The 263499-nt window shown below is 44.1% G+C and overlaps 7 protein-coding genes across 22 annotated transcripts; 3 read left to right on the forward strand and 4 right to left on the reverse strand.

The window, feature by feature from the left end:
• The first annotated feature begins 7651 nt into the window (after positions 1-7651).
• On the forward strand, positions 7652-23934 carry TMEM218 (transmembrane protein 218). The gene is made up of 6 exons (XM_058544889.1): positions 7652-7768; positions 17672-17871; positions 18082-18156; positions 18638-18747; positions 19629-19731; positions 23058-23934. The coding sequence occupies exons 4-6, from the start codon at positions 18638-18640 to the stop codon at positions 23190-23192; spliced, it is 348 nt and encodes a 115-aa protein (XP_058400872.1). The 5' UTR covers positions 7652-7768; positions 17672-17871; positions 18082-18156; the 3' UTR covers positions 23193-23934.
• A 6220-nt stretch (positions 23935-30154) lies between these two features.
• Positions 30155-55789, reverse strand: SLC37A2 (solute carrier family 37 member 2). Of its 2 annotated transcripts, XM_058544886.1 has the most exons (19): positions 55328-55789; positions 42985-43066; positions 42428-42521; positions 42216-42294; positions 40137-40272; positions 39598-39674; positions 38617-38783; positions 37989-38026; positions 37551-37703; positions 37125-37215; positions 35645-35707; positions 35222-35307; positions 34648-34696; positions 34374-34447; positions 34022-34100; positions 33783-33880; positions 33424-33488; positions 33151-33207; positions 30155-31276 (listed from the first exon to the last, which is right to left on the reverse strand). In XM_058544886.1, exons 1-18 carry the CDS (start codon positions 55384-55386, stop codon positions 33177-33179), a joined length of 1521 nt encoding a protein of 506 aa, XP_058400869.1. In that variant the 5' UTR covers positions 55387-55789; the 3' UTR covers positions 30155-31276; positions 33151-33176. The 2 variants fall into 2 exon arrangements, with proteins under 2 accessions (XP_058400869.1, XP_058400870.1); XM_058544887.1 differs by lacking the exon at positions 33151-33207 and having other exon boundaries at positions 55328-55788.
• A 19334-nt stretch (positions 55790-75123) lies between these two features.
• On the reverse strand, positions 75124-164722 carry CCDC15 (coiled-coil domain containing 15). 8 transcript variants are annotated; one of them, XM_058544891.1, is made up of 19 exons: positions 164516-164722; positions 163974-164162; positions 158824-158973; positions 158078-158269; positions 152392-152442; positions 147813-147935; positions 146771-147553; positions 146074-146196; positions 145421-145543; positions 144492-144614; positions 143467-143541; positions 143025-143147; positions 142424-142546; positions 125322-125414; positions 124876-124986; positions 123751-123854; positions 78314-78490; positions 77624-77772; positions 75124-76402 (listed from the first exon to the last, which is right to left on the reverse strand). In XM_058544891.1, exons 2-19 carry the CDS (start codon positions 164151-164153, stop codon positions 76281-76283), a joined length of 2925 nt encoding a protein of 974 aa, XP_058400874.1. In that variant the 5' UTR covers positions 164154-164162; positions 164516-164722; the 3' UTR covers positions 75124-76280. The 8 variants fall into 8 exon arrangements, with proteins under 8 accessions (XP_058400874.1, XP_058400873.1, XP_058400876.1 ...); XM_058544890.1 differs by having other exon boundaries at positions 152329-152442; XM_058544893.1 differs by lacking the exon at positions 152392-152442.
• Positions 164723-180252: 15530 nt separating this feature from the next.
• Positions 180253-191394, forward strand: HEPACAM (hepatic and glial cell adhesion molecule). 2 transcript variants are annotated; one of them, XM_058544430.1, is made up of 7 exons: positions 180253-180433; positions 187777-188118; positions 188846-189127; positions 189419-189512; positions 190050-190279; positions 190422-190492; positions 191086-191394. In XM_058544430.1, exons 1-7 carry the CDS (start codon positions 180349-180351, stop codon positions 191392-191394), a joined length of 1413 nt encoding a protein of 470 aa, XP_058400413.1. In that variant the 5' UTR covers positions 180253-180348. The 2 variants fall into 2 exon arrangements, with proteins under 2 accessions (XP_058400413.1, XP_058400414.1); XM_058544431.1 differs by having other exon boundaries at positions 190050-190123.
• A 1046-nt stretch (positions 191395-192440) lies between these two features.
• Positions 192441-192859, reverse strand: HEPN1 (hepatocellular carcinoma, down-regulated 1). The gene is given in 3 exon segments (XM_058544718.1): positions 192441-192650; positions 192653-192733; positions 192806-192859. Coding segments are annotated over 3 exon segments (324 nt in total). The 3' UTR covers positions 192441-192461.
• Positions 192860-199675: 6816 nt separating this feature from the next.
• On the forward strand, positions 199676-212341 carry ROBO4 (roundabout guidance receptor 4). Its single transcript, XM_058544719.1, has 18 exons — positions 199676-199745; positions 200094-200423; positions 200713-200870; positions 201044-201164; positions 201458-201585; positions 201678-201906; positions 202165-202277; positions 203009-203177; positions 203338-203523; positions 203651-203693; positions 205672-205808; positions 205924-206187; positions 209618-209725; positions 209868-210006; positions 210169-210414; positions 210574-210932; positions 211986-212192; positions 212331-212341. Exons 1-18 carry the CDS (start codon positions 199676-199678, stop codon positions 212339-212341), a joined length of 3018 nt encoding a protein of 1005 aa, XP_058400702.1.
• Positions 212342-214510: 2169 nt separating this feature from the next.
• On the reverse strand, positions 214511-230890 carry ROBO3 (roundabout guidance receptor 3). 7 transcript variants are annotated; one of them, XM_058544904.1, is made up of 28 exons: positions 230437-230889; positions 227051-227377; positions 226591-226748; positions 226012-226132; positions 225777-225915; positions 225348-225475; positions 224942-225066; positions 223518-223689; positions 223002-223207; positions 222696-222777; positions 222229-222394; positions 221539-221705; positions 220872-220993; positions 220442-220667; positions 220103-220224; positions 219679-219850; positions 219348-219533; positions 218551-218574; positions 218427-218469; positions 218113-218252; positions 217588-217782; positions 217281-217419; positions 216937-217149; positions 216374-216525; positions 216136-216246; positions 215762-215929; positions 215076-215260; positions 214678-214762 (listed from the first exon to the last, which is right to left on the reverse strand). In XM_058544904.1, the coding sequence occupies exons 1-28, from the start codon at positions 230594-230596 to the stop codon at positions 214751-214753; spliced, it is 4161 nt and encodes a 1386-aa protein (XP_058400887.1). In that variant the 5' UTR covers positions 230597-230889; the 3' UTR covers positions 214678-214750. The 7 variants fall into 7 exon arrangements, with proteins under 7 accessions (XP_058400883.1, XP_058400884.1, XP_058400882.1 ...); XM_058544902.1 differs by having other exon boundaries at positions 215762-215941; positions 218427-218574; positions 230437-230890; XM_058544903.1 differs by having other exon boundaries at positions 218427-218574.
• Between the last annotated feature and the right edge of the window lie 32609 nt (positions 230891-263499).

A 263499-nucleotide genomic window follows, 5' to 3' on the forward strand; every position in this document is an offset into this window, starting at 1 on the left:
GGAAGAGATTTTTTATACGTACACAAAGTATAAATACCTTCCCTTGTTAAATCTTTGAGTGGCCCATCAGAATCTGCAGGATAATGTCTAAATTCCTTATCATGTCACGCAAGTCCTTCATGACACAGATCCCAGTGACCCCCTCGCTTATCTTGCCCTTACCTGCCTCCCACGCTTCCAGCCCCAGCACACTGCACACCACAGACACTCTGAACTCCTCATCGGTCACCTATTCTGCTATTCTCTCTCATACTGCTAGATATTTGCCTGTGCTGTTCCTTGTGCCTGGAACCCCTTCCCTCTTACTCTCTCTGGCTAATTTCCAGTCATCCATAAAGGCCCTGCTCAGGTGTCACCTTGCAAACCTTCCCTGGCTCCTCTCATTCCTCCCCTGTACTTAGGAAGCACCCTAGATTTGCCTCTGAAGTAGCCTTTATTACACAGGATGTTTTTCTTGTGTGTCTCAAATATGAGTAATTTGAAGAAAGGAACTGTATCTTATCTCCATAGCCCCCATTTCTAGATCACTGCCTGACAGATGTCAGATGCTCAGTTTTTGAAGTGAATTGCATCAGGCCTTTATTCTGTAGGTCAAAACATGACCAAATGATCAAGGGGTCAGGCAGAATCTAAAGTTTACTAAGTGGGCAATCATCTCCAGAAACAAAGGGTTTGGGGAAATGACCAATTCAGGAATGGCCATCCTTCTCAACCGTGGACTACCTAAACGATTACATACTGGGCTTCCTTTTTCTTTAAGGAATCTGGCTTCATTCTCTTCACTCCTCAAGCCCCCTGCTCTTTGTCACTCCCCTCCTTTCTTCTCCTCATCCCCTGCTTGCATGCTCCCTGACTCCCTTGTCTCAACCAGGGGAATGTGTTGGCAAAGCAATCAAAGAAGCAATTCTATTTATCATTGTTTATTTACTAAATTAACTTAAATCACATCTAAGGGCCTCTGAGTTTGTGTAGCAAACTCATATGTTATTATTTTCTATTTTCTATTAAGGATAGTTTGGCCTGGTACCCCCAAAGGTTAGCAAAACAGGGTTCTAGGGCAGAAAGTACCAGAACTGAAATCTTCAAGGCTTCTTTTCCTCCTTATGGACAGGGGTCCTCACCAATAAAAAATGGGGGATATTTGTGAGACTGCATTCTCTATCTGGGCCATATCTAGGTATTTATGTGCTTCTGAGAGAATTATATTCCTAATCCTGATTTAGTTCTTAGATCTTTCAATCCCAGAACACAGCACCGATCTATAAAAAGCCTTTCAATTTGAGCAGCTGAGAGCTTAAATAAGATTTGTACCCGTATTTAAAAATCCCTCAGTTCTGGGTCTGATCATCTCCTCTCACTCACTCAGAGCTCCAGGATGTGGCTACACCACCCACAGCTTCAGATTGACCCTGTTCTGAAATACCCTCATAGAACAGACTGCAAGCGCTCATCGGTGTGACCCCAGCTGAACTGGAGCGTTTTTCAGCTGCTTTCTGGGCACAGTGAGCTTTACATCTTGTAAGTAGGCGTGAGGCTCAGGCCTGTCAGGGGCTGTAACAATGCCTCAAGACATCTGCTAATCCAGAAACCCCGCGGTTCTTCTAATACTCTCACACTTTTCCACAAAGCGTCGTGAGTTTCCTTCCCCCCACCTACCAAATGTTCCTGTATGGGCTCCAGCTGAGTCTTGCCACATATATCCTCCCAGCAGCTGCCTGGTGTTGTGCCTCTCGGGCTGCTGTCCTCTCCTGCTTCACCAGAGTTGAGAAAATCAGAATTCACGGAATCCTTCTCTTGCCAGCCGTTTTATATCAGCTCCCCAGAAAGGATGGCTGGATTGCAAACTCGGCGCTGGGCAGGGCCAGTGGTGACAGATTCTCTTGCTGCTGGATGCGATATATCCTCCTCCTGGTCTGAGGACAAAGGGTTATGAAACTCCACCTTATCATCACCCTTGGTACTCTCCAGGGGAGGATGACACTTTCCAAAAACAAAGAAATCCCACCCACCTGACAGATGAGGAGAAATGAAATGAGCCTTCTCATTCCACATACCGGGGAGGAATAACTGGTATTTGGCACACTCATTCTATTTTTTTTTTTTTTTTTTTGGCAAGTCAGATCATGTCACTGTGCAAAAATCCTCCAATGGCTTCCCATGGCACTCAGAAGAAAGCTCAAGCCCTACAAGGCCCCCCGTGGACTCCCTTCCCAGCTCCAGCCACACTGGGCTCCTTTGCTCTTCTTGGAGTATGCCCACTGTCTCCCCTCTCAGGTCCTTGGTGCTTGCTTGGCCCTTGGCTCTTCACTCTCTCACTTCCTTCAGCTCACTGCTAAGATGTCACCTCATCAGAGAGGTCTTCCTCCATCACCCTATATAAAATAATACCTGCCACCCTACATGCCCCTTCATCATTCTTTATTCCTTTACCCCACTTTTCTTCTTCATAGCACTTGAAATCAGTAGATATTTTACATATTTATTTGTTGATTATCTGGCTCCTTCAACTAGAATGTAAGTTCCGTGAGAGCAGGGATTGTTTTGTTCATTCATTAGCCCCACTTTCCAGAACAGTGTAAAGCACACAGTAACACTCAGTATAAATATTGTCAAATGAATGAACAAATACGATGAATGCATGGTTCTACTCTTGGGCTTCCATACTAAGGACATGTGATTACTTGCCCTGAGCACATTAGGAGGCGGCGTCTGCCCAGGAAGTGAAGCTGCCTGCCTTCTATTCTGCTGTTCAGAAAACGGAGGGCTGAAAGTTGAACCTAAGATTCACAGAAACCAGCTACTCCCTCATTTACCAGAACTCCAGCTTTTCAAATGACGACGAGCATAATCAGAGTTCGACTCCCTCTCTGCCAACCAGCCTTTTCCTATTCTTCAGGTAAGACATAGCTGAAAGACCTTCCGGCTATCAAATAAGCCAAAAGAACCCAATCTTCTGGCGGCTGAGTACCCTAAAACATTTAAATGGTAAGTTAATTTACCTTAACTTGTTCCTTCTTAATGTTAAAGCAGACCAAGTTCTTCCTTGTTTGGGCCGCACAGCCCTTTCAGAGAATAGACGAAAAACCTGGCTCCCAGTTGTTGAGCCAACAGGTTGAATTTTCTCTGAAGGACATTCTGATTTGTAAGAACTGGCAAATAATTCAGAAATCAAAAGCATGTTACTTGTCTTGTCCATTTCTGAGTCCCATCAAAGAAGAGACTCTCCCCCTTCTCCAAACCAGGGAAGGCAGAGGCTTTCACAAGACACAATGCCACAATAATACTGAAGGAAGCTGTCCAGGTTTGCTTTCCGTTCTATTGTCTTACTCTGTCAGCTCCCTATCTCCCAGAATTCAGGCTTAATAATTTACAGCAGAAGGACATCTAATAAATAAACGGCCAGATTGGAGCTGTCAGCTCCACACAATGGGGCTGTTTGCGTCTTTTGCTCAGCATCAGCACCCGCTCTCCTGGCTTGCTTCAGCTAAAACAATCCCATTTGCTATTTTCATAAAATTAGTTCCTCTGCAGTTTCTATTAATCAGAGCGTTCTTTGGAGAGAATTATACTGGGATTTCATCACCATCTGAGTTCAACCATCATGTGAATCTGATGAATTTTTATCACCTCTATGAGAGTCAGAGAAGGTAAAAAACTTGGGTGGGCTGATGTGAGTGGGCAAAGAGCTCTCCTTTCATATCAGCTGAGGTCTTACTGATCTGAAAACCTATATCAGTCTCCCCCATACACATCTGAGCAGCTTTTCCCCCAAAACACACCTCTTTTGATATATCTATAATTCCGAGTCTTCTTGGGGTCATGGACTCTTGAAAATGGTATGAAAGCTATGGATACTCTCCCCAGAAAAGCCCACATATACACTAAACCTTACCATTCAGTGGGTTTGTGGACAGCCCCCCTCTCCTCTTCACATGTAAGACCCATCCATAGACTCCAGAGTAAAAACTGTGTTCTGTACCTTTCCAATCATCCTCACCTCCCTCAAGAAACTTAGACTGGAATAGAAAGTCAGCCACCTCTGAATTCCTTTGTTGAAGGACAAAGAGATTTTTCAAAAGAGAGAAAGAGCATAAAAGTGAGGAAGTTTTTCATGATGGCCATACACCTTTTGAGAAATGATAAAAATGGAAAACAGAAGACAACTCATATTGGCTGAAATCATGAAAGTCCGAGTATCCATAAATTGATTATAGTGCACTGATTTGTCTGGATGAGACATGAGATCAAAATTAGGACAGTTTTTGGTGAATTCTCCTTGCCTTTGGACTGTATAACACCTATCCCATCTTAAGTAAGATAAGCTCTACACAAGAAAAGACACAGCATGGATGAAGAAACCTTGGACCAGTGGAACCAGAGTTCTAGTACCAGTTCTGCCCACTGACTATGGGATTTTAGGCAAGAAGTAACTTATCTCTATCAATGTGAGATATTTTTTTATTAAAACTACATGATTTCCAAAGCCTGTTTCACTTCCAACACTGCATGGGACCTGATTCATCAGAGACCTCTAAGACAGTAATGATCAGAACTTTTCCTTACACACCCACTAGTAACTTTAGGCTTATGGGCCATACAGTTTCTGTATTAACTCAATTCTGCTGTTGTAAAGTAAAAACAGCTATAGACAACCATAAACAAATGAGTGGGCCTGTGCTCCAGTAAAACTTTACTTACAGACACTGAGAATTTCATACAATTTTCACATTTTTCTTCTTTTGACTGTCTTCAACCCTTTAAAAATATAAAAATCATTCTTAGCTTGCAGGTCATACAAAAAATAGATGGCAGGCCAGATTAGGCCCACAGGCCATAGTTGGCTGACCCCTGGTCTATAGCATCAGGTAAATATTATAATCTGAAAAATCATGGTGGTAATTCTGGGTGACCTTGGAAGACTGTCAACTACTGACAATAGTACTGGGGGGAAATTTTTGTTTACTCAGTTTCCCAATTAAATGGATTCATCAAATTACCAGAACAGAGCAATGGTAGCTTTTGAGTCTCAGCTAACAGCCAACAATTACTTAAGTTTTTGGTACATTTTCAGACCTGCAGAAATGCTAAAATAATCACACATGAGAACATGTATACAAAAAATTCAAGGTTCTCTGGCAGAAAAAGTTTTGACAACTATAAAATGAAGAAGAACACTTTGTCTTCTCTTGAAATCGTTCCTTGCACTCCATAACCCTACTGGCGTCTTTTTGCCTCCCTACCTCTATCAGGCAGCAAAACAAATGATTTTACACATTTGAGAAGGAGGAAATTAAACATTGGTTTTTATTGTTGTTGTTGATTTGACTTTGTTGTCTGTTTAGGAGAAAAGAAAACTGTAATTAAACAAAGTGATATGCGTACATATATGGCACCCTATGTACATTCTACAAGCACAATATGAGTGATACGTATATAGCAGAGATGTGGAGCAATGTGGAGAGGCACTGTAGAACACTTGGTGTACAGAAGACAATTTTTAAAAAGAGAAAGACTGGATAGTCAAGTAACCAATCTTCTCTAGAGTGAACTTTGATTAAGAGATGGCAAAAGATGAGCACTGGTAACAGCACTTCTCCCAATTTCAGTGAGAAGGTATAACATCATTATTTAATCACAAGACTAATACCTCCTCCCAGTTAACGGATGAGATAGAGTTAGGCTTGAGGGGAGGGTCCCTTCTTATGAGAGAGAAAATCTAAAATGTTATATCCATTCAGGAAGATGTAAGAAATTTGGAGTGCCTCCTCAGTCATGCCCTATTCTTAATTTATAATTTAACTAAAGTCAGTTTAATCATTAAAAGTGTAAGAAGATTAATTTTCCCAATCTCAAATTTTGGAACACTTTGCCCCCAAACATTTAGGGCTCAGAACTGGTCCTGACCAGTTGGTCTACACAGTGTTATTTTCCATTATTTGTCTCCATTCTGGCTTAGACCAGTCTCCACATTATTCCCCAGATAGTCAGTGCTCATTCTTGTCTGAGCCTCTTTGTTCAAACTATTTTCTTTCCCGGGATTTCCTTCCATCTCTGTTTCACCTTTCCCATTCCTCTCCATATGCCAGGGCCCACCATTAGCTCTAGCTATACCATGAAGACTCACATTAACTCCAGCCAAAACAATATATCCCTCAGATAATACAAGTGAAGAAGTGCTACGAAAACTACAAAATGCTCTGCAAATATGAATTATTATTATTATATTTTGGGGCAATAAACTATAAATTAAGCTTGGCACATTATGTCTTGCTTTAAACTGTTTCCTTATTGTTTCATATGCTGTTGACATTAACAAACCACAAGCTATTAAGGCAGGAGTCACATCATATTTCTTTTGTATCCTCACGGTCCCTACCAGCATTTAGCTACAGTTAACATTCAATTCCAATGAAATGAATTCATCAAAATAATAGCTTTCTTAACCACAGAGCTCCTCACTGGGCCAAGTAAGGTTAAGACGTTAATCACATAAGAAATCATTGGCTAGTACATATGACTGCAAATGAAACCTTGAAAGCGAATAAATTTGAGACATACATTCAACGGAATTCGACCATCTTCTTCCGTTTCACTCACAAAGCTATGATTCAGGAGCTGAATTCCCTAAATCAGAGATTCAGTGTTCCAGGATTGAATAGTTTGCTTTATGATGTTTTAGAATTTTGTCTAAAGTCAAAGGTTCAGATACTGCAATACCAGAATCTGGTATTGTTTATTTTGATTTTTGTCTGTTTTCCCTTGCTGATTCAGCAATGGAGCATGCATCCTCTGCCCTATTTCCTTTGGTTGGCCTGATTTTTGGATCTTTTGGTCTAACAGGCCATAGCCTCAGAACAAAATCATGGCAAGTTTTAGCTTGCAGTTAGGTAACAGCAGTCTGCTAAAAGTATGGACCAGATGGAGTTCCAGCTGCCTGGAGGTGTAGCTACACCAGATTTACTTGCTTGACCCTGGCCTCTCTTCCCCTGTCTGTCCCGTGAGTAGAATGATCCTTGCCACCGTCTACTTCGTAAGGCTAACGGAAGAATAACGCCAAATAAAATAAGACGAAGTAAGGATAAATGAAAACGTGATGTCATTACAACTAGTGCGTCGGTCTCGCTTCTCTCCAGGAGGGTTGTTAGGGACCCTTGATGACTGGGCCTGACCCCCCCTCCGAGGCCTAATCTGATTTGCGCCCAAAATCCCGCGGCCCACCAGAGCCAGTGGGTCCGGGACTGAGCCGCTCATCAGACTCCGGAACAGGCACTAATGTCTAGCGTGCTGTACAGATATCCGGACTTCGAGAAGGGCGAAGGGGTTGCCTGGACCCTCCGAGTCAAGGCTGGGCTGTGCAGTCTCCATGGTAACAGCAAGGGAGGGCGGGAAAGCAGCTCTCTCCCGCCCAACAACCCGCCCTCAGGCTAGACTGACCAACGGTCCGATGGGTTACCGAAGGGATGGTGTGATTGACAATGGGGTGGGGCGAGGGGGGGAAGCCAAGACAACCTCTATCCAATCGAACTTGAGGCTGCTCCTAGGACCGACTGGCACTGACCAATCGGAGGACGTAACAGAGTGCGACGTGCCCACCCCCCACGCCCCGCGCTGCCTGGAGCCGCGGCGGCGGTAAGCAAATAAGGGGGAAGCTGGGCGTTGAAAGAGCGGTGCTGATTAGCGACTCCGGAATCGCCTGGATGAAAGCCCACTTGTGATTCGTCCTAAGTAGACCAAAGCCCCTTTGCGCTGGAACAGGCCGCGCTGTGAGGTGAGAGTAGGGGATTCCGGAGAGCTGGAGCCAGGTGAGGGGGGTGGAGGGGAGGAAAGTAGGGGCGGCTGCAGAGAAGAGAGAATGGCGGAGGCTGGGGTGAGGAGGCTGGAAGAAGGCGTGGGCGGATGGCGGGGCACGGACCTCTTAGACACTCTTGCCGCCGACCTGTCCCAAGGCCCGGCGGCCGGTAATACTTCATTGCGGGCAGAGAAGGAAGGAATGTTATATTTTTCATGCTCCTCAGAAAGTGAAATGTCAGTGCCTGATTCAAATACCTTATGACCCAAATCTTAATCGCTCCAACTACTGGGACGTAGCCGGGCGAACGTTCTGGAGACCTGGGGGGCAATGTTTTCCTGTCGCTAGTTTGAATCAGCAACAAGGCTGGGAAGAGAAGCTAGAGTTCTCATTACTGGAGTGTTCACACCCCTGCACGGGAGTGCTGCTGTTTTGGGAGCCCCTGGGTGATGTAGCTAACACAATCACTTTCAGATCGCTACACCGCCCAGGAAAAAGGGTGGAAGGACGTGACCTGGACACATTGAGCTCCCTTTTCGTGCGTTAAGAGATGATGCCACATCGGTGGCATTTAGGTAGCTTGGCAATTGATTTTTCCCAGACTTGCATTTTACTTAATCAAAGGTAGAGGCATTATCCTAATATTTTAAAATTCAAATAGTGAAGTGTTTACAGTAGAAAAATAAAAATGTGAAAGCCCTCCCAATTGTTTTTGAAGGTTTGGAACAGCTATAAAGGAAAGTGAAAAGGAATCTTCCAAAAGGGCAGTTTACTTCTGTAACCTGCTGTTTTCTGCTGCTTTCAAAGCCTTGAGTCTGTGAAAATATGGGAATGGGTGAGGTACCTGTCTCCCACCACCAGCAGCACTAGGGCCGAAGTACGCTCCATGGAATCCACATTTGTACTGGACAGTAAGACATCTGGTAATGGCCATTAGTATTCTCACACATGATCGGTTTGTGAGCAGTGTATTTTTAATCAAATAGGCTACATATGCAGGCGTCAGTCACCCTAATGCCTCTATCAGTGTTCTCTGAGAGCTGGGTGAAAGGGTGTGTAGAACCAGCTGTTAAATGAATGAGGAATGAGCTACACATATTTCTGAAAAGTTCTGGACAAACTCTTTCCAAAGAAAGACCTCACAGCATGAGCACCAAGGGAAGAAATTGGCCCTGTCGTTGCTCTTGTTGTCAGCTACTAAACAGGATGTTCAAATTTAGACAAATTTTGTAATTCTGACTCAGGTCTACCTGCTTTAAATGCCACAGGCATTGAGTAACTGGGCTTACTCTGGAAACCAGGTTGGCTAAACCATCTGATCTCAGAGAAAGTTTGAAAAAGCCCTGGACATTAAATAAAACCACCATTGCTTTAATTTTTTTAATCACGTGTTACTCAATACTTTAGCTCTTTCAATATGGGAAATAATCACAAGTATTACTCCCACACTGAATTAACAAGATAAAATGACTAGATACTCATTCCTTCCCCACAGCAGCACTCTATACTATATCCAGCCCTTCCTTTCCACGCTTAGTAAGAAAATGTACAGTTTGGTTATAAAGTGATAAACCTCATTCTTATAAGAGCTTGGGATATTTCTCTCATTGCTTTAGCGGAGCGCGCGCACTTAAGCGCTAAGCCACGGGGCGGCCCCTCTCATTACTTTAAAGCCGTACCATATGTGGAACCCAATGCCTCAGGAACTTTTAAGCTTGTATGGGGGATTGAAGGGCAGTGTTTCTAATGATACCAGCTTCAACTACCATTTGCCCTGTATTCTAGGTGTTAGAATTGGTCCAAGTTTTACAGGTTATTTGTGTAATATCCAAAACAGCAGCAATTAAACTTAACTAATTATCTTGTTAAGGGCAGTACCATCAGCTCAGTCAACCAAGCAGGAAACCTGAGTCATCTCTAACACCTTCTCCCTTGACTCCTTTCCGTTTTCACAGCTAAGTTCAGACCATCATCTCTTATCTGGAGAATTGCGATAGTCTCCTAATTGGTCGCCAATCTCTGTTCTCTGATCTCAATTCATATGCACCCTGCCACCAGTTACCTTTTTAAAAATTAAGAATTATTTCAAAAATAGTGAATATTTCACTGGACAGTATGACAAATACCTATTCCCTACCAACTAGATTAACAAACATTAACATTGTGGCACATCTGCTTAAGTTTTTTTATTTTAAAGAGAGAAAACATCACAGATTTAGTTCAGATCCCTTTTGTTCTCTTTCCTGGCCCCATTCCCCTTCCTTCCTCCCTCCGCAGAGACAAACACTCTTCTGAAATTGTGCATCATCCATGCCCGTGTGTTTATATGTTTACTGTTTATATGTATACATCATAAACAATATATATTACCATTTAGGTTTTTTAAATTTTAAAAATACAAGTAGTGTAGTACTGCGGGCTTCAATTTGGCAACTTGCTTTTATCACTCAATATTGTTTTTGAGATACATAGAGTATAGAAAATAGTATATCCACACAGATCAAGTTCATTGATTTTAAGTGTTCATTATGAGTGAACGATATTGTATCCATTCCCTTACTGATGGACAGTTAGGTTTTTCCAGGTGTTTCGCTATGACAAACATCTTTGTACATGTCTCTTGATGCAAGAGTTTTTCTAGAACAGTGGTTCTCCAAGGGGAGGCTACTGCCCCTTTGGTCATTTTGGAATTTGGTTATTATTGTGATTTTGGAGGCTCTGCTGGGGTTTACAAAGCAGGGCTGGGGGTGCTAGATGTTCTGCAATGCATGGGACAGTCCCTCACAGTGAAGAATTGCCCTGCATCTTGCACAATTTTTGAGTGTCCCACAGGATACTCATTTATGATATGAGCCTAGAACCTAACTCTATTTTTCGTATAAACATAATGTATTTTTTGGCACAGTTTAATGTAGTAAAATTTCCAGGAATGCAACTCTAATGTAAATCAAGGGGAAATTATACTTATTTTTGGTTTGGAACTTTAACAAGAGTTTTTCATCACTCTAGAAAATCACATAACTGAAGGCAGCCCAGCTCGTGGTATTTGAGTTGCCATCCAGCACACCTGCATCAGCCTGCGTTTGTAGCTTTTGCAATCGTGGTGATTCTAAGTTTAGGTGCAAGCATCTGACTGCTGTACTTCATTATGTATTCTAGTGCAGTCAGCCTGAACATTTGTATATTTAAACATATGTTTTATTATGAATTACTTTCCATTTAAAATTGGCTTCTGTGTATGATATAGAGATCTATTTTTATTATTTTCTTTTTTTTTAAATAATTTTATTTATTTATTTTTCCCCCCAAAGCCCCAGTAGACAGTTGTACATCACAGTTTCACATCCTTCTAGTTGCTGTATGTGGGACGCGGCCTCAGCATGGCCGGAGAAGCGGTGCGTTGGGGTGCGCCCGGGATCCGAACCTGGGCCACCAGCAGCGGAGTGCGAGCACTTAACCGCTAAGCCACGGGGCCGGCCCTAGTTTTATTATTTTCTGATTGGGTAATCATTTGTCCCAACACCATCTATGAAATCCTTTACCCAGTGAACCGTAAAGCCAGCTCTGTCCCAGACAGAGTTCTCATAAATGCACGCATCTGTGTCTGGGATCTTTTATTCCGCTGATGCACGTGTCTTAATGCCGCTGTCACACTGTTTTAATTACCTTGGTTTCATAGCGTGTCTTGTGGTAGTTGGTAACAAGAGAGGCAAGTTTCCATCCTAGTTCTCAAAATTGCTTTCGCTGTTCTTGGACCTTTGCTCTTCCATATGAATTGAGGGTCAGTTTTCAGGTTCCACAAAACATTATTTTGAGATTTTGGTTAGAATTGCATTGAATTGATAGATTAAGGAAAATTGAAATCTTTCAATATTGAACCATCCCATCCAGGAACATGGGTTATTTCTCTATTCATTAGTTGTCTATTCGGGTCTCTTTAAAAAAAAATCTTCAAATAAAGTTTTATAATTTTTTCTATAAAAATCTTACACATCTTTTGTTGGATTTATTCCTACTTATACATATATACATATTCATACACACACATCTTTTTATTGTAAAAATTTCAGATATATTCAAAAGTATAGAAAAAAGTACGGCAGGGGCCGGCCCGGTGGCACAGTGGTTAAGTGTGCACGCTCTGCTGCTGGTGGCCTGGGGTTCGGATCCTGGGCGTGCACCGACGCACCGCTTGTCAAGCCATGCTGTGGCGGCATCCCATATAAAGTGGAGGAAGATGGGCACGAATCTTAGCCCAGGGCCAGTCTTCCTCAGCGAAAAGAGGAGGATTGGCAGGGATGTTAGCTCAGGGCTGATCTGCCTCACAAAAAAAAAAAAAGAAAAAAGTATGGCAAACACTCATGTACTCATCACCCAGCTTCAACAACTGACTCATGACCAGTCTTGTTTCATGTCAGCACCCTTCCCCGCTTTCCCCCTGGATAATTAGGGAGTTCCTAGACATTTTCTATCTGTGTGTGTGTATATGTCTTAAATAATCTTTTAGCAATATAACCACAATACCATCACATTTTTTTTAAAAAACAGTATTTTTCACTTAAAAAAATAAACAATAATTCCCTAATATCATCAAATATTCAGATACTGTTCAGATTTCCTCAGTCATCTCATAAAAGGTTTTTTACAGTTTTTTTTTGAATCAGGACCCAGGCAAGGTCCATATATTACATTTGGCTGAAATGTCAGTTCAGACTCTTTCTTTAAAGTAAACTTTTTAGTGAAGTGTGATACACATACAGGAAAGTATACAAACCAGAAGCGTAGAGCTAGATACAATATAACAAAATTAACGAAGCCATTTTACCAACACCCAGATCAAGAAACAAAATTTCCTAAGCATCGGAGAACCCCCTTCATGCCGCCTCCAGTCACTACTTTCTACAAAGTAGCCATACTCCTGACTTCTAACCCCAAAATTAGTTTGACCTGTTTTTGAACATCATATACATGGAATTATACAGGATGAACTCTTTTGCCTCCAGACTTTTTCACTCAGTGCTTGTGAAACTCATCCATCTTGCTGGGGGTAGTTGTTTGTTCCTTCTCGCTGCTATTAGTCCATCATACGAATGAATAGATTGTATGTATAATACCACACTCGATCCTTTTGATTGGTGGATATTTGGGTTGTTTCCGTTTTTAGCTATTTCAAATAGGGCTGCAATGAACTTTTGTACATGTCTTTTAGTGAACGTATGTGTACGTGTGTGTTGGGAATACCCCGAGGAATAGAAGAGCTGGATCTAGGGTACATGTATTTCAGCTTAATTAGATACTGCCAAATCGTCTCCAAAGTGATTGTAACGGTTTACACTCTCACCAGCAGTGTATGAGGGTTCAGTCACTCCACGTCTTTGCAAACACTTGGTGGTGTCTGTCATTTTCATTTCAGCCATTCTAGTGGATCTCTAGAAGTACTGCATTTTGGTTTTCATTTGCAGTTTCCTGATGACTAATGAAGTTGGGCACCTTTTCATACATTTACTGGCCATTCATATATCCTCTTTGTCAAGTGTTTATTCTTATGTTTTATCTGCTTGATCTATTGGTTTCTGAGAGAAGTATATTAAAATCTCCCACTAGGGCCCTGCCGGGTGGCGTAGCATTTAAGTGTGCATGCTCCACTGCTGTGGCCCGGGGTTTGCAGGTTCAGATCCCGGTGCACACCAGTGCACCGCTTGTCAAGCCATGCTGTGGTGGTGTCCCATATAAAGTACAGGAAGATGGGCACAGATGTTAGCCCAGGGCCAATCTTCCTCAGCAAAAAGAGGAGGATTGGCAACAGATGTTACCTCAGGGCTGATCTTCCTCACCAAAAAAAAAAAAAAAAAACCTCCCACTAAATGTGTGGGAGTCCACACATGACAATAAATGTACATTTATTGCAGTGATTCTGTCAATTTTTGGCTTTATATATTTGGAGGCTTTGTTTTAAGCTCATTTGTTTTGAGTTGGATGTTTTTGCTAAATTATTCCTTTTGTCACTGTCCTTATTGACATTTTTCAAAGCTTTACATTCTATTTTGCTTGATACGACTGTTGCTTCACCAGCTTATATTTTATTTCATCTTGCTTGTTTTTCTTTTGTTTTGTTTTGTTTTTTTTTACTGAGGAAGATTTGCCCTGAGCTAACATCTGTGCCAGTCTTCCTCTATGTTTTAGTATGTGGGCCGCCAGCACAGCACAGCCGCTAACAGAGCAGTGTAGGTCGCGCCTGGGAACTGAACTCCGGGCCGCTGAAGCGGAGTGCGCTGAACTTAACCACTAGGCCACCGGGGCTGGCCCTTGCTTGTTTTTTTTAATTGTGGTAAAAAACACATAGCATAAAATTTACCATCTTAAGCATTTTCAAGTGTACAGTTCAGAAGTGTAAAATATATTCACATTGTTGTGCAACAGATCTCCAGAACTTTTTCATCTTGCAAATCTGAAACTCTATACCCATTAAACAACAGCTCCCCATTTCCCTTCTCCCCTTGTTTTTGTTATGTTAGTATGTGCTTTGTATGTCTTTTTCAATCTCTATATTTTCAGGCTCTCTCTCATTATGCTTTCTCTGCAGTTTTTGTAAAGAGCTGGTTTTTTTTTTAATTTCAATATGAGAATCTCTTTTTTTTTTTTTCTGAGGAGGACTACCTCTGAGCTAACATCCAATGCCAATCCTCCCCTTTATTCTTGAGGAAGAGTAGCCCTGAGCTAACATCCGTGCCCATCTTCCTCTACTTTATATGTGACGCCGCCACAGCATGGCTTACCAAGCGGTGCATCGGTGTACGCCTGGGACCTGAACCTGCAAACCCCGGGCCACCAAATCGGAGCGCGCGCACTTAACCTCTTGAGCCACCAGGCCAGCCCCAAGAGTCTCTTTTAATAGTCAAGTATAATCTGTTTGTGTTTACTATGATTACTGCTATATTTGGGTTTATTTTTGCAATCTTATTTGGTATTTTGTATTTTCTTTGCTTTTTCTTTGTTTCTTTCCCCTTCAGCTTTCTGCTTTCTTCCTTTATTTATTTTTTTACTCTACTAGTGTGGAAATTATTCAATCTCTTTCTGTTATGTGGTGTTTACCTATATGTTTTTTTTAAAACATGCATATTTAGCTTAACAAAGCCTACAGGTAATCATTAACTCTCACTTCTTCCAGAGCAAAATGATAAGCATAGAATCATTTAACTTTGAACTGTCCTTCCTCATCTTCCATATAACTGTTGACAACTATTTTAGTTCTTCTTTGTTTTTATTTATTTGGTTGTTTTTTGTTTTATTTTGTTTTTTGCTGAGGAAGACTCGCCCTGAGCTAACATCTGTGCCAATCCTCTTATTTTGTATGTGGGATAGTGCCACAGCATGGCTGGTGAGTGGAGTAGGTCTGAGCCCGGAATCAGAACCCGCGAACCCGGGCTGCCAAAGCAGAGCGTGCCAAACTTAACCACTACACCATGGGGCCAGCCCCAGTTCTTCCTTGTTTTTAACTCCTCAAAAAATTAGTTCTTATTATCATCATTACAGAAAGCTTTACTGTCAGTATTTCCCAGTATTTGTCTCACTATTCCTCCTTAAATCTCATGCCTTCTTTCTTGGTTCATTTTCCTTCTTGCTGAAGTATATTTATGAAAGGTCTACTCCATTTCAGTCTTTGTGTGTCTGAAAACATCTTTATTTTACACTCACTCTTATGGGAGCCATATATGCTGACCAGTGGTAGCATTTCTCTAGAGAGGTTTCAGTTTGTCTGTGCTGGGATCCGATGAGTTGCTCACCTTTACTCTAGTTTTCATGTCACTCTCACTACCTGGGATTCCCATCCCACATTGGTACTGTGATTTGAGCCCCACACCTGTGTGTGATGTAGGATTGGGATTCAGATTTCTCTTGGATTATTTTCTTTTTTACCCATGGCATGAGGTACTTGGCCAGCTTTCTTCCAGCTAAGTCAGCAGCAAATATTTTAGTCTCTATTTCAAAGACAGGTGAGCCCCTTCAGGGCCTGTCTTTATGCCTTGCTCTCAGTTCTAGCTCTGTGTATCATGGGTCTGAGACCTCATCTGTCCAGGAGAGGACACTCCTAAAGTCCTGCATCTGGTTCCAGTCCCCTGCAGACCTTTGGGCTCGGCTCCTGCTTCCCACTCAGGCTTTGAGTCACATTTTTGTTTATAGCAGTTAAGGATTTTCCTTTATTGCTTTTGAGCTCTGCTGTGTATTAAATTCTTTTTGTTCTATTTTGTCAGGCATTTCTGTGTTCGCTGTTGTGGAGGTACCCCCCTTGTTAACTCTGTCCAGCATATTGACGAGAAGCTACAGTCATCTTTCTAAAACTAGATATCATCCTGTCACTCCTTCACTTGATTTTTGTGGACTTGTTAGCACTGCTTCATTTATTTATCCAATAAATATTTGTTGATTATAATCTCTGGTAAGAACTGGGGAGAGTGTGGTAAGATATAAAGTCTCTGACCTCATGGAGTTTACTATTTAGTTGGGGAGACAGAAAATAAACCTGTGAACAATAATAAAAATGTGAGCTGCAGTTTGTGAAGTGTGCCCTGAAGGAAATAGAGTGAATGGAGAGCAATAGTTTCAGGGGTTACTTTAGCTAGGACAGTCAGAGAAGACCTCTTTGAGGAGATTACATTTAATCTTTTTTTTTTTTTTTGTGAGGAAGATCAGCCCTGAGCTAACATCCATGCTAATCCTCCTCTTTTTACTGAGGAAGACCGGCTCTGAGCTAACATCTATTGCCAATCCTCCTCCCTTTTTTTCCCAAAGCCCCAGTAGATAGTTATATGTCATAGTTGCACATCTTTCTAGTTGCTGTATGTGGGACGTGGCCTCAGCATGGCCGGGGAAGCGGTGCGTCGGTGCGCGCCCGGGATCCGAACCTGGGCCGCCAGTAGCGGAGTGCACGCACTTAACCGCTAAGCCACGGGGCCTGCCCGAGGAAGCTACATTTAAAGCTGAGATCAGAAGGATGAGATAAGGCCAGCCCTGCAAGTGGTGGAGGGCTTGTTTGGGGTTGAGGGTTAATTCCAGGCGGTGGAGACAGCAAGTACAAGGACCCAGAGGTGGGGAAACACTTGGCCTGTTAGTTACCGAGGCGACACACATGTGCTCTAACAAGGGGAGAATGCGCCCAGTTAGGTTAGAAAGGCAAGTGGGAGCCAGGCCTCACCTGTGGCCTCCCCTCTCTCCTTGCCCCTTGCCTTTATTCGGTCCTCTTGCCACACGGATTCTTTCCCAAATGGGCCCATGCAAAGTCACTTCCTTTGTAAAGCCCTCCCCACTATCTCAATTCCCATTGCATTTCGTTTCTTCTACTTATCTGAATGGAATGTGGATAGCCGTTTACAAGACGGTGTTCTCCAATTGGCCTTAAGCTTCTGTCAGAAGATATGTCCTACTTACCTTTGTGATCCCCAGCTTGTAGCACAGTGCTTTACATGGTAGGCACAAATCAATGTTGATTGAATAAATATGTTGGGTTTTTTTTAGCAGTTCATGCTAGGTCTTCTTTTCCAATACCTTTATAATAGAACTTCCCATAGATAATAATTTTTGTAGCATTTAAACCATCAGGGTAAAGAAAACTGTCAACCTGAGGTGGGATTTGTTTGCTGAAGACTTGTCTCTGATGCTGAAAGGGACAATTAGGGAGGTACTATAGAATGGTGTTACCCTAAAAGTGGGTCGAGTGGTGGCCCCAAAGAAGATATGTCCACATCCTAATCCCTGGAGCCTGTGAATGTGACCTTAACTAGAAAAAGGGTCTTTGTGGGTGTAATTAAGTTAAGGATGTCAAGATGGATTTTACCAGATTATTTGGGTGGACCCTGAATCTAATGACAAGTGTCCTTATACCAGACAGAAGAGGAGAAGGCAGAGAAACAGAGGAGAAGGCCATGTGAAGAGGGAGGCAGAGACTGGAGGGATGCAGCCACAAGCCGAGGAACACCTGCAGCCACCAGAAGCTGGAAGAGGCAAGGAAGGATTCTCCCCTAGAGCCTTCGGAGGGAGCGCGGCCTGGCTGACACCTTGATTTCAGACTTCTGGCCTTCAGAACTGTGAGAGAACTGTGGCTTTCTGTTGTTGTAGGCCACCTAGCTTGTTAATACGTACTCTTTCCCATTATACTTCAGCTACCTCTTCTGTGACACGGATATAATACCTACCTCAGAAGGTTACTGCCATGATTAAATGAGATATATTTATAAGGTACTTAGCATACAGTGAATGTTCAAAAATAGTGATGGCTCTTCTTCTTCTTTTTCAAGGACTTAGGAGTTTGCTTCCTTTTGTGAATAAAAACTCGGTGATAGAGTGGGACATTTCTGTCTTGTGATTGCTTGGTAAGTCAAAGCTCATACCACAGACTTAACCTACCACAGACTTAACCTGAGAGCGTCAACTTCTGTATTGGCCATGGAGCTCTCGGGTCTGCTGCCTTTTACAGTCCTCAGAGAGTTCAGCTTTCTACTGTGGGTTGGGGGAAGACAAACTAGAACTCAGATACCAAATTTGAAATGACCCACATGGAGCAGAAAGCAACCTCTCAGTCTTCACCCAAAAGAAAGTTTTTGGGTTCTAAATTCCTAATTCCTCTTAAGGGACTGGACATTCCCGAAGACCTATATTGATTAATCCTCCTACTACACCAATCATCAAAAATTCCCCATAATGAATTCAGCCTTTCTGTATTTGAATGCCTTCATAAAACCTGGGAGTGTGCAGAAGGCTGGCAGTACCCAGAGTGTAGAGGACTCCTCATCCTGCTTGGGCGGGCCCTGGGCCGAGCTGGAGTCCAGGGCTCATGCATCCTTTCTCCCACAGATGGCTGGCACTGTGCTCGGAGTAGGGGCTGGCGTATTCATCCTAGCCCTGCTCTGGGTGTTAGTGCTGCTGCTGTGTGTGCTGTTGTCCAGAGCCTCCAGTATAGCTAGGTAAGGCATTCTCTCCAGCTGGGAGTCCGAGGTAAAAGCAGTTAGAAGCAAAATCACTGATGCTCATTGAACATTTAGAATTCAGAAGATCATTTTTGTAATTACTGGCAGTTTGAATGAGTCGCATTTTAACCTCTTATCAAAAGCACTGTCTTATTTATGCTCTGAAGCAGAGGTGGGAGGAGAAGGGAAGTGGTATTTTTCAGTTCACACTGTAGAGGAGATGTGGGGACATGAGAGATGAAAAGAAAATCTGCTTTCGCTGCCTGTTGAATTTCTTGGGGTTGTAAATGTGTGTGTTTCTTAACTGTTCAGATTTATGGAAGATGCTTGGTCCAGTCCCTAAGGCTCTAGACCTGGGCCTGGGGAAACTGAGGAAGTGCTGGATGACTGGGGCTGGCTGTATGTCAGGCGTTGACTTCAGAGCACAGTCAGGCCATAAACTGACGCTAAGAACACGATAGAGTTGTGCTCTCTGGCCAGAGTGTCACTATGAAGCAGCAAGTGATATAATTTACTGAAGTATTCTGGTCTAAAAACCAGCACAGAAGTGGGGGCAAGGGAGGGCTGCTTTGATTTTTCATGACTATGACTGCATAGAGGCAAAAATAAAAGCCACCCATTCCCATTCTTAGGAATTTGGAATTACCAGGAATAAACAGGAATGCATCCAGCTGGTACCTGTCTAGGAAGAAGGGCTTTGGGATGAAGGGAAAAACATTTCTGAATTCACTGGGCAGTGTGGACAGCAGGTGTCTGGGAATTTTTAATAGCCTGGAACATAGAATATTGGCCCCAGGGAAGAGCCAGCCCAGGCCTAACTGATTAGAGAGGACACTGTGAACAGTGCTGCTAAGGCTCTGTGCTTCTACCCACCGCAGGTTCTCTGTCATGTTTGTGTTCCTTGGCGCTCTGATCATCACAGCAGTTCTGTTGCTCTTCCCCCGGGCCAGTGACGTCCCAGCCCCAGAGGTCGAAATCAAGGTATATTGGTTTTATTTTGCCTCCTGTGTTGTAACTCTTGTTTCTCCTGGTCTAGACCTCTGTCCTGCCCTGCAGTGTTCCCTGGTACCAGGTTGGCTGAAATGTGTTGGAAGAATTGTGAAGTGAAAATAAAGATGGGGAAAGCCCCAAGGGAATGTAAATTTCCCGACCCTTCCCGAGAAGAGAGTCTTATTCTGATTCCCACTTGCAACACCACTGGGCCGTCATTTGCCCGATTTGATCTCCTCTCCAGTTTGCATCAAGTTGAATGAGCCAAAAGCCACCTCGTACTATAGGGCCAGAGAAAAAGAAAATGAGTTAGGAACAGGAATAGGCCTGGTCCTGAAATGAAAGTGTTCCCATTCCTAGTGGCCTTGGCTCAGAAACTCAGATCCTGGGCTGAAATTTATGCAGTGCCCTCAGGGTGCTGAGTGACATGCTTTTTCACCTCCGTGTGTGGGAATTTTTCCACTTGTGATATGGAGAGGATGCTTTCCATAAGAAGAGCAGTGAGGAAAGAGGCATATTCCTGTGGGAAGCAGAAGGTGCAGAGATAGATGAATTCTATACTAACAGTCTTCTGGGAGTTCGTTGGTCCTCGTTCCTGGAACCACATCTGCCAGCACCCACCTCTCTAAATGGATTTTTATCATCTTTCTCATAGTTCTTCTCTGGAGACCGCACCCGTTCTGGTTCATTCTTGATTTGGGGCTCTGGCTTTACCACACACAGCTGGTCTCAGGTCCCTATGATCTTGATAATGGTATTGACTCCTATGTCCCATTACTCCTAGCAGCTTCTTTCCTCTCAACCTCCATTTTAATTTTTTAAGTAGTAATGATGATAACAGCTAACATTTTTTTAAGGGATTACTGTGTTCAAGGTTCTGTGCTAAGCACATTTTTTCATTATCTCATCTAAAACTCAGGACAACCCTAAGTAATATGAAGTAGGTACTATAATTATCCCCATTTTATAGGTAAGGACACTGAGGCTGGAAGAGGTTAAACTTGCCCAAGGTCATACATATATAGGAAGAGGCAAAGGAAGGATTCAAGCTGAGGTCTTTCAGTAAAACCTTCATTGCTGGGGACTCAAAAGAATATTAGGGGCCATCACAGAGTTCATGGGTGACTATTTTGACACTAGACAACAGTACACAAAGTTATATAACTTGAACTAAAATTGGCACACATTTCCAACTCTATCTAGGACTAGCCATGGCAGAAGGGAGGAAATTTGTTCTGAATGCTCCAAGGGAAATAATACACCCAAATTTAAGGAATTATTTCCATTTATGCCAGATTTTTTTGTCAGCATTTGAAAACCACTCTAACGGTGTAAGAACCATGTGTGAGCTGGGGGTAAACTCCCACCTCAGTTTCCCTGTCTTAAAAGGGGAGAGCGGTGCCATATTTCTGGGTTGCTGCAGATGTGAATGTTGGAAGAAGGGCACAGAGCAAACACTGTTTTGAAATCAATCCCTCTACCCTCTAAGAGTTTCAGACCCAGGAGAGAAGAATGGAGTTGAGCAAAATATGTTGGTCAGCATGACCAGCAGACTGGAGTTCTCATTTTCAGGTTTTGAGAACCGGCCCCTGCAGCAGCCTGGCTCAATACTGTATCAATAATACATGACCTGGGCCTTCTGTACCCAAGGCCTGCTAATTGGCTAATTAAAAAGTGAAACGTGTCAAACGCGCCAACATGTAGCCCACGAGAGACTTGTTCAGTACTGGAGCCAAGGTCAAAGTTATGTTAAAGCTATTTTATCAAACTGACCTTTGTTGTAAGTTGGCTGTTAGGGTATTCTCTGGAGCAGCCCTTGCCTTTTGGTGTCTTGGAGCTCAGTGATCACAGCAGTGCTTGGACTGGACAGGTGCTTTGTGTTCGCCACCGTGTCAGTTCCCTGCTACTGCTGTAACATAGCACCACGGACTTAGTGCCTTACAACACAAATTTATTATCTTACAATTCTGTAAGCTAGAAGTCCAAAATCAGTCTCACCGGCCAAAATCAAGGGGTTGGCAGGGCTGTATTCCTTTCTTAAGGTTCTAGGGAAGAATCTGTTTCCTTGCCCTTTGCTGCTCCTAGAGGCCATCCACGTTCCTTGGTCCATGGCCCCCTCGCTCCATCTTCAGAGCCAGCAACGTAACATCCTCTGACTCTGTTTCCATCCTCACATCTCTTTCTCTGACCCTCTCTTCTGTCTCCCTCTATCACTTTTATGGACCGTTCTGATTACATCGTGCCCACCTGGATTGGATAATCCACGCTAATCTCCCTATTTTAAGGTCAGTTGATTAGCAAGCTTAATTCCATCTATAATCTTAATTCTCCTTTGCCATGTAATCTAACAGAGTCACAATTTCTGGAAATAAAAATGTGGACATTTTGGGGCCATTATTCTGTCTACACAATCCCCTTTCAGGTATTTTGGATTCTCTTTAGGTACTAGCTTTGCAAAGCTTCTGGAAGCTGTGAAGTCGCCCAGACACTTGGTTTGTGTTGCTGCTCCATTAGGTCTGTAGATTAAATTGCTTTTCCTCCTCAAATTTAAGCACTACTATTTGGATCTGGGGAGAATAGAGCCCTGGCAGGGGACAGTAGACAAGTGGGTAGAGCCAACACCAATTATAGGTTTTTGTCAGCAAAGACCAACGACTTTGGGGCCTCAAGTATGACTGGCTGCCAGGCAGCCAACTATATTGGCCATCCTCTTAGTTACCTATCCTCTTAGTGTTTTAGTGTCTCAGGTAAATGGCCATTTTCTGCAAACCTTAGAATGCTGGGTTACAAATGTTTCATCAGAACTCTTCTGATGAAAGGTTTAGAGTCACCTTTTCATTTTGAAAATGAACCCTCCTGAATTGGCAATGAGTTGATGATTTTGGGGTTTGGATCTTGGGTACATGGGGGTTTATTGTATTATTATGTGTTTACATATATGTTTAAAATTTTCCATAATAAAAAACAACAACAAAAATGAGCCTTTCTAAGACCAACCATGCAAGCTTCTCATGAACTCTTTCAGATAACTGATTGCAGAACATAAAGGAACTCATCCAGGGTCTTCAGAGTGTTTATAAACATCCTAAATCAAACCATTTGTTCCCTATACTTCATTAATCCTTTCTTATTGTGTTTCCAGCTCAGGGAGTTGAGAAAAGGTTCTTTCTTATCCATTTACAGAAGAGACTCAGGGCAGGATGTTACTGCTGGAAGTTACAAATATAAAGACCCTGGCCCGTTCACCAAAGATTTCAGGTGAGCACAGCCAGGTGCTGAAGTGATAGTAATATAATTTTTGATGTTTCTTTCTCCAGATTGTGGATGACTTTTTCATTGGCCGCTATGTCCTGCTGACTTTCCTCACTGCTGTCTTCCTTGGAGGCCTTTTCTTGGTTCTAATTCATTATATCCTGGAGCCAATCTATGCCAAACCACTGCGGTCCTACTGAGCACTATTTGGGAAAACCAAGACCCTGTTCTCTCCTTCACTTTGATGTCACTGATGAGCAGAAAGGAACGGTGTGGAGCCTTGTGTTGACAGCCTTCATGCCTTAAGATCAGAGGAACATCCATTCATCACTAAGACAGATCCCTTGAGTCCTGGCTTCTGGAAATGGGACTGCACAATTGTCCCTGTGGAGATAGAGTCTCCCAGCTTAAGAGGAATATTGCTGTCTTCTCAGCACTTGTACCTCCGGGTTTACATCAGTTTTGAAAGGGAAGTAGTAGCAGTGATCTGATTAGAGTAGATTTTCAATTAAATGTCAGTAAGTGGATTTTGGGAAAAGGAGCACTTTGGCTCCTGCCGTCCAATAGATGGAAGAACCTGGTCCTTTTTGATAATATGTAAAATTCTTAGTTACAAGGTCAGGATCATTTGGAAGGAAAGGCACTCAAAGTTCAAAAGGTTATTTTAATGTGATGATTTGGAAAACTTATTCCGGTGTTGGTTATTGATCACTCTGCACATCATGCCACAGAGCTCTGTAAAGGCAATGGGTGTCACTTCTCTCTGCTCTAAGAAAGCAAGACAGTAACCATAGGACTGACTTTCATTTCAAACTCTCAGACACAGCTGTCTGAATCTAGTATTTCTATATTGCATGTCTAGTTGGGGGTTAGAGGAAGGGTATGGAAATGTTGGATGTTCGTCTTGCTGATATATATCTCTGGATTCTTTTTCTTCCAAGACTTGGTGGCCTCTGTGTGCCTTATTCAATTACTGTAAGAGTCCATTTTGGGTTATTGTCATCTCTTTTTGTCTTTGTAGCTCTTTCTCCAAAGCTAGTGAGGAATGTATATTCCCTGGATTAGATATGATTTTATACCTGTCTGAGATCCCACATCAAGTGAAATTTGTCATTAAATGGAGGGGCTCTGGGCTAGTTCCACTTTGGAACTCATCCTGACTTCCTAGAGCTATTTGAAGAAGGATCTTCTAGCTTAAAATTAACAACCGGAAAACAAGTTGGAGAGAGAACTTTGATTGAGTACATGCTATATGCCAGTAGTGCACTAGTTCCTTTGAAATTTATTTAATTTTTACAACAATCTATTTATTATCATCCCCGTTTTAAAGTAGAAAAAGTTAAAGCTTAAAGAGATTAACTAACCTGCCCAGCATCACCTAACGGCCATTGTGCACAGTGTGGCAGACTCCAGCCTGACTTGGACTAAAAGGAGAACACACTGAGCTTTGTGGAACTTTGACTGCGAGCCTGAGGAAGTCAGTGCCACTTGCCCCCCACTTTCTCTGCTGGATCCTGTTGTCAGTGTAGAGAAGGTACAGTCCTGCCAGCCCAGCGGGGGGTTAAGCTCTAAATTGGGAGAGAACTGGTGACTTCTGGGAGTCATGGGCTGGTGAGGGCCAGGTGTAGTTATTCCTACACTTGAACTGTCTCTACTTTATTCAGTTTGGAAAAACTTTGCAGATAAGGCTTTATCACAGAAAGCTGCAAAGGAAATAGTTTCTTAATCTGGCCTAGGGCCCATAGGCAAGAAAAGAACAAAGAAACAGCCCTCCAAGCAGATTGGAGGAGAGGAAGGAGAATGCTGAAATGTTGAGGGAGGTGGGGCAAGCTGGGAGAGTCATGCTATTGTGCTTCTCTCTGGACTCTTGCACTGAGGCTTCCAGATGCCTCTGAGTCTCTTGCAGAGATGCTGAGCCAGCCCAAGTGGAGCATTGACTCCTAACAAGCACAGGCTGCCATTTGTCACCTTCTCCTGAGAGACTTGCTGCAAATCCGGGAAAACTCTTGTAATTCCTGACCATGAATCCATCTTTTTTATTCCCCAACAATGGTGTCCAACTATTAGATCAATGGATAATAGCTATGAAGTTTTGGGTGACTACTTACATGGAGAAAACTGTGTTAAGGTTAGAAACTAAATTCCTTCCCGAACACCACTGCTGTCTAATTTTTTTTTTTTTTACACAGATGTAAATGACAGGCTTGTGTTTTAAAGGCAAAAAATATACTTCATACAAACTGTGTTTTAGCTCAGCCTACCTTCTATAGATCCTGAGTCCGTAACTACCAGCTGTGGTGAAATGAATGATAGATTACTTTCTACCTTCATACTCAAAGCAGTTAGGTCCAATCCTAAAAAGACCCCACAGGTTTGGGATAAGAAGTAGAAGGCTGAGAGGGCACAAAATGAATTTCACCGAGAATTCTACATGGGGCAACACCATAATCAATGTCTGATATGGCACCCCTTGTGCTCATGGCCTTCCTGGAGACAGGGCTTAGAGATTGTCCCTTATACAAACTGAAATCATCTTGGTGTCCTATTCATCGTTCTTTGATCAATGGCCTTAGAGCAGGTTGTGCTATACTGTTCCCTACCCAGAGGGGATCCTGTGGCAAAGAGACTGTGGTGATCCCCACTGTTTAGAAGCTGGAGAGGGAGAGTGAATCAAGGGCTTCTATATAAGAAAACAAGTCATTTCATAGCCTCTTAAAATTGTATCCCTACAAAAGCTAAATTAGCAGGACACCACCTTACCCCCACAGTGGAGACAGTTGTCCCATCTGCTAGGTGGCAGTATGTGTTATGTTTTAGAAGTCTCATAAGCCAGCAAAACACACTAGGTAATTTTTTGACAAGTTTCTTAAATTTCTCACTTATAAAAATGGAAGTAAAGCTAACATTCTTTATTGATGCATAGTGTTAGATATTTAATCTACAATTCATCAGAATTATTGTACCAATGTTCAGTTACTAGGGAATGCATAGCGATTCATTCATGCTGCATACGACACTATGGCCATTCACTCAACAATTACCCCGTGCCTACTGGGTATAAAACGTTGGTCCTGGTGGAGTAAACCAATCCAGGAACAGGGCTCTGAGCTGTCTAGGCTGTCTTCCTAATTCCATCCATCCATTCCATGGAATGAAGGCATCCAAATTATCTTTAAATGTTTATATTCTAACGTAAAGTAATCCACTTCTTGTTCTGTTCTTTAAGACATAAACTTTTCTATCAACTTTATCTCATTGCTGTGTTTTTTTTTACTTTTTTATTCAATGTGTAAAGAAACCTGCTGCAATTCTTTTACAGATGAGAAACAGGCAGAGAGAGAAAGGAGTTTAAAGTTTCACAGCTAGTTAGTAGAGGGGCTCAAACTTGACATCAGGGTTCCTGATGTCTCATTTCTCAGATAGTTTAAAGATCATTTTTGGCTTTCAAACAACTCTTTAGTTTTACATTGGTTAATACCATTTCTTAGCTATCTGTACCTACCATTTCCCTAATCCATATCCAAAAAAGATAAAAGTTTCACTAAAGAATTCCTAATTAACATTTACAGTATAAATAAACATTTTATTGTAAGTTCTTGGCTTAAACCTTTAAATATCTGGCTATTGTTACAAAGGAGCAAGTTTCCAGATGTGGGAATCAGAACTGCGTGGAAATGAATCTGGAGAAGTGTTGATGATCCTCACAGGAGCATAAAAACTCAGGACTGGAAGGAATTTTATAGTTCCTAGAGTTCAACCTTTAATCTCGACTTCCATCCCAAATCTTGGGAATATTCTATTCTTCACATGCTAAAACCACAATATTTATTATGTTTAGCAAACAAGTGCTAGACATTTTTTGAAGTGCTTTATAAGTATTAACTTATGTAATCCTCATAGCAACCCTGTGAAGTAGGAACTCTTAACATCCTCATTTGACAGATGGGGAACAGGCACAGAGTGGTGAGTGATTTGCTGGAGGTCACACAGCTAGGGGTTAAGTAGGAGTCAGGATCTGAAGTCAGGCAGTTTGGCTCCAGTTGAAGCTCTTAACTACTTTATATTATACTATGTTGCTTCATAAGATGAAAACAAAGGAAAAGGAGGGACGAAGGTCAGATAATGCAAATCCAATTGATAGAAATGCCAAAGAGGAGCAGCTGAGTCTAGTGGGAAATCCAGAACCTTAGGGATTGGCCAGGAATCCGGGACAACGCAGTCAAAAGCCCAGTGGGACCTCAGAGAGAACTTCACTGGGGGGCCGGTGTGGGGGGCCGGTCTCTGCTCTGTTAGACTTTGCTCTGTTGTGGCTTCTCCCTTAGAGAAACTACTAAACAATGGGGCCGCTTGTAAGCTGAGTTTTCAAGAAGGACGGACACAACCATCTCTAAAGCACTGTCCACCGGCAAAGTTTGATAGTTGGGTTGGTTTTCAGAGGTGCCATGGAAGAATGAAAGCCACAAGCCGAGAATGTTTGTTTCTTGATCTCTGTCTCCAACAGATCATGGTGGTTGCCGTTCACTCAAGGAAAAAAATGTTTCCAAGTCCCCACATCCCTACCCCAACACACACTCACTTGTCTCAGTTTCCTGGGACCTAAGAAATGACAGCAGGGATCAAAATCAGGGCCCAACATCACAGTCAGATTGAGAAAGTTCATTTTTCTGGTCTTCATCACATCATGTTGGGTATTGTAAGGGATGTGCATTTAGCCTAGGGCCTGCCTTCAGAGAACTCTTCAGGTAGGTACATACGTAGCGTTTATGCACTACCTAAATGCTACATGGCCATGCCCTCCACTTTTTTTTAATCTTTGGGGATTTATTCAGTTTCCTGTCTTCAAATTGATGTTGCCTGAGTTTTACACTGGGAACATGTCATAGTTCCTATTGCTGCTGTAACAAATTACCACCAACTTAATGGTTTAGAACAATACAAATTTATTATCTTATAGTTCTGGAGGTCAGAAATCTGAAAGGGGTTTCCCAAGGCTAAAATAAAGGGTTTGGAGGCCACAGGGGGGAATCCCATTTCCTTGCCTTTTCTAGCTTCTAGAGGCTGCCCACATTCCTTGGCTGATGTATCCCTCCTCTCCAAAGCCAACATCTTCTAATCTGACACCTGACACGCTCACCTCCCTCTTTGATTTATAAGGAGCCACGTGATTACATTGGGCCCACCCTGGCAATCCAGGATTGCCAGGACTCCTGGATTGTGAGACTGGATCTCACAGTCTTGAATCACATCTGCAAAGTCTCATTTGCCATGTAAGATGACATATTCACTGTTTCTGGGAATTAGGATGTGGACCTCTTTGGGGGAGGGGGTGTTATTCTGCCTACACGGACTATATGGCCCTGTCTTCCATCTCTAAGGATGGCCTCCTTCCACCCTCCATCTTCCATCCTCTCCTCACCCCTATTCCTTCATATACCAGGTCTGCCCCTTTATCTCTAGTACCACTCTCCAGTTCTCAGGGTTCCCACCCCAACACCCAGGATGTGTTAAGAGTTTCCTTCCCTTCAGCTTCCATCTTAGTGGTAGCCTCAGTGTGCTAGGATCTACCAAGAGCTTCTTTCTCTTTCTTTTCAGCACTTTTTTCCTTCCCCTCCCCCACCTCACTAGCCCAGTCTCCCAGTGGATCTCTAAAGGAGAAACGCAGAGTTATTGCTTTTTAATTACAAGTGCTATTGTAACATCTATAAGGAAGAACACTTTAAGCCTAATTGAGACCAAATGTGAAGTTAAATTAAATGAATAACTAATTAACGTAATGCTCCTGCATTAGCCCCTAGTGAGTGCTGAGGCCCAGGGAGAAGGCAGGTACCAGGCCCCCGGGGAAGAGTCAGTGCCCAGAGCTGAGGTGGGCAGGGAACCTGGGGCCTGGGAGGCATGTGTGGAAGGGCAGATCTCAGGGCTGGGGTTCTCCAACCTTTGCTATTTTCCCCAAACTCCCACCTACAGCCCACATCCTCATTTCTGAGGCCAGGTTCTAAGCTCCCACAAGCCTTCTGCATCCCCCTAGTGCCACGCTTATCCGCGGGCATGAGCGAATGTGTCTCATTCATTCTCCAGTCCCTATGCCAAACATACAAGGGGCTTGATAAGTATTCATTCCCTCTTCCGCTTCCCTCACTACCTTATCAAACTAATCACCCAAGTCCTAGTTGTCCTAGTTATCCTTCATTCACACACCTTTCACACTCACTCCTCCCACGGCCCTGGAATCCCCCGCTGCCAGCCCCTGTCCCTGCAGGGCTGGACTAATGGATGGCCAAATCCCTCAACTTAAGTCGCCGTCCCTTGTATTTTTTCTTGTATTGTTTATAAATGTTTTCATATTTCTATCTTATCCTCTAACTAGACAAGCTCCTCAAGGCAGGGTGTGTGTAATACTAATTTGTCTCCCTTTACACAAATCTTCTGAGGTAGGTGTTGATTTAGTAAATGTTATTACTACTTTCTAGAAGAGAAAACAGGCTTAAAGCTAGTAAGTGGTGAGGCTAGGGAAGAGAAGACCTCAGAAGTGCCAAGGAGGAACAATACCCTGTCCCTCCTACCCTGACCTGTCTGCAAGGAAAGCAAGCTACAAGTTGGCATGTGAAGAGACACGCACTCCTCCTCTCCCTGCCTGGAAGAAGGGAACCAGGCCCACGCTGGGCTCTAACTTGGGATGATGGCACCATCTAGTGGCCTCCCTAAGTGATGATGTCTGATAAATCTCTCCGGTCTTGAAAGCAGCATTCATGAATGTGAACATGATGCCATATACTACAGCTCCTGCCCTGGGGCCTGAGGACGTAAGGATCCCTGACTGGCTCCTGCTTTCAAAGCCAGAGTGAGTATCAGGCAGTTTGAGACTTACCTATTTGTCACCACTGGAGTGTGTGCAACCTATTTTAATGCTGAAGGATTTGTATCCAGCTAATGCACTGGCCCACAGAGTGTCCCAGTCAACGGCTGTATCTTATATGGGGCTCTAAGCTCCCGGTTTGCCCCACAGGTCATCAATGTTGTCATGAGCATCCCCTCTGGGAATGCCAGTTGTAACCAGCCCCAGCACACCAACCTTGTGGTCCTGGGACACGGTTTTGATAACCCACGCGAGCCCCAGCTTGCTGCTCCCGTGCTAAGCCCTGACAAAGACGAGCACAGGCACAGCTGGCAAAGGAAGTCTGTATTGGTGCCGATGGGCGGCTTCAAAGGTCAGCCAGAAATGCCAAGAGTTTGCCTGGCATGTAGCACTCCAGGATTGGGGGAGGCCAGAAAAAGTACATCAGGAACACAGGGGAGAAAGGCCGGCTGCAGAGAGCCCCAGGCAACTGCAATGTAACAGCCGCGCACATGAACCAGGAGCATTCTTCTTTCTTGCTAGTCTTGTCACCTTGGCACCTGTGCTTAGGGCGTAAGTTCTTTTTCTGTGTCCATTGTCTACTCCATTCCTTGAGTAGAGCTGGCAGACAGCGAGCACTCGATAACCATTGACCTTTCATTATCAAAACATTTAACACACACCCTGATATTTTTATATGGCCCCACTCCCCAGCCCCACCCCGCAACACTGCCTTGATCTGTCGTCATCTTCCACGGAGGACACAGAGGGCCGGGACCAGAGTGAGGCAAGGGAGGCCGCCACTCTCAGGGGTGGCATGGGCACGAGCCCAAGGTGAGGCCTCCCTTGCCTCACCCTCGTCCCGACCCTGGAGGATACAGCAATAACGCTGCAATCCAACGGGTCAGGAATGATAAAGAGGTTCAGATGGAGGGTAGAAGAGGAGAGTCCAACTTGGGGAAACACACAGAGAAAACTGGCTTGTGGACAAAGGGACCAAGAGAGGTTGGGCAGCTCGGAGACAGGTGCAGGTACCTACCTACTGGGACAAGCTGATTACAGAAGCGCAAATTGAACGTGAGAAAGAGAGACAGTTCTTTTCCAGGCCTTGGCCCTGTTGAGCCTCTGCCTTCTATCTTGGAATCTGAAAAAGCAGGAGTCTGAGCAGATCCATTACCAAGATGAGACACCACTCAGCTCTGATCCCCATCCCTTCTGCTTGCAGCTTCCAAAGCTTGGGCCCTTGAGTCTTCCGTTTCCTCGTGTTGGCCATCCCCTTCCCGTGGAGAATCTCCCGGTCCCTTAGCGGCCCTGTGGGCTGGGCTGGTGTTAAGTCAAGAGGCTTTGCCTCGCCCATCCGTGGCAGTTTCCATTGCCCAGGGGGAGCACTTTGGGACCCAGGTGGGGCCCTCCAGACTTCTCTTCCAATCAGGGTTTCATATTTCTTTATACCTGCAGGGGGAGGAGAGGGGCGGTGGAAGAGAAAGTGAGACACAGCTTAAGAAGCTCCTGCCCCAACAGTGTGGACAGGGAAGGCAGGTTCCTAGGGCCCCTTAATAATTGCCTTTCATCCCTGTTCTCTCTAATTAGGGCTCCGTTTCACCCCTTCAGCAAGGACTAACAAGCCAGAATAATATTAAAAACCTTGCAATGTTCGTACCACATTTGCCAACTTTACAAAGCAATATCACATATTCCATCTCGTCTCAGCCTCAGATCAACCCTGTCAGGTATTTAGGGATAACCATCCCCATTTACACTTAAGGATGCAGAGGTTCAGAGAATATGCCCAAGGTCTTACAGATGAACGTGAACAGAGAAGTCAGGATTGTCCAAGGATTTCTGGTTCCAAGCCCAGCACTCCCTCTGCCCTAGCAAATTACTCTGCTCCCCACACACGGGCCTTCCTCAGAGAAGGACCAGTATAGGACGGCAGCAGTAGAGAGAAAAGCAAACCACCTGGGTTCAGATTTAAGCGCTGCTGGGACTAGCTGAGGCCTTAGGCATATTCCTTGAGTTCTCAACCTCCGTTCTGTCATCTCTAAATGAGAATATCTCTCTCTGATGGTTCCTGAGAGGTAGGCTAATGTATCTAAAGGCAGACTCAATTCCAGACACAAAGCAGATGGTTTCTATATACTCATCCTTTTCTCTTTCTGCTTCTTTTGTTCCCTTCTCAGTCTTCCCTCAGGCCTGGCCCAGAGAAAGCAGGTGGAAGGAGCAGTAGCCCTGCAGGTCCAGTGCCCCTGCTCCCTCCTCCAGGGCAGAGCAGGACAGATACTCTGCTAACGCCTCCTGCTCTCAATTTTTCTCCATGAACTTGGATGACACTTTCCTTAAAGGGAAGTGCTTCCGAAGTAAGTCAGAAGGAGAAGGTCAAATATCGTATGATCTCACTCAAAAGTAGAAGATGAAAACAACAACAAACAAACGCACAGAGACAAGAGATTGGATTGGTGGTTACCAGAGGGGAAGGGGGGAGGGAGGAGGGCGAAAGCAATAATTAGGCAGACGTGTATGGTGATGGACTGTAATTAGTCTTTGGGTGATGAACATCATGTAATCTATGCAGAAATAGAAGTATAATGATGTACACCTGAAATTTATATACTGTTATAAACCAATGTTACTGCAATAAAAATAAAAATGGGAAGTGCTTCCCCAGAGAACGTGCTGGTTACCATGACCCCAGAGGGTTCTTCCTCACTTTTACCATCCGGACCAGGTCCACAGCTCCAGCCAGCTCCTCATTAGCAAGAACCTCCTGCTCAGAAGGAGAGCCAGAAAGGCCACGGAGAGCCTTGCCCGACCTCAGCACCAGTAAGCCACCCAGCCTCTTGCCAGCCCTGCCTCAGTCACTACCTATCTGTGCCACCGCCACACCCACCACCATGGGGCAACAGGCAGAGAGCACACCAGGCCAGCCACCGACGCTTGATTCGAATTTTATTCCAGAAGTTTTGATTGGTAGTTGCTTTTTTCTGCACACCCCAGGCAGAGGGGCCAGAGGACCTTGGTTTCTGAACTTGCAGCTCAGAGTCTGAGTTCAGAGGGAAAACTATTTCCCTGGACTCTGCCTCCTCTGTCCCAGGGTGCATCCAAAGCCCTCCTGCTCTCCCTAAGGGGAGGAGGCTGCCAACCTCTGCGGCAGCTCAGACCCCTTAGGAAACACTTCCCAAGCCCTGTGCTCTGCTCGGGTTGAGAGTTTTTGGAACTGGCCCCCAAGAAAAAAGAGAAAGTTGGAAAAATCACACTGGAGGAGAGAGGATTTGCATGCAGGTCCACTCTAACAGCTCATTAGTCACGGACTTGAAGAAAATACTCACAAAAGTCATGAGACTTGAGGAAAATACTACCGCGGGTGGGTTAGGGCCAGACTAGAGCTATGGAGACACATGGGGACAACAGAGGACAGGTTAGTGGGGCAGGAGAAGGGCGGGGGGGGGGGCTCACGGAGCACATCTGGGGTCCAGCTCCACGTTCTGGAAGTCTGAGCTGGAGCTGGGCTCAGACTGGGTGCAGAGCCACTGAGCACTGGGTTTGACTCCCATAGAATTGAGGTTGGGGGAGGTGGGGCGCCAGCTCTCTGGAGGACTCACCCTCTGTTTCTGCTCATGGACGACTTCCAGGCTAGGATCTCTTTGTATACCAACCGGCAGAGGAGCTGTGGGGAGGCCAAGGCACAGAGGGAAGGGAGGGCAACATTAGCATTGAGCACGTGGTTAGTCCCCAGTGCTAGGTGACCAGTGCACTGGCAGGAGGGAAAGAGATGGGCACACAGTTTATTCAGCAGGATGTACCCCATGAATGGGAGGGAAAGTGGTTCTGAGCAAAGGGAAGCTGTTCTCATCATCCCAGAGCCCCTAATGGCCAATGCTTTGGATCTCTAGGGTTCCAGCCTAGCAGGACAGGAACCTCCCTCCCCCAGTACCTATCTGTATGCCCCAAGAATCCTCACCAAGCAGGCCAGGACATCAGCAGAGATGAGCATGTAGAAGACATTGTTCCAGCCTGTGGGGGAAATGAGCCCAGCCAGCAGAGGCCCCAGAGCCGCACCTGTGTGGAGCACAGCATCAGAGAAGGGCACTGACAAGGGTTCTGGACCTCCCTGCCCTCATGAGGGTGGTATTCCAGGGTGTGTGCCCACAACAAGGCTCGGGGCTCAGCTGCCAGGAGCTGAAAGCTACAGTCACAGACCTATGGACCCAGTGCCGTCGATGATGGCCGTGACCGTGGATAGCGCCTTTGCATTACCCTTCAAGCTCTTGTGAGTCCCCTGGGGAGAGAAAGCAGAGTGGGGAGGCCCAAACCAAGAGGCAGTATCACGCAGGACCAGGAATGGGAGAAGGGCTGACTCGGGGGGAGACGGCAATTGTGACTTGGAGGAAAGAGAAAAGAGGGGCCAATGGTGGCTTCTGGAGCACTCTGAAGATCTCGTCTCTGCAGGCCAGGGGAGGGGGAGAGTGAGGTGGGGAAAATGGACCTAGAGACAGAGGCCCTGACCAAGTCCCCAAAGTGATCCCTGGCCCCGGGACGCAGGCCCGCTTACCAGGTCAGCTGAGACAGCAGTGGTGATGAGCGCATAAGGGCCGTTGACCAGGGCCCCGCAGATAATCAGCATCACTGAGGCAGTAATAGAGAAGGCCCAGTTAGAGATGAGGTGCCACCACCAGCCCCAGCCCCAAAGCAGGTGAGGCACCCAGGCAACAGGCTGAGAACCTCCCCTTGCCTGTGCTTCCCACCGATACCCCCAAGCCAGCCGTGTGGGCCCCCAATGCAGTGCCTTTCCTGTGGCCTGGCAGGACCTGCAGCCACCTCCTCACCTATGGAGCTGGTAATCCCATTCTGGCCAAAGTTGTTGTAGAGGAACATCTGAGAGAGGAGAAGGTGAGAGGTAGGGTCACACCCAGGCTTCCCTACGGCCGCCTTTGTTAGACTGGAGATCAGAAGTCTGGACCAACCCTCTCCTGCCCTGGAACTCCAGAGGTCACCTTACTCCTTTTCCTTCTCAGACCAGACCTCCTGGTCTTTAAATGTTCCAGAGATGGAGGGTCTAAGACCCTCCATAGTGGTACTAGTGGTAATCTACTGTTTCCCTTTTCCCAGAAAGTCTTCTCTCCTATCTAACCCCAATCTCTTATCCTTTCCTTGGTCAAGAAGTTTAGCAGCTGGTCTCCCCCTTCTCCACCAAGGCCAAATAGTCACTAATCCCTTTCCAACATTCTCAGTCCGGACTTCTTTCCTGTGCAGACCCTGGCTTCTTCTCCCCAAGCTGTGCACAGGAGGTACACACACGCAAAGAGACAGGCGTGTGCGTAAATGCCCAAGTGTGCACACAGTTCAGCGGCCCACACAGGCACATACGCACATGCGCTTGGCCCTCGAGGTCATACACACCATGGGGGCAGCCAAGATTAGCATGATGCAGCAAGTGGTGGCCCTGCCATTGGTGTAGTCAGAGATGAGCCCCGCCAAGATGCCACCTGGAACACAAACCAACTCACACACTGCTGCCACAGGCACGGCCACAGCGTCCTGCTCATGGGTCCCACAGGCTTCGCCCCAGCACTCTGCTCAGCACTAGCTTGGACCTGGGCATCCAGAACCAGCTTCTCCCTCCACAGCCCTCTCTGTACCCACTGTTTATGGGAAGACCAAACACAAGGGATATCTTTCTTAGGGCCACCCAGCTGGGCACGAGCCCTTTTTTCTCTGATGCCACCTGCCTGGGTCACTTCCCGTCAACCTGTCCCTTCTTTCTGCACCCACACAAGAGAAGAGCGGAATGCAGCCTACAGGCAGAGCAGGGCAGGGCCTTACCTATGATGCCACCAACATCAAAGAGCGTAGACAGGTCCCCAGCCTCTTTGGCATCAAAGTGAGCTGTGGAAAACACAAATATGTGGTCAGACCTGGGGGCTCAGGGCAAACTTCCTGGAGTGCCACAGCCAGAAAAATCTCTGCAGAGCACCTGATCCAGCCCCATTGCCTCCTTTTTCAGAGGAAGGACTGTGGGGAGGTGATTGGCCAGGGTCTCAAGTGAGTTTGTGGCAGTTTGGGACCAGACGCCCTTTCTGGCCCCACTCCTGTACTGCCTTCTCCCACTCTGTGACAGCCCTCTCCTGAAAGCACTGGGATCTGGCCCCTGAGAGCCCTGTCCCCTGGGCCACCTTTCCGCTAGGGGCACAACTGCTCTCACTGAGCCTCAGCCCAGCCGGCCGCTCTGTTCTGCTCCCCACCTAGCGGCTGGCCCCCACCAGAAGCTCTTCACGTAAACGGAGCCAGGAAGGAGGCTGGCAGAAAAATGGGGACCTAGGCCTTACCGTAGAATGAGAAAAAGGAATGTCCAGAAGCTTGAATTGTAGCCCAGCCCCCTAAGGTTGACTCTCTAGTCAGCACCAAGGCAACAAAACAAAGAGTCTCAGTGTCCACAGGGCTGCCGGCACTCTACCCCTATCTTTATCTCAGACAGGCTGTGGGGGAGTTACAGCTGGAGATCTGGCCCTGACTGAGCCCCACAGTATCCCGCTCAGCACAGGTACAGTGTACAGCCGGGCAGCTTTGGCCTCCCACAGGGCTTGGAGGAGGGTGAGAGCGCCTTGGCCTGGCAGAGCTCTGAGGCTCCAGGAGCTACTGCTTGAGAGTGTAGCCACCTGAGCTATGGGAAAGCAGAGACCAGGCCAGGCGGACATTAACATCCTTTTTCAACCATGAAAGTGACCTCTCCTCATCCGTACAACTCTGGGCAGGGGCAGGGGCAGGGGAGAGTGGGTCCACAAGATGGGCACCCAGGCACACGTGTCAACGCCATGAAGCTCCAGCAGCCCCTGGGAGAGGAGAGCAGTGTTCACTGCCAGACTGCAGGCAGTGGGGGAGCTCACAAAGCCCTCTTCCTTGGGCTGGGGGAGGCTCAGGGGACTCCACGAGGCATTCAAAAGGCAGACCTTTTCTAGCACCCTCCATCCCAGCCATCTATGAGCCAAGCAGCCTGCAGGTGGGTTTCTCCTACACTTACAGCTGGAGAAGAAGTTAGGGAGGATTATGGAACAGAACTTTGAGTTCCTAACCCACAACTCAGTTCCAAGGGAGGAATGGGCTGGAATCCAGGTCTAGGGGGCAGTATATAAGGGTTAGCTTCCCATTTGAAAAACAAAACCTCCTTTTGCTCTAGGAGACATTCAGCAGAAATCCTGCCTATATCCTGGAATCACAGGCATCACATGACAGGTTTCCTCTCCCCACAGAGATGGCCTTAGCCTCCTCAGAGACCCCTGCTTACCGCTTCTCCCCTGGTGCTTACCCACATTGAAGATGTAGAGGGGCAGCCAGTAGAGGAAGGTGTAACTGACCAGCTTGGCAAAGAGCAGACACAAGGAGAACTCGATCACACCCTGGGGAGAGTAACAGAGGGCACGTGGAAAGGGTGCAAGAGACCCTTATCCAGGGCAGCCCCGAGGCTGGATCGGCACCACCCCAGGCCTTTCCACCACCTAGCACACAGCAACCTCAAGTACATACCCAATCTCAGTAAAAGCATTGTGCTTGCTGTTCAAACGCTGTCAAGGCAAGCCCCCCATGTTACCCTCCCCAAATCGGCTACCACCCTAAGCATCTCGTGTAAAGAAATTCTGGAAATCAGAAATCACCCTGAGCATCCTCATCTCCTCATATCCAACAGAAAAATCTGGAGAGCCTCCCACTTCCCTCCATTCCACAAACTTCTCACTGGGATCTGGAGTGCTCCAAGGAAGCTGATGGCAGCAGGCTGAGCACTTGGCTCCTTGGAGCATCTGGTAGCAGTGTCCGGGCTGCTCTCCCTGTTAGAGTAGGGACCATTCTCAGGGTCCTCAGGGTTGTCCTGGTTCTCTTCTGGCCCACCCTGAGCAGAGATGAGCCTTTGCTGTAGGCACGTCCACATGCCACCTCCCACCAGCTGGAGGGATAACCCATATGAGAGGTAGGGGCTCCCACACTAGAAGAGGTCCGTGTCCCTCTCCAGGACTGGACTAACCTCCTGCCAGACCACGGGGCTGCTGGGGAGCCAACCCAAGGGCCTGGCATTGGGCCTGTGAAGTAACTCCCTCCAACTCCCCTGTCCTCTCTGGGACCACCCCTGCAGATGGAGTGGGAGGGCAGGGAGCGGACTGGGGGGGCTCACACTCACATGGTGCTGAGGAGGGGTGCAGTCCACATCTTCTGGGTCTAAAAAAAAAAGCCTTCTAAGAAGCTTCCCAGCAGGCCAGGCCCTCACCTTGCACTGGGCCAAACCCCTACAAGGTGACCAGTGTACTTCCCAGCGGCAGGGAGCCTGGAACAGGGGTTCTGGAGACCACCTTCTAGGCCTGGCTCTCCTAACGACCAGCTCTGTCACTACTGCCTTGTGGACTTTCGTTCTCTTGCTACAAAGTGGCCATACTACCTGGCCTACCTGACTCACAAGGCCATCAGGGAAGGGGGAAGAAAACAGCAGATGTGGGGACTGCTCCCTGTGCGAGTCCTGTCAACTCCACCTTCCCCTTCTCACACCTCAGATTCAGCCAGCAGAGCACCGACTATGGGCCAGGCATCCTCACTACATTCTCCCACTGAGACCTTCAACTAACCTAGGAAGTAGACGTTGATATTCTTATCTTACACACGAGAAAACTGAGGCTCAGGGAGGTTGTTTGTTCCATCACACATTTGGTCCTCCAGCTCCATAAGTAATCTTCCCACTCTAGCCAGCTCCCTTCTCCCAGAACCTGTGAGAACTGGGAGGCTCAATTCCTGTGGAGAGGGAGGGGCCCACTCACACTCGATGAGAAAGAGGAAGGTGACAACGCCCATGGCAGCCATGATGATGCCCGGCACCACAAACGACAGGCCCCAGTGCCCATTCACCCAGATGCCGGCGATCAGGGAGCCCAGGATGTTGCCCACGGAGGTGTGGGAATTCCAGACGCCCATGATGAGCCCCCGCCTGGAGGGGAGGGAGGGCAGGGAAGGAGAGGGGAGAGAGTAGAAAATGTAAAAAGAGAAGCACAGGGTTCATCGCACTGCCCTGGCCAAGTGCTGCCCAGACACCAGTCAGGGAGGGGGAGACAGGTGCGAGACAGTAAGGCCTGGGGTCCCGCTCCCCTCAGCCAGCTCCCTGAAGGAGCACACACAGGGCTTCCAAAGGGAGCTCTTGCTGCCCTGAGGGCATCGAGCCCCCACCCCCTTTCTTCTCTCTTGCCCTCTGGTTGTTACCCTAGAGCACTGGTTCTCAGCCAGGGGCGATTCTCCCCCAGGGGACATTGGCAATGTCTGGAGATTTTCAATTGTCACAGCTCAGGGTATGCTACTGGCATCTAGCGGGTGGATGCTGCTCAACATCCTACAATGCGTAGGACAGCCCCCACGGCAAAGAACAATCCAGCCCCAGATGTCAATAGTGCTGACGTTGAGAAATCCTGCTCTAAAGCAACTTTTCTTGCATGAAAGCCAGTTGAAGAAACGGAAAAATACAGTTTTATAGGCTTCATTTTTGTCTTCACACAAAATAGAAATTCATCTATTATGAGGAAAAAGCATAACTAAGGTTGCCTGTTTTACGGGTTAAAATCTCGTCAATGAGAAATCAGCACTGCTTTTTAGTCACTAAAATGTCTGTATCTCAGCATGTGAAAGTCAGCAAGATGGAGGCAAGTTTCTAATCCTTCACCCTGAAATTATACTAAGGGCCACAAGTGACCTCCCCACTACCCTCAGCCCTCCCGAGGTACCTCCCACTCCTCCTCCCTCGTCACACTCACTTTCCCTTCCCGAACCAGTTGCCAACACAGGTCACCACGGAGGGCCAGCCTGTGGTCTGGACGAGTCCATTACAGATCTGCAGGGAGAGGGGAGGTAGGTGGGTCAGGATCACGCCTGGGCCGTGCTGCCAACCCCCTGCTCTGACCCCTCCTGGGCTGAGGAGGTTCAATATCACGGTTAAGGGGCCCTCCACAGCCCACACTGCAAACTCCCCCTCCCTCACACACGGACACACACACTAACACCACCAGCTGATTTCTCCTTTGGCCCAAGATCCTTTGCTGCAGACACCGAGGCTCTCAGGCCTCTCAATGACCTCGGGATAGTGCTCAGCACAGACTGACAGTCCGAACAAATGCATGACCGTAGGGAGTGGGACTCAGACCCCGTGTAGCATAATAGGGGCCCACTGGGCTGGGAAGGAGGTGTTCATGGCCCAAATCTGCCATGACCTGGGGGCGGCTGGGAAGGACTAGTGGCCTCCAGGATTCTTTCTGTGATGGGAACAGAGGCCCGAGTGCGAGGCAGAGGCTCGTACCTGGATGAGCACAAAGTACCAGAGCACGTGGATGTTCCAGAAATATCCCAGGCCAAAGAGTGCAGTGAAAAGGCCACTGAGCAGCATTCCAGTTGAAAGGTAATAACGGAGGGGGAGCCGCTCCCCAAAAATCCCACTGAAGAAAAGAGTAGATTTGTGGTTAATCTCTGCTCTCTGCCCTCCTCAACTCTCTGCCATCTATTTCTTCCCCCACCATGCCACTGAAATGACAGCAGCCAGAGTGACCACCAATGACCTCTGTGCTGCCACATGCCAGGGACACCCTCAGTCCTCCACTCACTAAACTTCTCTGCTTTATTGGACACTGCCGTCCACCCTCCTGAATGTTCTCTCCCTGGCCTCCACGATGTCGCTGTGTCCATATTCCTCCCCCTTGGCTGACCACTCCTTCTCACTTAGTTTTCTGATGAGCAGTCCCTTGCATAACTTCTATGGTTTTAACTACCACCTGTGTGTTCAACAGCTTCAACCGCATTGGAGAGAGGTGCAAGTAACCTCCCTCCCCAACCACATCAGCACTGCTGTCTCCTTGTTCCTTCCTCTGGCATCTCCTCCTCTAGGAACTGACTACAGGGACAAGTGGCCACATCAGACCCTCGGTTAAGGGCAACGGGAGTCTACGAGCAGAACCCATAAAGCCCAGGTCCCTGCCCTCTCGTTCCACCCACAGCCGCCATAAGTTCAAGTATCATCCCCAAAGCTCCAGGATCACGTCCCGACGCTTTCTGGACATTCTGACTTGGATGCCCCCAAAACAGTCATAACTCAACACTCTAAAACCGAACTCCTCTTCCTCCTTCTCCCACCTAGCCCCTTGTCCTGCACCCCTCATCTGAGTGAATGGCACCACCATCTTCGGCCACTAAAGACAGAGACCATGGACCTTCCTCAGTCTCCTGCCTCTCCTTCCTACCCCTCACATTCAACCTCCAAGACCCACCCATTCAACCTCATAAATAGTTCTCCAGGGTGTTGGCTCTTCACCACCTCTATTACTCCCATTCTAACTCAAGGTGTCCTCAAAGTTCAGCTGGGCTATTATACGTCTGTCTTTAGTGTAACCAGGCTTTCAGTCTTGCCCTCCCTCCAATCTATCTTCTGTCTATCTCATCTATCTTCTGTCACCCTCAGAGTGCTCTATCTGAAATGTCAATCTGAACATGAAACCCCTGGTAAAAGCCTCCGATGGCTCTCCTGTGCCCGCAGCCTGGCACACAATGACCTCATTCTTCGGCCCGTCTCCTGCTACTACTTCCTTCAAATTTTACACTCTGGTAAACTTGATTTATTAGTCCCCCCACACCCAGATCATGCTGTTTCACACCTGATTTACTTTGCCCATGCTGTTCCTTCCGCCTAGCCACTTCTCCACTGCCAAGCCCAATTGTCCTTCATAAGTTCAAGTATCATCTCCTCCAAGAAGCCTTCCCTAACTCCTCTTCTCCAATCCCAGCTTGGACTAGGTGTCTACCTCTGATCCCCCAGAGCGCCCTGTAGCCACCTCTGTCATAAAGCCACCATACTGGTTCGTAACTAGCTGCTGACATATTGGTCACCCCCACTAGGCTATGAGCTCTTTGAAGGTGGTACCCTGATAATTCATCTTTGATTCCTAACGGCAAACACCCTGCTTACTATGTAAAAGCCATGCTTGCTGTGCTAATTTAGGTCCAGGACAGGACAGGGGTTTCCGAGCCATCTCTGCATCCAAAGCCATCCTCGGAGGGTCCCAGTCCAGGATAAACCATATTCCAGCCTCACCACTGACACTGCCATCTGAGCTGAATAAACTCAGAAGGAGCATCCAGGAAAACCTTTCCAGGAAAAAGAGCTACTGAAAGTGGGAGTCTGCCATGGGAAGGAGCAGGCTCGGTGACTATGGTAAGGACACCAGGATGGCTGTGGACTGATTATATGTGTGGAAGTCTTGGTCTCATTTCCACCTAGGGGAGCCATCGGCTTTTTCACTTCAACCTGGCTGCCCCCAGGTTAGTCAAGGGGATGCAGCAGCTTGGAACCATCCTGCTCTGGATGGTCACAGGCTCTGATGTCTCTTACCTGATAAACATGCCGATGGCATAGGCCACGAGGAAGGCATCGTCCACGGCCCCCAGTAACTCCTTATAGTTGTTCTGGTCTGAAAGCAGACAGGAGAGACAGAAAGCTGGCTGCTTGACTGCCCCTGCAAGAAGCCCCTTCTGGCCCTGGACAACCCCTTCCTGGGTAGGGGATAATGAGGAGTGGGGAAGAGCAACTTGCCATGTTCTTACCAAATGGAGCCCAGTTGCACCAGGTGGTGTCATTGAGACTGTGGGTGTCGTTGATGGGACTGATCAGTGCTGAGCAGTTCTGGTGCAGACGGCTCTGGAGAGGAAATGGGATGCCCAGGTCAGGGGTCATGTCATGGCCCCAGAGCCCAGTCAACCCAGAGAGGTGCACGTAACCTCCCTCCCCAACCACATCAGCACTGCTGTCTCCTTGTTCCTTCCTCTGGCATCTCCTCCTCTAGGAAGTGACTACAGGGACAAGTGGCCACATCAGACCCTCGGTTAAGGGCAACGGGAGTCTACGAGCAGAACCCATAAAGCCCAGGTCCCTGCCCTCTTGTTCCACCCACAGCCGCCAACACTGCTGTCTTGGTGAATAAACTCAAAAGGAACACCTAGGGAAACTTTCCAGGAAAAAGAGCTACTGAAGGAGCAGGCTCGGTGACCAGGCAAGGGAACAAGGATGGTTATAGGCCAAGTTCCAGACCATTCTATTGAAGTGTATTTCTGCTGGGGCCCAGCATCTCCTGCATTCTTCCTTACCTCCAGGCCAACCTCACCTTGACAACACTGATGGGCTTCCTGGACATATGATAACAGGTATAAATGAAGAAGGTGAGCAGCAGGACAAAGCCTCGGAACCTGCAGGAAAAGGCAGGCATCTGGGTTAGCAGGAAGCTCGGACCCAGTATCCCACCTCTGTCCACTCTGGCAGCCCCAGGGCCTCAGCACCACCAACTCTCTACCTTCAGGATCCCCTCCAGACACACGTTCCCTGGGGCAGAGGCCGAGGGAAGGGTAGGAACAGATGCCCAGAGGCCAGGGTGCTCAGGGGTCCCTATCTCCCTGCTCCCAACTCCTGAGGCTTTCCAACAGAGCTGGCTCAGTGCCAGCACCCTAGACAACACCAGAGTACCTCCTCCTGTTCTTGCCAGCTCCCAACACCTCTACTTCACTTTGGTCTCACTAAGGTCAGGGTGCCTCTGTGAATGGGTGTGTGAGAGAGACAGGGGCAGGGAGGGAGAATCATTTTTAACATATCAGTGTTAAATGGTGGGAGCGGGTGGGACGCTGAAGATCCCACCATAACAGAAGGATCATTCTTTCCATCTATGGCTCACACATCACATGTGCCCTCTCCCACCCCCGATTTCTCATCCCGTGCACTGGTCTGGGATGGAAAGAACAGTTGAACCACGCACCTCTAAAGTTTCCACTGCACAGCCAGCCCCTCCCCTTCTCCTAAGCGTCTGGGGTAGGGCCTCAACGTCGTCCTGAATCACTGTCTGCTTCCCTAGCAGAGCATCAGCTGAGCTGAGTCAGCAGCCAGGAGCCAGTACGTGGAAGTACATAATGGACCCCCAGCCCAAGAGAAAGGGCAGGCGTTAGGAAAGACCCAGAGCCTTGCTTTATTAAAGATCTCATGGAGAAGGTTGGGGAAGAAGGGTAGGAGGGGCTCTGAAGTGCTTTCCATCCCTTGACTCCATGAACCTAAGAGGCAGGACACTGGAGGCTCACTCTGCCTTCTCTAGGGATCTGCCTCCAAACTGCAAACTTACTTCCCCCAACATGTCATGAAGGCTACCACTTGTGAAATAAAGGGACATTACAGCAGAGCCTGAATTTAGGTTGGGCTCCCAGGTGCCTTCTCACTTCACCCCTGGATTTGCGCTTCCTAGCTAGGTTATCTGTCTCCATTCTCTCCACTGTCCCAAAGGTTATCTTTTCAAAGAATGAAGGTACACATGCTCCCCCTCCATTACCTGGCTTAACATTTGCCAGCAGCTCTCCATTCCATTAAGAACAAAGTTTCAGCTATTTAGTCTGGATTTCATGCTCCTCTACAACCTGGCCTCTCTGGCTACCAGTTCCTGGGAGTGCATGGGTGGATCACAGAGGCTCTCCAGGTACTTAAGTTCTCCAGGGAAGCTAGGGTCACTCCAAGTGACTGTCACAGTGACTGACCTCAGCAAGCATAGTGGCAGCAATGTTTTTAGGGTCCCACCAATTGGCACACGGCTTGTGAACTCCTACTTCAGGGACTTCTAGAATCTTGGAGAGATTCTCTGAATTTGGAGAGGGTTCTTCAAAGAGCATGGGGGGAAGAAAACAACAGCTCTACAGATGACACTGACCCACTGCCCTGCCTGGGAAGCTGCCTGGTCTGGGAAACAGCTGAAAGCTTTGAGTGATGCCTCTAATTTACTGTGTAATCAAATGAAAGTTCCTAAACCTTTTTTGCCTCTGGTTTCCTCATCAATTACACATGGATGATAACACCAACCACATCTATCTCAAAGACTGGTGAATACAATATTACTCCCACCCTAGTCCCTGCTGTACCACCTTTAAGACTTTCAGGGCTCAGCTGAGCCTATCTTGGCTGCCACATGGATGCAGGTACTGACCACGGTGACAAATCAGATCTCCTCTGGGTCTGAAAGATCCCTGAGGACCCAGCTCTGACTATTCTCCTATGACAGGCCTGGCAGTGAGGCCCTTGCCAGCTATGGAGCCTGGTATTGCCTGGGAAGCCAGGCTGCAACTCAGTAGACATGCTGAGCCCTCTCAGGAGCTGGTCAGTGCCAATGAGGGGCCCAAAGGTACAGCTCAGTTGCCAGCCCACCCATACTCCCCACCACCACACTGCTTCAACCCCAACCCTAGGACCTGCCCACCTAGGAGGGACCTCAGACCACCCTCCCTTGACTTTCTCCTGGCTGTGGTCACAGATGTTCTCCTTATCTGTTTCATCTGGAGTCCTCTCCCTCTCAACCACGGGTAGGAGGAGATGTGACAGAACAGCAGACACATTCATGCCCACTTCTGACATCCTGATTTCCTCTGGCAGAAACAAGACTGCTCTCCCATCTACACCCGCCCATGTACCAACCATGTGCCAGGCTCTGTGTTAGGGATCCAGCAATAAGCAAGAGAAGTCATAAGAGAGATCTCTGCCCTCCGGGGGCTCACAGCTCAGTGGGGAGACAAACAGAATTGGTGTGACAGTACTATAATAGAGGGCAGCCCTGCATGACATGGAAGCACAAAGGAGGGACACTGAGCCCAGCTGGGATGGAAGCAGTGTCAGGAAAGTGTTCCTAGAGGTAAGGCTTCAGTGGAATCTCCAAAAACAAGTGGGAAGTGGCCAAGTCAACCAGGGCCGGGGCACGGAGCACGTGCCAGGGAGAGGGAACTGCGTGTGCAAAAGCATAGAGGCGTGAAATACCACTACCTGTTTGGGGAACTCCGCATAGTTCAGGATATCTGGAAGGTGGGACTGAGCCGAGCATAGAAGGAGAGGTGGCTGGGAAGGAGGCAGGGGAGGTCATATAGGGTGTTGGTGCCAAGTTGTGAACTTTAGATTGTCTCTAGAGGGTGATGGGAAGTCATTGAAGGGGGTTGGGATTTTCTAGGTCAGAGAGTTCTGGATACCACCCAAGCTAAGCCAGGGAAAAACCTAGGGCTCTGCCCTGTTGATTATTTTGAGAAGCCCTAGACAGGCTTCCTCATAGAAGGCAGGGCCAGTTCCCTCTGCCTTTTCCATCCTGCCAGCCACTCCCCAGGCACATGGCAACACCACAGGAGGATCCACGTGGTGCATTTCAGGGAGTTGATGTCTATAAGATAAAAGAGCAAGGATTTCGGAATCACGCAAAACCTAGCTTCATTCCTTAGACCTGTTTGCTTGTCTGAATAGTTTATCACCATTCTCATGGGGCTAGTGACAGGTTAATGAGATGATGCATACAACAGGTCTTACATGTCCCTGACACTCAGTGGGCACTTAAAAATGACAGCTAGCATTATTTCAGATTTTGGGATGAGGAAGAGGAGTTAGCTGGAGGGGACTGAGCTGCCCATGCTGCTCTGAGTTGGCACCAAAATCCTCCGGCGGTAGGGGTTCCAGGCACTGGATTCACAGGGAAGGTAGGGATTTGGAGGCCAGCACAGCTCCCTCCTCCCTATTCCCCAGTACACCCGTACCTGGGCTAGACAAACACAAAGATACCCTGAAGCTACTAGTGCCCTCACCTTGCCTGAGGTAGGTTCCAGTGCACTGAGGGAGCCTGCAATGGGACAGAGCAGAGCCTTGGCCTGCTGTGGCCTGCCCACATGCTCCCTCAGGAGCAGAGAGGCAGGATCAGCAGAGGATCACACTCATATCCTGACCTGTGAGATTCCAGCCCTGCCCTCCTCCAGGGGCCTGACCTGACCTTTCTCCCTGCTCTGACCCCAAGCTCCAATGGAAAACCTGACACTCAAGATAGCAGGAGAGTCATGATTCCTGGGGGGATAGGAAGTCCTCAAATGTGCTATGTGATGCTAGGCCTGGCACTGGCCTCCTATGGGACTTCCTGCCTGGACTCCAGAGAGATGGGGAGATGAACTCAAAGTCCAATAGCTAGTTGGGCAGAGCACACTGGGAGCCAGGCCTCCTCTTAGTCCAGTCCTCTTTCCATTCCTCTTTGGCAGCTATTCTGAGAAAAAGGCCAAGATGCCACAGTTCAAAGGGGACTGGGGACATCCATCAGGTTAAGGGCTGGGCTAAACTGAGGTCAAGGCTGCCAAACTCACAGTAACTCACAGGAAAGACAGCTGACGTGCTGCTGTGGTGTGTAGAACCTGCAGGTTTCACTTCTCTTCTCGCAAGCCCTTCCTTCAGAATCAAGAGGCCCCAGAAAGGGAGCAGATGGAAAAATACACACAGCTGAGTCTTGCATCACTAGCCCCAGGGTGGCCGTGACGGGGAGGGATGGCAGTCCAGGTGCTGGGCCAGGCTGGGCAAGGAGGCCAAGGACCAAGGAACGTGCAGGCAAGGTCCCTAGACTGTTCTAGGTGGGGCTGGCTGCCCTCTGACCCTCTAAGTCTTTGTTAACAAGAAGTGGCACTTCTTCGAGTCCCACTTCCCCCACCTCACACCGGTTACTGAGTAACCAAGTCAGATAGAGAGGTGAACTAGCTATCTCTTAATTATTAGCTGACAGTCCAACTTACTCTTTCAAAGGAGCATGATAATAGCCTTATTGACCTTGTTAAGACTTTGCACTAGGAATGCTTCCGAGGTAGGACAAGGAACAATGTGTTCCAAAGCCCCAGTGGATAAAAAACAAACAAACAAAAACCGTAACGGACCTACTACCACCACCTAGTAGGTAGTACAACAACAAAAAACAACAAGAAACAGCAGAGGGATGCCGACCTTAGGAGACGGTGGAAAGAGGTCCCCTTTCCCCAGTGGCTACCCAGTCATTCCTCCCTCCCTGCACCCTGCTTCCTTGCGTTGCAACCACATTGCAAGGAATGTCCCTACCCCCATGTAAGGCCAGTGGGGACTTAATCTCCCTCATCGACCAATCCCCACTGCCCTCTGCCTCAACCAGGGGCTGGTAGTAGATGTCTAGGGCTGCTCAGGTGGCCACATAACAGGCTGGGCTGGCTGTAGCTGCAAGTGACCTTGGCACTCGCCCTGAGCAAATAGACTTGGTGGCCTGTCCTTGGATGTGCCTGTTCTGGGACTCAGCAGATGTGAAAAGGAGAGAGGGTTGGGAACAATAAGAACCAGGCCAATGGTGACAGTGCCATCTGACAGGCACATACTCCCTGCCAAATCCTCCACTGCTACTGGGAGACATCATGGTAGGGAAAGGCCAGCCTGGAACAGGCACCACAGAGCAGAGCCCTGAGCCAGGCCTTTAGTGTACAAGATGGGACAGGGACAGGCAAGGTCTGGGAGGGCTTCTAAGGACTGAGGGCACAGAGCCTTCTGGGGCAGAGAGCCAGCCCAAGGAATCCTCTATTTATTACCCTTCCTCCAGCTGGGACTCAGGCACTTGCTCAGAGAGATCAAGCTGACTCAGGGCTTGAACTCAAGGTCCTTCCCAGAGAAGGGAACCATTGGCTAGTAGCTATAAAGAGCCCAGCACTTTATATAACGAGTAGATAAGATAGTGATCTTTTTTAGGAAGAGGAAAATATAGGATAGACTGTTTTGCTTTGAGAAGGAAACTGAATAGGGGAACCCTGAGTGTTCAGACAGAATGAAAAGACACGGCTTTAAGCTATAGGGTGAGGTTTTGTTTAGGCAACTGGAATAACTTCAGAAGAGTGTGAGGATTGGTAGGGTTTGAAAGAGGTGGTCAACAGGTATTAAGTTGGTCTTTCTTCTGAAGAAAGTCTATGCAAACAGCACAGATGGAAACGTGTTGATGATGGCAGAGCTGTAGTCCTGCCCAGGGAGGTAAGATGATGGCCTTCCTCTCAGGATTCTCTGGAGGCCTAGCCCCATGCCTCACCCTCATCCACTCCTCCTCCTGAGCATGAAAGATCCAGGGCACGAGGCCTGAGCCAGAGGCCAAAATGAGAGCAGCTATATTGCCCAACCCCTCCACCCCACACCCCACACACCAACTCAGGGAAATCAGATAGGGGGAGCCATGGGCTTCAGGGACACTACCCTGTGTTTGTCCTCAATTCTGTTGTTACTTTGGAACAGCTCAACTCCAACCTCAACACTCAGTTGGTACAGAGTGACTGGAAGAAATAAGGCCCTGGCCAACCATATAGACCATTCCAAAACCCTTGCCTTCTAGACCAGTCCATGGGGCCTGAGTCAGCTAGCCCCACCCAAAGCCAGGGGGGTACACACATGCCTGCTCTGTAAAGAGGCAAAGAGGAAACAGCAGGGTGGAAGAGGAAGCAGAAGGCAGCTGGGGCAGAAGACATCAATCACGAGTGGGTGGGGGAAGGGAGCGCTGCAGGGTCACATGCTCTGTCCCATCAGCCCTGACCCTGAGCTTGGAAGGGGGTGGGGGCAGAGATAATAGGTTTAGACCTCCAGGTTCTCCTCCAGGATCTCATTCCTTTTCAGACCAGCCTCTTACCATCACTGCTCATTTTATGGAGCCCTTTCTGCTGCCCTTACCAAGCACCTCTTTGTAGTTACCAGGAAAAAGCTACTTTGGCAGCATCTGGGTTCCCTGATCTGAGGCCATTGCAGAATAGGGAAAAGAATGTTAGACACAGACCAAAAGAGGCTGAGTCTTAATTTCTGGTTCTGCTACTTATTGTGACCTTGGGCAAGTTGTTTAACCTCTCTAAGCCTCAGTTTGATCTTCTTTTAGGTAAGATAAACTCCTGCCACACAAGATTGCTATAAGGATTAAATTGAGGTATAATGGATCTGGCAGTGTGAGCCCTCAGCACACTCGGAAGGTAAAGCTGCAGCCACCAGCCAGCCTTGGTCTTTCCAGCTCACGTGGGAAGATTAGGGTGTGGGGAAAAACAGCGATGTGGGAGTTCACAGCTCCTGCTTTCCTGCCTGCCCAATGATCACCATTCCTGCTCCTCCAGTTGCTCATCCAGCTGGTTCCTCCTCCCACACGCTTCTCTTCTCCACGTCCTGAGCCGTTCCCCGTCACAGGGCCCCAGGAAATGGGCCCAACCCCATAAGCACCAGTCACAGTCATCTCTCTGGCAAGATGCCCATGTTGCCAGCTGCCCTCAGACATGCCCACGCAGACACTGCCACAGAAGGCAGGGCACTGGCCAGGCCGAGGGCTAAGGAGGACTCTGAAAGGCTGCTAACGAGCTAGCCACTCCATCCTGACACACAGGGTCTGACAGGAGAGGAGGAGGAGGGGCAGTAATATCTTCCTGGGCAGAAACCCTCAGAGTCTCTGACTTTTGCTTGCACACCTCATGCACCTGCCTCTCAGCCTCATCTGCAGGGACTGCTCCTTCAGCACCCCATGCTCCTGCCAGCTGCAGCTACATGTTACCAGTCCCGAAGAGACAGGCCGTGTCTTCACTTCTGTGCCTCTGCTGGCTGTATGACCTCTGCTCAGAATATCTCCAGATCCACAAAGCCAAATGCTACCTTTTCCTGCTGAGGATGAATCACTCCCTCCACAAAAACTCACAAGCACTTACAGCTAGCAAGTATTAACTGTACACTAGGCACTGGGCTAAGCACTTTAAATATCTTCTCATTTAACTTCACCAAAACCCTGTGATACAGGTACATTGTTCCCTCCATTTTATAGGCAAGGACCTGGAGCCTTAGCAAGATTAAGTGATCAGTCTAAGGCCAAATGCTCATATCTTTCTCCCTCCCACACTCTCATTGGGAGGATGGTGGAAAGACCATGGGCTTGGGAGTCAGACTAACTTGGATCCAAACTCCAGCTCAGTTGTTTACCAGCTATGTGACGCTAGACAAGCTACCTAACTTCTCTCGCCTCATTATACCCAAGTTAGGTGGGGAAGCAAATAATCACTTTGCAGTGAATGACAAATAAACAATGCCTAGTAGGAAAAGTGAGTAGAATTGTGGTCAATAATTAATGTTTAGTCAGTGCTTAATACGAGCCTGGCACCACTCTGCGTACCTTACACGCTGTCCCTCATTTAATCCTCACGATAATCCTATGAGGCAGGTATTGCTGTTATCCTCACGTCATAGACAAGGATCCAAAGCTCAGGGCCAGTGCACCCTCCAGCGACCTACTCGAGGAAGTAGCTAGATCCACTTTCTTCACTTCTGTTGAAATGCCCTCCCTGGGGACAGGGGGAAGCAGTAAGTTTGATAATAAGAGAGCACACCTTCTCTCCAGCTTGATCCTTAGTTCCAAGAAGGTAAAGCAATGTCTTAATCATCTTTATAGGCCTCAGAGTTCAACATAATAATGTGCTTATAGTAGGAAGTACATTAGTGTTTAGTGTTTGACAGGAGTCCAAATCTACACCCACCAGGAAAGAAGTAAAAGAACACTTCTTGAGTACCCTCCATCAGCCACAGGAGGTCCAGAATGTTCACATATCATGTTTATCCTCAAGAACCCACCTGACTTTACCGATGAGAAAACTGAGGCTTAAAGAAGTTAACCACACAAGGCATACAGCAGTGAAAGGATTTCAATCCAGATCCGTCGTAGTTCTGGGAGAAGTTGGAGAACACAGTAGTTGGATTCACACTTTAAGAAGTGTGTAAATGATGTGTGTGGATGTAGAAAGCTGTTACGTGTATTTGTGAGCTCTTCTAAAATGCTTGTGTGGGCCAGGCTGTTTACAATTATCCTCCCTCCCTGGCCCCAATCTTCTCTGAAACACAAGTTACTTTCGTTAAAGGGTATAAGTAATACCTACAAATGAGACTCTATTGGGAATAATAGTGGCAGAGAGGTACAACGTTGTATACACGGTAACGAGATGTGTTTTTGTTTATTAAGAAGAAAAAAGAGAGGTTTTATCCTAAAGTAAAATGACTGGTTGTTCCAGATTAAGACAGAGGACAATGAAGCACAAAACCTAAATGGATAAATCTGTAGAACGTTTGTGGAAAGGGAATTTGATTTGCCCTGGATTATGCAGTACGTGCTAATAATGAGTCTGAAAAGAAGCAATTAACTGTGTTAAAATTTTGACCAAGGCCGACTCAGTTTTTATTTTATTCATATTATTTTCAAAAAGAGGTTGTGGTTCCTTTAGTATCAAATATTATGTCAGTGCAATATGTAGACCTACTGAATATCTTCAGTTGATATTCTTGGTATATCCTTGGTACATTATATAAATCATGTCTCAGGATTTTTACGTATCTCAAAATATTTTCCTTTATAAAAATATGATCATCTGTTTTTATAAATCAGATGTAATGTTCACTATCTTCTTTGAAATTAGCCTTATTATGTTCAGACATTGTCTAGATTTTTTTTTTTTTGGATTGGATTTATTTTGTTCTGCACAGCACAAGAACAAGCAAATTTCCTTGTCCCCTGCATTATTCTTGTCATGAATTCTCATCAGATCATTCACTTTTGAAAATTATCAGTAATAAGTTAATCCACGCCTTTTTAGGTCTCTTTCACATGTAGATAGTTTCTGTTTTACTCTGATGCTTCCTAAAGGCTCTGCAATCAGCTACAGGCCAAAGGTTTTATCTTTAACCACCAAGAACTGTCTCAGAAAAGCCTAGTACCAGGCCCTTACTCTTGGGTACAGCCTTCTGATGGCATTGCTTAGACATCTTTAAAAACATACCAGTGGACTGAGTCAGGATTTCCAGAACTCTTTAAAAGCAGATGGGTTTATGAGGTCGTTAACCCAAGATTCAGCATAACGAGAAATAATCACATAGGACTAAATGAACTGATAAGGGATGTTTGGAATATTGTTGATGTTGTTATAGTGTTCTATTTTCTGGATACAGAAGGAAGCCCTTTCTCTTTCTTCTTAAGCTATCTGTAACTCATAATAATTTAGTAGACTCGGTTTTTGTAAACCAAAATGAAACATTTGTAAATATCTTATTCTCCCTACCTGACCCCTGAAAATTCAGAAACTTTTGTTGAGTCTTCTTGCTTTTCATAGCAATATGATTATTTGCAAAAGTTCAATAAGAATCTGTCCTCTTTTTTACCAGGACATAATTAGGAAAATTGCTTATGCAACCAAGGCCTTGCCTGGAATGTTGCATTTGACAATGATGCTCATTTAATCAGATATAACCAGCCCCTTTTAAGGAACTAAGGTTGACTGTATGGTGCCAATATTAACAAAATCCTCCCAAGAAAACTGGCTTACTGCATTCCCTTCCAGGCAAATAAGGAAGGTCACTCCCCGGCAGGCCCAGGAACTGTAGGATATTTTGGGGACTTCAAGAAGAGAGGAATTTGCCCAAATTTATCAGTACAGCAGGTAAAACCTAGTGAAGACTGCTGGCTTCTTAATCTCAGAAAAATAAATAATAAAAGGCTTTTAAAAAATCCAATCAAGATTCCTTACGAAAACTTCCAGCAAAGCAAACTTAACAAGGCTTATATTGTGAATTAACACTCTTGCTGAACTTATATAAATAATCAGATCAGAACTAATGAGACCAACCTTATTTTTTTTTTTTTTTTTTTTTTTGTGAGGAGATCAGCCCTGAGCTAACATCCGCCAATCCTCCTCTTTTTTTGCTGAGGAAGACGGCCCTGGGCTAACATCCGTGCCCATCTTCCTCCACTCTACATGGGACGCCGCCACAGCATGGCTCACCAAGCAGTGCGTCGGTGCGCGCCCGGGATCCGAACCAGCGAACCCCGGGCCGCCGCAGCGGAGCGCGCGCACCTAACCGCTTGCGCCACCAGGCCGGCCCCGGAGACCAACCTTATTTTGTGATCAAGAATAACCTTTCTTTGAGACTATTTTTTATCAAAGAAGTGGAGACTGCAGAAAAAAAAAAAATTTTGTGTTTCACTGGAAAGTCGTGCATTGTCTAGAAAATACCCATCCAGGTTGTGTGATTCAAGCCTTTCACTGACCTTGAACTATTTTACAATTCCTTGAAGTGGTAGGTATCGGATAAGTCATACAAAATACGTCTATGAACTGCTAGAGTTTCAATAGTCTTCCCTCCCAACCTGTGGGAAAACCAATTTTGCCTCAATATTCCTGATTTATAAATGGGTATGTTCTTTGGATTCTCTTTTTTTTTTCAATTGTAGTAAAATATACATAACATAAAATCTACCGTTTTAACCATTTTTAAGTGTACAGCTCAGGGGCATTAAGTACATTCACACTGTTGTTGCAACCATCACCACCATCCATCTCCAGAACTTTTTCATCACCCCAAACTGAAACTCTGTACCCATGAAACACTAACTCCCCATTCCCCCCTCTCTGAATTTTCTTTTGAACTGATTATATAACATCTACTGGCTCCCTCATTGTAAGTAAAACAAAATCTTCAACACATGATCATTTTTATATCCTTATGAGAGTCATGATTTTATCTTTTTCTGAAAAATATCTTCTAACAGTCCCAAACTCAAAAAGGACGAAGGAAGTAATCTAAATGAGTGAAGAAGTCTGGAAGTGATGAAGACTGTCACCAATTGGACAGTGCCTAGCGTGACCCACCATCTGGATTTGCCCAGTACTGAGGAGGGTGGGGACGCCCATTTTAAAACCGGAACAAGTTGGACATCTTAAGAGCACCTGCCCTATCTGAAGGGGACTCCTCAACTCCTATTAATATAATTTGGGAATTTAGGCCTGGTATTGCTACATTGCCTGTTTTTCAAGAGAAGCCAGGACTCTGGCCATTTATGTCAAATTTTATAATTTGTAAATGATGGCAACTAACACAATACTTTAAAAAATACTCTGCAGACCAAGCAAACTGCTCCAGTGTGTGGCCTCTGGATATTTTGGGGCTAGAGTGGGGTAAACTCTCTCCACCTTACCACCCCCCAACATGTGTGGCCTCCTGAGGCCTCCCTTGGTCAGGAGGAAAGCTACTGTGACAGCCAGCTCATCCAGTCTTGGGGCCACCACCAGCTGAGGGACAGCTGCCACTCTGATCTGAGAGGTATTCTCTCCCCAGGCATGTCTCTCAGGGCCTGGAACCCCTCAAGGCAGGCTCCCAGGACCACTGAGTTCTGGCCTGTGTGTTATCCAAGGGCTAAAAGAGGCCAAAAGGTATGCTCAACAACTCCAATGGCCACTTTTTCAGCAACTCTCCCCCGCTCCTCTCCCGTCTCCGTTGCCTAGCCTGCAAGTCCAGGTTCCCCCAGGTGCTCAATGATATGAAAGTGAGGCGCTCTGAAGGTCTAACCCGGGCGTGTGTGTGTTTGGAGATGAGGATGGCAAAAGGAAACGGCGGCGACTCTCAGCAGCCTCCCCAGAGAAGTCCGGGGGGAACGCGTTGTTCGGAAGGGTGTTTGCATCACCCACCTTTCTGGATGGCGCCGCTGAAGGCGACCGGGGTAAGGTCCTGCCGGAACGCCCGAAGCGCGCCGCGCCGCACGGCCGAGTCTCCCGAGGGCGGCTGTCCCTCAGCACCGGCTCTCCCTTCCCCCGGGCCGGCGCCGAGCTGCTCCCGGCCGCGCGCCTCCCTCCCGCAGCCCTGCTCACCAGCTGTCCCTGGAGAAGGCGCGGAGGAACCAGACACCCGGAGCCAAGGAAGCCCGCATCTTGTCCAGCCGGAACCCGGAGCGCAGAGGGCGGACGGAGGAGGGCGCAGAGTTGGGCGCGTGTCCCAGCCGGCAGTCAGCGCGGTTTAAATGCCCCGCCGGGCGGCCCGCCCTGGTTCCGCAGCCCGAGGCCTGGAGCCCCCGCCCTCTTGCACCTGACCGCCCTCGGGGTCGAGCCGAGTGCAAACTGACCGCCCATCCTCCGGACCGGTCCGCCGGCACCTGAGTCTTCTCGCTCTTCGCCTCCGGGCTACTACGGGCTGATGGCCCCCAGAGCTTCTGGGGGCTCCTCCTTCTGCCCCGCTCGTTCAGGCGCACTTCCCGCGGAGGAACTGAAAGCTGCGATCCCAGACGTTTCAGCTCTAGGTGACGTTCCGTTTGCCCAAAGTTGTTTCTGCATCGCTTTTCTATCCTGAGATGTAGTGGCCTCCGACACAGACCGGGAAACTGAGGCACGCTAGGGGGCTAGAACTGACACCCAGTGGTCCCCCACGTTACACTGATCTGAGTGCAGGCGTCCCCTCTAGCGCGGGCGGTTTTTCAGAGTCACAATATTGGCCTCAAACATACCTTCCAGGCCCCCACAGGGGGGGGCCCCGCTCAGATTTCAGACTATGTATTGAGCCAGGCAGGACCGTACCACTCGCTTGCACCGCAAGACTGGCCTCCCCATTTACTCCCCGGGGTGACAGTGTTGGAGCCATTCCTGCTCTCCCTTCTGGAGGCAAGCAGCAGTGAAGAGCCAGTCTGGGGCACAGAATTCTGTGCTCTTACAAGTGCTCGGCAGCCCTCTTGCCTGAAGATTTTCAGGGTATGTTTCCACCTCTAAAAGGAAGATATTGTGGGGCTGGCCCGGTGGCGGAGTGGTTAAGTACTCGTCCTCTGCTTCCCCAGGCCCGGGTTCCGGGTTCACAGGCCGGGATCCAGGCTCGACCTAAGCACCGCTCATCAAGCCATGCTGTGGCGGCGTCCCCACATACAAAACAGAGGGAGATGGGCACAGACATTAGCGCAGGGCCGATCTTCCTCACCAAAAAAAGAAAAGATATTGTGAGATCTTTGGCTATGAACCCAAGGGTGAACTAAAGAGGGGTGGAGGACACATTCTCCTGGGAATCAAGTTGTTAATAGAACATAAAATAAGAATATGTCCGTGCAAATGGCTTTCAGCCCTAACCCCACCCTTCCCATAACTCCTAGGAGTGCCCAGGACCTAAGTGCGAGGTCAAGGACATGGAACAACAACTCCACCAAACAAGTTAGGAGCTAGAGTAATGGGCTTGGCTGCTACTGGCCCTGGAATAAAACAAAAAGAAGGTAAGCAGAGTTGTAAAGCCCTCTGTTGACGCCAGGCTGTCGAGGCAGGGGTCTAGTGGCAGAAATGAAGACAGCAACAAGCAGAGGACAGAAGCTAAAGGGATAGAGAGGAAAGAAGAAAGGGGATAGAAGAAAGGAGCCAATACTAGATTATGTAAAGTACAGAGAGGTAAAACAGCAAAGCAAGAGCATGGCTAACCGCAGATAACTTAATCATTAATTATACCACACACTGTGCATAGGTGTATACAAGTCACTGAGGTGGGCATTATCCATCTGGGAAGGGTGACTATACGTCCTGGTTTGCCTGGGACAATCCCAGGAGTCACCTGCTGTCCCATAATATATGATGGACCAGCTCTGGGGTCAGTAACACCCAACAGACATTAGGCCTGAAAGAAGGCAGGTTAAGGGATGGAAAATAAACTAGAATAATGAACTGATATCTCCAGGAAGACAGCAACTTGTTCTAAGGAGTTAAAGGGAAGAATAAAGTTGGAATACAAATGAGCCAAGGTAATAGCTGAAGTTACTTGATGCTACACAGGAAGAGCCTGTGGACATCACCAGAGGAATGGAAGGGACCGTCTCCAGGGCGCCAGAGGTGCTATCCAGACTTCAGTAGTGTGGAACATCTATCTTTCCATCTCAGAGAGAAGCCCAAGGAATAAGCCTCATTACTGCTCATTTTACATGTCCCTCTGGAGACATTGTGTTTGTGCCTCTCAGGGAACCATGCTTGTCTGGGGCTGGAACTCTTACGGAGGCATTAAGAATATGCCCGCACAGTGGTGTGGCTATTATTCATGGAGTGCCAGCAAGTAGCTGAGAGCAGGGCCAGTCCTGAGATAGTCTTTGCCTTATCGCAGTTACTCCCTGTGAATTCCAGCCATATATCCCTCCTCAGGGGCCAGGATGGCAGCTGGAACACTCCTGCCAATGTTCCTCACTTGCTCCTGTGGGCAAGCTAGACAATGTCTTTGCTTCCTGCTGCTTGGGAGGAATGTGCTGTCTCAGATACTCCTTTCACTCACCTACATAAGCTGTCCACTCTTGACTCAACTTCCTGTTGTCTGGCACCCCTTACATACCACCTCCTCAAACACTGTAGCATCTGAAAGAAATAAGGACGGAAGGGATGAGCACTGAATCAGAGACTAAAGGAAAAGATCTTCATTTCTCATTGTGGATAACTCTATAATTTGTCAAAAATGCTTACCATGGTTTCGTATCAGACACTTGTAAGACAAGAGCTGGCAGTTAATGGCCTTTTTGCCCATCAAATACCAGTTCCTACTGCTAGCAAGTTTCATTGACCATCCACAGGACTTTGTGGGCAGCCAGTTATCTGTTTAAGCCCTTTTTGATATGGCAACAAGTGTCCTCCCTGGTTTTCTCAAAGAGACCCAGGGACCTGAATGCTTGAGAAATTCTATGAGAACAAGTGCCATGAGAATAAGCCATTAGGGAACAGAACCAGCAAATTTCACCATGCACATACAAGCATCATTCTTTGAACACATCTCCGTCTTCCTCCTTCTCTCTTACTAAATAGACAATAGCATGTTTTTTTGTGATAGAATCAATACCCAGACCCTTAATTAATGGGGTAGGAGTTGGGATATTAGGAGAAATAGATATTCTTCAACCTTTTAAAGATTTGATTTCATATTAGGCCTTTTGATTGAGGGGCCGAGTGGTGTAGTGAAAAGAAAATGGGCTTTGAGGCAGAGCCAATCCTGGCTCAGATCTACTATTTCTCTAAACTTCAGTTCCCTCATCTGTAAAATGTGTATAATAGCATCTACCTTGCAGGGTGGCTGTAAGAATTAAAAATTATGCATACAAAAAGTGCCTGGCTATATTAAATAAGTTTGGTAAGTGGAACAATTATTTTATGTACATGAGCTCATGTATAGTATTAGGATCAGATACTGACTACAACTGATAGAAACCAATGACTATTATAAATGAGAACAAAATATAGGGTCAAAGGATCAGAGTCCTTAAAAAGTATCAATGGGTATAACAGAATAGGTTTGACCTGCAAAATCCTTAGTCTCCTATGTGTGTATATGTGTGTGTGTGTCTGTGTGTGTGAATGTGTATGTATGTGGGTATCTGTGTATGTGTGTGTATATACAACTTCACTCACTGAGTTATTGTAAGCATCATGATAACACATGTTGAATAATTTGGGGTTGACAAGGATGAATGTATGGATTGAGTAAAATGTCATAAAAATGAGGAAGCTATTATTATCTCAAATATGTCAAATGCTGAAATCTCACTAAGAAGAGTTGCTATTAAATTTCTTCCAGCCAACAATCAAAAGATAGATCAGCCAGGTGACCATGTATCCCAAAAGATTTTGTTTCTCAATAAAAGACAATGATCTGGAAGGGCTTGGCAAAGAAAGTCCTAGCCTTGCTATAAGTGGTGAAAAGTAGGGCCTTCAGTCTATTCAAGACTGGACTGATGGTTCATGATGGCCTGAAGAATGGGCTTTGGAGACCACCATCAGCCATACAAGGAGGCAGCCCTGCTCTCAAATGGTCAACCGGCGATGGCAGCAGGTATATACGAGGGCAACCTGAAAGCAGGCAGTCCTCAGGAATGGAGGAGCAGATTGGGGAAGCGGTTAAATTATTATACTCTCCCAAAGTCATTTTGTTCTGGTGGAAAAATAAAAAGGAATATATAGTAATGATAAAAGTGAGGCAGCCTCAGGTAGCCTAATCACACAAGCTGAGGACAATTTTTGGTTGCTCTAATATCTGAAAGTAACAATTTACTCATTTAATAAATACTTGTTAAAGTGCCCATTATGTGCCAAGCAAAGTGCTATGTGTGAGAATGCATTGATGAATAAGACAGGAACAGCCCTAACCTCAAAGAATTTACAGTTGAATGGGACAGAGATGAACAGAGACATAATTCCATCTCAAAGAGCTCTAGTAGAAGAGATCAACTCAAACAAGAAATAGCTTATAGAGGTATGTTCATATTGCTATGGTGGCACCGAGAAGGGATCAAATAACTCTGGGAGAGTATTGAAAGGCCTCACAGTAGGTAATATAAGAAGCAGAGGTGGGGGCCGGCCCCGTGGCTTAGCGGTTAAGTGCGCGCGGTCCGCTACTGGCGGCCTGGGTGCGGATCCCGGGCGTGCACCGACGCACCGCTTGTCCGGCCATGCTGAGGCTGTGTCCCACATACGGCAACTAGCAGGCTGTGCAACTACAACATACAACTATCTACTGGGGCTTTGGGGAGAAAAAGGGGAAAAAAGGAGGAAGATTGGCAATAGATGTTAGCTCAGGGCCGGTCTTCCTCAGCAAAAAGAGGAGGATTGGCATGGATGTTAGCTCAGGGCTGATCTTCCTCACAAAAAAAAAAAAAAAAAGAAGCAGAGGTGAAGTACAGCTAGGCGCATGCCAAGTAGAGAAGAGAAAGGTAGAACCAAGCAGAGTGCATGTGCACTAGCATGTGCAAAATAAGGCATGAGAAAGCATGTATATTTAAGAAATGGTGCATGAGAAATTCTGTATGGAGTTCATGTGCACAGAGAGGAGTTGCAGAAGATATGATTGTTATTACTTGTGGTGAGATAGTGAAGAGCCTAAAAGTCAATGTTAAGGGGTTGGAATTTTATCCTTTGGACAGTTGGGTGTTACGACAAGGAGGGGTTTTTTTTTTTTATCGTTTTAATTTTATTTTTATTGCGGTAACATTGGTTTATAACATTGTATAAATTTCAAGTGTACATCATCATATTTCTATTTCTGCATAGATTACATCATGTTCACCACCCAAATACTAATTACAATCCATCACCATACACATGTGCCTAATCATCCCTTTTGCCCTCCTCCCTCCTCCCTTCCCCTCTGGTAACCACCAACCCAATCTCTGTCTCTATGTTTGTTGTTGTTTCTATCTTCTATTTATGAGTGAGATCATATGGTATTTGACCTTCTCCCTCTAACTTATTTTGCTTAGCATGATACCCTCAACGCCCATCCATGTTGTCACAAATCATTTCTTATTGCTGAGTAGTATTCCATTGTGTATACATATACCACATCTTCTTCATCCATTCACCCATTGATGGGCACTTGGGTCGCTTCCAAGTCTTGGCTATTGTGAATAATGCTGCAATGAACACAGGGGTGCATGTATCTTTACTCATTGGTGTTTTCATGTTCTTTGGATAAATACCCAACATAGGAATAGCTGGATCATATGGTAGTTCTATCCTTAATTTTTTGAGGAATCTCTGTACTGTTTTCCATAGTGGTGCACCAGTTTGCACTCCCACCAGCAGTGTATGAGAGTTCCCTTCTCTCCACATCCTCTCCAACACTTGTTTCCTGTCTTGTTAATTATAGCCATTCTGATGGGCATGAGGTGATATCTCATTGTAGTTTTGATTTGCATTTCCCTGATAGTTAATAATGTTGAACATCTTTTCATGTGCATGTTGGCCATCTGTATATCTTTGGAGAAATGTCTGTTCAGGTCTTTTGCCCATTTTTTATTTGGGTTGTTAGTTTTTTTGTTGTTGAGATGTATGAGTTCTTTATATATTTTGGACACTAACCCTAACAAGGAGGTTTTTAAGAAGGGTGAGACATGATAAGATTTATAATCTTAGAAGAGAAATGGCCCTTTAAAAGCCCTATGTCAGGCCCTGTTGCTTAGCGGTTAAGTGCACGTGCTTGGCTGCTGGGGGCCAGGGTTCGGATCCCAGGTGCGCACCGACGCAGCACTTCTCCGGCCATGCTGAGGCCGCGTCCCACATACAGCAACTAGAAGGATGTGCAACTATGACATACAACTATCTACCGGGGCTTTGGGGGGAAAAAAAGGAGGATTGGCAATAGGTGTTAGCTCAGATGTTAGCTTCAGCAAAAAGAGGAGGATTAGCAAGGATGTTAGCTCAGGGCTGATCTTCCTCACAAAAAAAATAATTAAAAAAAAAATCTAAAAGCCCTATGTCAGACTTCTGGTGCTGGACCAAGATGGAATAGATGCACTTCTCCCTATTCTTTTTGCTAAGTACCTGGGCATTATATATACAGCAACATAAGAAAACTCTGAAAAAGTGGAGAGAAGAAGGCAAAGTAGCTAGGAAACTCAAGATCTGAGGAAAAACACAGTAGTTATTTGTCTGGGTTTGCTTTTTGCTTCATCTGTCCTGGACTGGGTGCTGGAGAAGCCAGCAATCTAGAAGCACCAACAGCACAGACAAAACAGAAAAGAATGCCAAGAAAAACTGGCTGAATCTAGCTAAAGGATCAAGAAAGGGGTAGCCTAGTAATAACCACCCTCCTCCAACCAAACACCACAGAAAACACTGCAGCTCCACCCGACTCCTATCAGCAAAGGCAAAGTGGAAAGCCTCAACTTTCACTTGCACCTGGCTGTAATGAGGTGTCTCCCTAGCCCTAGCGTCAGGGGGTGTCAGAGAGCTCCAAGTGGGAAGCCAGGACTTGCACCACCTTCCAGTGGTAATGAGCACTCACCCCCACCACCATGGTGTCAGTGGAGGTCACATGGGGAGCAGTAAGGAGGCACTCTCCCCCTCCCATGCAGAATAGAGTCAGTGGAGGCCAAGCAGGGAGCCAGAACTCCCACAATCCAAGCAGTAATGACGTGCCCTTCCCCACCCTCCAGGGCTATCAACCGAGGCTAAGTAGGAAACCTGGATTTCTACCACCTGGCAGAGAGGATTAATACCATGATCCAATGACATGCTGTCACTTTCTTAAAAAATTAAACATACACTTACCATAAAACCCATTAGTTGTACTCCTGGGCATTTATCCCAGATAAATGACAATTTCTGTTCACACAAACCTGTACACAGATGTCCACAGAAGCATTATCTGTGAGAGCAAAAAACCCGAAACAACCAAAATGTCCCTCAACAGGTTAATAGTTAAACAAATTGTGGTACATCCATACCATTGAACGCTACTCAGCAACAAAAAGGAACAAACTATTGATACACACAACAATTTGGATGGATCTCAAGGACATTATGCTGAGTGAAAAAATCAATCTCAAAAGGCCACATACTGTATGATTCCATTTACATAATGTTCTTGAAGTGACAAAATTATAGAGATGGCACACAGATTAGTGGTGGCCAGGGGTGAGGGATGGTGATGGCGGGAGGGGTGCAGGTGTGACTCTATAGGGGGAACACAAGGTAGGTCTTTGTGGTGAGGGGATAACTTTGTATCTTGATTGTGGTGGTGTTTACACGAATTAACACATGGGGAAATGGCACACATTGAACTATACATACACATTGTACCAATGGCCACTTTCCGGTTTTGATATTACGCATAGTTACATAAAATGTAAGCACTGCGGAAAATAGGCTGAGAGGTACACAGGACCTCTCTGGCCTATTTTTGCAACTTCCTGTATGCCTATAATTATTTTATAAAAAGTTCTCTAAAAAGTGAAAAAAAAGCAGCTCTTGGTCAACTTTTAAGTTCTTTCTAGTAGTTCTCAGTTTGCTAGCTCTAGAGACAGGGGATGGCAGGAATTTACCTCTTAAATATAAATCTTTTCTTTTGAGAATATGCATGGCCAGCTGTTCATGTTAATCTCAAGTTAACATCTGACTTGCCCTCATCAGTACAGATTTCGGTACTATTCCTTAGATTTCAAGTTATCCCAACTCTCCTCTTATCTAAGATAACACCTTCCTCTGAACCACTGGATGGCTAGGAGATGATACTTCTCCCCATTCCTCAGACAAGGATATTTAAGCTTATAGAGGAGAACAGGCATGCCTGAATCAACAATGATGGTGATGTGATGAGATATTGGCTCTCCCCAAGGGCCACTCCTCATGCAGAATCAGATTCCTTCTCAGCACTTGAGGTGACTGTGGGAATGCCTCCTTGCCTTACACTGCTGCCCTCCTAGGTCTACAATTGGGAATATATTTTTATTGTAACATTGTGAAGCAAGAGGCATGAAACAGGGAGAACAGGTTGAACAAATGAAAATTGAAAATTGGGCTTAGAAATCAAAAGCAAGTGACTTCAAAGAACTATGATGCTTTTCTTTTTTATAATTTTTTTTCCCCCCAAAGCCCCAGTAGATAGTTTATGTCATAGTTGCACATCCTTCCGGTTGCTGTATGTGGGATGCGGCCTCAGCATGGCCGGAGAAGCGGCGCATTGGTGCGCGCCCGGGATCCGAACCCGGGCCGCCAGCAGCAGAGCGCACGCACTTAACCACTAAGCCATGGGGCCGGCCCTATGATGCTTTTCAAAGGCAAGGTTTGGAAGGTCTTCAAGAGAAGAGTTTTATCAGTAAAATTAAAGAAGCTCTGAATAAATAAACCAGTGCCACACAACAAAGACTGAATATATTCCTGCTAACCCTAGATGTCTATGGAGCAGAGGCATGCCCCAGATCTGGAAAAACTCTCTTACGTCTCCTTTGGCCCAGCAATACCTTCACCCTACAATTTCTCCACAAAACTCTTTAGTACTGGCCTCAGACCCTTGGCTCCTAGTACACTATTAGCGTTCCTCATAAAAAACGTAAAGGACAGGCCGCAAGATGCAGGCATCAAGTCCGAGATTGAAATTCCTGGGATAAAGAGTCTAATCCTAGACCCGCCTTTTGAGAAACTCTTATTCTCGGGCCCAAGTCTTCCCTTCTTCAAATTAAATATCACCTAAATGTTCACCATAGGCCAAAGTGTGCTCCCGTATTTTCTCTCTATTTACTAAGCAGTATTTCTAAACCTTTTTCCCTTTCCTACTAATTAACTTGGACAGGTTAATAGTCCCAGTTTATAGGCCCAGTTTACAATGACAGAGCTTCAGCCAGAGAAAGGGGGATATGTGCAGGCATCTCTAGAAGAAAAAACAGAAATCTCTTCAGTTTCTTTCAAGTCCTTATGTTGCTTTATCAAGTCCTTGTCTATTTATTGCACAGAATGAGATTTAAGACACACGCAAACCACAAAATTAAAACATCCAATCAGGCTGAAAACAGATAACTATGAATGAATATAGAGTCTGATTAATGAACAAATATTTTAAAAGTCAAATCTGAGATCCCTTATGAAAACTTCCAGCAAAGCAAACTTAAGACCTATGTGGTAAATTAACACTCTTGCTACACCTATATAACTAATCAGATCCAATCTAATGAGACCAGCCTTAGTTTGTGATCAGGAATAGTCTTTCTTTGAGACTATTTTTGATCAAAACAAGGGAGGCTATAGAAAAAATTTTATGCTTCAGGGGAAAATTAAGCATTGTCTAGAGGACTCCCCTCCAGGTTATCTGATTTTAGCCTATAGTTGGTCTAATTTACAATTCTGCAAATTGTAAATAAGTATGGAAAAGACCAGTTTTGCCTCCGTTTGAACTTTCAATTAAACATTCCTTCATCCATATGAATATTTTTTTCCTTTTCCTTTTTCTTGGAACTGGTTATAACATCTGCTTATTTCCCTCATGAGTTAAAGTCTTTAACACATGTTCATTTTAATATCTGTATGAGAGTCATGATTTTACCTTTTTCTGAAAATTTATCTTTTAACATATATAAACACGTAAGGCAGAAAAAATATGTGCTACATAGAGTTACAAGTGGTATACTATGGTTGGACAGAAGGAGTAATTGCTTCTGATTAAGAGAAATCAAATAGGTTTTCATAGAGCAGGTGGTAGTAGTAGCTTGACTTAAGAGTGAGTAGAATTTTACGACAGAATCGGAAGGACATTTCAGGCAAACAAAAGGCCTGTTAATCCTAAGGGACTCTCCTGACTCAAATGTTATTAGCCAGCATGCAGCACGCTAGAGTCCCAAGGACAGGCCAGACTCAACCCTGTGAGATTCGTGTAGGAGCAATACCCAATTTGGAACCAATCCCAGTGAACCTCCCTATATATCATCCTACCTGGCAAGGCTTACAGTCCCAACTGCTCAGCCGAGGAAGGGCTCCTGGCAAGCACAAGGAGCATGAGGCATGATGGTAACTGGAATAACTGGCTCATCAATTCAAAGCAATGTGTCTTGAAATGAGCATTACAATCTATTTCTTGTATGTCATACAGAGCTCTACCACAGCCTAAACAAATTCTCTACCTGCTGCTGCCTCAGTAGGTCAGGTATGTAGTTGTATGGATCTAATTACATCTTACTTCTGGAGTCAAACTAAGTTTCATTAACAGCTATTAATCTATACATTTCCATTTTGCCAATGGTCAAGAGGAAGATGCAGGTAAGGGATTCAGAAAACGTAATAGATAGAAAAATACATATTTAGCAAAGCATTAACTAAGTCTCCAGCTATCATTGTTTACCTGTATCAGATGACATTCCTTCATGGATGGATTTTCCAGCTTAAGCCACTATATGTAAGTCTATACTTACTATAGACTTCTATTACTTACTACACACACTAGAGTGTAAGCCACTAAATGTTAGTCTACTAGACTAACAAACAGCTCCACAGTTTTCAGAGACCCATGTCTAGCTAAACTATTGATTCCTACTGTGTTGGCTCAAACTCCAGTCCTGCTCTACTTCAAACTCTCTTTTCCCTTGATCTTCCATTGTTAACCTCAGTCTCAGTCCTGCTCCTTGCCTTATGTCTGTGTAGTACCCCGTCTCAAGCTTAGCTCTGTTTCTGGTTCCCCCTCATCTACTATCCCTGACCCAAGTTACTGGTAAGGTAAGAACAAGGAGTTACTTTATGTGGAAAGACTCCCTTACCCTGAACTCTAAAAGACAAAGCTATATGACAGTCAAGTTTTCTGTGTAGGATATAACGAGTGGCAGAAAAAGATGTCTTGGTCAGCTCTATGGCAACTGCTTTGAACTCCTTAGAGAAAACCCAGTGCCCACCTGGGAAAACAAGGTAAGACATGTCCCTCCTCCAACTGAACCATAACTCAATCTTGGCAATGTGGTAAGGGGGGGGATCCTGTCGGATGAGGGGACCTACAGTTTTGAGCCAGGGAGGATTTAAACACAGGCATCATCTCACCCTCTGGTTGAGTAGTAAAAAAAGCCATGCTTATTTAAACTTAAATGAGACACTCATCTATTTGGCAACGGGGCAAACTCTCTTCCCTTGATTCTCCACCTTAAAAAAAAAATCAATTTGACTTCTCCTTAGCATACACTTGTAACAGTGGTCAGTAAAATTGAGAGCAAGACCAGAGATGCACCATTCATTTTCACCCTGAAAGAGCTTTAAAAATCCAAGTCAACACATTTAAAGTCTTTCGCCCAGCAGAATAGGCCTAGCATGCCAGGAGAATATTTGTTTTTATCTTCCTTTATAATATTTCCACTCCCCCAAATCTTTTTTTCTAAGCAGCATGAAAAAATGCCAAGGATGGGACACAAAACAAATTATGCTTGCTACACTTAGAGGGAAACTAAAGGAAATATTTTGCTTCCAAAAACAGAATGTAAGTAAACAAACAGGGAAAAGTAATAGCTGGTACCCCCTTTATCACACCTTAAATGGTTAGAAGATATGAAAGGGCAGTTTCTAAACTCTGCACCCAGTGGGCAGTCAATAGAGTTGCGGACAATCTTACTCCTGCAGATCATAAAAAGGCTGAACAGGTAAGGGTAAGTACTACCGGTAATTGTCCAGTATTATTTACTGGACAATTGAGTAACATACTGGAACAATGCAAGGGAGAGAACACAGAGTTTGCTAAATCAAAGCAACTGGAGCAAGCTGTTTTAGCTTGGACCGCCTAGGAAAATGTGTCATGCACCAGCTTTTTGATGGTTGTTATTGCAGGAAAACTAGTACATGAGATCTTCTTTTACTGCCGTAATCCTGGAATTGCCTCTATCACACACATGTTCCAACTATTGGCATGGATTCTGTGAGTTGATAAAGTTCCTCTCTGGGGAACAACAGAGTTGGGCTTTCCTGGGTTGTGCCCCTCTTGCTGGATGTATGCCCATACTTTCCTACATCCTCCTGTTCTGCCCTCCTACTCCACCGTGACCTACTGAACTTGCAACTACTCTGACAAGATTAGTGTTGCAGTCAGAGTAGAGGAGAATGAACTTGTCCCACCCTTATCTCACTGTCCACAAGTAAAACACCAGTCCACAACTCAGCATGATGAGCAAATGAGATAGAAAACTCAAGAGTCAGGTCAAAAGTATAAAACATAATTAATAAATTCATAGAATGTTAGAGCTACAGGGGAGATTGAAGGTCACTTAGTATAACCTTCTTACTTTACATAAGAGAAAACTGTAGCCCAGAGAAAATAAATTATTTGTCCCAAATCACAGTCACAACAAGAGAATGAAAAGCAAAGTAAAATGATGTCTAAAAGACCTTTTGAGTAAGATAAAAAACACTAGGTAAAACTACTAATCATGTGGAAATATTTGGAATGTTTTAAAGACAAATCTGTTCATTCATTTAATCAGTATTTACTGAGAGCCTATTATGTGCCAGGCACAGACTTAAGAACTGGAATAAAGCATTGAACAACACCATACAAAAAACGCTGTCCTCGTGGAGTATACGATCTAGTAGGGAAAGAGAGAAAATAAATGTGCCGGAAAATAGATAGTATGTCATACAACTCTAAGTCTCATGAAGAAAAGTAAAGCTGGGAAAGGGGATAGGAAGTTCCTGAGTGTGGGGGTGGGGAGGAGGGCTGCATTTTAAAACAGAATGGTCAAGGGATGTCCTCCGGTAAGATATATTGGAATAAAGACTTGAAGGAGGTAAGAAAGTGAGCCAAACACTATCTGAGGGAGAAGTATCTCCAGGCAGAGCAACAGCAAACGAAAAAGCCCTGAAGCAAAAGTGCCCTCAGAATGTCCAAGGAAGCACAAGCTCAAGGAGGCTGAGCAGAAAGAGCAAGGAGGAAAGCAGTAGGCGATAAAGCCTCAGAAGTAATTGGGACCAGATTTTACAGGGCCTTGCTGACATTGCAAAGACTCCAGCTTTTCCTGAGTAAAATGAATAGCCAAAGGAGACTTTGAGCAGAAGAATGATATAATCCTACTTTTTTCGAAAGGACAGCTCTGGTTGTGGTACTAAGAACAGTCTATAGGAAGCAAATAGAGAAACAAGAAAACCAAGTAGGAGGCTATTGCAATAACTCAGGTGAGACATGATGATGACTTCGATCAGGACTGTACGGAGCAGATACCGAAAAATAGTTGTATTTTGAATAGATTTTCAAGGTAGAGCCAACAAGGATTGAATGTGGGTTGTATAAGACAGAAAACATTGAAGGTTGACTCCACGCTTTTTTGGCCAGAACAGCTAGAAGGATGGAGTTGTCATTTGCTGAAACAGAAAAGACTGCAGGAGGAACAGATTTTTTTGTTTGGTTTGTGTGTGTATGCGTGGAGATCAAAAGGTTGGTTTTTGGATGTGTTAAGTTTGGCTGCTGTATTAAGAAAGTACACAAGGTGCAAGCAGAGGGATTACTTAAGAAACTCTTCACAATAATTCACAAGAGAGATGATGGTGGTTTGGATCAGGCATCTGGCAGTAGAACTAATGTGAAATGGAGATAGATTTTGAAGATAGAGCTGACACAATTTGCTGATAAAGTGATGAAGGATGAAAGAAAGAGAAAGAGAGAAGTCAATGATTTCTTCAAGGTTCTTGGCTTCAGTAACTAGACAGATGGAATCGCTATTAACTGATATAGGAAGACTGTAGGAAGAGCAAATTTGAGGGAAACCAACAATGTGGAAATTTCAGGTAGGCAGTTGGGGTTATTATTTGGAGTTTCAGGAAAAGGTCTGGACCAGAGATAGAAATTTGGGAGTTATCAGTATGTAGATAATATTTAAAGCCATGAGACTAAAAGAGATCACCAAAAGAGCAAGTGTAGATAGAAAAGAAGTCCAGGGACTGAGCCCTGGCACACTCTAATATTAAAAGATTGGAGATAGGGAAAACAAAGCAAAGGAAACTAAGAAGCAATGGTCAGTTGAAGTTGGAAGAAAAACCAAAAGCTTTGGTGTTGTGAAAGCCAGGTGACAAAATACTTCAAAAAAAATGGAGTGATCGGGGCCGGCCTGGTGGCGCAAGCGGTTAAGTGCGTGTGCTCCGCTGCAGCAGCCCGGGGTTCGCCAGTTCGGATCCCGGGCGCGCACTGACACACCACTTGTCAGGCCATGTTGTGGCAGGCATCCCATATAAAGTGGAGGAAGATGGGTATGGATGTCAGCCCAGGGCCAGTCTTCCTCAGCAAAAAAAAGAGGAGGATTGGCAGATGTTAGCTCAGGGTCGATCTTCCTCACCAAAAAAAAAAAAAAAAATGGAGTGATCAATTGTGTTTAATTCTGTTCCTGGATCAAGATGAAGTCTGAGAATGACCACTGGATTTAGCAATGTGGAAGTCATTGGTGACTTTGAAAAGAGCACTTTCATCAGAGAATTAAAGGCAAATAGCCTTACTGGAATGCATTCAAGAGAGAATGTAAGGAGAACAGGAGCAGGAAGCATAGACAACTCAAGGGAAGCAGAGAAGCTTGGTGGTAGCTGAAAGAGAATGTGGGGTAAAGAATGGTAGCTTTCTTTTCCTTTCTCTCTCTTCTTTTTTTTTTTTTTTAAAGTCAGTTGGTTTTTAATAGTCAGGGAAAAATTATGATGCAGAAGAGAAGGGGAAGAAATGCTGAGGCAACGTCCTTGAGTAGGTGGAAGGGAACTGGATCTAACCACAAGTCAGAGTAGGCCTAAGATAGGAGAACAAACAGTTCATTCATATTAATAGGAATTAACATATGCAGGTAGGTAAGTAGATATGATGGTGAGAGCTTGGGGAAGTTCCCTTTTGACTTCTTTTTTCAGGGATATAGGAAGCATTGTCACCAACTGAGACTGAGTATGAGGAAAAACCTAAAGGAAGTCTGAGGAGAGTAAAGAATTGAAACAGTTATCCAGGAAAGCGCTGATTCTTATTCAATCATTTTTCACTTGAAATGTCTGCCTTCTACCCTTTTTGAAACAGTGGGCCTAAATTAAATCCTGTTTTCTTCCCCCTCGAAATCAAAATCTATCTCACTTAGGCTCAGCTGTTATCTTTAAGCCTCTTCTTCCTTATAGGTCCCTGCTAATTTAGCAAACTTCTAGAATTTGTCCCCTCAACCGTGATTTCACAAACTTGTAAATTCAGGTAAACTCTTAGATTCCAGGCTCCTTTCCAAAGCACATGTATCCAATTCAAACAGGATTCACCACAATACCATCACTAAGTGTAATCAGACTCAGGTTTCCTCCTTGGTAGCTGCTAGCTATTCCAGCATTCCCTAACCCCACAAAAATAAATCATTAGACACTGTCTACATATGACCAAATTACAATGCAAAAACATACCCTTTTTCAGGTGAGATTTATATTCACAGACTGAACCTAGAGGAAGAAAACTTGAAAGTTCCCTAATCCTATGCAAGATCTAATCCCATCATCATTCTACTACTAACTTGTCAGACAAGTCAATTCACCTATTTCAGATAACCAAACTAAAAAAATAGAACAAAACAAGCCAAAAACTTGTTGTACAATACCAAAGAAACAAATAAACAAATAAAAACCAATACAACTTATCCTAGGAAGAAAAGGTTGGTTTAACAGCTGAAAATCAATGTGATACATCTTATTAACAGAAAAAAAGACAAAAAGCACATGATAATCTTATTATATGCAGAAAAAGAATTTGACAAAATCCAACACCTTTTCACTTAAAAACACTCAACAAACTAGCAATACAAGAGAACTTCCTCAAACTAATAAAGGTCATCCAGGAAAAACCCACAGCTAACATCACACATAATGGTGAAAGACTTAAACGCTTTCCCTCTTGTCATGAATGAGACAAGGATGTCCACTTTCATCATTCCCATTCATACTGTACTGCATGTTCTACGCAGGGCAATTAGGCAAGAAAAAGAAATAAAAGAATCCAGAACGGAAAGGAAGAAGTAAAACTATCTCTATTGGCAAATGAGATCTTATAAGTAAAAAATCCTAAGGAATCCCTAAAAAACTATTAGAAGTAAAAAATGAGTTCAGGAAGGTCGTAGGATACAAGATCAATACACAAAAATCAATTGCATTTCTATACACTTGTGATGAACAATCTGAAAATAAGAAAACAATTCCATTTAAAATAGCATCAAAAAGAATAAGGGGCTGGCCCTGGGGCCTAGTGGTTAAGTTCTGCACGCTCCACATCAGCAGCCCAGGTTCGGGGGTTCAGATCCCAGGTACGGACCTATACCATGTATCAGCCATGCTGTGGCAGCAACCCACATACAAAATAGAGGAAGATTAGCACAGATGTTAGCTCAGGGCAAATCTGCCTCAAGCAAAAAGAGGAAGATTGGCAACAGATATTAGCTCAGGGCCAATCTTTCTCTCTCTCTCTCTCTCACACACACACACGAATAAAACAATTCAGAATAAATTTAACAAAAGAAGTACAAATTTTATGCTCTGAAAACTACAAAATACTGTCAAAAGAAATTAAAGAAGACTTAAATGAATGGAAAAACATTCCATGTTCAAGGATCAGATGGCAAAAGCTCCCAAATTGATCTATAGATTCAATGCATCCCTATCAAAATCTCAGCTGGCTTTTTTGCAGGAAGGTGATCTTCAAATTCATATGAAGAATGCAAGGGACTCACAATAGCAAAACAATCTTGAAAAAGAAGAACAAAGTTAAATGACTTACACTTCCCAATTTCATAACTTACTACGAAGCTGTAATCAAGACAGATTGTACTGGTATAGGATAAAGATATAGGTTAATGGAACAGAATTGAGAGTTCAGAAATAAGCCCCTACATTAATGGCCCACTGATTTTCGGTATGAGTGTCACATCAATTCAATAGGGCAAATAATTTTTTGAAATAATGTTGTTGGGACAACTGGATATCCTCATGCAAAAGAATGAAGTTGGACCCCTATCTAACACCATACACAAAAATTAACTCAAAATAGATCATAGATCTAAATGTAAGAGCTAAAACTATAAAACTCTTAGAAGAGTTTTAGGAGTAAATCTGTGTGACCTTGGAATAGGTACTGGTTGAAGCAACAAAAGAAAAAGTAGATGAATTGCACTTCATCAAAATTTAAAACTTTTGCGTTGCAAAGGAAACCATTAAGAAAGAGAAAAGACAGGGGCCGGGCCCAGTGACATAGCAGTTAAGTTCGTCTGCTCTGCTTCGGGGGTCCGAGGTTTGCTGGTTCGGATCCTGGGCATGGACCTGCTCACCACTCATCAGGCCATGCTGAGGCAGCGTCCCACATAGAAAAGCTACAACTCTACAACCATGATACACAACTATGTACTGGGGCTTTGGGGAGAAAAAAGAAAGAGAGGAAGACTGGCAACAGATGTTAGGGCACGGCCAATCTTTCTCAAAAAATAAAATAAAAAATAAATTGAAAATGAAAAGACAATATTTGCAAATCACGTCTGATGAGAGACCTGTTTGTAGAAAATATTAACAACTCGCATAACTCAATAATCAAAAGATAAATAACTCAATTACAAAATGGGCAAAGGACCTGAAAAGATAGTTCTCTAAATAAAATATATAAATGGCTTATAAGCACATGAAATGATGCTTAACATCACTAGTCATCAAGAAAATTCACATTAAAACTACAGTGAGATACCACTTCACACTCAGTAGCATGGTTATGATCAAAGACAGATAATGATGTGTTGGACGATGTGAAGAAATCGGAACCCTTATACATCACTGCTGGGAATGTAAAATGCTGCAGCCACTTTGGAAAGTAGCTTTCAGTTCCTCAAACAGTTCAACATAGACCATATGACTCAGCAAATCCACTCCTGGGTATGTACCCAAGAGAAATGAAAACACCTCCACAGAAAATCTTGTAAACAAATGTTCATAGCAGCATTATTCATAATAGCCAATTAGTAGAAACAGCCCAAATCTTCATCAACTGATGAGTGGGTAAATAAAATGTGGTATATCCATACAGAGGAATATTATTTAGCAATAAAAAGCAATGAAGTACTGATACATGTTACAACAAGGATAAATCTTAAAAACATTATACTAAATGAAAGACTCCGGTCACAAAAGACCATATGTTGTATGATTCCATTTATATGAAAAGTTCAGAATGGGCAAATCTATAGAGACATAAAGAAGGCTGATGATTGCCTAGGACTGAGAGAGGAGAGAATGGAAGGTGACTGCTAATGGGTATGGGATCTTTCTTTTTTAAATTTTAAAATTTTTAATTGTGGTAAAAAAACCCCACATAATCTAAAATTTACCATTGTAACCATTTTTAAGTGTACAGTTCAGTAATGTTAAGTATATTCACATTGTTGTAACACAGATTTCCAGAATCTTTTCATCTTGCAAAACTGAAACTCTACCCATTAAACAACTTCCCATTTTCTCTCTCCCCAGACCCTGGCAACCACTATTCTACTTCGTCTCTATGAATTTGACTGCTCTCAGTTCCTCATGAGTGGAATCACACAGTATTTGTCTTTTTGTCACTGGTTTACTTCACTTAGCATAATGTCCTTAAGGCTCATCCATATTATAGCATGTGACAGGATTTCTTTCCTTTTTAAGGCTAAATAATATTGTACTGTATGTATACACCACATTTTGTTCATCTATTCATCTGTTGATGGACACTTGGGTTGCTTCCATCTCTTGGCTTTTGTGAATAATGCTGCTATAAACACGCATGTGCAAATATCTGTTCAAGATCTTGCTTTCAATTATTTTGGATATATACTCAGAAGTGGGATTGCGAGATCATGGAGGTGTATCTTTAAAAGAGAGTGACAAAAGTGTTTTAAAATTTGATAGTGGTGATGGTTGCACGACCCTAGAATATACTAAAAACCATTGACGTGTACATTTCAAATGAGTAAATCATATGGTATGTGAATTATACCTCAATAAAGCTGTTAAAAAAAATACGACTCTTAAAGGATGAATCAAGAATATAGTTACTTAAGGATATTGACTGAACTGGATAATTAATCTGGTCAATCTTGTCATACAGGTAATTTTGACTCTTATTTTCAATGACCTGGCTAGATGTTTAGGTATTTTCTGAGACATAACCTAGGTGCTTCTTCAACACTGATCATTAGAGAAAGTAGGAAAAAGAAACTGTCAGTATCTGTCTTTAATTCACAATATTAAACCTTTGCATATTTTGTGTCAGGAAATACTGTGAAGAAACAGCAAATTCATACTAAGTGTAGCAATTTTTACTTCATCTTCCCTGTAGGTATGCCCTTCACCAGATTTTTAAAAGACAGGAAAATAAGGCAGGACTTGACTCACTTTGACTTCAGATTCACTTTTTGAAATGTCATTTACAATTATTTCACATAGAAGATGCTCAAAAGACAGAGGGTTTATTCATATTTTTTTGCAATAAAAATTATAAAATTAAAAAGTCCTATGTACAATTGTTACTGAGCAATGGGCTTGCTCTGCTCACCACGATGTGAGCCAATTAATCATAATGAGTTAGAGATCGAGAAAGAAAGTTTAATTAGATTAGATTAGCTGGCAAATTGGAAGACAGGTGACTAATGTCTCAAAAAACCCATTTTCAGGGATTACAGATTCTTGAGGCAGTTACATAGGGAAAATGGGCAGTGAGTAGGGGGTCCAGGGATGTTTGTCTCCAGGCATGACAGGCTCCAGGCATCACATTGTTCCATTCTTCTGTCAGCTGTGATGGATATCTTGTAGGTGTGTTTCCTGCCTGTGGTCAGCCTGTTCCTAGAGAGAAACTCATAGAACAAAGTTTTAATTTTTATCAGTCTATTAGGGAGTACATATGTGAGCGGAGGCCATACATCAGGAGAGCATGTGAATTTTTTAGAGTATGTGCAGCACAGCAAGTAGTCACATAGAGGAGGGGCTGGGGCCATTTAGCCTAACAAGATGGCCTCACTTATGCTCACTTACACAATGTCACTGAATGGGGAAAGAGGTAATAAATTTCAAAAAAGGAGAGAAAATTTTTGAGGAAAAAAATGTGCATCAAATTCAGATTCTTCTCATCTCTTTTGTTATACACAACTAGAAAAGCTAACAGCAATACAGATGGCCACTGATGCTCAAAAACTCATTTCATCATCTTCTGTTCTGTTTCATCCAAATATTTTTAATTTTGTCAGGACTCGAAGATACATTTTAGAAAGAAAATAAATGAGACAATCTCAAAGATTTCTCATGATCTCTTCTGATCAGAGCAGAGCAAAAGTAAGAGAAATCTTACTGGTCTGACTGATCATTTTTAAAACAATAGGTTCCATATGGTTCAGAGCAAAGAAACAAGTTTGGAAGTCAACTTTCAATCTTGGTCTCAAGGCAGAGAACTGAAACAATTGTTACAATCTAATTATAGAGACAGTTTATGTGGGACAGTCTTTCTTTCCAGATTACACATTTTACACACTTTAACAGCTTTTCCTAAATAATCTCTCAGGGTTGATTTTAAGTGAAGGTTCAAATACTAACAGTTGACTTCAGATTCTTATTACAGATTTTTCAAAGTCCGTCTGTGTGCAGAAGCAAAATTATGAATGGCGACTCGAAGAGCTGAGTTCCCCTCAGGTATATCACAGGAACTGATGACTGAATGTAGTGCCCGGGTATATGCTACAAATAAAAGTTTGCACAGTGATGAATGAAGTCAGATTCTAAACAACTCTCCAAACCTCTTTCCTATTAGTACTGCCTCTCCACCCAGTTTCATAGGTATTAACTTCAACTACGCATTAAATAAATATTTATTGAGTACTTACTACATACCAAACACTCCATGAGGACAAAAAAGATAATGGAGAGGATAGATAGAAAAATAATTCAATTGCAGTGTATACTTACAAACCAGAGGCATATACAAAATGTCATCACAGAATGAAGTTTGGAATGAATGAAAAACTATCTAGGAGAGGATGGAAAAGATTTCCAGAAGTGGTAACATTTAAGATGGTCTTGAAGGATTAATAAGAGTAAGGGAAAGAAGGCATTCTAGGCAGAGAAATGAGTGTGTGATATGAAAAAGGTATACAAAAATGTGACATATACTGAAAATAACAAGTTTGATAAGGCTGGAGTGTTGCCTGGGGCCAGAGAGAAAATATGCCAAATATGCCATGCATTTTATACTGTAATGGCAAATCCTACAGCTTTTAAAGTAGGAGAACGGCATGATCAGATTTGTGTTTTTAAAATATAACTCACAGGTCTGATACGAAACTCATATCACACAGATGGGGCACTAGGAATACAAATTCCTAGTATGTGTGCATGAAGCCTACATAATCTCTACACTGTGTAAGTCAATACAGTTAAGGATGGACAGGAAACAGACACACTAGTGACAACGGGAAGGACTCCATTTTCTCTAGCTGGGATTCCTGATAGAGCTTATACTGGTCCTCATTTTCCTCAGTATCCCTGGCAGAACTGGTAGTCTAATGTGGATATATATGGTAATAAGTTTATGTTAGATAACAATGACATATTTGAAAAACAGGGATTCAACTGGACAGAGGCCTAAGTTAGATGGCCATAAAAGGAAAGTTCTAATATTCTTCATTTACTGGAAGACCTGGAACCCAAGTCTCCCTACAGTAGAGTGAGTTGGCAATATTTCCCTAGCATAAATGGAGACAAGAAGACAACAGATGGCAAAGAGAAATACAACTCACCATAATTATTTTTATTGCCTCAGAGCTGTTTTGTAAAGTGGTTATAATAGTCTCTGATATACAGTATGCACTCAATAAATGCTAAGTTACTACAATCACTGATTTTATTGTTTTTTTTCTTTTTATTGCCTCCAGGCCCCAACCATTCGTTTAAGAAACTTACCTCTGTGGTTTTTATAGAAAATACAGTTGTTGGCACAGGTATCAGGATGAGCATCCCAAAAATCAGGACCACAGCAGCATAGTGGAGGTAAAGTAATTTTATACAGCTGCATTTTCTCTTGGATCTGGGCTCTTAAAGCTTCTAAATATCTAGAAAAATATAGTATGATCAAGCAAAGTGAACCACTAGAAAGAGAATGCACACAAGTCCTTATTTTACTACCAGTTTTAACTGTTAAAACTATTTCATATCTTTGTGCTTTGACTCTTCCTCTTCGTACTAGGAAACAGCACTGGGAAAAATGTAGTGCTATTCCAGAGAGGTATTAGGCAATCAAGAAATTTCGTGAAGTTCTGTATCCCCAAACGTATGAGAGGACACAGTCAACTCTCTTTTAAGGAAAATGAGAACATTGCCTTCCTAACAAGTCTCGTCTAGAGCCAGAATTTCACGCAGAACTTTTGTGTGTGTGTGTGTGTGTGTGTGAGGAAGATTAGCCCTGAGCTAACATCTGTTGCCAATCTTCCTCTATTTTATATGTGGGACGCCTGCCACAGCATGGCTTGATGAGCGGTGCATAGGTCCATGCTGGGGATCCAAACCTGTGAAGCCCAGGCCGCTGAAGCGGAGTGCACGAACTTAACCACTATGCCATTGGGCCAGCCCCTCATGCAGAGCTTTTCAAAGTACCTTTGATATTCTTTTTCTCTCTGTTGCTGTTTTTCTCTAGCTCCTTTTATTTCCTCAAGTTGTAGCTGGGCTAATATCTCACTCATCTTCTCCCCTGAATATGGCTCTTTAAGAAGGTTCATTCTTAGTAGCCTCTGTTCTTCAGCATAACGTTCCTGCTCTTTCTTTTTCTTAATTCTGAGAATAAAAACACGACATGGTTAGGAATTTCCTAAAATCATTATTTGGAATTAGCTTCCAGATCCAAATAACTCAAGAAATTCCCAGACACGGGGAGTCAGGAAATCAATTTAACACCCCTAGAATAGCCTCAAAAATTCCTGCTGGCTGATTTGAGTTCATCCTACAGCTCGTGCATATACATAGCCTCTAAAATGGAAATAATCAATGGTTACTATCAAAAGAATTTTTTGATAAGAATCCAAGTACAAGAGCTTTCTCAGGTTAAAACTACAAGTAGGTAGGACTTCTGGTTTTGGCTAAAATTGAGTACCAGGGACTGGATTTGCCGTCCCACCTTAAACAACCAAATAAATAAATAAATAAACAAATCAACTAACCAACCAGACAACATACAAAAAAGAAGAATGGTTTTCAAGACACTGGACATCACGCAATGAAAGACAGTGGTCCTTGACAGATGGGAAACGAAGTTTGTTTCCCCAAGCTTATTGCCTTGAAAGTTTCTAGGCAGCGGCACAGGAGAGGAGAGCTCATGTGGAGCCCGGTGGACTCCCTGAGTTGAGAAGATGAAGCTGAAAGTCCAGGGACACAAAGGCAACTAGAGTTCATAAGAGAGACTACCAGAGACGAGAGAGCTGCTCAGAGAGAAAACCCCAGAGATCTACAGAGGGTCTCCTTCTAATACACAGCAGAGTACTGTGCAAGAATGTGAGGAAATGACCTAAGGCTAGGGATAGAACAATCCAAAAGGGTAACAGGGCCCTATGTTCACAGAGAGCAGGGAATAGTGCTCGTTCCCAACAGTCAGACCTGAAAAACTCATAATGCACAGAGCATTGGAAGAGTTTTCAGGAAGATCTTACCTTGGTAGTGGGAACAATAACTAGTCATAGATTGAGCGCTGCTCCAGACACACCTAACAAAATGTAAAAGCAAATCCTCAAAGTGACTTAACCACATCCCAAAACAAAGCTTAGGAAAATTTATAAGAATACAAAGATACTCAGCAACTAACAAGGTAAAATTCACAATAGTGGACATCTAATCAAAGATTACCAGGACTGCAAAGAGGCAGGAAAACACAACTCATAATGAAGAGAATAATCAATCAATCAAAACCAACCAAGAACTGACAGTTATTAGAATTAGCACAAAAGGACATTAAAACAGTTATTACAACTATATTCCATATGTTCAAAAAGTTAAGATATACAAAAGACTGAAATCAAACTTCTCGAGATAAAAACTACAATTTCTGAGATGAAAAATACACTGGAGAATAGGCCCATATCTCCTAAAGAAATGGAATCAATAATTAATAATCTTCCAAAACTGATATCACCAGTCCCACATGGGTTCACTGGTGAATTCTACCAATGAATTAAGGAAGAAATTATACCAATTTTCTACAATCTCTTTCAGAGACTGGAAGCAGAAGGAAGACATCTTAACTCATACTATGAGGCCAGCACTACCCTAATACCAAAATCATACAAAGATATTACAAGAAAAGAAAACTACAGACCAATACTTCTCATAAAAATAGAAGCAAAAAAACCTCAAAAATATTAGCAAATCAAATCCAACAATGTATAAAAAGAATTATATACCACAACCAAGTGAGATTTATCCCAGGAACGCAAGGTTGGATCAACATGAAAAACTAATGTAATCTACTACGTCGACAGGCTAAATAACAAAAATCACACAATCCTACAGATAGATGCAGAAAAAGCCTTTGACAGGATCCAACACCATATATGATAAAAACTCTCAGTAAACGAGGAATAGACAGAAACTTCCTAAACTTGATAAAGAATATCTACAAAAAACCTACAGCTAACATCATACTCAAAGGTGATAAACTAGACACTTTCCCACCAAGATCAGGAACAAAGCAAGGATGTTCTCTCTCATCACTCCTTTTCAACATGGTATTGGAAGTCCTAGCTAATGTAATAAGACAATAAAAGGAAATAAAAGGTATATAGATTGGGAAGGAAGCAATAAAACTTTGTTCACAGATGACATGATCATCTATGTTCTTCCCAACCTGACCTATAGATTCAATGCAATCCCAATAAAAATCCCAGTGAGTTATTTTGTGGATATTGAAAAACTGATTTTAAAGTTTATACGGAGAGGCAAAAGTCCCAGAGTAGCCAACACAATATTGAAGGAGAGGAACAAAGTTGGAGGACAGACACTACTCAACTTCAAGACTTACTACAAAGCTACAGTAATCAAGCAGTACGGTATTGGTGAAAATACAGACAAACAAAACAATGGGACAGAACAGAGAGCCCAGAAATAGACCCATATAAATAAAGTTAACATATATATATTTTTTAAAGATTTTATTTATTTATTTTTCCCCCAAAGCCCCAGTAGATAGTTGTATGTCATAGTTGCACAGTTTTCTAGTTGCTGTATGTGGGATGCGGCCTCAGCATGGCCGGAAACGCGGTGGGCCGGTGTGCGCCCAGGATCCGAACCCGGGCCGCCAGCAGCGGAGCGTGCGCACTTAACCGCTAAGTCATGGGGCCGGCCAAAATAAAGTTAATACATCTTTGACAAAGGAACAAAGGCAGTACAATGGAGCAAAGATAATCTTTTCAACAAATGATGCAGGGACACGTGAACATTCATGTGCACAAAAATGAATCTAGACATAGACTGTATACCTCTCACAAAAATTAACTCAAAATGGGTTATGGAACTAAATGTAAAACACAAAACTATAAAACTCCTAGAAGATAACTTAGCAGAAAATTTAGATGATCTTGGGTACGGTGATGACTTTTTAGATACACCACCAAAGGCACGATCCATAAAAGAAACAATTGATAAACTGGACTCCATTAAAATCAGAAACTTCTGCTCTGCAAAAGACACTGTCAAAAGAATGAGAAGACAAGCCATAGACTGGGACAAAATACTGGCAAAAGACACATCTGATTAAGGACTGTTATCCAAAATATACAAAGAACTCTTGAAACTCAACAATAAGAAAACATATCCGATTTTAAAATGGGCCAAAGACCTGCACAGACACCTCATCAAAGAAAGAATACAGATGGCAAATAAGTATATGAAAAGATGCTCCACATCATATGTCATCAGGAAAATGCAAATTAAAACAACAATGAGATACCACTGCATACCTATTAGAATGGCCAAAATCTGGAACACTGACAATACCAAATTCTGGCAAGGATGTGGAGCAACAAAAACTCTCATTCATGGCTGGTAGGAAGGCAAAATGGTACAGCCACTTTACTAAATATACTCTTGCCATATGATCCAGCAATCATGCTACTTGATATTTACCCAAAGGAGCTGAAAACTTATATCCATACAAAACCGGCACATGGATGTTCATAATAGCTTTATTCATAATTGCCAAATCTTGGAAGAAACCAAGATATCAGGTGAATGGATAAATAAACTGTGGTACATTCAGACAAGGGAATATTATTCAGTCCTAAAAAGAAATGAGCTATCAAGCCATAAAGAGACATGGAGGAACTTAAATACATATTACTAATGAAAGAAGCCAATCTGAAAAGGCTACATACTGTATGATTCCAACTATATGATATTCTGGAAACAACAAAACAATGGAGACAGTGCAAAGATCAGTGGTTGCCAAAAGTTGTGGGGGAGTTGGAAGAGGGATGAATAGGCAGAGCACAGAGGACTTTTAGGGCAGTAAAACTATTCTGTACGATACTATAATGATGGTTACATGTCATTTTACATTTGTCCAAACCCATAAATGTACAACACCAAGAGTGAACCCTAATGTAAACTATGGACTTTGGGTGATAATGATGTGTCAATGTAGGTTCATCATTTGTAACAAATGTACCACACTGGTGAGGGATGTTGATAATGGAGGAGGCTCTGAATGTTGGGGGGCAGGGAGTATAGGGGAAATTGCTGTACCTTCCTCTCAATTTTTCTGTTACCCTAAAACTGCTCTATAAAAATAAAGTCTTTATAAAAAAAATACACTAGATGGGATTACCAGCAGTTTAAACGTTGCAGAACTAAATCTGAAAGCATAACAATAGATTATCCAAAATAAAGCACAGAGAAAATAATCTGAAAATACAAAAAGAGCACCAAAAAGCAAATAATCCAATTAAAAAATGGGTAGAGGACTTGAATAGACATTTCTTTGAAGATGACCTATAAATAGCCAACAAGCATATGAAAAGATGCTCAACATCACTAATCATTAGGAAAATGAAAACCAAAACCCCAATGAGATATCACCTCACATCCATTAGGATGGCTACTATCAAAAAAACAGAAAATAACAAGTGTTGGCGAGGATGTGAGAAACTGGAACCCTTGTGCACTGTTGGTAGGGTGGTAAAATGGTGCAACTGCTATGGAAAACAGTATGGAGGTTCCTCAAAGTATTAAAACTACCATATGATCTAGCAATCCCACTTCTAGGTAGATATCCAAAAGAAATGAAAGCAGGGTCTTGAAGAGATATTTGCACATTCATGTTCATTGAAGCACTAATTCACAATACTCAACAGGTGGAAGCAACCCAAATGGCCATCTACAGATGAATGGATAAACAAAATTCAGTATATACATATAATGGAATATTAATATTACTCAGCCTTAAAAAGGAAAGAAATCCTATCACATGCTATAATATGGATGAGCCTTAAGGACATTATGCTAAGTCATATAAGCCAGTCACAAAAAGACAAATACTGTATGATTACATTTATATGAGGGTCTAAAGTAGTCAAATTCATAAAAACAGAAAGTAGAATGGTAGTTACCAGGGGCTGGGAATGGAGGAAAGGGGAGTCGTTTAATAGGTATAAAGTTTCAGATTTGCAAGATGAAAAAGTCCCAAAGATCTGTTTCACAACAATGTAAATATAATATTCATTCATTCATTTATTTACACTACTGAACTGTATACTTAAAAAATGGTTACAATGGTAAATTTTATGTAATGTGTTTTTTACCACAATAAAAAAAAAGAAGTGTGTGGGGGCCGGCCCCATGGCCTAGTAGTTTAAGTTCAGCACGCTCCACTTTGGTAGCCCAGGGTTTGGTTCCCAGGCATGGACCTACACCACGCGTTGACGGCCATGCTGTGGTGGTGACGCACACACAAAATAGAGGAAGACTGGCAGAGATGTTAGCTCAGGGCGAATCTTCCTCAAGTAAAAAGAGGAAGATTGGCAACAGATGTTAGCTCAGGGTGAATCTTCCTCAGGCAAAAAAAAAAAAAATTGTGTTACATAAATAAATCAACAAATGAATGGGGAAAAAAACCCTGAAGTGAAATAAAGTTGTTTTCAGACATACAAGATGAAAGAATTCATCCCCAATATATCCACAACTATAAGAAATGTTAAAGATTGTCTTTCAGAGAAGAGCAAGATGATACTTTAGGTAATATATGTAACACTTTTCTTATTATTTCAATCTCTTTGAATAATAATAGACTGTTTTAACAATAATAATAATGTATTCTGTATGTAAAACTAAAATGCATGATAATAGCATAAAGGTTGGGATAGGAGAAATGGAAGTATACTAAAATTCTTAACCTAGGATTTTTGTACTATATGTGAGGTAGTATGATATCATTTGAAGGTAGAACGTGAAAAGTTAGAGATGTACACTATAAACTCTAGAACAACCAATTAAATAACAAAAAAGTTTATAGCTAATATGCCAACAAATGAAATCATAAAAATACAAAAGTAATTCAAAAGAACACAGAAAAAGAGAAAAACGAGAACAAAGAACAGACGGAACAAATAGAAAACAAATAGCAAGATGATATATTCTAGCAAACTCCACCAATAATCACATTAAAGCTAAATGGTCTAAACACTCCAATTAAAAGGATTATCAGATCTGACAAAAAGTCAAGACACAACTATATGCTGCTGACAAGAAATGCACTTTAAATAAAAGGAACAAATAGGTTAAAAATAAAGGATGGAAAAAGATACATCAGGCTAGCACTAATTAAAATAAGGCTGAGGTGGCTATATTAAGATCAGACAATGTAGATTTCAGAGCAAACAAAATTATCAAGGATAAAGAAGATCATTTCATAATTATGGAGCCAATTAATTAAAGAGACATAACAATCCCACACATTTATGCATTAAGAATAGAGGTTCAAAATACATGAAGCAAAGACTGATGGAACTGCAAGGAGATATAGACAAGTCCACAGTTACAGGCAGAGATTTCAATAACACTCTCTCAATTACTGACAGAACAAGCAGGCAAAAAATGGCAAGGATGTAGTAGACTTGACTTATATCATCAACCAACTTTACCTAATGGACATTTATAGAACATTTCACAACATTTATAGAATAGCAGAATACACATTTATAGAATAACAGAATTCATATGGAAAGGCAAAAGGCCTAGAATAGCCAAGATAACTCTGGGGAAAAAAATTGGACGGCTAACACTATCTGACTTAAAGCATTATTATAAAACTACACTAATCAGAACAGCATGGTATTAGCGTAAAGACAGACAAATCAATCAATGGAACAGAAGAGAAAGTCCAGATATAAACCCACAAAACGGACAACTCATTTTTTTAACACCTTTACTGAGATATAATTTGCATACCATAAAGTTTACCATCACCATAATGTAATTTGAGAATGTTTTCATCACCCGCCAAAGAAACTTCTGTACTCATTAGCAGTCACTCTCTACCCCTTTCCCCCCAGCCCTAGGCAACCACTAATTTTTCTGTCTCTATAGATTTGCCTATTCTAGACATTTCATATAAATGGGATCATACAATATGTGGTCTCTTATGACTGGCTTTTTTCACTTGGTATAATGTTTTCAAAGTCCATCCACGTTGTAGCATGCATCGGTACTTCATTCCTTTTTATTGCTGATAGGCCACTGTATAAATATACCACATTTCATTTACCTATTCATCAGATTTTTTTTTAATAATTTTATTTATTTATTTATTTATTTCCCCCCCAAAGCCCCAGTAGATAGCTGTATGTCATAGCTGCACGTCCTTCTAGTTGCTGTATGTGGGACGTGGCCTCAGCATGGCTAGAGAAGCGGCCCGTCGATGCACACCTGGGATCCAAACCTGGGCCGCCAGCATCGGAGCACAAGCACTTAACCGCTAGGCCATGGGGCCGGCCCATCTATTCATCAGATTTTGGACATCTGGGATGCTTCCACTTCCTAGCTATTATGAATAATGCTGCTATGAACACTCGTGTAAGTTTTTGTGTGGATGGACATTTTCAGTTCTCCTGGGTATATACCCAGGAGCAGAACTGCTGAGTCATACGGTAACTCTAACCTTTTGAGGAATTACTAAACTGTTTTCCAAAGTGACCGTACCATTTTACATTCCCCACCAACAATGGATGGGAATTCTAATTTCTCCACATCCTCATCAACATTTGTTATTTTTTGTCTTTTTTATTATAGCCATTGTAGTGTGTGTGAAGTGGTATCTCATTGTGGTTTTGTTTTGTGTTTCCCAATAACTAATGATGTTGAGCATCTTTTTACGTGCTTATTAGCCATTTGTATATTTTCCTGGGAGACATGGTTATTTAAATGCTTTGTCCACTTTATAATTGGGTTGTCTTTTTCTTATTGAGTTGTAAGAGTTCTTTATACATCCTGAATACAAGTCTCTTATCAGATATATGATTTGCAAATATTTTCTCTCATTCTGTAGTTGTTTTTTCACTTTCTTGATGGTTTTTAATTTTGATGAAGTCCAACTTATCAATCTTCTCTTTCATTGCTTGTTGGACAACTGATTTTTGACAAATGTACAAAGACAATGCAGTGAAGAAAAGATAACCTTTTCAACAAATGGATATCCACATTCAAAAAAATAAACTTCACACCATATACGAAAATTAACTCAAATTGGATCATAGACCTAAAAATAAAACCTAAAATGATAATCTTTCTAGAAGAAAACAAAGAAGAAAATTTTTGTGACCTTGGGTTAAGCAATGATTTCTTAAATATGACACCAAAAGCACAATCTCTAAAGGAACAAATTGAAAAACAAGAATTCATCAAAATTTAAAACTTCTGCTCTCTAAAAGACAAGCCACAGGCCCGCCTGGTGGAGCAAGCAGTTGGGTGCGCGCACTCTGCTGCGGCGGCCTGGGGTTCGCCGGTTCAGATCCCAGGTACGCACCAACGCAACACTTGTCAGGCCATGCTGTGGCGGCGTCCCATATAAAGTGGAGGAAGACGGCACAGATGTTAGCCCAGGGCCAGTCTTCCTCAGCAAAAAAAGAGGAGGATTGGCAGATGTTAGCACAGGGCTGATCTTCCTCACCAAAAAAAAAAAAAAAAAAAAAAAAAAAAAAGACAAGCCATAGACCAGGAGAAAAATCTTTGTGAAGCATATATCTGATAAAGGACTTGTATCCAGATTATATTAAAGAACCCTTAAAATTCAACAGTAAGAAACCAACTCAATTAAAAAATTGGGGTTTGAACAGCCAGTTCACCAAAAAATGATATACAGATGGCAAACACTTGAAAAGACGCTTAACATCTTTAGTCATTCAGGATATGCAAACTAAAACCACAATGAGAATCTACAACACATGTATTCAAATGGCTAAAATGAAAAAGACTGACAATACCAAGTGTCAATGAGGATGTAAGGGAACTTGAACTCTCTTACACTGCTGGTGGTAATATAAAGTGGTACAACCACTTTGGAAAACAGTTTAACAGTTTCTTTAAAAAAATGAAATATGGGGCGGGCCCGGTGGCGCAGCAGTTGAGTGCGCGTGCTCCGCTTTGGTGGCCCGGGGTTTGCAGGTTCAGATCCCAGGCACGCACTGACGCACCACTTGTCAAGCCATGCTGCGGTGGCGTCCCATATAAAGTAGAGGAAGATGGGCACGGATGTTAGCCCAGGGCCAATCTTCCTTGGCAAAAAGAGGAGGATTAGCATCAGATGTTAGCTCAGGGCTGGTCTTCCCCACAAAAAAAAAAAAAAAAAGAGAGAACTATATACCTATCATATGATCCAGCCATTCTACTCTCAGGTATTTACCCAAGAGATAAGATAACATATTTCGAAAGAGTTATACATGAATGTTCATTGCAGCTTTATTTGTAATAGCCAAAAACTGGAAACAACCAAATGTCATCAACCTATGAATTGATAAACAAATTGTGGTACAGCCATACAATGGAACACTATTCAGTAATAAAAAGAAATGAACTCTTGATACACTCAACAACAAGGATAAATCTCGAAATAATTATGCTGAGTAAAAAGAGCTAGGCCCAAGAGTACACCCTCTATGATTACAGAAAATGAAAACTAACGTATAGTGATAGAAAGCAAACCAGTTGGTTACCTGGGGAGGAAGGGGCAGGGAGGGGCAGGAAAGAGGGGCTACCAAGGGCATGAGGAAACTTTTGGGGATGATAGATATGTTCACTACCTTGACTATGGTGGTGGTTTCATGTATATTTATGTCAAAATATAAAAATTTACACTTTAAATATGTGCAATTTATTGAATATCAATTATACTTATTAAAAAAAAACTGACCTACAAGTAGAGAGGAAATGAGTAGCTCATTGAGAAAATCATCAGAAAACCTAAGTAAAGAACTTTTGTTAAGAAATATGAGTGATTCAAGACTAGAACTTATAAATACATGCTGATAATATCAGTTGCTAAAAATTACTTTGAAACAAATGAGCTATTGTTTTCTAAACAGTAGTATGAGGCCAAGTCACATTCATACCTCTTCGAATATAGACTAGTGAAAATTCTGGGCTTCCATCCATTTGTGGCAGGCTATTTACTCCAGGGGAATTAAAGCCTTCCTTTCACTTACATTAACACAAATATTATGTCAAAACCAGGAAGCTGTCCTACAAAGGCTGAAGGATCAGGCACTGGAAAAGTACAAGAGACGTGGTAGTTGTAATACGTGCAGAACTAAGTCTATCCAGATTCTGACAGCTAATTGCTGGCCACCTCTAGCAGAGGGACAAGGTCCCTTTAAACAAGGATTTTCTTACAATTGTTCTCCCACACTTGCCATTCTTGCCTGAGCTACAAGTGCAAGTCTAAATTGGAGTATTTCTCAAAGAGTATAGAATACAAACATAGCTTTTACAGTATGATTCAAACTCAAATGCAATATAAAGCTGTAATAGAGTAGACGTGAGAAATCTCATCACTGCAACTTTGGCAGAGAGCTATGTTTTTATATCAGTGAAGATCAAAATTTAAAGGCACATAAGGCAGTGTACTAGGAATGCCAGAAAGGTAGTGCGGGGAAAGGCCAAAACGGGCACATAATCATTCACCATTGACTTTAAAATATATGTTGCCTTGCTCTCTTAAAATATAATGTGTGAAATAAGTAAGAGAACGAAAGGAAAAGATTAAAAGAACACAAAAGTTAAAAGATGAGCCTAAGATCATAGGTACTCTTGGCTAGGGATCTAGGTACATAGGAATCTTATTCCAAAGAGGGCCAGTAAAGAAAACATTTTGAGGAAATTCGTATTTCCTTAGTTCAATAACTCCGTACCTTGTAAAAAAGGCAAATTGGAAAAGATTTTTCTGTAGATAATGAATCAAACTGAGGTTTTCAATGGTGAAATTAAAATGGAGTCAAGCAAATGACAACAAAAAAGCTTAGTTACTAATATAATTCTCCATAACAATTATTCTCTACACTAAGTAAAGTAAGAGCTAAGGAAACACATTAGCATTGTTTTTCAAATGTTGACACCTTAGGTCTTGGTAATAGGAGAGTTACTAGAAATGATGGAATCGGCCCCTCTCCCCTCCCCCTAGCTACTCCTCTCCTCACGTCAAACATCTAAAGAGTTGTCTGGATGTTCTGTCTCTATTTCCTGATCTCCTCACCCACTCCAATATGGCTTTAACACTCACCAAAACACTCCATCAAAACAACTCTCTCTAAGGTCAATGGTGGCCTATAGGTCATTTAATGCATCTAGCACATACATTCTCAACGGAGGCAATACTGTACCCAAGGGGGCAAAAATTGATTTGACGGATCAAAAAATCTTAGATTTTAAAATAGTTTGTGGCCCTCCAAAAAGTCATAGTACATAAACAGAAACACAATATATCTAGGCATTCTCCACTTCTCACTCTATAGCTTCTTATGTATGCCCTCTGCTTCAGTTACTCCCCACCTCCACCTGTAACTCATAAAGCTACAGCTCTAGCATAGACCATTTCCCTGAGATTCAAACCTATAAAACTACTTGCCAATTTGTCACTTGAGTGTCTCAAAGATATTTTTCTGAGAAAAGAATCACAGTTTTAGTCAGATTCTCAGGTTAAGAACTACTGCCATATAGTAGTTTCCAAAAGGATCATAAAATCAAAAATGACAAAGCTAACTAAAAAAGTTGATATAAACAATTATTCTATAAACAAGTTTTTATTCTTCTCTGATGTCTTTAAGGCCTCTGCGTAAATATACCTTTTAGTTGATGCACAATAGAAACTAAACTAGGTCAGAAATCAACATGTCAACATACTGCTTTTTTCCACAGCATTGACGTGAATGCAATTATAGTGGTTCTCTGGTTATGCCAAAAGGTATTCTGAAACCAGTGTCAGACTTTCAGTAAAAGAGAGGTAAGAATATAAAACATGGCAAACTGTTTTGTAAACGTGCTACACCGGGTGTTTGCACAACTAAACAACAAGTAAACGTCAATCTACATTTTGAAGAGAATCCTGAAAATAAAGTGATATTGCAGGCAAACTGCATTAAAAACATATTCTTATAATTCCAACAACAATTCAAAAACTCTTCTTGTTACTCACTCATCTTCCATATGATAAGGCCACACCATCAATCCTTCACAAAGTTAAACTAAAATAGAGACCTAGAACTAAAAATGAGGGCAATCTTTTTGGGTCTATGGATTCTTTCTTCTTGAACAATCACAGAAATTTGCAACACCAATACTTTCAAACAAAAGAAATTCTGCTTCTAAGATTAAGAAACAGATTTATTTCAGAGGTTAAAGAGGTGTTCTGTTAGAAAAACAACTTTTCAAGGAGGTGGAAGAAATCTTCCTCTTTGGCACAACAGGATTAAGGTCTAATCTAGCTCAGTCTAAATCTCTGCATGCTGATCCTGTTTTTTTGTTCAAACTTTCTCTCTGTCTCCCCATTTCCTGATTCTGATAGTATTCTTCTTTAGCGATTTCTGAAATCATTACTAAAAATATCTTAATGTTTCCTGGGACACTCTATTTGCATTTCCTTTAAGCACCTCAAACCCAATATGCCCCAGACTAAACTTATCTTCTCCACCTCTACCTCCTTCTTGGCAACTCTTGTTTTCTAGTACCCCATTTACCTGGTGGCCTAAGCCATAAACCTGGCATTTACCTTTGGATTCTCCTCTGACAAAATCTTATCAATTCTCTCTCTTAGGGTTCTTAAAACTGCCTCCTCCTCATTGTGTCCCTGTCCCTGGCTTATATGAAAGGCCGTGTTAACGACTTCAAAGAGGTTATGTGATGGAGTCAAATCTGGGGTTGAAGCCCAGTTCTGCTACTGCTAAGTGAGATCTAATCTTAGGCAAATTACTTAACCTCTCTAGGACTCATTTTATCATCTGTAAAATGAAAAGAATAATAAAAGTTACCTTAGAAGGTTATTTGGGTGAGTAAATGAGCTAATGCCTTTAAAACACTAAACACTATGTCTAGCACACTGTACACACTCAAGAAATCAAGAAATGGCAGCTACTACTACCATGCAGGATGGTGTATCAATTAAAAGAGATGATAATCTATGTACAGTGCTTGACACACAGTAATGGCTTAATATATAGCTCCTGTCTTGAGGATAAAAGCCCAATTTCTTCTCACGACATTTTTATTGCTACTGCTGTGGAGTTGATTCCAACTCCTAGCGACCCTGTGTTCAGCAGAGCGGAACCCTGCTCAGTCTTTTTGCGTTATCCTCTCACCTTCCGGGGCTATATCAGACAATGCTCTGCTGCTATTCATACGGTTTTCATGGCCAATTTTTTTGCAAGTGGGTGGCCAGGTCCTTCTTCTTAGTCTGTCTAGTCTGGAAGTTCTGCTGAAACCTGTCCACCATGGGTGACCCTGCTAGTATTTGAAAATGCCAGTGGCATCTCTTTCAGCATCACAGCAACACGCAGATGCCACAGCATGACAACCGACAGATGAGTATTGTGGCTTCCTGACTGGGAACCAAAATCAGGCCACGGGGCTGAGAGCATGGACTCTTAACCACTTAACCTGGTGGTCTCACCAGGGCTGGCTTCTCATGACATACAAAGCTCTTTATGATCCTGTCTTTCCTTATTTCTTAAAGCTCACCTCTTGCCATTCCTCTAGCTCCATTCACATCAGAATCAGAAGTGTCATAGTCTCTCATGAGTCACAATGCTATTTCTTTTGCCTCGATTTCTCATCTACTCTTTTCCCTAATCCAATTCCCATTTTGTCTCATACTACTGCTTCTAATCCGTCAAAACTCAGCTCAGGAAGTCTTCCCTGCCCTTCCACTATACCACACCACCAATTTTGGGTTCAAAATACAGTCTCTGTGCTCCCATGTTGTCTTGTAATTTTTTCTTCTAATGATATTAGAACAAATATTTTTTATTTTACTAATATTTTACTTGAGGTTTTTACATTTATGTTGATGAGAGAAACTCGTTTGTAACATTGCTTTCTTGTAATGTCCTTGTCAGGTTGGTATTAAGATTATACTGGCCTCTATAATTATTTGGGAAGTATTCCCTGTTTGCCATTCTCTAGAATATTTTATGTAAAATTTGGTGTTATTTTTTCCCTTAAATATTTGGCAACTAACATTTATTTAGCACAACTATTTGCCAGATTCTGTTTTAAGTACATTTACATATTACCTCATTTAATTCTCACAGCAACTTTATGAGGTATATACCATTATTATCCCTGTTTTATAGAGAAGAAACTGAGGCTTAAGGAGGTAACTTTCCTAAAGTTATACAGCTGGTAGGTAGCAGAGGTGGGACTTGAACACATATCTCTCCATGTTCTTAACCACATGCTATATTGTCTTATAATACTTAATATATGGTATTACAATTATCTACTCAATTATCTGCCTCCCCATTAGCCACCAAAATCTATGTAGTAAGATCTTTGACGAGTGGGATCATTTTTCAGTTTTTGCACCCCCTAAGTATAGCATCATGTCTTCCACTTAATAGATGCTCAATAAATAGCTACTAAATAAATGAATGAAAATGTATCATTTGATTCTTATAACAACTGGGTGAGATAAAGCAGTTATTATCAATTTCTGTTTAGAAAGAAGGTGTAGGAGAGAGAAGTCAAGATGGCGGCGTAGGCAGACTCTGAACTCACCTCCCCCTGCAGACACATCCAATTTACAACTACTTGCAGAAAAATTACCCCTGAGAGAGAACTGAAAACTGGATGAGAGGAATTCCTGCAACAAACGACAATCCTAATTGAAGTGGAAGAGGCAGAAACTCCCTTCTGGAGAGAAAAAACACCGCCTTCACAAGCCGCAGCGCCTCACGGCCGCCCGGGAGCAGCCCAAAGGTCCGCAGCCCTCCCTGGAGGAGCGGGGCCCTAAGCCGGGAAGCGCCCCTACTGTGGGCATTTTGTGGACCCAGCATAATCGAGACGAGTGGCATAATATCTGACTTTGCCTGCTACTAAAACATTGGGGAGTACCCCCAGAAAAGCTGGTTCACAAAGAAATTAAAACCGGCTCTTAGAGGGCCAACGCACAAACTCACCCATTTCAGAAAGCAACCTAAAATCACCAGAAGGAAAGGTGCACAGTGCTTTGGTGAAAAGAGACTCACCTGATAGGCTCTGAGTGCACTGCAGTGAGAGGTGAGACCTCTCCAGAGACTGGCATATTGGTGGCAGCCATTGTTGTGGCCTAGTGCTGGCGTGCTGATGCAGACACTGGCAGACGCCATTGGAGTTCTCCCTGGGGCCTGCTAGCCCAGGGTCTGCCCCACCCACTAGAGCACCGATTTAATCCAGCTCAGCCAGGGCAGGCAGCCCACCACAGGGACTGGCCCCACCCAACAACAAGCCCTCAGGCAACTTGTGGGCCTGCATAGATTGGTGACTGGATTCTCTGCAGCCTGGCGACTGGGCCCACTTCAGTGGGGCAGGGCGTGCACAAGGAGTGAGTGGAGAGTGTGGGGCAGTGGTGGAGTGTGTGGGGCTCCCACCGTGGAGAGACTGGGTCCACTTCAGGAGGTCAGGGCGTGCACATGGGGCAGGACTGTGTTGACTGTGTGTGTGGACCTGTGGGCAGAGGGGCTTGTCAGCTGCAGAATACTTGTGCTTCTCAAAGACTGACATAGGGGGTTTGCCCCACCTTCCAAAGCCTGAAACAATTGGGTGCTCCTGTGCCTGAGGCCAGCCCCACCCAGCTGCAATCCTCAGAGAGCTGACAAGAGACCTAAAGGCTGGAGGCTTACAGCAATTGTAAGCCCCTGAGCCTAACAACCTGCCAAGCTGGGGGCCTACTCACTTAAAAGAAATACTGCAACACAAATGTGCTATTAGAACTTGCAACCAACTGTGCTGGGCCTCCCCAGAGCCGATAAAGAGACTGAAGGGCCCACAACAACTACAAGCAGCTGAGCATTACAACAGCTGGCCAAGAGCATAGCTCAGCCTCCCTGGACACCTACAGGGATAGCAAACACCACAAGAGAAGGACACATGTAGCCCACATTGGGGTCACTCCTGGAACATTCGGAACTGAGGGAGACACTGCGGGTCTCCTAAGGCATCACTTATATAAGGTCACCTATCCAAGAGCAGGAGATGTAGCTGACCTACCTAATACATAGACACGAGCACAGGGAAAGAGGCAAAATGAGGAGGCAAAGGAATAAACTCCAAGTAAGGGAATAGGACAAAACCCCAGAAAAGGAACTAAGTGAAACAGAAATGAGCAACCTACCCGACAGAGAGTTCAAATAAAGAGTGTGAAGGATGCTCTCTGATCTTGGGAGAAGAATGGATGAACTTAGTGAGAAAGTCAACAAAGAAATGGAAGATAAAAAAAGAACCAATCAGAAATGAATAATACAATACTGGAAATGAAAAATTCACTAGAGGGACTCAAAAGCAGAGTAGAGGATACAGAAGAACGGATCTGTGAGCTGGATGAAAGACTAGAAGAAATCACTGAAGCTGAACAGGTAAAAGAAAAAAGAATTAAAAAGAATGAGGACAGTATAAGGGACCTCTGGGACAACATCAAGCGCACTAACATCTGTGTTATAGGTGTCCCAGAAGGAGAAGAGCGAGACAAAGGGGCAGAGAATCTATTTGAAGAAATAATAGATGAAAACTTCCCTAACTTAAGGAAGGAAACAGACATCCAGGTACAGGAAGGCCAGAGAACACCAAACAAGATAAAGCTAAAGAGGCCCACACCAAGACACATCATAATTCAAATGTCTAGAATTAAAGATAAAGAGAGAATCCTAAAAGCCACAAGAGAAAGACAAGTTATATACAAAGGAAACTCCATAAAGCTATCAGCTGAGTTCTCAGCAGAAACCTTACAGGCTAGAAGAGAGTGGCACGATATATTTAAAGTGCTAAAAGGAAAAAACTTACAGCCAAGAAGACTCTACCCAGCAAGGTTATCATTCAAAATAGAAGGAGAGAGAAAGAGTTTCCCAGACAAGCAAAAATTAGAGGAGTTTGTCACTAAGAAACCAGTACTACAAGAAATGCTAAAGGGACTTATTTAAGGGGAAAAGAGAAGAGCACAAATAGGAAAAATTATCTATTTCCAGGATAAGAGAGTAATGGATACAAATGCACAAAAAAGAGGTTAGATATGATATCAAAACCATAAAATGTGGGAGGAGGGAAGTTAGAGAGTAGAGCTTTCAGACAAAGGTCAAACTAAAGAGACCATCAATTCTGTATATGGACCCCATGGTAATCACAAACCAGAAACCTATAATAAATACACAAAAGACTAAGAGAAAGGAACCCAAACATAACACTAAAGAAAGCCATCAAACCACAAGGGAAGAGAGCAAGAGAAGAAGAAAGGAACAGAGAAGGACTACTAAAACACTCAGAAACAAAAAGTTAAAAAATGGCAGTAAATACATACTTATCAATAGCTACTTTATTTTTTTTAAGATTTTATTTATTTATTTTTTCCGCCCAAAGCCCCAGTAGATAGTTGTATGTCATAGCTGCACATCCTTCTAGTTGCTGTAGGTGGGATGCAGCCTCAGCATGGCTGGAGAAGCAGTGTGCGCCTGGGATCCGAACCCGGGCCGCCAGCAGCAGAGCGCACGCACTTAACCGCTAAGCCACAGGGCCGGCCCTCAATAGCTACTTTAAATGTCAGTGGACTAAATGCTCCAATTAGGAGGCATAGGGTGGCTGATTGGACAAAAAAACAAGACCCATATACATGCTGCATACAAGAGACACAATTCAGACCTAAAGACATTCACAAACTGAAAGTGAAGGGATGGAAAAAGATACTCCACGCAAATGGCAATGAAAAGAAAGCTGGGGTAGCAATACTCATATCAGACAAAATAGACTAAAACAAAAACTGTAAAAAGAGACAACGAAGGGCATTACATAATGATCAAGGGAACAATCCAACAAGAGGATATAACACTTGTAAATATCTATGTACCCAACGTAGGAGCACCTAAATATATAAAGCAATTATTAACAGACATAAAAAGAGAAATAGACAGTAACACAATAATAGTAGGGGACTTTAACACTCCACTTACACCAAGGGATAGATCATCCAAACCAATGATCAATAAGGAAACACTGGCCTTAAATGACTCACTAGAACAGATGGACCTAGTAGATATATACAGAACATTCCATCCAAAAACTGAAGAATACACGTTCTTTTCAAATGCACATGGAACATTCTCCAGGACTGATCACATATGAGGCCACAAAATAAGTCTCCATAAATTTAAGAAGATTGAAATAATACCAAGCATCTTTTCTGACCACAACGATATGAAACTAGAAATCAACTACAGGAAGAAAATCAGAAAAGCCACAAATATGTGGAGATTAAACAAAATGCTACGGAACAACGACTGGGTCAATGAAGAAATCAAAGGAGAAATCAAAAAATATCTGGAGACAAATGAAAATGAAAAGACGACATGCCAGAATCTATGGGATACAACAAAAGTGGTTCTAAGAGGGAAGTTTATAGCAATACAGGCCTATCTCAACAAACAAGAAAAATCTCAAATAAACAATCTAACAATCCACCTAAAGGAACTGGAAAAAGAAGAACAAACAAAGCCCCAAATCAGTAGAAGAAGGGAAATAATAAAAATCAGAGCAGAAATAAATGAAATAGAGACTAAAAAAAAAATAGAAAAAATTAATAAAACCAAGAGCTGGTTCTTTTAAAAGATAAACAAAATGGACAAACCTTTAGCTAGACTCACCAAGAAAAAAAGAGAGAAGGCTCAAATAAGTAAAATCAGAAATGAAAGAGGAGGGCCGGCCCCGTGGCATAGCGGTTAAGTGCACGCACTCCGCTGCTGGTGGCCTGAGTCAGATCCCGGGCGTGCACCGATGCACCACTTGTCAGGTCATGCTGTGGCGGTGTCCCACATAAAGTGGAGGAAGACAGGCACAGATGTTAGCCCAGGGCCATTCTTCCTCAGCAAAAAAAGAGGAGGATTGGCATGGATGTTAGCTCAGGGCTGATTTTCCTCACAAAAAAAAAAAAAAAGAAATGAAACAGGAGAAATTAAAACAGACACCTCAGAAATACAAAAGATTATAAGAGAATACTATGAAAAGCTATATGCCAACAAATTCTACAATCTGGAAGAAATGGATAAATTCTTGGAATCATACAACCTTCCAAAACTGGATCAAGAAGAAATAGAGAATTTGAATAGACCAATCACCAGTAAGGAGGTCGAAACAGTAATCAAAAACCTCCCCAAAAATAAAAGTCCAGGACCAGATGGCTTCCCTAGTGAATTCTACCAAACATTCAAAGAAGACTTAATATCTATCCTTCTCAAACTCTTCCAAAAAATTGAGGAGGGGGTAGGCTCCCGAACTCATTCTATGAAGCCAACATCACCCTGATACCAAAACCAGACAAGGACAACACAAAAAAAAGAAAATTACAGGCCAATATCACTGGATGAACATCGATGTAAAAATCCTCAACAAAATACTAGCAAATCACATACAACAATACATTAAAAAGATTATATACCATGATCAAGTGGGATTTATTCCAGGTATGCAGGGATGGTTCAACATTCACAAATCAATCAACGTGATACACCACATTAATAAAATGAAGAATAAAAATCACATGATCCTCTCAATAGTTGCAGAGAAAGCATTAGACAAGATACAGCATCCATTTATGATAAAAACTCTGAATAAAATGGGTACAGAAAGAAAGTACCTCAACATAATAAAGACCATATATGACAAACCCACAGCTAACATCACCCTCAATGGTGAAAAACTGACAGCTATCCCTCTAAGAACAGGAACCAGACAAGGATGCCCACTCTCACCACTCCTATTTAACATAGTATTGGAAGTCCTAGCCAGAGCAATCAGGCAAGAAAAAAAAATCAAAGGGATCCAAATTGGAAAGGAAGAAGTGAAATTGTCACTATTAGCAGATGACATGATTTTATATAGAGAAAATCCTAAAGAATCCACCAAAAAACTTTTAGAAGTAATAAACGAATACGGTAAAGTTGCAGGATACAAAATCAACATACAAAAATAAGTTGTGTTTCTATACACTAACAACGAAGTAGCAGAAAGAGAAATTAAGAATACAATCCCATTTACAATTGCAACAAAAAGAATAAAATACCTAGGAATAAACTTAACCAAAGAGGTGAAAGATCTGTACACCGAAAACTATAAAACATTGCTGAAAGAAACTGAAAAAGACACAAAGAAATGGAAAGATATTCCATGCTCTTGGATTGGAAGAATTAATATAGTTAAGATGTCCATACTTCCTAAAGCAATCTATAGATTCAATGCAATCCCTATCAAAGTTCCAACATTCTTCACAGAAATAGAAAAAAGAATCCTAAAATTTAGGTGGAACAACAAAAGACCCCGAATAGCTAAAGGAATCCTGAGAAAAAAGAACAAAGCTGGAGGTATCACACTCCCTGATGTCAAAATATACTACAAAGCTATAGTAACCAAAACAGCATAGTACTGGCACAAAAACAGACACACAGATCAATGGAATAGAATCGAAAGCCCAGAAATAAACCCACACATCTATGGACAGCTAATCTTCGACAAAGGAGCCAAGAACATACAATGGAGAAAAGAAAGTCTCTTCAACAAATGGTGTTGGGAAAACTGGACAGCCACATGCAAAAAAATGAAAGTAGACTATTACCTTACACCATACACAAAAATTAACTCAAAATGGATTAAAGACTTGAATGTAAGACCTGAAACTATGAAACTTCTAGAAGAAAACATAGGCAGTACGCTCTTTGACATTGGTCTTAGCAACATATTTTCAAGCACCATGTCTGACCGGACAAGAGAAACAATAGAAAAAATAAACAAATAGGACTATATCAAACTAAAAAGCTTCTGCACAGCAAAGGAAACCATCAACAAAACGAAAAGACAACCTAACAATTGGGAGAAGATATTTCCAAACCATACATCTGATAAGGGCTTAATCTCCAAAATATATAAAGAACTCATGCATCTCAACAACAAAAAAACTAACAACCCAATTAAAAAATCGGCAAAAGACCTGAACAGACATTTCTCCAAAGAAGATATACAGATGGCCAACAGGCACATGAAAAGATGTTCAACATCATTAACTATCAGGGAAATGCAAATCAAAACTACAATAACGTATCACCTCACGCCCGTCAGAATGGCTATAATTAACAAGACAGGAAACAACATGTGTTGGAGAGGATATGGAGAGAAGGGAACTCTCATACACTGCTGGTGGGAGTGCAAACTGGTGCAGCCACTATGGAAAACAGTAAGGAGATTCCTCAAAAAATTAAGGATAGAACTACCATATGATCCAGCTTTCCACTGCTGGGTATTTATCCAAAGAACTTGAAAACAACAATGTGTAAAGATACATGCACCCCTGTGTTCACTGCAGCATTATTCACAATAGCCAAGACTTGGAAGCAACCTAAGTGCCCATCAAGGGACGAATGGATAAAGAAGCTGTGGTATATATACACAATGGAATACTACTCAGCCATAAGAAACGATGAAATCCAGCCATTTGTGACAACATGGATGGACATTGAGGGTATTATGCAAAGTGAAATAAGTCAGAGGGAGAAGGTCAAATACCGTATGATTTCCTTCGTTAAGTAGTAGATAATAACAACAATAAACAAACATATAGAGACAGAGATTGGATTGGTGGTTACCAGAGGGGAAGTGGGGTGGGAGGTGGGTGAAAGGGATAATTCGGCACATGTGTGTGGTGATGGGTTGTAGTTAGTATTTGGGTGGTGAACATGATGTAATCTATGCAGAAATAGAAGTATAATGATGTACACTTGAAACTTATACAATGTTATAAAGCAATGTTACTGCAATAAACATTCCAAGAATGAAAAAAATAAAATAAAATAAAAGCAATTGGGCAAATTTAAGATTGAATTAAAATTATGTAAATTAAAAAAAAATAAAACTCACTATAATATGTAACATATATTACTCAAAACTCAATTCACCTGGAATAAATCTCCAGAGAAGTCTTAATCCATTTTAGATAATGTTATTTACAGCCGAAATAAACATTTTTTCAAGTTAAAAAAAAAAAGGAAAGCAGGTGTATGTTTATTTTAGAATGTTGCTAAAGTGGTTGTGTCTTTAAGTTAAATCATATAACCTCCATGCAAAGAAGGCATAAATGATATAGTTTCTTCAACAGGGAAAAAGCAAAAAGATAATTTTTAATTATTTGCAGACTATCAACAAGATTTAATTTTCTGATACCTAATCTGTAAGATAGAGACCTTCATATTTTTTCTGAGGTCAAGAGTACAAATCCAAGAAGACAAAGGTTATCCAGTGAGAAAAATGGCAATAAAACAAAAGCCTTAAGTAAAAAAGCTTTCAAAGAAGGTCAGCAGGATAGCTAAAGAAGAATCCCCACTGACTATGCTATGTGGTAGGCCTGTCATAAGAAGATTTAAGTTAGATATAAAAATACCCACAACATGGATGTCTTGGCTTCAGTTAAATGAACTGAACTAAATGTCCACTGTCTTTTGCCTGATGAGTCTGAATGCTCATCTATGGGCATTACAGAACTGAAAGGTTTTTTAATGCAGATCAGATCATAATTATGGCTAAACAACTAGGTTATAGTAAGACAAATCTGCCCTACATATAAGAATGAACTTTCTGAGAGCCAACGTCCTTAGATTCTGAAATTATTATCCAGAGAGATTATATAATTATAGTCCTAAAGAACATCAAGAATAGAAAAGATCCTTGAAATATTTAAACAGAATGCTGCCTAAAGGCTACCCTAGACAACTTCATGAGAATTTTCTCCTCTACCCTAATCTAAAATACACATATACACACACACTTTTTATTGCAGCAGTTTTGTCAAGTTGCTTTTAGGACAACAGTATTATAATCTATCTCAAGGGGGAAAAAAGCATGTGAGAATAAAAACATACCAAAGGAACTATTAAAGACCTCACAGGAAAACCATTCTCACCAGTGGACTGCCATATAAAAATTTCAGAAGTCCTTGTACTCTCTCTACTGTAAAATAAACAGAATATTCAGCAGCAAAGGGCCCCTTGCAATGCAGACATTGCTTAGGCTCCCAAAGTCAAACATACTAATGATAAAAAATTTGAAAACCTATGAAATGCAGAAAGAAAAAAAAAATGTTTTATTTCTACCACCCAAGACGATTCTTAAACAGCTTGGAATGTTTTATTTTAGCCATTTTTTTCATCATCATTTTCTTGCAAAAAGCTTTGTTTCCACCGGGTCCCTGTCTCGAAAGAAGTTCAGGGAAGTTTAAGAAACTGCCCTGGGGCAGGAGGCAGAGGCTCAGGAAGAAGCTCCAAGGATAGGGGACTGCAGCAGTGCCTCTCAAAGGCCACTGGGCTAATATCTTACTTGGGATTTTTTACATTTATGTTCATGAGAGAAATTAGTCTATAAGGTTGCTTTCCTGTAATATCCTAGTCAGGCTGGTATTAAGGTTACGCTGGCCTCTACAATTATTTGGGGAGTATTCCTTGTTTTCCATTCTCTAGTTTATGTAAAACTTGGCGTTATTTTTTTCCCTTGACTATTTGGAAAGAAGCCCTTACTGAAGGCATCTGAGCCTGGACCTGAGCCTGAATTTTTCTTTTTGATAACATTTTTAATAACTGATTTAATTCCTTTAAGTGATACAGGATCACTCAGATTTCTATTTCTTCTTGCATCCATTTTTGTTTTAAAAGAGTTTGTCTATTTCATCAAATTGATCAAAATTTTTAGTAGTTCATAATATCCTCTTATTATAATTTAACGTCTCTAAGCTCTGTAGTAATGGTTCCTTTTTCATTCCTAATATTGGTAAATTGTGTTTTCTCTCTTTTTCTTTTTACTGATTAGTAAAAGTGATATGTCCCTAGCAAAACTAAATTTTCAAATAACCAACTTTTGGCTTTGTTGATTTTCTCCATTGTACATTTGTTTTCTATTTCATTGATTTCTGCTCTTTATGACTTCTTTCTTCTGGTTTGATTTGCTGTTTTTTCCTAGCTTTCTGAAGATGGAAAGTTAAAACACTGATTTTTAGCCTTTTTACTTTTTTTGATAATTGCAATCTAGGCTCTAACATTTCCTCTAAGCATTGCTTTAGCTGCATCTGACAAGTTTTGATATGTTTTATCTTTATTATTCTCTTCAAAGTACTTCCTAATTTCCACTGTAATTTTATCTTTTTTTTTTTTTGTTTTTTTTTTTTGTTTGTTTGTTTTTTTTTTTTTTTGTGAGGAGATCAGCCCTGAGCTAACATCCGCCAATCCTCCTCTTTTTTTGCTGAGGAAGACGGCCCTGGGCTAACATCGGTGCCCATCTTCCTCCACCTTACATGGGACGCCGCCACAGCATGGCTTACCAAGCAGTACTTCGGTGCGCACCCGGGATCCGAACCAGCGAACCCCGGGCCGCCGCAGCGGAGCGCGCGCACTCAACCGCTTGCGCCACCGGGCCGGCCCCTGTAATTTTATCTTTGACCCAGAATTCTTTAAAAATGTACTGCTTATTAATTTCTAGCTTAATATCATTATAGTCAGAGAACATACTCTGAAAAAGAACCCAGGATGTGACCAATCTTGATAATGTGCCATGGGCACTTGAAAAGAATATATTCTGTCACTATTCAGTGTTTTTATGAATATGTTTTCATTTTTCTTGAAGAAATATCTAGTAGTAAAGTTGCTGGGTCATAGCCATATATGTTTAACTATATAAAATACTAAATAGTTTTTCAAAGTGGTTGTGCTCTTTCCCACTTTCACTACCAATACATGAGTTACAGCTAATCTACATCCTTGCCAATATCTGGTACTGTTAAAGTTGTTTATTTTTTTTAAAGCTACTCCAGTGAGTATGAAGTAGTATCTCATTGTGCTTCTGCTAAGTTCCTATCTAAGATTACACTCTTCAAACCCAGACTTTCTATTTGATGCTATCTTATAGATTTCAGCTCTCTGGTGAAATTCTCCACATTTTCATCTATTTTCTCCACCTTTTCCTCTATTTACTTGAGCATATTAATCAATTATTTTAAAGTCCTCGTCTGCTAACACCAACATCTGAGTCACCTGTGAGTCTGCTTCTGTCGTCCCTTCTTTCTCTTGGCTTTTGGTCATCTGGTCATATCTTTTGACATGCCTAGAAAATTTTGACTTAATGCTGAATACTGTTTTAAAAAATTTTAGAGGCTCCAAATGATGTTATCTATGATCAGAAAGAATTTACCCTTTTCTCCGCTAGGCAGAGAGTGCAGGGTTCATCACCTTAATCCAATCAGGCACTTGGCAGAATCAAGGCTGCTTTGCAGTTTGGGTAAAGCTTATTCTACAGTTGGTTAGACCATCTCAGCGTCTAGCACTCTATGGCTTTCAACTGAAAGCCTGGTATATCCATTGGGTCCTTGCTCCCCTACCTCACCCCAGTGGGTCCTGAACTCTACATCTCCTCAACATCACAAGACTATAGAAAATTTCTCTCTGCTTTCCAAATGCTTTCAACTTAGCCCTTAGCCTTCTTTCCTGTACAAATTTAGACTGTGGTAATGTCTTGAGAAAATTGATCAAGTATTTTAGACCCCCTCAAGTCTCCAATTTTGTTAATTCAGTTTCTGAAGACTAACAAAAGCTCTGCTTGTTTCTCTGTCCCCCAGAAGTAGCCCTGTGCTTGGTCCAAATTCATGTTTAAACATATATTGAAAATTCCTAAAGAAATCTTTAGTTCCCATTGCTCCTAGAACTCTAGTTCTTTATTTCCATGTGTGTAGAAGGCAGCCCTCCCTTAATATTGAAAAGGCTTCTCAAACTCAGCGTCCAAAGTTGTTCCTCTTTGGGCATTCCCTATCTATGTCAATGGTATTCCCAGTCATTCAGTTATCAAAGAAGAAAGTTAGAAACTACCCTTGACTCCTCTCTCAACACCAAACCCAATTAGTCATCAAGTCCTGTGGATTCTAATTCTTAAATTTTACTAAATATATGACTCTTGTTCCAATACCCTCATCATCTCCTACCTCAACTACTATAATAACTTCTTAGCCGGACTCTTTGCCTTAGTTTTCTGTCCTCTCCAGCCCATTCTGTACTCTGCTGCCAGAGTGATCTTCCTAAAATACAAATCAGATCATAAGGCTTCTACTTTAAAATCTTTCAACAGCTTTGTTATAGCCCCTCTACCACTTCACTTCCACCAGTTTAGCAACCCTAAGTTTTTATATTGTTTCCCAGACATATGTTATACTTCCATACTAAATTCCCTGATGATCTAGCAAATTCCATTTCATCCTTCAAGACCCAGCTTGAGTATTAACTCATCTATAAAGCCTTTCTTGGGCTGGCCCCGTGGCTTAGTGGTTAAGTGCGCACGCTCCGCTACTGGCGGCCCGGGGTTTGGATCCCGGGCGCGCAACGACGCACCGTTTCTCCGGCCATGCTGAGGCCGCATCCCACATACAGCAACTAGAAGGATGTGCAACTATGACATACAACTATCTACTGGGCCTTTGGGGAAAACAAAAAAAAAGGAGGAGGATTGGCAATAGATGTTAGCTCAGAGCCGGTCTTCCTCAGCAAACAGAGGAGGATTAGCATGGATGTTAGCTCAGGGCTGATCTTCCTCACAAAAAAAAAAAAAAGGAAAAAGAAAGAAAGCCTTTCTTGACCTCCCTAGACTGTCCCTGCCTCACTTTACATGTAGCATTATAATTATTATTTTTGTCTCCTTTTCTCCATTTGTCTGGCCTCCCTTGGTGCTCATCCTGTTCACCATCATCATCACTACCGTCATTATCATCAGCAGCAGCAGCACCACCACCACCATCATCGTGTTAGGAACAGGTACTATTTACTGTGATTTTATTAAATGCCAGGTAGAATGTTAAGTACTTTACGTACATTTCTCCATTTAACTCTATCAACAACCTAGAAGACAGGCATTACATTTCTCATTTTATAATTAAGGATACTGAGTCTCAGAGGTGAAGAAACATGCTCAAGGTTACACAGCTAACAAGTGGCAAATTCAAACCTAAGTTTATTTGATTCTAAACCTGCGCTATGAACCACTATCCTGCGACATAGTCAAGTTTTATATTCTCAGCATATAGTACCTGGTATGTGGTAGGCTCTTAATAAATGCTTTATTGTTGAAAAGTACTGAACAAGATAATATATCCACCTTAGATTATGAGTTCTTATAAACAAGGAACGATATTTTATTTATCTTTGTATTGCCTGTGCCTTAGAGAGTGCCAGGATATGAAAGATGCCAAACTAATGTTGGCTGAATAAATGCAGAATCACTCTCAGAGCTTGATAAGAGGGGAGGTCCTTGCCTTGGAACTCACATATTTTTTCCAGCTTTACTGAGATATAATTGACAAATAACATTGCGTAACTTTAAGGTGTACAACGTGATGATTTGATACACACATACATATTGTGATCATTATCACAATAAAGTTAGTTAACACATCCATCACCCCACATAGTCACTTTTTTGCATGTGATAAGAACATAAGATCTACTCTCTTAGCAAATTTCAAGCATACAATTTAGTATTGTTAACTATAGTCATCATGCTATACATTATCAGATTCCTAGAACTTATTCATCATATAAATGAAAGTTCGTACCCTTTGACTAGTACCTCATTTCCCCCACCCCCAGAAAATTACAACCACTAACCTATTCTCTGTTTCTATGAGTTTGACTTTTTTTTCTTTACTGTAAAATTTTTGTTGTACATTATTGTTTGTCGGTCACCATATAAATGCATCCCTTCATTCCTTGTGCCCCCCACCCCCCTTGCCCCTGGTAACCATCAAACAGTTCTCTCTGTCCGTGTGTTGGTTTATTTTCCACTTATAAGTGAAATTATGCAGTGTTTGTCTTTCTCCTTCTGACTTATTTCGCCTAACATCATACCCTCAAGGTCCATCCATGTTGTTGCAAATGGGACGATTTTGTCTTTTTTTGTGGCTGAGTAGTGTTCCATTCTATATATATACTACGTCGTCTTTATCCACTCATCAGTCAAGGAACATTTGGGTTGCTTCCATGTCTTGGCGACAGTGAATAATGCTGCAATGAACATAGGGGTACATAAGCCTCTTTGGATTGTTGATTTCAGGTTTGTTGGGTAGATACCCAGTAGTGGGATAGCTGGATCATAAAGTATTTCTATTTTTAATTTTTTGAGGAATCTCCACACAGTTTTCCATAGAGGTTGCTGCCAGTTTGCATTCCCACCAGCAGTGAACTAGGGTTCCCGTTTCTCCACAGCCTCTCCAACATTTGCTGTTTTTTGTCTTGGTGATTATAGCCATTCTAATGGGTATAAGATAATATCTTAGTGTGGTTTTGATTTGCATTTCCTTGATGATTAGTGATGTTGAACATCTTTTCATGTGCCTATTAGCCATCTGTATATCTTCTTTGGAGAAGTCTCTGTTCATTTCCTCTGCCCATTTTTTGATCGAGTTGTTTGGTTTTTTGCTATTCAGTTGTGTGAGTTCTTTATATGTTATGGAGATTAATCCCTTGTCAGATATATGGTTTGCAAATATTTTTTCCCAGCTGGTGGGTTGCCTATGCATTTTGATCCTGGTTTCATTTGCCTTGTAGAAGCTCTTTAATCTGATGAAGTCCCACTTGTTTTTCTTTTGTTTCCCTTGTCTGAGTAGACATGGAATTCGAAAAGACCACTTTATGACCAATGATGAATAGTGTACTGCCTATATTTTCTTCCAGGAGTTTTATAGTTCCAGATCTCACTTTCAGGTCTTTGATTCATTTTGAGTTAATTTTTGTGTATGGCGAAAGAAGATGGTTTACTTCCATTCTTTTGCAAGTGGCTGTCCAGTTTTCCCAGCACCATTTGTTGAAGAGACTTGCCTCTCTCCCTTGTATGTTCTCAGCAACTTTGTCAAAGATTAGCTGCCCACAGATGTGAGGTTTTATTTCTGGGCTTTCAATTCTGTTCCATTGATCTGTGTGTCTGTTTTGGTACCAGTACCATGCTGTTTTGATTACTATCGCTTTGTAGTATGTTTTGAAGTCAGGGATTGTGATGCCTCCAGCTTTGTTCTTTTTTCTCAGGATTGCTTTAGCTATTCAGGGTCTTTTGCTGCCCCATATGAATCTTAGTATTCTTTGTTCTATTTCTGTGAAGAACGTCCTTGGGATTCTGATTGGGATTGCATGGAATCTGAAGGCTGCTTTAGGTAGTATGGACATTTTAACTATGTTTATTCTTCCAATCCATGTGCATGGGATATCTTTCCATTTCTTTATGTCATCATTGCTTTTTTTCAATAATGTCTTAAAGTTTTCATTGTATAGGTCTTTCACTTCCTTGGTTAAATTTATTCCTAGATATTTTATTCTTTTTGTTGCAAGTGTAAATGGGATTGTATTCTTGAGTTTTCTTTATGTTAGTTCATTATTAGAGTATAGAAATTTAACTGATTTTTGTAAGTTGATTTTGTACCCAGCAACTTTGCTGTAGTCGTTGATTATTTCTAAGAGCTTTCCGATGGATTCCTTAGGGTTATCTACATATAAAATCACATCGTCCACAAACAGCAAGAGTTTCACTTCTTCCTTGCCAATTTGGATACCTGTTATTCATTTTTCTTGCCTAATTGCTCTGGCCAAAACCTCCAGTACTATACTGAATAAGAGTGGTGAGAGTGGGCACCCTTGTCTTGTTCCTATTTTCAGAGAGATGGCTTTCAGTTTTTCCCTGTTGAATATGATGTTGGCTGTGGGTTTGTCATATACGGCCTTTACCATGTTAAGGTACTTTCCTTCTATACCCATTTTTTGAGAGTTTTTATCATTAATGGATGTTGGATCTTGTCAAATACCTTCTCTGCATCTATTGAGATGATCATACGGTTTTTATTCCTCGTTTTGTTAATGTGGTGTATCACACTGATTGATTTGCGGATGTTGAACCATCCCTGTGTCCCTGGTATAAATCCCATTTGATCATGGTGAATGATCTTTTTTTTTTTTTTTTTTTTTTTTTTTTTTTTTACATTTTTATTGATATTTTAATGGTTTCTAACATTGTGAGATTTTGGGTTGTACATTTTTGTTTGTCCTTCAACCCGTATATGACTCCCTTCACCCCTTGTGCCCACCCCCCACCCCCCACCCCCACTTCCCGGGTAACCACAGTCCAGTTTTCTCTGTCCATGTGTTGGTTTATATTCCACATATGAGTGAGATCATACAGTGTTTGTCTTTCTCTTTCTGGCTTATTTCACTTAACATAATACGCTCCAGGCCCATCTATGTTGTTGCAAATGGGACGATTTTGTCTTTTTTTATGGCTGAGTAGTATTCCATTGTATATATATACCACATTTTCTTAATCCAATTGTCAGTCGAGGGACACTTAGGTTGCTTCCACTTCTTGGCTATGGTGAATAATGCTGCAATGAACATAGGGGTGCATAAGCCTCTTTGGATTGTTGATTTCAGGTGCGTTGGATAGATTCCCAGTAGTGGGATGGCTGGATCATAGGGCATCTCTATTTTTAATTCTTTGAGGAATCTCCATACCGTTTTCCATAGAGGCTGCACCAATTTGCATTCCCACCAGCTGTGTATGAGGGTTCCTGTTTCTCCACATCCTCTCCAACATTTGTTGTTTTTTGTCTTGGTGATTATAGCCATTCTAACGGGCGTGAGGTGGTATCTTAGTGTTGTTTTGATTTGCATTTCCCTGATGATTAGTGATGTTGAGCATCTTTTCATGTGCCTATTGGCCATCTGTATATCTTCCTTGGAGAAGTGTCTGTTCATTTCCTCTGCCCATTTTTTGATCGGGTTGCTTGTTTTTTTGTTGTTCAATTGTGTGAGTTCTTTATATATTATGGAGATCAACCCCTTGTCAGATGTATGTTTTGCAAATATTCTCTCCCAGCTGGTTGGTTGTTTGTTCATCTTGATTCTGATTTCATTTGTCTTATAAAAGCTCTTTAGTCTGATAAAGTCCCACTTGTTTATTTTTTCTTTAGTTTCCCTAGTCTGGGTAGGCATGTCATCCGAAAAGATTCCTTTAAACCCAATGTCAAATAGTGTGTTGCCTATATTTTCTTCTATGAGTTTTATAGTTTCAGGTCTCACCTTCAGGTCTTTGATCCATTTTGAGTTAATTTTTGTGTATGGCGATAGCACATGGTCCACTTTCATTCTTTTGCATGTGGATGTCCAGTTTTCCCAACACCATTTATTGAAGAGACTTTCCTTTCTCCATTGCATGTCCTTAGCACCTTTGTCGAAAATTAGCTGTCCGTATATGTGTGGTTTTATTTCTGGGCTTTCAATTCTGTTCCATTGATCTGTGTGTCTGTTTTTGTACCAGTACCATGCTGTTTTGATTACTATTGCTTTGTAGTATGTTTTGAAGTCAGGAATTGTGATGCCTCCTGCTTTGTTCTTTTTCTTTAGGATTTCTTTAGCTATTCGGGGTCTTTTGTTGCCCCATATAAATTTTAGTATTCTTTTTTCTATTTCTGTGAAGAATGTCATTGGGATTCTGATTGGGATTGCATTGAATCTGTAGATTGCTTTAGGTAATATAGACATTTTAACTATGTTTATTCTTCCAATCCACGTGCATGGGATTTCTTTCCATTTCTTTATGTCATCGTAGATTTCCCTCAATAATGTCTTGTAGTTCTCATTGTATAGGTCCTTCACCTCCTTGGTAAGATTTATTCCTAGGTATTTTATTCTTTTTGATGCAATTGTAAATGGTATTATCTTTTTGAGCTCTCTTTCTGTTAGTTCATTATTAGCATATAGAAATGCAACTGATTTTTGTAGATTGATTTTGTACCCTGCAACTTTGCTGTAGTTGTTGATTGTTTCTAACAGTTTTCCAACAGATTCTTTAGGGTTTTCTATATATACAATCATGTCATCTGCAAATAGTGAGAGTTTCACTTCTTTGTTACCTATTTGGATTCCTTTTATTCCTTTTTCTTGCCTAATTGCTCTGGCCAAAACCTCCAGTACTATGTTGAACAGGAGTGGTGAGAGTGGGCAGCCCTGCCTCGTTCCTGTTCTCAGAGGAATGGCTTTCAGTCTTTCCCCGTTGAGTATGATGTTAGCTGTGGGTTTGTCATATATGGCCTTTATTATGTTGAGGTACTTTCCTTCTATTCCCAATTTATTGAGAGTTTTTATCATAAATGGATGTTGTATCTTGTCAAATGCCTTCTCTGCGTCTATTGAGATGATCATGTGGTTTTTATTCTTTGTTTTGTTGATGTGATGTATCACGTTGATTGATTTGCGGATGTTGAACCATCCCTGCGTCTCTGGTATAAATCCCACTTGATCATGGTGTATGATCTTTTTAATATATTGTTGTATTCGGTTTGCCAATATTTTGTTGAGGATTTTTGCATCAATGTTCATCAGCGATATTGGCCTGTAATTTTCTTTCTTTGTATTGTCTTTGTCTGGTTTCGGTATCAGGGTGATGTTGGCCTCGTAGAATGATTCAGGAAGTGTTCCATCTTCCTCTATTTTTTGGAATAGTTTGAGGAGGATGGGTATTAAATCTTCTTTGAATGTTTGGTAAAATTCACTGGAGAAGCCATCTGGTCCTGGACTTTTATTTTTTGGGAGGTTTTTGATTACTATTTCAATCTCTTTACTTGTGATTGGTCTATTCAGATTCTCCATTTCTTCTTGGTTCAATTTTGGGAGGTTGTATAAGTCTAAGAATTTATCCATTTCTTCTAGATTGTCCAATTTGTTGGCATATAATTTCTCATAGTATTCTCTTATAATCCTCTGTATTTCCATGGTATCCGTTGTAATTTCTCCTCTTTCATTTCTAATTTTATTTACTTGAGCCTTTTCTCTTTTTTTCTTAGTTAGCCTGGCTAAGGGTTTGTCTATTTTGTTTATCTTCTCGAAGAACCAACTCTTTGTTTCATTAATCCTTTCTACTGTTTTTTTGGTCTCAATATCATTTATTTCTGCTCTGATTTTTATTATTTCTCTCCTTCTGCTGGCTTTGGGCTTTGTTTGTTCTTCTTTTTCTAGTTCTGTTAGGTGTAATTTAAGGTTGCCTATTAGGGCTTTTTCTTGTTTGTTAAGGTGGGCTTGTATCGCTATGAGTTTCCCTCTCAGGACCGCTTTTGCTGCGTCCCATATGGTTTGATATGGCATGTTATCATTTTCGTTTGTTTCCAGATAGTTTTTGATTTCTCCTTTAATTTCATCAATGATCCATTGGTTGTTCAGTAGCATGTTGTTTAATCTCCACATTTTTGTCACTTTCCCAGTTTTTTTTTCCTGGTTCATTTCCAGTTTCATAGCCTTATGGTCTGAAAAGATGCTTGTTATGATTTCAATCCTCTTAAATTTATTGAGGCTTGCTTTGTTTCCCAACATATGGTCTATCCTAGAGAATGTTCCATGCGCGCTTGAGAAGAATGTGTAGTCAGCTGTTTTTGGGTGGAGTGCTCTGTATATGTCTACTAGGTCCATCTCGTCCAGTTTTTCATTTAAGTCTAATATTTCTTTATTAACTTTTTGTCTGGATGATCTATCCATTGCTGTAAGTGGGGTGTTAAGATCCCCTACTATTATTGTGTTGTTGTTGATTTCTCCTTTTAGGTTTGTTAATAGTTGTTTTATGTACATTGGTGCTCCTATGTTGGGTGCATATATATTTATAAGTGATATGTCTTCTTGATGGAGTGTCCCTTTTATCATTATATATTTCCCTTCTTTGTCTTTCTTAACCTGTTTTATCTTGAAGTCTACTTTGTCTGATATGAGTATGGCAACACCTGCTTTCTTTTGTTTGCCATTAGCTTGGAGTATTGTCTTCCATCCTTTCACTCTGAGCCTGTGCTTGTCTTTAGTGCTAAGATGTGTTTCCTGAAGGCAGCATATTGTTGGGTCTTGCTTTTTAATCCATTCTGCCACTCTGTATCTTTTGATTGGAGAGTTCAATCCATTTACATTTAGGGTAATTATTGAAATATGAGGGTTGAATGTTGCTGTTTTGTCACTTATTTTCTGGTTCTTTTGCATTTCCTTTGTTTCTTGTCCCATTTGTTTTGGACTGCCAATTCAGTTTGGTTGTTCTGTCTTATGATTCTTCTAGTTTTCTCTTTGTTTATCATATGTGGTTTTAATTTGATTATTTGTTTAGTGGTTACCTTGAGGTTTGGGCGAAAAATCTGTATGAGATAGTCCATTATCTGATAGCCTCCTATTTCCTTATACTAAGTCAATTCAGTCACTTTCCTCTTCCCCTTCTAAGTTGCTCTTGTTATACCTTATTCTATCTTGTGTTGTGGCTGTGTGTTTACAGTGATGAGGTTAAATTTATTTTTGGTGAATTTCTTCCTTTGATCTTTGAGTTTAGTATTTAAGTGGTTGCTAACCTATTCCGGTAAAGATCTACTATTTCTCTGATTTTGTCTACCTACTTTTCTCCTTACTCCAAGCTTTGTGTTCCCTTTCTCTTCTTGTTTTCAGGCCTGAGGGCCTTCTTGAGTATTTCTTGTAGTGGCGGTCTGGTGGCCATGAACTCCCTTAGCTTTTGTTTATCTGGGAGAGTTACTATTTCTCCATCATATTTGAAGGATATTTTTGCTGGATAGAGTATTCTTGGCTGAAAGTTTTTGTCTTTTAGTATTTTGAATATATCATTCCAGTCTCTTCTAGCCTGAAAAGTTTCTGTTGAGAAATCCGCTGAGAGCCTGATGGGAGTTCCTTTGTACGTTATTTTTTGTTTTTGTCTAGCTGCCCTTAATATTGTTTCTTTGTCGTTGACCCTGGCTAGCCTTACCACTAGGTGTCGTGGTGAAGGCCTTTGTCTGTTAATATATATAGGCGTCCTGTTGGCTTCGCTTACTGGTATTTCCTGCTCCTTCCCCAGATTTGGGAAATTTTCAGCTATTATTTCCTTGAATAGGCTCTCTGTTCCTCTTTCCCTCTCCTCTCCCTCAGGAATACCTATAATTCTTATGTTACATTTTCTAATAGAGTCCGATATTTCTCGGAGTCTTTCTTCATTTCTTTTTAGTCTTAGTTCTCTCTCTTCTTCCATCTGGAGTATATCTGTATTCCTATCCTCTAAAGTACTAATTCTTTCCTCCATATTGTCAGCTCTGTTCTTTAAAGATTCCAGATTCTCCTTTATCTCCTCCATTGTGTTCTTCATCTCCATCAGCCCTGATAGGTTTTTCTTTATGATTTCAATCTCTTTTGTGAAGAAACTCCTAATCTCATTTAATTGTTTGTCTGTGTTGTCTCGTATTTCGTTGAGTGTTTTTATGATCGCTATTTTGAAATCTCTGTCATTTAGTTTATGGATTTCTGTGTCTTCGGGGTTGATTTCTGGTTGCTTGTCATTTTGTTTCTGGTCTGGTGATTTCATATATTTTTGCATTGTGGTTCCTGTGTTGGTTTTGGTTTTCCTCATCCTGGAAGTCTCTGGTTGCACTTTCCACCTGCCGCCACTGTGTGGTGGTGAAGGGCTGTGTGGTCTAAGCCCCCTGCGCTCTGCCCCCGTTTTTCTGCTGCGATCCGCAGTTTTGTTTTGTTTTGTTTTGTTTCTTTTCCCCACTGCGATCCACGGGTCCAGTCCAATTTATTCAGGTCTGCCTCGGACCGCTAGATCTGGTCGAGCTGCAGACTCCGGGTTGTGGGGAGGAGGGAGCTCTCTCTTTTGCCCTCTGGGTCCCTGACGTGGGAGGCTTCTCGTTTGCCCCTCTTTATCCGCTCTCTGGGTTGCTCAGATGTTGATGGTAGCCCTGTGGCTCCTCTGAGCCCTCTGTGCGGGAGTTTCCCACTGGCTGAGAGCGCCCGAAGAGCTACAGTTTCCCGCCGAGGGCCGCCCCTCCCCCCTCTCTGGGAGCCGCGCGGACCGGATCGCTGATCTGATGGGGAGGGAGCGGAGTTCTCCTTACCTCTCCCCACTTCCTCCGGGGGCCCAGCACGTTCCGCTCTCAGATGTGCGGCAGTGTGGATCCCTCCGCTCCAGCTTTTGACTGTCTGGGATTCCGTTGTTTGTCTGTGGCTGTTACTTTTGTTGTATTTTGTGGGGGAAGAATTCACGGGAAAGCTCACTCCGCCATGATGCTGACGTCACTCTCCGTGAATGATCTTTTTAATGTATTGCTGTATTTAGTTTGCCAATATTTTGTTGAGGATTTTTGCATCTATGTTCATCAGGGATATTTGTCTGTAGTTTTCCTTCTTAGTATTGTCCTTGTCTGGCTTTGATATCAGGGTGATATTGGCCTTGTACAACGTGTTGGAAAGTGTTCCATCTTCCTCTATTTTTCGGAATAGTTTGAGAAGGAGAGGTATTAAATCTTCTTTGAATGTTTGGTAAAATTCTCCAGAGAAGCCATGTGGCCCTGGACTTTTATTTTGGGGGAGGTTTTTGATTACTGTTTCAATCTCTTTACTTGTGATTGGTCTATTCAGGTTCTCTGTTCTTGATTCAGTTTGGGGAGGTCATATGAGTCTAAGAATTTAACTATTTCTTCTAGATTGTCCAATTCACTAGCATATAACTTTTCATAGTATTCTCTTATAATCCTTTGTATTTCTGTCATATCCATTGTAATTTCTCCTTTTTCATTTCTAATTTTATTTATTTGAGCCTTCTCTCTTTTTTTTTTTGGTGAGTCTGGCTAAATGTTTGTCAATTTTGTTTATCCTCTCAAAGAACCAGCTCTTTTTTTTCATTGATCTTTGGTTTTATAAGTGTTTGCTAATCTATTCTGATAGAGAGCTGCAATTTTTCTGGTTTTATTGACCTGTTTTCCTCCTTGTTCAAAACTTTGTATCCCCTTTCTCTTTTTTTTTCTCAGGCATGAGGGCCTTCTTGAGCACTTCTTGTAGTGGGGGTCTTGTGGCAATGAACTCCCTTAGCTTTTGTTTATCTGGGATAAGTTATTATTTCTCCATCACACCTGAAAGATATTTTCACTGGATAGAGTATTCTTGGCTGAAAGTTTTGTCTTTCAGAATTTTAAATATGTCGTTCCACTTTCTCCTAGCCTGTAAAGTTTCTGTTGAGAAATCAGCTGAGAGCCTGATAGGAATTCCTTTGTACGTTATTTTTTTTTTTTGTCTAGCTGCCCTTAATATTTTTTCTTTGTCATTGAATTTTGCCAGCTTTACTACTGTATGCCTTGGAGAGGGTCTTTTCATGTTGTTATATTTAGGAGATCTATTGATTTCATTCAATGGTATTTCCAGCTCCTTCCCCATGTTTGGGAAGTTCTCAGCTATTATTTCTTTGAACAAGTTCTCTGCTCCTTTTTCCCTTCTCTTCTCCCTCTGGAATATCTATAATCCACATGTTGGATTTCCTAATTGAGTCGGATATTTCTCAGAGAGTTTCTTCATTTCTTTTTAGTCTTAGTTCTCTTTCCTCTTCCATCTGAAGCATTTCTGCATTGCTGTCCTCAATATTGCTAATTCTTTCCTTCACATTGTCAGCTCTGATGCTTAAGGCTTCCAGATTTGTCTTTATCTCCTCTATCGTGTTTTTCATCTCTAAGATTTCTGATTGGTTTTTCTTTATAGTTTCAATCTCTTTTCTGAAGAAATTCCTGATTTCATTGAATTGTCTATTTTCTTGTATCTTGTGGAGGCTTTTTATGATAGCTATTTTGAATTCTCTCTCATTAAGGTTATACACTTCTGTGCTTTCAGGGTTGACTTCTGGGTGCTTGTCATTTTCCTTTTGGTCTGGAAATTTAATACATTTTTGCATAGTGCCTGTCGGTTTTGGCTTATTTTTCCTCATATTGAAAATATCTGGTCACAGTTCCTCTTGCTGCCACTGTGTGGGGGTCAAGAGCTGTGTATTCTGTGCCCGCCTCGATCCACAGGCATTCTGGTCAGCCCGCAGCTGAGCTGGGGTGCAGCTGAGCTGAAGCGTGGCTGAGCTGAAGTGCAGCCAAGCGGTGGCTGCTGGGGCTGGAGCACGGGGAACAGCTGGAGCACGGGAACAGAGCTGGAGCACAGCTGGGTTGACACAGCTGGAGCTAGAGCGTGGCTGGGTTGATGCAGCTGCAGCTGGAGCGCAGCTGGGCCGAAGAAGCGGAAGCTGGAGCTGCAGCACCACTGGGCCGAAGAAGCTGGAACTGGAGCACGGCTGGGCTGAAGTAGCTGGCGCCAAATCAGCTGGAGCCTGAGCACGGCCAAGCTGCAGCAGCTGGAGCCAGGGTGCATTCAAACTGAGGGAGCTGGGGGCAGGGTGCGGTCAAGCTGAAGCAGCTGGGGCCAGTGTGCGCTTGAGGTAAAGGAGTTGTGGCTGGGGCATTGTTGAGCCAATGCAGCTGTGGCCGGGGCACAGTTGAGCCGATGCAGCTGGGGCTGTGGTACAGTTGAGCTGGAGCAGCTGCGGCTGTGGTGTGGTAGGGCCTGAGCCACTGCAGCCAGGGTGCAGACGAGCCAGAGCTGCTAGGGCCAGGGCGCTGGGGAGACGGAGCCGCTGTGGCCAGGGCGTGGGCACACTGGAGCTGCTGATGCCGAGGCACCAGGGGGGCCACCACCACTGGTGCCAGGGCTCCAGGGAGCCACCGCCTCCAGGGCTGGGGCACAGGCGTGCTGCCGCCGCCGCTGGTGCTGGGGCCAGAGCCGAGCTGAAGCCCCACTGAGCTGAGGCTGCAGTGCCACTGTGCTGAAGTGCCAGGCGGGCAGCTGGGGGGGCGTGGGGCTTACTTTTGCCTCCCTGACCCCAGAGGTTTCTCGCTTCACTGTTGCTCTCTGCTCTCCTGAAGGGCTAGCTTGTCGAACAGTTCTGCTGCCTCCACAGGGGGATTCCCCATGGGCTGGGAGGGCTCCTGGAGAGCGCCGGTTTTCCTGTGGAGAGCCACGTGGTCTCAGTCTCAGGGTCACAGTCCTTGGGGAAGGAAGGGAGATGGTCTTACCTCCTTCCACTTCCTCTGGGGATCCCAGCACCTCAGCCCTTGAGTGTACAGCTGCATGGGTGCCTCAGACATCCCTTGTGTTGTGTGAATAATTTCTCTTGGAATATGAATGTCCCTTTTGTTGTGTCTTAGAGGGGGAGAGTTCAGTGGGGGAAGCTCACTCCACCATGATGCTGACATCACTCCCCTGAGTTTGGCTTTTTTTAGATTTCACATATAGGTGAGATCACAAAGTACTTGTCTTTCTCTCTCTGACTTATTTCACTTAGCATAATGCCCTCAAAGCTCATTCATGTTGTCACAAATGTCAGGATTCCCTTTTTTCATGGCTGAATAATATTCCATTATATATATATGTATGTATATATATATGTATATGTATAGACACACACACACACACACACACACACTACATTTTCTTTATCCATTCACTTGTTGACAGACATTTAGGTTGTTGCCATGTCTTGGTTATTGTGAATAATGCTGCAATGAGTATGGAGGTGCAGGTATCTCTTTGAGATAGCGACTTCATTTCCTTCAGATATATACCCAGAAGTGGGATTACTGGATCATATGATAGCTCTATATTTAATTTTTTGAGGAACTTCCATACTGTTTTCCACAATGTGTGGACCAGTTCACATTCCCACCAAGAGTGCACAAAGGTTCCCTTTTCTCCATATCCTTGCCAGCACTTATCTACTGTCTTCTTGAAAAAAGCCATTCAAACAGGTGTGAGGTGATATCTCATTATGATTTTGATTTGCATTTCCCTGATAATTAATGATGTTGAGCACCTTTTCATGTACCTGTTGGCCACTTGTATGTCTTCTTGGAAAAATGTCTATTTAGGTCCTTTGCCCATTTTTCAATTGGGTTGTTTGGTTTTTTTCTATAGAGTTATATGAGTTCCTCATATACTTTGGATATGACCCCATTATCAGATATATGGTTTATAAATATCTTCTCCCATTTTGCAGGTTGCATTTTCATTTTGTTGACTGTCTCCTTTAAGGTGCAGAAACTTTTTAATTTGATATATTCCCATTTGATTATTTTTGCTTTTGTTGCTTGTGCTTATGGTGTCATACCAGAAAAACCATTGCCAAGACCAATGTCAAGGAGCTTACCCCTATGTTTTCTTCTAGGAGTTTTATAGTTTCAAGTCTTACATTCAAGTCTTTAATCCATTTTAAGTTGATTTTTGATGGTGTAAGATAGGGGTCCAATTTCATTTTTTTGCATGTGGATATCTGGTTTTCCCAACACCATTTATTGAAGAGAATATCCTTTCCCCATTGTATATTCTTGGCTCCTTTGTCTTAAATTAATTGATTTATTTTTGGGCTCTTTATTCTGTTCCATTGATCTATGTATCTGTTTTTATGTCAATACCATAATGCTTTGATTACTATAGCTTTGAGTCTAGTTTGAAATCAGGAAGCATGATGCTTCCTGATTAGTTTTTCTTTCTCAAGATTGCTTTGGCTATTCAGGGTCTTTTCTAGTTCCACATGATTTTAGGATTGTTTTTTCTGCCATTGGAATTTTGATAAGGACTGCACTGAATCTGTGGTTGCTTTGGGTACTATGGACATTTAAAAAATATTAATTCTTCCAATCCATGAGTAAGGAAAAAATTTTCATTTATTTGTGACTTCTTCAATTTCTTTCACCAATGTTTTATAGTTTTCAGTGTATAGATCTTGCACCTCCTTGGTAAAATTTATTCCTAAGTATTTTATTCTTTTTGATGCTATCATAAATAGAATTGTTTTCTTAATTTCTCTTTCTGATAGTTCATTCATAGAAACACAACAGATTTTTGTAAATTGAGTTTGTATCCCGCAACTTTACAGAATTCATTAATTAGTTCTAACAGGTTTTTGGTGGAGTCTTTAGGGTTTTCTATACATATCATGTCATCTGCAAACACTGACAATTTTAATTCTTCCTTTCCAATTTGGATGCCTTTGATTTCTTTTTCTCACCTAACTGCTCTGGCTGGGACTTCCAGTACTATGTTGAACAAAAGTGGCAAGAGTGGGCAACCTTGTCTTGTTCCTGATCTTAAAGGAAAAGCTTTCAGCTTTTTACCATTGAGTATGATGTCAGCTGTGACCTTGTCATATACAGCCTTTATTATCTTGAGGTATGTTCCCTCTATACCCAGTTTGCTGAGAGTTTTTATCATGAATGGATGTCGAATTTTGTCAAATTCTTTTTCTGCATCTATTGAGACAATCACATGATTTTTATCTTTCATTGTTAATGTGGTGTATCACACTGATTGATCTGCAGATGTTGAACCATCCTTGCATCCCTGGAATAAATCCAACTTGATTATGGTGTATGATCCTTTTAACGTATTATTAAATTCAGTTTGCTAATATTTTGTTGAGATTTTTTGCATATATATTCATCAGGGATATTGGCCTGTAAATTTCTTTTCTTGTAATGTCTTTATCTTGTTTTGGTTTCAAGGTAATGCTGGCCTCATAATGAGTTTGGAAGTGTTCCCTCCTCTTCTATTTTTTGGAAGAGTTTGTGAAGGATTGGTGTTAATTCTTCTTTAAATGTTTGGTAGAATTTACCAGTGAAGCCATCTGGTCCTAGACTTTTGTTTGTTGGGAGGTTTTTGATTACTATTTCAATCTCCTTACTCGTAATTGGTCTGTTCATATTTTCTATTTCTTCGTAATTCAATCTTGATAGGTTGCATGTTTCTAGGAATTTGTCCATTTCTTGTAGGCTGCCTAATTTGCTGACATATAATTGTTCATAGTAGTCTCTTAGGATCCTTTATGTTTCTGTGGTATCAGTTGCAATGTCTCCTCTTCCATTTATAATTATATTTATTTGAGTCTTTTTTTTTTTTCTTGGTTAATCTGGCTAAGGATTTTCAATTTTGTTTATCTTTTTAAAAAACCAACTCTTAGTTTTGCTGATCTTTTCTATTTTTTTCCCATTCTCTGTCATTTATTTCTGCTCTGATCTTTGTTGTTTCCTTCCTTCTGCTAACTTTGGGTTTCTTTTCTTTTTCTAGCACCTTGAGGTTAGGTTCTTTATTTGAGATCTTTATTTTTGCTTAATGAATGCATTGATAGTTATAAACTTCCCTCTTAGAACTGCTTTTGCTGCATCCCATAAGCTTCAGTATGTTGTGTTTCCACTTTTGTTTGTCTCAGATTTTTTTTTTATTTCTCTCTCTTTTTTTTTCTAAGTTAACAGTATTTCATCAACCTTTTTTTTGTGTGTGTGAGGAGATCAGCCCTGTGCTAATATCTGCCAATCCTCCTCCTTTTTTTTTTTTGGCTGAGGAAGACTGGCCCTGAGCTAACATCTGTGCCCATCTTCCTCCACTTTATATGGGACGCTGCCACAGCACGGCTTGCCAAGCTGTACGTTGGTGGTGCCTGGGATCTGAACCGACAAACCCCGGGCTGCTGCAGCGGAGTGCACGCACTTAACCGCTTGCGCCACTGAGCTGGCCCCTTTATTACTCTTTTGATTTCTTCTTTGATCCATTGGTTGTTCAGGAGTGTGTTGTTTAATTTCCATGTATTTGTGAATTTTCCAATTTTCCTCTTGTTATTGACTTTTAGTTTCAAGCCATCTTTTCACTGGAAAAGATACTTGATAAAATTTCAATTTTCTTTAATTTGTTAAGACTTTTTTAGAGCTAACATGATCTATCCTGGAGAATTGTTCTGTGAGTTCTTGAGAAGAATGTGTATTCTGCTGGTGTTGGACAGAATGTTCTGTATAGATCCATTTGGTCTATACTGTTGTTCAAAACTGCTATTTCCTTTTTGATTTTCTGTCTGGATGATCTATCCATTGTTGAGCGAGGGGTATTAGAGTTCCATACTATTACTGTATTGCTGTTTATTTTTCCTTTCAGTTCTGTTAGTATTTGCTGTTAGGTGCTCCTATGTTGGTGCATAAATATTTAAAATTATTATATCATCTTGATGAACTGACCCCTTTCTCTTTAAATAATGACCTTCTTTGTCTATCATGACCCTTTTTAACTTACAGTCTATTCTGTTTGATATAAAGATAGGCACTCCCGCTCTCTTCTGGTGACCATTTCCATGGAATATCTTTTCTGATCCCTTCGCTTTCAGCCTATGTGCGTCCTTAAAGCTAAAATGAGTCTCTTATAGGCATTATTTCCCTTTTAAAACAGTGTAGTATTGGCAAAAGAATAGACAAATAGGTCAATGGAACTGAAGAGAGCCCAGAAATAGACCCACATAAATACAGTTAAGTGATCTTTGACAAAGGAGTAAAGGCAATACTATGGAGCAAAGATAGCCTTTTCAACAAATGGTGCAGGACAACTGAACATCCATGTGCAAAAAAATAAATCCAGCTACAGACATTACACTCCTTACAAAAATTAACTCAAAATGGATTACAGAGCTAAATGTAAAACACAAAACTATAAACCTCCTAGAAGACAACACAGGAGAAAATCTAGGTGACTCTGGGTATGGCAATGACTTTTTAGATACAATACCAAAGGCAAGATCCATGAAAGAAATAATTATAAGCTAGACATCATTAAAATTAAAAGCTTCTGGGGGCTGGCCCCACGGCCTGGTGGTTGAGTTTGGCGTGCTCCACTTCAGCAGTCCAGATTTGGTTCCTGGGCGCAGACCTACACCACTCATCAGTGGCCATGTTGTGGAGGTGACCCACACACAAAAGAGAGAAAGATTGGCACAGATAATAGCTTACAGTGAGTCTTCCTCAAACAAAGAGAGGAAGATTGGCAACAGATGTTAGCTCAGGGCAAATCTTCCTCAGCAAAAATAAATATAAAAAAAAAATAAAAACGTCTGCTTTCTGAAAGACAATGTCAAGAATGAGAATTTAAGCCACAGACTAGGAGAAAATATTTACAAAAGACATATCTGATAAAGGGCTGTTATCCAAAATATACAAAGGGCTCTTAAAACTCAATAATAAGAAAATAAATAACCCACTTAAAAAATGGGCCAGGGGCTGGCCTGGTAGCATAGAGGTTATGTTCGTGCACTCTACTTTGGCAGCCTGGGGTTCGCCGGTTCAGATCCTGGGCATGGACCTACTCACCACTCATCAAGCCATGCTGAGGCAGTGTCCCACACAGAGCAACTAGAAGGATGTACAACTATGACATACAACTATCTACTGGGGCTTTGGGGAGAAAAAGGGGAAAAAGGAGGAAGATTGGCAACAGATGTTAGCTCGGGGCCAATCTTCCTCAAAAAAAAAAAGGCCAAAGACCTGAACAGATACCTCACCAAAGAAGAAATACAAATGGCTAATAAGTATATGGAAAAGATGCTCCACATCATATGTCCTTAGGGAATTGCAAATTAAAGCAACGAGATACTACTACATACCTATTAGAATGGCCAAAATCCAAAACAATGACACCACCAAATGCTGGCAAGGATGTGGAGCAACAGGAATTCTCATTCGTTGCAAAATGGTACAGCCACTTTGGCAGAAAGTTTGGCAGTTTTTTATAAAAGAAAACACACTCTTACCACACGATCCAGCAAACACACTCCTTGGTTACTTACCCAAAGGAGTTAAAAACTTATGCCCACACAAAATCTCTACGTAGATGTTTATAGCAGCTTTATTCATAATTGCCAAATCTTAGAAGCAACCAAGATGTCCTTCAGTAGGTGAATGCATAAATAAACTGTGGTACATCCAGACAATAAAATATTATTCAGCACTAAAAGGAAATGAGCTATCAAGCCATGAAAAGGCATTGGAGGAAACTTAAATGCATACTACTAAGTGAAAGAAGCTAACCTGAAAAGGCTACACATTTGTATGATTCCAACTATAAGACACTCTGGAAACAGCAAAACAATGGAGACAATAAGATCAGTGGTTGCCAGGGGCTGAGGGAGGGAGAGATGAATAGGCAGAGCACAAAGCATTTTTAGGGCAGTAAAACTATTCTGTATGATACTATAATGATGGACACATATCATTACACATTTGTCAAAACCTATAAGAATGTACTAAACCAAGAGTGAATCTTAATGTAAAATATGAATTATGTGTGTCAATGTAGGTTTATCAGTTGTAACAAATGTACCACTGTGGTAGAGGATGTTGTGGGATAAGCAATCCATGTATAGGGTTAGGGGGTAAATGGGAACTCTGTACTTGCCACTTAATTCTGCTGTGAACCTAAAACTGTTCCAAAAAAATAAAGTCTATTAAAAAAACATGGCTCTTAACCATCTTTTACTACTTTTACTCAGATCAAAAATAGTTGTTTCCACTATGATCAGAAGGCAAAACCACTGCCTGATTATTTCTAAAACTTAGTTTCCAAAATCATCTTAACTGGTAATTTAAGGCCCACAACAAGGAACAAAGAACTTACTTTTCAATTTTCTTCTTATATTCTTTTTGCCTTTGTTGTTCTTTTACTTGTTCTCTTTCAATATCCATGAAAAGTCGTCTATGTCTCAGGTATTGCTTTTGACGCTATAGGAAAGAAGATAAAATTGTTAAGATTCTGCTTTCAGAGGACTTTCTAAGGAAGGAAAATATCTTTGTGCCACAGACAAAAAAAAATATATGATATAGAAGTCACATGGAAATAAGTCTTTAATTTCCTTCTATTTATGGTGACTCAGGTTAATATCACACACAGCAAGAGCTTTTTATTTTCAAGCACACAGCTACTAGATGCTACAGACGAATCAGAGAAAGAAGTACTGATTTAGTTTGCCCTTAATATAGTCCCTTGTCAACAGCACTTGAAGATAAGATTGTATTTGATATGAGATATATACTATATTTACTCTGTGTTCCAAAGTAGTATGTACCACAGAAGCAGGACCACAGAAAGAATAAGAGAGGTATTTTATAACAGAACAATAGTCACTTTAACTTTTCAAAATTAAAACCATACCACAATTGGATACTCTAAGCCTAGCCCAACATGGTGGGGAAGAGAGAAGAAGGACTGAGGAATATCAGAGCATCATACTTCTTTTTTTATGAGGAAGATTAGTCTTGAGCTAACATCTGTTGCCAATCCTTTTTATTTTTTTGCTGAAGAAGATTGGCCCTGGGCTAATATCTGTGGCCATCTTCCTCTACTTTATATGGGACACTGCCACAGCATGGCTTGACAAGCGGTACATAGGTCCGCGCCTGGGATCCGAACTGGCAAACTCCGGGCCGCCAAAGCGGAGCATGCAAACTTAACTGCTATGCCACTGGGCTGGCCCCCAGAGCATCATACTTCTAAAGAGAACAAGTATAATAAAAGCAAGTGCTACTATCCTGTGTGTGATCTGTTCATACCTCTGGATTTATATAGTTTCTTTTAAGGACTCATGCTACTCAAAGGGTATTGGTATACCCATTCATGTTTTTGCCCTTTGAGTAGCTTGAGTCCTTTTAGTAAAAAATATTAAAAGTCTAATAGTTCTGAATATTGAGGATACATCACAATCATCAGTGGTATTTTTTAAAAACACAGATGCCCCAGACCTACCTTTTCAGATACTGATTCAGTATATCTGGTTTGGGTCCAGGCATTTGTATTTAAAAAAAGCTCCACATCTGATTCTGGTACATGGCCAGTGTTAAAAACTGTTGGTTTAAACTACTGAAAAGAAAAAAAAGGAAGCCATAAATTAAAACTCTTCCTTTAAATAAGTTATTGTGGCAAATATCACTTTCTGGAGAAATTCACTAGGATCAGATCTCCAATTTTACATTAAGGCACCCTAAATCCTAGGAGCTTGGAAGAGAAGTTGAACATATTAAAATGACTCAAGTAACTTGTTTGCCTTATCTATGAAATTCATAGTATTAGCTCAACGTGTTAGGACACAACAAACTGTTTCCAATTTATACAGTACTATTCTATTCACATAAACTATTATATATACTATTACAGTAGAAGTACTGATGTCCGAAAGCAGTACCATTACATACCTCTTTCTTGTCTTCTTCTTGATCTACTCCAGACTGAAGTGCCAGTGGAGTTTGGAATTCAGTGTTCAATCCTGATTGATATTCATCATAAACCTGTTAGAAAGTCCAGTTACACAAAATGACAAAATTGCCAAAAGCTAGCCCCGTGCATGCTTTTGATATTTTCATCTATTGATTCTTTTCTCCTGCAACCCTGAGCTAACTGGATAAAAAAACAAAAAAACAAATAGAATAAAATCAAAAAAGAATGAAAGGAAGCAGTTTTGAAGGAATTAACCAAACAAACAACAATAAACCAAAGGCAAAGATTCAGGTCAAAAACATAGATGAACTAATAACAAATCAAAATGCTCAGAATGAAAGTTCTGAAGTGAAATCACTCTATCATAAGTGTGCTTGGGATTGAATCCAGGATAAAAAGCCAGATCCCTTAATATCTCAAATCTATAATCATTTTCAATCTATACAACTCTCTTGATGAGTATGAGTCCAGAGAATAAAAGCCTGAAAGTACTATAACAATCAACTGACATGGCAGGGAGGAAACTGGAGCTAATTTCCGCCATATTACTAAAACCTTATGACATAACTTGGTATACCTACTTGGACATTATATGGGTTAAATTACGATCTCTAACTTTTATAAATAAAAGCTTAAAATTACTTTTATCTGTTTAGCTTAAAAGTCATTTATCTTTCAGCAAAGTTGCAGGATACAAGATCAGTATATAAAAATGAATTGTATTTCTATATATTTGCAATGAACAATCTGAAAATGAAATTAAGGGAAAAATCCATTTATAATACCATCAAAAAATACTTAAGAATAAATTTAACAAAGGAACTATAAATTTTATACTCTGAAACTGACAAAACATTGTTTAAAGAAATTAAAGAAGATCTAAATGAATGGAAAGACATCTTCTGTTCAGAATTGGAAGATTTAATATTGTTAAGATGGCAGTACTCCCCAAATTGATTTAATGCAATTTCCATCAAAATTTCAGTGGACTTCTTTGTAGAAGGTGACAAGGTGATCCTTAAATTCATATGAAAAGGCAAGGGACCCAGAATAGCTCAGCTGATCTTGAAATAGAAAAACAAAGTTGGAGGATTCACTCTTCCCAATTTCAAAACTTACTACAAACCTGGAGTAATCAAGACAGTGTGGTACTGGCATAAGAATAGACATATAGATCAATGGAATAGAACTGATAGTTCAGAAATAAACCCTTATATTTACAATCAACTGATTCTTGACAACAGTGCCAAGAAAATTCAATGGGTAATAGTCTTTTCAACAAATGGTGTTGGTACAACTGGATATCCACATGCAAAAGAATGAAGTTGGACCCCTACCTAACACAATCTGAGAAAATTAACTCAACGAGGATCACAGACCTAAATGTAAGAGATATAAAATTCTTAGAGGAACACATAGGAACAAATCTTCATGATCTTGGATTAGGTTTCTTAGATAAGACACCAAAAGCACAAACCACAAAAGAAAAAATAGATAATTTAGACTTCTTTAAAATCAAAAACTTTTGTGCTACAAAGGAAACCATCAAGAAAGTAAAAAGACAACCCACAGAATGGGAAAAAACATTTGCAAATCATATAACTAATAGGGGACACATATGTAGAATATATTAAGAACACACATAACTCAATAATCAAAAGACAAATACCCCACTTATAAATTGGGCAGAGGATCTAACAGACAATTTTCCAAAGAAGATATGCAAATGGCCAATAAGCACATGAAAGGATGCTCATCATTAACCATCAAGAAATTTTTTTTTTTTTATTGATGTTTTAATGGTTTCTAACATTGTGAAATTTTGGGTTGTACATTTTTGTTTGTCCATCACCCCATATATGACTCCCTTCACCCCTTGTGCCCACCCCCCACCCCCACTGCCCGGGTAACCACAGTCCAGTTTTCTCTGTCCATGTGTTGGTTTATATTCCACATATGAGTGAGATCATACAGTGTTTGTCTTTCTCTTTCTGGCTTATTTCACTTAACATAATACGCTCCAGGCCCATCCATGTTGTTGCAAATGGGACGATTTTGTCTTTTTTTATGGCTGAGTAGTATTCCATTGTATATATATACCACATTTTCTTAATCCAATCGTCAGTCGAGGACACTTAGGTTGCTTCCACTTCTTGGCTATGGTGAATAATGCTGCAATGAACATAGGGGTGCATAAGCCTCTTTGGATTGTTGATTTCAGGTGCGTTGGATAGATTCCCAGTAGTGGGATGGCTGGATCATAGGGCATCTCTATTTTTAATTCTTTGAGGAATCTCCATACCGTTTTCCATAGAGGCTGCACCAATTTGCATTCCCACCAGCTGTGTATGAGGGTTCCTGTTTCTCCACATCCTCTCCAACATTTGTTGTTTTTTGTCTTGGTGATTATAGCCATTCTAACGGGCGTGAGGTGGTATCTTAGCGTTGTTTTGATTTGCATTTCCCTGATGATTAGTGATGTTGAGCATCTTTTCATGTGCCTATTGGCCATCTGTATATCTTCCTTGGAGAAGTGTCTGTTCATTTCCTCTGCCCATTTTTTGATCGGGTTGTTTGTTTTTTTGTTGTTCAATTGTGTGAGTTCTTTATATATTATGGAGATCAACCCCTTGTCAGATGTATGTTTTGCAAATATTCTTTCCCAGCTGGTTGGTTGTTTGTTCATCTTGATTCTGGTTTCATTTGTCTTATAAAAGCTCTTTAATCTGGTAAAGTCCCACTTGTTTATTTTTTCTTTAGTTTCCCTGGTCTGGGTAGGCATGTCATCCAAAAAGATTCCTTTAAAACCAATGTCAAATAGTGTGTTGCCTATATTTTCTTCTATGAGTTTTATAGTTTCAGGTCTCACCTTCAGGTCTTTGATCCATTTTGAGTTAATTTTTGTGAATGGCGATAGCACATGGTCCACTTTCATTCTTTTGCATGTGGCTGTCCAGTTTTCCCAACACCATTTATTGAAGAGACTTTCCTTTCTCCATTGCATGTTCTTAGCACCTTTGTCGAAAATTAGCTGTCCGTATATGTGTGGTTTTATTTCTGGGCTTTCAATTCTGTTCCATTGATCTGTGTGTCTGTTTTTGTACCAGTACCGTGCTGTTTTGATTACTATTGCTTTGTAGTATGTTTTGAAGTCAGGAATTGTGATGCCTCCTGCTTTGTTCTTTTTCTTTAGGATTTCTTTAGCTATTCGGGGTCTTTTGTTGCCCCATATAAATTTTAGTATTCTTTTTTCTATTTCTGTGAAGAATGTCATTGGGATTCTGATTGGGATTGCATTGAATCTGTAGATTGCTTTAGGTAATATAGACATTTTAACTATGTTTATTCTTCCAATCCACGTGCATGGGATATCTTTCCATTTCTTTATGTCATCGTGGATTTCCCTCAATAATGTCTTGTAGTTCTCATTGTATAGGTCCTTCACCTCCTTGGTAAGATTTATTCCTAGGTATTTTATTCTTTTTGATGCAATTGTAAATGGTATTATCTTTTTGAGCTCTCTTTCTGTTAGTTCATTATTAGCATATAGAAATGCAACTGATTTTTGTAGATTGATTTTGTACCCTGCAACTTTGCTGTAGTTGTTGATTGTTTCTAACAGTTTTCCAACAGATTCTTTAGGGTTTTCTATATATACAATCATGTCATCTGCAAATAGTGAGAGTTTCACTTCTTCGTTACCTATTTGGATTCCTTTTATTCCTTTTTCTTGCCTAATTGCTCTGGCCAAAACCTCCAGTACTATGTTGAACAGGAGTGGTGAGAGTGGGCAGCCCTGCCTCGTTCCTGTTCTCAGAGGAATGGCTTTCAGTCTTTCCCCGTTGAGTATGATGTTAGCTGTGGGTTTGTCATATATGGCCTTTATTATGTTGAGGTACTTTCCTTCTATTCCCATTTTATTGAGAGTTTTTATCATAAATGGATGTTGTATCTTGTCAAATGCCTTCTCTGCGTCTATTGAGACGATCATGTGGTTTTTATTCTTTGTTTTGTTGATGTGATGTATCACGTTGATTGATTTGCGGATGTTGAACCATCCCTGCGTCTCTGGTATAAATCCCACTTGATCATGGTGTATGATCTTTTTAATATATTGTTGTATTCGGTTTGCCAATATTTTGTTGAGGATTTTTGCATCAATGTTCATCAGCGATATTGGCCTGTAATTTTCTTTCTTTGTATTGTCTTTGTCTGGTTTTGGTATCAGGGTGATGTTGGCCTCATAGAATGATTCAGGAAGTGTTCCATCTTCTTCTATTTTTTGGAATAGTTTGAGGAGGATGGGTATTAAATCTTCTTTGAATGTTTGGTAAAATTCACTGGAGAAGCCATCTGGTCCTGGACTTTTATTTTTTGGGAGGTTTTTGGTTACTATTTCAATCTCTTTACTTGTTATTGGTCTATTCAGATTCTCCATTTCTTCTTGGTTCAATTTTGGGAGGTTGTATAAGTCTAAGAATTTATCCATTTCTTCTAGATTGTCCAATTTGTTGGCATATAATTTCTCATAGTATTCTCTTATAATCCTCTGTATTTCCATGGTATCCGTTGCAATTTCTCCTCTTTCATTTCTAATTTTATTTACTTGAGCCTTTTCTCTTTTTTTCTTAGTAAGCCTGGCTAAGGGTTTGTCTATTTTGTTTATCTTCTCGAAGAACCAACTCTTTGTTTCATTAATCCTTACTACTGTTTTTTTGGTCTCAATATCATTTATTTCTGCTCTGATTTTTATTATTTCTCTCCTTCTGCTGGCTTTGGGCTTTGTTTGTTCTTCTTTTTCTAGTTCTGTTAGGTGTAATTTAAGGTTGCCTATTAGGGCTTTTTCTTGTTTGTTAAGGTGGGCTTGTATCGCTATGAGTTTCCCTCTCAGGACCGCTTTTGCTGCATCCCATATGGTTTGATATGGCATGTTATCATTTTCGTTTGTTTCCAGATAGTTTTTGATTTCTCCTTTAATTTCATCAATGATCCATTGGTTGTTCAGTAGCATGTTGTTTAATCTCCACATTTTTGTCACTTTCCCAGTTTTTTTTTCCTGGTTCATTTCCAGTTTCATAGCCTTATGGTCTGAAAAGATGCTTGTTATGATTTTAATCTTCTTAAATTTATTGAGGCTTGCTTTGTTTCCCAACATATGGTCTATCCTAGAGAATGGCCAATAAGCACATGAAAGGATGCTCATCATTAACCATCAAGAAAATTTTTTGAAAAATTAAATCAAAACCAGAACGAAATACCACTTCACACCCATTAAGATAGCTATAATTAAAAAGACAGATAATAACAAGCATTGGTGAGGATGTAGAGAAATTGGAACCCTTATATACTGCTGCTGGGAATGAAAAATAGTGCAGCCACTTTGGAAACCAGTTTGGCAGTTCCTCAAAAGGTTAAGCATAGAGTTACCATATGTCCCAACAATTCCACTCCTAGGTACATACCCAAGAGAAATGAAAACATATATCCACAGAAAAACTTGTACACAGATGTTCACAGCAGCATTATTCATAATAGCCAAGACGTAGAAACAATCCAAATGCCCATCAACTGATAAATGAATAAATAAAATGCGCTATATGCATAAAATGAATAGGAATGAAGTACTGCTTTATGCTACAAGGTCAGTGAACTCTGAAAACACGCTAAGTGAAAGAAGCCAGTCACAAAGGCCATATTGCATGATCCCATTAACATGAAATGTCCAGAATAGGCAAATCTATAGAAACGAAAGTAGATTAGTGGTTGCCTAGGGTTGGGGGTGGAGATGAGGGGGAAAAAGGGAGTGGCTGCTAAGGGGTACAGGACTTTTTGGGGATAATGAAAATGTTCTAAAATTGATTGTGGTGATGTCTTCACAACTCTTTGAATATACTAAAAACACTGAATTGTACACTTTAAATGGGTTAATTTTATGGTATGTAAATTACAGGCAATCCTCATTATTCACATATTCCTTATTTGTAAATTGCCCTATATGCTAAATTTATTTGTAATCCCAAAATCAATACTCTTGGTGCTTTTGTGGTCATTTGCAGACTTGCACAGAGCTATGAAAAATTTGAGTTACCAGATGTGCACATTGCCAGCTGAGGTTGAACAAGTCAATGCTCTGCCTTTTTGTTTCAGACTTCATACTGTAAACAAGTATCCTTTTCAAGGTATATTTAGTGCCAAGTTTTTTGCATTTTTGTGCTTTTTGTTGGTGATTTCATTGTTAATAATGGCCCTCAAGCACAGTGCTGTAGTACTATCTAGTATTCCTAAGTAGAAGAAGGCTGTGATGTGCCTTATGGAGAAAACACATGTATTAGATAAGCTTCATTCAGACATGAGCTACAGTGCTACTGGCCCTAAGTTCAATGTTAATGAATCAACAATAAATAGTAAATAAGGTGTCTTTAAGCAGAAATACACATAAAACAAGGTTATACACTGATTAGTTGACCAAAATTTTCTGATCAGAGGCTCGCAGGAACTTAGCTCTGTTTCTCCTCTAGGAGCAACAGTTCAGTATTTGCTAATTCAGGTTTGTAGCAACTTTACAGAATATAATTACCAGGAATAACAACAATCAACTGTATATTTCAATAAGGCTATTATTTTTTAAGCTATTTATTTATTTGTTTGTTATATATAAAATCAGAAAGTGATACACAGCAAAAGATTAATGGTAGTCATCTCTGGAATTTTGGTTATTTTTTTCTCTTTGTTTATTTGTCTTACCTTTACTACAATAAAAATGAAATTATTTTCTGCTTTCAAAAAAGTAAGAAAAACTGGACTTCCAGCACTGACGAAGGAATTACCCCACTATGTGCATCTCTCTCTCACTGACTGTAACTAAAAATTCCAGGAAATGCAGCCCATGGGATCTGGAGAGTGTAGGGGGTGGGTATCTTGAAGAGGAATGAGCTAGAAAAGTAGATCCCTTAATTCTATGTATGAACTGGCACATATCCCAGAACCACCCCTGAGCAGTGCATGCATGGGACAAACCTAAAGGAGTACAACAAAAGCTTTGAGAAGTGAACTAACATTGGAGTCACTGTTCACAGACGGTTAGAAAGAACTTATAGTCTGAACTTAACCAGATTGATTGCCTGCTAGAACAAATAAACAAAAAAGATGCAACATTCTTCAGAGAATTTTAACAGAAACCAGAGTCGCACAATATAATATTCAAAATTGGACCCAGAAGAAAAGGTGGCAAGACAATCCAGAATATAGGTCCAAAGAGAGATAACTCTTCCTTGACAGGAGGAACAGGTAAGAATGGCAAAAAAGTTAATGGTTGAAGTAGCTGTTGTGTGATGGCTTCTATTTTCTGTATGAAAGTCTGAGAGGATGGGAGTACAGCAAGAACTTTAAGAAGAGTTTAAGGCTGAGAATTATCAGTGTGGGTCATGGGAGAGGGAGCTGACAAAGGGCAAGTAAGAAAAATGCTGAGCAGCACAGGGGACCCAGCTGTGACTGTAAATTCTAAGTATGAATGTGGTATAAATCAACACTATTACAGTGTTTTCTCCAGTAAGGCTGGATTATTTGGGAGCTTAAGAGAAAAGACTGATCCAGGGTTGTGGATTTTCAGGGCTGGTATGGCAGAAGGACAAGAAGAGGTTCTGACCATCAAAGCTGCACCCTCAATTGAATGGTAAGGGTGCATCTCTTCCATGCTCAGTTAATGCCCTATGCATCCTCTACCACTAATTCTATTGCTTCATAATTATCTGCTTATGCGTCAGTCTCTCTTCCTTAGACTGTCAGTGCTATGTCTTGTTCACAGCTATATCTTTGATATTTAGTACCTAAACAAGGCTAACACTTAACAAGTACTCGATAAATGTTTAATTGATTGCCTAATTAATTCAAAACATATTTAGCAAGAGACTCCCAGGTACTAGGCACTGTGTGCCATCCATACAGTGGTAAACAAAACAGGCATGGTGCTTCTCCTCATGAGCCTTACAGATTAGTGGAAAATGTGTTAAAAGTTATAAAAGAAACTAGACTCTCTCTTGCTAACTGAGGCCTAAATTCTTTTCTTTTTGACCCCACATCAGTTTCCCAGGAGAAATGGAAACTTGAGTAACATAACCAGTAATCCCCAACTTGTGACATTTTGTTTTGAAACTGACCTTTTACCAATGTTCCTGTTATGCTGATTACGATAAAGACAAAGATAGACCGATACCAGCGGTCAGACCACCAAACCGTGTCTGAAGACCCTGTTTATTGTCAACAGTCACCATGGATTTTGGACTGGAGACAACATCCTGTGTTTTCAGCCTATATAATCTTTTCCCTACTCTTCCCCTTCAGAACACCCACGCAAGACCTCCTTGGGTCAGTGCTTCCCCAGCCTGCAGACTGTAACTGGACAAAATGAACTTCAGCTTTCCTTGAACCTCTGACTGTTAGTGTTTTCTTCCAGGTTAACACATCTGGTGTCAGAAGTGGGATCTGTGGCCCTCCTGCTCTTCTCCTGTGGCTGCCTCAAACCAATGCAAGGCACCTGCAAGAGCCTGTTGTGCTCAGTTGTGTCCAGGAAGCTCTGAGAGATTTCAGGTAAAGAGTCCATGGTCCAAACCTCCCGTCTTGGTCGAGGTGCAAGACTGTTTTGCCCAGAGAAACGGCTTTTTCACTTCTGGTTGTACGGATGCCTAAGAAATTTTCAGGGAACTGAAGGGACACCTTCATAGGTGAGTACCATGGGGAACCCCTACTCTAAGTCCTCTTTGGCAGAAATGCCTCCTTCAGGTACTCCAGTTGGATACACATATAAGAAATATGGAAAGGATAGCTGTAAATGGCTGGATCTTTTGACCAAGATAACCCGGGATGATTTAAAATTACAATGGCCTCAATTGGGTTCTTTTGAAATTCCTAAATTGGTTTACTTGTGTGCACAACTGGAGCAACAAAACTATCAAACCTCTCAAAAACAATGGGAAGCTTATTTTGGTTGGTATGGTGAAGCTTCCAAGTGGGATTATGAAGCTACTATCGCCTTCCTTAAAGAAAACAATCCCAAATTTAACGAGTGTTTAATTAAATTAGAAAAATATTCTAAGGCTCGCAAAATGAAATTAAACCGTCTCTGGAGGTTTCACTCACTGAACCCTGAGCATGTGACTCTTCTGAGCCGCCTTCTCTTCTTCAGGCCCTCTTCTCCCTTCTCTGCTCTACCCTCCTCTTCTCCCTTCTTCCTCTAGTCTGTCTGCGCTGCCTTTCTTTTCTGCCTCAGAAATTCCAAATCTTTCGGATAATTCTGAAACTGCTTTAATAGCCCCCTTTAAGATCCAATCCACTGGAAATGATAACCGCCAGGTTACCTATGCCCCTTAGACCAAATCCAAACTTTTGGCTTTGGTAAAGGACTTTCCAAATCCAAAAACCAATTCTCTTGAATCTGAACACCATTTCAGCCTGATTATAAATGCTTCTCAGCCAGGCTTCTCTGACCTACATTAGCTTATACATATGCTAGTTGGAAATGTGGTAGTGCACAAATGAATGTTGGTAGCTTCTCGGGAACAACCTTTAGATGATTTTAAACTTACAGGAGCCCAAGGATTTGATAAGGCTCACAAACAGGCTAGCAAATTGCTCAAGGCTCTACCCCAAATTTTTCCCCCTCAACTAAAGTGGAAAAGTATCCAGTGTTGTGCATGGAAAAAGGACAAACTTGTCCTTGATTATTTCCATAGATTTGAAAAAATTTTTCAAGAAAATTCAGGAATAAAAGAGCTAACTGATGAGACCCAAAATCTATTTAATTCCATTTTTATGGCAGGTCTCTCCAATATGCTCAATACTCTGATTAAACAACATGATTTAAATTGGATAGCTAAATGTCCTCGTGAATTAGCTTCACTAGTTAATCAACTGTCTAAGACTTTAGAAAAGGATAGAGAAAACCAGGTAACCTGAGTCTCAGACTACCAGGAAAAGACTGTCAAACTTATGACTTCACAACTACAACAATTTACAAGAGGGCCCCAAATACTTTGGGACCCAAGAATTAAAAAGCTTGCTTCTTTTGCAAACATACTGGATACTTTAAAAAGGACTGTCCAAAATATAAACAGTGGCTTCCACTCCACCCTGACAAGGTCCCTCAACCACCTCCTTCTCAACAACAATAGGGCTGCTCCAGGGAATTACAGGCGACTTTTCCCCTATTAAAAACAGACCAATTAAGGAAAATATACATAAAAATTGGGGATGATTTAGTTTAGGCACTGGTTGATACTGAAGCCACCCTGTCCGTCCTCAACCCCAACACATCTTCTATGTCCCCTCCCCAGAGTTCTGAATTTGTTCAAATGGTCACTAACTCCTATAACAGTACCGAAGTCTTTATCTATCCCCTTCCAATTAAGACCTCTAGTAGGAAGCCATAGTTTCTTACTTGTCCCGTCTGCTCCCATACATCAACTCGGGAGAGACTTTTTAGAAACCTACAAGGCTCATACCTCCTTCTCTCCAAAGAGAAAAATGATGCTTGGACTATCCTCACCAGGAGATTATGCTATAAAAACAGTTTCCACTCAGATTCTTATCTATTCAGCGAGCCATGTTGACACTGTTCACTCAGCTTTTCAAAAGCTGCTTGACAATTTATGGGCTTAATCTAACACTGACGTCAGACATATTCATTCAGCTCCTCCTATTAAGATTCAAATAGATCCTAATAAGCCCCTTCCTAACATTAAACACGTACCCTTTAAACCTTAAAGCTCTTGCTGACATACGGCCTATAATAGATGATTTTATACAACAGGGACTAATCACTCCCTGCACCAGTCCTCGTAACTCCCCCATTTTACCCAACCACAAACCCAATAATCGAGGTTGGAGATTTGTTCAGGACCTCAGGGCTATTAACAACACAGTAATTCCCCAAGATCCTCTGGTTCCTGACCCTCATACCCTTTTGGCCCATGTTCCTCCTGATAGTCATATTTTACTGTTATTGACCTCTGTAGCACTCCTTTAGCACTGATCCTGACAGTCAATACTTTTCACCTTCACATGGAAAGGGCAACAGTATGCCTGGACTGTACTTCCTCAAGGATATACTGAAAGGCCCACACATTTTTCTCAAATTCTTAAGGCTGATCTAGCTAATATCTCCTTCCCTTGTGAATCCACTTTGCTCCAATCTGTGATCTACTTTCATGCTTCCCTTCTCAGGAAGACTGCCTTACCGATAGCCTTCATTTACTCCATAATTTTCCCTCTAAAGGCCACAAGGTTTCTAGGGAAAAACTTCAATTTTGTTTAGCTTCAGTTAAATTTTTGGGACACCTCCTAACTCCAGAAGGCCTCAATCTTGACCCCTCACATCTATAAGGCATATTAGCCTTCCCTCTTCCCAAAACAAAAAGACAACTCTGAGGCTTCCTCAGACTCACAGGCTACTGTTGAAGTTGGCTCCCTAATTTTTCTTTAATGTTTCAGCTGTTTTATAATCTCCTTAAAAATTCCTCTCCCGACCCTATCCAACAGACCCTTGATGCTAAACAATTTTTTAAAGAAATCAAGACTCAATTAACTGTAGCCTCAACACTAGGACACCCTAATTATAATCTTCCCTTTCACCTGTTTACCCATGAACAGGCTGGAAATGCCTCAGGTGTTCTTACCCAGCCTCATGGAGGACAAAACAGACCTACTGGATATTACAGCCAACAACCAGACCCTGTTGCTCAGGGACTTCCCCCTTGCCTCCAAGTGGTTGCAGCCATTTCAGTTCTCATTAAGGCTACAGAGAAAATTGTTATGGGATCCCCCCTGACTGTTTATGCTCCTCAATCTGTTGAATCTCTCCTTAACTCACATTATACTCAACGTTCTTCTGCCAGCCATCTGACAAACTGAAATTCTTCTCCTCTCCTTGCCTCATTTAACCATTTCTCGCTGCAACCTACTTAACCCTGCTACCCTATTCTCTCTCTCCAACAAAAATATCCCTCATGACTGCGTTACTTTGACTGACCAGCTTCTTACCCACCAGCTAGATCTCCAAGAAACCCCCATACCTAATGCTGATTATGAATGGTTCACTGAAGGGTCCTACTTATGAGGCCCTGCAGGAAATATCATGCAGGATATGCAGTTGTCTCCTTAGCAGAAATTATCGAATCTGTCCCACTCGCTGATGCCAGATCTGCTCAACAGACCTAACTGCAAGCACTTAATAGAGCTTGCAATTTAGCCAAAGACAAAACTGCAAATATTTAAACAGACAACCAATATGCTTTTGGGGTGGCACACAACTTTGGCATGCTTTGGAAACAAGAAGTTTTCTTACCTCAGCTGGACAAACTGTTAAAAACAAAAACTATGTTTTGGCACTGCTTGATGCCATTCAGGCCCCTAGAGCCTTAGCAATCATTAAAACTCAAGGTCACTCCTCAGGCCAAGATCAAGAGTCCTTAGGAAACAAAATGGCTGATATTGCTGCCAAGCCAGCTGCCTCCCAAAAGGTTGCTTCCATACTCCCACCTCCCCTGTCTCTCTTCAGCCTCCAAATCTGGATTTGCATCAAAGACTTGCTAAAATCACAAGCACTGTCTCTGGAGGAAGAAAGGGGGAAACGGGAGGGCCAAGGATGTTACTTTGATTTTGACCAACACCTTTGGAAGGGGCCTAATCAGTGGATGGTTCTTCCTTGGCGTCTTCAAAAGGAAATTTTAACCTTCATTCTTGATCCAACCCATTGGAGCACTGATAAGATAATCCACTGGGCTAAACAATATTACTGGGGACCCTCACCTGCTGTTGCCCATCAGGTCTATCAATACTATAAAATCTGTCCCCAACATAATTCTGGTAAATCAGTACATGGAATACAGCGGCATTTTCCTCTTGCTGATGGTCCATTTGATGTATAGCAGATGGATGTTATTTAACTTCTCCCTTCTCAAGGTTATCCTTATGTTTTAGTTCTTTCACATTGGACTGAAGCCTTTCCATGCAGACAGGCCACCACCATGGTAGTAGCCAAAGTCTTACTGGAAAAAATTATTCCTACCTGGGGAGTTCCTCGAGAGCTTCATAGCAATCGCAGTACCCATTTCACAGGACAAATTATTCAAAATGTGTGCAAAATCTGGCCAATTTATCAGCATTTCCATTGTGCATACCATCCTCAGTCCTCTGGACTCGTGGAACGCGCTAATGGTTTGTTAAAACTCAATCCGCAAAAATCTGCTCAGCTTTTACTTTGCCGTGACCTAAAGCCTTGCCCCTGATATAGTTCAACCTCTGTTCTACCCCAACAGGTAAAAATAAACTTTCTCCTTTCGAGATCATCACTGGGTGACTGATGTGTTTAGATGAAGGACTTGATCAGCCAACCCTCTTACAAGGGGATCTTCTTCACTATTGTAAAGAACTGTCAAATCTCTTACAAGCCAGTATTAACTTGATAAGATTTCTTTAACAGTGTGCTCCCAGGAGATGAAGAACACCCACATGATTTAAAGCCTGGCAACTTTGTATACTAGAAAACACATCAATTAAAGAACTCCCTCCAGCCTCCTCCCTAGGTACTTTTAACTAACCTGTGTGCAACCAAATTACAAGGCATTGATTCACAGATACATGTTTCTCATCTGAAAAAGGCTCCAGATACTACTTCTAAATGGATTGCTGAACCTGTCAGCGAGACGAGATTGAAACCAACCAGAACCAGAGCACCCCCTCGTGGCCAAGAAGCAGACGACATCTGAAGTAGACAGCTCACCCAAGACGCAGCATCAGGCCTGTACCCTTCCCAAATAAGTTTTGCCTAGCTATCTTGCCTATTCTTTTCTTTATACTATTGTGGCTTACATGGAAAAACAGTGCTATATAGTACAGTTCTCACAGTCTTTGGCTTCGGCTGGAAATTTAACCGAATGCTGGATATGCCACTTCCTTCCCTCTGGGTCGTTTTTCTGGGAGTAATGATCCCTTGGTTATTCCCATTACTAATTTTTCCTCATACCCAAGTATAAGGTTACCTTCAAATCCAAACCACCTAATTTCAGTTATTGAGTAAGGTTGGTTCCTTCCACCTCTGCAGCTCCCTGTTTTTTTTCTTGACTAAGCCTACATTTAGTCCTCTTCTCACGTCCTCAGATAAAGAAAATGACCCTGGCATCTACCCCTGTCAAGGCTTCAGTCACGACACCACTTGGTCAGGATATTGTGAAAACTGAACTATTTTTCCCAGCCTATGTCCCTCCCATATTTAACATCTAAGTGTTTCAACCGGACTAATAAAGATCAAGACACTCCATTATGTACAAAGATGTAAGACAAGAAAAACATATTCTCAAGGGTCACTCACACCTCTGCCTATTTGTAATTATACCAAAGAGACACTCACTTTGCCTCTTTCTGATCCATGGTTTCAAAATCTAACCACCTCATTACCTGTAAATGCCTCTATAAAGCTTACAGAATCTACTGGAATTTTACATGCTCCCTCTGGATATATCTTTGTTTGTGGACACAGGGGACAGGCATGGGCTTTCCCCTGTCTAGATTCCTGGCATATGGGAGGCACCTGTTTGGTTGGGTATTTAACCACACCATTTGTAATTTTACCATTTGATCCTTATTTTGCCTCTAGATCTCGGGAAAAAAAGGGCTCTGTCTATTGTAGATGATTTTCCTGATGACAATCCTGCCGACTATGAAGAACAGCTGCTTTCACTAGCAAGGGTGTGATTTACCAGAAGGAGTTAACCCTAGTCAAGGGGCCAGGTTAGGAGAGTATTGGGATCCTGGGTGGGGATCAGTACAGCCTGGAATGAATACATGACAAGAAACCTCTCCCAGACTATGAGTAGGATAGCTCGGTCTACAGCCTGAGCCATCTAAGCCCAACAAAAATCTTTAGTTTCTCTGGCCCAGGTCATTCTGGATAATAAAATAGCTTTAGATTATTTGCTAGCTGCTCAAGGAGGAATATGTATTGTGGCTAACACCTCCTGTTGTACTTGGATCAATACTTCCGCTCAGGTAGAACTAGAAACTTCTAAAATTTTAAAATTAGCCAAATCCTTAAAAGGTCAACCCGTTCCTGGATCCCTTAATTGGTTTAATTTCCCGTTTTCCGACCTGTTCAGTTGGTTACCTGCTGGTTTGGGTTCACTACTGTGCTCAGGTGTTCAGGTTGTCATAATAATAATAATTATATACATGGGATTATGGATTATAATTAAAATAATAATGATGTGTATCTCACACTGCTTACATACCACACCTGCTAGAGTTATGCTAATGCAACAATTTGCTATGCTTAATTTATATATCCCGATGTATAATGAGATTCCTTCCTCCTTGAGAAACTGAATAGAGGATTTGTCATAATTGGCTCTGATGCTTCTGACATAAGCAGAGAGTAAGTTAAGTCCCACCACGGGGACTAGCTGCCACTTTGACCTCAAAAATGGGACAATTAATCTAATTAAGCCCCATATTCGATCATCTGCACTGCCTATAGACAGGCATCAATCAAAAGGGGTAAATATTAAATGTTATTAAAAAAACTGGACTCTTGCCAACTGAGGCCTAAATTCTTTCCTGTTGACCCCACATCAGTTTTTCAGGAGAAATGGAAACTTGAGTAATGTATATGTAACCAGTAATCCTTAACTTGTGACATTTTGTTTTGCAACTGACCTTTTACCAATGCTCCTATTATGCCGATTATAAGATAAAGACAAAGACAGACTGACGCCAGTGGTCAGACCACCAGACCATGTCTGCAGACCCTATTTTTCGTCAATGGTTACTACAGAATTTGGACTAAAGCCAACATCCTGCAGTTTCACCCTATATAAACTTTTCCCTACTCTTCCCCTTCAGACCACCCACTCAAGACCTCCTTGAGTCAGTGCTTCCCCAGCCTGCAGACTGTAACTGGATGAAATAAACTTCAACTTTCCTTGGACCTCTGACTGTTAGTGTTTTCTTCCAGGTTAACTCACTTAAATAAATAAATAATTACCCATTGTTTTGTGTACTGAGAAGAAAACAAACAGAATGCAAGCATAAAGAAAAGCAGAAGAGGGGAGACCTATTTTTGATAAGGTGGTCAGGGCAGTCTTTTCTAAGGAGGTGAAATTTAAGCTGAAACCTGAAGGATGAAAAGGGATCAGCTTTGTGAAGAAAAAAGGGGAGAATATCCAGGTAGCGGAAAAAACACATGCAAGAGACCTGAGGTAGGAAAGAGCCTTGCATACTTTAGAGTGTAGAAATGACAATGTAGAATAAAACATGACAGCATACCCGTAGGCCAACCTTATAGACCCAAAATAAAAATCACAAAAGAGCTACAGTTTAGTCCTTAAAACCTCAGCCCAAATCCTACTTTCTGCCTCCTTTTCTTTCTGCTCGATTAAAAGGGCCAAGAGGAAATTTATCTCTTTCATATAGCCTAACAATGCTGGGTGCCTGAGAGCTCTGTTTTTAAAACAACACAAAACCACAAGACAAAAATTATCCAGACAGCAGTAAAATTCTAATGGGAATAAACCAGACATCAGTTAAGTCATGGAAAAATCTTAGTAGGCCAAGGTATTGTAACATCTTCTTGAAAAACTATAGATCTTAACTCAATACACCAAAACTTGGGCAATATAACCCCAACAAGCTCCAGCACGAACTCTGAATAGTTTATTTCTTGGTGATCCTTCCTTATGCTCTACCAGCTTAGTGATGTAGAGATCTAGTCCTGGCCATTGGATGGAAGATCCTCATGCCCCTCCCCCTCAGAAATCACTCATTTCTTCCTCTCTCACACCATAAAAGACAATGGCCACCATTTATAAGAGAACATATATATAAAATACAGTTTTTCCAATAGGCAACAAGTGTTCCTGATAATACCCCAGGTTTCAGTGAGAGCCCTAAAAGGGCTAATCTTAGGTCAGGATAGGTTTTAAACACTACGAAATAAAACAAGAATCTGATTTTTGCTCAGCCTTACTGCTCCTAGCTCAGTAGGTGCCTATAATCCTGTCTAAATTTCACTGCTCATAATCTATGGTATCTCTACCTGTCTTCTGCTAGAAGCCTCTCTCTGGTGCTTGGGTGGAAGATGCTGATGGCCTTCCAGAAGCAAATCCTCTCGCCATCTTTCAGCTGTTCCAACAGATGGCTGCTGCCTGAAGTATAAGCTCTAAAAGATACAAAAGCACACAATAAATTGTGTGAGCAGTGACATAATGGTAGTGAAAATACTACAGGCTGCAGTGACAGCCCTGAGGTAATCTAAATAGGTAAGAATAGTCTGATACATTATGGCACAAAAGTAGATATTATACTTCTTGCCACTACCATGGATCTTAACTATATCCACAAAGCAATTACAAGTTTTCATCTGTAAAACAAGGATAATAATAGTATCTATCTCCCAGGATTATTGTGAGAATTAAATGAGACAACAGATACAAAGTTCCAGAACCATTTTGGCTATGGTAAGTGCTTAATGAATGTAAGTTGTTATTCATAATAATATTAATAATATTATTGATAGTATTAATAAGAGATAATACTATCATCATCATCATTATTATTGTTAGTAGCACAGCTCTGGCAAGCCCAGATCAAACTCGAACTAATTTACTTTCTGTTGCTTACTCTTTACTCTGTTCTACCTGCTCTCTGGCAAAGTCTGGATCCTGAATTTCATGTAAAACATATTCACGGCATTCTGGAAGTAACTCCTTTCTCCATCTCTCATCTGTCATTTTATGAGAGGCCTGCTCATGGTTTCTGTGCTAAAAGACAACATAAACATTGAACATCAATTGCCCAAGCAGAAGCATCATGCCAGGGCAATAGTAAAAGCTTCAGTAAAGAAGCCGGAAGTAGTCTCAATAGGTCAGAATGGTGTGATACATCACAGAACAAAAGGACATTATATCTTTGCCCATTATTATTGACCTTAACACTAAACCCCTGAAGCAGTTACTACAGTGCCCTGTCAACCTTGAGCCAAAACCTAAGCAATTTACTCTCTGCTACTTAATCCTCCCAATATCCTGCTCTACTTATTCTCTGGGAGAGGCTAGGTCTTAAATACTGGGTCAAACATACCAATGGCACTCCAGAAGCAATTCCTCTTTCAATCCCCCATTTCTCAAAAGATGAGCGTTGCTTGATAAACTTGTTCTAAAGGAAGAACAAAATACAAAACTAATTATCTAAGCAGAAATGATGGGATAGTGACAATAATGTAGACTTTAGTGACAACCCCAGTATGATACTAGGGGAGGATAACATAACACAGGGGGTGTGTGTGCACACGCACGTGTGTCTAATATGAAATTTCCAAATATACAACAAAGTAGAATAAAAAATAGTATAATAAATCCCAAGATACTCATAACCCAGCTCCAACAATTAGCAAAATTTTGTTTTTTCATCTGTTTCTTCTCCCACTTTTTTCCTGGAGTATTTTAAAGCAAATCTCAGATTATTCTGGCACTTTTTTTTTTTCGCATGGGGCAATTCTTTATTCAACAATACATCTGAAAGAAGATAAGGCAACAAGGCATTATTTTTATAATGTTACTAGCATTTTCCCAAGGTAAAGCCAACAAGCTGGTGTCATTTCCACAAGTATTCCTATTTGGTGTTCCCAATAACTCCATGCACGAACATAAGGGTGGTGAAGTTCAGGAAGTTTTAAGGCGGCAAACAGCTTGTTTTGTCCTTCATCATAATTGGTTTGCAAACTGGATGCCTGGTTTTATTGTACTGCTTTCAGCTGACCAAAAATATAATCCCATCAGTATTTACAAGACTAAATGTATAAGGCCAAATATGCTCAAGGACTTGAGTTTAAGAAGAACGATTTACTGTTAACCAATCAACATCATATAAAACCTGTCTCTGGTTTAACCCAAATGACAGAGGTATGCTTTCTCATCTGGACTCTTTAGAACTGGCACATTTTGAAATAACTGAAGACGTTATACTCTCAGCCTAACTCTAGAAGCCTTAATTCTATGTATCCTACATACAAGCTAGCATGACAAGCTTCAGCCCAAATCTTAAGTAATTTTGTCTCTGTCACTCTTTTAGAAAGTAGACAGTCCTCCCACTGTATTCTGCTCTACCTGTTCTCTAGAGGAGGCTTGGTCCTGGATTTTAGGTTGAACATACTGATGATGCTCCAGAGGCAATTCATCTCTCACTCCGTCTTCTCTCATAAAAGATGATGGTTGCTTAGGAAACGTGTTCTAAAGGAACAACAAAAACAGAAAACAAATTGTCTAACCAGGGCAAAATGCTAATCATAATACCGTAGGCTTCAGTAAGAACTCTAAGGAAATGATACCAGGTGAGGATATTCTGATACATCGTGATTTGCATGAGGATGTTACACTGTTAGCCCAACTCTGTAGACCTTAATTTTTAATCCCAAACCATGTACAGAATAGTCTGACAAACTCCCCAAATTTTAAGTAATATAGGATCTGCTACTTCTTCCTACATTGTTCATACAGGGGCAATATGCTTATGGTAATATTGTAGGCTTAAGCAAAAGTTGTAGCATAATCTTAGCAAATTAAAATAGTCTAGCTGATTCTACGATAAAAATGTGAATGTGATTTATCAGCCTTCTAAATGACAGAACTAATTGGATTGGTACAGTTCACTAGACCAAGGTCTTTTGCACCTGATTCTACACTACATATTACCAGTTGTTGAGAATGTATAAAATCCAGTTACTTTATTTCCTATCTCTTTATTTATTTATTTATTTATTTATTTATTTATTTATTTGCTGAGGAAGATTCACCCTGAGCCAACATCTGTTGCCAATCTTCCTCCTTTTTTGCTTGAAGAAGATTAGCCCTGAGCTAACATCCATGCCAATCTTCTTCTATTTTGTATATGGGTTGCCACCACAGCATGGCTGACAAGCGGTGTAGGTCCGCACCCGGGATCCAAACCTACAAACCCGGGCTGCCGAAGCAGAGCATGCTAAACTTAACCACAACACCATAGGGCCAGCCCCCTATCTCTTTTTATTCTGCTCTACCTGATCTCTGATGAAGGCCTGGTCCTGGAGTTTAGGAGGCAGATACTGATAACCTGCCAGAGAAAAGTCTTCTCTCCCTTTCTCATTTGTCATATCAGAATATGGCTCCTTGAAGTGTACTTTCTAAAAGAGAAAAAACCACAAACTGTAAATCATCCAGTAGGAGTAATATCATAGCAATAATATTCCAGACTTCGTTGAGAGCCTTACGGTAATTTTTGTGTGTGTGTGTGGGGAAGATTAGCCCTGAGCTAACACCTGTTGCCAATCCTCCTCTTTTTTGCTGAGGAAGATTGGCCCTGGGCTAACATCTGTGTCCATCTTCCTCTACTTTATGTGGGATGCCTGCTACAGTGTGGCTCGATGAGCAGTGTGTAGGTCCACACCCAGGATCCGAACCTACGAACCCCAGGCCGCCAGAAGCAGAGCACACGAACTTAACCACTATGCCACCAGGCTGGCCCGTTACAGTAATTTTTTTAACTCAGAATAATGTGAAATATTATAGAATAAAACAGAAAACCATATTTTTTGTCAGTTCTAAAGTCTAGCTGAAAAAAAAAATAAAGTCTAGCTGAGAATAATCTTTGCAAGCTCCAAACTAAACCTTAAACAATTAATTTCTACTGGTCTCTCTCCTTTTTCTGTTCTACCTTGCCCCTGATGGAGGCCTGATCTTGATGCCTGTGTAGAAGATCCTGATGGACATCCAGAGGAAACGCCTCTCTCCCTCTCCTACCTATCAAAATTGATGCTGGCTGCTTCAAATTTGCTTTCTAAAAAAGAACAAACACAAAATATCAATTGTTCAGTTAAGAAAAACAGATTAACCAATAATACTTTAGGCTGTAGTGAGACTTCTGGAGTTAACTGAGGTCAGAGTATAATTGTACATCTTATGGAATAAAACAAAACATTATATTCTATTCCACATAAGCCCAGCCACAACTCTAAGTAATTTACTTCCTGTTTATCCCTTTCTTCTTCCTTTTGGTCTAACTGATCTCTGGTGGAGGGCTGGCCTTGGAGCCCGGATAAAAGATACTGTTGGACACTTGTGAGGCACTCCTTTCTCCATCTTTCAGCTGTGAAAGCAGATGATGGCTGCCAGAAATAGTTTTCCTAATGAAGAAGGTTAAATAAAAAGTAAATTGTCCAGATAGGGGTAATATGCTGCTGATACTACTATAACACTTAATGAGAACCCTGCAGTTTTGAGAAATCAATCAAGAGACTATTTTTTCAAACTATGGGCCTCCAAATCAGCTGCAATTTAGTCCTTGTAAATTCCACTCCAAACATTAAGTAGCTTATTTCTTCTTGTTATATCTCCTTTCCACTCTATTTTACCTGATCTCTGGATAGAAAACCCTGGTCTTTGGGTAGAAAATCTTGGTCCTGACATGTAGGCAGAATATTCTGGTCTTCGGGGAGAACACGCTGATCGCTGGGGAGAACACACTGGTCTTTGGGTAGAAAATGCTGGTCTTGATATTTGGATAGAATATTATCTTCGGAGAGAATACGCTGGTTTTTGGGTAGAAAATCCTGATGCTGGTCTTTCAGCAGAACATCTTGGTCCTGACATTTGGGTTGAATATTCTGGTCTTTGGGGAGAACATGTTGGTCTTTGGGTAGAAAAGCCTGGTCTTGACATGTGGGTAGAATATTCTGGTCTTTGGGAATAAAATCCTGGTCTTTACATAGAAAATGCTGGTCCTGACATTTGGGTAGAATATTCTGGTCTTTGGGGAGAAAAGCCCGATTTCGGGGTTGAAAATCCTGGACTTCCAATGCAATACTCCGATCTTCTGGTTCAATACTCTGGGCTTCCAGCATAATACTCTGAGTTTCTGTCTTAACAACCTGGGCTTCAGGCTCAATGGCCTGGGCTTTGGGCTCAATGGCTTGGGCTTCCAACTCAATAGACTGGGTATCTGGCTCAATACTCTGGGCTTCCAGCTCAATACTCTGGGTTCCAGTCAAATCACCCTGGGTTTCCAGCAGATCACCTTGGGCTTCTGGAAGATAATCCTGGGTTTCTGGCAGAATATCCTGAATGCCCCGAAGATGCAACTGCTTTAGCTCTTCCTCTTCCATCACAGCAAATAATGGATTTTTGAATTGTACTTTCTAAAAGTGAACATAAACATCAAATACAGAATGCCACGTAGTAGCAACGCTCTAGATTTTCCACAAGATTCCTAAAATAATCTTAAAAGGATATGGTAGTCAGACAAATTACTAAAATAAAATATGAAATTATAGTCTTTGATCAACTTAATAGAACCTAAATCTACAATCCCACACCAGTACAACAGTACTGGCATCCCTAGTCCAAATCATAATTAGTTTAATTTCTATTATACTATCTCCTTTTACTCTGCTTTACCTGAACTCTGATGAAAGGTTTGTCCTTGTCTTCAGAAAGGAGATCCTGCTGGTCTCCCCAAAACAAATTCTCTCTCCCTTTCTCATCTATCATAAGAGATGAAGATTCCTCAGAGTCAGGTTCCTAAAGAACACACAAATAAAAATGAAAAAACAAAAACAAAAAACCAAATGTATCTATTACAGGTAGAAACAATGTGATTGCAATAAAATCCTAGGCTTCAGCACACTACTAATATAATTTTAGTAGTTCAGTACAGTCAAATATTATAAAAGCAGGACATTACGAAAGAAGTGCAAGACTGCACACTGAAAACTATAAAACATTGTTGAAAGACATTAAAGAAGATCTAAATAAATGGAAAGACATCACATGTTCATGGATCTCAGAAGACGATATTGTTAAGAGAGCAATAAACCCTCATATTACAGTCAATTGATTTTCAACAAGGGTGCCAGGACAATTCAATGAAGAAAGAATCATTTTTTCAGCAAATAGTGTTGGGACAAGTGGACATCCACATGCAAAACAATTAGGTTAGAACACTTCCTCACACCATGTATAAAAATTAACTCAAAATGGATCACAGACCTAAACTGAAGAGCTAAAATTATAAACTTCTTAGAACACCACAAAGAGGAAATCTTCATGACCTTACATTAAGCAATGGTTTATTAGATACTACACGAAGAGCACAAGCAACAGAAGAAAAAATAGATAAATTGGACTACACCAAAATTAAAGATTTTGTGCTGCAAATGATAGCATTAAGAAAGTGAAATGACATCCCATAGAATGGGAGAATATATTTGCAAATCATATATCTGATAAGCGACTTGTATCCAGAATATACAAAGAACTCCTACAACTCAATAATAAAAAAACAAATAACCCAATTAAAAAATGGGCATCACATTTGAATAGACATTTTCTCCACAAGAAATATATGAAAGGGCAATAAGAACACGAAAAAATATTCAAGAGCATTAATTATCAGGAAAACACAAATCAAAAGTACAGCAAGATACCACTTCACATCTACTAGGATAGCTATAATCAAAAAGATGCACAATAACAAGTATTGGAGAGGATGTAAAGAAACTAAAACCCTCATATATTGCTGATGAAGAGCTCTTTTGCCAAGCAAAAGAGCTTGGCAGTTCCTCAAAATATTAAAAACAGAGTTACCATATGACCCAGGAATTCCACTACTAGAGAAATGAATGTCCACACAAAAACATGACACAACTGCTCATAGCACAATTATTTGTAAAAGCCAAGAAGTGGAAACAACCCAAATATCCACCAACTGACAAATGGATATACCAGATGTGATATGGCCATATAATGGAATATTACTCAGCAGTAAAAAGGAATGAAGTAATGATACATGCTACAATGTGGATGAACTCTGAAAACATGCAAAGTGAAAGAAGCCAGTGACAAAAGACCACATATTATATGATTCCATTTTAATGAAATGTCCAGAATAAGCAAATCTATAGAGACAAAAAGTAGATAGTGGTTGCTTAGGACCAGGGGTAGGGACAGGCAGGGAATGGGGAGTGAAAGCTAACAGGTACAGGGTTTCTTTTAGGGGTAAAGAACACGTTCTAAATTAGACTTTGGTGACAGTGGCACAACCCTATGAATACACTCAAAACCAGTCAACTGCACACTTTAAATGGGTGAATTGTGTGGTATGTGAATTATATCTCAATAAAACTGTTAAAAAAAAAACCAGGGGCCGGCCTGGTGGCGCAAGCGGTTGGGTGCGCGCGCTCTGCTGCGGCGGCCCGGGGTTCGCTGGTTCGGATCCCGGGCGCGCACCGACGCACTGCTTGGTAAGCCGTGCTGTGGCGGCGTCCCATATAAAGTGGAGGAGGATGGGCACCGATGTTGGCCCGGGGCCGTCTTCCTCAGCAAAACAAAAGAGGAGGATTGGCGGATGTTGGCTCAGGGCTGATCTCCTCACAAAAAAAAAAAAAAAAAAAAAAAAAACCAATACTAGACATTACAATCTTAACCCTTAAGCCCATTCTTAATAAGCTGAGGATAGTTCTAACAAGCCTTTATTTTTTTCCCCTCTACTCTGTATTTCCCTACCCAATTTTCTATAAATTTCTGGTAATGTACAGTATTTAAAAGATAAAGGGTAATTCTCCTCTTGTTCCTATATTTACCCTGAAGAATGCTGGTTTCCTACAATGTGCTTTCTGGAAAAAAAAAGAAAAATCAATACAAATATAAATGGTCTAGAGAAAGCAATATGCTCACAATACTAAGTTGAGTTTTTGTGAAAGATCTGAAGTGATCTTAGCAGGTTATGGTAGTCTAATATAGAAGAAAGGGAAACAAATACGTGTTCTACTTCAAATGTACAAAGAAATCACTCCCATATCAAACATATGGAGTGAAATAGGCTAGTAGGAGACTATATTAACTTCATAAATGACAATTTGCCCCTCTCCCAGCCAGTAAGAATTTAAGAAGGTTTATGATTTTGTCTTGGTGACCTGACAGCAGGCAAGTAAGTATATCTTCTATTTGTATCTCCAAATCTGGAACAACAATAACAACCAGACAGATTCCAGTGTCAGTAAAAATAAGTCTAACAACGAAATGAAACCAGAGTTCAAGTGGGTTATAGATTGTTCTCCTTTCTGATCAGCAGATTCCCACTTCATACAACCGAGGAGGTAGAAAACTTCAGATTTGAGGGAAAGACTACATACTTGATATAAATTATAAGAAAAATTTCACAGATCATTCTGAATTATACAGAGTTTAAAGAAACGCCTGAAAAATACACATGCACTCTTTGGAAGCAAGCAGCCAGCCTGAATTCATCATCATCATCATCATAACAATAATAAATTACACTCAAATGGCATCTCTGACGTGTAAAACTGGTTTCTACAAGGATGTTATCTCAGACTTAATTCTCCTTCCTTCTATTGGATTTTTATTTCAGTCGGACCTGGGAACAGTACTCTTTCTGGAAAAACATCAGTTGAAAGGTTTGAACATGTTCCACACAATACAAAGTCTCCAGGATCTGCTAACCCTTTTTTTTTCTGGTTTATTAGAATGTGTCTAATCACCTCATTCTAACAATACCCTGAGGTCAGTCTAATGGCCCGAACTATAGTACTGCCAAATCCATGGTAGGTATGAAAACTGTCAAGATACCAAAACTGTCAAGATACCAACTGTCAAAAGAAGAATGTAAGTACAAAAGAAACTCTACCTTGAGAGTCACAACAAGGCAATGCCAGAAAAAGGTAACCATACTAAATGCATCTAGGATGGAATGCCATATGTGGACATATACCAATGCCCACTTGTTTTTTTTATACTTAACTATAAATTTCTCAATTATCACTGAAGAGGGAGACATTAAGTTTAGTATTCTACCAACAGCAAACATGTAAGACACAAATGTTTTTGATTGTTGTGTTGAGATACTTAAGGAAAAAATACAAAAATACAACATATATATATAATTTAGGAAAATGTAAAAGAATACCAATAAGGAAGCAAAACTGAGAAAGAACTAAATAAGAGACAGAGTTGATGACGGCAAAAATTAAATAAATAAATAATAGAGTGAAAAAGACTAATGGTCTATTCTACTGCATGCTGCCTATCAAAAATTGAAATTAATGTCAAAATTAGGTAAACACAGGAAAATATATGAGTTTAGCATCCAAATTTGTGAACACTGAAATAAGTAGGCAGCAAAACAGTGTCATTTTACAAATATGTCTTAAAAGTCGTTTTAAGTCTAGCTCCACATTTAGGTTCCAATTTTCCACTCTAACCTTATATTTTGAATCAAAAGAATTTCTTTCTAAAAAATAATGGCATTGATTTTTTCCTGATTAGAAAGTAAAATATATACATTATGTAAACATTTTTAAAGTAAAGAAAACCAAAAGAAGAAAATTAAAATCACCTGTACTAACACTAACCGGAAATCGTCAGTATTAACCGCTTGGTCCATTTCTTTCCGGGCTTTTGTCTATGCACATAACATTCTCTCCTTACCTCTTTATTTTGCTTCACTTTTTCACAGCACTTATCATTTGAAATTATATTCTATATTTACTGGCTTGTTTATTATATGCTTCCCTACAGCACAGAAACTCCTTGAGAGATCTTTGTCTATCTTTTCACCACTGTAAGTACTGCTTCTAGAACAATGCTTGACAACTGCAGACATTCCATAACACTTGTTGAATTTTTTTAATTGAGATTACATTATACATAATTCTGTATCCTACTTTTTTCACTAAACTTTATATCACAGACACTTTCTCTTGTCTTCAGATATTCTTTGAAAGCATGATATTTTTTAGAATGGATTTATCAATTTCTTAACCATTCCCTACTATTGGATATTTAAGGTTATTTCAATTATTTTACAGTTCTAAATAATTTTGAGATGTAAATAAATCTTAATCTGTATTTTTTATCTGTGTTTTTAAAAACAATTTATTAGAAATTAATTTACCTCTTGCGTGGGAAAGCTTTTCCTTCTACCATCTGGAAACACTGATGCATTTTTTTTACTCACAATTTTAAAGGATGCCAACTGGTGACGTGCCTGCTTCGTGGTTTGACTAAGCTGCCAGGGAAAGTGGGAAAAAAAAACAAACAAAAACAGGCTAAAGTCTTAATACCAAATTCACTAAGTGTTCCAACAGGAAAACAGGCCCTTATTATTAAAAAATGCCAGACCCAAGACAAGAGGATTACTTACAAAGGAGACATTGATCTGATAGTGTTTTTACAACATTATTTTCATTATTCTAAGAGACTGCATTTCATAACTTGATTTAAGTGCTGTTACTCAAATCATTTTTAATAATGTATGCTTTATATTAATTATGTACACAAAAATATCAGAACCTAAAAGTTTGAATTAATACACTTGGAAATTATTGAGCAGACACATTCCTTACCTTCCATCCATCTTCTCAATAAGGAGTTATTTCTTCAACTGGTCCTTGCATGCCTAATCACTTTTATCACTCTTCGCTGGAAGACTCTATTCCTAGTCCCCCCTAAAATCCTTTTTCCCATTTATACGAATCCCTTATTCACTCCTAACATTTGAAGACTGTAGCTATTCAAAGTCTTTTCTCAACTCTCCATTTGTCCCAGAAGCATTCCCAAGTTAACCTAGAACACAAACTCAAACATCTCAACAGAACCAATTTGTTTCAAGTACTATAAGTAGCAGCTGATAACGAGCATTAGTATTAAATACGTTGACTTTGTGTTCATTCCTTATCTATCCCTAGTAATTTCAGTACGCACCTATTTTGATTTCTTTTTCAGAGAAGCACAGCCTATTTTATATTTCAAAAATCTGCATAGAAAGTTCCTTCAAGGAAAATACAGAAATGAATAAAGTATCATTTTTAGGCTGACCACTACATCTTCTGGAAGAAACATATCCCTACAACTCAGCGAAATTCTGGCAAAGCCAGGACCAGTTCTAATCTATCCAGTGAAAATTTAACAACATCAATTCTCCCTTGAAGGGAAATCATGCTTATAATTTATAGATATAAATAAATATTTTATGATTTTTACTAATAGTGACCTAGAGATAAAAACACACTCTCTCTCTACAACTCGCCCAGTTTCCTTACAGCATATCACTTCTCTTTTGTCCTTGCTTCTAGAAGGTGTATACTTCTAGCCAGAGAAATCAGCTTGAAACATTACTCCTTCTTCCAGTAACAGGAGGATTTCTAAATTTGGTTAGCTGCAGAGTGGCTACAGGGGTCAAGACAGAGTTAATCACAATGCAATAAGAGATATATGTGCAGTTGAGGCTGTGAAAAAAAAAATACAGAGCGGGGCCGGCCCGGTGGTGCAGTGGTTAAGTGCACACGCTCCGCTGTGGTGGCCTGGGGTTCGCAGGTTCAGATCCTGAGCGCACACCAATGCACCACTTGTTAAGCCATGCTGTGGCGGCGTCCCATATAAAGTAGAGGAGGCTAGGCACGGATGTTAGGCCAGGGCCAATCTTCCTCAAGAAAAAAGGGGAGGATTAGCATCAGATGTTAGCTCAGGGCTAGTCCTCCTCACAAAAAAAACTACAGAGCTATGAATATGCCTGCTTTTACTCATTGCCAAGTATGGTAAACACTATTGGCCTGCACCATGTGACCAAGGATTCAAAATCTGTTGTAACAGATTTAAAATAAGGGTACATAATCTTCATTTCCCATCAAGTCCAAACCTCTATTGAAGTCATAGATTGTTTTAGCCCCCTTAAGAAGGATATTTCAACTGGTCCAGCAGTTGGAATATACATTATATTCATTCTATTTCTCTGTCATTACCATAACCCTTCACCAAACCTCAACCCAAAGGCCCTTTCAGTGACCTGCTATGAGGACTGTAGTGGATTGAACAATGGCCACCCAAAGATACCAGGTCCTAATCCCTGAAATCTGTAAATTCTACTTTATAAGGAAAAAGGGCACTTGCAGATATGATTAAGTTAAGGATCCTGAGACGAGGAGACAATCCTGGATTATCCACGTGGGTCCTAAATGCCATCACAAGTAGAAAGCTGGGATAACCCATGCTAGAAAAGAAATAGTGTTGAACTTAATTGTCCATAGATAAATAGAAAGTTATTATATGGTGAGAATGAAACAATGATCAGTTGTTCTTCAATTCCCCACCAAAATGAAGTTATCAAGGGACATCATAGAAACTCAATCCCAAGAGATAAATATCAGTCCTAACAAAAAGCAGGGAGCTAGGCTAGTTCGATTTTATGTGACCACTTGAAATTTCTTCCAGTTCTATGATTCTAGTTTCTAACTCTAGGTGCCCAATCTTATCTGATATTAGAACAAGTAGGTAATATCAACTATTGTAAGTGGAAGATGAGGTGGGGTTGTAGCATAAGAGAAGTCCCAGCAAAATCACATTTGGAACACAGTATTGTGTTCAGCTGTGAGGGTCATATTTGAAAACAGCATTGAAAACTAAATAGCATTTGGAAAAAATCAACTAAGATTGTAATCTGGAAATTATGTTATATGAAAAATGACTAAAGGAATTAGGAACGTAGTAACCCCAAAAAAGAAAAATAGTGATAATTAAATACTTGAAGTGTTCTTAGAGATGACCACTGTATTTTATTCTCTGTTACTTCATAGTGCAAAACTAGGACCAATGGGTAAGTTATAAGGAGGAAGATTTTGACTTAATACATTGAAAAAATAGTTCTAATAATTTCAAGCCCCTAAAAATGAAATGAACAGTCTGAAAAAGTAATGAGTTGCCCAACAGTGGAAGTGTTCTAGCAGAAACTAGATGGCCATATGTATATATTAGAGATGTTATAAAAATATCTCTAATATATATACCTGGAAAACAGTATAGAGGTTCCTGAAAAAACTAAAAATAGAACTACCACATGATCCACCAATTCTACTGTTGAGTATTTATCCAAAGACAACAAAAATACTAATTTGAAAAGATATATGCACCCCCAGGTTCATTGCAGCTTTATTTACAATAGCCAAGATATGGAAACAACCTAAGTGTCCGTCGATAGATGAATGCATAAAGAAAATGTGGTATATACATATACACAACGGAATACTATTCAGCCTTAAAAACAGACTGAAATCTTGCCATTTGCAACAATGTGGATGGACCTCGAGGGCATTATGCTAAGTGAAATAAGTCAAAAAGAGAAAGAGAAATACTGTATGATCTCACTTATATGTGAAATCTAAAAAACAAAACAAACCAACAAACAAAAAACTAAGCTCAGAGATGCAGAGAACAGATTGGTGGTTGCCAGGGGGAATGGGGGGCATGGCGGGGAGGTGGGCAAAATGGGTGAAGGGGGTCAAAAGGTACACACTTCCAGCTATAAAATAAATAAATCATGGGAATGTAATGTACAGCATGGTGACTACAGTTAATAATACTGTACTGTATATTTAAAAGTTGCTTAGAGAGTAAATCTTAAAAGTCCTCATCACAAGGAAAAAAAAAAAACAAAATTTTTGTAACTATGCACAGTGACGGATGGTAATTAGACTTATTGTGGTGATCATTTTGCAATGTATACGAACATTGAAGCATTATGTTGTACACTTGAAACTAATATAACGTTTTAGGTCAATTATACCTCAATTAAAAAAAAATTCCTTAGAGAGAGATAGGTTAGATTAGATAATGTGTCTTCTAACATTTAATCAAAAATGTAAATAAATTCAAACATATTGGAAACTTTAAATATATTTAGAAGTAGACAGAATACTATAATGAACCCCATAACCATCAGCCAGCTTTAACATTATCACTCCTGGCCAATCTTGCTCCATCTATAACCCCCCACTTCACCTCACTCTTATATTATTTTGAAGCATATCCTAGACGTCAAATCATTTCATCCTTAAATACTTCAATATGTCAGATGAACTTTTAAAACTATTTCAACTCTAAGATTCTATGCTTCTATAGCTCCAAAACACAAGAAAATTGAAAAGTCCACTAACATTCAGAAAGTGAATCACCTTCACCATTTACTCAACCAGTTCTAGATAAACCAAGTGAGTTAGTGCTTGATCACTGTCTCATTGTCTAATTCTTAGTGACATCTAGTGGATAAAAACTACAACAGAAAAGCATCTATTGTCATGGCATTGTACGGGCAAAAGTTTAGAGGCTCAAAGTAGTTTGTCACTGAACATTCTTCAGTAGTTCTGTTATTTCCCTCTATAAACCACACTCATTACATATTCTAGGCTTTTAACTGTTCCTACTATCTCAAAATTCTCTTGAATTTACCAATTCAATCCAGCTTACCAATTTAAAATATACAGCTCAATTCCACCTCTTCCATGAATTCTTCCCCAACTATTTCCTTAGAATTTAAAAATTTTTGAACTCCCATATTTTATCACCAAATAAAGCAAATATCTCTATATTATTATCTAATAGATAGGGGGTCTATTAGCTTTGTATCTCTATTTGGAAATATAAACCCACAGAAGGTCCTATTAACATTTCATTAGTATCCCTACAACGTTTAATTTATTAAACACAGTATATTCAAATATCTGCGGACTGAAGAGTTCTACTCATGTATTATACAGATGAAGTAAAATCCTCACTACAGTGAGAATTATAGCTACAAGCACCATGCAGACAAGAACCATGTCTCTCTTAGTCAGTGTTCTATTCCTTTTACTTTATGTAGTACCTGGCTCAATAAACATTTGCTAAACAAATTGTTCAGTCTTAAAAAAGAAAACAAAAAAAGATTATAAAAATGATTACTATAAAGCAAACAATGACAAGAAAACGTCACAGTTCTGTCAACATAACACGTGCTTCTAAAGCTTTCTCTATTGATAGTAGCAGCACAATCAGATTTGCTTCATACTTATGACCAAGCATGTTAGCTTAGGCAGTCATACGACTTTTATTTTCATATAATCATCATTTTCCACATTTTTGCCCTCATCTCACTATCCCTAGGAATACATTTTTAAATGATAAGATGAAGAATAATTCCCAAAGTAGAGGTAAAGAATGTGATAGCAACTGGACAAAAGCTCAGGTACACTAAGAAGGGAGCAGATCGGATGGCATCAAGTGATTTGAGTGGATGAGTCTATTCATGGTGGTTAATTTTTAAATATCAGGTATATAAAATGTATCACTAAATAAAAGATACATTTTTCAAAAGACTCTGAATATGTTAATTGAGAGTTTACTCTATCATTACTTGATCTATAGATCTATTAATTGTGATAATCAGATTAAAGGTTAGAAAAAAAGAAAAATAGAGACAAAAATAATGACTGAAATACCCCATATATGTACTGAACCTCTTTGCAATACAGGTTAGGAATCACTTCTGTCCATATGCTACAAACTGATGGTAACTCATCCATAACATAGTTCCAGTATAAGTGGGAAAATCTATGTTCTTTGACCTAAAGCTCTTTCTAATAACTTTTGAACTCTAATACCTTGGCATCTTTCTTTAGATGATTCTAAAGTGTCCTATCAAAAATAAATAAGTATAAATTTAAAACATATATATAAATAAACATCATCCCACCATTCCCCACTTTACAAAGGTAAAAAAGGAGGTAATAAAAAGTGAAATTGAATGTGATACCTCCTAATCTCTACTCCATATCCTAGATATGTCATATATCTAAAAAAATCATAGACATAAAATAAAATGAATATGTACTTACAGCCTGGGCTTGTTGTTGGAATAATTCATTCTGATTCTCTCTGTCCTCTATTCCATCCCCAAGTATCTCAGAAGGGGGTAACCTAGCACTTCCAATAGCAGCATTCAAATTGTTTGGAAAAATGCTTGTTCTTTTAGGAGTTAAGTGTGCTGGATCTGAAGACTGCATGGCTATAGAGCTTTCTTTTTCTGCCTACACAAAGGAGGGAAGAGTGAGATTCTTCTGGTGAGATTCTACTCGAATCCAATGCAATCAAATAATGCCACTAAGCAGCCCAAAAGATTTTAAATCAGGACTAAGGGGAGGGAGGGGGAAGCTTTAGCTGGCAAAAGAACTAACATTTACCAGGTACCTACTATGTGCTAATAATTTACATTTTCTCATCTAATTCTCACAAGAATCTTATGAGACAAGTATCATATTCCCATTTCATAGGTGAAGAAACTACGGTCCAGAGAAGTTAAGTAATTAGCCAAAGGTCACATAGCTAGTAAAACAGCATAAGCTGGAATTCAAACCCAAGTCTGAATCCAAAACTCTGACACTGTTTTTAACTATTTAATGAAAGCAAAGAATGAGTCAGAACAACACAGAAATGAAACATGGTTTCTCTATGCCCTCTCTAGTAAATGAGATTATACAAAGCACAGAATCAAAAGAAAGTGATTCTGTTACTACCTAATAGTTTATCTCATAACACACGCACTTTCCATTCAGTCTTTACTCAGGCTAACTTTTGAACTTACTGCTTCATAAGACTTCTGAAGCTGTTGTTTTTTTCTCAGCCTAATTTGTTGATTTACTCGGCGTTTGACTTGTCTCTGAAAATGCTTCAAAGCTTCTTGTTTTTTTCTTAGCTGTTCCTTTAGTTCTTCTTCAATCATATATGCTGAAGTCTTCAAAGACAAAAGATAGAAAATGAACTTAAATGTCAGCAGTTTTGCCCATTAGGGCTCTGTTATAAACACAAAGCAGTCAGGAAATAATCCTGAAAAATAATTAAGTCTATAATCCAAAATTCCCAGTAGAGTAAGGAAATCACAGGAGTTCAGAGCCCATAATCTAGACATAGCTAGTGAGTACCAAAAACTTAAACCAAATGACAAACTAAAAATTGGGATTTGTGAGTACTCAAATCAAATCTTAATTTTTCATTGAACTGAGAACCAAAGGTGCCTTCATTAATTCTTAATGAATCAATTCATCAATTCAAATCTATCTTTTGTTACACATTTTCTAAAATGAGTAAAACAGTCCAGACACACCAGATTGCTCACCACTCACCAAATATGTCCTATTATAAAATGCCTTGATACTCAGAATTATGCTCCATTTTTAACCTAGCATGCTCTTCCTGTCATCTCCACCTGGTAAGGGCCTACTCAGTTTTCAAGATCATCTAATACCCACTTCCTAGTACCTTCCACGATCCTTTCTTCCTCTGCGCTCTCTTATGCTATGGTACCTCTCATTAACATTAATTGAGTACAGTATTTCTTGACTCTTCCATTATATTATGAACTCTTTGAGGGCAGGAAATGCATTTCATTCTCCTTTCTTTCCCCTATAGTATATAACACAGAGTCTTAAATATAAAGGTACTCAATATTTATGTAATGCTCAATTCTAAAACATATTCTAAACAATCTGGAACATTTTATCCCATTTGAGTATTTACTTCTTCTAAGTGCTTTGAATAACAATCATAGTCACCATAATAACAGCAGTCACCATCATTAAAGATCTATTACAAGACAAGCACTTTAACTACATTATATCACTGAAACCTCAAAACTACCTCCGATAGCAGGTATTCTAATTTTTAACGTTACAGATGAGGAAACTGGGGCTCAGAAAGATTAAATAATCTTTAGTATCCTCTAGCTGGCAAGTAGCAGAGCTAGAAGTTTCTCTGATTCCAACACATGCCCTATACCATACTGCTTTTCTCTTGACTACATTTCTCTTGAATAAGGAATCTTCAAACTAAATAAAATCATCATCACACCTCCTACCTACCCCTTCTTCTAACAGTGATTCCAAAATCTAATTCTGAAGGTGCTTCAAATTATTTCACAGGCTGTCAATAAATTCTCAAAATCAAGTGAATTTAAATTCCAATTAAAATTAAATTTTCCAAGAAATCTATCCCATAAACTATTCTACAAGAGTATGTACCACAGGAGTAGAGTGTACAAAACAAATATCAAAGAATAACGAGGTAAAGTAATTCCAAAGGAGAGATATATGTAGTAAAGCCTGAACTGACCCAAATTAACACAAGCTCCAGACAAGTTTAAGCCATTCTACCTCTTTCTTTGACTTCCATTGCCTCTGTCTGCCCCCTCTTTTACCCCAAAGCTGGGATTATCAAACATTTTATTGAAGTGTATGGTTGATTCCAAATTGTGGATTTCAATTGCAAACCAAAGATAAGAGTGTACCACATGTTAGAAACATATTTTTCTTAGCAACCACCACTGTGTAAGGCAACCGGAACCTGAGAACACTTGTCCCACGGGCTGTTAAGAGGTTCCTAGAGTCAAATAAATTTGGGAAATACTGGGTTCAACAAAAACAAATATTGCTTCAACTGTACAACTAATTTCTCATAGCCTTTTTGCAACCTATGGACTACCCAAGGGTGCAATATAGAATGAAGTGTTTCTCACATCAATCAAAGAATACATTTGGATTATTCGCATATGATGGAATTGATGCTTAGGTTATATAGTAGTTAGTCTCCAAAGATGATCTCCCTTTTTCCTCCCAGTGGATCAAGCCTCCCTGTATTTACGCTCCTGTGTAGTCAACTCCTACACTGAATAGTCTGGCTCTGTATATCCAACAGAATGAGGCAGAAGGGTTGGCTCCACGACTTCTGAAGCAAGGTAATAAAGCAATTTCCACCTAAGGCTATTGGAGTGCTCACTCTAGGGGAAGCCAGCCACCATATAAGAATTCTACCCTGAGACTACCATGCTGTGAGGAAGTCCAAGGTAGCCAAATAGAGAGGCAATGTAGAAAGAGAAAGATATCCAGCCAGCCCAAAGCCATTCTAGTCATCCTAGCCCAAGTGCCAGATTATGTGAGTGAGAAACCCTTTTGGATATTTCAGCCCAGCAGATGCCACATGAAGAAGAACCAAGAAACCCAACCAGCAGCCAGAATCCAGTCAAGTTGTCCCAGACATCTCCAGCTATTTGGGCCACCCTAGCCGAAGCCTCACACATCATGGAGCAGACAAGCCACTCCCACTGTGTCCTGCTCAAATTCCTGACACCAGTATTGTTTGCTTTATGCCACTAAATTCTAAGGTGTTTTGTTACACAACAACAGATAACCAGAATAAATTATAAAATAATGCAATAGCCATATATGCGGATAGGGTAGTAGCATCTTCTGATGCTAATTTAATTAACAGGGATGGGGCTCAGAAGCTACAGCATTTTTAGGAATCCTGATGTCTCCTTGAAATTTGGGGGACAAAAATGATTAGGACTTTCCCTTCAAAATAGACACGATCTTATAGTAAGCAAGCTTTTGAAGTAACTATTCAGCATCTATTCTGAGCTGACAAAGCTATCTATTAAATAAGAGTGGATTCTCCAGACTATACATGCTAAAACAATAAAGAGTTCTATTAGATGCTTGATCAAATTGCCTTTTACTGGTACTGATCAGAATTTTTTAAATGAGGGAAAAGAGACATGTTTATACATGTTCCAATAATTTAATATTTTGAGTTCATGTGTGGGAACATGACACTCGATATTTTTTAACATAGAAAAAGAAAATCTTGGTGGTTTTCAGGCATTTTGATGCTACTGACATTAGAAAGATGTCATAATTTGAGCAATTAAAAAGAGATGTCAATAACTTAAATGCCAAAATACCTTTGTACCAAATCTTCCTGATTCTTCTGGGATGTTTCCTGCATTTAGCCCTTTTCATTCCCACTTCAACCACCCCTTTTCAAGGCTTTCCCACTCCATTTCTTACCACTAAACAAGTCTTGATGCTATACTTCCTGCCTAAATTGTTAAATTACATCCTAATTTGTCTCCCAGGAGCAAATCTCTCCCTAACCTTTAAAAACTTTGAATCGATTAATCTAATCAAAACACTGTTTGATCATGAAATTCATCCGTAATATTAAACAATGAATCAAGTCAATCCCTTCTCCAAAATTTCCAGTGTTTCCCTACCACCCCTATTTTCCACAATCCTATCAATCACCCTACTAAACCTTCCACTCCAATCAATGTAACGTACCCTTAGAATCCTGAATATACCTTGCTTACTTCCTATTCTCCCCATTCTCCTTAATTAGAGAATCATCCCCTTCTCTTCGATTATCTGAATTCTTCATTAAACTTCCCTGGGTCACATCAACCCAAAGTCATATCTTTCTTCCTTGATTAAGTATCATAGTCTTCTAACTTAATCATATACTATCCAGGCCCTTAAAATCCTTTCTGGAAATAGGCAGAGTAGGAATAAATGAATGAATATGTACACACATACATACAAACATAAATAAAATGAATATACAACATTGCATTGTTATTTAACACTTACTTTAAATAAGTCTCATTTCTTCTCTGAGATCAAAGACCACAAAGGAAATGTACCTCATACTTTTCACCTCACGTTCAGCACCCTGTCTATACATTCAGAAGACCTTCACACATTTTGTGCATTCCATAAATATTTACTGAGTGCCTATATTTATTAGGCACTAAGATAAAAGTGGAGATATGATAATAAATAAGATTTTTTCCCCTGTGCTCTAGGAGCTCATGCTCCTTCAGGAAAGGTAGATATGTAAACTTACTACAAATATAATGTGGTGTGTACAGTGACGGATGATAATTAGTCTTTGGGTGGCAAACATGATGTCTACACAGAAATTGAAATATAATGATGTACACCTGAAATTATATAATGTTATAAACCAATGTTACATCAATAAAAAATAAAAATAAATTAATAATACTTTTTAAAAATAAATAAATAAAATGTGGTAAGTTCCACAATACAATTTGAACGAATAGCTAAAGGGCACAATTTAGTGAAAGACTATAAAGAGTCTTCTTACAAAATCGTCCTCATGTGTTAATTAGTACATCTGAGAATTATCAAGTAAACAGGCACACATGTAAACTTTGCAAATCTTTCCCTTCATCTGAAATGCTCCTCCCTACCACCTGTACTTACAGCATTTCCATTCTTTAAGGACCAACACAGACTATATTTCCTCATTCATTCATTCATTCAAATATTTCCTGAAGACCTACTATATGCCAGGACAAGAATGAACAAAATGTAAAGGTTCCTGTCCTCAAGGAATTTATAGTTAAGCTTTCTCAGAATCCAAGTCAGAATTAATCTCTTCCTCCTTTATTCTCTTACTGCATTTTGCCTGAATCTCCATTACCAAACTTATCAAAAACTTTAAGCAATCAATTAATGTTACATGAAATGGGCCAACTGTCATCCCTAGTACACTGTGGAATGTCTGAAAGATATAGACAGATATATATATAGATATATAAATACATATATATTGGTAAATACATATAAATATATATATAGATATATAAATACATATATATTGGTAAATACATATAAATATATATATATATTTCCTGTCCCATGTAGATTATGGTCTACACAGCAGGTGAGTAATAAATATTTGATTACGCCAACTAAAGCTGCAGAAAGTTTTGGCAAATACACGTTTGTTCCATAATCCTAATGCAAGAATATACCTATTTATGACAGAATAGAAACAGCATCCTCAGATTGCTCCTCTTTATCTAAATCAGAGAAGGCTAATAAAAAGAAAGATGAGGGAGGAACTCCACCTTACTTGGTCCAAACTGACACTCACATATGCTGGGATTTCCGAACTATGTGGCGAGGCAGGTTCCACCCACGCCCCAACTGGTACTATAGCCTGGTTCCTCTCAGCCAGCACTGCGAGCACGTCCTTGCTCTTCAGGGGGTCTAAAGCCAGGGGCAACCTTGTGGTATTTCCAGGCTTCTTGAGGGGGGCCACACTTCCCGGCATCTGTGACTCCTGGTTAGGAGAAAGGAAAAGCTTAAAATCTTCAAATGACCGCGTTAAAATCTCCGCCTCCTAACACACGAGCCACAGTCCCCTGAAAAGGAGAGGAGCCTTGGAGGAGGCAGTAGCCTGACAGGGAATCGAAGAACAAGGATTCTGGAGGGGAAAGAAGGAAAGAGGAAAGAAGAGAAGTGGGAAGAAATAAAGAGGGAAGGAAAGGTTTAAAGACTGCCTTCTGGAAGGAATGGGGAAGACGGGGGAGAGAAAAAGGATCTGATTGAGAGAACGAAGACTGTACCCAGCGGTGGCACAGCGCGGTGGAGAAGGGACCGTGGCAGGGGGCTGGGAGGATGAGGAGTGGGAACCTGGGTCTGAGGCAGAGTCCAAATAATCGGTATCCGGTTATGGGGGGAAGCGCTGAATGGCGGGGAGTCCCGGGCCAGCTAGAAGCCTGTTTCTGAGACCTCGAGGTCCCACTCCTGGTGAGACAGCCCGGGCCCAGCTCGCCACAAACTCAAACTACCCCCGATACCACAGTAACCGCCTCCAGTAAACGGCCACTTTCGGATGGGCCGCCCTACCCAGCTCCGCCTCGCCCCGCCCCTCCGTAGCCTTGTATCCGCCTTTTCCGGGCTTGCGTCACCTCCCGGCGACTGGAAGGCTGAGGGGCGGGGCTTCGAACTCCGGAGATTCGTCACTTCCGCTTTTTGTCTGGCTGATGGGGCGGGAATTGTGAAGGCGCGGGGAACCGGGCGGGAAGCGGAGGGGGCGCGGTGCTGCTGGCTAACGGGCGAGCAGAGGTGTGGCCTGCCGACCGCGCCGTGATAGTCCCAGCTCTGAAACCATCCCAGATCCTTCAGGAACAGGGATACGTGGGGCTGAAGAGCTGACTAGCCTGGATGCCAGCTGAGGGAAGCACGGGAAAAGGATGGAAGAAGGCGGGCCTGGCGGGGCTTCCTGGAGGAACAAACTAAGCCAACAATGAATCATACTGATCGTCTGTATACTTCATTACGTTTACGTGCTATTTCATACATATTCTTATATTTGAACATCACAGCCTCGTGAGTGGTCTCCCTTTCTGTTGGAAGCTCTGCTGTAATCCTGGGACACTTCATTATCCCTGTGAAATACTTATTCATTAGTTCATTTAACATAAAATTGAGCGCTTTTTATATATCAGTACTGTTCTAGGCACTGGAAATATATAGCAATGAACAATACAGACTAATATCCCTTGCTTATGGAATTCACAATATAATGAGGAGAAGTAACCAAATAAACATGAATAAGTAAATAAATGTGTCTGATGCTGATGAGTACTGTCGAGTAAAAGCAGAGAGAGGATAAAGAGTGTACTGGGGAGAGGGGAGATGAAATTTTACATAGGAATGACTAGAGAAGGTTTCACTGAGGTACTTTTGAGCAAAGACTCCAATGCAAAGTTCCATGAGATAGTGGAACCAGCTACTGTAATCTTCAACGGAGAGTTTTATAAAAAAAAAAAAAAAAGTATTCCAGGTAGAGGGAACAGCAGGTACAGTGAATCCAAGATAGGCACATAGCTGGCTGAGAAACAGAAGGAGGCTAGTGTGACTGGTACAGAGTGAGAGGGAGAGAGTTGAGATAGGAGATCAAAAGTCAGGGGGAAGGCAATCATATAGAACCTTGTAAGCCACAGAAAGGCATTGAGATGGGGGAGCCACTGAAGAGTTTTGAACAAAGGAATGTCATAACGTGACTTAGATTTATAAAAGATCATTCTGGATGTTGTATTGAGACATACAATGTGGCAAGGGTATAAGCAAGTAGACCAATTAGGAGGCTATTCCAATAATCCTAATAGAAGATTATGATGTCTTGGATCAGGGACGTAGTGGTAGAAATGGTGAGAAGTAGATGGATTCTGGATATATTTGGGAGGCAGGACTTTTAGGACCTGTTGAAGCTTGGATGTGGTTTGTGTGTGTGTGTGTGTGTGTGTGTGTGTGTGTGTGTGTGAGAGAGAGAGAGAGAGAGAGAGAGGGAGGGAGAAGAGTCAAGGAAAATTCTAGTGATTTCATCCTGAGCAACTGACAGGATGGAGTTGCCATTTACTGAGATGGGGAAAAAGGGGAAGGAGTAGGTTGGGAGGGGGAAGATCAAGAGTTCAGTTTGAGACAGATTAAGTTTTATTTATCTAACTGACATCCAAGAAAGTAGTATGATAAAAGTGTCTGGAGTTCACAGGAGTGTTCTGGTCTAGAAATATAGATTTGCAGGTTGCTAGCCTATAGATTTAAAGCCCTGAGACTAAATGAAATCATCAAGGGACTGACTTATAGACAGATAAGAAGTCCAAGGATTGAGCCCTGGGGTATTCCAACACTGAAGAGGCTGAGAAGAGGAGGGGAATGCAAAGGGATTGGGAAGGATCAGCCAGTAAGCTAAAGAAAACCAGGAGTGTGTGATACCTTGATAGCCAAGTGAAGAAAATGTTTCATTGAAAAGGACAGACCGTCCATGTTAAAGCCTGCTGATAAGTCAAATAAGATGAGGACTGAGAATTGACTATTGGATTTAGTAATGTGGAGGTCATTGATGACTTTTAAAAGAGCAGTGCTTTTGGAGTAGTTAGAGAGCAAAATCCTGCTTGAGGTAGACTTAAAAGAGAGGGGGAGGAGGAATTGGAATCAGCAATTTTAGACAATTCTTTCAATGGGTTTTGTTGTAAAGGGACACAGAAATGGGTAGCTGAAAGGAGAGGTAGAATCATAGGAGGGTTCTTTTCTTTAAGATTGCAGCACATGTTTTTTTGCTTGGGAATTATCCAGTAGACAGGAGAAAACTGACATGCAGGAGAGAGATGGGAGAATTTTTGCATCTATGTTCTTAAGTGGGCAAGATGGAATGGGATCTAGTGAACAAGTGGAGAGATTGGCCTTAGATATGAGGGATGGTTCACTATAACAATAACAGTGAAAATACAGTATATACTGGTAATTGGATAATATGGTGATGGGAGCTTGTGGAAGTTATCTTCTGATTGTTCTGTTTTCTCCATAAAATAGTATTGTAGCCAGCTTGTGTGGCCTCTGATGATCCCTACCTCTTGGTATGCACACCCTCGTATAGTCCCCTTTCACACTGTACCAGGGTTGGTCTGTGTGACCAATAGAATATGGCAGAAGTGATGGTATGTCACTTCAGATATTAGGTTATAAGAGATACTGTTTTCTTGCTCTCGCTCTCATTCTGTCGCTCTCTCACTCTTGCTCTTATTCTCACTCTCTTTCAGATCAACTTGCTCTGAGGGAAGCCATTTATGTCACGAGCAGCCCTATAAAAAGGCCCACATGGCAAGGTACTGAAGGCTCCTGCCAACAACCCTGTGAATGATCTTGAAAGTGGATCCTCCAGCCCCAATGAAGTCTTCAGACACTGTAGTCTTGACCAACAACTTCACTGCAACCTCATAAGAGACCTTGAGCCAGACTATCCAGCTAGAAACTGTCAATAATGATTGTTGTTTTAAGGTGCTAAATTTTGGGGTAATTTGTTACACAAAAACAAATAACAATACAAATAGGAAGCAAGTTCATCAATTAATAAAATAGAGGAAGAGATGTTAGAGGTTTGAGGAAGGAAGATAAGGTATAAAATAGTTGCCCAAAAGAGTGGAAGTAAGAACTAGAGACATGTACAATTGCCAGATGGCCTTAAGGACTCATGTGAGGTTCATCATTATGAATTTAAAGGGAGACTAGTCAGCATGGTTGAGTGTTTTTCTTCAGTTGCATAATTATAGGCATAAGGTAGGGGGAAATTTTAATTTTAACCAGGGTTGACGTTTTACCAAAATATTACTATCAAGCAAGAAACGGGCAAGGGAGTTAAAGATTAGTGCAAGGGAGTAAATAAATGACTGACCATGGAATTTAAAATAGGTAATGTGGGAAGGGAGGACAAGAGGGAGGCAAGGGATGTTGTAAAGAAGGTAAGATCAAGAGACTGTAGGTTCCGGGGGGGGGGGGGGCCGGGTCTAAGGCTTATTAGAGCAGGATACTAGAAAGAATGCACTGAAAAGATAAGAGGTGGTGATCCGAGAGTGGGATGCTTGAAACAGAGTATGGAGGGGCTGCAGATATTGGTATTGACAAAGTCTCTGGTACGACCAAGGGAGGGAGTGCTGAGGTGGGTTAAAGAACAAAATCACAGGAGAAGAAGAGGTCATAGAAATGAGGGGCCAGAGCACTGGATGGATTATTCCTGAGGTTATTGAAATCACCAAAATATATGATAAGAACAGTGTTGGCGAGAGCCAGGAGCAACAATCTTTAAGGAATTTTGGGAAAAGATCTGGAGGTTGGTAGATGAGTATAACTTGGAAAGCAGTGAGTGGTATAGTCTAACAACGTTAGATTCAAAGCGAGGGTGAAGCTAAGAAAAAGGAGGGAAAATGGTTTATAAATAGTACTGAGAAACCAAGAGGCAAGGAGGAAGCCTATCCCACCTCCCCCCAGAGGGTGAGGAACAGAAAACAGCCACCACTTGAGAGGACCAGAGAGAGGTTGATTTGTACATCTCCACACACAGACACCCCAACGCTGAGCAGAAATGTTATTAGGTAGCTCCTTGCTCTCTTTAACCCTGTAGCTCAAGGTCTGTGCCTCCCATGAGCATCTGTGCCAGTGGTTCCATACGAATCCATACTCTCATTATGTCCAGAGAGCTCACCTCTTGGGCTCTATTCCCATTTTCTGACCTTATCACAAGGCTTATCTTCTATATTGCCAGAGTTAGTTTCTCAGCAAAGAAACTATTCGCTTAGAAATGTCTATCTTCTTCAGAAACTTAAAAGAATGGATGTTGCTGGCATCAGAGTCTTGAGGCTGTGTTCCAGAGAACTCCTCATCAGAGCTGGATAATCTCTGATGTGTGTGGCTGGGGGATCCCTGGCCATCTCTGCATGAAGCCCTGAGTCACTGGGTCCTTGGCACAGGTCCATTCTACACAGAACTGGTTGTTTGATGAGCACCAGGGGGCAATTTGCTTTTTGGTCACCACTATCCTTTTTATGGCCCACTGACCCACGCCTGTAACCAATTAGAAAACTTGGTCACCTGTCGGTCCTAAGGGCCTATACTAAGGACACCCTCTCTAGAGGTGGAAAACCACCTGCCTACTTCCATGCTCCTGGGATCTAGATGTTGAGAACTAAGCCTCAGGCAGCTGCGTCATACCCACTTTCACTCTCTCCCAAATTCAAGCAGGATTTCCCTGGGCTAACCAATGTTCTGGGCTATTTCCTGAAAGTAGACCATAGCACTGTCCTCTTTTGTTCTTCCTCCTCCTTATCCATCTCTCAAAATAACCTTTCTAACTGGAATAATTGGTGAGGGTCCTGCAGCTTGCCTATGCAGACCAGGTTTTTGCAGCAGCATTTCATTGTAAATGGCAGCAATAGCAGATTGCTCCAGTCAAGCCCAGTTTCAAGAGCCTCTGCTGTACCGATCTTTGCAAAAGCTTCTCTGATTTTATCACGGGTGCAGAAGTCTTTTCTCCTTTCTCTTGGTGGGTGATAAAAAAATTAACATAGGAGTCTCAGTGTCTCTCCAGAAACTCATCTAGGAAAGACACAGAGATTCACTTCCCAGATCCTCCTTCAAGGAAGGTCTCTTTGGCCCAGTTTTGAGGAGTGGTGTAGTCTTTTGGCAGTCAGCTCTTTCAGGGACTGCCTCAACCCCAGAGAGGTTCCTCACCCTCCCTTTGAGGAGCAGCCACATCCGGTGACTGATGGACGTGGGATGTAAAGGCCTGGCTGTTTCTGTCTAACTTAGAACAACTCTGATGGGCCATCATTTCAGCTTCAGGGCTCGTTGTGGGGTTGGCTGAGGCTGTCCAGCTTGCATCACAGCTCAGCTTCTCCCTCTGTCCACTCCTGCTTCCCTCCCCTCCCTTCCACAGGTATCAATCTCAAGCACACTTCCCGATAAACATCCTGAACATGAAACTCTGTCTCAGAGTTGGCTTCCTGGAGCACCCAACTACGGCACCCTGAGTGTTGCTAGGCTCAGAGACAGAGACATTGACAGCTATCAGGCCGTTAACTCCTAGCCTTGAAATCCATAGACTTATCATTTTTCTTTTCTTTTCCATCAACGAGACCTGCAACATTTCAAGAAGATGGTCAGCCAGCAATTTAAAGTCCCTCTTCCTGTTGACATTTTTGAGCCTCTGGGCTAAGCTCTCAAGGCTACCCCACCTCTAGACTTTCTAAATATGTGAGCCAATAAAGTTCTTTATTGCTAATGACAATTTGCATTAGGTTTTGTATTATTTGTAACATAGAGAGCCCTGAGTTGAGCAAGATAGAAGGAGTCAATTGGCAAAGCTAGGAGAATGAAGCAGACAAGCAGAAAGATTCAGAGTTACCTACAAAAGTTGGTTCCAGGAGCTGCCTCGGTGTTTGAGCTCTCCAAATCTAGATCCAGGCAATACGCCTCTACTCCAATGGTAACTTCACTGGAATATCTGTTCTTTGAAGCCAAAGAAGCTTCACTAAGATAGGAGACTTTGCCATAACATGAAGCTAGTTTTGGCCGAAATGATTTTATCTGTCTATAAATTGTTAGGCATATTACTCACCATACTTTTGACTTTTTTAGAAAATGTACTCCTAAAGTATAAAAATTCTAATCAGATACTTTAAAAATACATTGTAGGCTTTAAAAGCAGTTTCAAAAGAGGATTTCAAAAATATTTTATAGAATAAGTAGCAAGACACTCATACTTTGTGGTTTTTATAGTCTATACTTATATGTTTAAGGCATGTATTTAGGTGAATAAATTCTGCAGATAAATTTTATGCTGCTTTTAAAAATCTTATAAGGTAACTACTTTGGAGAAGTCAAGCCATTCATTTTTGTGTGGTCTGCTATAATTGTTATAATTATCCACTATTAATAGTCACATTTTCTATATCCCAAATCTCTAGGGACAGCATATTATAGTGCAGAGAACAGAGACTTTGAAAACAAACTTGAATTTATGTTCTGGCTCTGCAATTCACTGTTTGTGGTCAAGTCACATAATGTCTTTGTTTCTTCATCTGTAATATGGGGGAAAAATTGACCTTTTAGGATTTTTTTTGTGAAAATTAAGGTAATATATATGAAACGCAGGATGTATAATAGGTTTTCAATAATTGCTTGCTAATTTTTTTTCAGGAAGCAGGAAAGAAGTCATCTCTTCTACCTTTAGAAGATTCTGATTTGTCTGCACATGGTTAGGCACGTGGCCCAGCCTGGGATAGTATTCTATTTTCCTGGCTATAGTGATTGACCCAGAGCTGTGCATGTGACCTATGCTAGGCCAACCACAGTCCTTCACAAAGATTTTTTTTTTAACAAGCTTCATCAAAACTCTTCTCCCTGGATGACAAGCTGCACTGTCCAATATGTTAACCACTAGCTACATGCGGCTATTTAAATTTAAATTAATTAAAATTAGATAAAATTTAGAATTCGTTTCCTCAGTCCCAGTAGCCACACTTAAAGTGCTCAATAGCCACATGTGGCTAACAGCTACCGTACTTGACAACACAGATACAGAACATTTCCACCATCATAGGAATTATATTGGACAGCATTGATACTCTAGACTGTCTCACAACCATGGCCCCCATCAAAAAAAAGTCTAAGAAAGTTCATGAGAATGAAGCTGACACCAAGAGATAAGCAAGAGAGATGAGTGATAACCATGATGGCTTTTAAGTATCTTATTTCCAATTATTCCTGCTTCCTCCAAAATTTTGTTACATGATACAAGAAATTCCCCCTTTTTTACTTCAAATAATTCAAGCTGAACTTCTGACACTTACAACCAAAAAATCTTGATGGATCACATTCCTTAGCTTGTCGGGCAGCAAACTAGACGCAGAATCCTGCATGGCAACTCTGGCAAGGATCTGTAAATGAGACAAAGCAGGACCCTATAAGTACTGCAACAAATGGTGAAAATTTTGGCCTGTCTTCAAGGCCACCTTCCCTGCTAACTTAATTGGGGCCTTCTTTTAAGAAACTTTGTTTCTCTCTATGTTGAATCCCGTGTGCCAAATATCCGTTTTCTTAGAGTCTCTGCACTCACCGCTGGGGAGCCAGTTGTTCTCTTGCTGACTAAGCTGTGTTTTTTATGGCCCTGTTGCTGGCCTTATCCTTCTTCCTCTCACTTCTTGTCCCAGAGCCTTCCTTTTTTCTACCAAATTTTTACTTCTAGGCCTGACTGAAGGCGACCTCTTTCAGGAGTGTAGTATGAACACTGTACCAAGGAGCACAGGCTGAGTCTCAACTATGCTGACTTACAAAATGTGTGACTTGCAGCATGTTAGTCAACCTCTCTGAGCTTCATGTTCCTCCTTGAAAAAGAAAATTCCTACCACACAGAGTTGTTAGAAGATTAAATAAAATGATATTTTAAAAGACAATTTGTAAGGGGCAATGCAAATGAATTATCAATTATATTTAAAGATTTAGATGCAGCTTTCCCAACTATATTTAAGTACCTAGGGATTGTGTCTTCTGGTACTTTTTTTTTATTGAAGTATAATTGATATACCATATCCTATTAGTTTCAGATGTATATCATAGTGATTTGATATTTATATACATTACAAAATGATCACCACAATAAGTCTGGTTACCATCTGTCACCCTACAAAGTTATTACAATATTATTGACTATATTCCCTATGCTGTACATTACATCCCTATGACCTATTTATTTTATCATGGGGAGTTTGTACTTCTTAATCCTCTTCACCTGTTTCACCCATTCCCCAATCTTTCCCCACTCTGGTAACCAACACTTTGTTTCCTGTTTCTACGTGTCTGTTTCTGTTTTGTTTTGTTTGTCCCTTTGTTTTGCTTTTTAGATTCCACATATAGGTGAAATCATATGGTATCTGTCTTTCTCTGTCTGACTTATTTACTTAGCATGATACCCTCTAGGTCCATCCATGTTGTCGCATTCTGTCACTTTTGAATGTGCCACCTTCCCCCTTTCCCACATCCTATTCCTCTTATTAATGTCTGGAACATGGAGTTCACAGAGTAGGCAATTATTAGATGTTGGCTAGCTGATTTCCATTTCTGTGCCTCCCTCTTTGGAAGGAGGGCAAGAGAGGGAGGATGGGAGTGAATCCTTCCCTGGGACATGGTTGGTGGGAGGACACAATCAGAGGATCTAGGAGAAGGGAAACAATGAAGCCTTTCACGAGCTGGGGGTAATTTGTGGCTTGCCTGTGATTTTTCAACCTGTTTGTATTTGAGCACTATAGCTTTACAGGAACGGAACTCCAGAGATGATCTGTAGCATGTCCTTGCTACATCTTAAATAGGTCAGCAAAAGCTAGATCTTTCCAACACTTTAATGCCAATTCATTTCTCCTCTTTGTTCCTCTGGAGAGTTGCTGAATAGGGCACGTTCCGCAACCATAGACACAAGCCTGAGTTCCTCTGTTTCTGAGGGGGTGGGAATTCTATTCAGAAATCAAATATTTGCTCTCAGCATAAAAGGCTTTGATGTTTTTCAGTTTTCCAGTGTGGAAATGGGAGCACCTCCTCTCTGCCTTACCAAAATGTACCCAGGACCCCATGCTACCCCAGGATCACATATTTCCCCCAACAAACCCCACACCTTTTGAGACACCATGTCTCTGCTAACGCTTTTCCTCTGAGTGACTCCTCACATTTACAGAAATCCGCAGGTAGCAAAACCAACGTTCAGGGTGAAGGCCCTGCGAAGGGCGGGAGGAGCCTTTGACCCCATCTCCACTTTCCAATTGATGTTTCTCAGAAGTGAGCCCGAGTAGGGCGACCTATGGGAACTTTAAAAAGAAAAAGGAAAGAAAAAATGTCCTTGGGGAGGGCCTTTCCTCACTGTCGAGGCCCACAAAAAGCGTGTTTTGTTCCAAACGGAGCTAGCTAAGCTGTCTCTTGTTGGTTGGGTGCTGGAGCAGCTGGGCCCTGCCTCCTCTCAGCACAAAGCCTCTCACACATTCCTTGTTTCCCAGGCAATGCGCTGCAGCTCTACAAATTCTCTGGCTGCTGTTGGCCTCCCAAGTCCTCCCTCTCTCTCTGTTCCGGCAAATTGAACTTACGGTAGGAACAACTCTGGCCCCATTCACATATAAGTTTATGGAATAAAGAATGAAAAACAACTTCAGCAATAATAGGGGGCACCAGGAGTGGGCAGAGAGGGCCATCTTATGTCCTGAGGCATAGTCAGAGAGTAGCTGCTGGGGGTAAAACGCTAGATGGGGACTGAGGCTCAAGCACACGGGAGGTGGACTTCCTCCTGATGAGTTAGGGCAGTGGTCAGAAGTCTAAGCTTTGTTGGTAATCAACATGCGTTTTTAATCCAAGTTCTGCCGCTCAGTAGCTATATGACATTAGCAAGTTGCTAACTTCTTGAAATTTTAGGTTTTCTTGTTTGTAAAATGGGGTTATAATCTCTGCCTAAGAGGGGTACTGGGAGAATTAAATGAAGAAATAGTTGTAAAGTACCTGTCAGAGTAAAGTGAGGAGTAGCTTACACACAAACACACACTCAGAGCAGTTAGATGAGGGAAGATTTGGACAGGATGCCTTCATGTAAGGGTCAGGCCAGAAGTCTGGGGAATTAGCCTCCCCTTACCTCTCTGAAGCAGCCCTCAGCCCATATCTGATGGCAATTGGTGGATAAATATCCCAGCTCCCTTGCCTCTCGGTGGGGTAACTCTGAGGCATATTATTCGTTATCTCCCAGAGTTCCCCAACAGGATTAAGCTCTAGCTGCCCGTGATAGTCATTTGCTTCATATGCAACCTTTATTGGCTTCCTTCCCTTCCATGTCTCATTCTCCCAGTATACTACCTGGTTTTACTGGGGTCACCTTTCAAATAGACTATTTCACTTCTTGTCTCAGGGTCTTCCTCCGGGGGAGGCCTAGGTTCTCAGGATCCAAACTCCTGCCTCAGCTGAATTAGTCCATTCAGAGGTCATTTCACTGTTCTGTTTGTGCTGTCCCTTTTGCATCCCATGTTGAACCAGAACTGAACTCAGTCCTTTGTCTCAGTAGATAAACACACACACACACACAACATACACACACGCACTCTCTCTTTCACACATCTGTATTAGTTTTATATGGTGGATAACACATTGCCACAAATTCAGCAGCTTAAAACAGTGTACATTTGTTATCTTACCATTTCCGGGGATCAGGAGTGCAGGCATGGCTCAGCGGAGTCTTCTGCTCCGAGTGTCACCAGACTTCAATTAAGGTCTCAGCAGGTTGGCATTTCTTTCTGAGGCTCCGTGTCCTCTTCCAAGCTCATGTGGTTTTTGGAAGAATTCGATTCCTTGTGATTGTAGGACTGAGGTCCCTATTTTCTCATTGAATGTGGCTCTCGGCTCCTAGAGGCCACCAGCAGTTCCTTGCCATGTGACCTTTTCACAACATGGCAGTTTATTTCATCAAAGCCAGCGAGACAATCTCTCTCTCTGGTCTGCTAAGTCTGAGTCTTCTACAACATGAGCTAATCAAGGGAGGGGCTATCCTATCACCTTGGCCATATTCTATCAGCAGGAAGCACACACATATATTGCATTTGCATGTAGTAAGCTTTTCTGAAAGTTTTGAAGAAAACAGAGGAGGAAGGTTTTACAGTGTGACAATGCAAGCTGTTCTTCAATTTTCTTCAGCTCCCCTACCTCTCCCCTTCTTCATTTCTCTCCTTTCTGCTCTTTCCCTGTCCCCAAATTCCTGCTTATTTCTATGTACAGCAGTTTATCTTTTTGTTCTTTGGCTCTTTATGCTTAAGGCTTTAACTACTACTCCGTGGCATATCTTTTTCTTGCTAAAGACAATTCCCTCTGTAAGAGGAATTTGGGTGCCATTTGTTGGAAGATTTTTTTTCATTCTGTTGCCAAAGATTATTCACAATTTAGTGGAGAGACAGGTATGACTCAACTAATAACAGGAAGTGAATGAAGGGAAGGACGGGGAGAGTGCTAAATATAAAAATCACCACTGATGTTATGGTACTGGTAAGGCCAAACCTCTCTAGTAGTAGTATCAGTACTAGAGCATTCTTCCTGGAGCCTGCAGACAATGGAACAGGCCAAGTGGGTGGGGACATTCTTAAATCTGACGGTAGAGTTATTAAAATTGGTATTTATTTACATATCATTCGTGTGTGTGCACGTGTGCGTGTGTGTGTATGCGTGTTTTACCACTTCTTGCGTCTACTATTAAGTAACTTTAGGAGTCCTGGGTCTGTCATTAGATAGTTTAACTCTGGGCAAATTATTTAACCTCTCAGTCCCTCGATTCCTTCAGCTCAGAAATGTAGAAGTGGGACAAGGTAATCTCAAATGTCTCTTGCTGTGGGGTGAGTCCGTTGCTCTGTGATTGTTCTGCCACTCCTACCAGACCTTCAGTTCTTTGAAGACAGAGCTAATTTTTATAATTCCCCAGCCAGGTTTTTTTTTCCCCCCAATTCCCACAGACGTCTGTATAGGGCGAAGACTCAGTCAAAATCACTAACTGCTTCCTGTTCTAGAGACGGAACACTTCTGAGTTTAAGTGGGCAGATGCGTGTGTGTGTGTGTGTGTGTGTGTGTGTGTGTTTGTGTTGAGGCAGGGGCTCCATTCTGAGCTGCAGGGGCACTGTCTGAGCGCTCAGCACAGAGGTCTGGGTACAGCAGGCCAGGGCTGCCATGGGTACAGTGGTGAGGAGTTGAGATCTCAGAGCCCCAGAGGGGGTGCCAAATGAGGAGTGGCCTGAAGCAACTGTGTGTAGCAGAAGGGCCAAGAGGACTGGCCCATGCCACTCAGAAAAGAACAATGCCCTCCGAAATGAACTGCTGAAGTGCTCAGAGTGGGAAGGGGCACAGGCTTTGCCTAAGCAAGGGCATTACTGGTGCCAGTCAAGTAGTCTGTCTACCCCATTGTTTGAGCAACCACACTATGCAGAGCTCAGAATTGGGCCCTGTGAGGAGACCCATAAGAATGAAGAGTTACAGTCCCTACCCCCAGAGAAACTCCCAGGCTAATGAGAAGATGGCCACAGTAACTACATTTTCTGACCCAAAAGTAGGCCATGTGGACTGAAAAGTATAGATACACTTTTGAAGTTGAACGAACGTAATGTTCATAATCAGGATGTCCCTAAAAAAAATACCCAGCCTGCATCATCAAGAATTAGATGGGACAGACACACCCACAGGGAAAAACCCAAAGCACACATGGAAGGGTAACACAAGGGAAGCTGGGACAGCTGAGGTCAACCGTATCTGTTATGTGGAAGAACAAGTTGGCTTGACTGTTACCTTATGTCCCTGTAACCCAAATGCCTATTTGATCAGTGGCCTCCCTCAAAGTGAATCCCAGTTTTTTCTGGGAATTCACAAAGGGGCACCTCATATGTGTTCACACACTGTCTGTCACCTGCAGTCATTATTTGGTGCCCTCCTTGCTCTCCCTCCTCTGCCCCAGCCCCCCTCACAGGCGTCTTTTATTCTATTCAGCTGCTTGAGAAGCTCCCTCAGTTCTCATTCATTCAATATTCAGCAACTGTCTGTTGAGCACTGACTATGTGCCCATGCTGTATGAAGTAGTAGGACTACAGAGACAAATAAGACACAGCCCTTCAATCAAAGAGCTCCCTGTTCATTAGGAGAGAAAGGAACATAAGGAGATGACATAAGTTTCTGTAGGTCTACTCATCTTAAAAAGACCTGAAGCAGGATTGCAAATTGCTCGTTCTCCACTCAGACGTGCAAAGGAACTGTAGGGCTTTTGTGCCTTTACAGTCACTGTGATCTTCCAGTGAGCCTCCCACCCCCAGGGCAGCAGGATGGAACCTAATGCAGCAGGATTAGGATGGAACCTAAATGCAATCCATCCTTGTAAACTCAGTCTAACTCAACCATTTGAACATTCTGCTTGGACAACTCAAGCAATTGCTCAATCAGTCCTTCCAGTTTTCTCCTCGAACCCAGCTCCTCTCTAAGGAGGGTTGGGGTGAAGTAGGTGATGTGGCTTAGATGACCTTGTGGCAACATGGGGAGACAATGTCCGTGGGCCTATGTGGTCTCCTCAAGATTCCCACTGGTCTCTGTACACGTCTAGGTTACTCCCTGGTCTGATGAGCTCATGCCAACTCCCACCACGGCAGCTCGTGTCCCCTGTTGTTGCCTGCACAGTGTAGCCCCTTTGCTCCATGTTCAGCCTTCTGCCAGCTCTTTACCCTCTCCACATCTCTGGGTGTCCTCAAGGGAGCTTGTGGGCACTTTGGGGCACTCACATATTCTGCATGGGTATAGGAGCCTAAGGTCCATCCCTAGGGCAGGGGAAGGGGAAATGTTGAGAACTTAGATCCCTCTTAGGTCTCCCTCTATTTTTCTTTCCACAGTCCTTCAGGCTAAAAAAGGCAGACTTCAGGCTATTTCCTGAACATCATATCCTCCTTTTACCCTCAGACAATAAGACTCAAGGCCTAGCCATCACAGGCAAAAGAGGTCATTTGTCTACAGTACAGAAGAACTCTAAGATCCGGTCCACAGGCTGCTCATGATACGTCAAAGGGGTAGATAAAAGAAATTAAAATATCCTTTTATCCCTTACAAAGACTGGCTTTCAAGCCTTTCATCTTGCTACTGACTCTAAAATACTATTTTAGACGTCAGAAGCTGAATATTGACTTTCTCATTTGCATTGTATACCTGCTGAAGCAACGTTAACTCTTTTAGAGGCAGACAGGTGCCTTGAGCTGTCTAGGTAAAAGTAATAGACACAGAGATGCAAAAGGAAAAAAAAATCTCATTTATGTATTTCAGAATATTTTTTGGAGTCCCTCCATGAAGTTCAAAACCAGTGCTTCCCAATTCTTCTCCCCATCCTTCAGCTCAGATGGACTATGCAATGAGTCTTCAGTTCTGGAAACCTGGCCTACTCAGGCTGGAAAGAGAATATTTCTAGAGGTAACTGCTGCACTGACAAATCTAAGCCTAGGGTTAGAGACGACCAAGACGAGAGTTGTAAACTTTGGTATCACAAGATGTAAAGACCCCTACAGGAATGAAAAAGAAGAAGAAGCAGTTAAAAAAAAGTTTAAAATGTCATCTCTTTAACAAAGATTTTCCTAGGAACTCTACTGTGTGCCAAATCTTGATCAATCCTCCCAACAACTCCTACAAGAAAGCTACTATTTCCCCCATTTTACAGATGTGAAATCGGAGGCTTAACCAAGTTGTGAGCCTGTCCCATGATCACACAGTTAGTAAGCATACGTTCCACTGACAGCCCTCATGAGAAGGTGTGGACATGGTAACGAGGGGTCACAGTGGAGCTAGGGTGATTCTCCTCATCACAGCCTCAAGACAAGAGGAGATTGTTAGGCTGTGAAGCTGGTAACAGAACCCCAGGATGCTGGCTGTTGTGGTATTACCTTCATCTTTGCTTGGACATGTTCTAGAAAATAGGCTGGAGGCAGGGGAAGGAACAAGGTGGCTTCTGGAATGAGGTCCCTGGCCTGATTCTATGATAGGAGAGAAGATCTCAAGCAAGACCAGGACACGTATGAAAATAATAGAATTCAAGCCATTTTCCAATTTTATTCCTTTGGGGTGAACATGCTTTTCCATTTCTTCAGCAGCTCTCTGGAGTCTCTCATTCCCCAGATTTTTAAAAGCTCCTCTCCCTCCCTTTTCAGAGCTTATTGGAGGTCTGTTCCCGGAACATACCCTCCTTCGCAGGAACAAGAAACGTGAGGTGGAGACAGGATAGGCTGGGACACAAGGTCCAGTTTAGTGTGTGTCCCAGCCCAGAACCCTCATTGAGCCCAAATCCTCATCTCCCCCTGGTAGTGGGGCTCAGCACAGACAGCGTAGAACTGCTGGGCCGCTGGGACCCGTCAGACTGGACCTGGACTGGAGATGATCTCCTAAGCAGATACCCCCTTCTGAACTGGGGATGTAGGGCTTTGAAACCAGAAAATGCCAGGTCTGAAAGAGAGGAAAGCACAAGTCCAGCAATACACAGAGCTCTGTGTATTCAGAGGGAAGTTGGCAGGGTTGTGTTCGGGCAGAGAAACTCCGAGTGGTACAAAGGGACGTGCCCAGAGTGGAGAAATCATGCTAATTGTCTGCACCAGAGCTGGAGAACGCCACCCAAAATGAAGAGAGAAAGAAGAGCCCTGTCCAGAGCCTTCAGTGCCCTGCGCCTCGCTCCTTTTGTCTACCTTCTTCTGATCCAGACAGGTAGGAGACCAGAAGGGTAAGAAATGGTCTGGTAAAGGGACCCGGGGCTTTCAAAGGAGAGGGAGGGGAGAGTTGAGGGCCAGAATGCCTTTGGGGCGGGAGGAGGGGAGAGAGCTCAGCTGCTGTGGGAAGCATCTCAGTGAATTCAGGCATTAGTGTTGAATGTATTTCTTCATTCTGTGTGCCTCCTGCCCAGCCCCTGCCCCCCTCCCCCAAAAGGCTGCATGACTTTGGAGCTCCCACGGCATTCAGTACACTAGATGGAGGGCAATGAGCCATTTCTTATGGGATGTCTTGTTAGCGTGGGCCAGTCCTGCATTCTTTCCAAGGGATTGTGGTGGGGCTTAGAGGGGTAGGGGAAATCTTGGTTTTGTGCCTTCCCAATTCCCTACCCTGGCTTCTCTGAATGTAAAACAGCAAGGGAGATGAAAGAAGCTTTGGAGATAACAAGTCTCTTGGTTTTGGATAGTGACGCCAACCTATTCATAACTCACCCCAGGCCATAGACACCTACTTCCTGTACCACCCCCTACCAACTCCTTGGAGAATTGATCTTATTTTAAATATATGTGTTTATGTGCATGCGCATGCACACACACACACACACACACACACACACACACACACATACACACACTATTCCAGAGAGCCTAGGAGTTCACAATTTAGTTAGGCAACAGACGCAGAGATTATTTTAATAAAAGGCAGAAACTACTATGAGTCAGATATGCAGAGGATGCCCAGGATCAGAGAGAGGTCACCTATCCCATCAGGAAGCTGGTGCTACTGGTGCAGGGCGGGGGTGGGGGAATATCAGGGGAGGTTTCCTAGGAATGTCTGCACTAAATTTTAAAGGATAAGAAAAAGAGGCAGGTGTGCGAGTGGGCATATAGTTGAGAAAATGAGCAAAGGTCAACATCTTGAAATGGCATCACGTGTTTAGGAGCAGCCCAGCCGTTCACCATTGCTGGAGAGGAAAGTGTGAATTGAGTTAGGCAAGAGCCTTGTAAACCATACTAAGGAAACTGGAATATAATCTGTAAACAATGGAGGAGGAGGGCATTGAATGGTTTTTCATCTGGGGACTGACAGGGCCAGCCGGGTACTTCAGATAGCTCACTCTGCAGTGAGGCATTGGTGGGGGAACCAGAGGCAAACAAGATAGGAAAGGAGGCTGTATCCATTTGCTCAGGCTGCTGTAACAAAGAACCACAAATTGGGGAGCTTAAACAATAGAAATGGATTGTCTCACAGTTGTAGAGGCTAAAAGTTCGAGATCAAGGTATCGGCAAGGCCGTACTCCTTCTGAAGGTGCTTGGGAAGGATCTATTCCAGGCCTCTCTGCTAGCTTCTGGTAGTTCCCTTGCTTGTGGCAGCATAATCTTCATGTGACTTTCTCCTGCGCCTGTATCTGTGTCCAAATTTCCCATTTTATTAAGGACACCAGTCACATTGGATTAGGGGCCCACCCTACTCCAGTAGGACCTCATCTTAGCTTATTACCTCTGCAATAACCCCATTGCCAAATAAGGTCACATTCTGTGAGGTACTGAGAGTTAGGACTTCAACATATGAATTTTAGGGGACACACTTCAACCCTTAACAAGGCTATTGCAATAGTTCAGGAGAGAAATAACATGGGCTAGAATTAGAATAAGGACAGAGGGAATGAGCCATGTTGAGATAATATTTTTGAGGGGAAGTCAAGACCCAGTGATTGATAGAAAGTGGGAGGACCCAGAGAGGGAGGTAGGGTTTCTCTGTGAAACCTTAAACAGAAAAAGGGATAGGGTTGGGGGAGATGATCATTAGTATTGTCCATGTTGAGGTTGAAATGCCCATGAGACATCTGTGGGAAAATGTTAAATAGCCTGAAGGTGGGGGACAGGGTGGTTAGGGTTAGAGAGACGTCTTTGGAAGCTGTCAGCCCATAGGTGAGATTTAAAACAATGAGAATGGATAATATCACCTAGAAGGAGAAAATGGGCTGAAAATGGAACACTGAGTGACCCCAAGATTGGTAGAGGAAAAAGAGCCCGTTGAGGAGACCAAGAAGGAACAGTTAGAGAAACAGAGGGAAAACTAGAAGACTACAGTCCAGAAAGGCAAGAGATTTGAGTGTTTTCTGGAGAACCAATGTCAAATGTATCAAAGAGGTGTAGTATAATAAGGATCTAAAAGAGTCCATTGGCTATGACAATTAAGAGATTACTATTAACCTTAGTGAGAGCAGTCTCAGTGGAAATTACAGTGAATTGAGGAAATAATGAGAGCTGAACAGAGAGACAGTAAGTTGGGGATAGGAAGTGCACAATGAAATATACAAACCAGAGATGTCCCTAAACTCCTTTAGGTCATCAAATGGTAAGGAAAAAAAATCACAGAAAGATCTTGTCAGTCAGTATGACTAGGCAAAATCAAAAAGTGACAAAGGATCTTCTGTGTGGGAAAACATAACAATAAATATAGCAAAAATTTTCTAAATATAAACAACGCTAACAAGATATTAGTTATGACCTATGACAGGTAAGATGTAAATGCAGGGTCAGGCCATTGTAGTGCTGTGGATTCAAGAGCAATAAAGAGCTGAGGTTCTATAAGGAATTTCTGCCATCCTCAATATATTAGTTAAGAAAATGCCAGCTTCTGTGACAAATAAATTCCAAAATTTAAGTTCCTGGTATTAACCATGTGGTAGTACAGTGCAGTTCCAGATTAGGGCTGGGATGGGGAAGGACTCTGCTGCATCAAGTTTTTCAGGGATGGGCACTATCAACTTTGACGTGTGTTTCCAATGGTCACCCTGAGGTTTATCTCCATTTCTTTCAGGTAGAGAATTTAAAAAAACAAAAAAAAAGGAGGGAGGTTTTTCTATACCAGCCTATAGGTGATACTTACCACTTCCACTGGTTCTATTGGCTAAAACTCAGTCATGTGGCCATACCTAACTGCAAGGGAGGCTGGGAAATGTAGTTTTTAAGATTGGCAATAGCTGGGTGCAGACCTATGCTACTCATCTGTCAGTGGTGGTGAAAGCGACTCACATAAAAAAAAAAAAAAAAAGAGGAAGACTGACAACAGATGTTAGCTCAGGGCAAATCTTCCTCAGCAAAAAAAAAGATTGGCAATAAAGGGGGGCTGGACCGTGTGGCCCTGGCTCCCAAAGATTTACCTTAATCCTTTGTGTTTATGGCAGGAACCACCAAGCTAGCCTCAGGCAAGTAATACTCAGTCTTTAATGCTCTGTCCCTAAAATATGGACAAATGAGGCTTTCCTAAATTCATCACAGCCCAATTCATGGAACAATCAAACAAAGCTTTTCTAGAGGCTAGTACACTAACTTACAGACATAAACACAGCATGCCATAAATCTAGATAATCTGATTTGGAAGACTTTACTCTCCAGGATCCGAGAACTATTCCAACCTCTGGGCACCCAATTAGAAGAAGTCCCTTGCCGAGGTTCCACCTTTTTAGCCCTAAGATCACAATCCCAAGGGCCTTCTTCACAGTTTCTGTTTCCTGGTTTTCTCCTACATTCCTAAGTGATTGACATTTAAAATGATTTCATACTCTTTTAGGCCCTTGTAGGTCTCAAGAGGATAACAACATAAGAATACAACACAATAACCACAACGTATGTACAATCAGTGGTGCCCCTATACAATAGGAGCAGAGGAGGGGGTTGTTTTCCCAGAGCATCGTTCATTAGGAAGGACAGTAAAAACCAAAAACAGAAAGAAATATTTTTGTCCTTTTAGAAAACCATGCTGTGTGCTGCTCTTGGATTATTGTATGCAGCTCTGCTCACTACACCTCAAAAAAGAAATAATATAGTTGGAGGAAGCCTAGAGAAGGGTATCTGTGATATCCAAAGGGATGGAGGGACTTCCTTATGGAAACAGATCCAAATAAGACAAAAACCCCCTCAGATAAAAAAGGATATAACTGCAGTCATGGTGTTAAAGAGTATGGATTAGGTGTATATAGACCAAATCCTAGAATACACATTGGGCACCATCTCATTGACACTTTTAAAAAGTAAATTTAAGGCAAATGCTGGTAAAAGGAAACCTTTGCCCAGCAAAAAAGAGCACACAAAAATGAGCAGATGATGATTTCTGTAAAGGAAGAGGAACCCCAGGCTATTGGCAGCTACATTTTCATACTTTAAAGCTTGACATTCCTTGGTGTCAGAGCAGGTCAAAATCCTGCTTGATGAGGGGCCTCTTACCTGGCCCGTGTGGCATTAAGTTGAGAGGTACATCTTGCTCCCATGTCAATTTCCTTTTGTTCAGCCTCGGGTGGGAACAGAGACTTTCTACATAATGATACCTCAGAGACCAAGGGCAATGGTTAAGTTAATTGCTTCTCAAGGTTCAACAGTTCTAGTCCCTTTTGTTTCTACTGTGGATTGTAGTTGTTAGCCATTTCCTCATTTCTGTGTCCTGCTTTGGCACTTGTCCCAGTTCTCTGTGTCCCTTGAAAGTTGTAGAACCCTGAACTTAATACTGACACCAATTTTGGCAAAAGAGAGTTTTGGGAAACTGTGTTTACTCAGCAAAATGCTCTCTTTGTCAGCTTCTGAGAAAGCTCCATTCACTTCTGAACACATGTACAAAATCCCTGAGACTCATGGGCATATCCACGTTCACAGGCATGAGGAAGGCGTCCACCAGAGGAGGGTGAGGCCTAGGGCAAGCCATATGCTATAGCTTCTCCAACGTTTTTATCCAGAAGAAATCAAGTTTAAATTGGCAGACAAAGCAGACTTGAGGAGGAGAAGACATCATAAAAGGACTACTGAGACCTTCTATGGGATGGAAGAGAGTAGACGTAGGGGAAGCTCCAGGAAGGGCCAGGGAAGATAAAAAGGATAAGGGGGAGGATAAGATAAGGGGGAGGAGGAACCCCTTCCACTGTTCTTTGGGGCTGGGACTATCACTGTCCAGCCTCCCAGAAGAAGGGAAAGAGAACCCTCAAATTTTGGTGCTTGGGGTCATTACACAGATTTGCTAAACCCCAGGATGGCCCTGCATATATAAACCTCATGTGCATACCCACTGCTTCAGATTGGGTCCTGACATGCCCCAGCTCTTTGATCATCACCATGACGGTCTTTAGCGAAGCTCAATGACTTTTTCAGGACCACCTCAAGTGACATAACAAAGCCTATTTGCCTATTCAGGGAAATTTAAAACTTGCTTTTCTAAATCAAGCCAAGCCTAGGACCTAGCAGTTGCTAGGAAGGAAATCCCCACTAAATAATTACAGAATTGGAAGGAATCTTAAGGATCATGTGGCCAAATGGATTTCAGTCCAATACACAGAGCCACAGGGATTCCTAGTAGCTCCCCAAGTTATTGGGGAGGACAAGACTCTGGTCTCCACCACCTCTTCTACCAAAGCAGGCAATCTGGAACTAGTTTTCATTTCTTTTCATTTTTATATAAGGTTTTATGGGAACAAAAATACCTTTAATAAAAAATATTTGAAAATAGTTGATTTTATCCATTCTACTGTCCCAAAATTAAGAATCCTCTCAAAAACAAGTATATAATATTCATACACATGGCAGTTTTAATCATTAGAGTAGTTTCTTCCATGCTTAAGGTTTTATGATTCTAACATACCTGGCAGGCAATGGATCATAGCATGTCAGAGTTGGGAAGGCCTCTAGAGCTAATCTGGTCCCATCACCTCATTAGACAGAGTAGGAAACTGACACACAGAGAGGTGAAGGAGTAGTCAGTTGGCCTTTCCTTGACCACTTCCAAAGATGAAGAGCTCACTACTTAACAAAGCACTTGTTCCAAAAATGAATTGAATATGTTTAGGAAATTAAATTTGCTTTGATCTCCACAACTAACCTTTTAGTTTAATTGCCTCCTGGTTGGGTCTGGGTCCTCCGGGCCAAGGAGAGGAAGAAGGAATGGTACAGTAAAGCTCAGCTTCCCCACGTCTAAACTGCAGCAGTAGCCAAGTGGGAAATAGGCGTGAGAAGGAAAGAGGGAGCCTCAGAGGCAATGAGAGTCAAAGGAAACAGCTGACACGCATGTGTCTATTCAGCTAAACTCAGCCCTGTTCCCAACTGACATCCTCTCCGGAAGACCCTCCTTTGGGTGGTTGTACTTCTCTACAAGGCCAGGTGACAGCAATGAACAGCATCTGTTCAGGCCCCAAGGCTCCTAAGAGAGCTCTGAAATGTGAGATGTATCTCTGGGTGGGACAGCCATTGGACAACATGGTAAAATCCCAGAATTTCAGGGCTGGAACAAACTGATGAGACCATCTAGGTCACTAGTCATTTTACCTATAGGGAATCTGAGCCCTGAACAGATAAATAACTTCTCCTAGGTCATAAGCCAACAATAGGGCCCAAATCTCTGATGCTTAATCTTGTATTCTCTCCCCTACACCATAACTGACACACATATTGTGCTTTACGACCCCATGAGCTTGATGAGGAAGTTGCTCTTATCATTGGTAGGATCCTTATTTTCCAAACGAAAAGAATGAGGCCTAGCAAGATCACCAGCCCAATTCCACACAGCCAGGAAGTGGTGGAGCCAGTCTTACAAGGCCTGCTGATTCCAAACTCTGTTCTGCCCATCCCAAATCCCTCTTCTATGGAGGATGCAAATTGGGCTGGAGTTTGGGTGAATTTCCAAAACCGTCAACCCAGTTGCAGGGCTGTTCTGTACTAGGCAGGCCTAGTAAGATGTTGCATTCAGCTGGGGCAGGGACAGGGGAGGCTCTTGGTATGAATAAAAAGTGGTACAGTTGTCTTCAGGCCCTCACCTTCCCCTTTATTGGCGCTGTCTTGTGACACACTCCTTCCTTTGTGAATCTATGTTCTCATGCTTTCTCCATCCCCCCACGCAAGACGAAAATCAAACTCTCCCCGAGGTCTAATGACCTATAAGCTTCGGAGGGTAGGGACGTCTGTCTGTTTTGCTCTTGGATATATCCCAAGGACAGAGAACAGTGCCTGGCACATGGGAGGTGCTCAATAAATATTTCTATGAATGGAGCACATAGGGTGTGGGTGAGCTAGAATCTTCCTCAAGAGAAAGGCAATGGGGAAAACCGCCAGAGGCAGAGGGCCAGAGATAAGAAGGACTGAGGGCAGTGGGGTGTGTATGAGGGATGATGGAGTAGCAGAGGCACCTAGAGCTACAGTGGGAAAGGAGATGACACCAAAGAGTAAAAAGGAAGGATTGACAAGGAGTGAAGGGCCCAGAGTGGTGAGGCATGGAGAGATCAGAGGACTTAAAGGGGGGAGTGGGATGAGGAGCCAAGGGCCTGACACTGCCCTCTCCTCATGGGCCTCTGTTCACAGAGTCCCTGGAGGGGGTGAACATCACCAGCCCGGTCCGCCTGATCCATGGCACAGTGGGGAAGTCAGCCCTGCTTTCTGTGCAGTACAGCAGCACCAGCAGTGACAAGCCCGTGGTGAAGTGGCAGCTGAAGCGGGACAAGCCAGTGACGGTGGTACAGTCCATTGGCACAGAGGTCATTGGCACCCTGCGGCCTGACTATCGCGACCGCATCCGCCTCTTTGAAAATGGTTCCCTGCTTCTGAGCGACCTGCAGCTGGCTGATGAGGGCACCTATGAGGTCGAGATCTCCATCACAGATGACACCTTCACGGGGGAGAAGACCATCAACCTCACTGTAGATGGTAAAGTGCACTGGTGGGGAAAGAGGCAGGACTGGTGACTGGGACTGGGGCAGGGTCTGCCCAGAACACTAGCTAGACCTAGAAAAATCAACACAAAAAGCCACTTTGGAGCTGAGAGTGAGCCATTTGGATGTCAGAAGTCTGCAGATAAGCAGATAAGCACAGCTAACATGTATAGCATGCTTACTAGGTGCCAGAAGCTATTCTAAGTGCTTTGCATACACTGACTCATTTAATGCTTATTATAATCTAGGGATAGTTATATTATTATACCCATTTTGCAGATGGGGAAACTGAGGCACAAAGAGGTTGAGTAACTTGCCCAAGGTCACACAGCTAGTAAGTGACAGAGCCAATATTTGAACCTAGATAGTTGGAACTAGACTTAACCCAACTAAAATATGTTCCAGGCTGGGTCAGTTTAAGACATCTTGGAAAGGTATTTGGGAAAAGGGGAAGGGAAGGTGAGGGCAGGGACCATGGCTTGTTCAGCATTGTACCTCCTCTGCTTAGCAGGTGCTCAACAAATAGTTGGTAAATAAATGAGTGAGTGAATGAATGAATAGACGGATATATGGATTATGGCAAAGAATTGGACAGATGATTCTGAAGGGCCTTCTCAAATCACACATTGAGTTGTGATGTGTTGGAAGGTAGGGAGTTCTAAAGGGGAAGGGAGAAGATTTTTGGCCCATGGCTCACAGGCTCCCCCACCCCTGGGGCTCAGTGCCCATTTCGAGACCGCAGGTGTTAGTGGCTTCAACCACTGTACTGGAGCTCAGCGAGGCCTTCACTCTGAACTGCTCGCACGAGAATGGCACCAAGCCCAGCTACACCTGGCTGAAGGATGGCAAGCCCCTCCTGAATGACTCTCGAATGCTCCTGTCCCCCGACCAAAAGGTGCTCACCATCACCCGAGTGCTCATGGAGGATGACGACCTGTACAGCTGTGTGGTCGAGAACCCCATCAGCCAGGGCCGCAGTCTTCCCGTCAAGATCACCGTATACAGTGAGTCTCCCTGCATGCCCTCTCTCAGGACTGAAAATCCTGAGAGGCAGGTGCCCATGAGGGGCTAAGGACATCCCAGACAGTGCCACTGGAGGGAGAGAGAGGCAGACATGGGCCAACTCTCCGTGGAGGACAGCAACAGGTGGGAAGTGGGCTCTGGGCAAGCTCAGCCATTGGCCAGCCATGCTGCCTGGGGCTCCTCTTCTCTTCCTTCCACTTCAGGAAGCTCTCCTTACCAGACCCATTGCCCCCTCTGAAGTCTCTCCCACCTCTGTCTCTCTCTCTTCCTAGGAAGAAGCTCCCTTTACATAATCTTGTCCACAGGAGGCATCTTCCTTCTTGTGACCTTGGTGACAGTCTGTGCCTGCTGGAAACCCTCTAAAAAGTCTAGGTAATTCTCCAAGTTCCACACCCTGAGCACCCTAACTCTTCACTCCACCCAGTCCCAAGCTCTATGTTTTTCTTAGTTTCTTTAAATGCCTTTCCTCCCAGGAGATCCATCTTACCATTGTGTGTGTTGTATATGGAACCACAGCCTATGCTCATAACCCTCAACAACCCCAGCATTACTAATAATGGTTTTACTTGCAGGCCACCTTTTGTGGGCCAGGCACTGTGATTGTTGTTGGCATGCTACCTTTTAAGTATGATTATCTGCGGTTTACAGATAATGATGCTGAGCCTCAGATTGGTTAAATGACTTGCCCACAGTCACAATGCTAGCAGCAGACTCAGGATGCAAACCTAGATGTGACTCATTCCAAAGCTTATGGACTATCCCACTCCCACCCCACCACACTCAGCCTATCTTCCTGCTACAAGGCCTCTTTTACAACCATGAGATCCCCCTGTGCCCCGCCCCCAGACCTTCTTTTGCTCACACTCAATAGTTCTGTTCACTGGGTGCTGGGCTGATTTGCAGGAAGAAGAGGAAATTGGAGAAGCAAAACTCCCTGGAATATATGGACCAGAATGATGACCACCTAAAACCTGAAGGTGAGCTCCCAGCCACCCACTCACCCATCTCAGCATCACTCAGATCAGTGGGCTGCTGGGAAAAGGCAGAACTGGGCGACAAGGAAGCCAGCTCTGCAGGGCCCCTTCCTCCACCAACTGCACGAAGACTGCAGAGCAGGGAGAGGTGCAGCCAAGGTAGGACCCTGGGTATTCTGGATCTTTTGGTGGAGGTTGTGGTGGGGCCTTGACAGGCCACTTGGGAGGCAAAGAGTGTAGGTGCTGGCTGGTGGAAGGGTTCTGTACCTGGGCTAGTCACCCCATTCTTTGCCCTGTGCAGCAGACACCCTCCCACGAAGTGGAGAGCAGGAACGGAAGAGCCCCATGGCACTCTATATCCTGAAGGACAAGGTGAGCAGCTCTGGGCTGGGTGCCCCTCGAACGTGCAATGAGCCCCTACCACATGCCTGGTGCTAGGTAGCCATGCCATATTGATATCTCTTTATAGTACTCAGAATAACCCTGAGAAATGTTTGTGTCATCCTCACTTCAGAGATTAGAAAAATAAAGCTGACAGAGGTGAAATGACTTGCCTGGATCAAACAAGTAAACAAGTGACAGGTCTAGGCTTCAAATCCAGGTCTTTGGACATCAACTCTGGTGATTTCCCCCACTATTCCACAACTAACTCTTGTCCCAGGCTGTCCACTCTTTCCAAGCAGTGGAAAGAGAGAATAAGTGGACAAAGCACTCAAGCTAATGCATTTCAACATGTACTGAGCACCTCATTACGCTTATTATAAGCATAATGTTATGTGCCAGGCACCATGCTGAGTGTCTTGTATCGCTCAAAAAACCAGACCTATGTCCGCGGCCTTCGAGGAGGTGGGAGTGTGGAGGGAATTGTGTCTCCTTCACGTCGGTATTCCCAGCGCCCTCGAACACCAGGCGCGCTCCCAGACCGGCCGGCTGTCCCCTGACCCCAGCGGCGCGTATCCTTGCAGGACTCCCCGGAGCCCGAGGAGAGCCCCACGCCCGAGTCCCGAGATCGGAGCGCCACAGAGCCCGGCCCTCCCGCCTACTCCGTGTCGCCAGCAGTACCCGGCCGCTCGCCGGGGCTGCCAATCCGCTCGGCCCGCCGCTACCCGCGCTCCCCAGCGCGCTCCCCCGCCACGGGCCGGACGCACACGTCCCCGCCCCGGGCCCCGGGCTCGCCCGGCCGCTCGCGCAGCGCCTCACGCACACTGCGGACTGCGGGCGTGCACCTGATCCGCGAGCAAGACGAGGCCGGCCCGGTGGAAATCAGCGCCTGAGCCGCCGCGGGACCCCCGGGAGGCGCCCGCATCCTGCGGCCCGCGGCCGGGGGAGGGCCGGGAAGCGGGGCCGCCGCCCGCGGGAGGCGAGGGGACGTCCCCACGGGGGCGCGCGAGTCTCGCGTGTGGACGAACGCTAGTGTGCGCGGATGGGGGTCGCAGCGGGGCAGCGGACAGTGGATCTGGTGGTGAAACCGAGTCATATTTGCTTCCGGTTCACTGGCTGTGTCCTCAGTGGGTATGGGTTGTGTGCCCTCTTAGGACCATAGAGATTATTAAATTTCCAGCCCAATCCGCCAAGGGTCTTATGGAAACTAACATAAATAACCTAACCCCCGTGACTATCCTGTGCCCTTCCCAGGGAGTTCTCATGCTTCCCACCCACCTCCCTTCCCTGCGAACCAACGCCTGGTTCCTGGGGCACTTTTTTGGCCATTCCAGCTTTGAGAGGCCACTTGCCCAAAACATACGACTGTCCTAAACTAAGAGAAAGTCAGAGGCTGGTTACCAAGTGTACAGGGGCTGTTCTGAGCATCCGAGGAATCACTGCGAAGGCAGTGCCCTAGAGGACTCTTCTCTGGGCACCTGGTACCTGGGCACCTACCAGCTGGTGAGAGAGGAGCTCAAGTATATTCATTTGCCCCCTGACCTGGGCCCTAGCACGGGCAAAGGTCTCAAGCCTCCCGTGCTTGGCCTCCTCCCAGAGCCTCCCTCAGCGGCATGCCAAGCATTCTTCCCATCTCTATTCCTATAGAGAAGGGAGTCTCACTCACTGCCCTGGCCCAGAAAGCTAGATCATGTGAAGAACTGTTTTTTAACCCCTGGCACCCCTGCCTTCTCCCTGGCTTCCTTACAAACAAACCTTTCAAACAATCATTATCCCTGGGAAAGGTTGTTGGGCTTCCTCCAGCTGTAAGAGAAATGGTAGGGGGAGGAGGAAGCTTATTGCTCCTCAGCATGTCAGGGGGACATGATCCAACCCTTGGCCTCCGATCTCCCATCTGCCCTGCTCCCAGATGCTCAGATCCCAGGAGAGGACAAGGGCAGACTCCTTAATCACACAAACATCAGAGTACAGAGAGGTTGGGCCACTGTGTAGCCAGGCCATGCCCATGCCACCACCTCTTGACCAGTTCATAGGAGAGACAATAGTCTACTGTGTGAGGAGAGAGGGCAATTAAAAAGCTGAAAGAGAAGGAGGCCCTCTGTGTGTTCTGTCCTCTCCTCCCTGATGCCTCTAGGGGTCCTTGCATTCCTGGCACCTCCGCAACCTCTTAAGCTCCAGCTCTGCCTCTCCACCATCCCACAGAGCAACTCCCAAGGCCACTGTTCCCCACCACTCCACACAGGGGCAAGTTTTGTCACAGCCCCAAGGGCAACAACATCACTAGTTGGCCCCCCCTACCCTTACCTGGACTGCAGGCCCCTCCCAGCGCCCTGTTCCAGTGTATCTCTCCAGGCTCATTTGGGCAGGTATGCCTTTGCAGCTCCTCTTACTCAGAACCCCTCCCCTAGCCTTCCCAGATGCCTCAGCCAGAATGAGATAATGTATGCAGGGGAAAGTTGCTCAGGCAGGTAGGAGACGAAGGACTTGGAGAAGGGGTACGTGCTGGTCAGCCTTGAGAGGCAGGGGTGAAGGTTAGGGTGAGATGAGAGCATGCTGTACTCCATACCCTGGTGCTGAATCCCTGAGGGGCCAGCTTCCCAGGTTCAAGCCAAATCTGCCTTAAATTTGGGGGGGTAAGTAAGGAAGTGGTTTTGTTTTGTTTTGATCTTCATCTTTGTATTACTAGCATCTAGCAGAGTGCCTAGCACATACTGGATGCTCAATAAACTTTTGATGAAATGAAATGACAACTTTATTGCCCTTTTCTCCTTTCTTCTCATCTTCCTTCGCCATCCTTCACCTTGCTTGCAAACCCCAAATTGTCCACTCCCAAATCATCACTCACTCACCCATTCATTCATTCAAGTATTCTTCCACTTATTCAACAAACATTTGTTAATCCACCATGGACCAGACCCTGTGCTAGACACCAGGGAAACAGTGTAACTCTGCCACGACCTCTCCCAGAAGACAGCCTCAGTGGGGGCTACAGATACATAAGCAGATTATTACAATACAGTGTGAAAAATACTATGACAGAGGTAGATACAGGGTGCTCTGGGAGCAAGGAAGAGGGTCATCTGACCCAGATTAGGGGTTGTCAGCAAAGTTGTCTTGGAGGAGAACAGGCCTGAACTTAGTCTTAGAAAGATTAGTTAGTTAATCAGGTGAAAAAAACAGGATGAAAGGACACATATTCCAGGCAGAAGGAGCAGCATGTATAAAAGTTTGGAAGTGTAGGTGAATCCAGACTACTTAGCACTCATAAAATGTGGATTACCCAGGGGCAAATGTTTAGATTAACAGTGTAGTGGAAGACTAGACTGAGGTCAGTGGCCAGGTGGGAAAGCTGAATCTGAGACTAACTCTGAGAGTAAGACAAACCAAAGATGAGTTGACAATGAAAGGTAATTAAACACAGAAGGAAACAAATCCCCATGAATAAGAGTCAGCAGATATAAAAAGCAATAGATTTAGACCCCCAAGGCTTTCAGATATTGAAATTATCAGATATAAAATATCAAATAATTATGAAATGCTTGAAGAAACAAAAGACAAAATTACAAAAATTAACAAGCAATAAGAGACCATCAAAAGTGACCAAATTTGAAAAGGAACAAAATGGAACTTGTATCAATCAAAGTGTAATTTATTGAAATAAAAATGTAAATGAAAGAGTTAGCACGTTAAATATAGCTGAAGAGAGTTAGTTAATTGGAAGATGTATCTGAAGGGATTATTCAGAATAAGGCACAGATAGACAAGGAGATAAAAAATATGAAAAAGAGAGATTAAGAGATATGGCATGTAGGATGAAAGGTATAACCCATATTTCATGAAGAGCCCAAAGAGGAGAATAGAGAGATGGAGGAGAGGCAATATTTTGAGAGTCGTGACTGAAATTTTTGTAGAACTCATGACAGACATAAATATACAGATACAGGAAGGTTAACATACAAGATATATAAAAAGATTTCCACACTTACATAAAATGTAGTAAAACTAGAGAATACTAGAGACTAAGAGAAGATCTTAAAAGCAGTCAGAGAAAAAAAGATGGATCTCACACAGTTAGACAGCAATATTAATGGAAATTATTGAGAAGCAGAATAATATCTTCATGATGCCAGATGTTATAGTCATATAAGTGACCTTGCACAGCACCAGCAAATGAATTGCCTAGCTGAGTCCAGCCCAAATCGTGACACAAAGAATTGTGATAGAATAAAATGGTTATTCTTTTAAGTCACTCAATTTTGGGGTGGTTTGTTACAGAGCAATAAAGAACTAAGACACCTTGATGTTATGTCTAATAGTTTCTAGGTTCTTTTGATTTTTCTATGTAGAAAATCATGTAATCTAAATATAATGGCATTTTTGGTTTTTTATTTCTCATATTTACACATTTTTGTTTCTTTTTCTTGCTTTACCGTCACAATGTTGAATACAAGGAGCAAAAGGAAGAAGCTCCCTTTACATAATCTTGTCCACAGGAGGCATCTTCCTTCTTGTGACCTTGGTGACAGTCTGTGCCTGCTGGAAACCCTCCAAAAAGTCTAGGTAATTCTCCAAGTTCCACACCCTGAGCACCCTAACTCTTCACTCCACCCAGTCCCAAGCTCTATGTTTTTCTTAGTTTCTTTAAATGCCTTTCCTCCCAGGAGATCCATCTTACCATTGTGTGTGTTGTATATGGAACCACAGCCTATGCTCATAACCCTCAACAACCCCAGCATTACTAATAATGGTTTTACTTGCAGGCCACCTTTTGTGGGCCAGGCATTGTGATTGTTGTTGGCATGCTACCTTTTAAGTATGATTATCTGCGGTTTACAGATAATGATGCTGAGCCTCAGATTGGTTAAATGACTTGCCCACAGTCACAATGCTAGCAGCAGACTCAGGATGCAAACCTAGATGTGACTCATTCCAAAGCTTATGGACTATCCCACTCCCACCCCACCACACTCAGCCTATCTTCCTGCTACAAGGCCTCTTTTACAACCATGAGATCCCCCTGTGCCCCGCCTCCAGACCTTCTTTTGCTCACACTCAATAGTTCTGTTCACTGCAGAAGAGAAAATGCACATGATGAATAAACACTTGAAAGGATGCTCAGCTTCATTAATCAGGCAAATGCAAATTAAGACAGCAATAAAATATTATCTTACATACTAGATTATCAAAAATTAAGAAGTCCACCAACTGTTCTGTGGATGTGGCTCAAGGACATTGGTATAACCAGCTGATCTGGAAAACAATTTGTCATTATCATCTAATGAATGAATGTTTGTACGCCCCAAGACCCAGAAATTCCACTCCTAGGCTTACGTATTCCCTAGAGAAACTCTTAAGCACTTACAGTTATACTAGGAGACATGTAAAATAAAGGTTCAGGGCAGCACTGCTCATGATAGAAGAAAAACAGGAAAAAGAACCACTTGATATACTACATAGCAAAGAAATCATCAAAGACACTGTTCTGCAAAGAATCATAGAATTGTTCCTGATTCCTAACAGTACCCAACTAAAGAGCAAAGCTCCACATCCTTGGACCCTCCTGATATCACCCAGGCAAAGCCCAAACCTTGCAATAGGTTCTTTCTAACACCCTTTTACTGAGACACTCCACAGTTCACCATGGTGTGCACTCTCCCTAGCTGCAAGGAGTAATAAACCCAACGTGTTTAACAACAGGTGTGTACCTGGTCGTGTCTGGCTGGAGAGAATTGACAGGCTGAACACAAAGTACCGTAACTGACCTCCTCCTTTTCTTGGACATGTGAGCAGACAGTTAAATATTGAGGCCAGCAGCCCTTGAAATCTCCAACTGGTCTCCAACTGTTTGGTCTAGGTGTGACCCATAGTCATTGGTGTTGAGCAAGTCAAGAAACTATGAGTTTGAGAGCATTAGAAGTGATTTCTCCATGGACCCTGAAATTGCCCACAATGTTGATGGAACCAGGAGCTAGGGAATGGAAGCTGTGCCAGTGCAGTAGCATCGGGGCAATTTTTCCATTCGGCTAAGAGGAAATCATTACTGTCTCCTCTCTTGACTCAGTTTCCCTCCAGCTATTGGTAACTTGGAACAGAGATGAGAATTTGAAGATTGGGATTGAACACACTCAAGCAAAGAGGGAAAAAAACGCCAAGAGGACAAAATGGGCAGGATCTCAAGACCAAAAAGAGCGCCCACGGTGATTGGGGCTGGCAGTGGCTGTGGTGGTCAGGGAGGGGTTATGCCATTCCCAAAACACTCAAAGGGTAATTAATATATATCTAGTGTTTTCGAAGCACTTTCATATCCCCTATCCATAAACCTCATACAGACATTTTACAGACGAGGAAATTGGGGCTCAGAGAGGCTATGCGACTTGTTTGAGATCTATCAGTAAGAGGTGGAACCAGGATTTCAAGCTAAGTGTAACTGACTTCAAATCCCACCTGAATTCACCCCACCAGCTTAACCAGCAGGTGTCCCTGGCTGCATCTTCAGAGAACTCAGAATAAGAAACTAGAGAGCCCAGGAGCCAGAGGTAGAAAAAAATTTCCTCTGAAGGGTCCAGAGAGGCACTTAGTCTCTCTCTTCTCTCTTTCCTCTTACAAGCAACGAATGAGTTACTCACAAAAATACAAAACTCTAAAACCAGGGGTGAGAGATACTATCTAAGCCGGTCACCGGGCCTGCACAGCACCAGGCCCCCAAGCAGAGCTTCCGTGAAAGAACTGGAGGCGGCTCCCGTTGACTAACATCATCCCCATGACTCATGCAATCGGCTCTTCCTTAGCATGTGGAAGTGAGACAATGAGGATGCTGATGGGCCAGGTTGCTGGAAATGAGCACAGTGGTCTCTGGGAGCCATCCAGACATACTTCGCTGTTGGGAAGTCCCCTTGGCCATCACTCCACGGATCCCTGAGTGCCCTGAATGCTTGGGCTAAGTGAGAAGAAAGAGTCTTAATGTCCTACAGGAACAGCTCAGAGTACTTGGCCCCTCCAGTCCCCATCGGTTCTTAGCACTTGGCTCTCCAGAGTCTGGTAAGGGAGAGCGACTGTGCTGAAGGCGGTCTCCAGGGATGAGGCACATGACTGTGGGGCAGAAGCCATTTCTCCCGCTGCTGTAGCCTCTGGGGGTTTGTTCCTGCAGTACAGCACTGGCACCTCTCCTTACAGTGTCACCTGTCCATCCTCCCTCAGCTAAGGACAGGGCTAGTCATGAATCTGAATTCCTTTGAGACTTGCCCTCTTTTGCCTTGAGGGAAACTTATACTATCTTTTTGGATTATAGAGATTTTAGTAAAATCAAGTTGGCATTAAATCATTAGCAGAGAACTTGGTTAATCTCCCCCAAGTCCAGCGAATAAGCAGAAGAGACTAAAGAAGGACTGCTGACAGCAACATTCTTGGGGAGCAGGCAGTCAGGGGGTCAGACAGGCTTGGGGGCTGTGTATCAGAAATCCCAAGTTGGCTGTATGTGCGGTAAATCCATCCGTCCCGCCACCTCATTTCTTGTCTTGTCTTTGGCTGACTTCAGTGTCCATATGAATACCCCCTTCATCACTCTGGCCCCACAGATCCTTGACCCCATAACTCTGCTCCACTCTGCCTGGCACACATATGCCCATGCACATGTTTTGGACTTTGTCACTGCTCTTAGCTCTTCCGCTTCTGAATAACAAACTCTATTCTCTGACCCCAGTTCCTATCATTCCAGCTCTGTCCCTCTGTTACTTTCACTCTGTTTATTCTTTACCCCTTGGAAAGGCCCAGTTTGTAGAGACCATGGTGCTCTCTTGCTCCGATTATCTTAATCAGTCTTGTTCTGGGTTTGAGGAGAAAGAAAAAGAGGAGTAAGGGAGGCTTTCCTCTTGCTAGGCTGTTAGGGCTGTGGCTGTGGCCATTGCTGGCACTGAGGCCAGGCTGGGAAGGTGGTGGAAGGGAGGGCGTCAGGGGCCCCACAGAGGAGCTGGCCAGGAACAATTGGGAACAAAGGCTGGACGCTCTTCCGCTGAGCCCCCAGAGCCTGGCCTTGGCCTTCCGGGAACAGCTCCAGGAAATGGCTGAGATTCCAGATTTGGAAGGAAGAGACCTGTAAAGGAGCTGGGGTCTGAGAGATGACAGCAGCCTCTCTCTCGGGAGGGGGTGGAGGAAAGCAATGGGGGAGCACTGACACTGCCGGCTCAGAAGCTACCAGGCCTGGCTGCTACAGACACAAGGTTCCAGGGCTGGAAAGGCTCTCAAAGGTCATTTACTACAACTACCTTTCCAGGGCCTGAAAAATATTCCTGCCAAGGATGCTTGAATAGTCTCAGTGATGGGACGTTCATAAAAATAAATAAATGACAATATTGGCTAACCTTACTGATCACTTATAATGCATTAGGCACTGTGCAAAGTGGTTTTATAATTTATCTCGTCTCATTCTTACTCCAGCCCTCAAGGCAGGAACTATTACTATTATTCCCACTTTACAGATAAGGAAACTGACTTGCAGGGGTTAAGTAACTTGCCCAAGGGCTCACAGAATCTTATTTCATCTGTCTCTGAGCTGAATAGAAACACACTGTGGGCATCTCCCAGCTTGTTCCAGAGCCTCTGAATCCTTCTTTTCATCTGTCCTACCCACCCCCAGCCCCATCCAGCCTTGGGGAATGGACAGTGGAATGACAATACACTCCTGCCCTCCCCGCCCCCCTTAACTTTCTTGGTCCACTTTCCTCTATCCTCAGCTTCTTAATGCTGTACCCTGAGATTCCACCTCTGCCTTTCCGTTCCACTGTAGCAGAAGGTCGCTTGGAAGCAAAGGGATAAGGATTGGGATTTAAACAGAGGCTTAGGGTTAAAGGCTGTGGTGGAGCTATGGTTAGTGTGAGAGTTACCTTTAAGAAATCCTAGACTAGAACACGAGGTAATCTTAGGGCTGGGGTTGGAGTCAGGGGTTATGGCTAAAGGGTCAGGGTCAGAGAGTTTCTCTCCTCTGGTCTCCTCCCAGTTCTCCAAGGCACTGAGGGCCAGGCAGGAAGCATCGGTTTCCTCAAAGCTGCTTCCCTCCTGGGGCAGACTCTCGGTCACAAACAACCACCACCACCCCGCCCCGCCCCTCCTTCCCTCTGCTGTGAGCTCAGAGCAGCAGGACAAAGTGTTTGGGACAAGGACAGAGGCCTGAGAGCAGCCATGGGCTCTGGAGGAGCGGGCCTCCTTGGGTCCGGGTGGCCCCTGCCTCTCCTGCTTCTGCTCGTCACGGGTGAGTGTGGCCCTCCTTCTCCTGGCCCACGCTCCCTTGATCCAAGGCCTGGCCAAGCAGAGAAGAGGCCTCCCTGTTCCTTTGCTTCCTTTCTGCAGTAGGGGTGCCAGAGATGAGGATGAGGATGACGACGATGTTGATGATGTGTGTGCATGTGTGTAAGACAGAGATACAGATTGAGAGCTCTCCAGGCCCTCACTTGGATCCCGAGCAAGCTGGTCCTCTCCCCTCCCAGCTAGCTTGTTATTTGGGAGTTCATCTTCAGACAAGAGAAGGCAGACGGAGGGTGCAGGGATTTGGGGGCCCTGTCGGTAGTCACACCAGGCTCCGCCTCCCTTTCCCTCCCAGGAGGCATGGCTCAGGACTCGCCACCCCAGATCCTAGTCCACCCCCAGGACCAGCTGCTCCAGGGTCCTGGCCCCGCCAAGATGAGCTGCCGAGCCTCAGGCCAGCCGCCTCCCACCATCCACTGGCTGCTGAATGGGCAGCCCCTGAGCATGGTGCCCCCAGACATACACCACCTCCTACCTGATGGAACCCTCCTGCTGCTGCGGCCCCCTGGCCAGGGACATGCCCACGATGACCAGGCCCTATCCACAGACCTGGGTGTCTACACTTGTGAGGCCAGCAACCGGCTGGGCACGGCAGTTAGCAGAGGCGCTCGGCTGTCTGTGGCTGGTAAGGCCTGGCAGGGGAGGCCCAGGGTGGGGCACACCTGGGGTGAGATGCCTGTGGTGAGCGAGGTTTGAGGGGATACCTGTGAGGGGAGGCCTGGGCTGGGAGATTGGGAGGGGAGAGCTGGGTCGGGGGTGGTCCTAGATGGGAGACCTGGGTGATGGGGCTGTGAAGAGTGAACACAAGGCAGCGAAAAGGTAGGTAAAGCAGAATGGGGAAGTATGGCAGGGGGGACCTCTGGGGAGGGGAGGACTGGGTGCTGTTCCCTGCTGACCCTCCATCCTCCCCACAGTCCTTCAGGAGGATTTCCAGATCCAGCCTCAGGACACAGTGGCCACAGTGGGTGAGCAGGTGATTCTGGAGTGTGGGCCACCCTGGGGCCACCCAGAGCCCACAGTTACATGGTGGAAAGATGGGAAACCCCTGGCCCTACAGCCAGGGCGGCACACGGTGAGTGTAGCCCCTTTGCCATACTTCATCCCGTCCTGGGTATGGGCATACCCTGAGGGACTGGCCCACCCTCTAGCCCCACATCCCCTGCAGAATTTGACAGAGAGAAGGCAGTGAGGCCTTAAACTTCCCTCCCCACACGGGAGACTTCACGATGCACCTGGCCCTGACAGGTGTCCAGGGGTTCCCTGCTGATGGCAAGAGCAGAGAAGAGTGACGCAGGGACCTATTTGTGTGTGGCGACCAACAATGCAGGACAACGGGAGAGCCGGGGAGCCAGGGTGTCTGTCCAGGGTAAGAGGAGGGTGGGTGGTCAGCTAAAGTCAGGGCCAAAGTTGAGGGGTCCAGTTAGGGTGGTGTGATCAGATTTTGGCTGGGATTACGGTATGTGGGGCTCAACCTGGGATCAGGGTCAGAGTATTGGGGTCCCCGTTTAGGGGGAGGTTCCCCCATCCTAAGTAGAAATAAAAGTGCTCTAGACCTGGGAAATCTGGGGGTTTTGGTTCTTCTGCAGGTGAGGGATGGTCCACTGCTCCATTCCTTTGCTCTGGCCTGTAGGCCCTATCCCAGCCCTATGCTCCCCACAGAGCCCCACAACTACAAGGAGCCTCTGGAGCTTCTGGCTGTGCGTATTCAGCTGGAAAACGTGACCCTGCTGAACCCTGACCCCACAAAGGGCACCAAGCCTGGGCCTGTTGTGTGGCTCAGCTGGAAGGTGAGTCACAGGACCTAGGGGTGGGAGCCAGTCCAGAGCTCAAGGAAGGGCTGGTCGTGAGCTCCCTGACCTTCCTCTGGACTCTTTCCCAGGTGAGCGGCCCTGCCGCACCTGCTCAGTCCTACACAGCCCTGTTCAGGGCCCAGACTGCCCCAGGAGCCCAGGGAGCTCCATGGGAGGAGACACTGCTGGATGGCTGGCAGAGCGCAGAGCTTAGGGGCCTCCACTGGGGCCAAGACTACGAGTTCAAAGTGCGACCATCCTCCGGCCGGGCTCGAGGCCCTGACAGCAACGTGCTGCTCCTAAGGTTGCCAGAACAAGGTCAGGACAGATGCCCCCAGGACCCAACAGTATACACTCTGGCCCCTTTTTGTCTGGGGGCCCCTGGACTATCGCCCTCCAGTCTTGGGGGATGTTGAGTCCTATTCCTGGACTCCCTTCTGCCCTGGCCAGGCAAGCAGATCTGAGAGAAGCTTCTATTCTCATTAGTGTGGCCTCTGACCCTGTGTCCCCATTCCAGGTCTTTTCCCTAGAGTCCTCTCCCTCAGCATCCCTTACAGCCTCTCTCCCTCCCTCCAGTGCCCAGTGCCCCTCCCCAGGAGGTGACTCTAAAACCTGGCAACGGCAGTGTCCTTGTGAGCTGGGTCCCACCACCTGCTGAAAACCACAATGGCATCATCCGTGGCTACCAGGTACCCCCCACAAGCTGACACACTCCTTCCTGGTGGTGCCAGGACATCCCTCTTCCCTGGCATCCGGGATACCCTTGCTCTGGGCACTGAGAAGCAGCACTTGTGCAGAGACACAAGGGAAGCTCACCGTTGTTGAGCAAGGACCTACTGTCTGCCGGACACCACCAAGCACTTACCTACATGATCTCGTTTCGTCTCACAGTCCTCCCTGGTCATTATCCCCAATTTACAGACAAGAAAAGTGAGGCTAAGGTTATAGGTGTAGGACTTGGAATAAAAATCAAATCAAACTGTGTCTGACTCTCACCTTCTAAGGCAGCGGGTGTCAGAGTGTTGTTCCTGGACCAGCAACATCAGCATCACTTGGGAATTTGTTAGACATGCAAATTCTTGGGTCCTTTCCCAGTCTTTATGAATCAGAAACTCAGGGATGGGCCTGGATTTTAACAAACCCTCTAAAGGATCCTGAGGCACACTGAAGTTTGAGAACCACTGGTCTAATGAATGTTTTCTCGGATTACTTTTGTCCTCCTCTGTCAGTCTAGAGAGAAGTCTCTCTCACTTTGTAGGGGAGAAAGGAATAGGAAGTGCGGGTGCATGTCGGTGGGGGGGATGTCCCCAGCTGGATGGCAGGGCAGGATGACCACATCCCAGAGTCTGATCTGCAGATGAAGGGCTCAGCTGCTGGGACAGTGCCAGGAGGCAAGTGCTCATCTCTGCCTGTGCCTCAGGTCTGGAGCCTGGGCAACACCTCATTGCCCCCAACCAACTGGACCGTGGCAGGCGAGCAGACCCAGCTGGAGATCGCCACCCGAATGCCAGGTTCCTACTGCGTACAAGTGGCTGCAGTCTCTGGTGCTGGGGCTGGGGAGCCCAGTAGCCCTGTCTGCCTCCTTTTAGGTGAGAGCAGTGCCCACCCGCCCCACCTATATGCTTTCGGCCCCTATTCCCACCTTCCTCTCTCCCCGCTCCCACCTCACACTTCCAGCGCCTCCCGCTTGTCTACCAGACCCTCATTGCTTCACCTGCCTCCTCCCCCTGAGCTCCAAATCCCATACAGAGCAGGCCATGGAGCGAGCCGCCCGAGAACCCAGCGACCACGGTTCACGGACCCTGGAGCAGCTGAGAGCCGCCTTGAGACGGCCAGAGGTCATTGCCAGCGGGGGTGTTGTGCTCTGGCTGCTGCTGCTGGGCACTGCTGTGTGTGTCCACCGCCGGCGCCAAGCTGGGGTGCACCTGGGCCCAGGTGAGAGGGTGGAGTGGACTCCCAGGTGGTCAAGCCTTCCCTGGGTCCAGTTAGAACACTACAGGGGTTTAGATTTCTGGCCAGGTCCAGGGGACTCTGTATTTAGCCTTCTCCTGCCCTCTCCCAGGTCTGTACAGATATACCAGTGAGGACGCCATCCTAAAACACAGGTGAGAGATGAAAGGGGAGGGGCGTGAGGTGAGGGAGGGGCAGAAGGCCGAGGGACAGTGGAGCTGGGACGGAGAACTGGATGGAGTATTGTCTCCCCTGCTGCCAGGCAGTTTGGGGTCCTAGTACCCTCATCTCTCCTGACCTCCAAGTGAGAATTAATTTCTCTTTCAATAATGTTACTATCAGGCCACTTGACAGGTGAGTAAACCAAGAATTATAAAACTTAAGTGACTTTGCCCAAGACAACACAGCTGGTAGCTGGCCTTCTGAACTCCTAACCCAGGGCTCTCGTCACCGACCTCTCACTAACACTTACCACACTCTCCTGCTGACTCACCCTGATGAGTGGAGAATAGCTAGCACAGGAGGACCAGTGTAACTTCTAATTTTCTCTATACACTCAGTGCTTACCTAGTGGTGCCTTTGCATTTGGTAAATCACCTACCTTTCCAGCAATCATTCCTTCACAGTAATCCATCCACAGGTCCAGCAGAGGGCGCTCTGCCCCCACAACATAGATTCTTACTCATTGTTCTCAATAACAAGACCAGCTTGCAGCTGCATGTGCTCCAAGTGTGTTGGGCTGCCTGAGCAAGTCTGCAGTTATGAGACAAGATACTAGGAAAGAAAACATCCTCTTTTTTCTCTGACTGGCTGAGTTTTACACTATAACCGTTTCATCTGCCCACCTCCTCCTGCTCTTTATCTCATTAGATTTCCTCTGGAAGGTTCACATTCCAGGCCTGCATCTTTCAACAGAAGTTTACCGAGCACCTACTATGTGCCGGACACATCCAGGCCTTGGGCTACTGTTTTGCTGTCAGTTTCTCAGCCCAGAGCAAGGTTCTAAGCTGGCTGGGGCCGTGTTCCTGTGTTATTCTTTGCTCACTGGCCTTTCTCTTCCAGCTACCTCCTGGGCTGTGTCAGCTCTGCGCTGAGATTTCTCTGGCTCCCCCGGGACTTTATCCCTGTCCTTGAGGGAGATTCCATCCTGATCATTTTGTTCATCCATTCCTCTGCCAGGAACTCTCAATCTAGGCAGAGACAGCCATGCTAGCACATGAATGCAATCCAGTGTTGGAAACACAGAAACGTGTACAAGATCCATAGAAGAGTTTGGGGTGGGGAAATGTGGAGGAAGAAGATTTCACATTTACCCTGAAAGTAAGAAGGGGAAGAGCAAAGGGAGCAGCAAGAAATAGCATGCTGTGTTCATAGGGAAAGACAAGCGTTTGGTCTGGCTGAGGCATAGAATGTGAGATGGCTCAGAGCAAAGGATAAGGTGAGGGAGCTGGAAGCCAGATCAAGCAGGGCCTTGTCAGCCATGCTGGGCAGCTGGGTTCTATCCTGGTAAATAGGGAGCCATTGAAGGTTTTAGGCAGAGAAGTGCTTTGGTCTGATCCCTGTTCTTGAAAGATGGCTCAGGCAGCCAGCATGGCACCCACTTCAAAGGGAAGCAGGCTAGAGGTAGAGAGGCCAGTATCCATGTAGCAAGCTCCTGCTCCTCCTCTGCTGGCTGAGAGAGCTCACTTTTACTCATGTCAGCTCACAGCATCGGCCTTATATGGAAAGCCTCATTGTTGCCATTTCACAGATGAACAGACTGGGGCTTACAGAGGCCAATAGACTTAGTTGCCCAGGATTGCACAGCTAGGCTGCAGCAGTTGGGGATTTCTGGGTTGTCTGGCTCTAGATCTGTGTTCTTTTTGTCTAAACACACAACTGCCTCTCTGTAATACCTCCTAACTCTGGGCAACTTGGACTTACCCTGACCCCAGGATAAGAAAGGGGTGCTGAGTTTGGAACACCGGGACAGAGATCTTAAGGAGTTTGTGAAGGGCTGAAAAGCAGTGAGAATAAAGCTGATACCACCATCTCCCCAACCCCTTGTGCTCCCTCTGAGCCGGAGGTCTTAGCCAATGAGATCCTCACTTCACTCCATTTCTCCCTCCCCACTCCCACACTTCATTGCTCCAGGATGGATCACAGTGACTCCCCCTGGCTGGCAGACACTTGGCGGTCCACTTCTGGCTCTCGGGACCTGAGCAGCAGCAGCAGCCTCAGCAGCCGGCTGGGAGTGGACCCCCGGGACCCACTAGACTGCAGGCGCTCCTGTGAGCATGCCCAGTGGGGGCCAGGGCCTGGCAGTGGAGCAGGGACCCCAGGACTGGAGAGGGGGGATGTAGGGTGGGATACTCACCATAATTCCTCCTGTCGTTTTTATCGCAGTGATCTCCTGGGATCCCCGAAGCCCCGGTGTGCCCCTGCTTCCTGACACGAGCACTTTCTATGGCTCCCTCATCGCTGAGCTGCCTTCCAGCTCCCCAGCCCAGCCAAGCCCCCAGACCCCAGCTGTCAGGCGTCTCCCACCCCAGCTGGCCCGGCTCTCCAGCCCTTGGCCCAGCTCAGACAGCCTCTGCAGCCGCAGGGGACTCTCTTCTCCGCGCTTGTCTCTGGCCCCTGCGGAGGCTTGGAAGGCCAAAAAGAAGCAGGGTAAGGCTGGGGAGGATAGACACAGCCTGAAGTGGGTGGTAGGAGGGGCCAGGAGTGGGAATGGGGTGGGCTGCACCCCACCCACAGCTTCCATCCTCCTGTCCTGGGGAACACCTATCACCAAAGCGCTCAGCTAGGAGTGTGCTGACCTCAGCTTTCCTATATACCGTGCTCCTGCTTCGGTTTGGCCATACCAGTAGTGAGCCCTGTTTCTGCAGTCAATTCCACTCAGCAAACATTTAATAAGCACCAGTGTATGCCCAACATGGAGACACAAGAGATACCAGATATAGTCCTTGCCCTCTAAGGGCTCAAAGTCTAATGAAAGTGCCTGACCAGCATACAAGTAATTCTAGAACCTGGCAGAATGTTACCAGTGCTAGCATGCAGCGTCAGGCTCTCATGGACTCATCTTCTTGTGCACTATACCCGGGTCTTCCCCGGGCACCGACTCCTAATTCGCTTTCCAGAGAAGAATGAGTATTTCCTTTCTGTGCAGATTTCTCTCCTGACTTTCAGCTCCCTGCTTTGACTTTCCAGAGAGAAATAATCATAGTCTCTGTTTCTTTAGCAACTCTCTATGTTAGGTGCATTACTTATACCTGTTATTTCATTTAATCCTCACACCATAATGACTAGGTATTATTTCTCAAATTTTACAGATAAGGAAAGAGGATCAGAATTGGGTAACTTGTTCAAAACCCCACAAGCTAATAAGCTGCAGAGCTCGAATTTGAAGCAAGAATGGTCTGCTTCCAAAGGCTCCTCTGAATCTCCCTGGGAGTGCCCTTGGGAAATCATATTCTCTCGCCTCTTTCTCCTGTTTCTGGACATTGGCCTGCACTCTGCCTGCTGTCTTCCTGAGCCTTCTGTGCTGGTTAATAAGATTTACAGATGTTTGACAGCCAATTTTTTTTAAGTGGATATAATCCAACTTTTATTAAGACAAAGATGGATTCGGAGTAATTAAGAGCTTGTCCAATACCCAGAACTTTATGACTCTAAATATTAGCAAAGCTGGCATTCCTTCCAGCTTCGCCTCAGAGTTATTGCATCAGAAATCCTCAGTGGTGATGAAATACCAGCTACAAAGAGGTTGCATAAGTCTCATTTAAAAACCAGCTTTCCCAGGGAGAACTACATGGACTTGAATATAATGTACAGCCCCTCTTAGAACACTAATGACACTGGGAAAAGGTGAGTAGTTTTCTAGAGCCAGTTCTCAAGAAAGGTTCCAATTCTGAGATGAAGCTTCCTAACCTCACTCGGGTATAGGTCGTCACTTTACCCCCTGTTTCTCCTGACCCCAGCCCCACCCAGTGCTGCCCCAGGATGGGTTGACCAGTGACTTCCCTGGGCTGGTGGACAGTTGGCCCACCTCTGGCTCCCAGGGTCTCAGCAGCGGCAGTGACATCATGCCATGATCTTGTCCAGAGCCACAGAGTGGCCTCTACTGCTGTCACCTTGTCCAAAAGACTGATGATTCTTTATCTTCTGAAACCGGCAGCCTCTCTGTGCCCCCTCCTTCACCTGCTTATTCCTTTTTCTTATTATTTTAGTTGGATTTTTTTCTCTACGACTGATATTCTCACAACTGTACTCTCCCGCATCTCATCCATTATATCAGGTTCTTAGTTATGCTTGCTTTGCTAGATACACTCACTGAATATCCTCATTCATTCATTGATTCAAACAAATATTTACTGCAATTCAGGTATGCCCAACGAGATTCAACCTAACCTTGATAACATTTTTATTCTACAGTTTAAATTCAAATAACATTGAAACTAAAATCCAAGTAATTCCAAGCAAGGTGGGAGGAGGCTTTTTGTTACCAGAATTAGAGGAAATGAAAGGGGCTGGGATAAATATAGCCTTTTCCAGGACTGGCTTTTTGCCTTTGCTTTCCACGCAAACCAAGCAACCAATGTGTGTGCCCATTTCTGAGCTTAGTCAGGAAGTCAGGCACTAGAGAAGGCACAGCTGATGACAGCAGACTTGGAGCACCTGAAGTGGCCTCCAGGACTCCCTAGATCATATGACGGCTAAAGGAAATGAATAAAAACCAAACCAGCCAAAGTACAAAAGGAAACTTCAATGGAGGAAGTCTAGCCATTGTGTGGTTTTCATCCCAGTGACTCAGAAGGTCTGGCCACTGTACATGGATTCCCAGCATCCAGATGGCATCTTGGTGGATGCTATAGCGTTGGTCTCATCCCTGCTCTGAACCTGCCCACAGTGACCCCCAGATCTTTGAAATTAGACTGACTAGAAGCGGCCTCGAGGGTCCTGCTGGTCTCTGGTTCACCAAGGAAAGATCCCCTTTCCTAACTGGGCGTCTGATGATGTGACACTAATCTGAAGGCTGTTTCTTTTTCTCCTTTGCTTGATGTTCTCCTGGTTCCTGGTCTTGGGAAAATCTCTTCCCTCTATTACCCTGTTCCTCTCTGGTTTACACTTAGATCCATTTAGGTTTTAGCCTGACCAAGAAGCACGCTCACAGGTCATTGCACGTGACTGGGTCTGTTCCTTCAGTCACCACAGCTTCTCTATTTCAGAGTTCACTTAAGTGGCCATGTGAGCTGCCATCTTGTGAGTGATTCTTCTCACCTTGTGCTTACACCTACGTCTCTAATATCATCCATCCATTCACTCATTCATTCAACAAATATTGAATATCGATGGGCAGGGCATTGCTTACTGGGTGAGACCAACACACCTTCCTATTCTCAAGTTCCTCTTCCTGTCAGCTGACCCTCTCCTGTCACACCTGGCATGGTCTGGGGCCTCCTGGTTTTGTCTTATCCATTCAACCCATTACTCATCTTGACAGTCAAACCCATCTCCCCGGGTGAGAGACACTCAGGTTTCTCAGGGCAGGGCTATCCAGAATCATGTGAGATCTTTGCAATGTGAGAAATGGAAATTGACAGATTCTCTCCAAAAAAAGGAGTATTTGTCTTCACAGATCCAAAAATTCGTGAGAGAAGTAGCAAACATGAGGGTACAGAGATTAGGAAGATTGGAATGTATACAGTAAAGGAGAAGAAACTTGTTTTTTAAAGTATTTATTAGGCACAGGAACTTTCCGATCAGTTTTTATTTAATTGGCAAAAACCATCATTTGAAGTGAGTGTTTACTTCAAATGAAGGTTTGGATTTACCTGAAAGGTTAATGGATTTACCTGAGGTCACACAGCTAATATGTGGCTGAGCCAGGCTATTAATGTAGGTCTTTTGACTCTAAGCCTGGTACTCCTGTCAGAACTGCCTGGAAGAAGGTGGGGAATGGAGAGGATGGAGGGAGGTTCTTCTCCCTTTTCTCTGGGTTCAGGGACCCTAAAGCTTAACTGAATGATAAAGTTGAAGATAGTGCCTGTGGTTGGGGTTTGAAAGGCCCACCCCCAACCAGTGACTCGTTCCTTTGCAGAGCTGCACCAGGCCAACAGCTCCCCGCTGCTCCGGGCCAGCCACCCCATGGAGCTCTGGGCCTGGGAGTTGGGGAATAGAGGCTCCAAGAACCTTCCCCAGAGCCCAAGTGAGACCTTCTCCTGCATCTGGCTTCTCCTGTCCCAGGGAGGCTGGGTGGGGAGTGGGGTCAGGAAGCTGAGGGGGCTGGGTGGCCAGGCAGGCAGGCTGGGGTCTGGGGCTGACGGGGGTTCCGCCATTCTCATGCCCAGGAGCTGTGCCCCAAGCTCTGGTTGCCTGGCGGGCCCTGGGACCACAGCTCCTCAGCTCCTCCAATGAGTTGGTGACTCGCCCTCTCCCCCCGGCACCTGTCTCTCCTCGTGGACCCCCCACTCAGAGTCAGCAGACCCAGTAAGATGGCATGGGGTCAGGAGGCAGGGCTAGGGATTGAGTGGGATGGGGCGGGGGAGGGGGTGTTTCTGAGATTGGACAGGGGCGGGGGGGAGGCATGGACAGTGACTGACTCGAAGAAGTGCACTAACCATCCTGCCATCACTGTCTTACTGCAACCAGGCACTTGGAGGAGCCCCAAGTTCCCTCCTCCCTCCCACTGCCAGCCGCCCCCATCCCCGACCTTATCCCCCCCAGTCCCCCCAGCCCCTCCAGCCCCCAGGCCTCTTCCCTCTCTGGTCCCAGCCCAGCTTCCAGTCACCTGTCCAGCTCTTCACTGTCATCCCTGGGGGAGGACCAGGACAGTGTGCTGACTCCTGAGGAGGTGGCCCTGTGCCTGGAGCTCAGTGAGGGTGAGGAGACCCCCAGGTGAGTAGCCTGAGGGATAACCAGAGGACTGCAGATAGCATGCTACAGGAGTATGCTTATCTCTACCCATTCCCCCTTCCTCAACTGGAATGTTTCTGCTACTGTGCCACTCTACCCCACCTCAACCATTGAATTGTCTCCCATTTTTCCTCTTCCTAGGAACAGTGTCTCTCCTATGCCAAGGGCTCCTTCACCTCCAGTCACCTATGGATACATCAGTGTCCCGACAGCCTCAGAGCTGGCGGACATGGGCAGGGCTGGAGGAGGGGTAGGGTCCGAGGTGAGGGGCTTGTTGTGCCCACCTCGGCCCTGCCCGACCCCTACCCCCAGCGAGGGCTCCCTAGCCAATGGCTGGGGCTCAGCTTCTGAGGACAATGGCCCCAGTGCTAGAGCCAGCCTCGTCAGCTCCTCCGATGGCTCGTTCCTCGCTGATGCCCACTTCGCTCGGGCCCTGGCAATGGCTGTGGACAGCTTTGGCTTTGGCCTGGAGCCCAGGGAGGCAGACTGTGTCTTCACAGGTGCGTGAGATCACCTTGTCTTACTCCTCACCTCCACCTCTTGGAGTGGACACCCCCCCTTCTCCCCAAACAAGAGGCAAAGCTTCCTAATCATGATCTTCATTGTCATCGTCCTTAAAACAGCTGGTTTTTGTTGAGTGATTGCTATGTCCCGGGAAATATGATAAGTGCTTTATATACATTCAATATTAACAACAACTCTGTGAGGATAATCTTTTTCTTTCTTTTCCAAATGAGGAAACTGTAAGTCAAACTGGTTTATTAACTTGCCCAAAGCCACTCACAAGAACAAGGATAAATAATTCAACTCTACAGCCCAGAGGCAGCCAACTGTACGGTCCATTCCCCTACCTCCAGGACTGTCCTCTTACCCAGACGTGGGTGTCCAGGACAGGTTGCCCCCTGACCGCTTCTCTTTGCTCCCACCCAGTGTTGCAGATGCCTCCTTACTATGGGAAGTTCTGTTTCCTCTCTTACCTCCCACTGTGCTTCCAAGCCCTTCCTCTTGCCCTGTCTGTGGCTGGGGTAGGCTTCCCTCTTCACATATCTAGCAGTGTGGGATCATTATCTCCATGTCAACAGAAGGTGGTTCAGGGCTCCCCATGCCCCTTTGGTGCTCCCATACTCGTACACTCTATCAGATCCCCATACCCATCTTACAAACCCTCACTCTACCCTTTGCCCCTAAGAAAAACAACGAGGCTTGTGGTAAATGGGAGAGCAAGGATTACCCAGGACAGAAGCACCCATGATAGAGGGAGAGGAAGGATGACCAAGGAGTGGGAGAGTGAAGGGAGTATGGATAGAAGGCCAGAGCTGGGCTGAAAGGAAACAGTTCAAGCTCTTCTCTCTAAAGAAACCAAAGGACTGTCTTCTTTTCCCAGGGGGCTGGGGCCTCTAGGGATATGGCCACCGGAAATGATGGACTGAGTTGGGGCTAGGTTATGTCTAGGGTTAGGTGTATGCCTTAAGCAGGCCCCAAGCTTCCTGCCCTAAACTGGCCCCCAGGGGTGAAGGCTAACCCTCCACAGCTACCTCTACCCTCCCTGACAGACGCTTCATCACCTCCCTCCCCCCGGGATGACTTCTTCCTGACCTCCACCCTCTCCCTGCCCCTGTGGGAAAGGAGGGCAGACTGGTTGGAGGACATGGAGAACAATCACACTCAGCGGCTGGGAAGGGGGCTGCCTCCCTGGCCCCCTGACTCTCGGATCTCTCCCCAAAGAAATCAGCTCGGCTGTCCTGCACCCAAGACCGGCGGTAAGTGTCTGTCTGCCTGGCTGATGTGGTGACCTTGACTGGAGGGCTTCTGGAAAGGAGCCGAGAGGGAGCCTGGGGTCTGGCAGGAGAGATAAGGAGCAGAGTGGATAACTCCACTCTCCTCAACTTCTCCTACAGACTCCTCCTGAAGTGTGGCCCTGAGGCTGCCAAAAGGAGAATCAGAACCACCTCTCCTGTCAGCCACCAGCCTGGGCTGCGGAGCGGGGGTCTTGGCCTACGCTTCTCTGCACTTGGGGTCCACCCTGCCCGGCCTCCAGGAGAGTTCTCCCTCCAGAATTGTGAAAACAAAATAAGAACAAAACAGATGTGGAGCCCTCAGGGAGCAAAAGTCATCACCTGACTCCTGGCCCTTGCCTTTTCCTCTGTTCCATCCACTCCCACAACCAGGCCTTTTTGGCCCAAGCAGCAGCCCCACTTCCTGATCTCCCCACCCACTTGGATCACAGGAAGCGAGGAGCCAGAGGTCTTCCTGGAGGACAACAGGGCTTGTGGGAGAGGGCTGTGCAGGAAAGAGCGCTCAGAGCCTCCCCTCTCAGCTTCATCTGGACCATTCCTGTGGAGGCAGGCTCGACTCTCTCCCTAACCACACCATGTAGAACAGATAAAGAGGGATGTCACTGAGGCAGTGAGGCCCTACCTCAGTACCAAGGCAAAGGGTTCAAGATGAATCTAGGGAAGAAGCTGAAGGAAGGGAGGTGTGAAAATGTGGGACAAAAACACCCTCCTTATACTTTTGTCACTATGAGCTTATGGAATTTGACACTATAAAACCATGATGATTTGAGTTCTGTGAGATCATTCCCCGGAGCACCACTGTTGGGAGGGCACCTGGAGATATGGACGTGTTACCTGAGTTAGAAAGGGATCAAGCATTCACTGACACTCAGAGAGTGTCACTCATTTCTGTTCTGTAACTGAGAAATTATGTGTATCTATCTGATTTTAAGCAGAATCTAGGAAAGGGAGGGGTGGTGGATTTTTAGGGTCTGCTGATCTTAGCAACTGTTTCTGAGAAGACAACTCCTGCTTTTAGCGGTCCCAGCCCCCTCCCCAAAGACCGGTCCCAGATGGTTTCTTAAAATAGACAAAGAACTAAATTCCACAAAAGGCAGAACCACCTGTAATGATTGGCCAGTGAATACCCTTCAGAAATAACAATGAACAGAGAGATGGTGGAGCAAGACGTCCAGGGTCTGAGCCCAGAAGGCTACTAGAGGACAGGGACAGCCATGCCTTTCTCACTTGGTGGGAAAGTCACCGGCAGAATCCACAAGGTCGGGGGTCACTACTGAGCATGGCCCTGGGCCATAGGAAGACACCTCTAGGGAGGGTGGATTGGGAAGCAGGCCCTGAAAGGAGATGATGATCCCCCAAACCCAAGCAGCTCTACCTGGAGGCCACTCTGAGTTCAGAGGCTGAGTAAGGCAGGAGCCTGGGGGACTCAGGCCAGCCTGGGCCAGAGTGTCGTGATCTCAGGATGAGGACTCAGTGCTGTGGATACACATCCCTTCCTCTCTATTGGCTTTTCCTTTTTCGGATTTTGTTTTTCTTTTAGCTTCCCAGTAAAATTCCTTTTGAAAACCTTCTAGCCCTGTCTGCCAGACTGAGGGAGAAATAGGGATTTGTATACTCTTAGGTCAAAGTGGCAGCAGGGGTCAGAACCTGGGCGTGGGGGCAGCGACCATGCCCGGGGGGCCCAGGACAGTTCCTGAAGCAGGGGTGGAGCAAGCGAGAAGGAAACAAACCTCAGGTAACCAGTCAGTGGTGTGAGCTGGGGGTGCGGGAGAGAGGGGGACCACGGCATTCATGGCCAAAAGATTTACAAAATTCTGTGCCAAACAAATCACATCTGGGCCTCATCTGGCCCTTCTGTGAGGGGTCAGGGGGTCTCAAAAGGCCTGTCTTTCCTTCTTGGTCAGGGTTTCCCCCATCAGTTCCTCCTTTCTTTGAGGTTTTAAAAATTATTATTGTGAGGGGCATATTTCCTTATAGGGGAGTAGATATACCCCAGAAGAGGGCCCTAAGGGAGGGCTTGGCTTGGTTCTCCAAAGGTGGGACAAGTTTCTCACTGTTGGTTATTTCGAAAGCCCCTCTGGTTGTACCTGGGGAGACAATGGGCTTCAGCTCCTTTGAGAGGTAGGACAGGTCAGTGTCTCTTAGCCCCATCCTCACCTAGTGCTTTTGGCAGAAGACATTCAAAACGAAGGGGAAGCTACTCATGTGCACTGATACACAGACCCTCGCAGCCCCCTTCTTCCTGACATCCCGCATAAAACCAAACAAACAGGGCCCGGGGCTCTGATCAGACTCTTTTTATTGCCTTTTTTTACAAATGGGTCTCAGGTAGAAAGAGATAGGAAGGGAAGAGCTGGCTCTCTGACTTCTAAGCCAATTCCTCAGGGAGCCCCAGGCATCACTGCCAGAAGGGAAGAGACCCTTCCTGCTCCTCTTTCTCACCCCCTCATTTACCAGGAGGAGGTGCTCCTGGCCCAGGGACAAGCCCTTCCTCCTGGCACTCCTGATATTCTCATCAAGGGTCATCGTGGTTCCTAAAGAAAGAGAGAGAGAGGCTGGTTTGCAAGGCCCTGGGGTAAACAGGCCACAGGAGGGGATATGTCCTTCATCATGTCAGCCTTTCTCCTGACCGGTTCTCCTGTGGGAGCCCAGGCTCCTCTATTCTGTGTCATCTTGTCTTCACCCTTTGTCCCTGCTCTCCAGGACTCCTCCCTTCCCCGTCACTCACTGGGTCCCTTCCTTTTGACACTTCCCCCATAAGCCCTTCTCTACCTTTCTGTTTTGTTACCCCTTGGCCCACCCTCCTTAGCCCTCCACTCTCATTTTTTTGAGACCCCTAGCCCCCACCTCTCGACGTTTCTGCCCTGGCCTTTGGCTCTGGCTCCGGCTCCGGCTCTGACTCCGTCCAGGGCCCCGGGAGCCCCGAGAGCTGCTGGAGCCTCTTGAAGAGTTGCTGCCAGCTGTGGAACAGGTGCTGGTGCCCGGACCCCGTGACAGGAAGCTTGGTCTGCTGTAGGGGAGCCAGGCCTCTTCTGCAGCACAGAGAGAAGGGCAGCCGGCCCAGAGGACAGAACATCACTGCTCACCCACTATGCCACCCCGACCACAATCCCAGCTCTGGAAGAAGAGTTGAGGGCAGGCACAGGGCTCAGGCCAGCCTGGGGGCTGAGGAGCAGAGTGCCCAGCACATGGCCTTGACATCACACGTGCGCAGACACTTGTAGGGCACTCCCAAGCAGAGAGAGCCTTGGGGAAGGAGGGGCAGCACACCCAGCCCCCACTCTTCTCTCATCTGGGCTTCAGTCCTGGGAAAGGATACAACTTGGGAACTCCAGGCATTCCGCTCAGAGAGCTAGAGAGACAAGTGGCTTTGATGTTGATCAAATGCATGAACCCAACTGAAAGTGAGGGGTGAGCTGGGTTGAAAATTAGTCCATGGATGGCACCGTCTGTACTACACTATTAGCCTCCAGTCCTAAAGCCCACCTACTTAGGTAGCAGTGGACCCTCCAGCCAGTCCTGGCCCTCCTTACCATCCAGGTGGGGGCCCCATTGGGCCCCCAGAGGCCCCGCCTGCAGCATTCTTCTCTCCCCGCTGCGCTCCCGCTCCCGTTCCAAGGAGGCTGTGCTGCCTGCTGCTCTCAGCCCTAGGGCCCAGCTTGCCTCCTCCTCTGGTGGTGGCAAGGGCGGTGGGGGCAAGTCTGGGGAGAGACCTGTTTTCAGCAGTCTCCTGCTTCTCCTGATACCAATCTTTCCCCCACTCCCATTCCCTGGCACCAGGAGGCTGCGAATGAACAGCTGAGATGTGGGTTTACCCGCTCCCTCCTCCAGCCCGCAGAGCTCACCCTTGGTTTCCTGCCTGACCCTCTATTGTCACCCTATTGTCCCAGGCCCAAGGCCCCCTCACCCCCAGGACTGTGCTCCCGCCTGTAGAGAAGAGCCTTGGGTTTCTTCCGGATTCGGGCCCGGGGCCCTTGAAGTGGAGGAGTCATCTCCCCAGGCATCTGCCAGGTTCTCCCTGTAGCATTAGGAGACAGGGAGAGGAGCAAGTAAGAGAGGGTCAGGAAAGGGACTTGGGGGTGAAGGGGAAATAAGCTCTGGGAGGTATGGGGAAGTGGGGTTAAGTTGAGGTTCTGCAGACTCACCTGGGGCACTGCTGGCTGCACTAGGGACAAGGCTGGGGCTGAGGTGATGGGACGCTGTGGGACCAGCACCCAGGCCAGCAGGCCTCCCTTCTTGGCTACTCAGAGTGGGCTGGGATACACTGAGAGGGGAACTGGGCCCAAGGGGTACCCTCCTGCAATGACATGAGGCCTCAGCATTTGTTTACTCAACAAACACTAAGTGCCTACTATGTGCCAGGCACTGTGCTAGCCACTCAGCCTAATATTCAGATGAATAAGACACAGTCTGTCCCCCACAAGGCTCTCAAGCTAGTGAAACATGAGGAAAGCCATGTCTTTCAAATGCTCCAGGAAGCCTGCTGAGTCACTCTAACGGAGAAACAGTCTGAAGAGAGTGAGGGACCTTGCCAGCCTCCATGTTTCTCCCCAAATCACACTTCTACCCTGATGCAGCCATGAGACTTCTGTACCCCAGATTCATCCATCCATCCATTCATCCATCCATCTATCCATCCATCCAATTATCCACTGAATAGATATGTACCGAAGGCCTATAATGTGCAAGGTACTATATACCCCCCTACCTGGGCATCTGGTGGAGATGGGGAATGTCAGTGGGGGGCTGAGGAGGGTCAGGAGGTGAGGGGGTAAGAGTGGCTGTGGACTGCCGTCCATAGGAAGGTGTGGGAGAGGGGGTTTCCCCTCGGGACGAAGGGACCAAGCACCCTCCGCTGGAGCTGGGCTCTGCCAGGTGGCTCCTCTCAGGCATTGGTGGACACCACTCTTCTGGCTCTGAGCTGGAGGCAATGAGGCAGGAGGGCACGGATGAATGAGTAGCTTCCATACCTTCCCTTGTCCTTCCTGTTGCCCCCTTCCCTTCCTCTCCCAGCATCTCTGCCCTCCGCTCTACAGCAGGGCGCATCCTTACCTGCCCTCCAGCTCCTCCTCAGGCCCCTCTAGACAGCTCAGTTCACAGGAAGAGGGAGGTGGCGGCAGGGCTTCTGGCCAGTTGAGGGAGGGCATCTGCACAGGTTTTCCCAGAATCTTTACTCTGCCTCCCCTGGCTCCTGAGGAGAATAGGATGGAGGCACACCAAGATACGGGCAGGAAAGACACAGTGATGAGACATGTCAGAGGAAGTGCTGAGCTAGGTCCCAGAGGAGAAGGGTGGAGGATATTCTTTGCGGATACTGTGCTCAGGGCTATAATGGGGGTGTTAGGAACTGGAGTCATACCACTGTCCCCTTGGCTCCATTCTGGAAGGGCATACTGGCTCCAGGTGCCTGGATCCCCTGAGGGATGTGGGGGGAACCCCCCATGGAAGGTCTGCAGCTCCTCTCCGGCTGGGTCAATGGTGCTGTAGACAGGACCCTCAGCAGAGGCGGCAGTGCCCCGGGCTGTCTGAGCCAGGTAAAGGGAGATTCCTGCTTCTGAGGAGGAGAAAGAGGGAGGCCCAGGGAGGCGGCAGGGACAAAGACAGAAAAATAGAGGACAACAGGAGAATGGAGGGCAAAAGGCAATCCCACTGGATCAACTTCTTTCCGTGGGATCAACTTCTTTCCCCACCCCAAACCTTACCTCTCAAACCAGGGTAAAGGTTGGGTGTGAGAGAGGCTTCCCCCAACTCAATCCTCCCCATGGACTGACCAACCTCAAGGCGACTGGGACTCCTCGGCTCCCTTCAGTTTGCCCCAGTAGGTTGAGAGGAGAGAGGGGTGCTGGGGGCCAAGTATGCCCCTGAGGGAATTAGAACTCCTCACCATTGTAATATCTGTCATCTGGGTCAGAATTGCTGGGGCAACAGCTTCCCCTGGGTTCCTGGGCTGAGGGGCTTCGAGATGGGTGGGGCCACGAGTCTGCTAGCCATGGGTAGGGAGCAGGGCCAAGGCCCATGGGTGGCCTGAAGGAGAGCATGTGAACGTTGGGGATGGAGGGCCAGAAGAGGAGCTGTAGGACAGTAATAGCGGTGTTTGGGGTTGGGAATTTGGGAAAGTCAGCATGCGGAGGCCTGGAGAGGAAAGGAGTGGTCTCTCGGTGGAGGGGATTATCCTGGGAGATGAGTTAAGAAAATTACCTCGAACTGGCTCCCGAGAGGCCCTCTGAGTGTGGAAAGGACACTGGGGAAGATGAGGGGGAGACTGAATGAGAGAAGAGCCCGTACTTGGGGTCTGAACCCCACTGGGGCAGAGACGGCTTACCTGCAGGTGTATAGGCAAAGGAGGCTTCCGAAAAGGAACCCGTCGGAGAAAGAAGAGGGGAAATGGGGAGAAGGGTCAGAAATATCCATATTCTTGTCCACTCCTTGGCCCTGGTCCCAATTCCACCACTCAGGCTGCACCCTGGACCAATTTCATCAGAATTTCTAGGGATGGGACTCAAACATTAGTATTTTTCTAAAGCCCCCTAAGTGATTTCTATGTGCAGCCAAGATTGGGAACCACGGATCTAAGAGACCTCAGATCTCTCCCAACACGCCTGTTACCAGGTAGCCGCAAAGCTCAAGTCTCCTTTCCGCCAGCTCCGCCTTTCCACCCAGACTCCGCCTCACAATGTATTGCCGGGATCCTGGCCACACTCCCTCCTACCAAGCCCCCTCTTCATGTAGTGCGTTTACCCCACTAGACTTGCCCCTGCTTTACTGAAACTGACTGCAAAGGCTACTCTTCCTGAGCCGTCTTAGGGGCAAATCCTATCCCTGTCCCTGGACTCAGGTCCCACCTCTCCGGGCCCCGCCCTCTGCCAGATGTCCCGACAGCTCCCAGATCCACGGTGCGTACCCCGCCGCTCTCCAAAGAGCTGAGCTGCTGCTGCGGCCCCTCCCTCCTGACCCCGCCCCAACTCATCGAGCGTTGAGCCCTCCCCTCCCTCTCTCCATCCCGCCCCCCTCCCTGGAGGGCGGGATCTCCAGGCTCCGCCAACACAAGGCCCTCCTTTCCGTCTCCCCACCGCGGGAATGCGTCGCCAGCCGGCGCCGACCCCCAGACCCGGCTCTCACCCGTGTAGTGACTGAGCTCTTTGCGCTGCCTCCGGCGCCGGTAGAGGGCGGCGCAGAGCCCGAGGAGCAGCGCCCCGCAGGCGGCGCCGCTGCCCGCGAGGAAGGCGGGCTCCCGCAGCAGCCTCACCAGCCGCTCCGCCAGCCCCGGGCCCGCCTCGAGCCCAGGCTCCAATTCCGGCGGGGACGCTGTGGGGGTCAGAGAGATGAGGGGAGTAGGGGCCAGGAGACCCAGGAGCTAGGAAGGGGCCGTTAGGGACCCCGTAGGCACAGCTACCCCAGGACCCGCCTTAAATTCCCCAGCTCGGCCCTCCACCCCCACCTCCAGACTCACGCAGCTGCATCAACACTGGGTCACTGGCCACACCCACGCCAGCGCTGGTGGCCGCCGCGACCTGAGTCCGGTAGAGAAGACCCGGCAGCAGTCCCCGGAGCACCGCGGAGCGTGCCCAGCCTTCCGCAGACCGATTGAGGTGGAAGCGGCTCTCATTTCCCAGGCACCAGATCTAGGGAGGCCGAGACCCGGGTTTAAAGAGTCAAAAATGGAATTCTGGCCTCATGTGGAAACTTGAAGCTCTGAATGGTAGAGGGGGCTTAGCCAGGCATAATTCAGCCTGGAGAGAACACTCTGAAACCTCCCTCCTCTCCCCCAGCCCCAAAGCCAGTCCCGGGTTCCCACCTCCCTAATCCCAGCCCCTAGCCCTCCCTCTTCCTCCCTTCCGTGGTCCTCCCACCCAGTCCCTTCTCAAACCCTGTACCTGGTATTCCTTGATGACCCCATTTTGCTGGGAGGGGAGCGGAGGTTCCCAGGAAACAGTGATACTGCTGTTGCCTTCACCCCCCAAGGCCACTGTCACTGCCTGCGGGGGACCACTGGGGGCTGAGCAAGGGTGGAGCATGGTGAGAAGGACAGAGACAGTCATTGCAAGCTGCTCCTCATGCCCCAACCTTCCCCCTCCCAGTTCTAACATCTTAGGGAACTGGGAAGCATCCCTCCTTGCCACCTACCGGCCTTGCTCTCCCCCTGCACACTGTCATCCTTCCCCACCCCCTCTTCCCTTTTGTCCCTCCATGAGCTCTGTGTCCTGTCCTCTCACCCTCCTCAGGAATGCTCCTGGTCACGAAGGGGCTCTCAGTCCCCAGCCCCTCCTGGCCTTGGGCTTGCACCTTGATCTGAATCTGGGTCCCTGGGGGGAGTCCTCTTAGCACAGCACTTTGCTGGCTTGGGGACTGTAGGTCCAGCACTGTCCAGCTTCCCCCATTAGGACCTGCTACCCTCCAAGACACCTGGAAACCTTGCACCAGCTGGGCTGGGCCATCTACCTGTAAGAGACGGGACAAAGCATACCAGAGGGAGAGGCTGGGGCCACACAGGTCCTCCAGGCCCAGCCCCTCTGCAGTCACTGCCCATCCACTCACCAGTCTTCCCCAGCCACTCACCTCCCAATCTCCTGTACACACTCGTGGAGGCTCCCCTGTCCCCCATCATCATCCCTGCCCTTAAGCTCATCCCTATGCCACACTCACAGTCCAGGACACCTGCAGGGTCCGGGGCCCAAGGACTATGGGCTCCTGCATGCGCACAGCCACTTCAGCCAGTCCCCTCTGGCCTCTCCATGGGTCCTCCACTGGTCTGGATGGGTTGCTATCTATTGACCAAAGAGCCCACTCAGCAGCGGCCACCAGGGACAGGGAGTCAGGACTGAGAGTGTGTTTGTGTCCTACCTCTGCCCTGTCCCACAGACTGTGCTACTTAGTACTCCAGAGCACACCCTAGGATCAAGAGGGGGCTGATCAGGAGAACAGCTTCCAGAGGTGGGCCAGGGTGTCCAGCTAACATGACTGTCTTTCTGCATAACTACATATGCACCCTTTAAAGGCCTCGGGTCCTCATTTCTAACATGAATATGACCCCTCCATGGTCCCTTCTAGTCCTGATAATCTACATTATCTGTGGGTAAAAGTTTCAGAAGTAAGGAGCTACCAAGATGACTGAATCAATCTCCTTCTCTTTCTCTCTCTCCTCTTTTCTTGTTCCCTCAAGGAAAGGGAAGCATGACCTCCTATGTCAGGCCAGGCCACCAGGATAGACCCAGCACAGCAGGAAAAAGCTGCCACAGTGCCACGGTTTTAGGGGAGGGGGTCTCTGCAGCATTATATGTCATAACGCATGAGCTAGGGGCTCTGACCTTACCCTGGGTGCGGACAGGCTCAGAGACGGGGCTGGGCTCACTGAGGCCCCAGGCTCCCACAGCTCGCACCAGGAACAGGTAGATGGTATTGGGCTGCAGACCACTGACGGTGTGTGTCTCCAGCTGCACGCCATCTGCCACTGTCTGCCATGTGTTGCCAGCTGCTTGGCTACAATGAGAATGAAGTGACAGAGTTGTCTGAGCCAGGGACCCCCAACCTGTCTACTCCATTTCATCCATTCTCTATGGCTCCCTACTACCTCCTCACCCTGGGAGAGGGATTGGGGTGACCCCCTCCCCACAATAGCAAAGATCTTAAGGACATAGGGTCCCCCCTTTTAACTTTCCAGGTTTGCATTCAAAACTTTCTCCAGGGCCGGCCCCGTGGCTTAGCGGTTAAGTGTGCATGCTCCACCGCTGGTGGCCCAGGTTAAGATCCCAGGTGCACACCGACGCACCACTTCCCCGGCCATGCTGAGGCCGCATCCCACACACAGCAACTAGAAGGATGTGCAACTACGACTTACAACTATCTACTGGGGCTTTGGGGGGGGGGGGGAAAGGAGGAGGATTGGCAATAGATGTTAGCTCAGGGCCAGTCTTCCTCGGCAAAAAAAAGAGGAGGATTAGCATGGATGTTAGCTCAGGGCTGATCTTCCTCACAAAAAAAAAAAAAAAAACTTTCTCCATACCTGAAGGCCTCTATCACGTAAGAGATGACTGTGGCCCCAGCCTGCGGGTTGTGCTTCCAGGTTAGGGTAACGCTGTTCTTGGTGATCTCAGTGACCACTGGCTGAGAGGGAGGCCTTGGAGGGGTACTGGGTTCTGTAGGGGGGTCTGGTGATACTCCCCAATCTTCTGCAGTGAGGAGATAATCTTTAAGTAGAAGGATGAGAAAAGGATGGCCCCAGTGTAGCCTGCCTCCTTCCCAGAGGAGCTGTGGAGCTGTGACGGTGATGTTGGAGAGGGGCACATAGTGAACTACCCCTATTCCCGTCTGCCTCCCAAGGGTACCACTTCTGTCCTCCTCCTCCCCACCACCATGGCCACGGCATTTGGAAGATAAAATCAGTCCTGGGGATTGGAAAGGTATTGACTACCTTCGAAGCAGGTTCAGAGAAAGGTGCCAAGAAAACAAGGGAACAAAGCAAAAACTCACCTCGCCTCCTCAGCCAGCCACTCCATGTGGCCTCTCCTGTGGAGCTCTTGGCCACACAGCTGTAGAACCCTGTGTCCATCTCCTACAGGAGAGGGTAGAGGACTGGCAAACTTGGAGTAGAGCAAGGTAGGGCAAGGGGGTAGAGGTGGGTATACAGAAGGATGGGGAGGATGTTGTACATTCTAGGTGGTCTGAGAGAGCACAGGGGTAGAAGTGGAGTTAGAGCCCCAGCTGGTACTTACTAGAGTTGGGCATGTGGACAGCGTGGCCATTCTCAGTTACTCGGGCCCTAGGGGTGAGACTTACCTGCACGTTGGCGATGTACAGGGTACCATTGGCCATTAGGTTGAGCTGGAGGTCATCCCCCTGCAGCCACTTCCCATCCTTCTTCCACTGGACACTAGGTTGAGGGTTCCCGGCCACTCTGCATGGCAGCCACACAGAGGAGCCAAGTGCCAGTGTCTGATTGGCTGGTCCCTGAAGGATGATGGGAGGCAGGCCATCCAAGGAGGCTGAGAAAGGAAGAACTTGGGCACCTTACGGGAGGATCCTGCATTCAGGCAAGCAGCCCCTTGTCCTCATTCTCTGTCCTTCATATATCCCCCTTCCCACAGAGATTGGAGGGGCTTCCCTAACCATCTGCTGTAGGACCAGCCTTCTATTAGTGGCTTCTGCAGCTGATTTCCAAACTTCAAGGACATGTCTCTGGAACATGCCCTGCCCCTTGCAGACATATTGTATAGAATCCAAGAAAAACAGATCTCTTGAAGCCATTATTTCCTTCCAGGCCATGGGTCCAGCCCTATCTCCATGGGCACCTACCTCCTTTTACCTCCAACAAGGCCTTGGCCAGGATGCTGCCAGCCACACTGACAGCCTGGCACACATAGTAGCCAGCATCCCCACTCTGCACTTCAGTGATGTTGAGCTGGCCTCTGGGAGAGACTGAGAAGCGCCCTGTGGGCTGAAGCGACTGACTGGGGAAAAGCAGGACCTGGGGACAGAGGTAGGAACCAAGGTAAGGAATGAGTGGGCAGCTGGGCAGAGAGAGCTCCCCCATTTTCATCAACCCCAGAATCCAGAGGATTCCTCAAGTTCTTGTTCATACTCTGTCCCCAGCCACTTATGTGACCTTGTGAAAACTAATTAAACCTATTCACAAAAATGAGGGAATTTTATTAGACGATTTTGGGGGGCACTTCCCAGCTCCATGACTTACTAGTTGGGAAGCTCTGAGCAAGTTTTTAACCTTCCTGAGCCTCAATTTCCCCAAATTTGACTCTTAGAAGATAGTTATGAGAATTAAATGAAGTAATCATATGAAACTCTTTTAATACATCGCATGATAAAGGTCAAATACTTTCCCTTTCTTTCTGGCTTTCATGTTTTTACATTAGATAGATACACGGAAGGTGGGGAAGCAAGTTTGGGTCTCAGGATAAACAGTACCATGCTGAGCCCCTGACTGATATCTACTCCACCCTCTGCCACCATCAGCATTTTTATTCATTTAAGAATTTAATTAAAATGCAGCAGTTGAAGAGGGGTGATTGTGAGCTCCCCCTGGTGGCAGTCCCTTGTAAATAGCAGTCATGTTCTACTCTGAGCAGCTTTGGTACTGTTTCCAGAGCAGCACGGGAAAACCCAGGCCCCAAGGATCTTGGGGAGAAGGGATCTAATTCGATTTGATATGTCCTCAGGACAGCCTTGCCCAAAATAGAAAGATTCTCCAAAGAATTACTATACAGGACTCTTCCCTACCACCTAAACTATTATTATCATTTATTTAAAAAGGGTTCGGGGGGCCAGCCCGATGGCATAGCGGTTAAGTGTGTGTGTTCCACTTCAGCGGCCTGGGGTTCGCCGGTTCAGATCTTGGGTGTGGACCTACTCACCGCTCATCAAGCCATGCTGAGGTGGCGTCCCACATAGAAGAGCTACACTCTACAACTATGATACACAACTATGTACTGGGGCTTTGGGGAGAAAAAGAAAAGAAAAAGAGGAAGATTGGTAACAGACGTTAGCACAGGGCCAATCTTCCTCAAAAAACAAAAAAAAGGGTTCAATATGTTCCAGGTCTTTTATTTTCATTATCTTATTTAATCCTCTCAAATAACCTGCAAGGGCTTCTGGGAGGATCAAAGGTCAAACAGAACTGCAGAGGGAAGTTTGCAGAACGTAGAGAGGGAGGCTAAGACCCAGAGGAGAAGCTGATGGGAAGGCGCTTGGAACTGGCCACCTACCTGACTTCCCTCCTTCTGCCAGAAGATGGCAGGTGGGGGGTTTCCTTTGGTCTCGCATTGGAAAGTCACGCTCTCTCCAGGAGCTGCCATCTGGTCCTGAGGCTGGGTTACCAGCTGAGGTGGGACTGGGAAGGGGAGGGGAGATAAAGGAACAGGGAGTCAGGGGTACTAAGAAGGGACACTGAGGGAACAGGAGAGAGAAGCCTGAGGTCGGCTTAAGGAGGAGCAGATACCCATCTCTTGCTCAAACCTCTTTAGCTTTCTCCTCCTCTTTCTCCTTCTAGAACTCTCAGGTGACCCACCCCTATTTCCCACTCCATCCTTTCTCCTTCATTCTCCACTTTGACCCATCCTCCGTCTTCCCTCATCTCATTCCTGCTGCAGGCAGTCCCAGGCGAGCCCTCACCGTGAACAATGAGGGAGCCAGACGCTTCAGCACGGCCCACGCTGTTCTCTGCCACGCAGGTGTAAGTCCCTTCATCTTCAGCACTCACACGCCCAATCCAAAGGCTGTGGTCACTCCGGATCTCATACCTGCTCCACTCCCCACCCCCAGGCTGGGTTGGCCACAGATACAGACCCCTTCTGTCTTCCCCAGGACAGACACCAGGATCAGGGCACATAAAGACAAGGTAGGCCTCCACAGGGACAGAAGCTGGTACCCATGGACCCGTGAATGGAGGGGGGGACTGGATAGGACAGGGGCCACAGGCTCTGGGGAACAGACTTCTCTGTGCCATCAAGTGAGAAGGGGTCTGCTTTCCAGGTTCCTAGGGCAGGGTATGCCCTTGAGCTGGTTGGGTTTCCTTAAAGGCAGGAGGAAGGGGCTTCTCACCTGCCTGTGGGCAGTTCTCCATCCTCCTTGTGCCAGCGTAGATGAGGCGGGGGATCCCCTTGCACCTCACATGGGAAATCCACAGGGGCATCAGCCAGGACCACCTGATTCACTGGTCTACGCAGGAATGAGGGACGCTCTATGGAGGGGGAGTGAGTGAATAGTCAGGGGGTCTGCACAGCTACTCACTCCCCAGGCTACACTCTCCCATAACTCCAAAACTCTGTGTGCCTACCCAGTACCACAAGTTCAGCTGCCCCACTCTCCCGTTCTCCTGCCATGTTGGAGGCCACACATACATACATCCCTGCGTCACTCTTGAGTGTATGTGACATCATCAGCTTCCCTCCACGGATCTGTAGAGTAATAATGGTAATATTGGTCCATATTTACTTATCTGACAGCAAGCCAATGAAGAAGACCAGCAAAGATGACCCGCTTATCAGATAAGGAATCCTTAAGTGATTTGCCCAAAGTGGGGCTCCAGTCTATCTTTTCCCCCACAGCCTAAACTGTCTCCCACCAGTCCCTGGGGCATCATGCTCCCCACCTATCTTATACCAGTTCCATCCTACCCATCTTTACTTCTCCATCACTCAATAGCTGACTCTCAGCCTCTAGTCAGCTAATGCCCTGATCTCAAATCTCCTTCCTTATCACCTCCAAGACATTATTCCCCTGCCCCTCCAAGAGCCATAGATCCAGGCCTTCCTCCTTTGAGACTTGTCCCAGACTCCTAGCCTATGGTCCTGCCCCTCATGATGTCCCTTGCCCTGGCCCCCAGACAGATCCCAGCCATGGCACTGCTGCTCACCGTGATCCTTCCCTCCTCCTCTTTGATTCTTGCACTGTCTTTCTTCCAGGACAGGGAAGGCTCTGGGTGGCCGCGCGGGGGCACGCATTCCATTACTGCTGGCTCCCCCACTGCCACCACCACGTTCCCGGGAGACTGCCGGAAATCATCGCGAAGGACTGATGAGACAGAGAGAATATGATCAGGGGAAAAAACAGGGTGTGGGGCGACATAACCAGGTGAGGACACAAGGAAAGTGTTTTGGGGAGGGGTGAATCACTTCAGACTGGAACTCTTTCCCAGGTGCGAAAGTACCAGGCCCACTTCCTCCTCCTGCCATGGTGGGGGCATTAGAGACCAAACGTCTTGGTCTCAAAGGAGGCTCCTGAATGGGCTGAGATTGGGGCTGGTTCTGGATTATCCCGTGCCCTCCCGCCTCCTCCAGGCTCTGGGAGCAACCAGCTGACAATGAGATTCTCACCTGCCACTTCTAGCGAGGCGTTTCTGCTAGCCGCTGCCCCCAGGTAGTTGCGCGCCACGCAAGTGTAGACACCCTCGTCGGGCCGCGCCCGGCGCCCGTGCACGATGCGCGGGAAGAAGAGGGCGCCGCTGGGCAGGAGCAGGCGGTGTGCGCGCGGGTCTTCGCGAGCAGTGGCCACGCGCGCCCCATTCTTGTACCACTCGATGTCGGGCCGGGGCCTGCCCTCAGCGCGACAGGGCAGCGTGGCCGGCTCGCCTCGGGAGACCAGCAGATCTGGAGGCTGCTCCACGATGCGCGGCATTGCGTCCTCTGGCTCGACTCTTGACCCTGAGGGTAGGGGGGTGGTGCAGAACACTCAGACGGGGAAATTGGGAGAGAGATTGAGGCTCCGGAGAGAAAAAGAACCCGCTTGCCCACCCCTGCCCACCCTCTCTCTCTGTAGAGTCCAATATCTCCTTCTAGGCAGACGCTCCACATTCTTAGGCTCAAAGGGAGGTGCCTACAGACAAACAGATCAGCGGAGGAATCAGGACACAACTCCTGGGCCGGCTTTCCAGGCCGCCTAAAGACACTTGCCTCTCTCCTGCCAAGTTTAAGTGGGGAGCGACTGGGCGACGGCCTGGCCAGTAGACGGCGTCTCTAGCCAACTGGTTTTCAGTCCCCCACCGCACTGGCACTGGTTCACACATCGTCCTTGCTCAGTGAACAACCACCAGCTGTGCACCAGAGGCAACACTTGGTTCTTCGCCCCTGCATGGTCCCGAGCCGGCGAAATGGAGAATGTGGACCGGCCTGGTGTCCCTTAGGAAAGGGAAAACGTTAAGTGGTTGATCTAGGACCTGGGACTAAAAGGAGTTCTTAACCTGGAGTCCATGAATGGGCACAGAGTCCTTCTCACCGACACCCAGGTAATCACGCTTCAGCGGTTCTGTTAACTCACGGAACTGAACGAAAGTGGTAGTGGAAATGTGAGTAAACTCTCCTTTTCTGAGAGGTGCATGGTTTTCAACAGATTATTCTACAGGTTGATGTAGCCAAGAAAGGCTATGTCCGTTGGGAAGGAAATTCCTCTACTTCCCTTGCTCACTCGGATCCGTTCCCCCACATGTTGGGCTCCTGCCCCTCGCTCGGCCTGCAGGCTTCTTCTCGCGTCTTCTGCAATCGGTTTGGGTTCCAGGATCTTGGAGCCCATTATGCTTGGATACCCCCCGCGTCAAAAGTGGTTTCGTAACCGTGGCGGCCAGTAGGCGCCGCTGCCGCCTCGCGTACTCGGGTGTCCTTCAACAACCAGGCACTACCCCGCGCTTCGGTTCTCCACCTCCGCTCCCCCGCCCGGTCCCTCCCATCCAGTTTCAAAATCCGCAGGGACCTCTTGCTTCCAGCCTCTGTGTGGGATCGGGCTTCATTTCCCGCCCCTACTCTTAGAAGTTCTAATGGAGACAAAGCAGGACGGCTTGCCTCTTGCTGGTGCTGTCCTGGGGAGAGTTTGTGTAACTAGTTAGGGTCAAGAAGATCGGTTTCCTGCTCGCTTAGGGAAGGGAATAATTTTCTCGATTTCCTCCCTTCCGGATGGAAATCTCTGCTTCTCATCCATCTCTACTCGTCCATCCCATCCCAGTCCCAGTTTAGGCAGACCCCGTAGTGAGCGCCACTGCAGTGGTTAAGAGCTCAGGGGTTGATGTGGATCCAGTTAGGGCTGGAATCTCAGACTGACACTTCCTAGCTGTAAGAACTTGGGCAAATTATGTGACTTCTCTCCGTCTCAGTTTCTTTCTCTGTAATGTGGGAGTAGTGAAAGAGTTGTCATAAGACATCATGTATGCAAAACACTTGGGTAAAGGCTCAATAAAGATGGCTATTCTACCATTACTTATGGGCTCTTCCTCCCTGGCCCACCTTACTTTATCTTGGCTCCTGCATTCTCTATGAAACAGATTCTGCCAGGCCCCAATACTCCCTTTTTCCCCCTTCACATAACCTTCAGGTGTAATGGAAGTAGACAGGTCTGTTATTGCCAAGCTTTATGCTGCTTTTGTGACCATTGGGATATTATTCATCCTCTCTGAATTTGTTTCCTCAGCGACCAAATGTGACCATCAACACCTCCCTACATACCTCATTAAATTTTTGAGCTTAAATGAGACAATGTGTGGTGAAGACACTCTGTAAGAGCACTGGGTGAGCAGAGGCGTGTCTGGGGCGTCTGTGCGAAGGGCTCTGTGCTTAACCTCCTGGGAATCCGGAAGGCTCAGGAGACTGGAGAATCCCCGCCCATTCCCCATCTTCTTCCTCCCAGCGCCTCCGTACACACCACACCCTTCTGGTCGGGCCTTTTCCTCTAATTCCTGTAGACACAGCTGCGGGCGCCCTTTTCCTGGAATTTCTTTCCTGTCGTTCCCAGTCTCAGGAGATGCTTGACAGCAGCTAATGAATAGCTGATGGCCATGCTGATGAGGCTCTGGGGCTCCTCCTCCAGCACCTGGCGTATCCCCCACACACATTGCCCAGGTCTCCTTTCTCGCCATCTTCGCGTCTCCAGCACCGTGCTCGCCGCTAGATTCGAGTAGGTGGAGGCCAAGCGATGGGGGGCTGAGGAAGAGCCAGAGCGGAATCACGAGCAAAGGCGTCCGGGAAAGCGGGCGTTCCCGACTCGGCCGGCAGGGGACGCGATCGGGCCTCTCCCCGGGCTCCCGGAGATCAACTCTCGCCGCCTGCCCGCAGCGCGAGGGGAAAGCGCACTGTCTCAGTCATTTATTAATCACCGTAATTAGCGGTAACGACCTCGCCGCCGGCACTGCCCGCCCGCCGCAGCTCTGCCGGGGTGGGCCGGCTGTGAGTTCCATCTCTGAGAGGCAAACTTCTAAGTTTCCCTGAAATGGTCGCCGCCTCTGTCGTCCTCTGTAGCAAACACATCCAACATTTTGGTTTCTTCCCTCTCGTCCTAAGTGAGTTCTTGGAAAACTTAGAGTCCCGAAGGAAAACCTGCTACCTGGGTGGGTCTCTGAGTGACCTGGCTTTGCCCAGGCCCGCTGGCGACTGCGCCCCTTCCTCTGCCCTCCCTGCCGTGGGTCCCGGCCTCTCTTAGCTCCGGACTTGCCCACCACCAGCCACGGTTCTCCTCACCTTGGGGGCCGCGGGGGTCTGTTGGGGACGTGGAGAGTAATGGACTCAGCAGCCTTCTCCCGCCAAGCCCTCGATCCCCCGATACCCCCACTCAGGTGCTCGAAGCCCCAAATTATCACCTGGTCTCCACCACCCGAGGAGGAGCTGGGAGGCGCCGCTCGGTCCCGAACTTGGGGCAGGAGCGCTTTGGCCTCCCACTCCACGCCGCCCTCCCACCTCACCCGCATCCCCGGATCCGACTTCCCCATGGGGCAGGGTCTTACCGTTGAGAGAAGGATCGCTGGGGGGCAGCAGGCTGTGGTTGAGCGCCGCCATGGAGGAGTTGAAGCCGAAGAGTAGATCGCTGGAGTTGGAGATGTCCCCGGCCAGGGAGTCCGCGAACAAGTTCATCTGCAGCAGCGTTTTGAGCAGGTAGCGCAGCATGGCGCGACCCGACTGGAACCGGGGCGAGGGGCTCGGGGCCCAGCCCCTGGGTCTGAGACCCGCGGGCCGGGAGCCGTAAGCCCCTCCACAGCCTGTGCGCGCTGCCCCAGCCACCGTGCCGCTCTCTCGCCGGCGCGCCAGGGTACGGTGCGTGCCTCCGCGTGCCCTCCTCCTTCCCTCGTCCTTCTCTCCACGCCCCAGTGCCGGGGTCCCCCGGGAGCCGGCGGCCGGAAAGCAGGTGCCACGCCGATCAAGGCGTAATTAAGGGATTAATCCGCCTCCCTTCACCCTCCCACCCCCACTCCGACGGCCACTATCAGGGCTAGAGACTAGAATCGCGCAGCGCGTGAGTGGGAGTCGCCGCCCCGCGCGCCGCGCCCCGCGTCAGGTTCTGGACACTGCAGGAGAGTTTTCCTCCCTTCTCAAAGCACTCAATATGAGGGATGAGGCGCTGTCGGACTCTGCCTTCTGCCTGACTCTAGAAGAGGAATCCCTCCTCTCTTGTCCCAGCCCTTAGGGAAACTGAGGCAAAGCGCAAGACTGCTCCTCTAGCTCTCAAAGCCGTGGCTCCGGTTTCCTCGAGAGTCCGCGGGTTTAGCGGCGGAAGTGCGGGAGGCTGGGTTGGTTTGCAGTAGGTCGGGGGTGGGCGGAGAAGAGTTCCCCTTTGCCCTGCTGTCGCCTGGTTTGCAGCCCAGAGGCGAAGACGCGAGGCGGCGCGTCTTGACCCGGTAGTCCTGCTCCAGACGCCCTAATCTAGTAGTTCCTGCAGAAGACTCAGGACAGGGATAAAACTGGAGGGGGAAAGCCCAGGAAAACCCAGGCATCTCGCATCTATTTGCATACCTTTCGCAGCTATTTGTATATTTTTGCATTACTCTGCTCTGACATGTTTTATTAAATTGTTTAACCTTTTTGAGGAGACTGAAGGGGAACCAGGGAGTCCGGGACAAAGACTCAGAGAGCAATATTGTTTCTGTAAAGACAAATGCAAGAGAAGAGGTGGAGTTGATGCAAAACTCGTGCAAATCTGTTCAAACCTGATAATGGTCATCCTTCTTGGGGGGGGGGCATGACCCCCCTAGTCCCAGCATGCTTCTGACTTTTCTGGAGTTCTTTTTACCTGAAGATCTCCCAGACCCCCACCCCTGCAGACACACGCATGCGCGCGCGCACACGCATACACACTTTTCTGGGCTTGAGATGGTGTTGGGGTGTCAGGGAAAGAGAGGGATCCGGGCGTTCCTATCTGGGCTAGGGCCCTGCTGATGGCTGAGTGGAGGAGTTCTGGCTCAGCCGTCAGGCTCAATGTGATGAGACCACCTTCGTAGGGTGGCTGCTTCTGACCGGGGAGTGGGCAGGTGAACAGATGGCGATCCAGAGAGGTGGGTGCTACACAGTCGTAGACCCCCGAGTGAGCAGAGTCAAGAGTAGGAGCATTTCAGACTGACAGTGCTCAAGTGAACGGGAGACGTTGTCAAGGGCTGGGGGGCTTGTCCCAAAACCTCTCCCTCAGTCCACACGCCGGCCCTTGGGGCCTCAAACTAACGGGTATTAGGTGTCTTCCTACTCCCTCGCCTCGGCTCCGAGCGTGACTTCGCCAGACCGGAAACAAAAAATTGCTGGGGGTTGGAGGGCGGGGACAGCCCCAGGGGAGGGAGCGCCCTGGGAGCTGTTCTTTCAGCACCTCTTCTGCCTGTGCTGGACTAGCAGTCTGGCGCCCCACAGACTCCTTAAATCCGAGCAGACCTTGAGGCTGAGAAGAGTTGGGGTAGCGACACATTCTTTCAAAAGTACCAGCATACTAAGAGATAGGATTGGACGTCTGTCCCTCGCTCCAGGGCCAGGCTTCATTCAGGTAAGAGAGATGGTAAGGGATACCTGTCCTCACCAGAAATATACCCCTTCAGCAACAACCCACCCAGAAGTGAGTTCCAATCCTATATTTGCCAATTAGAAGACAGCACCGCTCTGGACCTCAGTCTCCTCATCTGTTAAAGAGGACTTGGACTACTTGCTCTGCTCTGACACTACACAATCCCAGTTCAGGGGCTCTCTTTTGCCTCCTGCTGACCGGGGTTACTGGGGTTCCAGCACACCAGAGGCTGAACCAAGACAGAAATCTGGCGTCCTGGCAGCCCTCCTCTGGTGCTGACAAGGCTGCAGCAGACAGGAAACCACATCTCACCATGTGGCTCCTGCCCCATCCTAATCCCCTGATTTGCTCCTGGTTGGCCTCTCAGCAAACACAGGGCCTGCCAGCGTCTGGGGGCTTGTCACCCTGTTAGCGGATTTGTTTTCGGAGACGGGGCAGTTAATTGGCCCTTTATGTGGGGATCAGGACGTATTTGCTCAGGGCTCCCTGAGCGGAGGCTGCGACTCAGCCCGTGGGCAAGGCTGCTTCCTAATCCCTGTCATCCCGGATTTGGAGGCTGGACAAATAGTGGGGCCACGCCCCTCTTTTCCAGGACTCTCCTGGCCCGAATCTCCTGTCCCTCTTCTACACCTCACCCCTTCTCCGTACTCTTTTTCCTCTTCCCACTTTTTTTCTTGTTTTTCTCTGCTCTTTCCTTCTTTTTACTCCCCTGTATCTCTAGATTTAAACCAACTCAGACCTAATGCCAAAAGAGAATGGAGTGCTCAATTGGGGTGTACTGGAGAATAAATACCTCCATCCATAGCCTGAGGCCCCTTGCCCCCACCCTGGTGTTCCTGGAGCCCTGGGCCTGGTAGAGAGTGGGGCAGACAGTGGGCAGAGAAGGCCCAGCAGGGATCACACGTCCCAGCTCTTCTGCAGCCCTCTCCTTCCCTTCTCTTCTTTACTAAAGGTCAGATGGGAAGCCTGGATACTAGCCCTGCACCTTTTCAAGTCCAGCTTCTCTCTGGGCTGTTTCCATAGGCAGTTCTGGAAGGAGGTTGCCTCCTACTTGTCTCCTCATTGCCTGCCCCTCCCCTCCCACAAATACCAACACAACTCTGGTGTCTACCTCTGGCTGAGAGACAGCAGGTAACTCACTGCATCTGTCTCCATTTCCCGACCCATAGACTGTAGGTGCTTGTACAGCACCTGAAACACTCTGAGTACGTGTGCTGTAAGTGGAGGGCCTCTGTCTGGGGGTCCATTCCATTTTTTTACAAGTTTCCACCTGAGGCTGAAGAGAGAATCAGAGTTGAATTCAGGGCCCCTCTCTTCTGCTGCCTCAGGAGACTACTTCTTTTCCAGGGTTTTATCAATAATACAGTCTGCACTTCAGAAAGGGTAAGAAAGAGAAAAGGAGGTTTTGAAGGGGAGCTGGTAGAAAGAGAGAATAGCTGGAGGCAGGGAGGATGGGGAGAGTTGAGTCTGTAGAGACAGAGGGTAAGTTTATTCTGAGGGGGCTATGGCATCTAGTGGGAAAAAGTGTGTGTATGTGTGGGGAGCGGGCCTTGAAGCAACTCATGCGGAGCCATAGAAAAGAGCCTGGGGCCAGGGGTTGATGAGGTAGATGTGGAAGAGGAGTATTTCTTTTCCAGGGCGGTATTTTGGATGAGTTGGCTTGCAGAGAAGCATGGAAAATGGGAAAGGGAAATCAGTATGAGTAACACAAGAACCCTACACAGGAGTGGTGTTTTAGGAATCATGAGCCTCTGAAGGAACCCTCCCCTCAACACTGGTGTGTGTGTGTGTGTGTGTGTGTGTGTGTGTGTGTGTATTGAGGGAGGGAATAGCTACCCCAGGCCAACTTCCTTGGCCTAGTGCCAGCACATAGGCCAGAGAATGTGGCTGGGAATTTTCAGTGACCAAGGTGGGGGCTGTATGGGAGGCTTCTTGGTGGTCCAAAGCCTGCATGCCAGCTGGTAGTGGATGAAGCTGCTGGCATGTAATTGCCCAGGAGGGCAGTCGGAGGACAACCCCTTCTCACATTGATTACTGCCACTGCCTTTCCCTAGTGTGTGTGCATGTGCACACACACACACACACTGCCCAGTCCATTTACATCCCCCTAGAACCTGCAGCCTCCCATCACTCTCTCCACCTGGACCCCTTCCCAGGGCACTGATACACACTGAGCATATGTGTGTTTTTGGGGGTGGGTGGGTAAGGAACTAACATCTGTCCCCCACCCCACTAGGCTATGGCTATGAATGGCCCAGCAGGGTTGCTGGCTTCAGAGTGAGGACTCCAGGGGGCAGTGACCCAGCCGGTAGGGGCCAGAGGGCCAAATGGGAGGGGGGATCAGAGAGCAAAGAGCAGGCGCTCAGCTGGAAAGCAGACAGCAGGAGCCTGCCCCCGGCAGGAGCCAGAGTTTGTTGGCTCAACCCCTATAGCTGCTGAGATAATAAGCCAGGGCCCCCTGCCCAAGAGTACTCCTTTCCCCACAGGGTTCCAGTGGAGGAGCCTGCATGGAGATGCTTTGCAATACACTCCACCAAGTCTGGAAATCTGGAGGCAACTGGGAAGAAATGTCCACATCCCAGTACAAATGGAACAGTGACTAGGGAGAACGAGAGTTTTCTTGGTTCCTTTTTTTTTTTTTTTTTGAGGAAGATCAGCTCTGAGCTAACATTCTTCTAATAATTCCAGGGTTTAATATTCTACACTTAGATCTTTGATGCATCTGAAATTTATTTTGCTATAAAGAGTAAGGTAAAGGTATAGTTTCTTTCTCATAAAACAGATAAGCAACTGTCCCTATCTTTCCTTCACTGATTTGTAGGCCCATTTTTCTCATATGCTAAATTCCTATGCAAATTTTGCTTTACTTCTGGAATCTCTGCTCTGTTAGTTGCTCTGTATGTTAATTCTTATGAAAGTACTTAATTGTTCAATTATTGTAGCTCTGTAATATATTTTACTTTCTGATAGTTTCCCTTCATTACTCTTAATGCTTAGACTTTCTCTGGCTATTCTTGAATTTCTTTTTAATGACCATAATTATCATTCTATTAAGTTTTGAGAAAAATCTTTTAGATATTTTTATTGTCACAGTGAATTTATAGGTTAATTTAAAAGATTTGACATCTTTACAATATTGATGCTTTCTTTTCAAAAAGTAAAGTATTTATTTATTCACTAAACAAGTATTTATTGAATGTATGCTCTGTCCCAGGCACTCTTTTAGGAACTGGGGATACCTCAGTTATCAAAATAAACAAAAACTCCTTCTCTCATGGAGTTTGCATTTTAATGGGGGTGACAAACAATAAACAAGATAAATAAGTCAAATATATAGTAAGTTAAATAGTGATAAGAATTAATTGGTAGTGGTGGGAAAAGCTAACATTTTAGATGGGGTACCCAGAAAAGGCTTCAATGAGAATATGACATTTGAGTAAAGACCTTAAGAAAGTCAGGAAATGAGCCATGGGGCCAACTTAAGGAAGAGTTATTCCAGGTAGAGGAAACACCAAATGCAACAATGCTGAGACAGTAGCCGGACTAGTGAGCTGGAGGAAAAGAAAGGAGATCTGTGTGGGTAGAGCAGAGTGAATGAGGGAGCGAGACGTCATGAGTGGAGAGGTTACACAGAACCTTGTAAGACATAATAAGGACTTTTGCTTTTTTAGTGAAATGGGAGTCATTGGAGAGTTTTGAGCAGAGGACTGACATAATCTGACTTATTTTTTAACAGGATTTCTCTGGGTGCTATGCTGAGAATAGACTGAAGATGGGGCCAGGGTAGAGAGAAAACTAGTTAGAAAGCATTTGCAATAACACAGGCAAGTGATAACAGTGATTAGGACCATGGTGGTACCAGTCATGATGAGAAATAGTTGGATTCTATACATATTTTGAATATGGAGCTGACAAGATTTTACCGAGATAGGGAAACCTAAATGCATTGTAGATTCACTGGGTAATTTTAGGAAATCAGTTTGGGGCGTACTAAGTCTGAGATGCCTGTTAGAAATCTCAGTGGTGTTGTTACATGGACAGTTGGATGAACTAGTCTTCAAGTTCAGAGGAGCAATCTAGGCTAGAGATACAAATTAGAGACTCCTCATCACATAAATGGCATATAAAGCCATAGAACTAGATGAGATCATCAAGGGAGATAGGAAAAAATGGACAGGTCCAAGGACTGGGCCTTTCTGTACTCTAACATTTAGAATTTAGGGAGTTGAGGAGGATGCAAAAAGAAAACTAAGGGGCCAGAGAGATAAGAGGAAATCTGGGAGAGTGTGATGTCCTGGAATCCAAGTGAAGAAAAGTGAGACCAAGCGAAGGAGGGAGTGATCAATGGTCCAATGGAGTAAGATCAACTAGGATGAAGACGGAGATTAACCACTGAATTAGTAGTGTGGATGTCACTGTTGACTTTGTTTAAAGGCAGTTTTGTGGATTGGTGGAGGCAAAATCTGACTGGAATGGATCCAAGAGTACACGGAAGGAAAAGAATTAGAGTTTTGCTGGAATGGGAAATATATAGGAAAATAGTTGAAAAAGAAGTGGGATCAGAAAATTTTTTGAATAAAATGGAAGAAACACTCTCACATTTATGTGCTAACTGCAACTATCTAATAGACAAGGGAAACCCATGACCCAGAGAGGAGAGCGGAGTTAGTGGAGCAACATCCTTGAGTAGGAGAGACAGGGGGTCTAGTGCATAAGTGAAGAGGTTCACCTAGTGAGGACACACGATCGTCCATCCACAGGAACAGGACGAAAGGGAGGGTGCATGAGCAGGTGGTAAGATGTAGTGGTGGGGGCCAGTGGAGTTCTATTCTGGTTGCTTCTCCATTCTCCATGGAATAAGAAGTGAAGTTATCAGCTAAGAGTGAGGCTAGGGGAAGACGTGTTGGCAATTTGAGGACAGAGGAAAGTATATGACATACTCATGTAGGAAAGCAGGAGAGTTAATGACTATGGAAATACAATATAATTGCTAGGCAGCATTAGAGACCTGCTTTAGGTTAGTGATCATGAGTTAATAGTGAGACCCCTGTGCATGGCTTTGTATTTTTCTCCAGGTACATTCAGCTGCCTGGGTGTAGGTGCAGAAGAAGTGGAGAGTTGGATTTGCTCAACTTTGTGGATTTGCCGAACAAGCCAAAGAAGTGAGAGTCAGGTTAGCGAAGTTGAGAACGTAGGGAAGAAACTTATTCTGATGAATGACCATGGGAATTTAAGCTGAGTAAGGAGGGAAGTGGGGCCACAAGTTGATAAACAGAAGGAGTGACAATGAAAAGAAGTTGAGATGAATGGAAAGAATTGACATCAATGAATTGTCCTGGTGGGGTCTAAGGTTTGTTGGAATTGGAATATAAGAAGATGTGAATAGGAAAAAATAGGAGATGGTGATTGGAAATGCTTGAAATAAAGATCATGGAGTAGTTCGGTTATTGATTATGACAAAGTCCACTAGAGTATGACCACAGGAATTAATGGCAGGTAGAGTAGATAGCAAGGTTGTGGGAGGAGAGCTCCAGAAACTGAGCAGCAAGGATACTGGATGGATCATCTAAGTGGTTTTTAAACCTTCAAGAATTAGATCAGGGGAAGAGTTGGAAAGAGACTTTGAGCCAGGAGCTAAAACCTGCCAGGAATGAGACGGAATGGCCCTGCAGTCAGTAGTGGCTGGTACTGAGATGGGGGGTAGTAGAGTCTTATGACATTAGACTCAAAGATGGGGAGTTTTTTAGGGAGGAGGAAGGGTGAATGGTTCAAATTAAACCATGAGGAGCAAGAAGTATGCCTATCCTCCTCGAGGCCCAGTGGTACAGGTTTGGGGAAGAAAATATCTGCCTTATTTCTATGTCCTTTAATAATTTTAAAGTTTTCATCATGTAGATTTTGAACACTTCTTGTTTGTTTATTCCAATGTCTATTACTGTTGTGTTATACTTGTAAACAGGACCTTTCTTTTGGACTCTTTCTAGCTTCTCCATATCCCCCTTAAACCCTGAACCCCAAACTAAGCTGCCACTCCAATGAGTTTCTGAGAGGCATTTCTTCAGCTCTGTGCCTCCTGCCTATCTCTATTGCCACTGCCTCAGTTTAGGTTCTCATCATCTTTCACTCTGACTATTGCAACCTAACTCCTTGCATTCAGCCTCCAAGCATCCATCCTCTACACTGCTGCTTTGGGGAGTTGTCATATTTTTGTTCAACCCCGATTCAGTAAGCACCTACGAAGTACCAACACTGAGCTACATGCTTGTCTCTAATGTTCAAATCTGATCATGTCACTCGCCTACTTAAAAATTATAATGGGGGGCCGGCCCGGTGGCGCAAGCGGTTAAGTGCGCGCGCTCCGCTGCGGCGGCCCGGGGTTCGCTGGTTCGGATCCCGGGCGCGCACCGACGCACTGCTTGGCAGCCATGCTGTGGCGGCGTCCCATGTAAAGTGGAGGAAGATGGGCACAGATGTTGGCCCGGGGCCGTCTTCCTCAGCAAAAAGAGAGGAGGATTGGCGGATGTTAGCACAGGGCTGATCTCCTCACAAAAAAAAAAAAAAAAAAAAATTATAATGGTTCCTCAATTCCTAAAGGATAGCCCTCACACAAGTATTGCCATAGTCTGGAGGCTGTCTGTCTTTCCAAGATCTTCTCCATTATCCCACCCCTCATCCCCTCCCCTCTGGCCATCTATATCCCACTACCAAGCTACATTTTTCTTTAATGTGTGGTGCTCACTCTACTCCTATGCCTTTGCTCTTTGCCATTCCCCATCTCCTCTTCCTGAAATGCCCTCTCCCCTCCATTCTCCATGTGCTGGATTCCTTTCATCCTGGCAATCCAGCTTCAGTCACCTGATTAGTGAAGCCTTCCCTGACTCTCCTAGACTGTAGGGTCCTTCCAGACCACTTGGTTTATTCACCTATTGTGTAACTTAACATATTTTATTTTAATTATTTGCTTACATGTCCATCTTTCCCATAAGCTCTAAGTTACCCTTAGAGAACAGGAACTATATCTCATTCATCCTTGTACCACTGGTGCCTAACATTAGGTGTAGCATATAGTCAGTGCTCATGTTAATGAAGACATGAATTATAATAGATAGCATTTATTGTGAACTTATTATTTCCAGGGCTGTTGTAAGTGCTTTACTCATTTAATTCTCCTAATAACTCTATGAATAGGTATATTGTTACCCTCATTTTACTGATGGGGAGACTTAGGCACAGAGTGGTTAGGTTATTTGCCCCAAGTTACTTGGCTAGCAAATGGAGGATCCAGGATTTAAACTCAGGCTGACCCTACACCTGTATGCTTGGTATACCACATCTCTCTGTAAGACCTGCATCTGAGGATAGCAGAGGGAAGACTCCCCCTGTTCCCTCCCCTCAACATTCTATTCCTCTGCGTAACTCTAGTGACAGAATGACTTCTACAGTCACATTGCTGAGTGTAATCCATTAAGACTTCCAGATCTTTTTCTACCATTCTGTTTTTAGTTTCTAAATCCCTTAGTTCCTAGTACCTTTCAGTATTAAACCTGCTGCTCTTTGTATTTGCTCATTTCTGTAATTCCTGGCACTTTTGCAGTTTCAGGGAAGTCAAAAATGGACTCAGTTCTTTATCACTCTGTCTCAATTTTTCTGTCTCAATTCCTCTCTTTCTCTCTCTCTGTGCGTGAGCATCAAATTCACAAAGGAAGAAACTGATTAAGATCTTCAAATCCCCTGCATCCAACAGAGGATGTCTCATTTTTCAATTAAAGAGGAATATTCCCTTGCCTCTAATGATTTACATTCAGAGGGAAATGCTTTTGTGTTAAATATATATGTGAAAGGTTTTCCACCTTACATCACTGAATCTCTATTCTCTGTATTTCCTTGGTTGCTTGTGTGTGTGTTCATACATTTATACATATTCACCTTGAATAGTGGACCTATCTCTAGTATCTACAGGGATCCTTCTGCCCTGGGGTCCCTCCTTTCACCGCTCTACACTGATCTAGGTATTCTACACCATAAGGGGCTCTGTTTTATATATATATATATATATATATATATATACTGATATATCCTGGAGCTCAATTCCTTGGAATGAAGATGATTCCAAGATGTCTATGGGCTCCCACAGAGAAGCACAGCCTGACCTGGAGAAGTCCAGCCTTTGTGACCTCATCCCCCATCTACACAATGAGTAGAGATGCAACTAGATTTCAGGAGCATGCATAGAAGTCACTATTCTGACAAGTCATGGGAACCTACTCCTCCTTCCCTTCCTTCCTTCCTTCCTTCCTTCGTTCCTTCGTTCCTTCGTTCCTTCCTTCCATGTGTCCCTCTCCTTTTCCTATGGCTTCTCTTTCATGTTTCTCTCTGCTTCCATCTTCCCTACCCGCATCCTGCTGCCTCTTTATTTTTAAAGCCTTACCTCCTAGGTCCTGATTGCATTGCTCATAAATATGCAACACTTCCTAGAAGCAACCTCTGAATGATATTTCACTGCTCAATGTTGTTCCCCCATCTAATCAGAAATGGGGCTAGACTTTTTTCAGGGTCAGTTGCCTCCACCTCCCCCCACCCCCGGCCCCAGCCCTGCACTTATCAGCATGCGGGCCTGATTTTCCTCTCCATGGTCTTAATCGTAAATGGACTGCCCACTGTGACTCTGGAGCCCCTTATGAATTCCAACCTTGACAGGCGCTGAGACCCCCATCTCTAAACGTGAGAATTTCCAAACACTTCATGATGAGAAGGTTTACCTATTCCAGGGCAATAACCCTGGCATTAGAAGAGGAGGAGGAAAGATAGGAAGGGATCTGGAGTTATATTTCCGGTAGAAAAATTATAAGCACTGTGCCTGGCACATTGAAGACATTCAGTAAATATTTTAGCTGTGTTGAACGATTTCCTATATGCATATAAAGAAAAATGGAAAGAAAAAATAAACCAAAATAGAAGCAATGGTTGAATTAGGTGTGAGGGAATATATATACAATTTTTCCATCTTTCCACCATTTAAAAATATTTTGTAATTAATAATGGAAAAATATAAAATTATCATTTTATAAAATTAAGTAGAGGAAGGAGGGCAGGCAAATTATGGGTTGAGGGCTCTCCTCAGGACACAGAGCTCCTGGCTCCGTGGGCACCCAGGAGCAGCCCAAGCCTGGGCAGCTGCCAGTCTCTCCTTTCCTCCATTGGTTTGGAAGGAGGGTCAGCAAAGCCACAGCTCTTTGTATCAGGGGAAGGAGGGAACAGAGAGGTGGGAATAGGAAGTAAGCTCAGGGAATCAGAGAATGGTAGGTCCCTTTGCAAATATCCTCCCCAAACCTCTCTTCTATGACATTTTAAACAAATCTCATTCAGGCTTGGCTTGAATCCTTCCAGACACAGGAAGCTCAAAACCTGATGGGGAAGCCTAGTACAAGACAAGGCAGCTCCAACAAAGAGAAGGGCTCTGTCGGCAGATACCTGCCTCATCCTTTGGGTTTGCTTCTAGTTCTGCCACTAACTAAAGAATTGGTTGGGAAGTGGGTAGAAAGAAAAGTAGGATGAGGAAACAGAGATAGAGTCCAAGAATTAAGAAAAAGAAAATCTCTTGTTAAGATTCCAATGTTGGTTGAGACACTGGAGACTGAGGACCAAGCTCATCTTTTAACACTGCCTTGAGCCATCTCTGCCCAAAACCCACAAGCAGACTTACAGCGGCAGAGGTTAGGGATGGGGTGGGCAGCAATAACTTGGTCCAGTGTCCAAAGAAGCAGCTTCCTAGCCCCCATTTAGGTGCTATTTCATCACAGTCTAGGTTGGAGATGAAAGTGGGGAATATTCCATGGGGCTATTTCAAAAGGCAAGGGCTGCTGTCAGAGGAAGCTGTAAAAGTGTATGTGCCTGTGTGTGTGTGTGTGTGTGTGTGTGTGTGTGTGTGTGAGGGGGAGGGTCGATGTGGGGACAGGGCCCATGTGTTTTGGGCTCTATTAACTAACTCCCTCCCATCCATCACAGCCTCCCCCCCCCCCCCCGGGCCGCTGCAGCCCTGGCAGCTGGGTCACCCCGGGGAGGCTGGGCTGGGGGTCCCTAAAGGGAGCCAGGCTTCAGGCAGAGCAGCGGAGACGCATGTGTGCCTGACTGGGTTGGGGCTGGCGCCTCATTGAGAAGGGGGCTCTCCAAGCTGGGCTTCATTAGGACAGTGGCACTAATAGGGGAGGGGGTGCAAGGGGCCAGGCTGACAGCCAATTACTTGCTCGTCTGCATTATGGATTAACCCATCTGGGCCTGGGAGATTGGCTCTGAAAGGGGCACAAAAGGGGGGGCGTGACCACAATCACACACTGAATTATCCCGTCTGAGCGCAATTGTCCACCAACAAACGGGGCCTCAGGATGGGTGACCCCCTTGGGTTCTCTCCAGCCACCACCCCTTGCCCCACAGGAAGAGCCAGAGATAAACTGCCGCCTAGTTAAAAAGCAGGGTCTGGGACCAAGAGAACAAGGATGCCATTCCAGAGAGGCAGAGAATCTAGGGGAGGGGGCTGGGTTTGAGGTTAAGCCAGAGAAACCAAAAGCCAAGCAAAAGTTCTCTCAAGAGACTTTTTTACTTCAGTCCTGTACCTCAGAAGCAAAGCATAACGCAAGAAACTCACCTACCTGAAATACGGGACAATTAGAGTAGAGGGCATCAGCTTAGTCTAGGGGACGGAAGGACCCTTGGAGTCAGGTATCTCGCATCTCACCCATCACCCCTTCTGAGGCTAATTGATTCCAGACATGAATAAGGAGCTCTCAGATGGAGTCTTGGAGGACCTCTGCCCTGCTCTGGCATCTCTGATGCCCTCCCAGTGGGAGTGCCCTGCACCCTCCCCCATACCTCCTCCTCCAGGAATAAGCCCAGGGTGCAGGGTGATGGAGGGAAGAATGGGAGGGAGCGGCCAGCAGGGGGGCTCTCTCCTCTGGCTAATCCCCTCATTACCATCTCATAATCAGAATCACGCTTTCAATGTAAATGGGGATGTTAAATATTGGTTTCTCTAGACACAAGCTCTTTTGGAAAAAATTATTGATGCTCCCTCCTTTGCCAGTGCTGCCTGGCTCCCACAGTGAGGGGGGTGGTGTGGAGCATTAGTGAGGGCTGGGGGCTTAAGAGTCCGGTTAGTAGGGAAGCTGGATGTGTCTGACAAGAGGAAGCAGACTGATTTGTTTTTAGTTGGCCTAGGCAGCCTCAATTTCCCTGATTCAGCAGAAGAAACTCATTCAAAGCAAATTGGCTCATTTCAGACTCATCAACACTTTGTTGGAGCTGACTGGCTTCTGGTATCAAATCACTCTTGACTGGAGGTCAATATGGAGTTGTAGATCCCAAAGTCAGGTTATGGGAGGAGGTGTATATATCGGGGGACTCAGGCACCTTGCCCTGTTACCCATTGCTAGAAACCCCTGGCACACTCCCCTGCCCCCAGGGAAGTGACCTGGACTCTCCTTCCAACCATTTCTAGATACAAAGCATAACATAAAGTTACAACAGCTTTTCACATGCAAAGCTTGATGCTTGTCCTTTTACAGCCGTCCTGTGAAATACGTATGGTAGTTATCATTCCCACCTGGCAGATGAGGCTCCGAGTTGTCAAGCAGCTCACCCAGATTCACATGGCTGGTGAATGGCAGATTCATATTGGAATATGGTTCTTTTGAGTCCAGACTCAGCCCCATCCCTTTGCGCTATGCTGTATCCTTTACAATCGAGGCTACTACACCTATGCCACTTGTGGGCACACAGAGACCATTTGTTGTGTCTGTGGTCTGACCATAGAGGTGTGTGCATTGAGGAGTGGGTATGGGGGCCTCAGGGAGAGGTCATTTTCTGCTCTGCTCTACCACTGTGGTTAGGACACAGGCCACGACTGTTGGAGAGGCCATCATACTGTTCTACCTCTCTGTTCAGGGGCTCCATCCCTCACTGCCTTGTCTCTACCCTGGATTCAAAACTGGGAGTAAAAATAATAATAATAATAATAAGTGGCTTCTTCTTACACTTGCTTAGATTTTACAGCTTACAGTCCTTTTCGTGTGTTATATGATTAGATCCTCACAAGCACCCTGCAAGCTAGCACCATTGCTTAATGCTCAAGGGGACACGTTCTGGCTGTAAGATGACTTCCCAGCTCCACCGCTTAGTAGCTGGGTAACCCCAGGCACTGGGTGACCTCAGGCAAGTTATGTCGCTTTCCCTTCCTCAATGTCCATTTCTATGGAATAAAGATGATAATAATAGAGCCTACCTCCTAGAGTTGTTGGGAACAATAAATGAGATTATACATCCCAAAAGCTTCGAGTAGTGTCTGGTACACACTAAGTTCTTCATCAATGTTAGCCATTTTGAGGTGGGTGAGGAGTGTAATCTCATTTTACAAATGCAGAAACTGAGGCTCAAAGAACTAAGCAACTTTTCTAAGGTTACTCGGTTGGTAACGACAGAGCTGGTTCTTAATTTGAGTCCGGAATGAAAGCTGCAGGTGGTCTGGGACTACTGCACAAAGTTCCTCAAGGCAACAAGAGGGCGGTCTCCAGAGGTCCTTTGTTGTGTTTTAGATGGCAAGGGAAGTGCTTTTTTCCGTTTAGCGGGGTTAGGCACACGCAGAGGAAGGAGAAGTGAGTTCTTCACTGCGGTGTGAGGCAGCGGCAACCCCTCCCCTCCAGGGGGCAAGGGCAGGAGCGGAGCCAGGGCGCCATGTGGCCGGCGCTCAGCCTCCCCTGAAAAGAGAGGGCGGGAGATACCTTCGGAGGGCCCCCTCCAGGGCCTCCGAGACGGCTTCCGCTGCTCAGCTCCTTTGGTTTAGCTTTCTCCTCATTAACTCCCCGGCCTCATTAATCAGCCCCGATGAAATGCGCCCCCGGGAACACTGCCCGCCCGCTCCGCCGTTTGGCGCTTTAATTATCCTCCCAGCGGGAGGAGCCGGGGTGGGCGATGCAGGAGTGCGCGCGCGCGCACACACACACGCACACACACACGCGCGCACACACACACGCGCGCACACACACACACGCGCGCACACACACACGAGCCAGACACACGCGCACACACACACACACACACACACCGGTCGGCGGATGGCCAAACCAAGCAGGGCTCGGGTCGTGATCCAGGCAGGGCAGCAGACACCGGCCTCGGTTCCCAGGGTGCTAACATCAGCCCCAGGCAGCTCCTGCGTCTAACTGGCATCTGTTGGAGTGAGTTTATTATGGTGTTGCTATTTGCATCAAGTCCCCTCCCTACAAGGGAGGGGGGAGCTTTCTTCTGACCAAAAAAGTCTACAAACCTTCCTCTCTTTGGCCTAATTTCATTTACTAACCAAATCCTCCTTGACCTGCCTAGGGTGTGTTTCCCTTCTAGGTGTTGAAGATACAGACATAACGCCTGTCAGGCCTCAGGAAGCTCCCACATCGTCCAGGAGGGAGACAAGTGAAAAAAACGAACCTAACTTGAGAAGGCAAAAAGGAAAACAAAATTCCACGGTTGCAAGGTGCTGGTCTTACAGAAAGCACAGGATGCTATAAGAGCGCAGAGCAGGACATCGAAGGCAGCCAGGGCATGCCAAAAAAGGTTTTTGAAGATCAAAGCTTGAAGTGAGACTTAATCTATAAGTGGGAGTTAGCTGGTGAAGGAGTGGGTGCTTACAGAAATAAATAGTAAATACAGAGGACAAAATACAGACAGCACCGTGTGTGCAGAGCCCTGCGGGTAGTTCAGTCTGGAGGACAGGGTCGTGACAAGGCAACGGCATGAGGTAAGGAGGCAGATGTGGTAAGACCCAGGTCATGAGGGCCTCGTATGCCATGCAAAGAAGGTGATTACATCTAACGTAGAGGCAATGAGGAGTTGCTGACAGATTTTAAAGTCAGAGAGTGACATGATTAGACTTATGTTTTGGAAAACCTCTTTGGGAGTGAGGAGGATGAATTGCAGGGGGACAGGAATGGAGGCAGGGAGGCTAATTAGCAGGCAAGGTGACTGACTGGGTGTGGGAGGCAAAAGAGAGAAAGAGGAGTTTGGAATATTCCCAAGTTTCCTCTGCAAAGTGTGTTTTGGGAATTGGGAGGAAGGTTATCTTGAGGTGTTCCAAGGTCTCTGAGTCAGCTCAAATTGAAGGTAAGGCAGAGTCCATCTGGTTCTCTCCTCTGGGGAGGCAGCCAGGAGATTTATCTTCTAGTCCCAGGTAGACAAGTTACTTCATCAGTTCTCTCATCTGTAAAATGAAACACATTTGGATATGATTTACAGACTTACACCTGCAGGGTCCAGGGAGATAACGGAAAAGATCTGAGCAGACCAGGACAAGAATAAATGCCCACTGAAGAGGGCAGTGCCCTTCTACAGATGCCATGCCGGAAAGGGGCTCAGGATTGCCAGATCGTCTACAGAAGCCAGAGCTCAGTATTTTTAATATGATATTTCCTAATTTTGGGGCCGGCCCCGTGGCTTAGCGGTTAAGTGCGTGCGCTCTGATGCTGGCCGCCCGGGTTCGGATCCTGGGCTCGCACCAATGCACCGCTTCTCCGGCCATGCTGAGGCCGCATCCCACATACAGCAACTAGAAGGATGTGCAACTATGACATACAGCTATCTACTGGGGCTTTGGGGGAAAAATAAATAAATAAAAATTAAAAAAATATTTCCTAATTTAAAAATACCCATGCAATCAAAACATACTTGGTTGGAAATACATCAACTATATTTAAATCCATGAGTTTACAATGATGTTTAAAAAAAAAATCATTGCTCACTTTTAGATGATGCTAAGGAATCAAGTCATTATTTTGAAAAATAATGAGTAAGGAAAAGAATTAAGCATTTATCCTACCTTTCCTATTTGGAAAGCACCTCAGGATAAGCAAATAGTTGATGACAGGTTTTCTTTAGAGAGGTATTCCAGCTAATAAATGAAGGTGAAATCACAGAATTAGAATGTCACAATTTGGCAATCTCTAATGAAATAATGGATCTGAGCAATGATTGGCATTACTGGATGCCAATATATCAACAACAACAACAAAATAGACAAGCAGACATTACTCCTGATACAATTAAACAATATTGCCTATGAAGTATTCCTGCAAAAAAAATCAAGCATTAATTGATCAAGCCTCTATATCTAACAACCAATTTACAGGAAATATAGGGGCAGAAGAACATGTTAAATGACACCAGGGGGATACATTCAACAAAATCCAGACTGTGGAAAATTCTACATAACAAATGACCCTGTTTCTTCAACAAATAAATTGCAAGGAATAAAAGAGATTAAAGGGGGAACATCAGCTTAAAAGAGACATTGCACTGTACAGACTCATTTGGATCCAAAAACAACAATGAAGACAAATAGAGACCATGGGGGAAGTTTGACCATTAATTATATATTTGGTGATATATTTTAGATGTGATAATGGTATTATTGTTATTATGTTATTTTTTTATTTTATTTTTTTCCCCCAAGCCCCAGTAGATAGTTGTATGTCATAGCTGCACATCCTTCTAGTTGCTGTATGTGGGATGTCATAGCTGCACATCCTTCTAGTTGCTGTATGTGGGTCTGGACCATGCAGGCCAGAGACGTGGTCGGTGCCCGCCTGGGATCCAAACCCAGGGCGCCAGCAGCGGAGCGCGCACATTTAACCGCTAAGCCACGGGGCCGGCCCTGTTGTTATGTTATTTAATGAGCCCTTACCTTTTAGGACTATATTGAAATATTTACAGAAGAAATATGATTTCTGAGATTTGCTTCAAAATCATGAGAGGAGAGTGGGGGAATAGATGTAGGAAGATTGCCTTTGATTGGATAAGTGCTGAAGCTGGGCGATAGGTACATGGGGGTTCATTCTATTATTGTCTCTAATTTTGTGTATGTTTATTATCCACAATATGCTACTATCTATAATAGAATGTTAAAAAATACTTTAGGGGCCAAAATGTGTCTGTTCCTCCATTTGGTCCATGGGCTGCCAGATCATGGCCTCTGGATCTGATGACTTCAGCTTCGTTAACTCTAAATCACCCATGAACCCAAACCATCAGGGGTGGGACCCTTTATTAGTAGATCTCACTTTCCCAAACCTTTTCTGGTTTTCAAGTCCTTTCCCAGAGGTGTCCATCTCCCTGGGAACGTGATACTGTTGCAGAGAGGAGCTTTAAACAAAGCTATCAAGACCAGCGCTGAGTTCTCTGGAACAGAAGACACCTTAAGATTAGGGTACTTGGAGCTGGGAGTTAGGAGCTGTCACAACAGGCCCTTCCTTAAGTTCCCCGCCTGCGTCTCTCTTCTATCCAGTTCTTTTACCTCAATTTTAAAGGTCCACACAACATCTGGCCAAACCTCTCACCTTTTACCTCAGCATCCCAGAGCCCGGACAAAGGCATCCATTGCCCAGGACAAAAGGCAAGAATCTCCCCCGGAGCAGTTCGGGTTAGAGAAGAGGGTCGTCAATCTGGGGAGACAGAAGATTTGGGGGCAGGGAAGGGAACTAGTGAAAGTCCCCTTATCCACAGGCAGTGTGAGGGACGGTGTTGGAGACAGGCATAGTGCTATTTCTGTGCAGTCTCTTCTTACTGCATCCCCTCCTCCCTCCAACCCCCACCCCCACCCCCACCCCAGTCTCCCACCGCAGTGAACCCCCCTTCCGCCAGCACGTGTCTGCGGCGCTGGCTGCTCATTTACAGAAGAGGAGGCCGGCAGGGAGAATGAGTTACGCGAGCTGTGCGCAGGGGCGGCGGCCGGGCGCGGAGGGGAGCCGGACAATAGGGAATCAGCGGAACCCGCAGAGAGCGCGCTCCCAGGGCGCGTCCAGTGCCTCCCGAGCCCCCGCCGGCCTCTCGTTCCCTGGCTCCTCTGCCTGCCCGGCCTTGAGAGCCCAGATTGGCGCCGGCGTTGGGGGTTTGGCGAGGGGTTCTTGGCCGCAGACTGGACCGGTGTCCTCTGCGCAGGCCCAGCCCCTCCATCCTGGTGCGCCGCGGACCTCCCCCGCTCCCACCTCCTCCATCATCCGCTCCCCGGCCGGTCGGGGTGATAAGCCGCCCTCGGCCTGGCCCCTGCGCCATTGTGTATACGTTGGGGTGAAGCCGGGTCTCCGCGGTGCGATGGAGGGTGACTGCGCGCGCGGCTGCGACCCCCGCTTCACACCTGCTCCCCGCCCCCAGCCCGGGGAGGTGTCCTCTCCCTCCCCGCGGGAGGGGTCTCAGCTGGGGCTGCACTTGGTAAAGAGGCCGTGGAGAGGCCGGCGGCGGCCCGAGGAGGAGCTATAAATTTGGAGCAGATGCGGCCTGACAGTCACCCAGCCCGGGGAGGTGGGGGAGGGCGTCTTCCCTGCCCAGGGCCCATCTACTAGTCTGCAACTGAGTTAGCCGGACTCCAGGCCGACGTGACCCAGGACTTTGGACATAAGGAGCCTGTCCCCCCACCCAACCCCCACTTCCGCTCTTTGTGTGCCCACGTGTGGGGAGGAGGAACGGAGGGCAGGTAGATGCCTGAATAAGCTTATTACTTTCCCCCTAAAAAGAGTGGTTTCTTCAGAAGAGACTGACAAAGTCTGTGCCCCTGGCCCTGAGCTGGCGCTTTTTGGCAGCAGCTAGAGAAAAATAGGGAAGATAGCATAAGCATGCTTCAGTCCATTCCACACTATTTAAGTGCCCATTTTGTGCTAGAAATGCAAGCAAGGGGAGGTACAGACAGCCGGGATGGGGGGAGGGTGGGAAAGGGTGGCTGAACAATACCAAGGAACAATGCCTGCCATACGAAGTATTGTTACTGCAGTACTGTGCCTTTAAACAGCATTTCCCTTTAGTAATTAGTATTCTCTCTATCCAACAGAGGAGGGAGCAGGGGGCAGAGTGCAGCCAGGGGTTTGATGGAGTTAGTATTCAATCCAGGTATCCCAACCACAAGTGGGGGGGGGCGGTGCGGTGCTGGAGGGTGCTTCCCACTGTACCGCACTGCCAGGGAGGTGACATGAGTCTTCCATGGCTCTGGAAGGGAGTGGAGAGAGTTGGAGCTGAGCGTGGGTAGAGGTGGGCATAGCCCTAGTTTATTTTAGCTGCCCTGGACACCATAGTGTTCCCCTTCTAGGAAATGAAGGCTGAGTCCATGTCTCCAGTCTGAAGATCTTGGTACCATAACCAATCTGACCTAGAGTGAATTTGGGGGTTAGTGTCCACAATACCTGTGCCAAGTTGAGTTGGCAAAACCTCTGCAATGACTCTGTCTCCTGCCTTTGTAGCTGTTCCTCTGCTTCCTCTAACACTCTGTGGGGCTAACTAATTGGCTTGTAGGATCCATTGCCCCTTCCCTTCCCTTCCACTCCCACCAGTCTTCCTGGTCCACATCCAAGTGGTTTTCTAGACTGGTGGTTCTCAAACTTTAGCATGCATCAAAATTACCTGGAGAGCTTGTTAGAAGACTCCCAGAGTTTCTGATTCAGTTGGTCTGCAGTAGGGTCTGAGAATTTGCATTCCTAAAGTTTCCTAGGTGATGATGGTGCTGATGCTGGGGACCACACTTTGAGACCACCAGCCTGGTAGGAAAGGAAAAGTAAGGACTGGTGAAAGAGGAAGGAACTGAAGTGTGTGCAGTGCTGGAGAAGGTTATAGGAATTTCCGGCTCCCAAGGGTACTGGGGTATCTTTACTCTCTGTGAGGGATAGATAGGCTAAATCCCCAAGGCACTGGGAGCATATTCCAGAATTAGCTGTGGGTGTGTGTGTGTGTTTTCTGGAGACTTAGCACTCCCCCTAATGGACTCTAATGATTCTGCGCCCTCCTCAGCCTTTCAAATGGAAGCAAGAATTACCCTAATTTATTTTCCCAGCCTAGCTTGGTCATCCATTCATCTCTTTGTCACTAAAGGAGCAGGGGTGTTGTCTTACACAATTCTGTTTGCAAATTGATTAGCATAGGTTTTGGTACTCAATAGTGACTCAATGAATGATTGTGTATGACTGAATGAGTGAACGCTTTCTTTCTTCTTTAGGAGGATCCTAACACCTACCAGTCCCCTCCTCCTCACTTTTGCTTCCCCCAGGTGTTCTAAAACGCTTCAAAGGTGATTTAAGATGGTGGAGTTCCAGATATTTGCTGAAAAATTCTCCTCAAGTTGTCAGTATCATTATTACCAGTCAGGAGCTTTTGGCTGGTGGCGGGAAAGCAAGTCCCAAATCAGAAGCTGAGGATGGGCTTCCAAAAATGGGATTAAAAAAAAAAAGGGTATAGGGCGAGATCAGACGTAAAAAGCAAGTGGCATTTTATTTCTTACCACCAGGTGGCAGACTTTACCTCATTAATGAGAATTAATGGTACACTTGAAGCCTGGCCTAAACTCTGCTTTTTTCAAATCAGAGCCATGACCAAAGGGCTGTTTCTCCACTTAGATGACCCGAGAGCTGAGGGAGAGCAGTTGCTTGGAAATCCCTTTGTAATTGACGTCACTGTACTTGAGTGATCCCTTGAGCTTCCTCCTTATTGGCAAAGGGCTCGCTGACGCATTCTAGTTTTTCCTTCTGGAAAAGAGGTACACCCTCTTGTAGATGTAAGAAAATGGGTTACTTAACTAAGAAAAATGCAAAGAATGTAACTTCAAACCAGAGGTTTCTGGCGCCACATAAACATATGGCAGCCCTAAACCACTTTACAGGCACATTGCTGGGTTTCTTTCCTCCAGCCTCTGTCTGGCAGGCTCCCTCTGCTTCCTACCACTCAAGAGTTCTTTGTTCTATTGCTCATATTGAACTTTCCTCAAACTAAAAACGAAAGCTTTATTCTAACTCTAGAATCCACTCAGGGGCCTTCTTACTAAACTCCGATTTGCAATCTAATAGACACATGGATGGTCTCTATTATACCCCAACTGGTTATGACCCTCAGATGACACTCAACATATAACAAAACCTAAATCACACAATAACTATAGCAAGAGTTATACATGTACAGCAAGAAAACATCTATATATATATATATAGAGAGAGAGAGAGAGAGAGAGAGAGTGATCTCTATCTATCTATCTATCTATCTATCTATCTATCTATCTATATCTTACTAGAGACCTCAATGAACTTTTGGGAGAAGGGCAGGTGAAGATTTCTGTTTTATACACCTTTCTCATCTCCGGTGTGTGTACAACTGAAACTGAGAATATAGTAGTATCCACAGCAATGCCAAGGTCAGAGCAGATCTATACCTCACATAGAAGACAGGGAATTGTATATACCAATATCAGGTTCTCCAACATAGGTGGGATATGACCCTTTTAGCCTGCAGGGGTCATTACTTCTCTCAGTTGATCAGCCTTAGGTCTCCTCCCTCATTTGGGAGTGGGCCCATCCCAGGTACACACTGACAATCTTAGACTAAGTAAAACTCCCCAGCCCAGAGTACTTCATTGGGCAATTCTCTGCCACTGCTGCAGCCTCCTTGTTCACCTTAAATGTTTGTAGATATCTGTGCTAAAGATAGAGACTATGAGAAAAAATATAAGATGATTGAAATAGTACCCACTTGTTTTTTTCTGTGTAGGTCAACTGAGTCAGTCAAAACATATTCATGGAATGTCTGCAGGGCACATAGTGTGGTACTTCACCCTTCATTGAAAACCCATTAACACAATTATGAGGTCATGCTTGGAAACTTTTTTCACAAAGGAATTTCCTTTAGTTGCTGGGCTGGCAGGAACTAATTTGAGATGCAAAACCAGCAACCTCACTTGTACGAGGAAGGCCTTATGTAAACCATCACACACTGCAAATAATATATGTGAATTTATTCATACTTCTGTCTGAGTATATGGACTTAAAAGCTACAAACCTAGGGGCCGGCCCGGTGGCGCAAGCGGTTAAGTGCGCGCGCTCCGCTGCGGCGGCCCGGGGTTCGCTGGTTCGGATCCCGGGCGCGCACCGAAGTACTGCTTGGTAAGCCATGCTGTGGCGGCGTCCCATATAAAGTGGAGGAAGATAGGCACCGATGTTAGCCCAGGGCCAGTCTTCCTCAGCAAAAAAAGAGGAGGATTGGCGGATGTTAGCTCAGGGCTGATCTCCTCACAAAAAAAAAAAAAGAAAAAAAAGCTACAAACCTAATGGGATGGTGTTCATATAAGGGAAGAATAATTTTAAAAGCTAGTGAATCATGTTCCACTAATGCTCCCAAGTTAAATGTTTACCTGGAAGGTCATGCCCTGGTTATAGGCCATTAATGACCATCAATAAATAAAATTGGTCACATCTATAACACTTATGGAATGGCAAATCCTCTTGACTCTTATACCAGGAAACTAGGCACAGAAAAACTCTCTTGAGATACGATTGATCAAGGCAAATAGCCAGACCTGTTCAAACCAACATCTGATCTTTGAAATTAATTTATAAACATAAGGAGATTTCATAAGTTTGTTTATTGTTTTTTCCCACTGCTAACTTTAACAACCTTTATTAGAATATGTATGTATACATGGCTGGTTCTATCTTCTTTCAATTATTCATTTAACAAAGAATTTTCATTACGTACTTAAGGCACTGAAATAGGACTTTCCCCCCATATCTTTAAAAGCCCACGTTATCTGGCAGAGAGATGCAGTTTGAGGGAGTTGTGGGGTCTTGTTAATGGTTCCCAGTTGTAGTAGGGTCCCCACCATTTCTGTTCCTGTCTCTTGTTTCTAGTCCCAAATCTTCTCCGCAACCACTGACCAATCCAAAATTCTCTACTATATCCCCCACCTTCTTAGGGCAGGAGGAGAAAGTCAAGTTGGGCAGAGGGCCTTGCTCTGCCTTTAAAGGATACATTTTCCATCAAATGGTAGAACTGTAGTGACTGACATGGGAAAGTAGTTTAGGTTTGGAGCATAAGCTGATGTCAGTCAGTCCCAGGATCAAAGTTCAGATCCATCACTTACCAGTGATATGATTGTGGCAAGCAAGTTAACTTCTCTGAGCCAGGGCTAACCTTCTCCCTTCTAAAGGGAGGCTTAAATAAGATAATGCACGTAACGTGCTTAGTACAGTGTCTACTAGAACGTGTCAGTAAATGGAAATTCTTAGTCTCCACCAGACCCAACGCTCTGTGACAACAGAAGCCTCATTCACCTCTGCTGCTTCGGGTGGCTTCAGGCAGAGCATTACGTGTGATCAAGAAGGTATGTGTGCACTTGCAATACAGCAGACAGCTCACTGAACTGCCAGTAAACCAGGTACCGCAGCATAGGAACTTTCTACTCTGGGAAAAAGCTGTTTTGGGTAGGAATCAAAGATGAGCAAGACCTTTTCCCTTTCTTCTAATTATTGGTAGGTTAGGCGGGGTCCTTTCAGAGATAGACACTGAGACAAGGACTAGAGTGCAAGGAGCTTATTTGGGGAAGAGGATCACCAGTAGGAAAATAGAAGTGTGCAAGAGAAAGGAAGGAAGCCAATAAAGGATGAATTGTGGGCAACTGGGGCTTAATCCCATCAGGGAACCCTGGGAGATGGTATGGGGCTTACTTCAGTTATCCCACATGAGGAACAAGGAAGTTGGGATATTTATCTACCAGCTCTCCATCCATCATTGGTTCAGATCTGCTTCTGGGAACATTAACTTTTGCAGGCATGGCTGTGCAACAGAACTCTAGAGGTCTATACTGCAGCTTTCCTAAAGGAGCTTGCAAAAGACTCTACATGGCATACACATCTACAACAAACACCACTAGCACCACCAAATCTACTGGTCATATGGCTCAAGCAACAAGGCCACTTAAACTGTACCCAGAACCTGCTGCAGACTCTGTTCTTGCTCCAAGACCCCCTCAAGCTTTGTAGCCTTCAGAGTCACCCAATACATGGATTGGAGCAGTATTCCCAGACGTGGTATGTGCTGTCTCTAAAATCCGAAGAGGCCTACCAGTACTATGCCTCTGAGTGGTAGGAGAAGCAAGGCGCAATCACCTTGTCCTCAAACTTGGAGTGGTTGTCTTGGCATGCCCCAGACAACTAGCCCTCCAGAAACCTCACTGATATGGCAGGCCTCTGAATCATTTTAGGGTCTATTTCCTCCCCTCTGGTGTTCAAGTGATCCAAGTAACATAATGCCATCAAAATAGAGGAACTTCATGGTGTTCTGTGTTATATATACCGAGACAATCAAGATCTTTTGAGCAATACTTTGAGGCTGCTGTGGGAAACCATCCTCAAGATTCTCGGAAGCCCTAGTTGAGAGAGTCCTTTAGGCATTGCCTTAAATCATTCAGGGGTCTCAACAAGTGTTCTTACAGCCATACCCTGGATTTGATTTTTGGTCTCAAACTCCTTTAACTTTGAGAAATTTTTACCAGCTGGGAAAACTGGAGGATAAGTAACAGTTATATTTTCCAAACCAGAAAATCCTTGGTCTTCTATATCTCCTCTAGAATCTTCTTGTAAGTGTAACATTTCCTTCTTTTGCTCATCTCTTTTCCTGTCCATTATCATGCACAGTTAGAAGAAGCCAAATGGCACTTTCAATATTCTGTCTAGAGATTTCCTTCATCATATTTTTAAAAGTTTATTAGGTACATTTTCTATCCTTCAAGTTTCCACAGGCAACATTTTGCCAATTATTCTATCACTATATAACACAAGTTGTCCTTTATCTAGCCTCTAATATCTATTTTCTCACTGCATTTCTAGCCTCCAGCAACTGTTTGTTCCCCATTCCTCCAGTCTTTCCTAACAGCCTCTTTGGTGTTTTTCCAGCTTCTAACCACCAACTGGTCCAGGGGCAGAATTCCAAGAGCATGAGAGGGGAAGCTACAAGCCTTTTGAGGTTAGGCTCTGGAACAGCATCCCTTCTGCTACATTTTATTGGTCAAAGCAAGCCACAGAGCCATTCCAGATGCAAGGGGTGGGAGAAATAGACTCGTCTCTTGATGGCAAGAGTTGTAAAATATTGTAAAAATGTTTTTCAATCTATAGCAGACATCTTTACACTAACATGTGGATACATCTTTATAATGAATTTCTAAAGTGAACTTGCTGAGTCAAATGCAAATATATACTTGTGAAATATTGCCAAGTCACACTTCACAGAGGTTACACCAATTTTGAACCTCACCAACAACATATGAGGGTGCCAGATGAGGTTTTTCCAGATCTCACAACGCAATGTGTTATCCACATTTTTTGCTCTGCCAATCGGATAGGTAAAAATGACATCTTCTTGTAGTTTTAATTTGTATTTTACATATTATGAATGAGTGGACATATTTTATTTACTTAAGACTCAATTGTACTTTCTTTACTTGAAAGTGGCTATTCATATGTTTGCCATTTTCCATTTGGTTTGCAAGCTTGGCTTATCATCTTGCAGTGTGCTTGAGAACTTGCGCATGTTAGTAGTGGGATAGTTGTATGCCAATTCTGGGACACAGTCTCTTGAGTCTCTGAACTAAAGGTTTCCTTAGATACATAGTTTTGATCTTGCTGAGGGTAACAATTCTCTCCTCTAACTCAAAGGGCCATTAGTACGAGGAGACCATGATGAGCTCAAAGGGAATATGTGGTTCTCTACCTGGAGAAGACCTGAGTTTCTAGACATTTTCTTCCAAATATCACTACCCTCCAAGGAGAAAATCACATGCGTGGGAGAGAATCCTGAGTCCTAAGTCTGGAGAGACCTAGTTGCCTTCAGTTTCCTAAAAGGGACTAAAGGAGAACTGATCATAAAGATATCCCCTGCATACGTGTTGTAACTGACTTCTGTCATTGTGGCCCCTGGTGTAAGGAGCTCTTCATTGAAGGAGAACACCTGTGTTTGTCTAATGACCTTGGACAAGTGTTTTCCTCTTCACTTCAGTTTCCTCACCTGTAAAAAGAGGGCAATATGACCTGTTTGAAGCTCAAATGTGAAAGCAATTTGCAAAGGTAAGTTGTACAAATATTTGGTGTTATGATGTTCACCTGAAGGTACAGGATACCATCCAAGATCAGAGTGTAGTCTAAATTGGGGGGTTGGTTGGGATGAGGAGGTGTGGAGACTCACTGATTCTAACCCATCATTGCCTGCAGGCCACAACTATTTCTTTCAACCTGAGATACTAGATATTTCTACATAATCTCTTCTAATGCTATCACGAGTAGCCAAACTCAAGGTTAAAGGCACAGTCCTCCAGACTGCCAAGTCTGCCCAAGACTTCAGGCACCAGCTGCAAGTTTGGGGATCCCAAGGGCCACCCTCACATCAGACCAGTTGGCTACAAATTAGTGGCTCCCATGACCACCTTCAGGTTCAGTAATTTGCTAGAATGACTCACAGAACTCAGGACTTCTGATTATAGTTTTATTATAGTAAGAGTATAAATTAGAACCACCCAAAGGAAGAGACACATATGGCAGAATCTAGAACTAAGAGGATTCCAAATACAAAATTTTGCGTCCTTGGGAATGTTGGTTTTCCTCCTGGCATCGATGTGTGGTAATATGAAGAGCATTGCCAACCCAACAAGCTCATCCGTGTACTTTGTATATCCAAGAAACAAGAAGGCCAGTGTGACTGAAGCTAGAGGGCAGCAATGGGAGATGAGGTCAGAGAGGTAACTGGATGGAAGCAGGAAGACCACTTAAGCAGTTCTCAAAATAATCTAGACAAGAGAAAATGGTGACTTGGAACAGCAGTGGAGGCTGTGAAAAGTCAGATTTTGAATACATTTTGAAGGTAGAGCCAGCAGGATTGGCTAATAGCTTGGACACAGAGTGTGAAAAAGTCATGGTTTTTGGCCTGAGCAACTGGAATGATGAGAAGGACTGGAAGGAACAGGTTTGGAGGGGAAGATCGGAAGCTGTATTGTACATAGAGTTTGAAAAGCCTATTGGGCAACCATGTGTAGATGTCAAGTAGGCAGTGTATTATATGAGTGTGCAGTTTGGAAGAGACGCCTGGCCTGGAGATATAAATTTGAAAGCCATCAGTGTATGGGTGATTATTGAAAATCTTGACACTGGATGAGATCATCAAGCAAGCGAGTGTAGAAAACAAGGACGAGAGGTCTAAGGACTGGTTTTGAGGCACCAGTGAAGGAGACTGAGAAGGAAAAATTAATGTGGTAGGAGGAAAACTAGAAACCAGGAGAGTATAGCATCCTAAAAGCAACATGACGAAAGCATTTGAAGGAGGAAGGTGAGATCAGCTGTGTCAGATACTGCTGCCAGGTCACAAAGATGAAAATGAGATTTTGACTATAGAATTTGGCAATGGAAGGCTTTGGTGACCCTGACAAGAGTAGTGTCATTGGGTTTGTGAGAGATCAAAGCATGACTGGAGCTGGTTCAAGAAAGAATTTGACAGGGGGTGGGAGGAAAGAGACAGGAATTGAACATGAAGTACTGACAACACTTTTGAGAAGTTTTGCTTAAGAGGGACGGAGAAAGAGGATCACTTCTGGATGAGCAGTGTGAGGAGCCCTCTCTCCAGTGAAACAACCATAACTGGTGGGAATTATTTTTTTAAAAAACTACCTTTAAGTCCCTGGAAATTGTCCTAAGAGAGCATCAGCAACAAAATATTTATTCCAGAAAAATCTACTAAATCTCGGTTTGAACAGGGAGAGTCTGTGGCACTTAAGCTACAACCCACTCTCTCTCTTGCCCACTCCTCCAGCTCAGCATGATAGAAGCTCTGCTCTGGGCAGCAATGGCCATGAAGATAGGGCTTCCTTTCTCCCCAGCACTCAGTCAAGAACTATGTTATCTCCCTCTGCAGGGCAGGCCACCAGCATTTCTCATACCTCCAAAGTCTGTTGCAGCTGCTAAATTCCAGGGAAGTGCTGCCAAGAGGTTGAGGGCTTTCTTTCTTCACCAAGCCCCCATTTGTAGGTCAGAGGCTCTACCCAGGCATGACAGGCCTAGAATACTGAGGTCCCAATAGCCCTCAGCCCAGTTCATTCATAGGGCAGAGGTTCCACATGGGGAGAGACAAAATAAGAAGACCAGAGGCTTACCACCCCCACTCAGTGCCCTGCAGAGGAAGGTCACTCTGAGACACATGGACCACTATCCCTGCCACCAGCTCTGAAGCAGTAGGATAGAGATTTTCCCCAGGGGGAGTGGTAGGCCATAAGAACAGAGAGTGCCAAGGCTTTCCCCAAGGGAACTGACTTTATTTAGAATAGCGTATGGTGAAGTTCCAGCCTAAGAGCACTCTTGAAAACAATGGAGATTTTGGCAGTAAGCAATTAAAAGGAGGGTGGTAGCTCCATGAGGACAAGAAGCAAAATTGTAGACCAGCAAGTTTACCAAAGAGAACTAGGGAAAGATATAGCTAAGAACAGCCCTCCTGGGGTTAGGACAAACCTCAAAGACTGACCTCAAAAATTACCCCTGCAAAGAGGACCAGATTTAATTGGTTCAGACTGTGGAGTAATTTGTGCCCCAGGTAATTGTAGAAAACAATAAAGCAATCAGCTGGCAATTAGTGGAGCCCAACAGTTGAGGATGAATATAGATGCAAAAATCCTCAAAAAATTACTAATAAACTGAATCCAATAACATATAGAAGGGATAACACATCATAACCAAGTGGGAGTTCTCCCAAACTGCAAAGTTGTTTAAACATCTGAAAGTCAATTGATATAACTCACTATATCAATAGAAGAAAGGACAAAAAACACATGATCGTCTCAATAGAGTCTGAAAAAGCATTTGACAAATCCAACACTCCAATATTCCTTCATGATAAAAATACTTAACAAACTAGGACTAGTAGAGAATTTCCTCAATCTGATAAAGGACATCTACAAAACACTCACAGCTAACATCATTCTTAATGGTGAAAGAGTGAATGCTTTCCCCCTAAGATCAGAAATAAGACAAGGATATCCACTCTTGCCACTTCTATTCAACATTGTACTGGAGGTTCTAGCCAGGGTAATTAGGCAAGAAAATGAAATAAAAGTCATCCAGATTGGAAAGGAAGAAGTAAAAATATCTATATTTTTAGATGACATGATCTTATATACAGAAAATCATAAAGAATTCACTAAAAAACATATCAAGATTAATAAACAAGTTCAACAGGGTTGCAGGCTACAAGATCAGTTATATACATCAATAGTATTTCTAGACAGTAGCAATGAATAATCTTAAAATGCAATTAAGAAAATCATTCCATTTAAAGTCGCATCAAAAAGAATAAAATACCTGGGGATATATTTAACAAAAGAAGCTCAAAACTTGTACTCTGAAGACCACAAAAATTATTGAAAGGAATTAAAGAAGACCTCAATAAATGGAAAGATATTCTATGTTCATTGTTTGGAAGATTTAATATTCTTAAGATGGCAATAATCCCCAAATTGACCTACAGATTCAATGCAATCTCTATCAAAATCCTAGATGGCTTTTTTTTTTTTTGCACAAATTAACAATCTGATGCTAAAACTCATATGGAAATGCAAGGGACCCAGAATAGCCAAAACAATCTTGAATAAGAATAACATTGGAGGACTCACTCTTCACAATTTCAGAGCTTATTATAAAGCTACAGTAATGAAGACAGTGTGATAATGGCAAAGTGATAGACATATAGATCAGTGGAATAGAATTGAGAGCCTTAGAAATAAACCCTCACATTTACAGTCAGTTGATATTTGACAAGGAGGCCAAGACAATTCAGTTGGGAAAGAATAGTCTTTCCCACAAATAGTGCTGAGACAACTGGATATCCAGATGCAAAAAAACAAAAACAAGTTGGACCCCCTTCACAAATATTTAATGTGAGACAAACAAAAGCTTAAAATAGTCATACAGGAGAGTGAGAGATGAATGAGAGAAATGAAAATGATTGCTGAACCATATTAAGGGCCCACTTGAGGTCTGTGATCATCATTTACTTGCAAGGCAGACCAGTCAGCCTCGTCGAGTGTTTTTCTCCAACCACCAGCAGTTGCATGATGAGAGTGTGGAGTAGGCAGACACTTGGGATTTAAACAGGATTGTGATTTTGCCAATGAGTACTACAAAGAGAGAAAGGAACAAATGAGTTGAGAGATAACAGCCCTCATTTATCAGGGCAGAAGAGGGAAGCTGGGGACACCCAAGGTTGAATAAGAGCAAGAAAGTGTAGAGAAAGGTCAGAGAAGATTGAGGACTTAGGAAGTTTTTCTGATCACCGATCATGAACACCAGAGGATACAGAAGCTTGAAGGGGTGGGTAATGGAATCAGAAAAGAGAATTTACAGAGTCCCATGGATATTAAACTCTAAGGCATTTAGGATGTCCTGGGATTCCTGGGCTTCTTGTGGTGAGTGACTTAAATAGGTAAAAGGACTTCAAGAGATTAATCCTGATGGTCCGAAGTCAGCGGTGGCAAGGTTGGGTTGGGTCAAGGTTTTTGGGTGGGAGAACTTCCTTACCAGCATGCAGATGAGAAGAAATAGCAGCAGCTATTTTTATTAAACATTTGGTATGTACGGGGCTACATGCAAATTACACTTCATCAGTATCCTATTTATACTTCATGCTTTCTTATGAGGTGGGCATTGTGCCCCCATTTGGGAACAAATGGACACAGTCTACCTTCAGTGTTACAGTGTCCCACAGGTGCTGCAGCAGTGGGAGAGAAGAAAGATTATTGCATTATTTCGTGCAAGACTTCTTTTTTTTTTATTTTTGTGAGGAAGATCAGCCTTGAGCTAACATCCATGCCAATCCTCCTCTTCTTGCTGAGGAAGACTGGCCCTGGGCTAACATCCATGCCCATCTTCCTCCACTTTATGTGGGACGCGGCCTCAGCATGGCCGAAGAAGTGGTGCGTCAGTGCGCGCCAGGGATCCGAACCCGGGCCGCCAGCAGCGGAGCGTGCGCACTTAACCGCTACACCATGGGGTCGGCCCCAAGACTTCTTTTTAAAATAATTGTTTTTGGGCCTGCCCCGTGGCTTAGCGGTTAAGTGCGCGCACTCTGCTGCTGGAGGCCTGGGTTCGGATCCCTGGTGCGCACAGACGCACCACTTCTCTGGCTGTGCTGAGGCTGCGTCCCACATATAGCAACTAGAAGGATGTGCAGCTATGACATACAACTATCTACTGGGGCTTCGGGGGAAAAATAAATAAATAAAATTAAAATAACTGTTTTTTGGTTTCTTAAATATCACAAAACCGTCATTTCTTTCTTTGTAAGAAAACAAAGATATACAACAAAAATGAAAACCAGCATTAGCTATAACCAGTATTAAAACCTGTTGCATATTATTTCAACGCTTTAAAAAATTAATAAATGTATGTAAGCCTATGTTTTAAAAAATTGTTAATAAACTTTTTTTCTTAGAGCAGTTTTAGATTTACAGAAAAATTGAGCAGAAGTTACGGAGTTTCCAAACACGAACACACAAACACATACAGAGTTTTCCCTATCATTAACATCTTGCTTTCCTGTGGTATCTTTGTTACAATTGATGAACTAATATTGGTACATTATTATTAACTAAAATCCATAGTTTACATTAGTGTTGGCTCTTTGTGTTGTAGAGTTTTATGGGTTTTGGCAAGTGCATAATGTCCTATATCCATGTGTGTATGTCAGTATCATACAGAATAGTTTCACTGCCCTAAAAATCCCCTGTGCTCCACTTATCTATCCCTCCCTCCCTTCCTGCCTAACCTCTGGCAACCACTGATCTTTTTTACTGTCTCCATAGTTTTGCATTTTCCAAAACATCATATAGTTGGAATGTAGCCTTTCAGACTGGCTTCTCTCGCTTAGCAATATGCATTCCTCCGTGTCATTTCATGGCTTGATAGTTCATTTCCTTTATTTTTTAAATAATATTCCATTGTATGGATGTACCTCACCTTATTTTTCCATTCACCTGCTGAAGGACTTCTTGGTTTCTTCCTGCTTTTGGCAATTATGAACAAAGCTGTCATAAACATTCATATGCACGTTTTTGTATGGACATAAGCACCATTGCTGGATCATATGGTAAGACTATATTTAGCTTTGTAAGTGGTTGTACCATTTTGCATTCCCACCAGCAGGGAATCAGAGTTCCTGCTGTTCCGCATCC

Source organism: Diceros bicornis, chromosome 7 (assembly GCF_020826845.1).
Source record: "Diceros bicornis minor isolate mBicDic1 chromosome 7, mDicBic1.mat.cur, whole genome shotgun sequence".
Lineage (NCBI taxonomy): Eukaryota > Metazoa > Chordata > Mammalia > Perissodactyla > Rhinocerotidae > Diceros > Diceros bicornis.

Excerpts from the sequence above, each read along its gene's own strand:
- TMEM218 (XM_058544889.1), top strand. The coding sequence starts at position 18,638 with ATGGCTGGCACTGTGCTCGGAGTAGGGGCTGGCGTATTCATCCTAGCC. Across the intron at positions 18,748-19,628 it reads AGAGCCTCCAGTATAGCTAG|GTTCTCTGTCATGTTTGTGT; the intron begins GTAAGGCATTCT and ends TACCCACCGCAG. Across the intron at positions 19,732-23,057 it reads CCCCAGAGGTCGAAATCAAG|ATTGTGGATGACTTTTTCAT; the intron begins GTATATTGGTTT and ends TTCTTTCTCCAG.
- SLC37A2 (XM_058544886.1), bottom strand. The coding sequence starts at position 55,386 with ATGCGGGCTTCCTTGGCTCCGGGTGTCTGGTTCCTCCGCGCCTTCTCC. Across the intron at positions 37,704-37,988 it reads GCACCCCTCCTCAGCACCAT|GGTGGGCCAGAAGAGAACCA; the intron begins GTGAGTGTGAGC and ends ATCTCTGCTCAG. Across the intron at positions 35,708-37,124 it reads CCTCTACATCTTCAATGTGG|CTCACTTTGATGCCAAAGAG; the intron begins GTAAGCACCAGG and ends TGTTTTCCACAG.
- CCDC15 (XM_058544890.1), bottom strand. The coding sequence starts at position 164,153 with ATGCCGGGAAGTGTGGCCCCCCTCAAGAAGCCTGGAAATACCACAAGG. Across the intron at positions 142,547-143,024 it reads CAGACTTTGCCAGAGAGCAG|AGCTTATACTTCAGGCAGCA; the intron begins GTAGAACAGAGT and ends TGTATCTTTTAG. Across the intron at positions 125,415-142,423 it reads AGGCTTCTAGCAGAAGACAG|GTTTATGATGAATATCAATC; the intron begins GTAGAGATACCA and ends ACTTTCTAACAG.
- HEPACAM (XM_058544430.1), top strand. The coding sequence starts at position 180,349 with ATGAAGAGAGAAAGAAGAGCCCTGTCCAGAGCCTTCAGTGCCCTGCGC. Across the intron at positions 189,513-190,049 it reads TGCTGGAAACCCTCTAAAAA|GAAGAAGAGGAAATTGGAGA; the intron begins GTCTAGGTAATT and ends GCTGATTTGCAG. Across the intron at positions 190,493-191,085 it reads TCTATATCCTGAAGGACAAG|GACTCCCCGGAGCCCGAGGA; the intron begins GTGAGCAGCTCT and ends GTATCCTTGCAG.
- ROBO4 (XM_058544719.1), top strand. The coding sequence starts at position 199,676 with ATGGGCTCTGGAGGAGCGGGCCTCCTTGGGTCCGGGTGGCCCCTGCCT. Across the intron at positions 199,746-200,093 it reads CCTGCTTCTGCTCGTCACGG|GAGGCATGGCTCAGGACTCG; the intron begins GTGAGTGTGGCC and ends TTTCCCTCCCAG. Across the intron at positions 200,424-200,712 it reads CGCTCGGCTGTCTGTGGCTG|TCCTTCAGGAGGATTTCCAG; the intron begins GTAAGGCCTGGC and ends TCCTCCCCACAG.
- ROBO3 (XM_058544899.1), bottom strand. The coding sequence starts at position 230,596 with ATGCTGCGCTACCTGCTCAAAACGCTGCTGCAGATGAACTTGTTCGCG. Across the intron at positions 226,749-227,050 it reads CGCCTCGCTAGAAGTGGCAG|TCCTTCGCGATGATTTCCGG; the intron begins GTGAGAATCTCA and ends CTGTCTCATCAG. Across the intron at positions 225,916-226,011 it reads AGCTGAACTTGTGGTACTGG|AGCGTCCCTCATTCCTGCGT; the intron begins GTAGGCACACAG and ends CCCCCTCCATAG.